This window comes from Hyperolius riggenbachi, chromosome 1 (assembly GCF_040937935.1).
Source record: "Hyperolius riggenbachi isolate aHypRig1 chromosome 1, aHypRig1.pri, whole genome shotgun sequence".
NCBI classification, from domain to species: Eukaryota; Metazoa; Chordata; class Amphibia; order Anura; family Hyperoliidae; genus Hyperolius; species Hyperolius riggenbachi.
The window spans coordinates 615863930-616152287 of NC_090646.1; the positions used below are offsets into that span (position 1 = coordinate 615863930).

General features: G+C 45.7%; 1 protein-coding gene across 5 annotated transcripts; it reads right to left on the minus strand.

Annotated features, from left to right (window-relative positions):
* Positions 1 to 12787: 12787 nt before the first annotated feature.
* On the minus strand, positions 12788 to 157518 carry LOC137528829 (oncostatin-M-specific receptor subunit beta-like). Of its 5 annotated transcripts, XM_068250454.1 has the most exons (21): positions 157451 to 157512; positions 157314 to 157370; positions 123185 to 123362; positions 121115 to 121286; positions 87502 to 87601; positions 84512 to 84672; positions 71481 to 71649; positions 67940 to 68218; positions 56763 to 56892; positions 55727 to 55872; positions 38815 to 38945; positions 37380 to 37551; positions 35270 to 35346; positions 34162 to 34381; positions 32529 to 32714; positions 30438 to 30539; positions 27947 to 28126; positions 26131 to 26292; positions 20417 to 20510; positions 17441 to 17513; positions 12788 to 13459 (listed from the first exon to the last, which is right to left on the minus strand). In XM_068250454.1, exons 5-21 carry the CDS (start codon positions 87581 to 87583, stop codon positions 12809 to 12811), a joined length of 3015 nt encoding a protein of 1004 aa, XP_068106555.1. In that variant the 5' UTR covers positions 87584 to 87601; positions 121115 to 121286; positions 123185 to 123362; positions 157314 to 157370; positions 157451 to 157512; the 3' UTR covers positions 12788 to 12808. The 5 variants fall into 5 exon arrangements, with proteins under 5 accessions (XP_068106555.1, XP_068106563.1, XP_068106577.1 ...); XM_068250462.1 differs by lacking the exons at positions 123185 to 123362; positions 157314 to 157370 and having other exon boundaries at positions 157451 to 157518; XM_068250476.1 differs by lacking the exons at positions 121115 to 121286; positions 123185 to 123362; positions 157314 to 157370 and having other exon boundaries at positions 157451 to 157491.
* Positions 157519 to 288358: the final 130840 nt, after the last annotated feature.

Sequence of the window (288358 nt, forward strand, 5' to 3'; positions counted from 1 at the left end):
GATCATTGAGTGACTGTGTGTCAAGGTCACAAAAACTGGGTAGAAAAAAAACAGATTTTTCTGGGAAATTGTAAACTGCAGCCTTTCTTCGCTGTTAATGGCAGGGTTCTCAAACTTTGCACAGCTGGTGACTGGGATTAATATTCAGAAAAGTGGGTGGAGCCTAAAAATGCCAATCAAAAATCACATATCGCTTTTCTAGGAGAATATTAAAATTGCTTCCATTCTTGCACTGTTAATGGCACAACCCTCAAATCTGGTACAGTTCATTGGGTCACTGGAGTTCAAATTCAGAAAAGGGGACAGAGCCACAAACAGTCAATCAGATTTGTTTCATTTCATGGGAAAGTACAAATTATCGATGCCAAGGACCCCAAAGCTCACAAAATTGGTCATTGAGTGACTGTGTCCAGGTTACAAAAAGTGGGCGGAACCAAAACCAAATTTCACTGGGAAAATATAAACTGCAGCCATTCTTACACTATTAATGGCAGGGTTCTCAAACTTTGCCCAGATAGTCACTGGGTGACTGAGATTAATATTCAGGGAAGCTGGTGGAGCCTATAATAGCCAATCAAAATTCACCTGTTGATTTTCAAGGGGAATATTTAAATTGCTGCCCTTTTTACACTGCTAATAGCAGATGCTTCAAACCTGCTACAGTTGATCATTGGGTGACTGGGGTTCAAATGCAGGAGAGGGGGTGAAGCCACAAACAGCCAATCTGATTTGTTTCATTTCATGGGAATATACAAATTATTGATGCCAAGGACCCCAAAGCTCACAAACTTGGTCATTGAGTGTTTGTGCGTTAGGGTTAGAAAGTGTGCGGAGCCAACACCAGTCAAATACACATACACAGGCAACGCCGGGTCATCAGTGGGTGGAGATATATAAAAATTTCCCTGGGAAAATGTAAACTGAAGCCATTTTTACACTGTTAATGGCGGATTCTCAAACCTTGCACAGTTGGTCACTGGGTGACTGAGATTCCTATTCAGAAAAGTGGGTGGAGCCTACAAAAGTGAATCAAACTTCACATATTGCTTTTCAAGGGGAATATTTAATTGCTACCATTCTTGCACTGTTAATGGCACAGGCCTCAAACCTGGTACAGTTGGTCATTGGGTGACTGGGGTTCAAATTCAGAAAAGGGTGTGGAGCAACAAACAGCCCATCATAGTTTTTAATTTCAATGCAAATTATTGATACCAAAGACAGCAAAGCTCACAAACTTGGTCATTGAGTAATTGTATGTTAGGGCTAGAAAAAATGGGCGGAGCCAACACAAGCCAAATACATACCCGGGCAATCAGCTAGTCAAATTAAATTATCTAATCGAAAAAAATGAAAACATTGTACCATGTATGGGCACCATAAGACTGGGAAAGGCATGGAATCGGTCAACCTAGACTCATGCTAAGTCGATGTAAATTTATGGCAGAAAGGAACAATCAGAACTGGAACAATCAAAAACTACTGCATCAGGTTGTATTCACACTCTACCAGATTTAAAACCAATAGAGAACCAGGAAGGATTTTTATTGGCCCACTACTCTGTGAGACAATAGGAATCCTCCCTATGGAGGAATAGTTCCCACTGGTTTATTGCTAATCAATGAGAGACTGATGGGGCTCAGATTGGTATACCGGCGTTTCTTCCATGCAGGGACCCGAATGGACAACGGAAAGTGAGCATCTTGTGAAATGTATGCGGCGAGCAGCCTAGTGAGAATGGATGCTATCCGTTCACATAGGCTAGCAATGATTCTGTCGCCATCCTCTGACTGGTCTAGCTGGAATCATTGCGCAGAACCCATACTTGTGTTCCACTAGTCTATACATGTCAAACTCCGGCGCATGAGCCTAATCTGGGCCCTTCAAATTTGGCCTGCAAGTGGTTTCTTCACTTTGCATTGTTTGGCCCTTGAGCACTTAAGTGCTAAGCCTACATAGCTAAGCGCTGAAACTGAAGAGAGGAGGGGCAACGCAAGGCTTGGTGTCTTTCACCATACTTACATTTCGGACGCCTCTTTGTGTGCATGTGATATGACTTGATTTATCGAGGTCACTAGACCACCGGGGAAGCTACATTTGGGAGGGGAAGGAAAGTACTAGATCACTAGGGAAGCCATATAATGGAGGGAGAGGTGCCACTAGACTCCAGGGATCTGTATGGGGGAGGGGTGTCACTAGACACCAGGGAACTCTATGAGGAGGGATGCCACTAGACACCAGGAAACTGTATAGGGGAGGAGGTGGGCACTAGACACCAAGGAACTCTGTATGATGAGGGTAGCCACTAGACACCAAGGAACTGTATAGGGGAGGGGGCACCAGACACCGGCGAACTGTATAGGGGAGAGAGTGGTCCACTAGACACCTGTATAAGGAATGGAGGGGGCCTTAGATACCAGAGTAATGTATAAGTAAGGGGGCTACTAGACACCAAGGTTAGCCGGCGACTTGGTCACAGTTTTCAGTTTCGGACCAATGTGTATTTGAGTTTGACACTCTCGTGCTAGTCAGAATGGAACAAATGTATCCATTCCAAACAGATGTGAATGGATTCTATTGCCTTGCCTTGTTCAGATATGTTGTGATCAGTTCTGATAAAACTTTTTTTTTTATGTGCTGTGTGAATGGAGACTTTCATTGGTCCAATTCCAAGCTACAAAGTCATCAGCCATTCATTGGCTACCGATGGTCAATGAGAGGCAAGTCATTCTGGTTTGCAAATGCCATGCAATCTGTGTGCTGCGGGAAATTGGGCAGTGAACGTCCTGCCCATTTTATTGTACAAATTCCAAGCTGTATACAATTCGAATGAAAGAGAACCTGTGTAGGGTGTGGTGTAAGATAAACCATAATTCCTCCTTCTGATAAAGTAATAATGTTTTTTTAACAAATTATAGTCATTTAATGCTACATTTTTTTTTGTACAAAAATAAGATATGACAATGACAGTTAAAGTTGTACAAATCAGCAGTGTTATTATATTCCCAGCACTCTGGGATCCCCAAATAAAACAAAACACCAGGCAGCTTAGTTACATTGAATATCAAACTCCTACTCAGAGAGGAGTTGGAAAGGGAGACCAGCTGACTCCGCCTACTTCCTCTGTGCTGCTGAGAGGGAATTAAAGGACACCTGAACTGAGAGGCATATGCTGGCTGCCATATTTTTTTTTTTTTTACGTCCTGCTGATCGTTGGCTGCAGTAGTGTCTGAATCACACACCTGAAACCAGTATGTGGATAATCTAGTCAGACTTCAGTCAGAAACATCTGATCTGCATGCTTATTCAGGGTCTATAGTTAGAAGTATTAGAGGCAGGGGATCAGCAGGGCAGCAAGGCAATGTGCATTATTTAAAAATAAATATGTCGACCTCCATATTCCTCTTATTTCAAGTGTGCTTTACTCCAGACAACATTCACACTTGAAGCAAAAAACAACATTTTTGTCTGGAGCTCTGCTGCAATTACCATAATATTGTAGTGTGAGTTGTAAAATACAAAGACATCCATTAAATAATACAAATATAGGTACCACTGAGACCAGTACACTAAGGGAGATGTGCAGTGATGTGTACAGTCATGTGACCCTGCATTTTCTTTCATCTTCCAATCAGGCTTAAAGCGGATGCAAGATGAAAAACTAACTATAACAAGTAACTTGTCTATATAGCTTACCCACAGTTTAGATAGTTTACACAGCAAATCTGGCTGCAAACAGCTTCAACAGAATATGATTATTTATTCATGTGATACAATGAGAGCAGCCATGTTCTGCTTGTCATCATTACACAGGTAATCTGCAACTGCATCTCCACCCCTCAGCCTGTGAAAAATTCACTCCCCCCTCCCCTCTGCCTCTGAAATCTCTGGCTACTAACCTCCTCCTGCCCAGACTGAAGCTCCCATAAGCCCTTGCTACATGGGCCTGAGTGCCTTGGCATTTTTGAGAAACTGTGGGCGAGGCTTGTTTAGTTTATAGGGAATTAGAGTATTAAAACAAAACAAACAAAAAAAAGTATTTGGCTTGAGGAATGCCCTATAAACTATATGTAAGGAACACAATTATGCAATTAGTAAAAGTTCATCTCGGATCCACTGTAAGGTGGCCACTAATGATACAATCTGCTAACTAATTCAATCAGATTAACCTCCCTGGCGGTCTATTAGAAACCGCCAGGGGGCCGTGCAGCACTATTTTTTATTTTTTTTTAAATCGTGTAGCGAGCCAAGGGCTCACTACATGATAGCCGCTGTACAGCGGCATCCCCCCGCCCGCTTCGATCGCCACCGGCGATCTTTGATCAGGAAATCCGGGAAACGGGATTTCCTGAAGGGCTTCCCCTGTCGCCATGGCGTCACCGACATCATGGACGTCGTGACATCTAAGGGAGTCCCAATCCACCCCTCAGCGCTGCCTGGCACTGATTGGCCAGGCAGCGCACGGGGTCTGGGGGGGGGGGGGGGGGCGCGGCGATCGAGCGCGGAGCGGCGGCGATCGGAATGCACACGCAGCTAGCAAAGTGCTAGCTGCGTATTGCAAAAAAAAAAGTGAGTGGATCGGCCCAACAGGGCTTGAGAAATCCTCCTGCGCGGCATAGCCCGAGCTCATCTCGGGCTTACCACCAGGAAGGTTCATGGAATCGATCCATTTTTCGTTGGCATTCAGACATTAATGGGCATGACCGATCATTTGTGATCGGTTACTGCGGCAATCAGAAAGATCAAATGGCCATGGAATTGTATTGATGAGGACCAAAAGTCCGAAACAGGCTGTCTACATGTGGGTTTGGTATGGCTGTGTAAAACTTAAAGCTATAGGCTTGCTATAAACCAGCAGTTCTGGATGCTTGCTTGGCTTAACAAGGGTGGAAAGGGATAATTTGCATATTTAGTAGGTGTGCATTGTGGGTAACCACAAATGTTCATTTATAACTGAATTATTGCAAATTTCCTTCTGTTTTAAGAAGGCAATTACACCAAGAATTGTATTGTTAATGGCCATTTTTTATCAATTCTCTTCTTATGACATCTACAGCAAATGATTAGATGTTTGCATAGTCAGTAAAGGATTGTGAGAACGTGAGTCCAGGAGCGTCCACCAAGCTGGAAAAATTTGGTGTGCCAAGGTCCTTACCCCTGCACCACGGCGTCACAATAATGCAGTAGCTTCAAAGGACTGGCACCACCGGTGCCGGTTGTTTTTAGCAACTGTAGTCTGTAAAGGAGAAAAAAATCTAATGTTGCTGAAGATACTTTATAACAAAGCCTCTTAAGGACAAAGATGCCAAGTTTTCCAAGGTTTTCATGGCGCCACACACTGACACTAAGGCCTGGGACCCACTAAAGGGGTTTTACTGCAAATCGCACATCACCTGTGATTAGCGCAGTCACGGAAGTGCTGTTTTTTTAAAGTAATTCCAGACGTGCTCGTTATTTGGGTACTACGGGCATTTGTGATTGATCTGCAATCACAACACTGATTGTCGGATCACCCCCATAGGGAACCTTCGGACTAAAAATCTACTCAGCAGAACTGAAAAGGCTTGGTGTTTCTTTAACAGTTTCACAGCATCAGAACCTTGTTTTTCTTACCAAAGCATCATTTTTAGCTAAGCTGCACCCATCAAAGAAAACTGCCTGAGCTTTTTTTCCCTGATGCTGTACAAAGCATGATGGGATTTCCTATGTTTTTATTCACGTTGCCTAGCAACTGGGAAGGGTGATCAGCACACAGAACTGTTGAAACTGTGTCTCATGCTCCCTGTCACCTCCTTTCAACCAAAAAGATGGCTGCCCCCATGAAATCAAACATTTGCCTGTTCTTTTAATACAGGGTGGGTAAGAGATTATATTACCTATCTATTTTAATTAACATAACTAATGTAACTTAATGACAGTATGTTTGTTTAGGCTGAAGTTCCTCTTTAACCTTCCCTATGTACAGTCTGCATACACCCGCTAGATGAAACTCAGCAGAGGCTGCTGAGAACCCAGCATGTGTACAGCAGCTCTTGACCCCTGATGACCAAGAGCATTGTTCTCTCCACTTACCCCGCCCACTGCATGATGTCACACCCACGACGCTCCACCCCCCGCAGAACACTTAGCCTGCAGGCTAGTGGCGTGATTGTCAGCCTTGCCCCAGCTATGTCAGCCGAGGGATCGGGTGCTGATACCAGATGGGCGATGTATGTGTGTATGAGGCTTTAGGGTCAGGGCATGGGGTAGAGACGAAGGTTAGCTATAAACGTTAGGTATTTTAGTCTTCAGGAAGGACATAACATCAGGTGGGTGAGTCGGGAGTGTTAGGGTTAAGCATCAGGAAGAGGAGGTATGAAAGAGGGACATTTAAGCCACTCCCCTGCCCCACCCCTAGTCACGCATAGCATAAAGATTTCATCAGAAAAATATGTTGTTTTTTAATCCAAACCACACTGGTTCTTTCTATCCTGCTTCATTTTCCTTCATATTAACATGTTAAAATGAGAAATATATAAAATGTAAAGAATGGGAATAAAGTTACATAGTCTATTAAACACACTTTTCAGTACAAAAATACATATATTTACATAGATCTGCCCACCAGTCCTGAAAGAGGGACAAATGAGGAAGACGGAGGAATTGGGTTCCCAGCTTCCCAAAGTGGTACTGTCCAGTTGGGAGCTATGGGTATACTGGCCACACTTGTGGGGGGGGGGGGGGGGGGTGCTATACTAACCAAACATGTATGGGGGGTGGGAGGGGTTGCAATACTGCCCATTTGTAATGGGGGAGTTAATTACAGGGGGGGGGGGGTGCTATACTAACCAAACATGTATGGGGGGGGTTGCAATACTGCCCATTTGTAATGGAGGAGTTAATTACAGGGGGGGGGGTGCTATACTAACCAAACATGTATGGGGGGGTTGCAATACTGCCCATTTGTAATGGGGGAGTTAATTACAGGGGGGGGGGGTGCTATACTAACCAAACATGTATGGGGAGTGGGTTGCAATATTGCCCATTTTGTAATGGGGGAGTTAATTACAGGGGGGGGGGGTGCTATACTAACCAAACATGTATGGGGGGGGTTGCAATATTGCCCATTTGTAATGGGGGAGTTAATTACAGGGGGGGGGGGGTGCTATACTAACCAAACATGTATGGGGGGGGTTGCAATACTGCCCATTTGTAATGGGGGAGTTAATTACAGGGGGGGGGGGTGCTATACTAACCAAACATGTATGGGGGGGGTTGCAATACTGCCCATTTGTAATGGAGGAGTTAATTGCAGGGGGGGGGGTGCTATACTAACCAAACATGTATGGGGGGGGGGGGTTGCAATACTGCCCATTTGTAATGGGGGAGTTAATTACAGGGGGGGGGGGTGCTATACTAACCAAACATGTATGGGGAGTGGGTTGCAATATTGCCCATTTTGTAATGGGGGAGTTAATTACAGGGGGGGGGGGGTGCTATACTAACCAAACATGTATGGGGGGGGGTTGCAATATTGCCCATTTGTAATGGGGGAGTTAATTACAGGGGGGGGGGGGTGCTATACTAACCAAACATGTATGGGGGGGGTTGCAATATTGCCCATTTGTAATGGGGGAGTTAATTACAGGGGGGGTGCTATACTAACCAAACATGTATGGGGGGGGGGGTTGCAATATTGCCCATTTGTAATGGGGGAGTTAATTACAGGGGGGATGCTACACTAACCACAAATGTACGGGGGGTTGGAGAGGGATGGGGTGCTATACAGGCACTTGTTATGGGGGGGGGGTAGTGTTTACACTGGCCACATTTGTTGTTGAGGGGGGGGGGGGTCCATACTTGTGGTGGGGGAGGGAAACTGTACAGTCACAATTACTATGTGGACGGGGCTAAGTTCTGTTGGCCACACTTGCTATTTGGGGGGTGGGGGGTAATGAGGATATATGATAAATGATATGCTGTGGGTTCACTATATATACAGTATATATATTTTCTCTCATACTTTATATATAGGTAGTATCACTGTTGCTTCACAGTTTTAATACAAACAAACCTATTAATATAATTATCTGTTCAGTAATCCATTCTCCTATCTCTTTGCACATAGATAGTGATAGATTGTGATAACTTTAACCACACAAATACTGGTTTAAATATCCCCAAATTCTGGTTATGTAATCTACTTGTTATTTTTCTGAAGCTGTGTGTACATCTTGTGGGTGTCAATCAAACTGCAAAATGCCCCCTTCAGACTTCTGTGGTGTGTTATAATTCCATCCCCCAATATGCTAATCAGCAGAGATAAAGTTAGCTCAGCTCTCTTCACAAGGTGTTTTGTACAGCCAATCGCACATAAACTATGACAGGTAACTATAAATGTAATTCAGAGGCTGTAGAATGAGAAATTAGGGGCAGAGATCATAGGAGGTTTTTTTTTATAGAAATAATTGCAGGATCTTATGAAAATCAGCAGTCTCCTACCTACAAACAGGTACTATTCCGAGAGATTGCTTGAGAGGAATATGTAGGCTGCCATATATATTTCCTTATTCCTTTTAGGCAATACCAGTTGCCTGGCCAGACTGCTGATTATCTGCCTCTTAATACTTTTAGCATTAGACCCTGAATAAGCATGCAGCAGATCAGCTGTTTCTGACATGCTTGTTTCTGGTGTTATTCACTCACAACTGCAGCCAAATAGATCAGCAGGACTGCCAGGTAACTGGTATTGTTTAATAGAAAATAAATATGGCAGCCTCCATATTCTTCTCACTTCAGTTGTCCTTTAACCATCTTAGCGGTATGGACGAGCTCAGCTCGTCCATCACCGCCGATGGCTGCCGCTCAGGCCCTGCTGGGCCGATTTTGTTGAAATAAAAAGCAGCACACGCAGCCGGCACTTTGCCAGCCGCGTGTGCTGCCTGATCGCCGCCGCTCTGCGGCGATCTGCCGCTAGCAGCGGCGAAAGAGGGTCCCCCCAGCCACCTGAGCCCTGCGCAGCCGGAACAAATAGTTCCGGCCAGCGCTAAGGGCTGGATCGGAGGCGGCTGACGTCAGGACGTCGGCTGACGTCCATGACGTCACTCCGCTCGTCGCCATGGCGACGAAGTAAGCAAAACACGGAAGGCCGCTCATTGCGGCCTTCCGTGTTACTTCTGGCCGCTGGAGGCGATCAGAAGAACGCCTCCGGAGCGCCCTCTAGTGGGCTTTCATGCAGCCAACTTTCAGTTGGCTGCATGAAATAGTTTTTTTTTTATTTAAAAAAAACCCTCCCGCAGCTGCCCTGGCGATCTTAATAGAACGCCAGGGTGGTTAAAGCGTTTTCAACTACTAATAACAATTTATATAATATTGTAACATTTAACAACAAAAATATGTGATGAAAAATATATTTATATATATGTAGTGATTGTGGTCACAAAAATATTAATACTTATTTCTGAAGGGGGGGGGGGGGGGGCAACACTCCAACCCCCACCCGCTTTTCAAAATGCCCCTTTTTCAGCCCAAAGGCACCCTAAAAATTTCTTTTATCATGAGTCAGGTATTTAAAACGAATTATGCAGTCACTGGGAGGTGGGTCATCTACCTGCATATCGCTATGTAGTGCATATTACATGTGTCACATGCCGGTGTAATGTCTGATTGTGCTGCCTGGAAGCTCCCTTCCACACCGAGTAGCACGCATGCTCAGTGTGAAGTGAATGATGCTGCTGGAGGTAAAATACTAAATATCTCCGCTTCCACACACCCTACACTCCCCAAATTTTCAGGGTAGGGAGGGCACCCCCCGAACGACCTCTATACCAAATTGCAGCCCCCGAGCCCCGCTGGTTCAGGAGATAGATTAGAGAAACCTATCTCGGGAACCAGTGGGTCTCGGGGGCTGCAATTTGGCATAGAGGTCGTTCGGGGGGTTCCCTCCCTACCCTGAAAATGTGGGGAGTGTTAGAGGTGTGGGAGCGGAAATATTTAGTATTTTACCACCAGCAGCATCATTCAATAGGAACTGTGGCCGCACAGTCTCCTACTGCGCATGCGGGGCAGCGCAAATCAACAGGCAGCGTAATCAGACACAACACTGGAATGAGGTGGGAATGGGCATATGGAAACTGCCATATTCATTTCCTGTTAAACAATACCAGTTGCCTGGCAGCCCTGCTGATCTTTCATGCATCAGTAGTGTTTCAATCGCACACCTGAAACAAGCATGTGGTTACTGTTGTCAAACTGCAGTCAGCACACCTTATCATATATTTTATGTGGATCTGTTGCTAAGAGTTTTGGAGGCAGAAGATCATTGTTTAAAAATAAATAAATATGGCAGCCTCCATATCTGTCCCACCACAGGGCCAGTTTAAAGCAAATCTGTAGTGAAATAAAAAAAAAAAAGTCAGATACTTAGCGATGGAGAGGGAAGGCTCTGGATGCTGAAGAGCCATCCCGCTCCTCGTACGGTCCCTGCATTCCAGTTGGTCGAATATGTACAACAGGGGTGACAGCACTGGGATGCGGGGACCGTAAGAGGAACAGGAAGGCTCTATAGGAACCAGAGCCTTTCCTCTCCATAGGGAAGTATCTGGCTTTTTCCTTTTTTTTTGCTTCAGTTTTACTTACAGAGACTCTGAAGCAAGTCTAAATTCACTTTTTTAACTTGTAGTCATGTTAAGAACTATAACCCCAGCTAAGCCGCCGCTATGCCGCGGCAGAACGAGGGGTTTATACCCCCCAAATCCCCTCTCCTAACTCCGGGGAGCTCTTCCTCATAGAGGCAGAGCTAATGGCTGTGGCTCAGCCTCTTCGCGCGTCAATTCCCGCTGATCGCCGCCTCTCCCCGCCCCTCTTAATCCGCCTTCACAGAGAGGGGCGGGGAGAGGCGGAGATCAGCGCGGTGATTGACGCGCATGGAGACAGAGCTGCAGCTCATAGCTCTGCCTCCATGAGCAGCAAAATCCACGACCAAGAAAGTCGTGGATTTTGCAGGGGGATTTGGGGGTATAAACCCCTCATTTTGCTGCGGGATAGCGGCGGTTTAGAAGGGGTTATAGTTCTTAACATGGCTACAAGTTAAAAAAGTGAATTTAGACTCGCTTCAGAGTCTCTTTAAAATCTCAGAAACCCATGATACTTTCTGAAAAGGAAGCTTCCTGAAAGTGATTGTCCGATAAATAAAATCAGGTTGGTAAAATACCACATTTGGGAATTTTTTTTTCCAAATTCACATAGATTTTCACAGGTGTGGAAGAAATGTGGTAATTTCCTTAGGCCCTGTTCGGTATGTAGTGGAAAGTGGAGTAGGTTTCTTTATGGTGTTGTGCAGACTGAGACTGGGCTGCATTAGCTGTTCCTGTGTCAGCTTGTTAGAGAGGAAAAGGCGTCCTGCATCACTTTAGATGTGCTTCCATGCCATTTGGTCTCTCTTCTGTGTAGTACTACACAGGTCTGCTCATCTAAGTGATGCTGAAAAGCCACTTTGAATTCCTCCTCCTGCTCTGCCGTTCTGAAGTCCTGACCACAAGTGCTTCGGATCAAATGGAATGAGAAGCAGGAGGCGGGTCTTTTCCTACTACGCTCTCTGCTTTCTGTCAATGCTACTGCATGCTGTTTGCTAGTTTCCGACAGACCAGAGCTGGAGATAAATACTGAACATCTCTCTTGGCCTTACAGTCTGCTCTAATATTTGTGAATTGACACTGGTTGGAAATTTCAGAATGGCATGCGGTAACAGCAGCTTTAGTGAACTGACATTTCAGTAAATGTTTGATACAATCAACTGTTTTCTACATTACCGCACGTGGTAATGCTTTATAAATTGAAGCCCTAGTCTCTGTTAGCAAGTGCTACAAAGCTGGAGGCTCACTACAGAGGGCCCTATAAAGCAGTGAGTAGACTCTTGGGGGGAAGGGGATAGAAAGTTGGGACAAATTCTGATAGCACCAGGAAGCTGAACACAACTTAAAGAGAACCCGAGGTGTGTTTAAAGAATGTTATCTGCATACTGAGGCTGGATCTGCCTTTACAGCCCAGCCTCTGTTGCTATCCCAAACCCCACTAAGGTCACCCTGCACTCTGCAATCCCTCATAAATCACAGCTGTGCTGTGAGGCTGTATTTACATCTGTAGTGTCAGTCTCAGCTGCTCCCCCGCCTCCTGCATAGCTCCGGTCCTTGCCCCCGTCCCTTCCCTCCAATCAGCAGGGAGGGAAGGGATGCAGGCGGGGACCGGAGTTCTGCAGGAGGCGGGGAGAGCAGAAGACTGACACTATAGAGATAAACACAGCCAGCTCTGACAAGCTGTTTGTCAGCAGCATGGCTGTGATTTATGAGGGATTGCAGAGTGCAGGGGGACCTTAGGGGGGTTTGGGATAGCAACAGAGGCTGAGCTGTGTAGGCAGATCCAGCCTCTGTATGCAGATAATATTCTTCAAATCCACCTCGGGTTCTCTTTAAGGTGCTCAGAAATGCGGAGGCACACCTAGGAGGGCACTTTTGGTCATATCCACTCTCCCTCCCCCTCCCCCCACCCCAAAAAAAAAACACTGAACTTTTGCACATGCTGATGTGCCAACACAATTGTGTAGTGTATCAGAGCCATCTTTCCTTTAAAACAACCTTCTGCATTGGTAAACAAAAAGTCCTTTGCTTCACCTTTGAAATGAAAAAAATCCCACATTTTCTTTGTTCGTTCCAACAGTACTTGAGGAATATCTGACAGCTGTCTGTCATTAATGCTCAGAATGGGTTCCACACCTGCGTGGTATCTCACTGTTCAAAGAAACACAATTCGCTGGTGGAATTCTGAGAGAAGTTCTTCAGTCCACAAGGATAAATGAAGTTGAAGTTACTGAAGTTGGACTCATTGGCTCATTTTCGCAACCAGACACACTTTCAAAGCTTGTAACTTGTAAATCAGGTCCATCATCTATACTTGTGTATTGTGTGTGATTGGTGTGGCTCGGGTCCTCACAAGAGGACTGATGAAACATGGCGGTGCTTGTCTGAGGCCTGTAACCTGAGCTGGAGTCATCCTCAAGTGTGTCATCCGGGGTGCCAGTATAGTTCTGGTTGAAGAATTCCAGGTAAACGGGTGATTGTGGCTTGTACAGTGGATCCTCTGTTGGTTTGTAGAGTAGGTCCTCTATTGGCTTGTACAGTGCATCCTCTGTTGTCTTGTAGAGTAGATCCTCCATTGGCTTATACAGTAGATCTTCTGTTGGTGGGTACAGTAGCTTCTTGTTTGCATAATTGATATAGCTGACTTGTTTGCTGTTATTTGTTGAGTAGGCATCATTGGAAGTCTCTGAGCTGGTCAAATTACTGGGTTTCTGAATGGTGGAATACATCACATCCATCTGCTGGTCACTGATATCTTTCAGGTCATGGTCCTTTCCATTCTCCACTACTTGGACAAGTTCCACCTTCTGAGCAGCACAGTTGACCTCTTGCATGACCCTGCTATGGCCCTGTTAGTGAACAAAAACTTGCAATTAACATCATCTAGGTGGTTAATCAAAAATGGTCTTAATTTAGCCATACGTGGGCCTCATACACACGCTCAACAAAAGTCATTCAAAGCATCCGACTGACAGATTATGCTCTATCAGATGACAATCATGTGTAAAAATGTAACCAGATGACAATAAGGGACTAACATCAGGCAGTTTGATGAGATCATCTGTTGCGACACGACACAATGGACATGGTGTGAAAGGACCCTAATGCTAGGTTCACAGTAAGGTGTTGTGCTGTGATGTAACAGCTGCATTGTAACACGGAAGGTCACACTGCAATGCACCACCTATGCACCTAATGCGATTGGTTCGGTGCGTTAACAGTGAAGTATACTTTTTATTGATGGTATGGTTCACTGTTAACATTGTGCAGATAACGTGTGACAGGACTTTCCTGTTCCATTGCGTTCCTGCTTTTACAGGGAATGCAACAACGCCCCCTGTGAATTTAGGCTAAGTGTGATTCAAGGGACTGAAAACTTACTACTGGCTTAAAGCAAACCTGAAGTGAAAAAAACCCCAAAACTTATGATATAATAATTGTATGTGTACTACGGATAATGAATAGAACATTAGTAGCAAAAAAAAAGTCTCATATTTTTATTTCCAGTTATATAGCACTTTTTTTTGTTTTTTTTTTAAACATTGAAACATTGCAGTTGCAGTTTTAAAACCACACTCTGTCTTTTAAGCTATAAAACGAAGCAGAAGTAATGCTTTTGAACTTCCCTGCAGTAAAACCTCATTTCAAACTGTCTCTCAGGCAAGGGTCACACTTGGCTTTCGTGCGCGTTTTCTGCACAGAAAAACTGTTTTCAACTGAGAACTCATGTTAATCAATGAGATAGGTCACACTTGAATGTAGATTTCGCGCGCAGGAAAAAAACTGACATCTTGCGCAATTTGTCAGTTTTCTCTATAAATTACATTAGCTGTTGTAAGGTAGAGGTCACACTTGTCTTTCAGTTTTCTGAAAAGTGTAGAAACTGAAAGACAAGTGTGACCCCTGCCTCACTGTTTCTTGGTTGTTCAAGTGCTTCAGAAATCAGGTCTGTATTTGACCCAGTGGGTCCAATAACTTTTGAATAGATAACAACTGAAGTTTCTTAAAGAGGAACTTCAGCCTAAACAAAAATACTGTCATTAAGTTACATTAGTTATGTTAAATAAAATAGATAGGTAATATAATCTCTTACCCACCCTGTTTTAAAAGAACAGGCAAAGGTTTGTGATTTGATGATAGCAGCAGGGCCGGATTTGTACTTCTTACCGCCCAAGGCCGACTATTACCAGCCGCCCCAACCGTATCCTACCACCTCTCTCCACACACATCCATCAAAAAAATTTTGGGCCGATGGTGTCCACTATTGGGGCTAGTGCTGAGGTCTCCAAGGCAACGTGAAGTGAATCAATCATGTCACATGGGGGAACTGGTCAATCAAGCGATCTACAGGTGATGGGCGTGGTAGGAGCCTTCCACCATACACACATAGTCAAAAGTGGCTCACAATTGGACATTGGGTGGGGTCAGCAACACGTAAAAGTGAGTCCTGTACCCACTGCTGTCTCCAGGGTAACAGCGCTGGCCAATCAATAATTAAGAAATGGGTACTGTGAGAGGCTGCCTTCTGTATTCTGTACTATTTGCTGGTGCTGCCCCTGGTCCTTTCATCCCCCACACCAAGTGTGTGAGACCCGGCCTTCTGTAACTGCCTGCAGCTGCTGCTATGTCATTGGACAAGGTCTGGCTTTTTGCTAGTCACACACTGTTCACAAACGTTTGGTTAAAGGACTGCAGCTGCCTGTAGCACAGCACAGGCAGATGCCAGCTGGTACTAATAGTGCAGTTATTCTGACCACTTTCATTGGTTTGGACACTTGCAAATAATGCCCTGCAAATAATGCCCACTGTCTGCAGGCCGCCCCTTGTTTATCTGGTGCCCTAGGCCATGGCCTATGTGGCCTTGCCAGAAATCCGGCCATGGATAGCAGCCATCTTTTTGGTTGAAAGGAGGTGACAGGGAGCATGAGACACAGTTCCAACTGTCCTGTCCCAGTTGCTAGGCAACGTGAATAACAACATGGGAAATCCCATCATGCTTTGCACAGTATCAGGGGAAAAAAGCCCGGGCAGTTTACTTTGATGAGGCAGAGCTTAGCTAAAAATGCAGCTACAAATGATGCTTTGGTAAGAAAAACAAAGTTCTGATGCTGTGAAACTGTTAAAGAAACACCAAGCCTTTTCAGTTGTGCGGAGTAGATTTTTAGTCTGGAGGTTCACTTTAACTCTTCCTGTATTGGAAACAATATAAGACTGGTTTCCGTACTACTAATGTTCTATTTCTTAGCTGTACTACACATACAAATCATTAAGGTTGCATTCACAGTGGGACGTTATTGTCCTATAATAATAATAATCCAAACACTTGTTTTTTTCCTTCCAGACTCAAAGCGCTCAAGAGGCCACCCTGCAGTTAAAGGATACCACAACTGAAATGTGACATAATGAGATAGACATGTGTATGTACAGTGCCTAGCACACAGATAACTATGCTGTGTTCCTTTTTTTCCTTCTCTGCCTGAAAGAGTTAAATATCAGGTATGTAAGTGGCTGACTCAGTCCTGACTCAGACAGGAAGTGACTACAGTGTGACCCTCACTGATAAGAAATTCCCCTTTTTTACCTCTTTCTTGCTCTCAGAAGCCATTTTCTGCTAGGAGAGTGTTTTATAGTTGGAATTTCTTATCAGTGAGGGTCACACTGTTGTCACTTCCTGTCTGAGTCAGGACTGAGTCAGCCACTTACATACCTGATATTTAACTCTTTCAGGCAGAGAAAGAAAAAAAGGAACACAGCATAGTTATCTGTGTGCTAGGCACTGTACATACACATGTCTATCTCATTATGTCACATTTCAGTTGTGGTATCCTTTAAGGAATCTTGAATTGAACTCCTTACTGAATAGGTACTTGACCTAGCCAGGATTTGAACCCTGGTCTCCCATGTCAAAGACAGAGCCCTTAACCAGTACACTAACCAGCCATTTTAACACACTGCAATGTTAAGCCTATGCAACATTCACAGCGTTGTACATGTTGTGTTATGGTAACTCATTGCTTGCAGTGCGTTACCTCTAAATGCAGATGTTAACAGGTACAGAGAGGCACACTTTTCATTGCCTGTATGCTCCACTGTGTCTACTGTATGCCACAAGAATGCAGCATTATTAATGTGCATTACCTTCTTTTTTTGCATTGTAATGCTTCGTTGCGACCTTAACGTCGCATTACAACGCAATGTCCCACCGTGAATAAGCCCTGTACCATAAGTTTATTTTCAGGTTTGCAGTTTCCCCCCACATTGGTAGAGGGCAGGTTAGTGTGGGCGCTGTGACAGCAAGAGATGCAGCTGGATGTGTGTACTCTATATAGCACTGTGGGGGAAGTGACAGCAGGCCTGCTCCGCCCATGATGCCAAGTGAGGCGACTTCCTCAGATGGCAGAAGTCTGGAGGCGGCACCAGGCAGAAACAGGAAGTGAAGAGAGCGCCTGGCCAACCTATACTGGGGGCAACTGTACCTGGCTAACCTATACTGGGGGCAACTGTACCTGGCTAACCTATACTGGGGGCAACTGTACCTGGCCAACCTATACTGGGGGCAACTGTACCTAGCTACCAACACTGGGGGAAACTGTACCTGGCTAACCTATACTGGGGGCCATTGTACCTAGCTACCAACACTGGGGGCACCTATATCTGGCTACTTACCTACACTGAGGGTGTCTTATGGGGGCTCACCGCAGCTTTAACGTGCGGTGCAAATTGTTGGCTGCTGTGTGATCATCCCAATTTGGGAGGCAGTAAAAAGTCTAGAACTGGCCCTGAGTGACAGCTCTCCTCTAGATACTGTAATGTGTCAGGGTATCATTTACCTTTGGTGAAGTGAAGGACAGCGCTTTGCTCTTGTTGGGTTGAGGAATATCAGGGTAACATTGTTCCTTTAACCTGGAAATAAACAACATGTCATTGTACAACTATAACAATCACCACAAGGACAACTGAAGTGAGAATAATATGGAGGCTGACATATTTATTTCCATTTAAACAATACCAGTTGCCTGGCTATCCTGCTGATCTATTCGGCTGCAGTAGTGTCTGAATCACACCAGAAACAAGCATGCAGCTAATCTTGTCAGATAAGGCAATAATGTCAGAAACGTGATCTTCTGCATATGCTTGTTCTGGGGCTATGGCTAAACGTATTAGAGGCAGAGGATAAGCAGGACAGCCAGGCAACTGGTATTGCTTAAAATGAAATAAATATGCCATCCTCCATAGACCTCTGGCTTCAGGTTCCCTTTCACCCCTTCAGGACTGTAGGCTTACACCCCCCTAATGACCACGCTATTTTTTTTTACAATTTAGGCCACTGCAGCTTTAAGGGCTTGCTGCAGGGCCGTACAACTCAGCACACAAGTGATCCCCCTCCCCCTTTTTTGCCCACCAACAGAGTTTCTGTTGGTGGGCTCTGATCACTCCCTCAATGATTGTTTATTTATTTATTTATTTGTGTGGGTTTTTTTTTTAAATAAATATTTATCTTCTTTTTAATATTTTTTTCTTATCTCCTCCCTCCCCCCACTCATAGAAATGAGCCTATGACAGCCGATTGCTCTTTTGCCTTCCAGGGGGACAGACATGTCATGCGGCTGTCCCCAGTACAGTGCTGCCATAGATCGCGGCGCTGTACAATGTAAATAGTGGTTTCGCCGTCTAACTGTCATCTAGCGGCAATGCAGAGATGAGCTCGCAGCGGTGCGCAATCTCCTGCAAAATCCCACCCCAGGATTTTCCGACAATTGGCATTTAGCGGTCCTGGGGCTGCCGCCGCGTTCACGACAATTGGCGTGTAGCGGTCGGCACGGAGTGAAGAATCATAACATTCAGATCTCCAGCACTGTGCTTTATTTGGGTAGAACATTGTCCAGCAGGAGTACTTTTAGTCTCTGGGTCCTTTTGTTATGTGTCTTAAAATGTATCTGAGCTAAAACTCTGCTACAAAATCACATGCTGGCCTAAGAAGAGCTAAGCCTCTGGATCCTGATGAGGCTTCCCATGGCATTCTTTGGTCCCCTGTTGACATGATTCACGGACCCTCCTAAGTATACCGATAAGGGCTTGTTAATCTCCGTGGTACTGCGCAGGCGCCCCCATGGTCACGTGTGGCTGCAGCATGGCTGCGCTCGTGCCAGACGAGGAATGCGGCCCCGATCAGCTGGAGTGTCTGCGAGTGTTAACAGGGGTCCGGAGGATGCCGTAGGAAGCCTCATTAGGATCCAGAGGATTCCCTCTCCTTAGGTAAATATATGTTTCTTAAACTGGGTTCTCTTTAATGCTGGGTGCACACGATGCGATTTCTCGCTCGATCAGCGGGATTGATCAATTGTTTCCGACATGTTCGATCGGGTTTCGATTGATACAGCCGTCAGTTTTGCATGTTAAGTATGCAAAATCGACGGCTGTATCGATCGAAACCTGATCGAACATGTTGGAAATAATCGATCAATCCCGCTGATCGAGTGGGAAATCGCATTGTGTGCACCCAGCATAAGGTATACACACTTTGCATTACTGTCACCTGGCAGAGATCAGGTGACAGTTTGAGGCCTGACGCTGTACAGACACATCACTAGCCTGTGGGGACAACTAGTGGCAAATGAATGAGCAGCTAGAGTGGGCAAGACAACGTGCTCGGGGGTCGCTCAGATTATGGATCTTTAGGAGACCCACTTGGACAAGGTGGTCTTTATCGGCCGTCTCGGATTTAATTGCATGTGTGCGGAGTTTTCTTCTTTTCTGTCATTTATGTGGTGTTTATCCAGTGTAGGGATGGTGCACACCAAGAGCGCTTCTGAGCACTTTTAAAAACGCCAGCGCTTTGAAAAGTGCTTGGCTAATGCATTTGAATGGGATGGATCACACCAGAGCTTTTTTCCCTCAAACGCGGGTCCTGCAGCATTTCTGCTGATTTCTGAGGCGATTTAGCCTCAATGTTAAAGGGGCACTACAGCGAAAACCTGTAAAATTTAAAATATGTGCAAACATATACAAATAAGAAGTACATTTTTTTCCAGAGTAAAATGAGCCATAAATTACTTTTCTCCTATGTTGCTGTCACTTACAGTAGGTAGTAGAAATCTCACAGAAGTGGCAGGTTTTGGACTAGTCCATCTCTTTATAGGGGATTCTTAGGGATATATTTATTTTCAAAAGCACTTGGTGAATGGCCGGTGCTCTGTCCAACTCCCAAAAAACTGTGTAGTGTGCAGGGGAGCTGGACAGAATCATTGTTTAAATCCTTTTTCAGGAATATCTTTATAAAGAATAAAAGCCTTGCTGAGAATCCCCTATGAAGAGATGGACTAGTCCAAAACCTGTCACTTCTGTCAGATTTATACTGCCTACTGTAAGTGACAGCAACATAGGAGAAAAGTAATTTATGGCCCATTTTACTCTGGAAAAAATGTACTTCTTATTTGTATATGTTTGCACATATTTTAAATTTTACAGTTTTTGCTGTAGTGCCCCTTTAAGTATAGGAAAGTGGAAAATCGCTCTGAAAAGCGCTAGATCAGAGCAATTTTCCAAGCGTTTTTGATACAGAATCTGTTCACTTATGGCTCTACTGTAACAAAAAATAACAAATGCTACACCAAAGCGCTCCAAGAATCGATAGGCACATGCCTAGAATAGCCTAGCAAAATCACTTCAAAAAGCGCTGAGCGTTTGCTATTACACTAGCCCTTTTTGGTGTGCACCGGCCCTAACACTGGTTGCATAGTATGAGGTGCACCATATTCACGGCAGTATAACAGTAGCAGTAAAACCATGTTAAATGTAACACTTACCACTCCCTCTTCCAGCATCCTATGATGAGTAATGTGACCCCCAGCAGCATCACCATGACAACAGGGAGGAGGAAGCTCCACATCATTGTTTGCTCTAAAAAGAAATAAATATACAAATTATATTTTATGAAATTAATCTGAAATAACCTTTTCTTCCCCTGTAGAAGTATCCATAGACAGCAGACCTGAATTCAGAACTTCCTCTCTGCTCTAGAAGATAAGAAACAGCATAATAACCTTTAAAGAAAAATGTCTTTGTTACAGCTGATTAAAGCTGCAGTGTCTACTTCCTGCTTTCAAGGAAGCAGACATAGGGTTAACATGCTGTGTTTACAAATTAGCTGCTCTGACAAGGAAGCCAGTTGATGCAGCTGAGAGCTCAAATAACAGTTGTGATTGGTCACAGATTAGGGGGGGTATTAGACAGGCTAAACTCTCTAAATACATACAGGGTGCCTTTCTCTATGTTTTCCTTCTGTCCTGGGCAAGAGTTCAGTTACACTTTAAGGTGCCCATTAACAGTACAATTTTCATCGAAGAATAACCTGAGCCATCAGATAAATGTGATTGGAAATACAAAATCATAATACATCAATTATTTCTCCATTAACAAACCAATCTGTACTTTCTATCCATCACAACTCGATTATGAAAAAAAATTGTTTCCAATCAACTAAATTTTCATACAACGATCCCCAGCCACCTTAAAGAGGAACTTCAGCCTAAACAAACATACAGTCATTAAGTTACATTAGTTATGTTGATTAAAATAGATAGGTATTATAATCTCTTATCCACCCTGTTTTAATAGAACAGGCAAATGTTTGATTTCATGAGGGCAGCCATCTTTTTGGTTAAAAGGAGGTGACAGGGAGCATGAGACACAATTCCAACTGTCCTGTGTCCTGAGCACCTCTCCCAGTTGCTAGGCAACGTGAATAACAATATAGGAAATCCCATCATGCTCTGCACAGCATCAGGGAAAAAAAGCCCGGGCTTTTTTCTTTTATGGGTGGAGCTTAGCTGAAAATGCAGCTAAAAATGATGCTTTGGTAAGAAAAACAAAGTTCTGATGCTGTGAAACTGTTAAAGAAACACCAAGCCTTTTCAGTTCTGCTGAGTAGATTTTTAGTCCGGAGGTTCACTTTCAGGAACACCTGTAACAAAAAAGTGCCCCTGGGGGGTGCTTACTTCTGGATCCTAATGAGGCCTCCCCATCCTTCTCAGTACCCCCAGTTCCAGCGATGGCAGCCTCCGAAAATATGTACATGCGCGCACAGTAGTCATCCGGGTGCAGGACCATAACAATCATGTGACGAGCCTTGTGCAGGCGCACTAGCGACTTTCCAATGGGCTCCAGTGGAAATAGCCCAGCCCGATTGGATCCGCTCTACTGCGCATACGCAAGTCCATTGGAAAGACGCTAGTGCACCTGTGTGATGCTCATCACAGGATTGTTATGGTCCTGGACGGTTCGGGGAGTCCCAGTGAAGGATCGAGAGGACGGAAGAGGACAGGTGAAGCCTCTTTAGGATCTAGAGGCTTCCCCCTCTCGAGATAAGCACCCCCCCAGAGGCTCTTTTTATTACAGGTTTTCTTTAAAGTGGGTTTCTTCTCCCACAACTAACATTTCAGTAACTACTCTCAGAACATTTGAAAGTATACACAAGCATTCCCTGTGTGTAAAAGCATTTATTTTCACTGCAGTTTTTTCCCCTTGATGTAGTATCAATCCATTGCCCTTTTAATTTAAATTCTACCTGTGAGATGAATCCACCTGAATTGTTTTGTTTCAAGAGACATTAGCTCTAAGCCTCGTACATACACTAGATAAGAGTCACCATAAACTGATCATTAGGGTGATATTGTGAGGAATGAGCACTGTCTGGACATGCAGTTCCGCTATAGCTCATCAGTGTGTACTGTTCAACAGAGAGGGGAGGAGGGATGGCGCTTGAGCGAGCGGCATTGATGGGCGGACTAAATAGGTAAGCAATCGGCTAGTTTGTCTTTGTTCAAACCGGTTGTTTAGCGATCTGGTGGGATGGCCAACCACATAACGATGTCAGGGGCAGCTGTACACACAAACAGTAGATGCAGCCTAATGACTGTCTTGGGGGTGATTATCTAGTGTGCACAAGTGTTAAGATGGCCATACATCTAGCGATGATGGGCAGATATGACCAAGAGACAAATATCTCTCTAATCGAATCTGGACAGGTAATATATAGGGCGGGACAGCGCAGTGTGGTAGCTATAGTGGTGCAGAGGTTGCAACCACACTGGGGCCCTTGAGCCAGAGGGGCCCTCCCTCAACCGCAGTATTTTCATTTCATTGGTCCAGTGCTGGTAATAATTACTTCTACAGATGCTTTAACCTCCCTGGCGGTAAGCCAGACACAGTGTCAGGCTAACTGCCGCAGGGGATCGCATGGCCCCGGGAGGATTTTTTTTTCATAAAATGTGTTTAATGTTCTTCAGCTAGCACTTAGCTAGCTACCTGTGCCCCCCAAGTGCCTCCGCTCTCCCCCCAATCCCCGCTGCAATACATACCCCCCAGGGATCCCGCAATGGCGCAGCCTCCCAATCAGCTCCAGGCTTCGCTATCGGGAGGATCGGGACTGCGCATGACGTCATGTCCGATCGTCACCATAGCGACAAGTAAAGCTAATTGGGAAGCTGCGGCTCTCCCGGGATCGTGGCTGGGTAAATATTGCCGGCGGCGATCGGGGGGAACAGATAGGTCCTGGGGGACTTGGGGGACACAGGTAGCTAGCCTAGTGCTAGCTACGAAGTTTAAACGAGTTTTATTCTAAAAATCCCTCCCGCAGACGCAGCCTCATAAACTGCGTACCGCCAGGGAGGTTAAATAGTGGTAATCATTAACACACTGTTCCCCACCCCCTTCTTGTACCTCTGACACTGTGGTTGCCCTTGGCCGGATTTGTTGCGCCATATGAATTGTAATATAAACTTGCACTGGGGCCCATAGCTCCTTAGCTACGCCACTGGTACAGCGTTGGGGTTTAATCTCTTGTCGCTATATCGCTCACCATTTCCACTGAGCAACCGATCAAGCAATTCAGCCCTACACCTTGCAGCGTGTCCGACCGATTCATGTGGCCAATTTTGGCCCGAATTTGGTCGTATCGTCAATCGGGCATGCAAGTCGCCTGATGTATAGCCGCCCACCTTTAACCACTTCCCAACTGAGGGGTTTTACCCCCTGACCACCAGAGCAATTTTCACCTTTCAGCGCTCCTTCCATTCATTCGTCTATAATTTTATCATTACTTATCGCAATGAAATGAACTATATCTTGTTTTTTTCGCCACCAATTAGGCTTTCTTTAGGTGGGACATTATGCCAAGAATAATTTTATTCTAAATGTGTTTTAATGGGAAAATAGGAAAAAATGTGGGAAAAAAATTATTATTTTTCAGTTTTCGGCCTTTATAGTTTTTAAATAATGCATGCTACTGTAATTAAAACCCATTAAATGTATATGCCTATTTATCCCGGTTATAAAACCGTTTAAATTATGTCCCTATCACAATGTTTGGCGCCAATATTTTAGTTGGAAATAAAGGTGCATTTTTTTCAGTTTTGCGTCCATCCCTAATTACAAGCCCATAGTTTATAAAGTAACAGTGTTATACCCTCTTGACATAAATATTTAAAAAGTTCAGTCCCTAAGGTAACTATTTATGTATTTTTTTTAAATTGTAATTTTTTTTTTTTTTTTTTAATTACAAAAAAAAAAAATTGGGGAGTGTGGGAGGTAAGGAGTTAATTTTTTGTGTAAAACAAGTTTATTTGTGTGTAAAAAATGGTTAGGATGTAGTTTTACTATTTGGCCACAAGATGGCACCATTACCAATTTGTTTCATACGACCTGCAAGCGTCCTTCTGGACTCTTGCAGGAAGTAGAAAGAGGCTGGGACTTTGTTATTTTTTCACAATGATCGGGCTGCTCAGCCGAGCGGCAGCAGATCATTGCGGGGCTGAGATCAACGAACGGGAATGGATTTTCCCATTCGTCGATCTCCGGGCGAGCGGGCGGCGGCGTGTTTACTAGCGGCGGGCGGCGTGTTTACGAGCGGGAGCGCGGACAGCGGCGGGAGTGCGCAGAGTACGGATTTCTCCGTCCCTGGGGGTGAAAGGATGGAAAAAGGGGCGGAGAAATCCGTACGCGCGGGGGTAAAGTGGTTAAAGGAATACTGTAGGGGGGTCGGGGGAAAATGAGTTGAACTTACCTGTAGAGTTGGGCCGAACGGTTCGCCTGCGAACGGTTCCATGCGAACTTCCGTGGTTCGCGTTCGCGTCCCGCAGGCGAACCTTTGCGGAAGTTCGGTTCGCCCCATAATGCACCATGGAGGGTCAACTTTGACCCTCTACATCACAGTCAGCAGGCCTAGTGTAGCCAATTAGGCTACACTAGCCCCTGGAGCCACTCCCCCCTACTAAAAGGCAGGCAGCGGCGACCATTACGGTCACTCGTGTGCCACTGCCTGCCTGCATTAGTGAGAGTAGGGCGAGCTGCTGCACACTCTCTCTCATAGGGAAAGATTAGTTAGGCTTAGCTTGTTCCTGGCTGCATACCTGTTCTGTGAACCCACCACTGCATACCTGTTCTGTGAACCCACCACTGCATACCTGTTCTGTGAACCCACCACTGCATACCTGTTCTGTTCAGTGAACCCGCCACTGTATACCTGTTCTGTTCAGTGAACCCGCCACTGCATACCTGTTCTGTTCAGTGAACCCGCCACTGTATACCTGTTCTGTTCAGTGAACCCACCACTGCATACCTGTTCTGTTCAGTGAACCCGCCACTGCATACCTGTTCTGTTCAGTGAACAGTTTGGTGTGTCAGTGTGAAGCAGTACCTTAATTACACTGCCTGATTGATGTATACACATGCAAGATGTTTTAAAGCACTTTAGGCCTGTCATTTAGCATTCAATATGATTTCTGCCCTTAAAACGCTGCTTTGCGTCAAATCCAGATTTTTCCCGGGGACTTTTGGCGTGTATCCCACTCCGCCATGCCCCCCTCCAGGTGTTAGACCCCTTGAAACATCTTTTCCATCACTTTTGTGGCCAGCATAAATTTTTGTTTTCAAAGTTCGCATCCCCATTGAAGTCTATTGCGGTTCGCGAACTTTAACGCGAACCGAACCTTCCGCGGAAGTTCGCGAACCCGGTTCGCGAACCTAAAATCGGAGGTTTGGCCCAACTCTACTTACCTGGGGCTTCTAATGGTCCCCCGCAGGCATCCTGTGCCCACGCAGCCACTCACCGATGCTCCGGCCCTGCCTCTGGCTCACTTCTGGAATTTCAGACTTTAAAGTCTGAAAACCACTGCGCCTGCGTTGCCGTGTCCTCGCTCCCATTGATGTCACCAGGAGCGTACTGCGCAGGCCCAGTACAGTACAGTCTGCGCATTACGCTCCTGGTGACATCAGTGGGAACGAGGACACGGCAATGCAGGCGCACTGGTTTTCAGACTTTAAAGTCTGAAATTAGAGAAGTGAACCGGGGGCAGGGCCGGAGCATTGGGGAGTGGCTGCGCGGGCACAGGATGTCTGCGGGGGACCATTAGAAGCCCCAGGTAAGTTCAACTCTTTTTCCCCCGACCCCCCTACAGTATTCCTTTAAGGTTTAGGTCAATATAATTGTTACCGCTGAGATAAGAAATAAAGAGATACTCACCATCCACCGGCGTGACAACGTCCATAAATTCCTTTGCCGTTTCTCCGCCCCCTGTCACAGCCACGACCGCCACTTTATATGCCTTACTGGCCTTTAGCCCGCTGATGGTAGTTGTCATTATTTGGGGGTCTCTGATGAAGATCTGACATTCTCCTGCGCTGCCTAAAAAAATATATGGGAAAGACTGTTGCTTAAAGAAAGGATTACACTCACAGGTGAGAACAGAAATGCACTACTTTAAAGAGGAACTGTAGTCAAAATTATATAATGAATAAAATTACTGATTTTTTTTTTACAATATTGATAAATACATTATTTATCACAGGCAGCAACATCTTTAGTACTGGCGGGTGTTTGTTTACATAGAGTTCTACAGCCAGTTTTACTGAAAGTTCTAAAGCCAGTAGAAAATATTGCTGGTCTCCTAGCCTAGGCTAAGCTTCAGTTAGATAGCAGGTTTACACATACCAATATACTGTATATACTCGACTATAAGTCTAGAAATGTAGGTCTGACTTGCTAAGTAATATTTTAGGATTCGACTTATACATGAGTCACAAGCAAGGTACTGTATATCAATATATACTGTAGATATAGGAAGTGGTTCTGATGCTGAAACCAGAATATTTAAGTAACGTAAAAGTCAGCATCCTACTTCAGTCTGGTCTTCTAGAAAGAAATATCTATTTCTGTGACTGGCAATACACTAAGGTCGCATTCACAGTGGGACGTTATGGTCGCACGTTATAAAGTCTTATAATGCAGCTTACCGCACTGCAATGCTAATCCTATGGGCCGTTCACAGTGTTACCTCTTAACGCAGACACGTTGTGACCTTAACGTCGCATTAAACCGCAACGTCTCACTGTGAATGCAGCCTAAAGCTAATTACACACATACAATAAGGCCTCTTTTCACAGTAGGACATTGCAGTTTGATGCAATGTTAAAGTCGCAACGCAAATTACAACGCAATGCCCCCAAAAAGTTGCACCGCAACTTAATGCCCCACTATGGTTGTATACAATAGAGCATACAGGCAATAAAAAGTATGTTTCCAAGTCATTACTGAGCATGTGCAAACAGTCCAACGCAGCTAATAACGTGTATAACGCACTGCATGCAGCACTTTCACTTATCGTGCAGCGTTAGTCACCAACGCAACGTGTGCACTGTGAAGGGGGCATTGATTTTTCATTGCAGTGAGTTATTCTGCGTTAAATGTTTTAACGTGCGACTGTCATCTGTCAGGGATTAAAAAACAATCCCGCGGGTGACAATTTATGATATGATGTTATGCAGACACATTGTTAGCCTTGAGGCTAACCACATTGTCCCCATTGTCCATTCATGACCAAAACCTCTCTGTAGCCCATAACACACAAATATTAGCCTCAATTCACTAAGCTTATCTCCTGTCTTTAATAATGTTTCTAGGGTTTTCACCATGGTGATGAGGCATGTAGTATTCAAGAAACATTTTACCTCAGGCAAACCTAAAGTTAACTCTTCTGTCTTTAAGTTAACTCTTTAATCCTTAAAATAACTCCAGAATTTTAAAGTTAAAGACAGGCTGGTAATTAACTGCATGTGAAAATAACTACAGAGGAGGTAACTAAACTACACAGAAGGTAACTTAACTACAGAGGAGGTAACTTAAGGAATGAAGAGATAAGATAACTCTCTCACTGTGTGGAGGCAAGTTTTCTCTTGCCTTATTATCTCCAGCATAATCTCAGTGAATTGAGGCCATTGTGATCAAAAAAAAATTCCAGAAAGAGAAAAGGGTATGAAAATATTACATTCCAGTAATTTACCTGAAACCGCATGCCCATTGGATTCCTCCATTTTGCAGTCCCCGCCTTCATTTTTAACATAGATGGTATATCCCGTTATGAATCCTTTCTGACGCTCCTCCGCTGGATATGGAGACCAGTCCAGGGACACGGAATTGGCTTTCACCATCAGGATTTTCACTTCAGGCTTCTGTGAAGGCGCTGCAAGAAAAACGTTTTCTTACTACTATTGTGCAGGTTCTTTATTTATACCCAGGTCATGGTTTAGCTAAGCTGTTTTTGTTTTTGTTTGTTTTTCCAGATAAAAACAAAAAGTTAAAAATTGAATGCAATATTTTTTATATTTGATGTAGAAAAATCTATTGAAATCTCACTAACTTTTTTATTGCTCTTTTGGCCATGATGGAAAATTCTGATTGATTTTTAGAAAAATGTAAATAGTGTAAAGTGAATTGGTTTGATGTTTTCAAATAATACAATCGATCAAGAAAATCGATTGGATTTAATGGACATCCTATGTGAAAATAAACTAATGAAATAAACAATTGCATCTATCTTCCTTCTCCTAAAAATTACTTTTTAAAATATTCCACAGTTTTATTTTATATTTAAATCTACTTTAAAGTTTATATTGTTTTCTTGTCTTTGCTCGATGACAAATTCATTGAAGTATACCAGAGCTAAAATCTATGAACTATTGACCCTTTCTATCTCTTTCCTGCTCTCAGAAGCCATTTTCTGCTAGGAAAGTGTTTTTGTGAAGAAACGCGGAAAAGCCGCCGTCTCTCAAGGTGAGGCGGCTGTCTCCGCGTCCAGCATGGCGTCACAACGCGGAAAAACCGCCGGATGCCGCATAGGCAGAGCGGCGGAATCCACATTGGGAACAGCGGAATCCGCATTGGAAACGGCGGAATCCGCATTGGAACTGGATACATTGCAAGACAGTTCTAGTGTGGCTGGGACTGATAGTCCACTAGGATTCAGAGTAACATGCGTGCGCGCACAGAGACAGAGCTTATATAACAGCCAGAAGTGAGTCAGCTGACCAGGCTGGTCAGCTGACATTTTCCACAACTCTCATTGGTCCAGCAATTAGGGAGGTCCTGGAAAGGTCCTTGGGTATATATACTGCTGGCTGTTCACTTGTTCCTTGTCTGGCGTTGCGATCACATACGTGGGAGCACCCAGATCCGTAGTCAGATCCGCAAGTGTGCCGGGACCAGCTGGAGCTGTAATCCTACACTTAGCTAGATTCTGTTGATAGCTAAAGTACTAGTTTGATTGTGATTACCTTTATGACCCTTTGCCTGCCTGAATATCCTCCTGAACGCTGATCTTGCACCTCGATATTTCTGATACTCTGTTGCCGAACCCCGGCTCGTTCCTAGACTGCTTCTGCCTCCTGATTTTGTACCTCGATATTTCTGATACCCCGTTGCCGATACCCTGCCTGTACTTAGACTCCGCCTTTGCCTCCTGATCTTGTACTTTATCTGTCCGTGTGTGTACGACCTGGCTTGTCCGACCTCGAGAACCGACCTTACTATTGGAGGCGGTTCCCCGTCCTGTCAGTGACACCTCCTCCTGAGTGTCACTTTCAGACAATCTTTCCTACTGTCAGTCTGACTCCTCCCGCCTTGGAGAGCTCAGGTCTGCGGAAGGAATCTGTGCAGTACTCCTTGCTGCACTGAGGCCTAGTCCTCTAAGTGTTACCGTTACACCAAACACTACACTCTACTCAGGTGAACAAAGGTTAGCTAGTATATCGGATTATCGGTGATACTGCAGATCACTTATAATCTGGTATATATCTGTATTCCCAGTGATACTGCAGATCACCGGTAATCAGATCCTCTCTGTGCTTCACCGATCGTTACAGTTTTATAGTTGGAATTTCTTATCAGTGAGGGTCACACTGTAGTCACTTCCTGGAGGTCGCTCTGACGTCATCGCCGGGGACCGGGTCGGAGCTCCGGTGAACGGCTGCGGGGAGAGCTGCGGCGAGGGACATCCTGGGAGCTTGGAGCTGGAAGAAGCCCCCCGGTAAGTACCACTCATTTTACTTGACTTTGCCTGATTACTCCTTTAAGAGGTTAAAGCTCTGGAGGGTCACATAAAATGGCAAGGAGGGCCGCATTCGACCCATGGGCCCTGTGTTTGACACCTATGATTTAGACAGTACTTTCTCTACTACTTTTGGTACTTTTTACATTGTTTAAAATGATTTTAAATAGGGAATTAAAAATTATCGCCTAGGAGAAAACTTAGAAGAAAATGTAAATTGCATATGGGCCTTTGTGTTGCATCGCAACAGATAAAATCATCGGGATGCTAATGCAATGATAGTCCTGTTGGACTATCATGCAATGACATGCAATATGACTTTTCTGAATCTTTGCTGTGTGACTGAAGAATAATCGCATCACATTGTTCTCTTCATAGTGTGTAAAGAGCCTAAAGCTAAAGCAGTCAGCAAGTTTCCTGCACAGGTTTGCTAGCATGTTTGTGTTACCCAGTTCTTCAGTGTAGCCGGTCAGCTTCCCCAGTAAGTGCTCTCCATCTTCTCTGGATCCATAAACCTGGAAATCATATCTGACTCCGCCCTGAAAGGCCTCTGCAAAGAGAAGACAGTCCTGTGAGCGAATGCAGACCTCCCAGCTTTTTGAGATAAGAAAGAGGGACACTTAAAGGGGAACTGAAGAGAGAGGTATATGGAGGCTGTCATGTTTATTTCCTTTTAGACAATACCAGTTGCCTGGCAGCCCTGCTGATCCTCTGCCTCTAATACTATTAGCCATAGCCCCTGAACAAGCATGCAGCAGATCAGGTGTTTCAGTGATTCAGACTTATAAGTCTGATCTGACAAGACTAGCTGCATGCTTGTTTCTGGTTTTAATCAGATACTACTGCAGAGAAATAGACCAGCAGGGCTGCCAGGCAACTGGTATTGATTAAAAGGAAATACACAGGACAGCCTCCATATACCTCTCTCTTCAGTTCCCCTTTAAGCCACACCCCTGACACACCCCTATTCATGCATACCATAAAGATTTCAAGAGACAAATATGGAGTTTTATCATTTAAACCCCATTGGTCCTTTCTATCCTGGTTCATTTTCCTTCATATCAATATTTGAAAATAAGAAATATATCACTTTAAAGCATACATGTCAAACTCCGGCCAGTGGGCCAAATCTGGCCCCCGAAGCCATCAGATTTGGCCCTCAGGTGGTTTCCCCACTTTGCAGTATGTTTGGCCCTCTTAGGACCACCAGAGAAGCTATATTGGAGGGTAAGCCCTAGATCACCAGGGAAGCCATATGGGGAGGGGGAAAGCACTAGGTACCAGGGAACTGTATAGGAGAGGGAGGGGGGCCACTAGACACCAGGGAACTGTATATAGGAGGGAGAGAGGACCACTAAACATCAGGGAATTGTATAGGGGAGGGAGAACTAAACACCAGGAAACTGTATAGATGCGGGTGGAGGGCCACTAGACACCAGGGATGTGCATAGGGGAAGGAGGGGGGCACTAGACACTAGGGAACTGTATAGAGGATGAAGGGCGACTATTAGACACCAGGGAACAGTATAGGGAATTGAGGGGAGCTATTAAACACCAGGGAACAGTACAGGGAATGGAGGGGGGCTATTAGACACCAGGGAACAGTATAGGGAAGGGAGGGGGGCTATTAGACACCAGGGAACAGTATAGGGAATTGAGGGGGGCTATTAAACACCAGGGAACAGTATAGAGAATGGAGGGGGGCTATTAGACACCAGGGAACAGTACAGGGAATGGAGGGGGGCTATTAGACACCAGGGAACAGTATAGGGAATGGAGGGGGGCTATTAGACACCAGGGAACTTTATAAGGGAGGGATGTGGCCACTGGACACTGAGGTTGGACCGCGACTTGGTCCCAGAGCTCAATTTTGGCCCACTTTGTATTTGAGTTTTACACCCCTGCTTTAAAGGATGGGAACAAAGTTTAGAGTTGGTTAAACACAATTTTCAGTAGATAAAATGCATATATTTACACCGATCTGTACACCAGTCCTGAAAGAGGGACAAATGAGGAAGGAAGAGGGACATGTAAAAGTGGACCTGAACTCAGAAACTCCTCACCGCTCTAAAAGATAAGCAACAGCATAATAACCTTTAAAGAAAAATGTCTTCTTTACAGCGGATACAAATCCTACAATAAATCTGTAGTGTGTCTACTGTCCTGCTTTCATGGGAGCAGACATAGGGTTAACATCCTGTGTTTACAAATTAGCTGCTCTGCCGAGGCAGCCAGCTGACACAGTCGAGAGATCAACTTACAGCTTGTGATTAGTCACAGATGAGGGGGAATTAGACACGCTGAACTCTCTAACTACATACAGGGTGCATTTCTCTATGGTTACCTTCTGTCCTGTGCAAGAGTTCAAGTCCACTTTAAATGTGCTGGGGTAGTCACATGACCATGAATTCTCCATAGAAAAACATGCACTTATGGGTGATGAGTGACCCCGGACTCAGTTTTCAACGATAACATATATTCAAGCAGAGGTTCGATAGATCTATAGGAAATGCTCTTGTAATCTTTATTAAATTCTTACCGGAATGGATGACATCACGGTGGACGCTGGCATTGTACTTTTTCCACTGGAGACCGCAGTGTGAAGACTGGGGAGAGCTGCACCACTCTACCACGTACCCTGAGGCAGCTGGGTCCGCCCTCCACCATACAGCTACGCCCCCATCTCTGCCATGTGCCCGTTCTGTATTCATCACCCCCTCACTGCCTGAGGCCACAAGACATTCATGTTATTCCATAGCATTCCCTTATTATAGAACACTGCATAGAAATAGCATCACACAAGCAAGATGATTTCTCTGATGAATTGCTGAGCAATCAGCAGCAGGAAGGGTATGAGTTTGGGCAGTGGGGCCTGCTATCACAGAAGCAGGAAAAAGGGTGCCGTATGTAACTTGGAAAGAAGGGTGCTGCCATAGGCACCCGTTATAAAAGCCACATTTTGATGCAATGTAAGGATATTTAGGCGCATGGAGGCGCCCAATAAAATAGCAGACGTAAAATCTTCCTGCTATGCAAAGCCGAAATTTACACAGTGGGAAGACTTGGTGCCCATTATGCACCTCCATGCACCCAAATATCCTTATATTGCTGTAAATCGCCGCTCTTGGCGGAGGGCGTTAAAGTGGTTTAGGCGCCATGGGAAAGGGGGAGAGGGGCGTCAGTTAAGGGTTAGGCGCCACCAGGGAATGGTTAAGGGATAAGCTTAGGTAGGGGGCGAGTTAAGGGTTAGGTATCGGCAGACCAAGGGTTAAGGGATAGGTATCGGTAGATAGAGGGTTAAGGGTTAGGTATTGGCAGAGGGAGGGTTAAGGATAAGGTATCGATAGAGAGAGGGTTAAGGGGGCTAGGCATCGGCGAAGGGAGGGTTAGGTATCAGTAGAGGGCGGGTTAAGGGTTAGGTATCGGTAGATGGAGGGTTAAGGGTTAGGTACTGGCAGAGGGAGGGTTAAGGATAAGGTATCGATAGAGAGAGGGTTAAGGGCTAGGCATCGGCGAAGGGAGGGTTAGGTATCGTTAGAGGAAGGGTTCTGTGTGAGAGTAGGGTTAGGTTAGGGTCAGATATCTGTAGAGGAAGGGTTCTGTGTGAGAGTACGGTTAGGTTAGGGTCAGGTATCGTTAGAGGAAGGGTTCTGTGTGAGAGTAGGGTTAGGTTAGGGTCAGGTATCGTTAGAGGAAGGGTTCTGTGTGAGAGTAGGGTTAGGTTAGGGTCAGGTATCGTTAGAGGAAGGGTTCTGTGTGAGAGTAGGGTTAGGTTAGGGTCAGGTATCTGTAGAGGAAGGGTTCTGTGTGAGAGTACGGTTAGGTTAGGGTCAGGTATCGTTAGAGGAAGGGTTCTGTGTGAGAGTAGGGTTAGGTTAGGGTCAGGTATCTGTAGAGGAAGGGTTCTGTGTGAGAGTAGGGTTAGGTTAGGGTCAGGTATCGGTAGAGGAAGGGTTCTGTGTGAGAGTAGGGTTAGGTTAAGACATAGTAAAATATTTTCACAGTAAAATATCAATAACAATTACCAATATTTCACTTTCGGAATTCAGTAGTAGATTATCTGTAATTTGACTGATATTCTACTAGCAGCAATCTCCTGCGCCCATTTTTCTAGGCGCCAGCACTACCTTACCAACAATGAGTACACTTGTCTTCAGGTGCAGGGGACTTACCACTGACACTGCCTCCAGGTATCTTTATCTCAGCAGCTGGAGACATTCCGACTCTGTTATTTGCTGTGACACTGATGACACAAGCTCGTCTTCCAATGTGCAGCCTGTAGATGTTCTGGTCAACAGCTGGTATAATGTTGGAGCTCATATTGCCCCCTGTCTGCCACCATGTAATATTGTAGTGAGAAAGTATTCCATTGGCGGTAAAATCTGGTGGATGCTGATAAGACAAAACAATATGTTAACCTAATTGTTCTCAACAAAAATCCCTACCAAGTGTGGCAAGCAGTGGAGTCAATCAAACCAATATTAGTTCTACGGATATCAAATAGCTCTCAAGGCTGTTAGAAGATTGTTTGGAGATTGTGTTTTACTTCTGACTGTAGAACATGAGCCTCATTTATAGCACAGAGCTTTTGTGTGCAAGCTAAATTGTTAGAAAGCTGTTCTTTCAGGGGAACAGCAGGGTGGAGCTTACAGCAAGATCTTGACGAAACACCACGTATGCAGGTGCAAAACAGCTGTCAAAAAGTGCAGGATGGAGCTTGCAGACAGATCCTGACGAAACACCACATATGCAGGTGCGAAACAGCTGTCAAAAAGTGCAGGATGGAGCTTGCAAACAGATCCTGACGAAACACCATGCATGCAGGTGCGAAACAGCTGTCAAAAAGTGCAGGATGGAGCTTGCAGACAGATCCCGACGAAACACTACGTGTGCAGGTGCGAAACAGCTTTAAAAAAGTGCAGAATGGAGCTTGCAGACAGATCCTGATGAAACATCACGTACACAGGTGCGAAACAGCTGTCAAAAAGTGCAGGGTGGAGCTTACAGACAGGTCCTGACGAAACACCACATACGCAGGTGTAAAACAGCCGTCAATCTCTGTCATCCTGTACTGCCTCTGTCTCTCTTAGTTGAGGCTGTGACTGACGGATGTAACAATTTTGAAATAAAATTGGACCTTTATCTGGATGTGTGCTGCCAGTTTGATTTCAAGCTTACAGACTGAATTGGATAATACATTATTTTGCAAGATAGCCACTTGCTTCCAGTTTCACCAGGAAGGAAAGGTAACCACATAACTGGTTATTATAAAATACTCACTTTCCAGTAAACAGTGACTATGCGACCAGCGTCATCATCCTGAATCTCCCTCCAAACATCAACAGGCCCTGAGGGGGCTACAAAAGAATGAAAGATTGCTGAGAGATTATGGATGTTCACAGAATATGATTTTCATGGGAATATTATAATGCATTTTTTTAACCACTTCACCTCAAAGGGGTTTTTACCCTAACGGACAAGAGCGATTTTCACCTTTCAGTGCTCATCCTTTTCATTTGCCAATAGCTTAATCACTTCTAATCACAATGAAATGATCTATATCTTGTTTTTTTCACCACCAATTAGGCTTTTTGGGGTTGAAATTTGTTTTTAGTAATTACTTTATTTTCTATGCAAAAATGAAAAAAATACACTATTTCTCCAAGTTCATACCCTATAGTTTTAAAATAAACACTGCAACTGTATATAAACCCCACACATTTTATCTGCCTATTTATCCTGGTTATCACAAGATTTTATTTATGTCCCTAGTACAAAGTATGGTGACAATATGGAAATAAAGGTGTATTTTTGCTGTTGTGTCTTTTTGTTTTTTTTTACTATCTTAGGCCCGGAACCCACTACAAAACGCTATCGCTAATCGCTAGCGTTTCGTATGAGCAGTTTGTAAGTGATTTCATGAGTTTTTTGGAGGGAGCGATTTTAAAAAGTGTAATCAATTTGCCAGCGGTTGTGTAGTGATTAGAATCTGATTAAAGTCTGATTGGTCCTTTCAATTAATTTTAATTTTGTTACAGTTGAAAGTAACTTTAAAACGCTAGCAAAGTCGCTCTGTGCAGGTTTTGATGAGCGATTACGCCAGTGATTATATACTTTACATTGAAGAGCAAACGCTAACAAAGTGCTGCATGTCCTGCGTCTGCGATTTTGCTAATCGCAATCGCTTCTGTGGAATTTGCACCATCCGTTTACATTGGCAGAGCATTTAGGGAAATCGCTAGTGATTTATCACGCTCCCTAAACACTCAAAAATTGCTCTAGTGGGTTCCAGCCCTCACGCGGCATCAGCGCTGCTTAACTTATAAAAATGTCCTGGAGCCGCTAAGAGGCTCCAGCAGGACGTTTTAATACGCCTGCTTGCCTTTAAAGAGAACCTCCGTTGGGGCTCTAAGAATGATATCTGCACACAGAGGCTGGGTCTGCTTATACTGACCAAGCTCTGTTGCTATCTCAATCCCCCCTAAATTCCCCCTGCGCTCTGCTGTCCCCCATAAATCACAGTTGCACTGTCGACACGCAGCGTGTCGCAGTGGACTGTGTTTACCTATGTACTGTCACTCTTCTCGCCCCCCCCCCAGCCTCCTGCATAGCTCCGGTCCCCGCCCGCGTCCCTTCCCCCCCCCCCCCCCGTTGATTGGAGGGAAGGGACGCGGGCAGGGACCGGAGCTATGCAGGAGGCAGGGGGAGCGGCGCAGTACAGAGGTAAACACAGCCCGCTGTGTGTCGACAGCGCGGCTGTGATTTATGAGGGCATTCCAGAGCACAGGGGGAATTTAGGGGTATTAAGATAGCAACAGAGGCTGGCCAGTATAGGCAGACCCAGCCTCTGTGTGCAGATATCATTCTTAGAACCCCACCTCGGGTTCTCTTTAAGTCGTTAAGCATATTTAATTATTTTTTTTAGTACTGAAAAATACAAATTCAAACCAACACTTTTTTTTCACATTTATCAAGCGGATTTGGACCACAGTAGGTAGAATCTGCACAACTCTGTTGCGCGCGTAGATTCTATGCCATGGCTTTCTGCAGTACTGAGTCGATCACTGCAGGAAGTAACTTCGGCTGTCATGTGACAGCCAAGCTTCCTCCTATCGGTAAGGAACCAGTTTCATTGGCTTCCCCTCTCGAGGTAAATATCCCCCAGAGGGTTTTTCTTTCTTACAGTTTCTCTAACGTGTTGCGTCACATTGAGTCTTATTTGCCAAAATGGGACGCAACGCAGCGCAATGAAATTAAACCTAACATATTAAGTGTAAAAGGGCCCTCAAAGAAAACACAGGTGTGCATGTTACAATACAAAGAAATTAACTGTTGATTCTGGACAACAAGCAGTTCTATAACAGAAAGTCATTGTGTTTCTTTGGCGTACCATCTTCACGTGTGCGAAACGGGAGAATGTCGCTCCAGTCGCTGGCCGGGTGGGCCAGCGATGACTGCGATCTGCAGCGCACTCTCAGCTCGTATTCAGTAAATGGCTGTAGTTTGGTGAGACTGAAGCTGTACCGATCTCGTGGTGTTTTGCCTTGAAGTGTCACGTTCACCTATTTGGTAAACAAAAATCATCCAATCCTATTTATAAAGAAAAAGGTAAAATGCAACTAAATGTTAATTCACCTCTAACTGTTATTTCAGTTTTGGATTGGTGCTGATCCAATGAATCAATCACTGGCCCAATTCAAAGCAATTCAATTCAACTGACCACATGTGATTCCATATTTATTCCATCTCTCTCTGCTCTACCACCTACAGTTACAATTAGTGTAGAAGATTCCCTAATAACCTCAACTCCTAAAGCTCGCTGTCTGGGAGTAACTCTGGACTCTGAGCTCTTATTTAAATCACATATTAACACATTAACAACCGCCTGCATCATCCATCTCAAAAATATCTCAAGAATTAGTCTCTTCCTTACACAAAAGGCTACTAAAATGCTTGTACATGCTCTAATCATCTCTCCTCTTGGTAACTGTAATTCTCTAGACTCTTGATTACTGTAATACCCTTGTGGATTCTGCTGGTGCAGTGGTGGAAGTGGATTCTGCTGGTGTAGTGCTGGATGTGGATATGGCTGATGCAGTGGTGGATGAGGATTCCGGTGGTGCAGTGGTCGGTGTGGTTAGTGCTTGTGCAGTGGTGGATATGGATCCTGCTGGTGCAGTGGTGGTTGTGGATTCTGCTGGTGCAGTAGCAGGTGTGGATTGTGCTGGTACAGTTGTGGTTGTGGATACTGCTGATGCAGTGGTGGATGTGGATTTTGCGGGTGCAGTGGTGATGTGGATTCTGCTGGTGCAGTGGGGGGGGGGGGGGGGGGAGTGTATTGTGCTGGTGCAGTTGGTGCAGTGGTGGCTGTGGAGTCTGCTGGCGCAGTAGTGGTTGTGGATACTGCTAGTGCAGTGATGGTTATGGATACTGCTGGTGCAGTGGTGGTTGTGGATACTGCTAGTGCAGTGATGGTTGTGGATTCTGCTGGCACAGTGGTGGATGTGGATTTCGCTAGTGCAGTGGTGGCTGTGGAGTCTGCTGGTGCAGTAGTAGTTGTGGATATTGCTGGTGCAGTGGTGGTTGAGGATTCTGCTGGCACAGTGGTGGTTGAGGATTCTGCTGGCACAGTGGTGGTTGAGGATTCTGCTGGCACAGTGGTGGTTGTGGATTTTACTAGTGCATTGGTGGTTGTGGATTTGGACATGTAAAAAACCCTACATGAAGAATGCATGTGGCCAGATATTTTGGAATGTTTGAAACAAATGGGCTGCTACAAATAAAATAGTTCCCTTCATATTTGCTTCCTTTCTGAGTCTGCTTACCGTCCTGTCCTGGAGATGCGTCTGGCAGTGCAGTATAAGAGATGTGTAGTCTTCTGATAAAGTCCAGCTTAGTTCAGCGCCTCTTGCCGTTACATGGGTTGCCACAAGATTGGTCGGCCTCACTGGCCGGACTGGTAAGAACAAAAACAATAGAAAAGAAAATAATGATGAAATTTGCAATCTGTTTCATACAGCAGAACTAAATGTTACCATACACCTAGCAACTAGTTGGCCGATCGACTATTCGAGTCAATAATTAAGGAATCAGATGAAAATGAAAATCGCCAAATGGTAGGACAGATTAGGTGCTTCTTGGCCCACTGAGGAATGGGACGTTATTTTCCTTGACTTAAAGCTAAATCCTCCATTAACTTGGACAGAGAGAGAGGTTATAAAATCATATATGACTGGTATAGAACTCTTTCCTTCCTCTTTAAAAAAACTATCATCTCAACTGCCCCACTGCAGTCCATCATGAATGCAGCAGCCAGAATTATCCACTCCTCCTATCGCTCCACCACGGCAGCTCCCCCCTGTGAATCCCTCTACTGGCTTCCTATCCAGTCCAGAATCAGATCAAGATACTGTGTCTGACTTATAAATCTGTCCACAAAACCTGTACATTTCCGATCTCATTTAGCGCTACACATCTAGCCGCTCACTCCGCTCCTCCAATGAACTTCGCCTGACCGCCCCCCATATCACCCAGTCCCATATAGCCTCCAGGACTTCTCAAGAGCTGCTCCAACACTATGGAACTTCCTACCTCCACCCATTAGGACAGCCCTCTCCTTCAACATCTTCAAGAAGGCCCTCAAAACTCACCTTTTCACTCTGGCCTACTACCCCTCACAAGTGCTCTAAACCCGCAGCTGAACTCTGGACCCCTACCTTTCGTGTTCCTTCCTCTCCCTCTAGATTGTAAGCCTTCGAGCAGGGTCCTCCTCCTCTTGTATCCTACCTGATCATGCACCTCCATTACTGTGCACCCATGCTACGTATTTGAATGAACTCAACTTGCCTAATGTCCATGCTCCCATCCACTGACTGACTAATTTACCTTGTACTCATACTGTGCTGCGTAAACAGTTTTTTCTTGTATTCCTGTATTGTCATATTGCTGAATGTCACCCCTAAATATTGTCTGTAACCTAAACTAATGTCCAGCGCTGCGTAATATGTTGGCGCTTTATAAATACAATAAATAAATAAATACTGACATTTGTTTAAGAGGGTACAGTAATCCCGCAGACCAGGAACATTGCTGGTGGTCTTGTTCAATTGTCCAAAAATGTTAGGTAGATTGTTGTAGGTTGGCCTCTTCGATTTTAGATACTGACATTTCTCTGAATGCCTGGATGGCCTTGTTTGGTAAGAAGCTTCCTTCTCTTACTAAATTTCAGAACAAGTTATTGGTACATTTCTGTAATGCAGTTAAGGCTATCATTGCAAAGGAATGGAGGTCACCCACTATTCCCTATTCTCTCCTCTCCCACAAAATAAATGAGATTTATTGGATGGAAAAGAAGACCTCCTCCCTGACTTAGCAGGAGGAGGAGCAATTTGACAAGGTGTGGTCTCCCTGGAGCGAGCGTCGACGATCATCCTCTATCTAGCTTTTATTCCTGCTCTGTGGATTTGCATCACCTTGGGTGGGGGTGCTGTTGAACCTTGTTTGTGTATATCATTTTCGGATGCTATATTGCCATTTGTCCCTACAGGAAGTACATGTATGGCTCGTTTTTGCTACATTTTGTGAATTTATGTTTCTGGCAAATGTGCACTGTTTGTAAATTTTTCTTCATATTTTGCATAATAAACCATTTGTTGAAAAAAAAGAAAAGAAACTGAAAAAAACCCTGCAGTTGCCAGGAGCATGCCCAAGCAGAGATTTTACTGATTTTGTGCTGAAATAAACTGAATCTATTGATCAGACATGCGGGGAAATCTTGGATCGAAATGATAATTGTGAATGTTGTACTCAACTAAACCACCGGCCACTGTCCCTTTTAAATGTTTTCAATTGTGAAATGCTGAAAAGTTACAGTATTTTAAAGAGATGTAAAATTGTCACCTAGGAGAAAACGTAGGAGAAAAAGTGAATTTCATATGGCCAAATGCCTTTTTAAGCCACCTTAAGCAGGAAAATACTCATAATAATTGTGGCAGTATGTTTTCACCAACTTTTTGATACTTTTTCAATTGTAGAGTGCAAAAGATATTTTTAACAGAATATGAAAAATGATCTATTAGGAGAAAACTTGAACTGGGCTCATTATCTCTACAAGATATTGGTGGGAAAAAAAAGTTGCGACATTGCAGAAATGCATCAAAACGATGCTACAGCTAAAGGAGTCCAACAAAATACAAAGGTGCCGATTTACACTCATTCGATCTACTGCATTAAAGAATCCAACCTGAGATTTTACCTAAACCAGTTATGATCATATGGGTCACATGCAATTCTCTTTTTCACCTGAGTTTTCACCTAGAAAATAATTTTTTATCTTTGATTTAAAATAACTTTCCAGTACTTTTCAACTAAAAAAGTACCAAAAAGTTGGTGAAAAAGGACTATCAAAATTATTTTAATCACATTCTTGCCTTCTGGTGGCTTAAAAGGCATTTGTCAGGTATAGCAGTATTACCTCACCAGCGGAAAGTGCTGCGGCCGCCGCTTCCGCGTCTGACGTCGCCCCAGCGGCGGACGCATCCTCTCAGTCATCTTGCAAAGCCCCTGGCAGGACAGGTCTCTCCTCTGCACATCAGATTAGGTCAGCACGCTTGCGGGCGGGGCGGCAGGACCTTTATAATCTGAGGAGACGGGTCAGCTGATCTTGCAGTCAGCTGATACCAACCTGCCAATCACACGCTGCTGATTGGTTCAGCCCTCTGGGCGGGCGGTTTGAGTTTTCTTTCTGTATTTAAGCTGGGAGATGTAATTTGCTCATTGTCCGTTGTTGCGAATACTTCGTGTCAGCGCTCAGACCTTAGATAGTTCCGGTGTGCTTTGATCCGGGAGGAAACTGGGGATTTCACACAGAGATAGGAATTGTTTGATAGCTATAATTATAATTGATATTATTGTCTTTATGTGTATGAACCTTGCCTGAACTCTCGACTATCCTTTTGCCTTGTGATTCTGTGCTTCTGCCCATCTGATCTTGTTGCCGACTTTTGCCTGAACTCCACTTTGATTTTGCCTGCCGATTCTGTACCTTGTCTGCCCGTCTGTTGCCTACCTGATCTGTCCGACTACTTTCTCTCACCAGTGGGCCCTCGCCACTGGTGAGGTTACCGCTGTGGTTCTATCTGTAACCTCCATCGCCACTGGTGAGGTTACCGCTGAGGATCTATCAGAAAATTACTGTTTGCACCAATCACTACACTTTGTGCAATAAAGCTAGTGACTTTGTCACGTCTTGCAAGCCATTTGCTAACTATTTCTGTATTATTGGTGATTCTGCAGATCACCATATAATCAGATATAGTATCTGTATTATTGGTGATACTGCAGATCACCACTTAATCGGAAACCTGTTATTCTGCTGACACTATTGTTACAGCATTTTATTGACAGGTGAAACACAGGTGAAAAAGTGAATTGCATATGCCCCCGTATTCTTTAAAGCAGGAGGATTAGCCATACTATGCCAGGGAAAAAACACATATATAAGTAGATAAATAATTGATCTACTTACATAACACATGTATTGTACTGTCCACGTTTTGATTTCAGTGGGAACCATGTATTTTGCCCAAAGTTTGAGGCTAAATCCTGATGTCATTTCAGCCCTTAACTTTTTTTTTCTTCGCCAATCGCTGAGTCACCTCAGTTTTGCTTGTAAACACAAGTGAGCAAAGGATTGTGTTTCAGATAAACAGCTAGGCAGAGAAATAAATGGAAGAGGAGGAATATATTATAGATAAAAAGAACCTCTAGCATTCAACTGTTTGGCACTGACTATTAAAGGGCCAGTGCTCCTAAAGTATGTGATAACGCCAAACCATAACAGCAGAAAAAGTTTTGAAAGTTCTGAATGCAGGATTAGCATCTTTATCACTTAATACAGTTAGACCAGTTGCTGCTGAAATTTCAATACGATCCAAACAATCTGATTGGAAATATAATTCCCCGAAAATTATACTTATTGGGTACCTTTAAACAACAACTATCAAAGAAACTGATTTTTCTGTAAACCCCACATACCTATAGAGCTTTTAGCCAGTAACACTTAAATGCTTTTCAGAGGTCTCTAAGCACAGCCTGTTTGGAAAAAAAAAAGCCAGCTGTTTTGTAACAATTTTGTGTCAGCATTGGGGGGAGGGGGAGGCAGAGCTGAACTGTAACCTGGCTATAAACTGTTTACACTGCGTGGCAGAGAGAGACTTACAGACAGGAACACACAGCTTTAGCTGATGATTATTTACACACATTTGAAGCTATAGTTCTGCTTCCTATCATTCTGAACTCATGTTTTACAGTATTACAGCTAGTGAGGATTGTTTCTGTATGCTGGATGTACTGGACACAGTCCTCCATAGTAATGCCCACAGTGAGAACTGTTCTCTGTAAATGTCATTTTCTTCATATAAAACATAAAAAGATGGAAAAAAATGCCTTTGTATTGCTATTTGCTATTAATTAATGGAAATATGTGTGGCATTTAGAATTTTTGTTAACTTTGATAGGTGTCCTTTAAGGTTAAAGTGGCACTACGGCAAAAAAAAAAAATTTGTAAAATTTAAAATATGTGCAAACATAAACAAATAAGAAATACGTTTTTTCCAAAGTAAAATGAGCCATAAATTCCTTTTCTCTTAGGGCCCGTTTCCACTAGTGCGGTGCGGAATCGCCGCATATCACCGCTGACAAAATCGCATGCGGATGCGTTTTTTGCCGCGATTTCGCATGCGATTTCGCATAGGCAGGATATATGCGATTTTAACCATGTCACTGCCTGTGTCAATTTACATTACTTTCAATGCGAAATCGCACGCGAAATCGCTGCAAAAAAGGCATGCAAAAAACGCATGCGATTTCCCTATTAAATACATTGCCTGCGATTTGCCTGCATTCCACACGCAGGCGAATTCTGCAAGGTCTACCGTGCAGAAAAATCCTGCACATAAAAACGCAAATGAAAACTGACAAGTGGAAACAGTCCCATCCACTTGTATTGCCTATGCGAATCCGCATGCGTTGTCTGCATGCGAATTCGCGCTAGTGGAAACGGGCCCTTACGGTAGTTGCTGCCACTTACAGTAGGTAGTAGAAATCTGACAGAAGTGACATGTTTTTGACTAGTCCATCTCTTCATATGGGATTCTCAGCAAGGCTTTTATTCTTTATAAAGATATTCCCTAAAAAGGATTTATACAATGATGCTGGCCAGCTTCCCTGCACGCTACACAGATTTTTTGGCCGTTGGACAGAGTAACTGCCATTCACTAAGTGTTTTTGAAAAGAAATATATCCCTGAGAATCCCCTATGAAGAGATGAACTAGTCCAAAACCTGTCGCTTCTGTCAGATTTCTACTACCTACTGCAAGTGACAGCAACGTAGGAGAAAAGTAATTTATGGCTCATTTTACTCTGGAAAAAAAATGTAATTCTTATTTGTATATACGTTTGCACATTTTTTAAATTTTACAATTTTTCGAAATAGTGCCCCTTTAAGTCTATTGAAAATCTATTGAACCTCTGCATTGCACTGTTCGATGCAGAGCAAACCTATGGGCCGATTTCGGATTGACCAAAATTTTCCGTCTGATCATAATTTAAAAAAATGAATTGAAATTATGTAACATGCAGCATGTCTTGCTTTTGATTTGAGTGATTGAATCTAAGAAAGAAAATTGTCAGGTCAGTTGGATTAAAATGGCCCATCTATTTTATGAGATTCCCATTCATGCAGATGATGACTGCAGATACCACAGTGATTGGAAGGATCTGGTTGGTTGCTGTGGTCACACAAGCGTTTGTATTTCCTCTCGGAAACGGCTCTGGCAGCTTTTTAGCCCCAATAGCTCCGCCGGTCTCCTCTAACCACAGCTGGAAGTGAGAGTAATCTGCATTGTGAATCACTGCCGGCTGGTTTCTTGCTCTGCTGCACTCGGGCAGGCTCGTGATTCATACTGTGCACTGAATCATCTGTTATTACTACTACTATGGGAAGTTAAATTGTCTGACAGATTGCTGTCATTAACTTGTTATTGTGCTTTTATTTGAATTATTTTAAATGGGATTTTCTAAAAACAACGGAAGCCACCAATCTGGTTTGGAATCCCCCTCGTTAATCTCCTTTGTTTCTCCAGCGCCAGGCAGTGGGGATGAGTGCAGAGATTTCATTCCAACTAGTAAAGAGGAGGAGAACAGAGGCGCCAAAAGGATAAAAGGAAGCTAAATGAGCTTAAACAAATTCTTGGTAAATAGAGGAGGTAGTGGTGGACCCACCCCCTCCAAGTAGACACACAACAACTGTAGTAAAGACAGTCAATCTATTTTATTTATGAACTTCAAATATGCAACGCGTTTCGCAGGTTCGATCCCGCTTCATCAGGCAATAACAATGGAGCAATAGCATATGTCATCAGTAGAAGAGCCAGGCACCTCTTGTTATTGCCTGATGAAGCGGGATCAAACCTGCGAAACGCGTTGCATATTTGAAGTTCATAAATAAAATAAATTGACTGTCTTTACTACAGTCGTTGTGTGTCTACTTGGAGGAGGTAAGTCCACCACTGCCTCCTCTATTTACGAAGAATTTGTTTTTTTAAGCTCGTTTAGCTTACTTTTATCCTCTTGGCGCCTCTGTTCTCCTGCATAATATTGAGTCCACCCTGGGTGAAGGGTTGAACCCCCTTTTTCTCATCTACAGAGAGCGACTTCTTATTCCTGAGTGAGGTCAGGAAAATCTCCCCATCTGCCTTTACAGTGATTGCCTAATGGTAACCCTGGTTTGTGAGTATTAATATTTACTCTATCTAGTAACCATTTACCAGTACATATTACACTATTGGGGCTCTTGGTGTTCCTTGTTTTTATGGGAAATTATGTTCAAACATTGTTTTGCATAAATAGAGAAAAGTGAAAAAACAAAAAAGTAAAAAGTACTAACTGCACAGACGCAATAGGCTCCTAGCCACAGGAGTACGATAGGGGCGCGTGCTTGGCCAGGTCGCACATGCGCAGTGGAGTGCGACTGAGAGTGACTGGGAAATGTACTGGGAGGACGGCCTGCATGGGGCCGGAGGAGGCCCCAGGTAAGTATAAAAGCTAGTACATGTTAAGTCTCAGGTTTCCTTTTAAGCGGAGCTGAACTCAGAACTTCCTCTCAGCTCTAGATAATCAACTGCATAATAAAGAAAGCCATTTTTTGTTACAGCTGATACGAATCCTGCATTAAATCTGCAGTGTGTCTATTTCCTGCTCTCAAGAAAGCAGACAAAGGGTTAACATCCTGTGTTTACATATTAGCTGTGTCTGCCAGGAGTTCTGAATTTATGTGCTGACCCAGCTGAAAGATCAAATTACACTTGTGATTACTTGCAGATGAGAGGGGATTAGACAGGCTCTTCTCTAAAAACACACATGGTGCATTTCTTCCTGTTTTCCTTCTGTCCTGTGCAAGAGTTCAGGTCCACTTTAACCACTTATGAACGCTACGCTACGCCCTGTTTTGAGGCTGATCTGGCTGCCAGTGCGTAGATTTCAATACACCAGCGCCACGCGTTCTCGCCACTCTCGTCGCTCCTGACGATCTTGCCGCTGTCTCTACTAGAGTTGGGCCGAACCTCCGATTTTAGGTTCGCGAACCGGGTTCGCGAACTTTCGCGTAACGTTCGGTTCGCGTTAAAGTTCGCGAACCGCAATAGACTTCAATGGGGAGGCGAACTTTGAAAAAAAAAATTATGCTGGCCACAAAAGTGATGGAAAAGATGTTTCAAGGGGTCTAACACCTGGAGGGGGGCATGGCGGAGTGGGATACACGCCAAAAGTCCCCGGGAAAAATCTGGATTTGACGCAAAGCAGCGTTTTAAGGGCAGAAATCACATTGAATGCTAAATGACAGGCCTAAAGTGCTTTAAAACATCTTGCATGTGTATACATCAATCAGGTAGTGTAATTAAGGTACTGCTTCACACTGACACACCAAACTCACCGTGTAACGCACCGCAAACAGCTGTTTGTGTAGTGACGGCCGTGCTGGACTGGTGCGCACCATGGCGAGAGTGCAGGTTTTGGTGGCTTTACAGCCCATATGGTCGCCTGGCTGATGTAGCTGAATGACAGAACAGTGACTGTCCAGCTGATCAAATTTGGTCTGACCACAATGAAGCAACGACCTTATTATCTTTTGTGTGCCCCCCGAGACACTCATCTAGGCGCCGGTCATTGCTTCATTGTGATACGCAAGCCCCTTCGCCACGGCAAGGTAATGATCACGAAGGGGAATGGGCGCATGTACATGCCTTTTCTTTTGTTGTTGCAGCTGCCCGCAATGCAGCCAGAAAAATTAGGCAGTCATGTACACGCACTAGAAAAATTATTACAGCGGCCGCTGCTAGCAGCGGCCTAAAAAATTCAGCAATCCGCCTGGAGTCCCGGACCCTGTTGGTGGTGGCGGAGAAGGTAGTCAAGCGGCCTGCAGGCAGACATGCTGTGTGGAGGGACTGGGAGCGACTTAGTCTTCTTGGGGCATGCCAGGCAGCCAGTCACACGGCGTGCAGGCAGAGATGCTGTGTGTGCGGGGACTGACTTAGTCTTGGGGTGAGCAGCAGCCCTCCGGAATCCATGCCTCGTTTATTTTGATAAAGGTGAGATACTTAACACTTTTGTGACTTAGGCGACTTCTCTTCTCAGTGACAATGCCTCCAGCTGCGCTGAAGGTCCTTTCTGACAGGACGCTTGCGCAGGGCAGGAGAGAAGTTGGATGGCAAATTGGGACAGCTCTGGCCACAGGTCAAGCCTGCGCACCCAGTAGTTTAAGGGTTCCTCATCGCTGTTCACAGCAGTGTCTACATCCACACTTAAGGCCAGGTAGTCGGCTACCTGCCGTTCCAGGCGTTGGTGGAGGGTGGATCCGGAAGGGCTACGGCGAGGCGTTGGACTAAAGAACGTCCGCATGTCCGACATCACCATGAGATCGCTGGAGCGTCCTGTCTTTGACTGCGTGGACACGGGAGGAGGATTAGTGGCAGTGGTACCTTGCTGGCGTTGTGCTGTCACATCACCCTTAAAGGCATTGTAAAGCATAGTTGACAGCTGGTTCTGCATGTGCTGCATCCTTTCCACCTTCAGGTGAGTTGGTAACAGGTCCGCCACTTTGTGCCTGTACCGAGGGTCTAGTAGTGTTGCCACCCAGTACAGCTCATTCCCCTTGAGGTTTTTTATACGGGGGTCCCTCAACAGGCAGGACAGCATAAAAGACGACATCTGCACAAAGTCGGATCCAGTACCCTCCATCTCCTCTTGCTCTTCCTCAGTGACGTCACGTAAGTCAACCTCCTCCCCCCAGCCGCGAACAATACCACGGGAAGGTTGAGCAGCACAAGCCCCCGGCGACGCCTGCTGCAGGTGTTCTCCTGCCGCCGTCCCCTCCTCCTCCTCCTCCCCCAAAGAAACACCTTGCTCATCATCCTCTGAGTCTGACTCATCTTCTGCACACGACTTCTCTTCTTCCTCCTCCTCCCCCCTCTGTGCTGCCGCAGGTGTTGAGGAAACAGCTGGGTCTGATGAAAATTGGTCCCATGCCTGTTCCTGCCGTAACGGTTCCTGGTCACGCTTATTCGCAGCTTCATCCGCCACTCTACGCACAGCACGCTCCAAGAAGTAAGCGTAGGGAATTAAGTCGCTGATGGTGCCCTCACTGCGGCTCACCAGGTTGGTCACCTCCTCAAACGGCCGCATGAGCCTGCATGCATTTTCCATCAGTGTCCAGTTGTCGGGCCAGAACATCCCCATCTTCCCAGACTGTTTCATTCTACTGTAGTTGTAGAGGTAGTGGGTGACGGCTTTCTTCTGTTCTAGCAGGCGGGAGAACATGAGCAGGGTCGAATTCCAGCGAGTCGGGCTATCGCAAATGAGGCGTCTCACCGGCATGTTGTTTTTCCGCTGAATTTCCGCAAAGCGTGCCATGGCTGTGTAAGACCGCCTCAAATGCCCACAGACCTTCCTGGCCTGCTTCAGGACATCCGCTAAGCCAGGGTACTTTGCCACAAATCTTTGAACAACTAGATTCATGACATGTGCCATGCAGGGTATGTGTGTCAGCTTCCCCATATGCAAAGCGGCAAGCAGATTGCTGCCGTTGTCGCACACCACGTTGCCTATCTCCAGGTGGTGCGGGGTCAGCCACTCATCCACCTGTTTCTTAAGAGCAGCCAGGAGAGCTGCTCCAGTGTGACTCTCCGCTTTGAGACAAGACATGTCTAAGATGGCGTGACACCGTCGTACCTGGCATGCAGCATAGGCCCTGCGGAGCTGGGGCTGTGTAGCTGGAGAGAACTGCCACTCAGCCAAGGAGGAGGAGGACAGCGAAGAGCATGTAGCAGGAGGAGAGGAGGTGGCAGGAGGCCTGCCTGCAAGCCGTGGAGGTGTCACAATTTGGTCCGCTGCGCCCTGCTTGCCATCGTTCACCACCAGGTTGACCCAATGGGCTGTGTACGTAATGTAGCGGCCCTGCCCGTGCTTGGCAGACCAGGCATCCGTGGTCAGGTGTACCCTTGACCCAACGCTCTTCGCAAGAGATGACACCACTTGCCTCTCAACTTCACGGTGCAGTTGGGGTATGGCCTTTCTCGAAAAATAAGTGCGGCCTGGCATCTTCCACTGCGGTGTTCCGATGGCCACAAATTTACGGAAGGCTTCAGAGTCCACCAGCCGGTATGGTAACAGCTGGCGAGCTAACAGTTCCGCCACGCCAGCTGTCAGACGCCGGGCAAGGGGGTGACTGGCCGAAATTGGCTTCTTCCGCTCAAACATTTCCTTCACGGACACCTGACTGCTGCTGTGGGCAGAGGAGCAGGAACCGCTCAAGGGCAGAGGCGGAGTGGAGGAGGGTGCCTGTGAAGGTGGAAGGGAGAAAGCGGCAGAAGCAGATGATGCACCTGAAGGAGGAAGAGGAGAAGGAGGGTGACTTTTCTTTTGTGTGCTGCTGCTGCTTTTGCTCAGGTGGCCATCCCATTGCTGTTTGTGCCTTTTCTCCAGGTGTCTTCGTAAGGCACTTGTCCCTACGTGAGTGTTGGCCTTTCCACGGCTCAATTTTTGTTGGCAGAGCGAACAGATGGCTTTGCTCCGATCTGAGGCACACACATTAAAAAATTTCCACACCGCTGAGCCACCCTGGGATGTGGGCACTATGGGGACCTCAGCAGCTGATGCTGAAGGGCAAGTTGGCTGGCTGTACATAGGTGGCGATACATGGTGCCGGACACTGCCACCAGCTGTTTCTGACGAAGAGCTGCCCCAGCTTCTTTCAGCAACTTCTCTCCTACTACTACTCTCTGACTCCCCCTCTGAACTGTCCCCCTCTTCATCTCCTCTATTGGGAACATACAGAGGATCCCTATCATCGTCATCATCGTAATCATCCTGCCCAGCTTCGCTTGCCTCAGACAAATCCAAACATGCACCATCAGTAGGTCCTTCATCCTCCTTACACGTTACATCCATAGTGTTGCCTCGTAACTCAGACATATGAGCTGGTGAAAATTCATCTGGCTGTGATTTCAACACTAAATAATTCTTGCGAAGTGTCAAATGCAGCGTAAGTGGTGCTAGTAGTAGCGCTGGTGGCTGAGCAAGATGAGGTGTTCTGTGTCGCTAAATACTCAACCACGTCCTGACAATCTTGGGAGGTGATGGGACGTGCCTTCTTCCAAGCACTGTACTGTGGGCCAGGTCCACACGAAATTACATTTACACGACCTCACGCAGACCTGCCGGGTGGCCTTCCTCTGGCTCTGGCACTACCTCTTCCTCTACCTGTTTTGTCCATATCGGGTATGCACGGAGTGGTATATCACACTGCGTGCACTCACGTAGGTAGGTGGGTTCACTTAACTGCACAGGTATGCGCACTGATGCGGTGGGTTCACTGAACAGAACAGGTATACAGTGGCGGGTTCACAGAACAGGTATGCAGTGGCAGGTTCACTGAACAGAACAGGTATGCAGTGGCGGGTTCACTGAACAGTACAGGTATACAGTGGCGGGTTCACAGAACAGGTATGCAGTGGCAGGTCCACTGAACAGAACAGGTATGCAGTGGCGGGTTCACTGAACACAACAGGTATGCAGTGGTGGGTTCACTGAACAGTACAGGTATGCAGTGGCGGGTTCACTGAACAGCACAGGTATACAGTGGCGGGTTCACTGAACACAACAGGTATGCAGTGGCGGGTTCACTGAACAGAACCGGTATACAGTAGCGGCTCCACTGAACAGAACAGGTATGCAGTGGCGGGTTCACTGAACAGTACAGGTATACAGTGGCGGGTTCACTGAACAGGTATACAGTGGCGTGTTCACTGAACAGAACAGGTATACAGTGGCGGGTCCACTGAATAGAAAAGGTATGCAGTGGCGGGTTCACTGAACAGTACAGGTATGCAGTGGCGGGTTCACTGAACAGAACAGGTATGCAGTGGCGGGTTCACTGAACAGTACAGGTATACAGTGGCGGGTTCACTGAACACAACAGGTATGCAGTGGCGGGTTCACTGAACAGTACAGGTATGCAGTGGCGGGTTCACTGAACAGTACAGGTATACAGTGGCGGGTTCACTGAACACAACAGGTATGCAGTGGCGGGTTCACTGAACAGAACCGGTATACAGTAGCGGCTCCACTGAACAGAACAGGTATGCAGTGGCGGGTTCACTGAACAGTACAGGTATACAGTGGTGGGTTCACTGAACAGAACAGGTATGCAGTGGCGGGTTCACTGAACAGAACAGGTATGCAGTGGCGGGTTCACTGAACAGTACAGGTATACAGTGGCGGGTTCACAGAACAGGTATGCAGTGGCAGGTTCACTGAACAGAACAGGTATGCAGTGGCAGGTTAACTGAACAGGTATACAGTGGCGTGTTCACTGAACAGAACAGGTATACAGTGGCGGGTCCACTGAACAGAACAGGTATGCAGTGGTGGGTTCACTGAACAGGTATACAGTGGCGTGTTCACTGAACAGAACAGGTATACAGTGGCGGGTCCACTGAACAGAACAGGTATACAGTGGCGGGTTCACTGAACACAACAGGTATGCAGTGGCGGGTTCACTGAACAGTACAGGTATGCAGTGGCGGGTTCACTGAACAGTACAGGTATACAGTGGCGGGTTCACTGAACACAACAGGTATGCAGTGGCGGGTTCACTGAACAGTACAGGTATACAGTGGTGGGTTCACTGAACAGAACAGGTATGCAGTGGCGGGTTCACTGAACAGAACAGGTATACAGTGGCGGTTTCACAGAACAGGTATGCAGTGGCAGGTTCACTGAACACTAAAGAAAAGTCTAATGCGCTCTGTAGCTTGTAACAATGAGAGTTCAGTTCACATAAGTCACCATCCAGCAAGTTATTCCATCCAGCTGAATATCCCAAGGATTTCAATCACTGAGTCTCCTCATTGGTCAGCCAACACGTCATAGAAAAAATAAAAGAGAAGCATATATAGCGTAATTCAGTTACTATAAAATCTGCCCTTCACCATTCCAGAGTGGGCACACGTCACCTTGTGCTGGGACACACTCCCCCCAATGTGCCCGCACTCACCCCGTTAGCCTCCAACCAATCCGGAGGTATGGATATAGCGTATGCGGGGGAAAGCAGGGATCACTCCGGTATGCAGGCAATCTATGAGTCAGGCAATCTGATGAGTCATTCTATATGACGAAATGCATAGGGCGGAGCTATGTCACATGACCGTTAGATCCAGGAAATCACAGAACGCGAGGGTCTGAAGCGGAGCGTGTGTGTGAGCGGCTGCCCGGGACTGCTATGTACACATGATACAATACGCTTGTGACCACCTACGCTTGTGAGTGTAACTGTCTTTTTTAACCTTTTTTATTAAACGATTTTACACTATATGGCGCATCTTTGAGTTCTAGATTGCCTGCATACCGGAGTGATCCCTGCTTTCCCCCGCATACGCTATATCCATACCTCCGGATTGGTTGGAGGCTAACGGGGTGAGTGCGGGCACATTGGGGGGAGTGTGTCCCAGCACAAGGTGACGTGTGCCCACTCTGGAATGGTGAAGGGCAGATTTTATAGTAACTGAATTACGCTATATATGCTTCTCTTTTATTTTTTCTATGACGTGTTGGCTGACCAATGAGGAGACTCAGTGATTGAAATCCTTGGGATATTCAGCTGGATGGAATAACTTGCTGGATGGTGACTTATGTGAACTGAACTCTCATTGTTACAAGCTACAGAGCGCATTAGACTTTTCTTTAGTGTATGTTTGAACATTTTACAGCAGTGTTTATCCAGTGCGCTCCACGTATTGATTTATTTTTGTTATCTTTTGCTTTTTCCATTAGCGCAACTTTCTGTGTATGTCAATTCAGGTTCACGGAACAGAACAGGTATGCAGTGGCAGGTTCACTGAACAGGTATACAGTGGCGTGTTCACTGAACAGAACAGGTATACAGTGGCGGGTCCACTGAACAGAACAGGTATGCAGTGGCGGGTTCACTGAACACAACAGGTATGCAGTGGCGGGTTCACTGAACAGTACAGGTATGCAGTGGCGGGTTCACTGAACAGTACAGCTATACAGTGGCGGGTTCACTGAACACAACAGGTATGCAGTGGCGGGTTCACTGAACACAACAGGTATGCAGTGGCGGGTTCACAGAACATGTATGCAGTGGCAGGTTCACTGAACACAACAGGTATGCAGTGGCGGGTTCACTGAACAGGTATACAGTGGCAGGTCCACTGAACAGAACAGGTATGCAGTGGCAGGTTCACTGAACACAACAGGTATGCAGTGGTGGGTTCACAGAACAGGTATGCAGTGGTGGGTTCACTGAACAGGTATGCAATGGTGGGTTCACTGAACAGGTATGCAGTGGCAGGTTCACTGAACAGGTATGCAGTGGTGTGTTCACTGAACAGGTATGCAGTGGTGGGTTCACTGAACAGGTATGCAGTGGTGGGTTCACTGAACAGGTATGCAGTGGTGGGTTCACAGTACAGGTATGCAGTGGTGGGTTCACAGAACAGGTATGCAGTGTTGGGTTCACTGAACAGGTATGCAGTGGTGGGTTCACAGTACAGGTATGCAGTGGTGGGTTCACTGAACAGGTATGCAGTGGTGGGTTCACAGAACAGGTATGCAGTGGCAGGTTCACTGAACAGGTATGCAGTGGTGGGTTCACTGAACAGGTATGCAGTGGTGGGTTAACTGAACAGGTATGCAGTGGTGGGTTCACAGTACAGGTATGCAGTGGTGGGTTCACTGAACAGGTATGCAGTGGTGGGTTCACTGAACAGGTATGCAGTGGTGGGTTCACTGAACAGGTATGCAGTGGTGGGTTCACTGAACAGGTATGCAGTGGTGGGTTCACAGTACAGGTATGCAGTGGTGGGTTCACAGAACAGGTATGCAGTGTTGGGTTCACTGAACAGGTATGCAGTGGTGGGTTCACAGTACAGGTATGCAGTGGTGGGTTCACAGAACAGGTATGCAGCCAGGAACAAGCTAAGCCTAACTAATCTTTCCCTATGAGAGACAGTCTGCAGCAGCTCGCCCTACTCTCACTAATGCAGGCACACGAGTGACCGTAATGGCCGCCGCTGCCTGCCTTATATAAAGGGGGTTGGGCTCCAGGGGCTAGTGTAGCCTAATTGGCTACACTGGGCCTGCTGACTGTGATGTAGAGGGTCAAAGTTGACCCTCCATGTGCATTATGGGGCGAACCGAACTTCCGCAAAGGTTCGCCTGCGGGACGCGAACGCGAACCACGGAAGTTCGCATGGAACTGTTCGCAGGCGAACCGTTCGGCCCAACTCTAGTCTCTACGCCGCAGTTCACTTGCTCTGCTAACTCTATGATGATTTCAATGGCTCCTGACCCTGCCTATCAATGTAAGCAACCCCCATTGACTTACATTGATAGACACGGTCATCAGCCAATGAAAGGGGTTCCTGACTGGCTTACAGGAACTCAGAGACGGCAGAGTGGTTGGCTGAGGTTCCCATTGTGCAGCGTGGATGGCAGTTTCGGTGGGTATACGCGGCGATTCGTCGGTATTCTGCTGTTTCCGGTACCAGCAGTCTCTGGTCCTTAAGAGGGCAGAGACCGCTGGTACTTTAGTGGTTAAAGTAGAACTAAACTCAGAACTTGTTCTCTGATCTAAAAGATATGCCAAAGTATGATAACCTTTATGGGGGAAAAAAATCTTCATCACAGTTCATGGAAAAAAAAACAAAGTTTAACTTGGTGTCACTTGTGCAGAGGGCACTTAGGGGTTAAGCCTTAACGTGTATTGTATGAGAGCTGCCTCTGTAGAGCTCTCCTGCAGTCTATTCACAGCTGCTGAAAAGACAGTTTGATCTAGCTAAACAAACACAGAACACAGATAAGTGAATTTCTTTGGCAACTACATGTGGGATAAAGACTTTTCATTGGGTGCTGTGCAAAAGTTCTAGGCAACTTAAAGCACTCAGATCACAATCACAACCATCTTCCACACACTTCTCACTCATTTAATCCAAGACTGTAAAACTATATCTGGCCATTCCTCCCTCATCCATTTCTGATTTGACAGTATTATATGCAGAGTGCAATTACAGGGCTCTGCACCCCCCCACCACCTCTGCAGAAATGAATAGGGTGTGATGTAACAAGCTTACAATGCGGCGCAGCTCTGTCAACAAACGTACCTCTCTCAGTGAGATTCACAATTGCATTAATACTCTTCATTCCCAGACGATTTTCCACCATCAACGTGAAATTGTATATTTGCTGGTCCTTTGCAATGGGCCAGGCACAGGTCTCTCTCAGGCAAGAAGTGGACTTTCCAGATAACCTTGAGCAAATGAAGATAAACTAGGTATTCAATCACATCAGAAAATTGCTGAACTAAACAAAATAAAAAAAGCATTACAATGGATTTAACTTTAAAACTACCTTCAAACATTCTCATGATGGAAATGCAGAGGCGTAGCCATGGGTGGGTAATGGGGGGACATATGTCCCAGGGTGCAGCGCTGTGAGGACGCTCAGCACAGTCGCTGTACCCCCACATATGTGAGAGGCGGCTCGCTGGTTGCCTGATGTGCACCTGATTCTTTTATCTAAAGGGGGACACATCTGGCTATCTATAGTGGAGCACATCAGGCTATCTGAGTGGGGAAGGGGGGTATTTGGCTATCTATAGGGGAGAAGAGGGCACATCTGGCTATCTTTAGGGGGGAAGAGGGCACATCTGGCTATCTAAACAGCATTTGTAAATTTGGCTCCACCCATAACTTTGACCACATTCTTATGCATGGCCACGCCCATTTTGTCCAGAGGTGGGCACAAAAACTTTGTCCCGGGCGCTGAAAATCCTAGCTACGCTTCTGTGGAAATGATGGAAGTTTGAGCATATTTACTAATGTGAATGGAGGCACTTATTTCAATTTCCCCTCTTGCTAAGCTAGCCAATACTTTTCCCAATCTATAAGTCGGCAAAGTTGATATTTCTAGAAGTTGATTACTGACTTTTGTCAAAAAGCAATTGAGCAAAAGAGTAATAGAGACAGTCAATGAGAAGCCAGTAATTTCAACTTCTATGCAAACTTAATGCAGAATCTGCTTGGAGACGGGCCTATCAAAAACATTTCACTTCTCGTGTTTCTGTGTTTTCCAAGATAAAATATTTGTTTTGTGTGGACTATGAGCAGAAATCTCCATGCAGGTCTTACAGCAACCTACCGTTCTTGCAATGTGAACTTTTCAGTGAGGCGGCTATAGAAGTTATATCTGGGACCGGGCGCCCACCTGCAGAGGAACTTCTGCAAGTCATTGGTTTCACAGGAGAAATCCTGTGGCTCATTTGGTGGTCCTGTAAGAGTAACGAAAGAGCTCATGTTAATTATGTAGTATAACGTAGCACTATTTTCTATAGACAAAGGACATTTATATTGCACTTTTCTCCTGCCGGACTCAAAGCACCAGAGCTGCAGCCACCATAGACAGTAGCAGCGTTAGGGAGTCTTGCCCAAGATCTCCTTCCTTAATAGGTGCTGACTTACTGAACAGGAAGAGCCAGGATTCAAATGCTAGTCTCCTGCATCAGAGGCAGAGCTCTTAACCATTACACTATCCATCCACTACACCAATTACATGTATGTTTGTTACATTATGAAAACGATATGTTCATTTTCAATTTGATGCCAGCAACACAATTCAAAAAAGTGGAAGAAGACTAATGCTGGGAATACATGGCTCGATTTTGAGCCATTAAGGGCTGGTTCAGACGGACGTTTGCGGAGCGTTTACCGCCAGCGTTCGGGACTTGGCGTTAAACGCTCCCATTCAAGTGAATGGGGGCATTTGTACCAAGCTTTTGCACGCATTTACACGAACGCGGCGTTCGAGTCCCGATATTCCCAGGCGTTCATGGCCGCCCTGGACGCAACATGTAGCGTCCTGGGGTGGCCAACAGCGACGGGTAATGTCCCCCTAGGGGAATAAAAACGCCGACCGCATCCGAACACGACGCGAAGGCTGCTGAAAGCCTGAACTCTTAGCCGCCGCAACGCTGGCAAACGGGACGCCGCGCAAACGTCGGTCTGAACCAACCCTAAGATGGCTCCGATAGATAATTTCCGACATGTCCGATCTTCCTCCCGATTGTTTCGCCGCTCGATTTCTGATTGAAGTGAATGGAAAAAGATATGAAAAACGAGCGGAAGATAAGAGAATTGACTGCGGAATTGAGCGGCGAAACGATTGAGCGGGAGAATCGAGCGGCAAAAACGAGCTGCGTATGCCCAGCATTAGACTTGTGTCATGCTAAAAAAAAAACCTGTTAAAGTATCTCACAACTAATTCGATTCTTAGACAAAAGGACATGGCAAGGGCATCTAAGCTAGGGCGAGTCTTTCATGGACGATGAATTCCACAATAATGATGCGCAACATAAAACTGCAAAGTATTTGTGGTGAAGATCATCATTCTACAGCACATCATTTTTTTCATATTTATTTTTTTCATTTTTTCCAAGGCATAGAAAAATTACACTCAAATAAAATATTAATATTGTAAAATACGTCACATCAGATCCAAACACAATGGACAAGCATAGTTACAGACTGTTCAAGTTAAATGTAATAAAATAATCAAACATAAACCCCAGGGGACTTATGTTAGGTAAACACGATACAATTTTCTGGCAGATTTACCTGCCAGATCGATTTTTTTCCAACACTTCTGATTTGATTATCAATCAATTTTCCGATCAATTTACCGATCGCTTTCCATAAAAGTGGACAGAAATCGATCGGAAAAATCGATCAGGAAATTTATCTAAATTCAGATTGGACATGTAGTTAAAAATCGATCTGGCAGGTAAATCTGCCAGAAAATTGTATCGTGTGTGTCTCTTGCATTATGCTCAACACTGGTCTGCCCTGGCAACAGCAATGTTAGCATAATCTGCATAATCTGTTATAAGGATGAGAGAAGAACCTAGAAGGGAGAAAAGGAGAGAGAAATGGATAAAAGAAGGCAGCTACAGCTCATAATTTTATTAAAAGCTTCTGAGAAAGCTCTGCTTGCAAGGGACAAGGCTGAAAGCCAGTACTGGATGACAGAGAGGGTCCGTAGCTGTAGCGCAGCGGAATGCGGAGGGCCCGGGCATGATGGGGTAGCCATCTCCCCGGCAGTGTAGGGGTTAGCGTGGGTTGGGGGCGGTGCAGGCTAGGAGGCAGCACAGAGAGAAGGAGGGGGCGGGTGTTGGTGGTGAGGGGAGTGTCAGTCTTTCCCGGGCAAGGCGGCGGAAGTAGCGGGGCGGGCACTTCCGGTTTGAGCAGCAATGGAAGAAGCTGCTTGCCGGACGCCCGCTGCTCCCGCTGACATGGAGGGACTGGAGCTACTGGTTGCCCGGATCCGGGCAGAAGCAGGAACGAGGGGCCCCTCATGGGTCACGGTCCAACTGGCGGCCATGGGAGCAGGCACCTCAGCGGAGGCTGCGGCAGACAGCGCGCCGGTGGCGGCGGCTGAGCCCAGCGCTCCCGCAGCAGAAGCAGTTGAGCAGAGAGGAGAGGTGAGGAGACAGTCCAGGCCTCCGGAGAGGCTAAGCCCAGACCCCCATGCAGGAGCGCGGCGTCGCTCAGGGAGCCCCATTAGGGACCCTCCGCCCCCCCCCCAGCAAAGCGCACTCAGAAAACCCGGGGGTCCGGCGGGAGGAATCCCAGCCAACACCGGGATTCGTCCGGAGCAGGGCCATCCAGCGCGGCCAGTTCCTCCCACCAGCAGGCAGCAAGAGGGGATGCGGCCATTAGTCCCCGCGCGGCGCGGCAGACTAAGCGGGCCCAGCACAAGGATGGCCATCACACGGGTGCCGCCCCTCCTTCCGCGGCGGCAGCCCACCATACTCAGGGCGGGAACAGGAGCTCCACAGCCAAGGGCAAGTCGAAGGGGTCCACCAAGAAGAAACGCAGGCAAGACGGCGGTTTGCAGCAGCAGCAGACGCGGCAAGAGCAGCACAGCAGGAGCCTTGCACATGGGGACGGCTCTGCTTCCGAGGTCGATTCCGTAGCAGAGGATGATGACGGCACAGCGGGTGGATCCGGCATGACGGCTGGCAGGGACTTGCGTCCGGGGCAGCCAGGTGAGACCAATTTAGCCGCAGTAAATGCCTTAGCCACGTTATTGTTGGGGATTTGTGGGGGTCATCAGGGGGGGGCTGGGGACGGGTCAGTAGCGCCAGGGTCGCAGCCAGGGCAGACGCAGCCTTCACCTTCCACGGCGCTAGTAGTGCCGCCAATCGGGTCACCTTTGTCACCGGTGGGAGCTTGGGCGCCCGCACCCCCAGTAGTGGCGTCACATGCGGGGTTAGTACCCTTGGGGGCCCCCTTACCCCTGGCAGCAGGTGCAGGCACACAAGGGGTGGTTCAGGTGGCGCAGCCTGTTATGCCAGGATTGGATAGTGTGCAGTCGGAGGTGGCGGGGCAGACGGAGGGGACGGGGTGTGATTCTACTTTGTCTAGTGGGGGGGGCCAGGTGCGTTTAGCAGATGCATCGCACGCGGAGCTTTACATTTGTTTTAATGGCCTTCTTGGTTCCCATCTGAAGCAAGAAGTGAAGGAACGCATCTGGAAGGGCGAATATATCGAGATATTTTCGCTCCTTCAGCTGGAAAAGTTCAATTTAGATAAGGGTAAGCCGGATGAGAAGAAGAGGGAGGAGGAGCGGCGTTATAGACTGATTCCCCGCACATTCCAGAACTGGTTTCAGGCTTTTTCAATCATGGCTAGCGTGATTGGGGAAAAACAGCCCGAGCATTGCTCGGCGTTGTTTGGTTATATGGACTCGATCGGGGAGGCTCATCGGTCGTACGGTGGGAACGCTTGGCTACGGTACGACGAGCAGTTCAGGCAGGAGAAGGCGGTAAGGCCGGTGATCCGCTGGGATCACAAGGATATTACCTTGTGGATGCGGCTGATGATCCCGGCCAGAACCACCTTTCCCGCGGTTGCCGGCGGGTCGGCCACTACTGGCCAGCCGGCTAACCGAGGAAAGGGCATCTGCTGGCAGTACAACGACGGATCCTGTCGTTTCGGTCAGTCCTGCCGCTTTAAGCACGAGTGCTCCAATTGCGGAGGTTCACATGCGGCTGCCAGGTGCTACAAGCAGCGAAGGGCAAGGTCTGGGGATTCTGCACGTAAGAGGGACGACACCGGTGAAGGGGGTAGAGATGGCGCGCTTTCTAAACAGGTATCCTGAGCGGGAGGTGGCCGAATTCTTGAGGGCGGGCTTTGAGGAGGGTTTCCGGATCAAAAGTAGTTGTTTGTTGCGGTCGGAGCCCCCCTTTCGGAACTTGAAGTCTGCCTATGAGTTCCCAGAGGTCGTGGATACGAAGATCGCGAAGGAAGTGGCGGCGGGTCGTTTGGCTGGTCCGTTCACTTCTCGGCCCTTAGCTGATTTAATTGTGTCCCCGTTGGGTGTGGTTCCCAAAAAAGAACCGGGGTCTTTTCGGTTAATACATCATTTGTCGTTTCCTCGTGGTTCGTCGGTTAACGATGGTTTGCTAGGCGATGATACGTCAGTGGTGTACACTTCATTCGACGCGGCTCTATGCTGGGTCAGGCGCTTGGGTCAAGGGTCGTGGTTGGCAAAAACCGATATTGAATCGGCTTTTCGGCTGCTGCCCGTTCATCCTTCCAGTTTTCGTTTGTTAGGTTGTTTTTGGAAAGGTGAGTATTTCGTAGACCGGTGCCTACCCATGGGGTGCTCAATTTCCTGCGCGTATTTTGAGCGGTTTAGCACGTTTTTGGAGTGGGTCGTAAAGGATATGTCGAGCGTACCATCAATTATACATTATCTCGACGATTTTTTGTTTATGGGAGCAGCGGGTTCCCCTGATTGTGCCTATGCATTGGCTAACATGCGGCACGTCTGTGAACGCTTCGGGGTCCCACTTGCGGAGGATAAGACGGAGGGCCCGGTCACGTCGCTAAAATTCTTAGGCATCACCATAGACACTGTTGCTATGGAATGCAGTTTGCCGACCGACAAGGTGGAGAACTTAAGGGAGACCATTTTGGCCGCGATTCATAGCAAGAAAATAACTTTGCGGGAGATGCAGTCTATGCTAGGTAAGTTGAATTTTGCCTGCAGAATAATGCCCATGGGGCGGATCTTCTGCAGGCGCCTGGCTATGGCTACTGCTGGGATAGCGGCGCCACACCACCGGATTCGGTTAACGGCGGATCTCAAGTCGGACCTGCAGGTGTGGTTGATTTTCTTGTCAGACTTCAATTGTAAGTCCCTGTGGATGCAGGAAACGGTGAGTAACTCGGACTTAGAGCTTTTCACGGATGCGTCGGGCGCCCATGGTTTTGGTGCTTTTTTCGCGGGTCAATGGTGTGCGGTTCCTTGGGACAGGTCCTGGGTGGAGGCGGGTTATACTTCCAATCTGGTGTTATTGGAGCTTTTTCCCATAGTGGTGGCGGTTCGGATTTGGGGACAGCAGCTGGCCAATAGGCAAGTCAAGATCAATTGCGACAACATGGGAGTGGTATTGGCGATCAACAGGTGTTCGGCATCCTCTCCCCCGGTGATAAGTCTGATGCGGCAATTGGTCTTGGACTGTTTACGTTTTAATATTTATTTGTTTGCGGTACATCTGCCAGGGGTTGATAACGTGGTCGCTGATGCACTTTCTCGATTTCAGTGGGACAGATTCCGGGCGGCGGTTCCCACGGCGGAAGAACGTGGGGTTCCTTGCCCGTCCACGGCGTGGAGGATTCCTTTCGAGCGGTATCCTTCATGATTGGGAGATCCTTGTCCGGGTCGTCGGCAGCAGCATACACGTTGGTATGGAACGCGTGGGATGCTTTGCTGATACAAGTGGGCGGTTGTGCTTCAGATGAGCAGCGGCTGTGTTTGCTACTATATTTCCTGGGTACTAATTTCGTGGAAGGCATTTAGGTGTCGGCAGTGCTCAAAAAGTTAGCAGCTCTGGCTTTTTGGTTTAAAGTTAGGGGGTTCTCGGACGTGACTAAAGATTTTCGGGTAAGACAGGCGGTAAAGGGGTACCGGGTGGGAGCCATTCGCAGGGAAGCAAGACGCCCGGTGACGTTTGAATTGTTGGGTAGGCTGGCGGAGGCGCTGCCAGGCTTGTGTTCTTCAAGCTATGAGTGCGGACTTTTTCAGACCGCATTTGTGCTAGCCTTTTTTGGGGCATTTAGAATCGGGGAATTAGTGAGTAGGAATAAGTCAGGAGTGGGAGGCATCCTCGCGGAACATGTTACCGTCCTCGCGGATTCGGTGGTCATTTATTTACCGCGCTCAAAGACCGACCAACGGGGAAAGGGCCGGTCCATCACACTTTTCCAGATCGGTGGACCGTTATGCCCTCTGTTAAACGTACAGAGCTTGATGACAGTTCGCCCTGCTCAATCGCTAGTGTTTCTGGTCCATTTGGATGGCACAGCCTCGTCCCGTTTTCAGTTTGTCACGATATTTAGAAAATGCTTGGCTCATCTCGGCCTCCCTTTCCTGGAGTTTGCCTCCCACTCTTTTCGCATTGGGGCGGCCACTGAGGCGTCACGGTGGGGATTGAGCGAGGGGGTCATAAAGCAGATAGGGCGTTGGGAGTCAGCTCAGTACAGGACATATGTCAGACCCCATTTAGTGTAAAGGGGGGGGGGGGGGGTTTGTCTTGGGGGATCCGGGCAAAGAAAAAAATGCTGTCAGTTTTTGTTCTTTTGTTGCAGGTCCGCAGGTTGTGGTCTGGATCGTAGGGCACTCCTACGTCAGCAGGGGGGCGAGAAGGGCCGATGTTAGGCCTGAGGGCCGGCAGCTCGGCTTTCCCAGGGATCAGGTACGTATCCGGTGGATAGGTTTCCCCGGGATGGTGTGGCCCAGCCTTCTGCCGGAGCTACATACTTTAGCACGTATAGATAGGCCCCCCGATATCCTGGTGTTGCATGTAGGGGGGAACGATCTGGCCGCTAGGTCCACCAGGGTGGTCATCAAGGAGGTCAAGTTTGACTTCTTGAGGATCCGGTCCCTGTTCCCAGAGACCATTGTGGTGTGGTCAGACATTGTGGCCCGGGGTTACTGGAGGTTGGCCAATTCTGTCCTGAAAATTAACAAAGCTAGAATTAAGCTAAACAAAGAGGTTGCGAGGTTCTTCATCAGGAATGGAGGGTTGGCCATACGGCATTTCGAGTTGGAGGAGGAGATTGAACTGTTCCTAAAGAGAGACGGGGTGCATCTTAATGACATTGGGATGGACTTATGGGCCCTGGGCATCGAGGATGGGATTCAGCGAGCTCTGAGGTTGGGGGCCTCAAGGGCATAAGGGGTCACGCCCTTGTCGTGGTGGAGGGGTAAAAAGGGGCTCCGGAGGTTAGTGCCTTGGGAAGGAGATTTGTCATGGGACGAATCCGCTGGTTTTGAAGAAGGAAAGCAAGAGAGAGACGACTTTGGGGCATGCAGCTGTCCCCGAGCCGAGCTACGCGGCTGGGGGCCGGTACAAGGCTGCATGTCACACGGGTGTTTTTGGAGTACGAGTTTCGGTGCCTCCGGACCCTTTTACCCCAGTTCTTGAGGGAGATCGTTTTAGTTATGTTGTGGTTTCTATTTGGTTTGGAACATTGTTAATTGGCTGAATAAAGAAGGGGCTGCTATGGCCTTAAATTAATCCAATGCCAGGTAGTCCGTGTCTATTATTTTGGAGTTTTTAAGTCATGGGGGAATGTGGGGTCTCTGGGGGGTAAGGGGAAGTAGGCTCTACCATTATCAAGAGAGGGTCCGTAGCTGTAGCGCAGCGGAATGCGGAGGGCCCGGGCATGATGGGGTAGCCGTCTCCCCGGCAGTGTAGGGGTTAGCGTGGGTTGGGGGCGGTGCAGGCTAGGAGGCAGCACAGAGAGAAGGAGGGGGCGGGTGTTGGTGGTGAGGGGAGTGTCAGTCTTTCCCGGGCAAGGCGGCGGAAGTAGCGGGGCGGGCACTTCCGGTTTGAGCAGCAATGGAAGAAGCTCCCTCCCTCCCTCCCTTTATGTTTTTTGTTGTGTGTGTTTTGCTCTTGTTTGTCATTGCAGCCGGAGGGGTAAAAAGGGGCTCCGGAGGTTAGTGCCTTGGGAAGGAGATTTGTCATGGGACGAATCCGCTGGTTTTGAAGAAGGAAAGCAAGAGAGAGACGACTTTGGGGCATGCAGCTGTCCCCGAGCCGAGCTACGCGGCTGGGGGCCGGTACAAGGCTGCATGTCACACGGGTGTTTTTGGAGTACGAGTTTCGGTGCCTCCGGACCCTTTTACCCCAGTTCTTGAGGGAGATCGTTTTAGTTATGTTGTGGTTTCTATTTGGTTTGGAACATTGTTAATTGGCTGAATAAAGAAGGGGCTGCTATGGCCTTAAATTAATCCAATGCCAGGTAGTCCGTGTCTATTATTTTGGAGTTTTTAAGTCATGGGGGAATGTGGGGTCTCTGGGGGGTAAGGGGAAGTAGGCTCTACCATTATCATGTGATCTTCAGGTCCTCAGGCATTAAACACAAACATGATTCTTTAGTGGAAGTCACTGAGCTGGGTCACAGACTTTCCAAAACAATTGACTTTGATAACACAGCTCATCTCTAAGCATTCAAGAAGAAAATCATAGTATAGAAACACTGCTTCCTTCTCTGGTCCTAAGTTCATTTCAGGACTGAGGCAAAATGGGAAATTTGTGCTGTGTCTGACAAATCAAGATACCGCATCCTCCAACATGACAGGATTGTTATCAGAGCGAAGTTCTAAAACAAAGATGTGCTAGGTTGGGGGAGCAGTAGAGCACATAGTATGGTTGTCTTGCACAATTTTGATTGTATTGTTAATTTCGGACAATATATAGTTACATAGTTATTTGGGTTGAAAAAAGACATATATGTCCATCGAGTTCAACCAGAGAACAAAGTACAATACCAGCCGGCTCCCTCACATATCCTATATACAGATGTTGGTGCAATATATGCTGCCATTCAGGATATGTGGCCCTTGCTGCCTTGGCCATTGCAGCAAGACAATGCCAAACTCCATTCAGCATGTATTGCATAAGACTGGCAATGTAGCCCAAGAGTCCAGGTGCTAAACTGACCGTCCAGACTGGTTATACATTGAAAACATTTGGTGACTCATTAAACAAAAAATAGGATAATGTAGACACCATAAATGCTAAAAAGCTGCAATCCTCTGATTGCATGGAACTCCTCTGGGTACTATGATTTTCTTCTACACCCCCCAAAACATATTGGTGCCCAGCGGCGTAGCTAAGAAGCTATGGGCCCCGATGCAAGTTTTACAATGGGCCCCCCAAGCACTCTGTACATGACAATTGATACAGCGCACCAAAACCTGACAATGGCAACTACAGTGTCAGAGGTGCAAGAGGGGGATGGGGAACTTGTTAATGGTTACTACTATTCAAAGTATCTATAGAAGTGATTATTATGAGCAAAGGACCAATAGGAAGCTAATACTGTAAATGAGGGGTGGGCCCCACAAGGCTCCTCTGGCCCAAGGGCTCCGATACGGTCGCAACCTCTGCAACCCCATTGCTACGCCCCTGTTGGTGCCTTAAAGGCGTACGTATAGTTGAGACACCAGTAAGCTGGGCGCAGGGTAATCTGCTCCCTCTTTGTTCGGTGGAAGGCTCCTTTGAAGCAATATGATAATGGCTATGCGACCTTGTCCCGCCCGCGGCAGTATTGGTGCCAATGCAGATTTGGATGGTGTTTTCAATGGCGAGCCATTCTTCATTATGACTGGACACCGGCTGGCCACAGGGTTGTGATTGGTGGCAGCTGTTCAGCTATGGTCTTGATCTCTCTTTTATTTATTAACTTCTAACTTTGCAATGTATTGGTTTATTTTTTCCCCCTTTTCGCTACAATTAATTTCTTTGTTACGGCTGACAAAAATCCTGCAATAAATCTGCAGTGTGTCTACTCTCTGCTTTCATGGAAGCAGACAGGGTTAACATCCTGTGTTTACAAATCAGCTGCTTTGCCGAGGCAGCCAGCTGATACAGCTGTGATATCAAATTACAGTTGTGATTAGTCACAGATGAGGCTAAACTCTCTACATTAATACAAGGCAAGGCAAGCAGAATATCTCTGTCTGTGTTCCTTTCTTCTCTCATTTCTCTATGTGTTCTCTTCCTGTCCTGTGCAAGAGTTCAGGTCCACTTTAAACAGTAGTTCCTGGGGATATTTAATGCTTATAAGGTAACCTCCATCCTGATCACTTCATTTACTTAGGCCTGCTTGGGAGGAAAAGCTCCACAAGACACCTCTATATTATGGACGCACCAGGTTTAGTATATATTTTTTCCCTGGTTTGTGTCCTCTAAACCCAGGTGCGTCTTATGGTCAGGAGTGTCTTATGGTCCGAAAAACATGGTAAATGCATAATATTAATAATAATGATAAAGATGGCAACCACCATGTCCCTCACAACACAGATTTCTTTAAGGTCTCTTTCACAATGGGACGTTGCATTTGATGCGACATTAAAGTCGCACAACGTGCCCCTAACGCAGCGCATGTAGGTTATGAAATTGGACGTTATTTTGTATTGCGTTATGTGTCTCTTGGTGCATTGTTTTCGTTGCATACTGATGGAACATAAACGGCGCATGCGTTACATTTAAAAAAAACTAAAACATTACTGAGCATGTGCAACACACATAATGCAGCAAATGTCTTGCTAAATGCACAGCATGCAGCACTTTCCAAATATTGCTACACATTACACACAACCAGTGCTGCTCAAATCCGGATCCGGGAGACATCGGGATTGTTCTATCCGGATATCTCCCAGTTACCTGGGCGGGGGGTCGGGTCAAGCTTACCTGTCTGACGTCTTCTTCAGTCCGTCCCTCGGTGCCTCCCACGATGCGGTCCAAGCAGTGGTCACGTGATTACAAACACTTTCTCCTTCCGGGTTGAAGGAGGAAGTCTTTGTAACCACGTGACGCGCATGGAGCGCATCATGGAAGGCACCGAGGGACGGACGAAGAAGACGCGTCAGACAGGTAAGATTGACCCCCCCGCCCACCCCGCACAGGTTTACTGGGTGATATCCGGATAGCAACTATCCGGGTATCTCCCGTATCCGGATTTGAGCAGCACTACACACAACGCAACGTGTGCACTGTGAATGTCGCACAGACTTTGTATTGATGTGCCTTAGTCTGCGTTATAAATTTTTATAATGTGCGACTTTAACGTCCCACTGTGAAAGAGGCCTAAAAAAAAACTTCCAGGAGAGTATTTCCAGCTTTGGTGCTGTGACATAGGCTACCATTAGAAAGTCTAGATATAGGATGTTTGTGCAGGACATATGCATCAGTCAAAGGTCACATCATACCATCTGTCAGTGGGTATAACTGGACTTACTGCTGACAATTAGAACTGTCCCGTGGTGTTTGTTGTCACTCACTCTACACAAAATGTTCTTTCCAGACGACTTAGTTATTGATACGTTTCTCAATGCAATGACAAAGCTGTCGGTCTTCATCTGCAGTGACTGGTTGGGGTATGGTACCCGGTCGTACTCCATGGACAGGACTGTTTCCTGGAGGTCTGGCAAGCAGCAGGAAATGACATCAGAGCCCTCTAGAACTATTCTCTCATGTGGGTAAATCTCAATCTTGTTTCTTCTTAACTCGTTCTTTCCTTGGAAAACAAATTGATGACATTTAAATAAAAATCACCTGGAATGCAAAGACGTCTCTTCGGCCCAAATAGCAAACCAGACACCGATAAAAAGAAAAAACCCTGTAACAGATCAGACCCCAATGGTAATGGAGCAGAGTGGTCTGTACATGCAGATAGGCACCCAGTATAACAAGTTAGAACTCTTTAGGGCCCATTCACACAGCGATTTGCGTTAGCGTTTTCACTGGGTGATTTTTCCGGCTTTTAACGTGGAAAAATCACTGGAAAAAATTGGCGTTTTTGGAGCGATCGTGATTATTCACGTAATATACACTTTCTGTAAATCCAATAAACTTCATTTCACTTCTCAAATATCACTGTGTGCCTCCTATATGATATATTTAAAGGGGCACTACAGCGAAAAACTGTGAAATTTAAAATATGTGCAAAGATTTACAAATAAGTAGTAGCAGTAGGGTATTGCAATAAATGGTATCATCCTGATTTAAAACTTCTTGCATATACAAATAAGAAGTACGTTTTTTCCATAGTAAAATGAGCCATAAATTACTTTTCTCCTATGTTGCTGTCACTTACAGTAGGTAGTAGAAATCTGACAGAAGTGACAGGTTTTGGACTAGTCTATCTCTTTACAGGGGATTCTCAGGGATATATTTATTTTCAAAAGCACTTAGTGAATGGCAGTTACTCTGTCCAACGGCCAAAAAACTGTGTAGGGAGCAGGGAAGCTGGCCGGCATCATTGTATAAATCCTTTTTCAGTAATATCTTTATAAAGAATAAAAGCCTTGCTGAGAATCCCCTATGAAGAGAAGGACTAGTCCAAAACCTGTCACTTCTGTCAGATTTCTACTATCTATTGGAAGTGACAGCAACATATGAGAAAAGTAATTTATGGCTCATTTTACTCTGGAAAAAATGTATTTGTATACAGTATGTTTGCACATATTTTAAATTTTACAGTTTTTTGCTGTAGTGCCCCTTTAACTGACATTTTTTATTGTAACCACCAACGATTTATACAGGAAAATCATGACGATTAACAAGGTTGCCCAAACTTTCACATCCCACTGTATCTGAAGGTTTTATTTTATGTATAAACATTTACATGGCATATTTAATGTTTCATAGTCTCTGCTGAATTGCAGTGTCTTAAGAGTCCCAAAGTAAAAAATACATGAACTATTGACCTTTTGGCGCAAATTGTTTTTTTTACATTTTGAATTTGAGATCTGAAGTCTAGTGTGCACAGCTGGGAGGAGTGATCAGAACACAGGACAGTTGGAACTGTGTCTCATGCTCCCTGTGGACTCCTTTCATCCAAAAATATGACTGCCCCACGAAAAAGATGGCTGCCATCATGAAATCACAAACCTTTGCCTGCTCTTTTAAAACAGGGTGGGTAGAGATTATATTACCCATTTATTTCAATTGACATAACCAGGCCTGGATTTACTTCACAGGAGCCTATAGGCAATGATGTCCTGGCACCCCAGACTTCACCCTCCATAAACCTACAAAACTGCACCACAAGTGTGCTCTCTGTCCCAGCTGTCACTTCTCCCCTACTTCCCTTACCTGTCATAGGTAGCTAAAGGTGCCCCTTAGTATTAAGTAGCCAGAAGTACCCTCAATATTCAGTTGCTAGAGGTGTCCCTGGCTGAAGGGAGATCTGGTCAGTGGAATGATGAGACCAGGTTGAGTAACCTCTCATTTACACTCTCATCAGGACTCTGCATAAGGAAGGAGATAGGGGAGGGGAGTGAGCCGCCTTTCCATCATCTGGCGCCTGTAGGCACGTGCCTACAGTGCCTTATGGTAAATCCGGCCCAGAACATAACTAATGTTACTTAATGACAGTATGTTTGTTTAGGTTGAAGTTCCCCTTTATCCTCCCTGGCGGTAAGATTATTTCTGGATTTTAGGGTCTTTTTAGCATGTTTCAGACCCTAAAACCAGGAAAAAAATCATGCCACCAGAAAGCCAGCAGCAGCCCCAGCACTTACTCACCTCCCTGGGCTCCAGCGCTGCAATTTCCCCTTTGTCCTCCCACCCGCAGGACAGAGGGAAAATTGCTGTAACTCTGTAGTGAGATCATTGACGGCAATCTCACCAGAGCAATTCAGAGCCTCGGAGGACAGGAAGGAGAACGGCTATCGACGCCTGGATCCCCCGGGAGGTGAGTAAAAAGCCCTCTGCGCGCTATACTCTGCATAAAGCTCCCAGCAGCTAGCCCGAGTGTAGCTCGGGCTTACCGCCAGGAAGGTTAACCAAGGTGATTAGCCAAACCACCGGATCCCATTGCAAGAGTTGCAGTGCATGGTAGCCCTGGAAGTGAGGCCTATTTCAACGGATAATATGCCTCACTGATTTGGTCACAACGCCACTGTAATGAGTCAGGGCCAAAACATACTGAAGAAAGGGGAATCAGAATGGCAACATTTTGGTTATTTGGAGGGTGGGGCGAAAGCATACTTAAATAAGGGAGCTAGGAAACAAGGGCTCGTAATAAGGATAGTAAAACATTCGTACAGTAAATATTACCGATATTTTACTACAACTAAACCTAACCCTACTCTCACACAGAACCTTGCCTCTACCGATGCCTAAGACCTCCCAGTGGTGCCTAATACTAAGACTCCCCTGGTGGTGCCTAACAATAAACCTAAAACCCCCCTTCCTGATGCCTAACCTTAAAACCCTCTTCCTCTGCCACAAATAATGTAAATTCAAAAAAACAATACATTTCTACAACAATACATTTCAAAATGATAATTAACTAACTAACAGTACTCCAAATGTATTTCAAAAACATAAATTTCAAAACGATTATTCACAAAATGTGAACATTTTGGTTATACGGGCCTGGTGCCCATATATCGAGTGCCCAAATTTCTGCTTTTGGCACCCAATAGCTGATATTTTGCATTAGCAACTATAGGGAGCCCAAATAGTCCATTTGCCTCAGGCACCCTAATTTCCTGCTTTTGGGGCGAAAAGCCTCCTCATTTTGTAACACACCCCTAAAACAGAATCAGTGGTTTGTGAGAGCCCGTTGTCCTAACTGGCTGTAAACTGCAGAACATTTTCAAATTATTCTGTAAACTGAGCAGATGTTTGTAGAAACACCTGCAAATTTTTTATGCTCCAATACACATCTGAGCTTGAATTTTTTGAATTTTTTGTTTTGTGTCTTTAGATATTCAGCTCTGGGGATCCTTGATAACTCAGGCCAATTGTTTCCAGGTGTGTGCACTCACCATGATGTGTCTTCCACTGGCTCCACCCACTCCACTCATAGGAAGCACTGTCTCTCAATACTGCACTCCGAATACGGACAGAATGAGAGTCACATTCTAATGGCAGCTCAGAATCCCAAGTCCAGCTAAAGGTTTCACCTCTTTCCGAGAGACTTGTGTTGTAGTGCACCTGCCACAGGGAAATGAATGCATGACATTTAATATAAAGAACACCTATAACAACTCATAGCAGAACATAAAATATTCAGGATACCTATTTTACATGAACTATCCTGGTTTCAGATTCAGAAACACTTCATGTAACTGTATATTGGTATGTAACCCGCTCAAGGACTTTTGCCATAGGCTATGATGTCACGCAGAAATCGCAGCGTGTATACCCAGCATTAAAGAGACTCAGAGCTGAGTCATACTGCTGTTTTTTACTTACCCGGGGCTTCCTCCAACCCCATTATCATGGATGTGTCCCCCATTATCACCGTGCTCCTCAGCGCCGCCGTTCAGCCGCAATCTTCCCCAGTAAGCAGCTCAGTGACATCAGCAGCAGATTTTCTGTGCATGCGCGGACCTTCTGCGCATGTGCAGAACTTTTGCACATGCGCGGATCTTCTGCGCAAGCGCAGAGAAGGCCCCGGCTGACGTCACTCTGTCAGTGAGTCCAACTGAGCCGCGTACCGGGGGTTGACTGTGGCTGAACGGAGGACAGTGGGAGGAGGGCCAGGGACACATCCATGTACAGTATCCAGGAGGCGCCTGGAGATGGCAGCCTCGGCAGCTTGCTCTGTCTTTCTATGTTTGTTTTATGTATTTTTGTTTTTCAACATTGGCTTGTGCATCCTTGTGATAACCTTCACGAGTGAAAAACTACTGAGCATTCGGAACTTAGCTAAAAAAAATCTACCCCTGGATATTTCATCTACTCTTGACCTTCTGGGGATTCTGACCAGTGGAGCTACAGTGCTGAACCAGGCAGTGAGGCTTAGAAGAAGAGGCAAGTGCTCCGGGATCCAGACTCGCTTTTCGACGCAGAGGACTGCGCTCTCCACTACCTGGAATCATACTCTCTAATGTCAGGTCCATATGCAACAAACTAGATGAGCTTCAACTACTGATCAGAACAAAGAAGGACTTTCATCTCTCTGCTGCCCTTTGCTTCACAGAAACTTGGCTATCTGAGCTTATTCCAGACAATGCTCTGCCGATTAATGGATTTACACTCTACAGATCTGACCGGGACCCACTTACTTCTGGCAAAACCAAAGGTGGAGGACTCTGCTTCTATATTAATGATAGGTGGAGCACGGATGTTACAGTTATTAGGAGGACATGCTCGGCTGGGCTGGAAGCTCTCTTCATAAACTGCAGACCATACTATTCACCCAGTGAGATCTCTTCATTTATTTTGGCTGCTGTGCAGGGCCGGATTTGTACTTTTCACTACCCTAGGCCCAACTTTCACCAAGTGCCCCTTGCAAATTTAAATAGAACTTGCACATGTGCAATAGTAGAGCATATTATTAAATACAACACAGAACATAAGATGGTGAAGTGGTGGGCTGTGGTACGTATATTCTCAGAGCATCACATTCCAGATAAGAAAACGTATTCACATATTCAGTAATGCATTTCTTTAAAGGTACTCTGAGCAGTAAAAATAGACAAAATCGGGACTTACCTGGGGCTTTCTCCAGCCCACCATAGGTCGGGAGGTCCCGGTGTCCTCCTGGCTCCTCTCCCGGTTCAGCTGCAGAATACACCACCGGCGACACCCGGGCCAAGTGTCGGGCTGACACTTCCTTATCGATGACGCTACCCATCATCACGACGCCCGCTATGCGGCACTACAGCGACTGGCGTGACAGTACTGCGCATGCGTGGTTTAGAGTTAGAAAACCAGCATGCACAGTACTGTCACACCATGCGGCGTGAAGACGCATAGCGGACGGCGTGATGATGGATAGCGTCACCGATAAGGAAGTGTCAGCCCGACACTCGGCCCGGATGTTGCCGGTGGTGTATTCTGCAGCTGGACCGGGAGAGGAGCCAAGAGGACACTGGGGGACCTCCCGACCTACGGTGGGTTGGAGAAAGCCCCAGGTAAGTCCCGATTTTGTTTATTTTTACTGCTCAGGGTCCCTTTAACTAGGGGAGTCACAAGAGCTTACTGAAAGTTCTCCTGAATCCCCACACTTGTATTGCAGTTGCTACTACTTTGCCAGTTACCCACCATAAAAATTATAATGCAACTACACTGCATGGAGGAAAGATGGCCAGTAAGATCAATGTCTGTATGCCTAACAGTAAACTGCACCAGAAGGGATGTTGAGGAGCAATAAGTGAGTATTGGAGGACCCCAAAATCAGGTGTCAGCAAAACTTTTTACTGCTGCTACACCGTGGAAAGTATAATGCAAAGTTAAAATGTTTCCCTTATCTCCTAAGTTTTTGAATTTAAAGGCAAAGCCTTAAAAACACACTTCCAGCTATATCCCTTGTCACACATATGAAGATAGCATGCAGAAAATGCATAGGTTCATTGTTCAAACCGTGCCAGATCTTTTTGTGCTCACTGCTTCATATTAGAAATAAGCAAAATCAATTTAGATTGATTAAAGTAAACCTGTAGTGAAAACACTAATTTCAGATTTGATACTTACCTTAGTAGAGGGAAGGCTGAGGATAGCATAGAACAGGGTCCCCAAACGTTTTGGGTTGAGGGCCGGGTCAACATAGACACTTCAGACTGCTGGGGGGCCGGAGTATACATACAATGATGTAGAAGTCTTTGCAGGCCAGACAGTGAAGCATACCCAGGTGACAACCTAAAGTCCAATTGGGCAGCAGTGTCACCTGATGTGGAATTTGATTGGAAACCAGCGAATTACTGCTTTCTGGCTTCCATGTGGATGGGTGGTGCCAGCACTGCTATTCTAAATGCGGACCACTAATATTTAAAGATGTAGCTGAACGCATCTATAAGTAATACATTTTGTGTGGGGGGGGGGGGGGGGGCGGTAAAAAAAAGGCTCAGGGGGCCCATTCGGGCCTTAGTTTGAGGACCACTAGCATAGAGTCTTCGTCTGGCCTGTCATTCCAGCGCTGCTCTCTGGTAAAGCTATACAAGCTGCTCGGTGCAACAGCTCTACAAGACTACTCATGTCCCTGATTAGGTCCATGGATGAGCCCATACGTACTGTGCATGTGCAAGTCCGGTCCCTCACATGAGCCATAGTGATGCCCTCGTCCTCTGAACTTATCGGGGGACATAACTAGTTCAGAAGAGATATTTGGTGGAATACCGCTATTGAAGAAGGTTGTTGGAATGACCGGCCGAATGAAGGAAAGGGAAGGCTCTGTTATCTAAAGCCTTCCCTATACTTCAGTAAGTATAAAGCTTGAAGAACATTTTCTCACTTCAGGTTTGCTTTAAGTGTTGAGGCTCTAAAATATTTTATCTCCCAGCATGCACACACCTTTGCTGGGAAAATGAAAATGCTGCACTGTGCAGAAGTATGTGGATCCCTTTGGGACAATAGACCTGAGGAGCAGCACCCTGTAGCTATGATGCTCACCACAATGGCACACACTTGTGGGGAAGTTATTTTTTTTTTCTTAATAATTCCAGGTGATTTATTAAGCAGATCCTATAACAGCTGCAATAATGTATTCAGCATTCAGAAATGAATAAACCCCAAATAAGCCTGTTGTGTTGGAAGTTCAAAAACAGATAGTAAAGCACTAGTTTTGCAACAAACACACACTAATTTGTTATATATCATACTTGTAGGACAATAATCAGTTTTTGCAAACTCTGACTGACAGTGCTGGAATATAACTTTGGCAGCAAGTGGTGAACTGAACTCTGCATGACAGACAGACTGAGACGACCAGGTCTCACTTCCCTTCCCCCACAGCAGCGTGTACTAAAAGCTCAGGCAATGTTTGCTAATGACAGATGCATAGAAGGACAGCGACACATTGCAGGACAGCCTTACTTCTACATGCTGTGAGAGAAGGGAGGAAGAGACAGCCTGAGACAGAAACAAATGTGCTGGGAAAAGACGAGACTGACAGTGTGCAGAAAGGCAGCTCTGCACGCCTGTGATAAGAGCAATAAAGCCAGCAATACAGCATAAAATCTTCAATCTGGTAGCAGTCAGAGCATGTGTTCAGTAACTACCTGTCTATGATGCCTGCACTGTGCAGTGTGCACTCTTCATGTCTCCTAGTGTTGTCCGGATCATGAACGATTCGGATCTTTGATCCGAATCTATTTTATGAGTCGATCATCCGAATCATCAAAATGAGTGATTCGGATCGCAAAGGGGGCGGGGCCAGGAGCGACACGCCCCCTCTCAGAGGGCAGCGGGGTCTTGGAAGCAGTAGAGATGGGAAGTTCGGATCTTTTCAATGATCCGGATGATTCGAATCGGATCATTGAAGAGATCCGGATCTTTGATCCGAATCTCGGATCATTTTACTACCGGAAGCATTCGGGGGTGAAATGAACAGCAGGACAGGTCTGTGGACAGGAGAAGGAGAGGGGGGTGGACAGACAGAGAAGGGGAGAAGATGGACAGAGGGCAGGGAGTGGACAGAGATGGGAGGAGGGACGAGTAGAGAGCAGAAATGTTTGCACGTAATACCCACATGCTGAAGTCATATGCTTTACATATATTTCACCTATATGTTCATCTGTACACTTTGAAAGAAAAGGTCGCACAGTGAAAGAAAGCATTCCCAGAAGATAAGTGCAGCTGTTTAGTGCTGAGTGCAGGAGGATTATATTGCCTTTCAATCACACTGTCTGCAAAGTTACTGAGCTGTGCTGAGCCAAAAGCTTCCCATGTGTTCACTGTGCAGCACTACGGAACAGCCAGCCTATAATGGGCAGCACATTATAGCCAGTATGTGTGCTCTACACATATCTGGCAGTGGCACCCAAGTCCCCTCTCTCTCATCTACCTGTCTCCCTGCAAGGCTGCCTCCCATCCAACAGAGCGATCTCTGCTTCCAGGACCCCGCTGCCCGCTAAGAGGGGGCGTGTCGCTCCTGGCCCCGCCCCTTTTGCGATCCGAATCGTTCATTTTGATGATTCGGATGATCGACTCATAAAATAGATTCGGATCAAAGATCCGAATCGTTCATGATCCGGACAACACTAGGAAGCAGAGCTGAGATGGATCGCTCTGTTGGAAGGGAGGCAGTCTTGCAGGGAGACAGGTAGATGAGAGAGAGGGGACATGGGTGCCACTGCCAGATATGTGTAGAGCACACATACTGGCTATAATGTACTGCCCATTACAGGCTGTCTGTTCGTAGTTGTGCACAGTGATCACATTGGAAGCTTTTGGCTCAGCATAGCTCAGTAACTTTGCAGACAGTGTGATTGAAAGGCAATATAATCCTCCTGCACTCGGCACTAAACAGCTGCACTTATCTTCTGGGAATGCTTTCTTTCACTGTGCGACCTTTTCTTTCAAAGTGTACAGATGAACATATAGGTGAAATATATGTAAAGCATATGACTTCAGCATGTGGGTATTACGTGCAAACATTTCTGCTCTCTGCTCGTCCCTCCTCCCTTCTCTGTCCACTCCCTGCCCTCTGTCCATCTTCTCCCGTTCTCTGTGTGTCCACTCCCTCCCCTTCTCCTGTCCACAGACCTGTCCTGCTGTTCATTTCACCCCGAATGCTTCCGGTAGTAAAATGATCCGAGATTCGAATCAAAGATCCGGATCTCTTCAATGATCCGATTCGAATCATCCGGATCATTGAAAAGATCCGAACTTCCCATCTCTAATGTCTCCCGCTCTGCTGTGTCGGCTCCGCCCCTCAGTATCAGAGTCAAGCAAAGGGGCGGAATCAACCATAAAGCATGCATGAGAGACTCGAGGAGGAAAGAGGACAGCGTTCTACAGATAGGGGATTATAGAACAGCCGATCTGCCAACAGCTATAACATCGCCCCAGCTCAAGCCCCGCCCTAGTCCCGGGCCTACGGGGGCCTGCCCACAAATCCGGCCATGCTGCTGTGTACATCCCTCCACAAACATGTATGCAGCCTGCGCTCCAAGATCTCGCAGATCAAATCACCGAGGTGGAAAGGGAGTACCCAGATTCTTTTTTTATCATACTAGGGGATTTCAACAGTGCTAACCTTTCCAAAGAACTCCCCAAATACAGGCAACACGTCACAAGCGCAACTAGAGAAGGTAAGACACTTGACCACTGTTACACTACGACTAAGGACTCGTATCACTGTCAGCAGGGCAGCTTTGGGGAACTCTGATCATGCTGTTGTACAGCTTATCCCAACATACATCCAAAGACTAAAAACTGCCAAACCTGTAGTTACCACAATTAAGAAAAGGACTAGTGAAGCTGTAGAAAAACTGCAGAGCTGCTTTGATTTAACTGACTGGAATATATTTAAAGAATCCTCCAGTGACCTAAATGAATACACTGACGCTGTGACATCATATATTACCTTTTGCGAAGAGTCCTGTATCCCCACAAAAAAGTGCACCAGGTACAATAACGATAAACCCTGGTTTACATCACATCTTAGGAAGCTGCGCCTCGATAAAGAGAGCGCATATCGTACAGGGGATAAAGTCCTCTACAAAGCTGTGAAATACAAACTGCAGAGAGCCGTTACCGATGCAAAAAAAGATTATTCTAAAAAACTTAAGGAAAAAAATTCCAACGCCGACTCATCCCCAATATGGAAATCTCTACATGAAATCACAGACTACAGGAAGAAATCTCCCCCCTCACTACACAACCTGCAGCTTGCAAATTAACTGAATACATTTTATTGCAGGTTTGACGCTAGCAACAATAGCCAAACACACCAAGGCAGTCTGCATAATTTACATCTGTGTGTCAGGCAAACTGAGCACTCCTCCAGCCAGCCATGGTCTCCACCCTCTGCAGTGCCTCAGTATCTACACAACACAGCAGACCAGACACAATCTGCTAACCTGTCCCCAGATGTGCATGCTCTAACAATATGCCAATCAGATGTAAATAGACTCTTTAAAAGACAAAACACTAGGAAAGCAATAGGGCCAGACACTGTCTCTGCGAAATGCTTGAATCTCTGTGCCGACCAATTAGCGCCTGTATTCACAGACATATTCAAAGCATCTCTAGAACTCTCAATTGTTCCTGCCTGTTTTAAAAGCTCAACTATTGTACCAATTCCAAAAAAAAAAAAAAACCTACATGCTCAAATGATTACAGGCCTGTTGCCCTGACATTATTGGATCATTGGTCATGAAAGCATTTGAAAAACTGGTAATGACTTATCTGAAATCCATCACAGATCCACTGCTGGACTCTTTGCAATTTGCCTACAGGAATAATAGATCCGCAGACGATGCCGTGAACATGTATGCATTATGTACTACAGCATCTAGACACCCCAGGAACCTACACCAGGATTTTATTCATAGATTACAGCTCTGCATTTAATACCATAATTCCATCACTGCTACACAGCAAGCTCTCCCAGCTACACATACCTGAATCCATCTGCAAATGGATAACCGATTTCTTAACCGACAGAAGACAGTGTGTTAGACTTGTTAAACTCACATCAAGCTCTCTGACAGTCAGTACTGGTGCACCCCAGGGCTGTGTGCTTTCCCCACTGCTCTACTCACTTTACACCAATGACTGCATCTCCACAGATCCATCTGTTAAGGTTCTGAAGTTTGCAGACGACACAACAGTAGTTGGTCTCATACAAAACGGGGACGAGTCTGCATACAGGCATGTGGTGGGACAGCTTTCCTCCTGGTGCAGCAGCAACAACTTGGAACTAAACGCTCTCAAAACTATGGAGATGATAATAGACTTTAGGAGATCTCCCCCCAAGCACCTCCCCTTAACCATAAATGGATCCACAATAACCCAGGTAGAGTCATTCAAGTTTCTTGGGTCCACGATCTCAAACGACCTAAAATGGGACAACAACACTGCCACTATTGTCAAGAAAGCACAACAGAGGATGTACCATCTACGGCAGCTGAAAAAGTTTGGCTTACCTCAAAATCTAATGGTGCAGTTCTACACTGCAATTATTGAATCCACCATAACATCATCTATGACTGTATGGTTCAGCTCCTGCTCAGCATTAGAAAAGGGGAGGCTGCAGCACATCATCCGATCAGCGGAAAGGATAATTGGCTGTAGCTTACCTTCCCTGCAGGATCTTTACGCTAGCAGGTGCAGAAAGAGAGCGACCAAAATTGCCTCTGACCCCTCTCACCCAGCTCACTCCATCTTCCAGCGCATGCCTTCAGGAGTAAGATTCCGGTCAATCGCTACCAAAACCTCCAGACACAGGAACAGCTTTTTTCCTCAAGCGGTAGCCATACTTAATGCTGAACCACGTTAGTGCTGCTAGGACTTGAAAGTAATCAGCACAGAACTGAAAATGAACAATTCTCACATTGCTTACTGCCACTATACTTGCATAATGTCCTTGACTTGTAATATACACACTGTCTGTCCTTGTATTATTTTTGTTTGTGTTAGTTAAGCAACTGCCAAGACAAATTCCTTGTAGGTGCAAACTTACTTGACGAAAATAAATTGATTCTGATTCTGATTCTGATGCTTATGGGGCTGGAGGAAGTAAAAAAAAAACAGCAGTTGACTCAGCTCTGAGTCTCTTTAAAGAGAACCCGAGGTGGGAATTACTTTTACTATTGGGGCACAGAGGCTGGTTGTGCGCACTAAGACCAGCCTCTGTTGCCCCATCGTGTGCCTCCATGTCCCCCCTGCTCGCCGCTATACCCCCCGCATTGCTGGCTGTGTCGCCAGCTCAATGTTTACCTTGCGCTGTCAGTCAGCGCCGCTCCCCCGCCTCCTCCGCATCGGCGCCACCCGCCGCGTCACTTCCCTCCTATCAGCGGGAGGGAAGGGACACGGGCGGGTGCGCCGATGCGGAGGAGGCAGGGGAGCAGCGCTGACTGACAGCGCAAGGTAAACATTGAGCTGGCGACACGCTGCGTGTCGCCAGCAATGCGGGGGGTATAGCGGCGAGCAGGGGGGACATGGAGGCACACGATGGGGCAACAGAGGCTGGTCTTAGTGCGCACAACCAGCCTCTGTGCCCCAATAGTAAAAGTAATTCCCACCTCGGGTTCTCTTTAAAGATCCATTTGTTCACCATTGCTTACCCACCATCTTCATAGCTCCAAAAAATCGGGAGATGTGGTGATACGTGAAAAATTCATAAAAACGACTAATTTGCTTCATTTGGAGAAAATCATTATAAAATGGTTCAATGCTTGTGCTGCTGGAAGCTTTGACTTGCTGATTCCAGCTTCTGCCTCCTGGGTGACGCTATTAAACAAAGAAATGGACAATATTTCTTTCATCACTACTAATAACACAAGCCTCATATATCCCTACAGAGGAGGTGGAGCGTGAACATACCCAGCAGACAGTGGCCTAGCTAAGGAGCTATGGGCACCAGTGCAAGTTTTACACTGCCCCCCCCCCCCCCCCCCCAGCAATCTATACATCACGATTGATACAGTGCACCAAAAGGTGCAAGAAGGGGTTGGAATAGTTTTTTTTAATGATTGCTACTATTGAAAGCATCTATAGAAGTTATCCTCTGGTCCAAGGGTCCTGGTGCGGTCGCAACCTCTGCACCCCCTATTGCTACATCACTGCCAGCAGCCGTGGATGTCTGAATGGTCACATGACTGGCCACTTTCCCCAAGATTTGAGCAAGAACAATCCTGTAAGGTTGAGCAAGATGGCTGAATCAGATGTTGTGAATGGGTGTGGGTAGAGTGACCAGACGTCCCGGATTGCCCGGGACGCGTCCCGGATTCGGGGTCCGCTGTCCCAGGCAGCATGAGGTCCCGGGAAACGTCCCGCTTTTAGCAGCGGGACGTCCCGGCCTCGGGACTCTGGCCACTTTTTCTGCATGAACTGGCAGCGGCGTCTATAGACGCCGTGCCAGTTCATTGCCTGCAGCCCCGCTCCAGCCTCCTCAGTGTCTTGTCTTCTTCCGGTGTTCCGACACCGGCAGGCGAGCAGGGCTACGGCAAGATGGCTGCCGGAGCCCTGTACTGGAGACTATTTGTGTCTCCAGTACAGGGCTTCGGGCGCCATCTTGCCGTAGCCCTGTCAGTGGGGGAGACAAGAGAAGGAGGAAGGTGGTCCAGGGAGCAGCGCGCCAGAGGCCGGAGACTTCTGCCAGGTGAGTAAATGCTTTCTTTTGCAGGTGAAATGTTTGCCCGCATTGCGTTTATTTTCTGGTGAAATGTTTGCCCGCATTGCGTTAATTTTCTGGTGAAATGTTTGCCCGCATTGTGTTAATTTTCTGGTGAAATGTTTGCCCGCATTGCGTTAATTTTCTGGTGAAATGTTTGCCCGCATTGCATTAATTTTCTGGTGAAATGTTTGTCCGCATTGCGTTAATTTTCTGGTGAAATGTTTGCCCGCATTGCGTTAATTTTCTGGTGAAATGTTTGCCCGCATTGCGTTTATTTTCTGGTGAAATGTTTGCCCGCATTGCGTTTATTTTCTGGTGAAATGTTTGCTCGCATTGCGTTTATTTTGTACTGACATGTTGCCTGCATTGCGTTTATTTTATACTGACATGTTGCCCGCATTGCGTTTATTTTGTACTGACATGTTGCCCGCATTGCGTTTACTTTGTACTGACATGTTGCCCGCATTGCGTTTACTTTGTACTGACATGTTTGCCCGCATTGTGTTTATTTTGTACTGACATGTTTGCCCGCATTGCGTTTATTTTGTACTGACATGTTTGCCCGCATTGCGTTTATTTTGTACTGACATGTTTGCCCGCATTGCGTTTATTTTGTACTGACATGTTTGCCCGCATTACGTTTATTTTGTACTGACATGTTGCCCGTATTGCGTTTATTTTGTACTGACATGTTGCCCGCATTGCGTTTATTTTGTACTGACATGTATACCCGCATTGCGTTTATTTTGTACTGACATGTTGCCTGCATTGTGTTTATTTTGTGCTGACATGTTGCCTATTGCGTTTATTTTCTGGTGTCCGGGGTAACTGTTACTGCATTTATTATTTAATGGTGATAGATGGCTATGTTTGCTGCTTTGTGGTTGTGGTATACTATTAGCATCACACAGTGTCTGCACACCCATCAAGCAAAGTCTCGTTTGACCACATCATGGCGTAAACACTGCTTTGTTATGCCTCGCTGTTACATCATTACGTTAGCTCCGCCCATACAATGTCATGGCCACGCCCATTTTTGCCGCGGCGCGCGCCCTCCCAGGTTGGACCCACAAAAATCTGGTCACTCTAGTGTGGGAGGTATCTGTCTTGCTATGTTTTAGTGATGCTCGGATACCCCTTTTCAAAATCCGGATCCGATTCCAAGCCGGATACCCCGATATCCGATCCGGGTCGGATATCCGAGTTCAAAATTTTCCAATCCGAATGCAAATCGGATATCCGACCACAGTATCCGGGCTATCCGGGGAACTTCGGATATCTGGATAGAAAAACCGGAAGTGGCCTTTAAATTGCTTTAAAAACGTTTTTAGGGTATATGAGGCATGTAGCATCATTATTTTGTAAAGGGAAACACTAATTGATGATGTGGGGACTTAAAATCCCCCCCCCCCCCCCAAAAAAAAATAGCTGTAAATTAACATCAGGCCTAGGTTCCAGACAGCAGTCGTGCAGCCCAGTGTGTCCAAAGTCCAACCGCACAACTGGGACATGACAGTTTTCACCCCAGACACCTCCAAAAAATTATGCAGCAATTGTGTTTTGGGTTAAATATAGGTGGTATCAGTGGCCTGTGGCACCCTGGCGGTGGAAGCTGCAAAGGCAGCAGGAGCAGGGCAATGCAGCAGCATCAGCATGTGTAACGTGTGCCAAAAGCATGCCGGATGTGGCACATGCCAAGTGCCAGTCAGACAGCAGAGGAGAAGACACTAGTGCAACTAACTGTCACACTGGCACTGCTCACAGCACAGCAGTTCTGTAGAAAGCTAACACAGTAGTACTACTACTCTAACAACTACTAGCACTGACTGCAGTACTACAGTACTAACTAAACAATAGAAGAATCTAGCTAAACAATAAAACAGGTGTTACTAGATTACAGAGAGCAGATACAGGACATGTATAGCAGTAAAGCTGGGCCTGCTAACTACAAAATAGTACAATAATCTATCTAACACAGAAGTAGTACAGTAGAGTAGGACAGGTGAGAGCACAGGTCACTAGAGACTAGAGCACAGAGCAGGGCAGGCTGCCTTGCCTAGGCACAGGGCCTAGCTGCTGGCTGCAGCTGCAGCAGCACCAGTGACAGTCTCCCTCCTTAGTCCCTAATCACGCAAACTAAACTGCCTAAAATACAATCTATCTACAATACAAAGCAATACAGATGAATATCAAGTGTTGGAGTGTAAAAACGCTAGGTGTATTGAATAATAAATGCACTTGCACAGACAAAAAGCACTGGAGCAATCTCTCAGTACAGTCAGTCAGTAAGTCGCAAGCAGGACGAGTGAGGCAACATGGCGCCCGCTATTTATAGAGGCGGGCCTGGCCAGGCTCCCCCTCTGTGATTGGCTGCAGTCAGAGGGCTAGGAGCCCTCTGATTCGCTTGTGAGGACTCGAGGTGACGTCTGACGACTTTCTCGGATAGCTAGGATATCTCCGGATAGCTGATTGCTATCCGAGTGCGCTCGGATAGCACAGCCCGGATAGCTAATACTATTCGAGTTCGGTATTCGAGCTCGAATAGTGAAAAAAGAGCTAGGATATCCGAGTATCTCAGATATACGAGCTCGGATGAGCATCACTGCTATGTTTCTTTACCTCATAGTCAAAGTTTACCTGAAAGACTGGGGCAGATCACATTTCACATATTGATTATTGCAGGCAGGCCTTCCTAAGTAGCACAAGCTCTTTTTTCTTTCTGCTGGAAGTTGAGCTGGTAATTTTCACATGCATATGTAAAATGAAAGCACAAATCAGTATACTCACACTGTGGAGGATATTCTTGTTCGCAGAACGTGCCACTTGAATGTGAAAAATTACTGCCGACCCGGGGGAATAAATGCTGTCGCTGATGTTCCATTTTACTATCAGGCGTTGTGCCTCTTGGGGGTCAGTGTGGAGCTCCAAATGTAAAAGCTTTAAAGACCCTATGGGTAAAAATGAGAAAACTAATGGTAATCTGCTCAGTTTGGGCATAGTACAATGAGTAAGGCAAGTGACCGATACCAAAACTCCAGTCTAGTAACATACTAAAGAGGGTATGGACCAAGCATTGTCATACCACATGGGGGGTTTATATTGCCGCTCAGAGGCCTACGGATCACCATAGCTGGCATAGCGACTGCTATGGGGCCCTAGCCAAAGGGGGGCCCAATCCTGGCTTCCTTTTTTTGTTTTATTTTCTAATTTAAGCCCCCCACCACCTGTGGAAGGTTGTAATTAATTCTGTGCAGACTGCAGAGAGGCAGGCAGGTGAAAGGGGACTATATTTCATCTGCCTTCTCACTGCGGATGAACACCTCTCTGTCCCAGCCCACAATATTGTTAGTTCCGGCAGGAAGTAGAGCTGGAGCAGCAGAGCAGGGCATCACAAACTCTAGTCTTGTAGAGATGGGAAGTTCGGATCTTTTCAATGATCCGGATGATTCGAATCGGATCATTGAAAAGATCCGGTTCTTTGATCCGAATCTCGGATCATTTTACAAGGGAAGCATTCGGGGGTGAAATGACTAGCAGGACAGGAGAAGGGGAGGGGGGTGGACACTCTGAGAAGGAGAGAAGATGGACAGAGGGCAGGGAATGGACAGAGGAGGGACGAGAAGAGAGCAGAAATGTTTGTTTGCACGCAATACCCACATGCTGCAATCATATGCATTACATATATTTCATCTATATGTTCATCTGTATACTCTGAATGCAAGTAAAAGTAAGCATTCCCCAAAGCATTCCCAGAAGTGAAGTGCAGCTGTTTAGTGCCCAGTGCAGCATATTGCACAGCAATCACAGTGCCTGCAAAGTTACTGAGCTGTGCTGAGCGGAGCAAAAAGTTTCCAATGTGTTCACTGTGCAGCACTACGGAACAGACAGCCTATAATGAGCAGCACATTTCAGCCAGTATGTGTGCTCTACACATATCTGGCAGTGGCACCTATGTCCCCTCTACCTGTCCCTGCAAGGCTGCCTCCCCTGAGTCCCCTCCAACAGAGCGAATCTGAGCGATCCATCTTTGCTCCAGGACCCCGCTGCCCGCTGAGAGGGGGTGTGTCGCTCCTGGCCCCGCCCCTTTTGCGATCCGAATCACTCATTTTGATGATTCGGATGATTCGACTCACAAAAGAGATTCGGATCAAAGATCCGAATCGTTCATGATCCGGACAACACTATAGTCTTGGTCTCTGTGATTACAGCTTATCAGAGTGTGGAGAAGTGATAACACAGACACACTCTGCAGGCTGTGTGCAAAGAAATGAGCTGGTATTGTGTTAGGTGGAGGAGGAGGGCAGCCCTTTGAAGCCAGAAGTCATTGCAGGCCCAGGGACAAAGGAACCAGCAAAGGGAGACGCTGCTGCACAGCACAGTGTAGATGTGTGCTGTTCAAAGTGTAACTGGGTGAGTGCAGCAGAGTCTGATGGTAACTAGCAGATCACCATCTAACATCTGAATGAAACTTCACTGTTATCAGTTTTCACAGATTGAGCCAGAGTGACAATACAGGATCTCCATTGGGATATTTCCCAGATAAACTCTCCCATTATTGTGTATTTGTGCAGTGCTGGTATTATCTTCAGGAGTTCTGTCAATAGTCACTGTCCCCAGAGAGGCTCACAATGTAATCCTACCATAGTCATAGTCTAATGTCCTACCATATTATTATTATTATGTATCTGGCATCTGCTGCAGCACTTTACAAAGCAAGACAAGACAAGACAAATAACATTTATATCACGCTTTTCTCCTGACGGACTCAAAGCACCAGAGCAGCAGCCACTAGGGCATGCTCTATAGGCAGTAGCAGAGTTAGGGAGACTTGCTAAAGGTCTCCTACTGAATAGGTGCTGGCTTACTGAACAGGCAGAGCCGAGATTTGAACCCTGGTCTCCTGTGTCAGAGGCAGAGCCCTTAACCATTACACCTTCCAGCCACCACAAAGCACATAGTCCTGTCACTGACTGTCCTCAGAGGAGCTCACAGTCTAATCCCTACTGTAGTCATAGTCTAATGTCCTACCATATTACTATGTATTTATATAGCATTGGTATCTCCTGCAGCACTTTACAGAGCAGATAGTCATGTCACTGACTGTCCTCAGAGGGGCTTACAATCTAGTCCCTACCCTTCTCCTGTGTGCCCCTCTGCCTTTGTATTTTTATACATAATTTGTACAGCTCTATGGGGTCACGCAAAGCCTAAGGCACAAACAATGGCAACACCAAATGGGCCCTGGCTGCAATCAAAACTCCCCCCCCCCCACTTAAAGGCCTTCAAGCCAAACATCCCCACCCAATCATCCCCCCCACCCGAAGAATCCACCACCATAGGGGGGCCCATACAATTTTTTGCTATGGGGCCCAGTCAAACCTGGCTACGCCCCTGTTGCCACTCCCCCTATCCTGGTAAAGCCCTGTTGCACTGGTCTGGCCTAATTCATTCTCTCCTACAGGGTTTCTCCTATTGGCAAAATCAAGTAGACTAAAAAAGGAAATGGAAGTGATACACGATTACACAGCTGATTGCAAGTCTCTGGTTGGCTAGAATCACCTGGTTATAATTATATATATGATTACTTGAACTTCCTGTTCTGTCCCACATGACTCTGCCGATAGGAGAATTTATGTAGGAGATCCTAATCCCCTCTCTGCTTTCAGATTAGAATGAGGCAATTCATGCAGTGCCCATGTGACCCAAGCTGGGTGGGGGCAATACCTAAGTGGATGAGATTATGGATGATCCATTTATATTGCTCTGGCAGCTCTTACCTTGGCAGCTCCGCAATCCAAGCTGAAAGATTATGAGAAGAGATATGGTGATTATGCCATGAAGCCCACCACACTGGTCCATTGACTGGGCAGAAATGATCTGCAAAAAAAAATACATAACATATGCATAAACATAATGTTTTCATGGATATATAACTACTGTACTAGTACATCTACGCCCCCTGAGACTTTATCTAAAGTCCAAGGGGCGTAGATACTCGTTCTGTTGTTTCATTGCGTGCGCAAATCACTTCGCTGCCTGTTAGAGCAGTGATTAGTGAATGGTAAGTGAATGGTAGTGAACGTGTTTCCAAAGCCAGTCAAAGCGTCTTACGGTCTTAGTAACCAACAGTGATCATTCGATGAAAGTCTGCAAAAACATACACACTTTCACTTTCTTTTTAGCTTACAACGTTTTGATTCTAAGTAGGAAGAAGATATCTAGTGGATAAATTTAAGAGTGTATTCCTCCCCCCCCCCCCCCCAAAAAAAAATATCCCATGCTTATAAATAGAAAACCCATTAACTCCTTCTGCAATCCCTCTCTCCCCACCTCCCGTTACCAAAATAAATAATAAATAAAAACTTGTCAAAAAAAAAGCCAAAGTGACGGAATTTAAAAGAGAATACATAAATTGTTATGTTAAAGAGGAGCTGTTAGGTATAAGGTCTCAGAGAAAATAAACACATATATCAGTAGCTAAAGATTGGCTGTACTTACATTACATATGCATTTCACTGTCCACGTTTGTACTTCACAGAATTTTTATATAGTATATGCAGAGATAGATGCTCCTGACAGCTCATGGCAGGCTCCATGTTTTTCTGTCAAATGTGTCGTCATGTCCTGCCTGCTTCCTGATCACAGAAAAGCTCGTGCTGAATAACACAGTGTGCAGTGAATATTAATGAGCCATGTGGCTAGGAACAATAGCTGACTCCTGCAGTGTACTCTGCCCGGAGATTTATCAGTGCTACGCGCTGGACTGATTACAAGCTGCTGTAACGTCCCATTAGCAGCCGAGGGGAAGGCCCCAGAATGCTTTGCAGTATAGTATGCGGCTTGCGTCCTTATGGGTTTATAACAGCTTTGCTGATAAGCACACATCAAAGGTAACTGAGATTTTTATCTTCACTAATGGCTTTCTGGCTTCCTTCTAAACTGTTTAACACAGGAGAATAAAGGTTTAAATTAGCTTCTGCAGCCTGACAGTTACTCTTTAACAACTTAACTTGTTATACATGTATGCCATGAGGTTATATTACTGTTATGTTTGAAAATTAGAGCTTGTAATTATTTAAAGAGTACAATTAGAAAACCAAAAGCACAAAATGAATAAAATACAGCTTTATTTTCAAATAAAATACTGTATTCATTCATTGTACTATGAACATAATTTCAAAGTTATAATAACCGGGACAAATGGAAAAATACATTGTGCGAGTTTTGTTCTACAGTAGCATTGTTTATTTTAAAACTATAGGTGCTCAAAATGGAGCAATAGTGTATCTTTTTCATTTTTTCCTTATTTTTCCCTTTAAAAATGCATAGAAAATAAAGTAATTACTAAAAAAAAGTCATATAAAAAGCCAAATTTGGGGCAAAATAAGGATAATTTAGGTGTGATAAGTAATGTAAAGTTATTGGCGAATTAATGGGAGGAGCGCTGAAATGTGAAAATTGCTCTGGTTCATAAGAACACAACCTGTAGTTGCGTAATGAGAAATACGATTAAAGCACCAAAACTCTAAGGCAGAAATCACACTTGGGGAAATCTCATATGTTCTGTCGCAAAGCAAAATCGCATTAGAAAACGTCAGTAATGCTTTCCATATGGGGCTGCTGCATTTTCAGGAACCATCTGCGACTCTGTATTGTTTTTAAAAACCACTTCCAATTCTTAGAGCAGTGGCTGGATAGTGTACTGGTTAAGGGCTCTGCCTCTGATACAGGAGACCATGATTTGAATCTTGTCTCTTCCTGTTAAGCCAGCTATTCAGTAAGAAGATCTTGGTCAGGTCAATACTCCCAAACACTGCTACAGCTTACTGAGCGCACCCTGGTGGCTGTAGCTCTGGCGCTTTGTGTCCCTTAGGAGAAAAGCGCAATGTAAATGTTCTGTGCCTTGTCTTGTCTATGACGTGAATCTCACAAAGATTCCTGGATGTGAGACTCACATCCAGCGCTAAAACCCGCAACTTGTGCACCCATTCAATAGTGAGTGCAGGGCCGGATTTACAACTCAGGAGCCTGTAGGAATCTCCACCCCTCAACACAGGCCACACCCCCAACCTGCAGGCCATCAAATTGCTGGGGCTGGGACCACAGGCTGGCAACTAAACTGTGTGCGCCTGGGAGACGCGATCGTGGGTGGGCTGTGATCATGACAGTGGTCGCACTCCCAGCTTTTGAATTGCAAAACAGGGAAGTTCAGACACCCGCCTTTGCAGTATAAGGCGCTTGTATGCATGTGCCAACAGTGCCTTATGCTGAATCCTGCCCTGAGTGGGTGATTGTTGCCATAGCAGCAATCATTCAACTAAAGTTCCAGTAAAAAAAAGAAAAGTTTAAAAGGTGTTTATTTTTTAAAATAACAGGGTCACATTAAAAAATAAAGTTTTTTTTCTGTAAACCTGTAACCTTATACCTGTAATGGCCACCAATCACTAGGGTGACAGCTCAGGTACCCAAAGCTGTATAGATGCATCGCTATGTTGTTGCCTAGCAATTAGAGATGAGCGTAATGGCGTAATTATGATTTCGCGAGATTTCGCGTAATTAGTGTAATTACGATTATGGCCGTAAGTACATAATCGTAATGAAGGATTTTGCGAAATTTCGCGTAAGCGTAATTTTCGCGTAATTTTCGCATTACAATGGGTATTACGAAATTAATGCGTATGGCCATGCTCCCGAAGCGGAAAAGTTGACGCATGGATCAATGTTAGGTAGCCGCCGACTTTAAGGGTTAATAGCAAAGCCCCCTTAAATGCTAAGAGCCCCAAATTTGGAGAATATATTAAGGAGATCAGAAGGAATAAGAGGAAAATTTTTTTTTTCAAAAAGACCTTATAGTTTTTGAGAAAATCGATGTTAAAGTTTCAAAGGAAAAATGTAAACATTTAAAAACCCGCCGACTTTAACGGTTAATAGCAAAGCCTGCTTAAAGTTTAGGAACACCAAATTCCCAGGGTATATTAAGGGGATCAGTGGGAATAAGAGGAAAAATTTTTTTTTCAAAAAGACCTTATAGTTTTTGAGAAAATCGATTTTTAAGTTTCAAGGGCGAAAATGTCTTTTAAATGCGGAAAATGTCAGGTTTTTTTGCACAGGTAACAATAGTGTATTATTTTCATAGATTCCCCCAAGTGGGAAGAGTTTTACTTACTACGTTCTGAGTGTGGGGAATATAAAAAAAAACGACGTGGAGTCCCCCCCCTGCAGGAACCCGACAGAGCTCTGAGCTATATAGCTCAGAGCTCTCTAAGCATCTTTGAATTTGGGCTCCAAGGAGCCCCATTGGTCCTTAGCAGACCAATGGGGTTCCTTCAAATCAGGAGCTCTGTCGGGTCCGTGCAGCACAGACGCGTATGCGGCGGCTGAGCGGCGAGTGACGTCGGGTGCGGCGTAGTTACAATGTAACAAAGTTGTTACATTGTAACAACTTTGTTACATTGTAACTGATAGAACATTTCCGAGGCTATTGCGAGGGATCATTTATAAAGGGACAGGTAAGTATTAATGGTTAATTAAGAATATTAAAGGACTTTTTTCGTGGTTATGTTTTTTGTTCAATTAAAATACTTTTTCTAAGTGTTTGTGTGTTTATTTACTTTTAACTCTTAAAGGAAATGGGTAAGGGGTACAAGTACCTCTATACTCATTTCTCCTGGGAGGGGGGGTGGGCATCTGGGGGACCCCTTTTTAAAGGGGACTCCCAGATTCCACCATGAACCCCCCCATCCCCCAGGAAATCGCGGCCTCCACCTCCACCGCCCATCGGAGGTGGAGAAGAGCCCCTTGTCCTTGGATTGGACAAGGGCTCGGAGGGGGAGGGGAAAGCTTGGCTGCCCCTCCCCTTCCGAGACCCCCCAATCCATGGACCATGCGGGCTGGTATAGTCAGGGTGCGGAGCCCCACGTGGCCGGTGCTCCACATTCTGGCTATCCCAGCCTGCATGGGGGACAAGGGGTTAAAGAGGTCTGGGAGGGGGGACCCCACGTCGTTTTTTTTTATATTTCCCACACTCTGAACGAAGTAAGTAAAACTCTTCCCACTTGGGGGAATCTATGAAAATAATACACTACTAGCCGACCCGCGGCGTAGCATACGCCGCATAAGAGGGTAGAGGGCAGGAAGGGGGTAATGGGCACAGCGGCGGGGGGGGGGGGGGGGGGGGGTTGGACCCCCCTCAACTATGTCCCCCATGTGTGCTCTACCTCCAGCTTAAGCTCAGCAGGAACCCCCCCCCCCTCACCTTGGTCCCCCATGTGCACTCCCCCTCCTGCCTATGCACAGTAGCAGCTGCCACTATTAGTAAGGGGCAGCGGGCGGGGATGACTCCCCTCTTCCGTGTTCCATCGTGCGCTCCACTGTCGTCACTTCCTGCAATGCCGCACACTGTATTGGTGTAATTTGCCTTTTTAAAACAGAAGGAAATCTGCAATAATTCAGCTATAAGTGAATATTTGTGGTTACCCACAATGCACTGCTACTAAATATGCAAATTACCCCTTTTCCCCCTTGGTAAGTCAAGCAAGCATCCAGAGCCGCTGGTGTAAAGCAAGCCTATAGCTTTAAATTTTACACAGTCATATCAAACCCACATGTAGACAGCCTGTTTCAGACTTTTGGTCCTCATCAGTACATGGCAGGGATTAATATGGCTGTATGAGATAGGGCTTGGACCAGTACAACAGAGTAACCAAGCAGCTCAGGGTGACCCAAACCACTCGGAATGTATAGGGGGATAAAAGGGACCAAAAAGACCTCCTACTAAAAAAACCAAAGCTTGGTGTAATTTGCCTTCCTAAAACAGAAGAAACTATGCAATAATTCAGCTATAAGTGAACATTTGTGGTTACCCACAATGCACTGCTACTAAATATGCAAATGATTCCTTTTAACCCTTAGAAAGCCAAGCAAGTATCCAGAACCACTGGTGTATAGCAAGTCTATAGCTTTCCATTTTACACAGCCATATCAAACCCACATGTGACAGCCTGTTTCTGACTTTTGGTTCTCATCTGTACATGGCAAGGATTAATATGGCTGTATGAGATAGGGCTTGGACCAGTACAACAGAGTAACCAAGCAGCTCAGGGTGACCCAAACCACTCGAATGTATAGGGGGATAAAAGGGACCAAAAAGACCTCCTACTAAAAAAAGCAAAGCTTGGTGTAATTTGCCTTCCTAAAACAGAAGGAAATATGCAATAATTCAGCTATAAGTGTACATTTGTGGTTACCTACAATGCACTGCTACTAAATATGCAAATAATTCCTTTTCACCCTTAGTAAGTCAAGCAAGCATCCAGAACCACTGGTGTATAGCAAGCCTATAACTTTAAATTTTACACCGCCATATCAAACCCACATGTGACAGCCTGTTTCAGACTTTTGGTCCTCATCTGTACATGGCAGGGATTGATATGGCTGTATGAGATAGGGCTTGGACCAGTACAACAGAGTAACCAAGCAGCTCAGGGTGACCTCAGACCACTCGAATGTATAGGGGGATAAAAGGGACCAAAAATACCTTCTACTAAAATAATCAAAGCTTGGTGTAATTTGCCTTCTTAAAACAGAAAAAAATCTGCAATAATTCAGCTATAAGTGAACATTTGTGGTTACAACAATGCACCGCTACTAAATATGCAAATTATTCCTTTTCACCCGTGGTAAGTCAAGCATGCCTATAGCTTTAAGTTTTACACAGTCATATCAAACCCACATGTGCCAGCCTATTTCAGACATTTGGACCTCATCAGTACATAGCAGGGATTGATAAGGCTGTATGAGATAGGGCTTGGACCAGTACAACAGACTAACCAAGCAGCTCAGGGTGACCCAAACTACTAAGAATGTATAAGAGGATTAAAAAAGAGACCAAAAAGCCCTCCTACTAAAAAAAGCAAAGCTTGGTGTAATTTTCCTTCTTAAAACAGAAGCAAATCTGCAATAATTCAGCTATAAGTGAACATTTGTGGTTACCCACAATGCACTGCTACTGAATATGCAAATTATCCCTCTTTGCCCTTGGTTTGATATGACACTACTTCTTCTTCTTGCTTAGACCAGCCCCTTCTTCTTGCTTGGACCGGCCCTGGGGGCGGGGCGCTACTTCTTCTTCTTGCTTGAAGGTTGAGGCACTTAATCTATTATATATATAGATTGTTACCTGTGCAAAAAAAACTGACATTTTCCGCATTTAAAAGACATTTTCGCCCTTGAAACTTAAAGAGACTCTGTAACAAAAATTGCATCCTGTTTTTTATCATCCTACAAGTTCCAAAAGCTATTCTAATATGTTCTGGCTTACTGCAGCACGTTCTACTATCACCATCTCTGTAATAAATCAACTAATCTCTCTTTTGTCAGACTTGTCAGCCTGTGTCTGGAAGGCTGTCAAGTTCTTCAGTGTTGTGGTTCTGCTATGAACTCTCCCTTCCAGGCCCCTCTATGCACACTGCCTGTGTGTTATTTAGATTAGAGCAGCTTCTCTCTTCTCCCTTATCTTTTACAAGCTGGATAAATCGTCCTCTGAGCTGGCTGGGCTTTCACATACTGAAGAATTACAGACACAGGCAAAGCTGTTTGCAGGAAGAAACGAGCAGCCTGAAACTTCAGTGCATGAGAGATGCAGGGGGAAAAAAACACACAAATGATCTCTTGAGATTCAAAAGGAATGCTGTATACAGCCTGCTTGTGTATGGATGTATTTTCTATGTGTGGACATACTGTACATCAACCTACTTCCTGTTTTGGTGGCCATTTTGTTTGTTTATAAACAAACTTTTTAAAACTGTTTTTAACCACTTTTAATGCGGCAGGGAGCGGCGAAATTGTGACAGAGGGTAATAGGAGATGTCCCCTAACGCACTGGTATGTTTACTTTTGTGCGATTTTAACAATACAGATTCTCTTTAAAAATCGATTTTCTCAAAAACTATAATGTCTTTTTGAAAAAAATTGTTTTCCTCTTATTCCCACTGATCCCCTTAATATACCCTGGGAATTTGGTGTTCCTAAACTTTAAAGGGATACTGTAGGGGGGTCGGGGGAAAATGAGTTGAAGTTACCCAGGGCTTCTAATGGTCCCCCGCAGACATCCTGTGCCCGCGCAGTCACTCCCCAATGCTCCGGCCCCGCCTCCCATTCACTTCTGGAATTTCAGACTTTAAAGTCTGAAAACCACTACGCCTGCGTTGCCGTGTCCTCGATGCTGCTGATGTCACCAGGAGCGTAATACGCAGGCCTAGTATGGTCTGTGTCTGTGCAGTACGCTCCTGGTGACATCAGCGGGAACAAGGACACAGCAATGCAGGCACAGTGGTTTTCAGACTTTAAAGTCTGAAATTCCAGAAGTGAACCGGAGGCGGGGCCGGAGCATCGGTGAGTGGCTGCGTGGGCACAGGATGTCTGCGGGGAACCTTTAGAAGCCCCGGGTAAGTTCAACTCATTTTCCCCCGAGCCCCCTACAGTATCCCTTTAAGCAGGCTTTGCTATTAACCGTTAAAGTCGGCGGGTTTTTAAATGTTTACATTTTTCCTTTGAAACTTTAACATCGATTTTCTCAAAAACTATAAGGTCTTTTTGAAAAAAAATTTTTTCCTCTTATTCCTTCTGATCTCCTTAATATATTCTCCAAATTTGAGGCTCTTAGCATTTAAGGGGGCTTTGCTATTAACCCTTAAAGTCGGCGGCTTTTTTATATTATACGGGAGCGTTACGGTTTAACGCGAAATTACGGTAGCGTTTAATGCGAAATTACGGCATGAACGAAACGCGAAATTACGCGTTGAAAATTACGCTTACGGTATTTTCAATCACGATTTTAATGGCAACTACGCTACCGTAATTTCGCATCGTAATCGCAAATTTCGCATGCGTAATTATAGTAATGCGAAATTACGAAAATTTCGGCTCAACTCTACTAGCAATGCATCTATAAAGCAATGGGGTACCCAAACTGTGGGCCCTAGCAACCCCATGCCATGGCTACAGATACACAGGCTGGTGAAAATGGTAGTGATGAAATATGGAACATATGGTACAGTTTTAACTGGACGGGCCAAATATTCTTTTTTGCTGATTACCGGCGATCAGCAAAGCGCTGTGACAGAAGTAATCCTATGTGATTACTCATACTACAGCAGTTGCGGCACTATCACGATTTGAAACTATAGCAAACGCACTGCATGCAGGATTTTCTGGGCGACCGCTATGCAATTCACTGAAATGAGATCACAAATCGCAATCACGCAAAATCACAGAGAATCTGTAACGATCGGTGAAGCACAGAGAGGATCTGATTACCGGTGATCTGCAGTATCACTGGGAATACAGATATATACCAGATTATAAGTGATCTGCAGTATCACCGATAATCCGATATACCAGCTAACCTCTGTTCACCTGAGTAGAGTGTAGTGTTTGGTGTAACAGTAACACTTAGAGGACTAGGCCTCAGTGTTGCAGGGAGTACTACACAGATTCCTTCCGAAGACCTGAACTCTCCAAGGCAGGAGAAGTCAGGCTGAAAGAGTAGGAAGGTTTGTCTGAAGGTGACACTCTGGAGGAAGTGTCACTAACAGGACGGGGAACCGCCTCCAACAGTATGGTCGGTTCTCGAGGTCGGACAAGCCAGGTTGTAAACACACGGACAGATAAGGTACAGATACAGTAGGCAGAAGCGGAGTCTAGGTACAGGCAGGGTTCGGCAACAGGGTATCAGGAATATCGAGGTACAAGATCAGGAGGCAGAAGCAGAGTCTAGGAGCGAGCCGGGGTTCGGCAACAGAGTATCAGAATGGCAAGGTACAAGATCAGAGTTCAGGAGGTTAGTCAGGCAGGCAAAAAGTCATAACAGATAATCACAATCAAACTAGTACTTTAGCTATCAACAGAATCTAGCTAAGTGTAGGATTACAGCTCCAGCTGGTCCCGGCACACTTAAGGATCTGACTACAGGTCTGAGTGCTCCCACGTATGTGTTCGCAACGCCAGACACCAGAGAAATGACCAGCTAGCAGTATATATACACAAGCCCCTCTCCAGCACCTCCCTAAGTGCTGGACCAATGGGGAGCGGAGCCAGAGTCAGCTGACCAGCCTGGTCAGCTGACTCACTTCTGCCTGTCATATATGCTCTGCCTCAGCGCGCGCGTCACTCTTAAGGCTGGTGGACTATGAGTCCCAGCCACACCAGCACTCTCCCTGGCGTCCGCTGCGGGAGCCGCCGCACTGCACACGGCAGCTTTTCCGCTTTCACCGCTACTCACGCGGCGTGCGGCGGCTCCTCCATGAGGCGCCGCCATGCTTGATGCGGAAGCAGCCGCCCCGCTCTGAGAGCGAGCGGCTGCGCTTCCGCGCATTATTACAGAATCGTAATGCAAAATCGTGACCACAATCGATAACGTTTTGCAATTCCCAGTGTGAAAGGGGCCTTAAAGGAAACCAGAGCTGTTCTAAAGAAAACATTTTATACATACCTGGGGCTTTCTCCAGCCCCACAGATCGCTCCCACGATCTGACGGAAGTGCGGGGACCGAGTATCGGAGCTGCGGGAAGACTGAGGTTGGCGGCGTGGGAGCGGTCCGTGTGGATGGAGCTGGAGGAAGCCCCAGGTATGTATGAAATGTTTACTTTAGAACAGCTCTGGTACACTTTAAGCTTCATACACATACTAGTAAAAACTTGTTTTAATTGAGAACAACCGCCACTCAAAAAACTTTATGCCAAAAAACGTTATTGGTAGAAAAGAATCAACCTACCCCTCTAAAACCCCCAAACCTCTAAAAACAGATAGGACATGGGCTTATACACCATAGGAGTACTCCTAATGCATACATACTGACACTCAGCCTACATACACATCAGAGTTTGATTGGCCGATCTTATAAACTGTATGCGCCTGTAGTTCACTGTTTCCAGAAACTGGGATAGCAATCCACATCTGAATTAACGGGCAGTCCTGATGTTCAAATGCAGGTCAATCTCTGCTCCATGTCACATCAGCAGTCCCAGATGGAATTTACAAACACCTACGTTCCATAAAAACCCTCCGGCCACAAGCAGCTCCGCAGAGAGATCACCCTGCTATAGTGTAAACCCAACAAATGTCTCTGGGCTTCCGCCCCCTTATTATTATTATTATTTGTTAGATTTATATAGCGCCAACATATTACGCAGCGCTGTACAATAAATAAGGTTACAGACAATGATAACAGGGGTGACAGAACAATACAGGTAATAGACAATAGATACAACTAACTATGGGCAGCACGGTGGCGTAGTGGTTAGCTCTCTCGCCTTGCAGCACTGGGTCCCCGGTTCGAATCCCAGCCAGGGCACTATCTGCAAAGAGTTTGTATGTTCTCTCCGTGTCTGCGTGGGTTTCCTCCGGGCACTCCGGTTTCCTCCCACATTCCAAAAAACATACAGATAAATTAATTGGCTCCCTCTAAAAATTGGCCCTAGACTACGGTACTTACACTACATAATATAGACATATGGCAATGGTAGGGATTAGAATGTGAGCTCCTTTGAGGGACAGTTAGTGACAAGATATATATATATATACACTGTACAGCGCTGCGTAATATGTCAGCGCTATATAAATACTAAATAATAATAATAAAAATAATAATAATAATAACTAAATACAGGTAATAGCAAAAAGATACACAACACAATGCAGACAGTAGTACAATGCCAGATCATAAACTGGAGTGGTAGTGGTAACAAGTTCCAAATTCTGGGTAAAGTGCACACAGTTATGTATGATACACAAGGGGAGAGGGCCCTGCCAAAGGCTTACAATCTAGAGGGAGGGGTTGGTGACACAAAATGAGGGGGTGCAGCAAGAAGTTATTGGCAGAAAGGATTAGGGCAGTGTTGAGTTGATGTAGACCTCCTTGAAGAAGTGAGTTTTGAGTGCTTTTTTAAAGGTGGGAGCGAGCCTGATGGGCAGTGGGAGAGAGTTCCACAGGATGGGGGCAGCTCTAGTGAAGTCCTGCAGTCATGCATGGGAGTGCGAGATGCGTGGGGTGGTTAAGAGGAGGTTGTTGGAGGAGCGAAGTGGGCGGCCAGGTGTATATCTGCTGACCAGGTCAGAGATGTAGCTTGGGCAGGACTTGTGTATGGATTTGTAGGCCAAACATAGGACCTTGAAGCTAATTCTGAAGTGAATTGGAAGCCAATGAAGGGATTTGCGTAGGGGAATCGTGGAGACAGAGCGGTGGGAGGAGTAGATGAGTCTGGCTGCTGCGTTCATGATGGATTGTAGGGGGGCTATGCGGTTTTGAGGGAGGCCTGACAGGAGGGAGTTGCAGTAGTCCAGGCGGGAGATGATTAGGACAAACTTTAAAGGTTACCTCTTTCGCTGCAACACAACTCCTTCTCAGCAGTAAGAACTACCGGTCCCGCGAGTCACAGGTACCTGTCACTAGCAGCACTTATCCACGGCGCCCTATCCGGGCTGTCAGCGTGTTACTTATGGCTCAGGGAAGACAGCGTGTCAAACGTGTGTTGCATCAGGGAATTCCTCCAGCCCAGCGTCCTCAAAGCCTCGCCCACATACGCGTTCCGCCCACTATGACGTAGGCTTCATCAGTGTGATTATGCAATGTTCTTTAGGGGTTTGCGGGTTTTAGAGGGGTAGGTTGATACTTTTCTACCAATAAAGTTTTTTGGCATAAAGTTTTTTGAGTGGCGTTTGTTCTCAACTAAAATATATTGGAATCCTATTCAACCAGCTTTCCCTTTGGGTGTACCCTGAGGTGAACTTAGCCTTTTTAGGGACTTGTGCACCGGACATAAACTCATTTTTCTGTGACTAGTAAAAACTTGGCCAGGACAATTATTTTGGATCACCAATAGCTCAGACTCTAGTATGTGTACGGCTGACCCATCCGCCACAACAAATGAGTGCATTGTCTTCTTTTCTCCCCCACGCCACAGGATGCCACTCAGTTGTGCGCTGCCCTCAGTCCTCCTCCTCTCTCCACTGAAGCTGATATTTTTTTTGGAAGCTGTTGACGTGATGCTGACGTCAACACTGTGCACAGAACAGGGAGGAGGGAGAATTCAAAGCATTTTAGCCTGCTGTCCACATTTACCTTCAGCCAGTACTGCAGCCAAAGAAATCAGCAGGGCTGCCAGACAACTTTGGGTTTCTTTTAAATATCAAACACATGCAAGAGGAAGTCAAGCATAATACTGTGTAAATACCATATTTGTGTAATTCTCTCCTAATGCTTGTGACAGTTTCACTATAATTTGGGAGGCAGAAACAACACCAGGCTCACTAAGAGGCTCTTCAGAGTCATGTGACCTTGTGTGGGCAGCGTGCCTATTAGGCAGACACAAAAGAGCCCATATGAATTATTTGTGCAGAGCAGGTGGATTGACAGAACAGCCACAACCGCATTCCTTTTCACAGCTAATAGAGCTGACTTCCGATCAATGCAACCAAAAGAACCGAGTGAACTTTCAATAAACTGTCACACTCAGTTTGCAGTTCTATAAAGCCTGTACACACATCCAGATTCGCTGACCAATTTTAACACTTCTATGTAGAATGGTGACCAACAGATATTGAATAGTATGAACAGATTGAGTAGGTATGCCCTCCTACTACATGGAGGTGGTGAAATTGCTCAATCATTGACCAATTAAAATTGGATGGATCTGTGCACCCTAAAGTCCAGCCAAATCTTTTACAATTATTATTATGGATAATCTGTGGGTTCCGATACATCTTCTATACATAATTATCAGAGCTGCGCCGAGGCAGAGGCGAATGAGGCTCCAGCCTCAGGGCGCAGTGTAGGAGGGGGCACAACTCACTCATCTATCATTCCCCTATTGTGTTTGAAGCAGAAATAAATAAGAAAAGGGGATACATGGCAGTGACTGCAAGCCAGAGAACTAGAGATAAAGGTGTTGGGGGGGGAGGGGTTGGGGCCCTGGGGCGCCTTTTAGTCTAATAGCAATCAGTGTGTGACGGCTGGGGTGGGAGGGATGGAGGGGCGCCACTTTGGTGTCTCAGCCTTGGGTGCTGGAGGTTCATATTCTGGCTCTGATGATTATTGTTTATGATCTGTGGGTTACGGTATAACTCCCACCTGACACTCTCCCTCTCTAGGTAGAGATGAACGTTCGGCTTCATCTCTACCTAACGTCGTTCGGCTTGGCCAAGCATCAGGTCTGTGCAGGCATCAGGACTTTTAGACTTTAGGTGTATTGGGGGAGTGATTACATTAGGTATGGTTGGAATGTGACATTAGGTGTGATGGGGAAGTGACTGGAGCTGTGGCAGGGTTGTGATTGGATTTGTGGCAGTGACTTTAGGAGTGGTGGGGGTGTGACTTTTGGGTGTGGTGGCGGTGTGACTTTGGGTGTGGTGGGGGTGTGAGATTAGATGTGGTGAGGGTGTGATATTAAATATGGTGGGTATGTGACTAGAGATGTCCCAGACTTATGACTGAAGTTGGTGGCACAGTGTGAGTAAATATAAGACAGAGTAGACTGGCAGTGTTGTGGGGGAGTAACTAGAGGTATGCTCAGACTATGCCTTGAAGTCTAGGAGGTGCAGTTTCAGCTGTGGTGGCTGTATGTCTGGAAGTATAGAGGCGTGTCTTAAACCGGGTATACTTTAATCTTTAGATTGCTGGGAAGGGTGACAGAAAAGCTATATAAACTAGCTTCTTAGTGTGTAGCAAAGTAAAATGCAGAAGAAACATATTAATCAGCACCTCATGGTTAAGGGCCTTTGGCACAAACAAGTTTATTTTACAGTTTCCTATACAGACACAGGATGTTACTGGAGCACACTGCCACACTTTGGTTATAGCTGGTAATGCATAGATATATGCATACGGTAATAGACTGTTGTTGCTAAATACACATTCCAACAAAGAGCAAGAGAATTGTAGATCTGCCTAAGTGTGTCTATGGATATTAGGAACTGAAACTCTATCAAACGAATACCAGGGTAGGTTTAAAATTCAGGCATCTAGGGAGCAATACTCTTAACTTACATGCTCAGCAACAGTACGTTGGGATTTAATGTAAAATAAGTCTCATTTAGTACACCTGCCCCCCAGTTGTTGCATAAGCATGCAGCTATATTGATGGGAAAATGTGCAGACTTGCCTGTATGCTCCATTCTTTGCCAGGCCACAGAGCTAGCAGTGGGCTACCACCATCAATGCAGCTATTGTAAGGACTGAGCGTCTCTCGGCCCACCCATTGCCGTAGCTTCATTCTTAGTGTGCCTGGGCTTAGGAGAGACACCAAGCAAGCTGGATTTGTGTAAATATGATGACATCATCTCAGATGTGTCACAGGGAGGGGTGGGTGAGAGAGGGAGGCAGGGAAAGGGATGAATTATGCTGTGCAAACACTACGATTTTGCAATTACTTACTGGGAAACTGAAGTGAGAGGAATACGGAGGCTACCATCTTCATTCTCTAATAAACAAAGACAGTTGCCTACCTTCTGTGCTGATGCTTTTTTTCTAACACTATAACGATGGATACACACACCCAATTTTGATTAGCCAATCACTGACCAATTTTACAATCTACAGGTAGTATGAGGACCTACAGACTTTGAATGCTATAAACAGATTCCAGTCAGGAATTTTGTTTGAAATAGCTGCACTGCTGCGATGTGGGAACGGTGGCCACTTTGCGATTTCCCACAATTTTCCCACAATAACCCACTCTACAAGATACTTATTGTATTTACAGGTGAAACAGGTGAAAAATTGGAGTATTCTTTATCTTGTCAGTTCATATACTTTATTGCTGGCATGGTACACGTGGATGAAATATTATTTGGTATGATAATGAAGAACATATGCTGTCAAAGCGGATCCAAGATGAAAAACTAACTATAAAAATAAACTTGTCTGTATATATTATCCAAAGTTTAGAAAGTTTACACAGAAAATCTAGCTGCAAACAGCTTCAACAGTAGATGATTATTTTTTCCTGTGATACAATGACAGCAGCCATGTTCTGCTTGTGATCATTACACACAGGCAAGCTGCTCTGCATCTCCAGCCCTCAGCTTGTGAAAACTCCACTCCCCTCTCCTCCTCTCTCCTCCCCTCTGCCTCTGAAATCTCTGGCTAGTAACCTCCTCCTGCCCAGACTGAGCTCCCATAAGCCCTTGCTACATGGGTTTCCGAGTGCCAAGGGGCTGGAGGAGCTGTGGGTGAGGCTTGTTTAGTTTACAGGGAATTAGGGTATTAAAACCATAAAAAAGTATTTGGCTTGAGGAATGCCCTATATGAAAGGAACACAATTATGCAATGAGTAAAAGTTTATCTCGGATCCACTTTAATTAATCCATTTGCATGACACCTGACTGCCTAAAGGCGTTCTTTCAATATTCTTTATATGTGTGGGCAGGATATTCTTGTGTTCTCTCATTGACCAGCCAGGTAACACGTACGTTGTCAACATCATCAACTGAATCAGCCAATCAGTGGCTGGCAGCTGGAGAAGAAACATTGATGTACAATGTTGTGTTCTGTATCATAATAGTTTTAACGAGGCCAAAGTTTAATTCTGAAATGGGCAGCAATGGAGAGTGGAGTGTAAAACGGTGATTTACAATGAATGAGGACAATGCAATGAACTCTGAAGCACTATGGAATGAGGGGCGCTGCATCCAGTGACGTAGCTACAGATCATAGAGCCCTGTAGCAAAGCATAAGCATCGCTCCATCATGGCGGCTCCCCACCGTGAATCCCTTCACTGGCTTCCTATCCAGTCCAGAATCAGATTCAAGATACTGTGTCTGACCTACAAATCTGTCCACAAAACCTTTCCAACCTACATTTCCAATCTTATTTAGAGGTACACACCTAGCTGCTCACTCTGCTCTTCCATGAACTTTGCCTGATCACCCCCCGCATCACCCAGTCCCATGCACGCCTCCAGGACTTCTCAAGAGCTGCTCCAACACTATGGAACTCCCTACCTCCACCCATTAGGGCAGCCCCCTCCTTCAACATCTTCAAGAAGGCCCTCAAAACTCACCTTTTCACTCTCACCTACTACCCCTCACAATTGCTCTAAACCCACAGCTGAACTCTGGACCCCTCCCTTTCGTGTCCCTACCTCTCCCTCTAGATTGTAAGCCTTTGGGCAGTGTCCTCCTCCTTTTGTGTCCTACCTGATCATGCACCTCCATTACTGTGCACGCATGCTATGCATCTGAGTGAACCTAACTTGCCTAATCTCCATGCTCCATCCAGTGACTGACTAAGCATTACCTGGTACTCATACTGTGCTGTGTGATATGGTTTTCTTGTATTCCTGTATTGTCATATTGCTGAATGTCACCCCTAAATATTGTCTGTAACCTAAACTAATGTCCAGCGATGCGTAATATGTTGGCGCTTTATAAACACAAAAAATAAATAATGGGTCCTCAGATGTAGGCACTATTAAAGGACTGAAGCGAGAGGGATATGGAGGCTGCCACATTGATTTATTTTTAAGCAATAAAAGTTGCCTGGCTGTCCTGATGATCCTCTGCCTCTAATGCGTTTAGCCATAGACCCTGAACAAGCATGCAGCAGATCAGGTGTTTCTGACATTGTTGGCAGATCTGACAAGATTAGCTGCATGCTAAATCATACATTCTGCTAATTTCCCCAATCACCAAATAGAATCATTCTTGTTTTCCCCTTTGCCAATCTATAAAGCTGCAAGTTCATAAACAGTTACTACCCTAAACCACAGGTTATATAAAGTTTACAGCGCTCCAAATAACACCTTCTGGACACATTTGGCAAATTACAGACGAGAAACCAGTAATTTTAGCTTTGCTTTGAATCCCGTGAGGATCTTTTTAAACCACCTCTTAAATGAGTAAATTCAAAATTCAAAACAGGAAAAATTCATTGCAAACTATGCTTCTACTGTGTATGTGTGTGTTATATATAGGTAGTCCCCGGTTAACGAACGAGATAGGGACAGTATGTTCGTTCTTAACCTGAATCTGTTCTTAAGTCGGAACATTGTGCCATCTCTGTCCCCTGTGCCTCCAGTGTCCTCCTCTGTGTCACCTCTGCCCTCTGTACCTGCTTATACAAGTTTAAAAGCCATTTATTCTTTGAATATTTTTAAATCGATTTTCTCAAATACTAGTCCAATTTAAATTTTTTTTAACTTGTTCCCATGGAAACACAGAATCCATGCCGTTTGTATATATATGACAAGTGAACCTGAGGCCGGCTTCACACTGTGACAGCTGCACCGCCAGTAAGAGGCCTTCGGGGAATACCGCGTAACTATGCGGTATTCCCCGTCTGGCATCCAGCCAAGCAGGAAATTACGCTCACTTCCTGTTCGGCAATCGATGACGTGTGCAGAAGCGTATTTCTAAAATAGGGTGTATTTCTTATCATTAGGCTGTGGGGGGAGGTGGGGGGTGTGGTAAATTTACTGCACCATTTCAGTGTAAAAGGGCCCTGAAGGGCCTTGGGTCCCTCTGAAAATATTTGACAAAAAGTTGCTCTTGTGGCCATGCTCAGTACTCCCCTTTGTATGAGTGCAGCCGTACTGTGCATGCATTACTACAGTCTTCCCCAGGGCATGTTCTAGACTTTTTACTGCCTGAGGCAAACATGGTGAGAATGCTGTCCACCCCCCACTCCAAAGCGAGAGCAAAGACCTTGTGGTTTCATGGTTTCAGGGCTTGTGTTAAAAAGTGAGATAAAAATCCTGTACCTGCACTGCATGGCAATCATTCGATATATGAAGACTTGCAATCACCCCACATATGAAGTGCAGCAGTCACCCACATATGAAGTGCAGAATTTACCCACATATGAAGTGCGGCAATTAGGCCACATAGAAAATGCAGCAATCACCCCAAATTTGAAATTCAGCTACAGAAAAACCCCTATTATCAGGTATTCAAGTAACCGGAAGTTTCAAGCAACTGCCACCTGTGGCTGCTTCAGACATTTCCCGAGTTGCTGCTGGTTTGAGTGGTTCCAGTGCTATTTTCAGGGAAAAAAAAGCAGGATTCCAGGGCTCCCCCACCTCTCCTCTCCTCACTTAAGCCTTGGGGGAACTTTAAAAAGCTGCTGCACAATGCACAGATCTTGTGCAAAGTACATACATCTTTTATTTATATGCAATGTACAACTATGTACTATGTATTATATCATTCTGACTTTTTACTGCTACATATGTACTGCATACTATATATATATATATACTGCATACTACATTGAGATGATTCAAAGAATTTAGTCGGCTAATAAAAGTAATGATTTAATTTTACATCTTCCTGCCTCTACTAAGTGACCAACATGATGCAACACTCTGCAACTTTCTCAAAAATCAATCACACACGTAATTAAAAGTGGATGTTATTTTTCACCACAAATCATGATTTTTTTTGGTGGTACTTTTTGCTAACAATTATTTTATTTTATATGCATTTTGAAGGGGATAAGAATTTAAAGTGAACCTCCAGACTAAAAAGCTACTCGGCAGCACTGAAAAGGCTTGGTGTTTCTTTAACAGGTTCACAGCATCAGAACTTTGTTTTTCATACCAAAGCCTCATTTTTAGCTGCAAAGAAGCTAAGCTCCGCCCAATCAAAGAAAACTGCCCAGGCATTTTTCCCCTGATGCTGTGCAAAGCATGATGAGATTTCTGATGTTGTTCTGTTGCCTAGCAACTGGGAGAGGTGATCAGAACACAGGACAGTTGGAACTGTGTCTCATGCTCCCTGTCACGCTCTTTCAACCAAAAAGATGGCTGCCCCATGAAATCACAAACATTTGCCTGTTCATTTAAAACGGGTGGGTAAGAGATTATATTACCTATCTATTTTAATTAACATAACTAATGTAACTGAATGACAGTACCGATATGTTTGTTTAGGCTGAAGTTCCTTTTCAAAAAAATATTTTATTTTTTTTACTTAGTTTTCAGGTATTATAGTTATAAAAATTAAATGGGCTACTATAGATAAAACCCACACATTTGATTTGCTTATTTGTCCTCCTGTCTATTACAACATTAAAATTATGTCCCAAGTACAATTTATGGTGACAATATTTTATTTGGAAATAAAGGTATATTTTTTTCCATTTTATGTTTCTTTCTACTATATCAATAATGCCAAGCCCTTAATGCAGATGTGTGTACCGCTCTAAACACACAGATATGTGTTTCTACGCCTCTGCTTGCCACAGGGGCATAGATACACGACACACACAGCAGTGTTGAAGTGTTTAAAGAGAACCAGAGATGATTTAAAAAAAGCTTTTATACATACCTGGGGCTTCCTCCAGCCCCATACGCACGGATCGCTCCCACGCCGCCGTCCTCTGCTGCCTGGATCCGCCGGTACCGGGTCCCGTCAATGCCATGAGTCGGCCAGTCGGCCGGCGGACGCGGCCGATTCTCCGCATCACACGGCGCTCCCTCTATACAAGTACGCATGAGGCTGCCTACTGCTCAGCCGCATGCGTACGGGTATGGAGGGAGCCACTGTGATGCGGACAATTGGCCGCGTCCGCCGGAAGTGACAGGCCCAGTACTGGCGGTTCCAGGAAGCGAAGGATGGCGGCGTGGGAGCGATCCAGGCTTATGGGGCTAGAAGAAGCCCCAGGTATGTATAAAAGCCTTTTTCTATTTTTAACCAGCGTTCCTCTCTGGTTCCCTTTAAATATCTTCTGCGCGTGCATCAAAAAGTGGCGCCTGGAAAAAAGGGTGCGGGATATGCGTACGTACAAAAAGGGCGTCGGTGTAAACGATAATATTGTTTTGTACTTAGTGTACAAATAATGTTTTACAAATCTATAAATCATTAAATAATGTGTATGAAATCGGCAATAGTGAAAACGTTATTCTTCTCAGTTTCAAAAGTGAAACTTAAAATAACGTTTGTTAAAAAAACTATAACATATGTTTAATCGTTATAATTGTATATTATTGTGATTAGCCTTCAGTTATGGTTTCTTCTTATAATAAAATCTCAAAATATTGTTTATAAAGATGATATAAATCTAACTACGTTCGTAATAAGTGCTGTAAAACATTAGTAAGTATTAGTAAAATATTACTAAAACTATACCTAACCCTACTCTCACACAGAACCCTCCCTGTACCTATCCCTAACCCCTAGACCCTCCTGGTGGTGCCTAACCCTAAGACCCCCCCTGGTGGTGCCCAAACCTAAGACTCCCCTGGTGGTGCCTAAACCTAAGACCCCCCTGGTGGTGCCTAATCCTAAGACCCCTCTGTGGTGCCTAAACCTAAGACCCCCCTGTTGGGGCCTAAACCTAAGACCCCCTGGTGGTGCCTAAACCTAAGACCCCCCTGTTGGGGCCTAAACCTAAGACCCCCTGGTGGTGCCTAAACCTAAGACCCCCCTGGTGGTGCCTAAACCTAAGACCCCCCTGGTGGTGCCTAACCCTAAGACCCCTCTGTGGTGCCTAAACCTAAGACCCCCCTGTTGGGGCCTAAACCTAGGACCCCCTGGTGGTGCCTAAACCTAAGACCCCCCTGTTGGGGCCTAAACCTAAGACCCCCCCCTAGTGGTGCCTAAACCTAAGACCCCCCCTGGAGGTGCCTAACCCTAACCACGCCCCTTAGTGTTCGCTTTATTATGTGGATAATAATGTTTTACAAATAGTGACTGTAAAACATATATTGCAATTTACGTTACTTACTGATTGCTTTATTTTGTGAATAATAATGTTTTACAAACAGTAAGGGATAACATTTTAAATAATGTTTTAGTTAAATAGGATAAATATGTTTAGTATTTTTATAAACGTTATTTGTCATGGGTGCATTTTTTAAACGTAAATCATCACAAGCACAGTTATAAAACATTAAAAATCTCCAGGCGCGGTTTGTAAAACGTTATTTATCTCCGGCGCCCTTTTTTCCTGCTCGGCGCCCATTAAACGTTATTTATTATGGGAGTGAATGGCGGAGCCCTTTTTGTCCACTAGCCGCCTGCGCCCTTTTTTCCCGTTCCTGCGGGATATAGCCTAAATTATAAGTTGTAATGTAAAACAATAATTTTTGTTTATAGCTTGTAAACGAAAATGTTGTGCTAAATAGGTTGAATAAATGGAAATGAAACGGCAAAATAGCGTCTATAACAAAAAACGATAGTTACACTTGTATTAAGCATTGTTAAACAATGGTAGATTTTACAGATAATTTACTGCAATTATACCTAACTGTAGGCTCACACAGATCTCTCCCTATCCCTAACCCCTAGACCCCCCTTTGTGTAAATATACATAATTTAATACATTGTATATATTGCATATATTGTGCTGTAACTATACCTAACCCTACTCTCACACAGAACTCTCCCAGTACCTATCCCTAACCCCTAGAGCCCCCTGGTGGTGCCTAACTCTAGCCACCCCCCCTGGTGGTGCCTGATCCTAAAACCCCCTGGTGGTACCTGACCCTAACCACCTCTCTGGTGGTACCTAACCCTAACCACCCCCCTCATGGTGCCTAACCCTAAGACCTTCCTGGTGGTGCCTAACCCTAAATCTCCCCTGGTGGTGCCTAACCCTAACCATCCCCACTGCACAAACACCCTTACACACATATAAACAATAATATATTTAATTCTTAAAATACTTTACTATAAATAACATGAATAGAATAATTTACATATTTGTAATAGAATAAATAGCCTTAAAATCACGTACACATTAATAATATTATAAATAGAAAAAGGTATATATATAAATATAATAGAATAGATAGCCTTACAATCACATACGCATTGAAAATTTTATAAATAACGGTAATATTAAAAGCGATATATTAGTAAGTTAATAAATCTGAAAACTAGAATCGACGCATTATAAGTGTAATACCAAAAGCGATGTTTTTCTAATAAAATCAGGTTGAAAACGATATTTAAGCATTATACGTATGAAAACGAATTTTAAATGATAAAAAAAGTGTAAAGGAAAATTTACTTGTTACTGTCCTGAAAGCGAAATTTAAAAACGAAAAAATAAGTAAACCACAAAGTCAAAACAAACTTGTAAACGACATTTGTAATAAACCTTATTCTGTAAACGAAAACTTTTGTTAACCAGATCCCTGCAGCCGCTATTTCTCGGGTGCCCAAATTTCCTGTCGGGCGCCCTATAGCCGATATTTTGCATTGCAGTCTATGGCGGTGCCCTTTTTGTCCATTAGCCATATGCGCCCTTTTTTACTGCTTCCATCTTCTGCATCCTATTTTACTACTACATAGTATATAAGGAGGAAGAAAATGTGGAGCTTGCAATACACAAGCTAAGTCTACACAAACATGGTGGAGGCTCTGTCAGAGTCAGACTCTGTGAGGCATTAGGGGGGATATTTGTGGGGATGGTAGACATGCAGAATACATTGTAGAACTAATCCACAGTGGTATGTAGTATATAATAAAAATACGGAGAATGCATTTCACTGTTCACCTGTATGCCTTCCATTTTCTACTGTCCACTAGTTTATGGAATAATGGAGGTCAGAGCTGCAACTGGAAATCATGGGGAAGCCCAACAAAACCTTTATGGACCCCTCCTTCATCCCCCCCCCCACCTTGGTGAACATAGAGACCATACAATAAGTGCGGCCACACAGGACAAGTGCTGTCGATATCCCCCTCCTCCACAGTAACAAACTGCTGCTACCAGTGTTCCCTCCATAACTAGTGCCACCGCCTACTTCCCTTACATAACCAGGGCTGCCCTCCACCCCCATAACAAGATTGCATAGCACCCCCTCCCCCTCTTCCCACAATAATAGTATATGTGGCCACTATAGAGTATAACACTATATAGATAGTATATCAGGCAGGCAGGTAGGCTGCCAGAGAATTGCTGTGACCACATTGTGACTAGACTCTGTGACAAAGACTGAGACGTGCAAGTAAGATACTTACCTGACCCCAGCAGCTCCTGCTGGTATTCTGGGCTATACACGACTACTATTCACTGCAAAAGTCTAAGTCACCTTTTTATAATAGGCAGCAACTACCGTATGTTAATCTGACTGGAAGCTGATGGTCAGGTCACATGGTGTAAACATACTGCAAGATAACAATTATCTAAAGTAATTACTGGCTGTGATGAGTGGTTATCTCCAGTCATAGCTTGGGGCAACAGAGTACAGAGTCAGGCCTGGTTCTTACTCAGAACGCAAACTGTCATCGCAGTCCCAATTTTGCATTGAGATTTTGCCACGTTTTGCATTTTGATTCCTGTTCAACAGAACGAGAATCACAACGCAATCGCCCTCAAAGCGCTGCATGCAGAACGACGCAAATGCTGCAGTGAGAACAATTCAACAGGGATACATTAGCAGTAGCACTTTCCTGATCGTTGGCAATCAGCAAAGTGCTGAAAAAGTGTGAACCGGCCCTTAGGCTGTATATAACAAATGTTATGCATACTAGCAGGGCCAGTTCTCTCATGAAGCAAGGTGAAACATTTCCATCAGATTTCAGGGGCAGCATTATTGTACTGTGTGTGCAGGGATGCTCATCCGGATCCGGGTACCCGGGTAAACCCGGGTATCCGACCATTTTTCCACTATCCGGTTGGATCCGGATTCAGGAAACCTGGGCCAATATCCGGATAGCTCTATGCGGGTATCTGGCCGCATAATCCGGATACCCTCGGATATTTTGTATTGTATAGTAGTTAGTACTGCAGTTAGTTGTTAGAGAGTAGTACTGTGTTAGCTTACTACAGATTACTGCAGTGCTGCTGTGCTGAGCATTGTCAGTGTGACAGTTAGACAGATAGTGTGCACTGTCTGTCCTCTACTCTGCGGTCTGTCACTCCGTGCTGATTTGATTTAAAGTCCAACCCCGATTTCATTAAAGTAAAAGTACCCCACATCATCTGGTGACATCATCACGTATAAGTTGTACTATGTCTGCTGGCACCAGCAGCCGTGGGAGCGGCAGCAAGGGCAAGAGGACAGGGAGCAACATTACGGCCACCCTCAAAAGGTCTGCCGTGTCAGTGTCGACCCCAGCGGGCAGCCTACCCTCAGTCAGCGAGCTTTTCGCTCCAGGCGCCACGATTGAACTCAGGGCTGTTAGCCGCAAGGAGTTTGAGGAGGATGTTCTGGGTTTTGAGGAGGGGGGGGGTATGATGTTGATGATGGGATGAAGGACCGTGACTACCATCCACAGGATGGGGATGTCAGCTCTGACTCTGAGGAGGAGGATGCGTCGGTGGGTTTGGCACGGAGGATCAGCATTGCAGACAGTGGCCATGGAATGCGGAACCCACCACATCCTTCTGTCGCTACCACCAGCCGCACCACTCAACCCCCAACCGCCACAGGGATAAAAGCCGCAGCATCCGCAGCATCCCATTCAGGCCGCAGGGGAATCTTCACCTCCCCAATCTGGCGGTTTTTCACTCTGCCCTCATTGGACAGCAAGTTTGCCATATGCAATGTGTGCAAACTACAGATGAGCAGAGGTTGTGACCCCTACAAGTATGGCACCTCCTGCTTCATCACCCGTCTGGCCAAAAAACATGTTGAGCATGAGGAGTTCAAGAAGCTGAAGCAAACTGGCGCTGGCTCCCACCGCCACAGCGCCACAGGCCACTGCTGCTGATACCACCACCTATATTCAACCCAAAACGCAATTGCGGTGTCATGTTTTGGAGGTGTCTTGACTGAAAACTGTCATGTCCCAGTTGTGCGATTGGACTTTGGACACAATGTGGGCTGCATGACCGCTGTCTGGAACCTAGTCCTGATGTTAATTGACAGCTTTTTTTTTTTCATTTTATGTGCACCAAATAATAAATTAGTGTTTCCCTTTAAAAAAAACATGATGCTACATGCATCATTTACCCTAAAAAAACCTTTTTAAAGCTATTTAAAGGGCACTTCCGTTTTTTCTATCCGATTCCCGAATAGGTCGTGTACCCGCGGGTAATTTGGTCGGATATTCTAATTCACTCGGATATCCGCAAGGTCAGATCCGGATATCCGAATCGGATCCGGATATCTGGGTACCCAGATCTGGACGGGTTTTAAAAAGTACTACCCGAGCAACCCTGGTGTGTATCATCCTGAGGAGGAATGGAGTGGCTGAGGGTGAGCAGTTAATTTGTCACAGACTCACAGCCAGCCAGTGTGCTATTGTGTTGAACTGCAGCAAGTCATGTAAGAACATTAAATGAAGCAGAGTAAATTGTCGGGTGCCGTGTGATCATTGCAAATGTTTGTGTGTAAGTAGTTGATGTAAACAACATGGGACATATACAGTTTGTGGCCAAAATACACTGGAAAAGTCATCCAGATTTCTTCACGATGAGCAATAAAAACTGACCAATGGACAAATACTGGTGCGACGGGGAGTGGAATTTGCAAGGCCAGAACAGGACATTTCCAGGACTAATTTGGAACTGTCTACCAATTTACTGCCATTAAAACGATCTTACTGTTTCAGTTCAGTTCAGCTATCCACGAAAATCCATCGTAGTCCCAAGGCCAATTTAGGGGAAACCAATTAATGTATCTGTATGTTTCTGGGTTGTGGGAAGAAACCAAAGTGCTTTGAGGAAATCCAAGCAAAAACGTGGCAAACATACAAACTCTGTGCAGATAGTCCACAAGGCCATTGTTTATTGTCTACTTTTGTTTAATATTTCAATGAAAAATGCCCTATCTTTTGATTTTTAAGTGTCAGGTGAGGCCAGTCAACTTCCGGCAGGGTACCTCTTGCCATCTATACTCGGGGACTACCTAATCCTGTGGGGTACCTCTGCTTGAGGCATGTAGCAACTGAATTGGGTGCCACTTTAGCCACAATGCTATAGTGTACGGCCCACACAGCAGTAATTCGAGGTTCTGGTGATTGCCGGACCCCAAATTACTTCTCCCTCCAAGTTGTTGTGACTTGGAGGGGGAACAGTAATTAATGCCGCACGAAATTTCACTGGCAGCAGAAACATTTTTGCTTCTATCATCCCGGCAGCAGAGTGAGCCGTCATTTGGCTCCCTGCGCCAATGTGACCGGGAGGCAAACTGACATGTACGCACCTCTGGCTGCCACATCACTACAGTGTGCCCGAGTTTGGATGGGTGGGGAGGTTGAGAATTTTAACAAACTAGCAATAAAAGCAATAAAAGATATCTCAGCGCTGCAACCCAATACTTTCCACCACCAGGGAGTCAACCAGTCCACGCCCTTATCCACCTAAGGGTAACTTCCATGCAAAGACAAAAAGACTGGGTCTCCACCTGGATTTTAGGTCGATTGGCCAATTTATTGCAAATTTCACAGTGCAAAGCACAACGTTTCGACCAGTGCGGTCTTTTTCAAATGCTTACAGAACCTAAGTGCAACATACTATTTAAAGTGTATACAATTTACATAAAACACACCCATGCAAGGGCAGGCACAAAGCTTAAAGAGATAGACTAATCAGCATGACAGATAATTTCTTATAGAAAACATTTCAGGTTATATGCTTCATTTATTCCATTAGGGGCAAGCGTCCCCAAATCGCGTATCCATCTGCTCTCTCTGCGCAGTAGGGAGGTCTGTGGGTCAGCACCTTCACCGCAGAACACCTTTTCCAATACACACCACCTCAGATCTCCTACCGTATGCTTGTATTAATGGAAGTCTCTACCTACAGGAGATTCAAATTGATCTTTAGATCTCTCAGATTTTTCTGCCTTATGTGTTCTAATATTTCTCGTCCTAATATCTCTTGAGGTTTGACCGACGTACCCCATCCCGCAAGGGCACGTCAAAAATACCCTACATTGGTAGTAAGACAGGAAAACTTTCCCCATATTCTTACTTTAGCTCCCTTCGTCGTGTGTCTGACAAAATCGCCCTTGATGATAGTTGAGCAATTTTGGCAGCTCAGGCACGGGAAGGTGCCCTTACGACAGGGAATAAACGTGCCCATAGTCGCCTTGGGGTCTTTAACATCCGCTCGCACTAGGTATTCTCTCACGCTTTTCCCTTTTCTGTACACCATGGAGGGGGGGGGGGGGGATGGAACACTTTAGCCAGTAGTGGATCCGACTCTACGACCGACCATGCGCCCATCAGACACTTCCTGATATCATTGGCATGGTTGTCATATGTCAAAATGAACTGCACACCGTTGCCAAGCTCCTTCCTATCCTTTTTCCTCAGCTCTCTCCTATCCATTTTGAAAACTTCTGCGGTTGTCTTTTCAACCCCTACCTTAGGGTACCCCCTCGCCACATAATCCTCAACCATTCTCTTGGACGGCCCCCAGTACTTTCTGTCACTAGAAGTGATCCTACGGGCTCTAATCAACAGACTTTTGGGTAATCCCTTTTTTAAAGCAGGAGGACGGCAGCTGGGGGCCAGCAGTGCATTATTCCTGTCAGTGCCGTTGCGGTACAGGTCCGTCTCAAAAGTACCATCCCTAAACTCAACATCTACATCGAGGTAATGCAGTTTGGTAGCCTTATATTCAAGAGTAAATGTTAATGTGTCATGGCAGAGGTTGAAACCTTTAAAAAATTCAATCAATAATTCCTCAGGGCCTATCCAATAAAAACACAGGTCATCGATGTACCTACAAAAACCTTTGCCATACTTCAAAAAAAAATCTCGTTATTCAGAATATATTTGGTCTCAAACGCTGCCATGTACACATCTGCCAGACTGGGTGCCTATGGGGCCCCCATTGGAACTCCCTGTATTTGCAGGAAAAAAATCTTGTCCTACTCTGAAATAGTTTGACTTTAAAGAGACACTGAAGCGGAAAAAAAAAATATGATATAGTGAATTGGTTGTGTACTATGAATAATTACAAGAAGATTAGCAGCAAAGAAAATATTCTCATACTTTTATTTTCAGGTATATAGTGTTTTTTCTAACATTGCATCATTCTATAATATGTGCACATTACACATCATTCAGCATTCAAAATGAGTCTTTCAGAGCAGTCTGAAGTAATGACCTCTCCTCTAGCAGAGAAAAAGTAAATAGTCCAGGAACAGTTGAGATAATAAAAGTCAGATAACAGCCCTCTCCACGACTAACTTAGTCGGAGAGCTTAATGGCTTGTTTGCATAGAGATAACAACTGGAGTTTCTCAACTCTTCCTGTACTGGAAACAATTACACTGATGTATCTAATCTTAGCGTACGTTAAAAAGGGCGCCGGGTTTTAAACGATAAACATGGATAACGTTTAAAAATATAATGTACTATATTTCGTTTAAAAATAATGTTTTATAAAGTTATAAATCATTAAATAATGTGCATGAAATTGGCAATTGTGAAAACGTTAATCTTCCGTTTAAAAAGTGAAACGTATAATAACATTTAAAAAAAATAGTAAGTAACCCTCCCTGTACCTACCCCTAACCCCTAGACCCCGTGTTGGTGCCTAAACCTAAGACCCCCCTGGTGGTGCCTAAACCTAAGACTCCCCTGATGGTGCCTAAACCTAAGACTCCCCTGGTGGTGCCTAAACCTAAGACTCCCCTGGTGGTGCCTAAACCTAAGACCCCCCTGTTGATGCCTAAACCTAAGACCCCCCTGGTGGTGCCTAAACCTAAGACCCCCCTGTGATAAGCATTAATAACGTGTGGAAAAAATATTGTGCTGTTTTTCGTTTAAAAATAATGTTTTAAAAAAGATTGTACTGTTTTTCGTTTAAAAATAATGTTTAAAAAATTATAAATCATAAAATAATGTGTAATCATGAGAAGCAGTTATAAAACAGTAAAAGTCTCCGGGCGCCGCTTATAAAACGTTATTTTTCTCCGGCGCCCTTTTTTCCTGTCGGGCGCCCATTAAACGATATTTATTATGGGAGTGAATGGCGGCGCCCGATTTGTCCACTTGCCTCAGGCGCCCGAATTTACTGTTACCCTAATCTTAATGTTTTATTTCTTAGCTGTGCTACACATACAAATCATAATATCATCATTTTTTTTTCGCTTCAGTGTCTCTTTAAGCAGTACTCTAACAGAGTGAGCGAGAAAGACATTAAATCCACATTAGCATCATTCCTGTCATCAAACACCCTTCTCACTGCTGACACAGCCTCTATGTTCGGAATATTAGTGTACAAACTCGCAACATCTAAGCTAACCAGAAAAGTCACATTCTCCGCTGTCAAGCCGTCTAGATGTGTGAGAAAACTTGTCGTATCCTTAAAGAGACTCCGTAACAAAAATTGCATCCTGTTTTTTATCATCCTACAAGTCCCAAAAGCTATTCTAATGTGTTCTGGCTTACTGCAGCACGTTCTACTATCACCATCTCTGTAATAAATCAACTTATCTCTCTCTTGTCAGACTTGTCAGGCTGTGTCTGGAAGGCTGCCAAGTTCTTCAGTGTTGTGGTTCTGTGATGCATCTCCCCCCTCCAGGCCCCTCTCTGCACACTGCCTGTATATTATTTAGATTATGGCAGCTTCTCTCTGCTCTATTATCTTTTACAAGCTGGATAAATCCTCCTCTGAGCTGGCTGGGCTTTCACATACTGAGGAATTACATACAGGCAGAGCTGTCTGCACTCTGCAGGAAGAAACAGCCTGACACTTCAGTGGAAGATAGCTGCAGGGGGAAAGAAGCACACAAATGATCTCTTGAGATTAAAAAGGAAGGGTGTATACAGCCTGCTTGTGTATGGATGTATTTTCTATGTGTGGACATACTGTACATCAACCTACTTCCTGTTTTGGTGGCCATTTTGTTTGTTTATAAACAAACTTTTAAAAACTGTTTTTAACCACTTTTAATGCGGCGAGGAGCGGCGAAATTGTGACAGAGGGTAATAGGAGATGTCCCCTAACGCACTGGTATGTTTACTTTTGTGCGATTTTAACAATACAGATTCTCTTTAAGGCATCTCGGGTTAGTCCACACTTTCGGGTGTTGTAATATTGAATCGATAAAAATCCCCAAAGGTTCTAAAAGAGAATTCACAGCCGATAAAATCGGATTGCCTGGGGGATGCATTACATTTTTATGAATTTTTGGAAGTGTGTAGAGCACTGAAACCCGATAGGTCTCTTTTTCAAAGAAGCTGCCAGTTCATAAGAATTCAAACCATCTTCGAATGCATTCATCAATAACCCCTCAATCTCATCTTTAATCCTAAGAGAGGGGTCACCTGGTAACCTCTTGTATGTGGCAGTGTCACCGATCTGCCTCTCCAATCAGCCACATAATCAGTCTTAGATTGAGCCACCAGTGCACGCCTGTTGTCAGCTTTCTTAAACACAACCTGTGGATTATTGCTGAGCCTTTGCAATGTTTGTCTCTCTGCAAGGGACACATTATGCATATTGGCATACTTCTCATTAGTCCATAGTTTCTCCAGCTTATTCAAAAAAACTGATTCAAGCACATCCAGCGTAGGACAGTTTAAGGGTGCATCAGTCTTGTTCCTGCTCCTAAGTTGAACAGGAATCTCATTATGCAATTCAGAGTCTGCCTGTGAACAAGCTGCCAAACTATTTGCAAGTTTTTTTAAAGAGACTCTGTAACAAAAAAAAAGGTCCCATGGGGTGTACTCACCTCGGAAGGGGGAAGCCTCAGGGTCCCAATGAGGCTTTCCCCTCTGCTGTAGCTGCAGGCGCTGGCTCCCCCAAAGTGTCCCGAAATCCTCCCTCGACAAGGCTGACAAGCGCTGATTTATTTACCTTTTCTGGCTCCAGCGGGGGCGCTGTTGCGGCAAACTGTACGAAGATAGGCGGAAATACCCGAATTCTGTCGTGTCCGCTCTACTGCGCAGGCGCAGGAGGCTTCACCCTACCGAGGTTAGTACCCCCCAGGAGAGGTTTTTGTAGTTACAGAGTTTCTTTAAATAGTGCCATAACCTCCATTTAAGTTTTCTAACCAGTTTGTATATATCCACCTTTAGATCAAAGAGGGTCGGACAAAACGTGGGCACAAAACTCAATCCCTTATTCAGGATCGATTCTTCATCATCATCAAAGCTATAGTCACTGATATTAATCAACAGGTCAGTCTGCTGCATCGCATCTGGCATACTCACAAGCAGACCCATCTCATCTGCAGAGTTCGTCACCGCTGCTGTACCTGGCTCCTGGTGACTATCCATCCTGTCGCTGCTGGGGCAACTGGTGCTGCTGGGGCTGCCTCTCCTGGGTCTGGGCTTCTGAGGACGTCTCCCTTCTCGGCCACCTCGTCTCGGCGGTAATCCGCCTCTTCCGGCGCCTGTTCTGCCTCCGCCCCTCCTACAGAGGCCTGGACGGGAAAAAAAGCAGCACCACCTTGCCTTTGCTCAGCCTCGCATTCTGAGCTCGCCTGGCCAGTCTGCGGCTCACCAGCAGCCCCTTTGTCCTCACGGCGCTGGCGACTTTGGGATCTTCGAGCTGCAGACCAGGTATAGACTTGATTGTTACTATAATCCTTTGCGTCGCGCTAAAATTTTTGTAGCTTCACTTGCGCAGAGAGCTATTTAGCAAACTTGTCCAGAGAGCAATTTAGCCTAGAAACTGTTCTGGATAGGCAAATCAATGACTTTGGGTATAAAGACTAGTAGAGTGTTGTACCATGTGAGCCATCAGTAAAAGCAAGAAGTTTTGAATCAGGATGATACCATTTATTGGCTAACTTAGAGTTAAATAAAAAGTAAGCTTTTGGCTAATAAGCCTTCTTCAGACTTAGTTCCTGAATATTAACGAGATGTAAAAACACACAGCTTATATACACTGGACATTCGGGGGAGAAACATTCTTTTCTAAACATAAATAAATGTCATCACAAGGCTTAATTACAACTTCAGGAGGGTCTCACAGGGATGCTAGCTAATTGATGACAAATAGATAAGACCACTTGTTTGCTATTAATCACTTCTCCCCCAAGGGGTTTTTACCCTAACGGACCAGAGCAATTTTCACCTGACAGCACACCTCCCTTTTATTCACCAATACCTTTATTACTACTTATCACAACAAAATGATGCATACCTTTTTTCCTCACCACCATTTAGGCTTTCTTTGGGCAGTATATTTTGCTAAGCATGATTTTAATGGGAATAATACGGGAAAAATGGAAAAAAAATATTTCTCAGTTTCCAGCCATTATAGTTAAAACATGCTACCGTAATTAAAACCCACACATTTTATTTGCCCATTTGTCCTGGGTACTACACCGTTTAAATTATGTCCCTTTTACAATGTATGACAACAATATATTATTTGGAAATATATGCGTAGTTACAAGCCCTTATGTAGTAAAATAACAGTAATATAACCTCATAAAATACATATTAAAAAAGGCAACTATTTTTGAATTTTTTAAAAACTTTTTTTTTCTCCTTACAAGTTTTGGGGGATTTGGAAGTGGAAGAGATTGATTTTTATTACTTCTTAATTATAAATGTAAGGTGTGTGTGTAATTTTACTTTGTCACCACTCGAAGGAGTTGCAAACACTATCCTGGTTTACATGAAATGTTCACTTTTTTTTATTTAAATCCTATCAGACTCTTACTACTTCCTGTTTTATGAATGAACATGACCCCTGGTCAGGGTCATGTCCATTAATATCAGGCATTGCGATTGGTTAGGATAACGCTTGTTCCCCTTCCCCAATCGTGGATCTCTGTGTCTCAATGGGTACAAGCAGCGGGCGGCTGCATGCATGGGTGAGCGAAACATTAAAACGTCCAGGAGCTGTTAAGAGGCTCCAACAGGACATTTAATGCGGCGGCTTGCCGCTAAGTCTGTTAAGTTGTAATTAAGGCATCTAATTAAATTTATTTATGATTGCAAAAGAATGTTTCTCCCTCGAATGTCCAGTGTATATAAGCTGTGTGTTTTTACATCTTGTTAATATGTAGGAACTAAGTTTGAAGAAGGCTTATTAGCCAAAAGCTTACTTTTAATTTACCTCTAAGTTAGTCAATAAATGGTATCATCCTGATTTAAAAACTTCTTGGTATAAAGACCACAAAAACAGAAGAACACTGGGGAAGAAAAGAGTTACAGGGGAACGAGAGACAGCTGTGCGCTATCCATGCAACCAACTCACTTTCCTTATGAGAGCCACTTCATATTTTCCTGTTGTCCTCACTTTCACTATTTCCTGTCCAGCTGCAGCAAGCGACAGTGCTAAAAACTATCCCGTCTCCCTTGAACAAGGCCTCACTTAAGGAACTACAGGTTCCTTCCCAGTTCCTGTCAGCCAACAGGTCCCAAATCCCGACACACAAGCGCACAAGCTGTCAACTAAAAGCAGCGTTACACGACAACGATCAGAGTGCCCGGCTGCAGTGGTCGCCCCAGATCGAGTTCAGAATGAAGCTATTGTACACACACAACACACTCCATACACAGCGTGGGAACTATTCTACTCACGGCTCTTTTGTGAAAACAAGAATTCCTTTCTCCAGTTTCAGCAATCCCGGTACAATCAAGCAGCAGAGAAAACACGAGCTCGGTTTGGGAGAATTCAGAACTTCAGAGGCGCTGCTTGAAAAGAACATTCAGAAGTGTCCAAACTTTCTTCTCTGCCTTCCCCAGCAATGTGCTATATCCCAAAAGAGAAAAAAAAAAAAAAACAGCCTCAGAGACTGAGTGGGAGGATTACAGGAAGAGCAGCTGAATCACTTGGTTTATACTGGGAGCAGAAATTTAAAGAGAAAAAATGAATATGTTTGTTTTTTTTAGATTGAATCTCCTCATGAGCTCAAACCAACAGGTTAGAGCTTGCAGTCACTTCTCCTGAATGCTGAATGCAGCTGCACTGGGCAGCCTGTGTAAACAGCGGCTAATACCATCCTCTCAATGAACAAACTTGTGTCACAAGTGTTTAGCCTTGTGGCTATAAACTTGACAGGTCGTTTCCTCAATCTCAGAAAGAGGACCAGTCATGGACTGTTTAGACTTTTTTTTACATATACTTGATTCATAGCACCACACTGTCCCTTTTTTGAGCGGTTCTGGATGTAAGCCCCGCTTCAGAGGCATAAAGAGATCTTTTGCATATTCAGCAGTGGTGCATTGTGGGTAACCACAGTTACATACTTAAATCGGTCTTATCGCAAATACCTTCTCTTTTAAAGTGGTCTGAAACTCAGCATTTCTTCTTTGCTCTAAAATATTCCTTACAGCCTTACACTTGCACAAACAAAAATCGTAGCAGAACAGCATTCAAGCAGTTAAACACAGCACTTTTTTCTGCCACGGAAAACCCCTTCAGCTTAAGATTAGATCCAAAGTGGAGATAACAGTATCTTTTGTTTACATTCCGATATCGGTACATTGTGTGTAACAACTGAAAACAAGCTCCATGTGCTTCAAGCATACACACAGTTTATATGAGATCACTAGAAGATTTTAATATATAATAAAAAGCAGCTTGAATAAAATGCAATGGCAGTTTTCAGAGCAAATAAACTGTACTTTGGGAACTTGTAATTTGTAAACAGACAATATTACTTGTGCACGAAAGCAAATATGGTAACTGTAGTTGGGAGTTGGAAAACACATTTTTATTGAATGTTATGTCAGAGTTTCAGACCACTTTAACCTCCTTGGCGGTAACCCCGTGTGTGACACGGGGTAAGCCGCCGGAGGGTGCCGCTCAGGCCCTGCTGGGCCGATTTACATAATTTTTTTTTCAAACACGCAGCTAGCACTTTGCTAGCTGCGTGTTTGCTCTGATCGCCGCCGCCCGCCGCCGATGCGCCGCTACCCGCCGCGGAAACAGGCCCCCCCCCTGCATAACCCTTGCGCAGCCTGGCCAATCGCCGCCAGGCTGCGCTATGGGGTGGATCGGGACTCCCTGTGACGTCACGACGTCCGTGACGTTGATGGCGTCACTCCATTCGTCGCCATGGCGACGGGGGAAGCGCTCAAGGAAATCCCGTTCAGAACGGGATTTCCTTATGGGCAAGCGGCGCCGGCGGCGATCGGAGGGGACAGGCGGACGCCGCCGGGAGGGGGGAAGCATGTAGTTAGCGCTAGGCTAGCTACATGCTAAAAAAAAAAAAATGGCGAAAAAAACCCTCCCGCGGCTGCGCAGCCGCGGGAATTATACCGCAAGGGGGGTTAAGAAAGCAAATTACACTGAGCGTTGCTTTTTTTTAGTAGGAGGGCTTTTCAGTCTCTTTTGGTCCCCTATACTTTCCTAGTGGTTTTGGTTCACGCCAAGCTACTTGGGTATTCTGTACTGGTCCAAGCCCCTATCCCATAGAGCCATATCAATCCCTGCCATGCACTGAGGAGGACCTGGCTCTGAAACAGGCTGTCTGCATGTTGGGTTGATGTGGCTCTGTGAATTTTACAAACTATAGGCTCACTATACACCAGCGGTTCTGGATGTAAGCCTGGCTTCAGAGGAGTAAAGAGATAATTTGCGTATTCAACAGTGGTGCATTGTGGGTAACCACAGTTACACTCTTAAATCTGAATTATCGCAAATACCTTTTGTTTTAAGAAGGCAAATTACAGTTGACAGTTAACAGAGTGTTGCTTTTATAGTAGGAGGGTTTTTCGGGCTCTTTTGGTCCCCTATACTTTCCTAGTGGTTTTGGATGACCCCGAGCTGCTTAGGTATTCTGTAGTCCCTTTCTGCCTCATTTTGCAGCAACTTTCCAGCACCCTGCAATGGAAAAAAATACCAAAAAGTAGGAGAAAAGGTATTATCAACATTATTTTGAGTATTTTCTTCCTTGTTACTGGCTTAAAAGGCAATTTATTAACAAGGTGTGAAAATATAACCTAGGTGAAAACTCAGGAGAAAAGATTAATTGCTTATGGCCCCATTTACAGATTCAGACACTTTTTATAAAAAGAACATAGCACTTAAAGGGAACTCGAGCTGAAGCTTGGGTTCAAAAAGAGATATTTCACCAAAGAGAGGAAAGCCTCAGGATTCTATCGAGGCTCTGATGTCCCGCCCCCCCTCTTAGTCAGCACGGCCTCCCTCCACATCAGGGCCCCTCTCCTCACCTATTACGAGCACAGCCGTGCAGTAGCCATGCAAGCACGGCCGCGTATGCGCAGTGGCACTGCCATCTTCCAGGGGGTCGCGCTCAGCCAGAGGGGGGGGGCATCAGAGCACAGAGGGAAGACTCAATAGGATCCTGAGGCTTCACTCTCTTTAGGTAAATGTCTCATTTTGCATCCAAGTTTCGCCTCAGGTACACTTTAATCAATTTACACATCCAAAAGGCCTCAGATTTTCCAGTTATCATGAAGCCCCAAAATGGCAAACATTGAAACAATAACCCCAAAGTATCAAATGCAACTATTATGATCATTAAATAATAAATACATCGGTCATTACCCCACATAAGAAATGCAGCAAATAATGCCCCCCATATGAAATGCAGCAAACGTTACACTCCATAAAAAATACAGCAAACGTTATGCCCCATATGAAATACAGTAAACATTGCAACCCATATGAAATGCAGATAACATGGCACAAACATTACTCCCCATAAGAATTGCAGCAAACATGAAGCCCCATATGAAAATGCAGTGAACATTTTCCCTCATATGAAATGCAGCAAACGTTACCCCACATATGAATTGCAGCAAACATGACACCACTAGAGTTGGGCCGAACCTCCGATTTTCGGTTCGCGAACCGGGTTCGCGAACTTTCGCGAAAGGTTCGGTTCGCGTTAAAGTTCGCGAACCGCAATAGACTTCAATGGGGATGCGAACTTTGAAAAAAAATAATAATTATGCTGGCCACAAAAGTGATGGAAAAGATGTTTCAAGGGGTCTAACACCTGGAGGGGGGGATGGCGGAGTGGGATACATGCCAAAAGTCCCCGGGAAAAATCTGGATTTGACGCAAAGCAGCGTTTTAAGGGCAGAAATCACATTGAATGCTAAATGACAGGCCTAAAGTGCTTTCAAACATCTTGCATGTGTATACATCAATCAGGTAGTGTAATAAGGTACTGCTTCACACTGACACACCAAACTCATCGTGTAACGCACCGCAAACAGCTGTTTGTGTTGTGACGGCCGTGCTTTACTGGTGCGCACCATGGCGAGAGTGCAGGTTTTGGTGGCTTTACAGCCCATATGGTCACCTGGCTGATGTAGCTGAATGACAGAACAGTGACTGTCCAGCTGATCAAATTTGGTCTGACCACAATGAGGCAACGACCTTATTATCGTGGGTGTGCCCCCCGAGACACTCATCTAGGCGCCGGTCATTGCTCCATTGTGATACGCAAGCCCCTTCACCACGGCAAGGTAATGATCACGAAGGGGAATGGGCGCATGTACATGCCTTTTCTTTTGTTGTTGCAGCTGCCCGCAGTGCAGCCAGAAAAATTAGGCAGTCATGTACACGCACCCGAAAAATTATTACAGCGGCCGCTGCTAGCAGCGGCCTAAAAAATTCAGCAATCCGCCTGGAGTCCCGGACCCTGTTGGTGGTGGCGGAGAAGGTAGTCAAGCGGCCTGCAGGCAGACATGCTGTGTGGAGGGACTGGGAGCGACTTAGTCTTCTTGGGGCAGGCCAGGCAGCCAGTCACACGGCGTGCAGGCAGAGATGCTGTATGTGCGGGGACTGACTTAGTCTTGGGGCGGGCAGCAGCCCTCCGGGATCCATGCCTCATTCATTTTGATAAAGGTGAGGTACTTAACACTTTTGTGACTTAGGCGACTTCTCTTCTCTGTGACAATGCCTCCAGCTGCGCTGAAGGTCCTTTCTGAGAGGACGCTTGCGGCAGGGCAGGAGAGAAGTTGGATGGCAAATTGGGACAGCTCTGGCCACAGGTCAAGCCTGCGCACCCAGTAGTTCAAGGGTTCCTCATCGCTGTTCACAGCAGTGTCTACATCCACACTTAAGGCCAGATAGTCGGCTACCTGCCGTTCCAGGCGTTGGTGGAGGGTGGATCCGGAAGGGCTACGGCGAGGCGTTGGACTAAAGAACGTCCGCATGTCCGACATCACCATGAGATCGCTGGAGCGTCCGGTCTTTGACTGCGTGGACACGGGAGGAGGATTAGTGGCAGTGGTACCTTGCTGGCGTTGTGCCGTCACATCACCCTTAAAGGCATTGTAAAGCATAGTTGACAGCTGGTTCTGCATGTGCTGCATCCTTTCCACCTTCCGGTGAGTTGGTAACAGGTCCGCCACTTTGTGCCTGTACCGAGGGTCTAGTAGTGTGGCCACCCAGTACAGCTCATTCCCCTTGAGGTTTTTTATACGGGGGTCCCTCAACAGGCAGGACAGCATAAAAGACGACATCTGCACAAAGTCGGATCCAGTACCCTCCATCTCCTCTTGCTCTTCCTCAGTGACGTCAGGTAAGTCAACCTCCTCCCCCCAGCCGCGAACAATACCACGGGAAGGTTGAGCAGCACAAGCCCCTTGCGATGCCTGCTGAGGTTGTTCTCCTGCCGCTGTCCCCTCCTCCTCCTCCTCCCCCAAAGAAACACCTTGCTCATCATCCTCTGAGTCTGATTCGTCTTCTGCACACGACTTCTCTTCTTCCTCCTCCTCCCCCCTCTGTGCTGCCGCAGGTGTTGAGGAAACAGCTGGGTCTGATGAAAATTGGTCCCATGCCTGTTCCTGCCGTAACGGTTCCTGGTCACGCTCATTCACAGCTTCATCCGCCACTCTACGCACAGCACGCTCCAAGAAGTAAGCGTAGGGAATTAAGTCGCTGATGGTGCCCTCACTGCGGCTCACCAGGTTGGTCACCTCCTCAAACGGCCGCATGAGCCTGCATGCATTCTCCATCAGTGTCCAGTTGTCGGGCCAGAACATCCCCATCTTCCCAGACTGTTTCATTCTACTGTAGTTGTAGAGGTAGTGGGTCACGGCTTTCTTCTGTTCTAGCAGGCGGGAGAACATGAGCAGGGTCGAGTTCCAGCGAGTCGGGCTATCGCAAATGAGGCGTCTCACCGGCATGTTGTTTTTGCGCTGAATTTCCGCAAAGCGTGCCATGGCTGTGTAAGACCGCCTCAAATGCCCACAGAACTTCCTGGCCTGCTTCAGGACATTCGCTAAGCCAGGGTACTTTGCCACAAATCTTTGAACCACTAGATTCATGACATGTGCCATGCAGGGTATGTGTGTCAGCTTCCCCATATGCAAAGCGGCAAGCAGATTGCTGCCGTTGTCGCACACCACGTTGCCTATCTCCAGGTGGTGCGGGGTCAGCCACTCATCCACCTGTTTCTTAAGAGCAGCCAGGAGAGCTGCTCCAGTGTGACTCTCCGCTTTGAGACAAGCCATGTCTAAGATGGCGTGACACCGTCGTACCTGGCATGCAGCATAGGCCCTGCGGAGCTGGGGCTGTGTAGCTGGAGAGGAGAACTGCCACTCAGCCAAGGAGGAGGAGGACAGCGAAGAGCATGTAGCAGGAGGAGAGGAGGTGGCAGGAGGCCTGCCTGCAAGCCGTGGAGGTGTCACAATTTGGTCCGCTGCGCCCTGCTTGCCATCGTTCACCACCAGGTTCACCCAATGGGTTGTGTAGGTAATGTAGCGGCCCTGCCCGTGCTTGGCAGACCAGGCATCCGTGGTCAGGTGTACCCTTGACCCAACGCTCTTCGCAAGAGATGACACCACTTGCCTCTCAACTTCACGGTGCAGTTGGGGTATGGCCTTTCTCGAAAAATAAGTGCGGCCTGGCATCTTCCACTGCGGTGTTCCGATGGCCACAAATTTACGGAAGGCCTCAGAGTCCACCAGCCGGTATGGTAACAGCTGCCGAGCTAACAGTTCCGCCACGCCAGCTGTCAGACGCCGGGCAAGGGGGTGACTGGCCGAAATTGGCTTCTTCCGCTCAAACATTTCCTTCACGGACACCTGACTGCAGCTGTGGGCAGAGGAGCAGGAACCGCTCAAGGGCAGAGGCGGAGTGGAGGAGGGTGCCTGTGAAGGTGGAAGGGAGAAAGCGGCAGAAGCAGATAATGCACCTGATGGAGGAGGAAGAGGAGAAGGAGGGTGGCTTTGCTTTTGTGTGCTGCTGCTGCTTTTGCTCAGGTGGCCATCCCATTGCTGTTTGTGCCTTTTCTCCAGGTGCCTTCGTAAGGCACTTGTCCCTACGTGAGTGTTGGCCTTTCCACGGCTCAATTTTTGTTGGCAGAGCGAACAGATGGCTTTGGTCCGATCTGAGGCACACACATTAAAAAATTTCCACACCGCTGAGCCACCCTGGGATGTGGGCACTATGGGGACCTCAGCAGCTGATGCTGAAGGGCAAGTTGGCTGGCTGTACATAGGTGGCAATACATGGTGCCGGACACTGCCACCAGCTGTTTCTGACGAAGAGCTGCCCCAGCTTCTTTCAGCAACTTCTCTCCTCCTCCTACTCTCTGACTCCCCCTCTGAACTGTCCCCCTCTTCATCTCCTCTATTGGGTACATACAGAGGATCCCTATCATCGTCATCATCGTAATCATCCTGCCCAGCTTCGCTTGCCTCAGACAAATCCAAACATGCACCAACATCAGTAGGTCCTTCATCCTCCTTACACGTTACATCCATAATGTTGCTGCGTAACTCAGACATATGAGCTGGTGAAAATTCATCTGGCTGTAACAACAATGGCTGTGCATCAGTGATTTCACCACTAAATAATTCTTGCGAAGTGTCAAATGCAGCGGAAGTGGTGCTAGTAGTAGCACTGGTGGCTGAGCAAGATGAGGTGTTCTGTGTCGCTAAATACTCAACCACGTCCTGACAATCTTGGGAGGTGATGGGACGTGCCTTCTTCCGAGCACTGTACTGTGGGCCAGGTCCACACGAAATTACATTTACACGACCTCGCGCAGACCTGCCGGGTGGCCTTCCTCTGGCTCTGCCACTACCTCTTCCTCTACCTGTTTTGTCCATATCGGGTATGCACGGAGTGGTATATCACACTGCGTGCACTCACGTAGGTAGGTGGGTTCACTTAACTGCACAGGTATGCGCACTGATGCGGTGGGTTCACTGAACAGAACAGGTATACAGTGGCGGGTTCACAGAACAGGTATGCAGTGGCGGGTCCACTGAACAGAACAGGTATGCAGTGGCGGGTTCACTAAACAGAACAGGTATACAGTGGCGGTTCACTAAACAGAACAGGTATGCAGTGGCGGGGTCCACTGAACAGAACAGGTATGCAGTGGCGGGTTCACTTAACTGCACAGGTATGCGCACTGATGCGGTGGGTTCACTGAACAGAACAGGTATGCAGTGGCGGGTTCACTAAACAGAACAGGTATACAGTGGCGGTTCACTAAACAGAACAGGTATGCAGTGGCGGGTCCACTGAACAGAACAGGTATGCAGTGGCGGGTTCACTTAACTGCACAGGTATGCGCACTGATGCGGTGGGTTCACTGAACAGAACAGGTATGCAGTGGCGGGTTCACTAAACAGAACAGGTATACAGTGGCGGTTCACTGAACAGAACAGGTATGCAGTGGCGGGTTCACTTAACTGCACAGGTATGCGCACTGATGCGGTGGGTCCACTGAACAGAACAGGTATGCAGTGGCGGGTTCACCAAACAGAACAGGTATACAGTGGCGGTTCACTAAACAGAACAGGTATGCAGTGGCGGGTCCACTGAACAGAACAGGTATGCAGTGGTGGGTTCACAGCACAGGTATGCAGTGGTGGGTTCACAGCACAGGTATGCAGTGGTGGGTTCACAGCACAGGTATGCAGTGGTGGGTTCAATGAACAGGTATACAGTGGCGGGTCCACTGAACAGAACAGGTATGCAGTGGCGGGTCCACTAAACAGAACAGGTATGCAGTGGTGGGTTCACTTAACTGCACAGGTATGCGCACTGATGCATTGGGTCCACTGAACAGAACAGGTATGCAGTGGCGGGTTCACTAAACAGAACAGGTATACAGTGGCGGTTCACTGAACAGAACAGGTATGCAGTGGCGGGTTCACTAAACAGAACAGGTATACAGTGGCGGTTCACTTAACAGAACAGGTATGCAGTGGCGGGTCCACTGAACAGAACAGGTATGCAGTGGCGGGTTCACTTAACTGCACAGGTATGCGCACTGATGCGGTGGGTTCACTGAACAGAACAGGTATGCAGTGGCGGGTTCACTAAACAGAACAGGTATACAGTGGCGGTTCACTAAACAGAACAGGTATGCAGTGGCGGGTTCACTTAACTGCACAGGTATGCGCACTGATGCGGTGGGTTCACTGAACAGAACAGGTATGCAGTGGCGGGTCCACTGAACAGAACAGGTATGCAGTGGCGGGTTCACTAAACAGAACAGGTATACAGTGGCGGTTCACTGAACAGAACAGGTATGCAGTGGCGGGTTCACTTAACTGCACAGGTATGCGCACTGATGCGGTGGGTTCACTGAACAGAACAGGTATGCAGTGGCGGGTTCACTAAACAGAACAGGTATGCAGTGGCGGGTCCACTGAACAGAACAGGTATGCAGTGGCGGGTTCACTTAACTGCACAGGTATACAGTGGCGGTTCACTAAACAGAACAGGTATGCAGTGGCGGGTCCACTGAACAGAACAGGTATGCAGTGGCGGGTTCACTTAACTGCACAGGTATGCGCACTGATGCGGTGGGTTCACTGAACAGAACAGGTATGCAGTGGCGGGTTCACTAAACAGAACAGGTATACAGTGGCGGTTCACTAAACAGAACAGGTATGCAGTGGCGGGTCCACTGAACAGAACAGGTATGCAGTGGCGGGTTCACTTAACTGCACAGGTATGCGCACTGATGCGGTGGGTTCACTGAACAGAACAGGTATGCAGTGGCGGGTCCACTGAACAGAACAGGTATGCAGTGGCGGGTTCACTAAACAGAACAGGTATACAGTGGCGGTTCACTGAACAGAACAGGTATGCAGTGGCGGGTTCACTTAACTGCACAGGTATGCGCACTGATGCGGTGGGTTCACTGAACAGAACAGGTATGCAGTGGCGGGTTCACTAAACAGAACAGGTATGCAGTGGCGGGTCCACTGAACAGAACAGGTATGCAGTGGCGGGTTCACTTAACTGCACAGGTATGCGCACTGATGCGGTGGGTCCACTGAACAGAACAGGTATGCAGTGGCGGGTTCACTAAACAGAACAGGTATACAGTGGCGGTTCACTAAACAGAACAGGTATGCAGTGGCGGGTCCACTGAACAGAACAGGTATGCAGTGGTGGGTTCACAGCACAGGTATGCAGTGGTGGGTTCACAGCACAGGTATGCAGTGGTGGGTTCACAGCACAGGTATGCAGTGGTGGGTTCAATGAACAGGTATACAGTGGCGGGTCCACTGAACAGAACAGGTATGCAGTGGTGGGTTCACAGCACAGGTATGCAGTGGTGGGTTCACAGCACAGGTATGCAGTGGTGGGTTCACAGAACAGGTATGCAGCCAGACAGGAACAAGCTAAGCCTAACTAATCTTTCCCTGAGAGACAGTCTGCAGCAGCTCGCCCTACTCTGACTAATGCAGGCACACGAGTGGCCGTAATGGCCGCCGCTGCCTGCCTTATATAAGGGGGGGTGGGGCTCCAGGGGCTAGTGTAGCCTAATTGGCTACACTGGGCCTGCTGACTGTGATGTAGAGGGTCAAAGTTGACCCTCCATGTGCATTATGGGGCGAACCGAACTTCCGCAAAGGTTCGCCTGCGGGACGCGAACGCGAACCACTGAAGTTCGCATGGAACCGTTCGCAGGCGAACCGTTCGGCCCAACTCTAGACACCACATAAGAAATGCAGAAAACATGACACCACACATGAAAATGCAGTTAAAATTACCCCATATGAAATGCAGTAAACATGAAGCCCCATATGAAAATGCAGTGAACATTTTCCCTCATATGAAATGCAGCAAGCGTTACCCGACATATGAATTGCAGCAAACATGACACCACACATGAGAATGCAGGAAACATCACTCCACATAAGAAATGCAGAAAACATGACACCACACATGAAAATGCAGTTAAAATTACCCCATATGAAATGCAGCAAACATTACACCACATAAAAATGCAGTACACGTAACCCCACATATAAAATGCAGCAAACACTACCCCAAATATGAAATGCAGCAAACACAATGCCATATATGAAAATGCAACAAACATTACCCCATGTACGAAATGAAGAAAACATGATTCCACATATGAAAATGCAGTTAATATTACCACACATGAAACGGAGCAAACATTACCCCACATAAAAAATACAGTAAACATGACCCCACATATGAAATGCAGCAAACACTACCCCAGATATGAAATGCAGCAAACATTACCCTAGATATAAAATGCGGCAAATGTTACTCCACTTATGAAATGTGGCAAATGTTACATCACATATGAAACACTGCAATTATTATCCTACATGTAAAATTATATGAAAAAACATATGAAAAAAATCTATATATAAAATCGTGTGTGTGTATGTGTATGTGTATGTGTGTGTGTGTGTGTGTGTGTGGCGATATTTCAACGAAACTTGGTATACAGACCCCTTACTACCTGGGATGATATGTTCTGGGGGGCTCGCGTCCCCCCTGCTTACCTGAGCGGAGCTACAAACAGCAAATCAGATTCCACCCATTAAGGTGAATGGAAAAAATGTAAAAGGCTGCCATTCTCACAGTAATCGAGCCAGAGTCCCCACACATGGCACAGTTGGTCACTTGGTGACCGAGGTTACAAATCCAGGAAAAGTGGGCGGAGCATAAAACAGCCAGTGAAATTGCATACATTTATTTTAAATGGAAAAATGTAAACTGCAGCCATTCTTACACTGTTAATCGCAGGGTTTTCAAACTTGGCACACTTGGTCACTGGGAGAATCAGATTAATATTCAGGAAAGTGGGTGAAGTCTACAACAGCCAATCAAAAGTCACCTATTGATTTTCAAGGGGAATATTAAAACTGCTGCCATTCTTACACTGTTAATGGCAGAGGCTTCAAACTTGCTACAGTCGGTCATTGGGTGACTGGGGGTCCAAATTCACTAAAGGGGCGGGGCCACAAACAGCCAATCAGACTTTCTTGGTGGATAAACTGCTTCCATTCACACATTTTTGATGCCCGGAACCTAGAAGCTCACAAACTTGGTCATTGAGTGACTGTGTGTCTAGGTTACAAAAAGTGGGCGGAGCCAAAAATAATAGGAACATATAAACTGCAGCCATTCTTACACTGTTACTGGCAAAGTTCTCAAACTTTGCACAGTTGGTCACTTGGGTGAATGGGATGAATATTGAAGAGAGTGGGTGGAGCCTACAACAGCCAATTAGAATTCACCTGTTGATTTTCAAAGGGAATATTTACATTGCTGCCATTCTTATGCTGGGTACACACATTGCGATTTCCTGCTCGATCTGCGGGATCGATTGGATCGATTAGATTATTCCCAACATGTTCGATCGGGTTTCGATGGATACAGCCGTCGATTTAGCATATTAAGTATGCAAAATCGACGGCTGTATCCATCGAAACCTGATCAAACATGTTGGAAATAATCAAATTGATCCCGCGCATTGAGCGGGAAATCGCAACATGTGTACCCAGCCTTACACAGTTAATAGCACATGCTTTAAAGCAGGTACTGTTAGTCGCTGGGTGACTGGGGTTCAAATTAGGAAAGGGGGCGGAGCCACAAACAGCCAATCAGATTTTTTTTTATTTCAATTGGAATATACAAATTATTGATACCAAAAGCCCAAAGCTCATAAACTTGGTCATTGAGTGACTGTATGTGAAGGTTAGAAAAAGTGGGCAGAGCCAACAACTACATTTTTTCCAGGGGAGAATATAAATTGCACCCATTCTTACACTGTTAATGGCGGGGTTCCCAAACTTGGCATAGTGGGCCACTGGGTGACTGGGATTAATATTCAGAAATGTAAGTGGAGCCAACAACAGCCAATCAAATTTCACCTATTGATTTTAAAGGAGAATATTTACATTGCTACCATTCTTACACTGTTAATGGCAGAGGCCTCTTGCCTGATAGGTGACTGGGGTCCAAATTCACTAAAGGGGGTGGAGCCACAAACAGCCAATCCAATTTGTTAGATTGATTTCAGCCATTCTGTTATTGGCAGGGTTCTCAAACGTGACACAGTTGGTCAATGGATGACTGGGATTAATATTCAGGAAAGTGAGTGAAAACTACAACAGCCAATCAAAATTCACCTATTGATTTTCAAGGGAAATATTGAAACTGCTGCCACTCTTACACTAATAATGTCAGAAGCCTCAAACCTTCTACAGTCGGTCATGAAGTGGCTGGGGTTCAAATCCACTAAAGGGGTGAAGCCACAAGCAGCCAATCAGATTACTTTACTGGATAAACTGCTTCCATTCACACAATTTTGATGGCAGAAACCCGAAAGCTTAAAACTTGGTCACTGGGTGACTGGGATTAATATTCAGAAAAGTGGGTGGAGCCTAAAAAGAAAATCAAAATTCACCTGTTGATTTTCAAAGGGAATATTTAAATTGCTGCCATTCTTGCACTGTTAATGGCACAAGCCTCAAACCTGCTACAGTTGGTCATTGGGTCACTGGGGTTCAAATTCAGAAAAGGGGTGAAGCTCCAAACAGCCAATCCGATTTGTTTCATCTCACTAGTAAATTACAAATTGATGCCAAGGACACCAGAGCTCTCAAACTTGGTCATTGAGTGACTGTGTGTCAAGGTTACAAAAACTGGGCAGAGCCAAAACAAATTTCACTAGGAAAATATAAACTGCAGCCATTCTTACACTGTTACTGGCAAGGGTTCTCAAACTTTGCCCAGATGGTCACTGGGTGACTGAGATTAATATTATGGGAAGTGGGTGAAGCCTATAATAGCCAATCAAAATTCACCTGCTACAGTTGGTCATTGGGTGACTGGGGTTCAAATGCAGGAGAGGGGCAAAGCCACAAACAGCCAATCTGATTTGTTTAATTTCTATGGGAATATACAAATTATTGATGACAAAGACCCAAGGCTCACAAACTTGATCATTGAGTATTTGTGTTAGGGTTAGAAAAAGTGGCCGGAGCTAACACCAGCCAAATACATACCTGGGCAACGCCGATTCATCAGCTATTATTCATAAAAGTGGATGGAGCCTAAAAAAGCCAATCAAAATTCACCTGTTGATTTTCAAGGGGAATATTTCATTACTGCCATTCTTGCACTGTTAATGGCACAAGCCCCAAACTGGGTACAGTTATTTATTGGGTGACTGGGGTTTGAAAAGGGGTGGAGGCACAAACAGCCAATCAGATTTGTTTCATTTCAATGCTAATTATTGATGCCAAAGACTGCAAAGCTCACCAATTTGGTCATTGAGTAATTAAGTAATTGTCTGTTACTGTTAGAAAAAGTGGGCATAGCCAACACCAGCCAAATACATACCCAGGCAATGCCAGGTCATCAGTGGGCGGAGACAAATACAAATTTCACTGGGAAAATGTAAACTGCAGCCATTCTTACACTGTTAACGGTAGGGTTCTCAAACTTTGCACAGTTGGTCACTGGGTGACTGGGAATAATATTCATAAAAGAGGGTGGAGCCTACAAAAGCCAATCCAAATTCATGTATTGCTTTTCAAGGGGAATATTCAATTGCTGCCATTCTTGCACCTGTTACAGTTGGTCATTGGGTGACTGGGGTTCAAATTCAGAAAAGAGGGTGGAGCCACATCCAATCAGATTTGTTTCATTTCAATGCAAATTATTGATGCCAAACAATGCAAAGCTCACAAACTAGGTCATTGAGTCATTGTGTATTAGGGTTAGGAAAAGTGGGCGGAGTCAACACCAGCCAAATACATACCCGGGCAATGCTGGGCAATCAGCTAGTACCCCTATATAGGTAAACAAACGTGTCTCCCAAGTATAGGTAGCCCTCCCAGTATGGATAGCCAAAGATTCCACCCCCCCCCCCCCAGTATAGATAGCCAAGGATGCCACCCTCAATATAGGTAGCCCCCCCACTTACAGGTAGTTAAAGATGTCCCCCAGTAAAGGTAGCCCTTTCACCCATAGGGAGCCAAAGTTGTTCCCAGTATAGGTACCCCCCATATAGGTAGGCACAGGTGTCCCGCAGTATAGCCAGTACCCCCTATAGGTAGCAACAGGTTTCCTTCAGTATTAGAACTCCCATAGATGTCCCCCAAACTATGTACCACACCCATAGGTAGCCAAAGGTGTACCCCAGTATAGGTAGTTCCCTCACATTAGGTAGACAAAGGTGTCCCACTTTCCTCCCAGCAATTCCCATTACTCACAATCTCAGACCTGCAGATTAACGGTGACCTGAGGGGAGAGTGACACACTGTAACCACGCTACTCACTTGACTTCAAATCCAGGAAGCGTACTGGCAAATGTATGGAGTGGAACTTTAAGTTATTAACCCTTCTAGTAACTTTATATCAGTGATTTTTTTTCTTACCTACAAGTTTTTATGCTGTGTTTAATCTTTTAGAGCAGAAGTTAAATTTAGACTTTCATAACACACACACACACACACACGCACGCACGCACGCACGCACGCACACACACACACACACACACACACACACACATACTCCACACACACAAACACAGACACACACACACACACACACACACACACTCCACACACACAAACACAGACACAATTTTGTGTTTGCTGAAGGGTTTTTCACTTTCCAGCGTGAGAGGGAAGAAAGCAAAATTCTTGCAGATGTTGTGGACATAGACAGTAATAAAACCCTCAGAAAAAGAAAGATATAAACTACTATTCAGAATGAAAATAAAATGTTGTACTAGAGTTTGGCTTTAAAGTGACACTGAAGTAAAAAAGAGACAAGATATAATGATTTGTATTTGTAGTACTGATAATTAATAGAACATTCGTAGCAAAGAAAATAGTCTCATATTTTAATTTTTAAAGTTATAGTTTTTTTTTTTATAACATTGCATCATTCCCTAATATTTGCTATTTAGTTTTAAACTATAAAAGAAGCAGAACTAATGACCCTTTCAACTTGCACTTGCAACCCTGCAGTAAAACTTTTAATCTAGATCCTAAATCTGACTGTTTATTTGATGTATAAAGGTAGCCATATATCTAGTGATGTTGGGCACATTCCACCAAGAGACAAATCTCTCTCTCATCAAATCTGATAAGAGAGAGATCTGTCAGCTGCCCATACACCACAGTTGGATTCCCGATCAATTACATGCTGAAATCGATCCAGAATTGGCCCTGTGCGCTGCCTCGCCGCTGTGCCCCCCTAATGCCTGCTATGCCAAAGTGATAGATTACCTGTCCGCGGCCTCCGCTTGTCCCCCGCTGGCTTCCGGGGTCGCATTCTCCTCTTTGCATACACGCACGCCCCACGTGGTCTCCTAGTTAAGGTGCGCGTGTGTTGTGTCGCATGCGCGTCTTACCAGGAAACCACGTGGGGCGTGCGTGTATGTGGAAGAGGAGAACACGCATGGAGCAGCGGGGGACAAGCGGAGGCCACGGACAGGTCATGTATACACTTTGGCACGGCGGGGAATAGCGGTGAAGCGGCGGATGGTTGCGTTGATTGTAGGGAATTGGTATTGTATGGGAAATCGTATGGGAATCGTATGGGAAATTGCACGCCGTTCCCGGCCCAGACCCTACCAACATAGATAACAACTAAAGTTTCTCTTCCTGTACTGGAAACAATATTAGACTCATATCTCTGCTACTAATGTTCTATTTCTTAGATGTACTACACATACAATTCATTATATCATAAGTTCACTTCATATTCCCTTTAACCACTTTACCCCCACGCGTAGAAATTTCTCCGTCCCTTTTTCCATCCTTTAACCCCCAGGGACGGAGAAATCTGTACTTTCCGCGCTCCCGCCGCTGCCTGCGCTCCCGCTCGTAAACACGCCGCCCGCCGCTAGTAAACACGCCGCCGCCCGCTCGCCCGGAGATCAATGAACGGGAAAATCCATTCCCATTCGTTGATCTAAGCCCCGCAATGATCCACTGCTCTCCGATGGGCAGCGCAATCATTGTGGAAAAAAAAAACTCACAGCCTCCCTGTACTTCCTGCGAGTGTCCGGAAGGACGCTCGCAGGTCGCAATAAACAAAAAGTTACTGTTGCCATCTTGTGGCCAAATAGTAAAACTGCACCCTAAGCATTTTTTACATTGAAATAAATTAGTGTTACACAAAAAATTAACTCATTACCTCCCACACTCCCCATTTTTTATTTTTTTTTTGTAATTAAAAAAAAATTAAAAAATTTGCAATTAAAAAAAATACATAAATAGTTACCTTAGGGACTGAACTTTTTAAATATTTATGTCAAGACTGTATAACACTGTTACTTTATAAACTATGGGCTTGTAATTAGGGATGGACGCAAAACTGAAAAAAATGCACCTTTATTTCCAATTAAATATTGGCGCCAAACATTGTGATAGGGACATAATTTAAACGGTTTTATAACCAGGACAAAAGGGCAAATACATTTCATGAGTTTTAATTACAGTAGCATGCATTATTTAAAAACTATAATGTCCGAAAACTGGAAAATAATTAATTTTTTTCCCACATTTTTCCTATTTTCCCATTAAAACACATTTAGAATAAAATAATTCTTGGCATAATGTCCCACCTAAAGAAAGCCTAATTGGTGGCGGAAAAAACAAGATATAGTTCATTTCATTGCGATAAGTAATAATAAAGTTATAGACGAATGAATGGAAGGAGCGCTGAAAGGAGAAAATTGCTCTGGTGCTCAAGGGGTAAAACCCCTCAGTGGTGAAGTGGTTAAATATCTGACAGAGCTGGGGAAAGTCACCTCTCCTCTCTGCCATGTTTAATCCTGGTATATTATTTCCAGAGAAGGCTAAATATAGCGATGCAGTGACACAGATTGGAGCAGGTTTCTGAAGGGGAATTCCACATCTCCCTTTTGCTAGGTTATATGATGCTGTACACTCTCCACAGGCTCTGCAGAGCTCACACTGGATCCTGCCGTTCCTGGAGGAAGGTAGTCTCTGGAGTGTACTGACCTTTCAGGATGCATGATGATTTGTATTCACCAACCACCAGTGAGAATAGTAGAAGCCGGCACTCAATGCAGACTGGTACAGCCCAGCAGATGGACAGTGGTCAGTGGCACACTATGCTCACAGCCAGGGCTGGTTCTCTCATGAAGCAAGGTGAAACACTTGCATCAGGCGCAGAGATTACAGGGCAGCATGCTTGTACTGTGTGTTTACACTTACAGCATGCAGTGAGAGCAGGGCCGGATTACCGACCAGGCAACAAAAGCAGTCACTTGGGGCCCCATTCAGAGTCAAAGGGGCCCCATTAGCACATAAACCAGCCCTTGCCATCCTGTCAGCGGTGGCTGGATGGTATAATGGTTAAAGGGACTCTGAGCAGTGCAGTAACTATGGAAAAATGCATATCATTTTAAAGCTCTCTTTCTCCTCTTTCCAATGATATCTAAACGGCTGCTCTATGCCTTTTAGTTTTCGATATTTTCGCGATTGAAATCGCGGCCACAGGACGACTTTTCTCCAAAGTCAGCGGTGGCTGGATGGTATAATGGTTAAAGGGACTCTGAGCAGTGCAGTAACTATGGAAAGATGCATATCATTTTAAAGCTCTTTTTCTCCTCTTTCCAATGATATATAAACAGCTGCTCTATGCCTTTTAGTTTTTGATATTTTCGCGATCGAAATCGCGGCCACAGGACGACTTTTCTCCAAAGTCAGCGGTGGCTGGATGGTATAATGGTTAAAGGGACTCTGAGCAGTGCAGTAACTATGGAAAGATGCATATCATTTTAAAGCTCTTTTTCTCCTCTTTCCAATGATATATAAACAGCTGCTCTATGCCTTTTAGTTTTTGATATTTTCACGATCGAAATCACGGCCACAGGACGACTTTTCTCCAAAGTTGGCAGCTCGATTCAGCACAATGCAATGAAATATAAGGAACCCAGGGGGATATAATTACAAACATCATGCTGGTAGGTGTGAGGATGTAATGAATTAGTTGTGGGTATGCTTAAAGGCATATCCACAGGCACTGCTTGGAGTCCCTTTAAGGGCTCTGCCGCTGACACAGGAGACCAGGGTTCGAATCTCAGCTCTGCCTGTTCAGTAAGCCAGCACCTATTCAGTAGGAGACCGTAGGCAAGTCTCTCTAACACTGCTACTGCCTATAGGGCGCGTCCTAGTGGCTGCAGCTCTGGCGCTTTGAGTCCACCAGGAGAAAAGCGCGATATAAATGTTATTTGTCTTGTCTTGTCAAATGATGCTGATTGTCTTCAGAGCCAGGCTCTCCTCCTAGGTCCCCCTCCTGCTACTGTGCGCTCTGCCGCTGCCCACTCCACCCTCCCTTCCCACAGAGAACCACAGCTGCAGCAAGAATGATAGCAGCAGATGGCAAACGCTCACTCACCTATCCATGATCCAAGCAATAGAGATCCCGTCATCTGAAACCCATCTGTCTCTTCTACAGTGCAGCCGCTCGCTCTGAACTTCCTGATTCTCAGATCAGACATGAAGTAGGAAGTAGTAATAGTAGTAGTAACAGAGTGGCAGCACTCTAGAGGAGACAGATGGGCTCCGGATGACGGGACCTCTATTGCTTGGATCGCAATAGGTGAATGTGATTCATCTGGTGCTGTCATTCTCCCCCACTGCAGCTGCCTTCTCTGCTGGACTATCGTATTCACTGGGATGGAGGCTGCATGGTGGCTGTCTAGTTTGGGAGGAAATTGGTTGTTCGGTGGTGGGAGTGGTTATGTAATTCTGTCTGGGGAACGGCTTCCGGTTTGGCGGTGTCCAGAGCTTTCTGCTATTGCCAGGCTGGAGATGCAGGGGGAAAGTGCTGCTGCTGTGATATCTGGCGCCCTCTTCACAGGGGTGCCCCAGCCCCTGAGTGCAAATGTCCCAGCCATTCATCTCTCACTCTGCATTTTGCCTCTGCTATTCCCTGCATTGTGCACCCACAGAGGAAAGCGGGCTGTTGCCCATAGCAACCAGTAGCTCGGCTGCCCGGTGTGTGCGACATATTGCTGTGCAGCTGCATCTTCTGATTCTATTACGACATGATGGGGGGGGCCCAAATCAGTTACTTTGCTTAGGGCCCCATTTAGCCTTAATCCGGCTCTGAGTGAGAGTAGGCTGAGCAGTTTGTTCGTCACAGACTCCCAGCCAGCCAGTGTGTTATTGTGTTGAGCTGCAGCATGTCATGTCTCAAGTTGTTGCATATGCCTCCTTGCTGACTGAGAACATTAAATGAAGCAGAGTAAATTGTCAGGTTCTGTGCAATCATTCCGAATCAGAGGGGGATGGGGGTGGTGCATCCTCAAAAGCTTTCCTCAGGCAGAAAAAAGTCTAGAACTGGCCTTGCTAGAGTTCAATTCAATAAAGGCAAAAGGTAGAGGAAAGCACTGGGCACCAGTGTTAAATGCTCCAAAATTGTATTCCATCTGGCACATAAAGGGTTACAGCACTAGGAAATTAAAGGACGGCCTAACAGCCGTTTCAAGGGTCTCCTCTCTTCGTCAGAGGCAGGTCTCCCCGCTTTGTCAGAGGCACATATGTGCCTCTGATGAAGCGTGCAGACCAGTGAAACGTCTGTTACGCCGTCCCTTCATTTCCTTGTGTTGTAGTCCTTTATGCACTGGATGGAAGAAAATTTTGGAGCATTTCAAACTGTTGCCCAGCGTTTTTCTCTGTGTTTGCTGTAATGATTTGTATTGATCCTCCCACTAGTACTTATTGGAAGAACTATCCTGAGTATACTTATGTAGAGAATACAAACTGGCAGCATCACTTCAACACAAAATAACAATAGGAACATCCCTTAACCTCCCTGGTGGTAAGCCCGAGCTGAGCTCGGGCTATGCCGCCGGGAGGAACCGCTCATGCCCCGCTGGACCGATTTGCATAATTTTTTTTTGTTACACGCAGCTAGCACTTTGCTAGCTGCGTGTAACCTCCGATCGCCGCCGCTACCCGCCGATCCGCCACTATACCCGTCGCCGCAGCCGCCCCCCCCCCCCAGACCCCGTGCGCTTTGAACGGGATCTCTTGATCTCCGTTCGCTGAAGGCGATCGGAGGGGCTGGGGGGATGCCGCTCAGCAGCGGCTATCATGTAGCGAGACATTGTCTCGCTACATGAAAATTTTTTTTTTGAAAAAAAGGTATTTGCTGCCCCCTGGCGGATTTTAACAAACCGCCAGGGAGGTTAAAGGAACACTATTGCGAAAATCATAAAATTTTAACTACACGTAAACACATTCAGTTACGAAGTATATTCCTTCCAGAGTAAAATGAGACATTACTTACTTTTCTCCTATGTTGCTGCCACTTACAGTAAGCAGTAGAAATCTGACAGAACCGACAGGTTTTAGACTAGTCTCTTCATGGGGGATTCTCAGGGTTTTCTTGATTTTCAAAAGCACTTTGTGAATGTCAGTTGCTCCGTCCATCTACCACAATAGTGTGCAGCGAGCAGGGAGGCTGGCCAGCATATTTGTATAGATCCTTTTCAGGGAGCGTGATTATAAAGAATAAAGGCCATCCTGAGAATCCCCCATGAAGAGATAGACTAGTCCAAAACCTGTCTGATCTGTCAGATTTCTACTACCTACTGTAAGTGACAGCAACATAGGAGAAAAACAATTTATGGCTCATTTTACTCTGGGAGAAATGTACTTCTTATTTGTGTGGGTTTACATGTATTTTAAATTTTATATTATTTCACGACAGTGGTCCTTTAAAAAAACACACAAAAAAACCCAACTTATTGGCTTGTTCATAAAATTCACTAGAAATGTAAATGGTCAGTTTGCAATCTAAACAAGAAAAAATAAAAAGGAGGCGTCTCATTGGTCCACGAAGGAGCTTTTTAAGATGCTATTTGCTGGGCAGGGCCGAAGCTACCATAGAGGCAAAGGGGGCAATTGCCCTAGGGCCCCAGAGCCTGTAGGGGCCCCCAAGGTGCCTCCCCCCAACTTAACTGTTGTTCCCCGATGCCCCTGAAGAGTTTTCAGCTGAGCCAGGTGGTGTCAGTCCCTGCCTCAGGGGCCTTGGGTGGAAATTTGGCTGCAACAAAGGGTCCCTACTGCCGATTTTTGATGGGGGGTGTCTGTTGGGGACCCCGGGGTTAATTTTGCCCAGGGGCCCCATTGTTACAAGAACCGGCCCTGTTGCTGGGGTTCCTATTTCCTATTATAGTGAATCACAGCAGAGTGCGATGGCTGTGGCAGTGGTCCCAGTGGGTCAGTGCAGCTATGGCAGACGACGGTGCCAGAGGAGCCTGGCATGCAGTGAGGCAGATACCAGGATGCCCAGCACTGTAGAAGTGGGTCTGGAAGAGGTGCGGCGGATGTTTGGAGAGTGTTATGTTGCCTGACACTGTATTGGCAATTAGCAGTGGATCTAGAAGAGGTGCAGCGGACATCAGAAGGGTGACCGGCGATATAACAGCGAGTGTGGCAGATTAACACGGAGCAAGGTAGCAGTGATATGATGCTGAAGGACAACTCCTTAGCACAAAATCTCACTCCCCATGGCCCGGAGGGATGGGGCAATGCTCAGGCCAATGACTGGTATTCAGCTAAGTGAAGCTCATCACAAAAGTGAAACCTGTGATTGAAGTTGCTGCACACTCCCTAGCGATGGTCAGGTGATAAGAAACTCGCATGGAGCAAGCTTCTGGTCACTTGGAATTGCATGAGGCCCTGCGTGAGAGGACAGAAGAGAGGGAAGACTCCGCACGATGTCTACAGTGAGATGTAAAAAACATAAATCTTTATTGCATCAGGTAAAACCAGCACAGCCGGACGGCTGACATGTTTCAGCCGATAATGGCCCTTAATCATAGCACAGCTGGGCGAGAGGGGAGCATAATGCTGGGAATACACGGTTCGCTTTTGAGGTGATTAGATGGCTCGATTTCTGATACAAGTGAATGGAAAAAGATACGAAAAATGAGTGGAAGATAAGAGAATCAAGAGGAGAATCGAGCGCCAGAAACAAACCATGTATTCCAAGCATTACATACCATACTTACCATTAATTACTTACATCTTTCCACTATCCTTTGGTCACCTAAAACCACTTTCCAGAAAACCTAGTCATTAATCCTTGTGGTGTTCCACTTTCTCTGAGGATTGTCCCCCAAGTGAGTGGAGAATTCCTGTACACTCTCCCCATTTGTAGGAACACTGACTTATCCCCAGGTTCGGGAAGGAAAGACACTTTCATTGGTGGATTGCACAACCTCCTAGTAAAACAAATTAATCCTGGCAAGGTTTTACTTTTTTCCTACAGTTAGTTAAGGTTTGGCAGAAATATCCCAGTCAGAGTCAGAGAGGTTAAGCTTATTCCAATTAAGATGATTAGCTTTTCCCGTAGGCCACACTTGCCCCTCTAGTATTCCCATATACAGGGCCACATGGGAGCATGACTGCAGACTGGACCCTCTGGAATACAACATGCAAACATATAACCCGAAAGCTATTTGTCTATTACAATGAAAAAATTAAACATTTTAAAGGTTTCCTCAGGCTGGTACAAAACTCCCCTCAAATTACATGTATCTTTCTGACAATACTTTTGTCTTTCTTCAGAAGGCGATGCATTGGGGACATTTTTTAGGACTGTCCAGAAGTTGAATATTTTTCCTCTTTACTTTAATGACCTATCCAAGAAAGTCCCAGTGGTTCCCTAAGCTTAAAGAACATCAGTTAAAAAATCAGTGGTTTATAATACTTACCACTTAACCTCCCTGGCGGTAAGCCCGTGCCGAGCACGGGCTATGCCGCCGGGAGGCACCGCTCAGGCCCCGCTGGGCCGATTTGCATAATTTTTTTTTGCTGCACGCAGCTAGCACTTTGCTAGCTGCGTGCAGTGCCCGATCGCCGCCGCTACCCGCCGATCCGCCGCTATACGCGTCGCCGCAGGCGTCCCCCCCCCCCCCCCAGACCCGTGCGCTGCCTGGCCAATCAGTGCCAGGCAGCGCCGTGGGGTGGACCGGAGTCCCCTTTGACGTTACGACGTCGATGACGTCGGTGACGTCATCCTGCCCCGTCACCATGGCGACGGGGGAAGCCCTCCAAGAGATCCCGTTCTTTGATCTCCGATCGCCGGCGGCGATCGGAGGGGCTGGGGGGATGCCGCTGAGCAGCGGCTATCATGTAGCGAGACCTCGTCTCGCTACATGAAAAAATTTTTTTTTTTTTAAAAACGTATTTGCTGCCCCCTGGCGGATTTTGACAAACCGCCAGGAGGGTTAATGCAAACCTTTAGCGGGGAAGGGGTCAAAAACAGAATACTCACCTCAATAGTGAGAAGCCCCTGGATAGTCCACAGGCATCCTAGATGCGTACGTTAAAAAGGGGCGCTGGGAAAAAAGGGCGCGGGGTTTTAAACGATAAGCATGGATAACGTTTAAAAATGTATTGTACTGTATTTCGTTTAAAATTAATGTTTTATAAAGTTATAAATCATTAAATAATGTTCATTAAATCGGCAATTGTAAAAACGTTAATCTTCCGTTTAAATTGTGAAACGTATAATAACGTTTAAAAAAAATTACTAAGTAACTCTCCCTGTACCTACCCCTAACCCCTAGACCCCCCTGTTGATGTCTAAACCTAAGACCCCCCCCCCTGTTCGTGCCTAAGTAACCCTCCCTGTACCTACCCCTAACCCCTAGACACCCCTGTTGGTGCCTAAACCTAAGACCCCCCTGTTGGTGCCTAAACCTAAGACCCCCCTGTTGGTGCCTAAACCTAAGACCCCCCTGTTGGTGCCTAAACCTAAGACCCCCCTGTTGGTGCCTAAACCTAAGACCCCCCTGGTGGTGCCTAAACCTAAGACCCCCCTGTTGGTGCCTACACCTAAGACCTCCCTGTTGGTGCCTAAACCTAAGACCCCCCTGTTGGTGCCTAAACCTAAGACCCTCCTTAGTGATCACTGTATTGTGTGTAGAATAATGTTTTAAAAACAGTAAGGGATAAAATATATTACAATTTACGTTACGTACTGATCGCTTTGTTTCGTGAATAATAATGTTTTACAAACAGTAAGGGATAACATTTAAAATAATGTTTTATTGAAATAAGAAACGTAAATCATCACAAGCAGTTATAAAACATGAAAAATCTTCGGGCGCCGTTGGAAAACGTTATTATTCTCAGGCGCCCTTTTTTCCTGTTCGGCGCCCAGTAAACGATAATTATTATGGGAGTGAATGGCGGCGCCCGATTTGTCCACTAGCCTCCTGCGCCCTTTTTTACTGTGTCTTCTAGACTTCTCTTGCTGTCAAGGACCCTCTTTGTCTTGTGACCAAGTATGTGCTTCCCCCAACTGGGCACATCTAGTATTCCCTCAACTGGGTATATTCTAGTACTCTCCCAACTGGGCATATTCTTCTTCAGAAGGTGATGCCTACTTGTGGACATCTTTTTGGGACTTTCTCAACTGGGCATATTCTAGCATTGCCCAGTAAAATAAAGTGCTTGTACACAGGAAAAAAGCCTTGCATGAGTGGCTTCATTCTACTGGGCATGTGCGGACCTTACTCGCACATGCCCAGTACAGAGAAGCTCATATACAGACGGGAGCACAGCCATGAGAGACATATTTCACAGATTTTGTTAATATGTTTAGAGGGACCCAGTGCTGCAACATTGGAGTCAAACGTCAGGGAAGCCTCTGGGCTATCTAGAGAATTCCTACCACTGAGGTAAGTATCAATTTAATTCCCATTTTCACTTCAGGAATGCTTAAAGAAAACCTGAACTGCAAAAATTAAAAGTAAAAATAAACATACACACACTAGATTAGACAAATGCACACATAACATTTATATCACAATTTTCTACTGGTGGACTCAAACGCTAGAACTGCAGCCACTCTCTATAGGCAGTAGCAGTTTTAGTGAGTCTTGCCTAAGGTCTCCTCACTGAATAGCTCCTGGCTTACTGAACTGAAAAATCCAAGATTTGAATCTTAGGGCTTGATTCACAAAAGAGTCCTAACTGTTAGCATGGCCGTTTTCGGGCGAATTTTTACGTTTGCGTGCAATTAATCGGTTTTGCGCTCAAACGCGAACTTTCACGCGAAATCGTTACTGTTTTCGCATGAAAATTCGCGTTTGCGCGCGAAACTGTTTAATTGCGTGCGAACGCGAAAATTCACACGAAAACGGCCGTGCTAACAGTTAGCACTCTTTTGTGAATCAAGTCTCCTATGTCAGAGGCAGAGCCCTTAACCAGTACACTATTCAGCCACTGCTACCTACACTACTAGGCTAGACTCCCTAACACTGCTACTGCCTACATAGTGCACCCTGGCAGCTCAAGCACTTGGGGCTTGATTCACAAAAGAGTGCTAACTGTTTAGCACGGCCGTTTTCGCTTGAACTTTCGCGTTCGCGTGTAATTAAAAGTTTTCACGCGAAATCGTTATCGGTTTCGCGCGCAAATGGTAACGACTTTGCGTGAAAATTCACGTATGCGTGCGAAAAAGATAACGATTTCGCGCAAAAACAATTAATTACGCGTGAAAATTAATGTGAAAACGCCCGTGCTAAACAGTTAGCACTCTTTTGTGAATCAAGCCCTTTGAGTCTGCCAGGAGAAAAGTGCAATATAAATGCTATGTGTCTTGTCTTGAGTGCTTAGTATTTTTCTAAACCTAGTGGTTTTCTGGGACTTCGAGGCAAATCTTGCCTTACTCGACTAATGTTTTTATGTATTTATTTTTTTATGTTAGGAAATAGTGAATGTTTTAGGTTACCTTCTAATTAGTATACCATGGGGTATGAGAAAATGAGAGGTATAAAACTATTCCAGATGTATTCTGGCTTTATAGATCATAGAGATTGGTAGCCATGCATTGTGGACTTGGACATGACTCAAGAAAACACAGCCAGAGCCACCCAGGAAGCAGGGACAATCAACCAGTCAGGACGCTTCAAGCCAGCAGTAGAGGTCTGAAAGAAAAAACCTGCACAATATTTTATGCCATCAAAAGACCACTTAAAAGGTATTACCTAAAACCACCAGTGAAAGTAAAAATATTCAGCAATATCATCACCCTAATCCTGCTCTATGGAAGTGAAGTATAGGGCACAGTTGCCTACCCTGACCAGTCCAAATGGAACTCCAGCCCATCAGAAGTCTTCAATCTGGAACTCTGCAAGTATCTTCTCCAAGTCCATCGCAGCACTTCAAACTAAGCTTGTTGGGCAGAGCTAGGCAGATGCACACTGACTATTCAGTAGAGGGTGCTCTCATACTGGGGGCATACATACAGAACAGCAGCCCCAGCACCTACCACCATAAAGTCTCACTGAACCACAGGGCCCAGGCCACACCATGTGGCTGCAAAGATCATACAGCTGATGCCTGCTATTCAAATCAGCTGAGGTACCATATCGTTCTGTCTGTGTTTAGGAAAGTGGGTGTCAGTGCATGGACTATGGGAACCTGCATGGCACTGCATGTATTTGGGGAATGATGGCGGATGATGCAGCAGGGTGCCGGCCATGATCAAAGTGTCCGACTTAGTCCGGCATTTTGATCGAAAGGGGCTTGCGCTGTGTTGGACTAGACGTGACGAAGGTTCCTCAAGCGGCAGCCATTATGCTCCTTATCAGAGCTGAAGGGGAAAAAAATCCAACGTCGGACTTGGAAAGCGTTAATTCTATTTAGCTCTTTGATGTAGTCTAGTTGTAATAAACTGACTGTATTATATATTAGCACCTGAATGTAAATAAAGCTCCCCTGCTGTTTATGGGTGGAATGAAGCCTACATGTAGGACAGAGCGAAACCTGTAAAAAGGGCGCCAGCGGCGCTGTATAAAGAAGGGCACTGGCTGCCATAGGTGCCAAAGATAAAGGCCATGATTAGCAGCAATACATGGAAATTTGGGCACCAGGGCTGTCTGCTATGCAAATATGCACTATAAATTTGCATGGAGGACAACCCCGGTGCCCGCTATTTTGCGTACATGCAAAAATGGCGTCTGGAAAAAAGGGCGTGGGATATAGACAAAATGATACGTTTTTAACTAAAACAATATTTTTCGTTTCTATATTATAAACTAAAATCAAGTGCTAAAGATGTTTAATGAATGGTAATGAAATGGCAAAATACCGTCTAACAAAAAACGATAGTTACACTTGTATTAAGCATAGGAATACAATTGTAGATATTATAGGTATTTTAGTGCAACTATACCTAACTGTACTCTCACAGAGAACTCTCCCTATACCTACCGCTAACCCCTAGACCCCCCTCCCCTTGGTGGTAATAAGCATCTATATATATAATAGAGTAAGTGCCTCAACCTTCAAGCAAGAAGAAGAAGTAGTGCCCTGCCCCCAGGGCCGGTCCAAGCAAGAAAAAGGGGCTGGTCCAAGCAAGAAGTAGTGGTGTAATATCAATCAAAACAAGGGCAAAGAGGGATAATTTGCATATTCAGTAGCAGAGCATTGTGGGTAACCACAAATGTTCACTTATAGCTGAATTATTGCAGATTTGCTTCTGTTTTAAGAAGGAATATTACACCAAGCTTTTCTTTTTTTAGTAGGAGGGCTTTTTGGTCTCTTTTACCTATACATTCTTAGTAGTTTGGGTCACCCTGAGCTGCTTGGATACTCTGTTGTACTGGTCCAAGCCCTATCTCGTACAGCCGTATCAATCCCTGCCATGTACTGATGAGGACCAAAAGTCTGAAGTAGGCTGTCACATGTGGGTGTGATATGGCTGTGTAAAACTTAAAGCTATAGGCTTGCTTAACTTACCAAGGGTGAAATTTAATAATTTGCATATTTAGTAGCAGTGCATTGTGGGTAATAACAAATGTTTACTTATAGCTGAATTATTGCAGATTTTCTTCTGTTTTAAGAAGGCAAATTAACGTCTGTTCAGACTGTCAGCATTTGTAGAACGCGTATAAATTAAAAGAAACGCAAGTTGAAAAATGCATGCGTTTCTATTGCGTTTTGCACACACACGTGACCCGGGGGAAAAAGAAGAATTATGGGAACCGCAGAGGGAAACATATGCTAAAAACGCAATAGTACGCGTTTTTGCGTCCATAGACTTTGATTGGGTCCGTTTCTATGCATGACGCACAGAACTGCGTGCAGCAATGCGGATGAGAAACGTATGCGTCTCATACGCATACATGTGAACGAGGCCATTAGAAAACATTAGTAGCCGTTTCTATGCAGAAAGTCTGCTTGTACACGTTCTGGAAAAACGGCTAGGAACGCACATAGGGCTCTATTCATAAAACTTTACCGCAAGTTTTCCGTTTAAAACAGCGGACTTTCCCGACCATTTAGCAAAGTGGGCATTCATAAAAGCTGTTCCCGCATGAAAATCTACAATCCCCAAGCAGAGCGAGAAATTTCCGCCTTCTGCTGTGTTTTTCTAGATTTATCTAGAAAAAAGTAACAAAATGGCCATTCATAAAGATTAGAGGAAGCGGTATGTGGACGGGAAATACCGCTTCCTCGGATGTAGCAAGAAGCCTGCGGATTACATACAAGTGAATGGGACAGACCTCCCAGAGAGAGCAGCGCACGGAGGGACTCTGCCGGCTTAAGTATTTCCGCATGCCTTCCGACAGCTTACCGCCAGCCTTCAGCGGGAGAGCTCCGCTCTGCTATCGCAGCTGCCAACATTTTTATGAATGACCACCCAGAAGTCTAAAATACCGCTGCGGTATTTTCCCTCCAGGAGTTTTTTCGCCACAAAATTTTTATGAATAGAGCCCTAAGGGTGAAAAGGAATTATTTGCATATTTAGTAGCAGTGCATTGTGGGTAACCACAAAAGTTCACTTATAGCTAAATGATTGCATATTTCCTTCTGTTTTAGGAAGGCAAATTACACCAAGCTTTGATTTTTTTTAGTAGGAGGTCTTTTTGGTCCCTTTTATCCACCTATACATTCCGAGTGGCTTGGATCACCCTGAGCTGCTTGGTTACTCTGTTGTACTGGTCCAAGCCCTATCTCATACAGCCATATCAATCCCTGCTGTGTACTGGTGAGGACCAAAAGTCTGAAACAGGCTATCACATGTGGGTTTGATCTGGCTGTGTAAAATTTTAAGCTATATGCTTGCTATACACCAGTGGCTCTGGATGCTTGCTTGGCTTACCAAGGGGGAAAAGGGGTAATTTGCATATTTAGTAGCAGTGCATTGTGGGTAACCACTAATGTTCACTTATAGCTGAATTATTGCAGATTCCCTTCTGCTTTAAAAAGGCAAATTACACCAATACATTGGGTATCATTCATAAAGAGGCTGTCGGTAGTGCGGGAAAACACCGTTCTTCTCCGCAACCGGTACTTTAGACTTCTGGGGGGGCATTCATAAAGAAGTGTGTAGGTGCGGTGGCAGTGCGGAGATTCCCCGAACTAGGCTGGCGGTAGGCAGGCGTTAGGCAGGCGGAGACACGGAAGCTGCCGAGTTGATACATTTCTCCGTGTTCCGCTCTGCTGCAGCTGCCTGGGAGGTCTGTGTGTCTCCATTCACTTGCATTGGTATCGCCACATCAGAGGGAGCGGGACTTTCCGACCTGACACCGCTGGCGGTATTCTTTATGAATTAACATTTTGCTACATTTGTTCCGTTAATCACCGCACAAGGCGGTGATTTATCACTCTGCTCGGTATGTCTTTTTTTCATGCGGAAAGAGCCTTTATGAATGCTGACTTTGCCGAGTGGTCGGTAAAGTCAGCTGTTTTTAGCATTTCCGCATGCGGAAATGCTTTATGAATGATACCCTTTGTGCGACATTGCAGGAAGTGACGACAGTGGAACGCACGATGGAACACGGAAGAGGTGAGTCATCCCCGCCCGCTGCCTCTTACTAATAGTGGCGGCTGCTACTGTGGTTAAGCAGGAGGGGGAGCGCACATGGGGGACCGAGGTGAGGGGGGGGTGCACATGGGGGACCGAGGTGAGGGGGGGGGGGTCCTACTGAGCTTAAGCTGGAGGTAGAGCACACATGGGGACCCAGTTGAGGGGGGGTCCAACCCCCCTCCCCGCCGCTGTGCCCATTACCCCCTTCCTACCCTCTACCCTCTTATGCGGCGTATGCTACGCCGCGGGCTGGCTAGTAGTTTGATAAATTGTATATATTGCAAATATTGTACTGGAACTATACCTAACCCTACTTTCACAGAGAACCCTCCCTGTATCTATCCCTAACCACTAGACCCCCCTGGTGGTGCATAACCCTAAAACCTCCCTGGTGGTGCCTAACCCTAACCACCCCTTTGGTGGTGCCTAACCCTAACCACCCCCATGTGGTGCCTTACCCTAACCACCCCCATGGTGTTGCCTCAACCTAACCATTGCCCTGGTGATGCCTAACCCTAACCAACCTCACTGCACAAACACCCTTACACACATAAAAACAATAATATATTTGATACCATAAAATACTTCACTACAAATAACATGAATAGAATAATGTATATATTTTTAATACAATAAATAGCCTTATAATCACATACGCATTAAAATTTTTATAAATCGAAAAGTTATATATTTATAATACAATAAATAGCCTTACAATCACGTACGCATTAAAAATCTTAAAATAACGGTAATATTAAAAGCGATATATTAGTAAGATAATAAATTTGAAATCTATCGTTTACACATTATAAGGCTTCTTTCAAAGTGCGACGTTAAAGTCGCACGTTAGAAAGTGTTTTAACGTGGACTAACGCACAGCAATACAAAGTCTGTGCAACATTCACAGTGCACACGTTGCATTTGTGTGTAACGTGTAGCATTATTAGAAAGTGCTGCATGCTGTGCGTTATACACGTTATTAACTGCGTTGGACTGTTTGCACATGCTCAGTAATGACTTGGAAGCATACTTTTCATTGCCTGTATGCCTACTGTATGCGACGATAACAGGGCATTAAGTTACGTTACAACTTTATTTGGACGTTGCGTTGTAAGCTTTAACGTCGCATCAAACCGCAACGTCCCACTGTGAAAGAGTCCTTATACTTATGAAAAACGAATTTTAACATAAAAAAATACATGAAAATTTACTTACTACACTTAATGATAAAATAAGTTAAACTGAAAGTGAAAATGAATTTGTGAACGATATTTGTCATAAACCTTATTCTGTAAACGAAAAGTTTTGTTATCACGATCCCTGCAACCGCTATTTCTCGGGCACCCTACTTTCTGCTCTGGCGCCCCGATAGCCGATATTTTGCATTGCAGCCTATGGTGTGCGCCCTTTTTGTCCAGTAGCCATATGCGCCCTTCCTTCCTGCTTCCGCTATTTTATTGGGTGCCCAAATTTCTGCTTATTACTGCTAATCGTGGTTTTGCGGCAGGGGTATTTAGTGTTAGGAGTGGAGTGGGTAGCTTAGGGGTTAAGGTTAGGCACCACTGGGGGGGAGGGGTGTTAAGGGTTAGGCACCACTGGGAAGGGGGGGGGGGGGGTTAAGGGTTAGACAGCAGTAGAAGGAGGGTTAACAGGGATCAGTAGAGGGAGGGTTGAGGGCAGTCAGAAAGTAGAGTTAGGTTAGGTCATTTAGGTAAATATTGCCAATATTTTACTATAGCAATTAACTAATAGAAAGTAAAGATACTGTATCTTACTAGCATCAATATCCAGCGCCCCATTTTCCAGGCGCCTTTATTACATATTTGGGGTCAGAAACAGTTAATCAGGTATTTCTGCACTAAATCAAGGCAGACAATAAGGACGTTTCTTAGCAATGGAGAGTTTACAGTAAAAGGTATTTTCTACTAGATTGCCCGTAATGCTCATGCACAGACTTGATCCCTTGCACAATAGACAAAAATGCTACATCAGCGATCTCATAAATTCACGTCAAAACTGATTTACTGAAAAAAAAACTCTTTATGACAATTCACATGAACTGGCGAAGATTCATTCTCTGCTGGTAAACGTACTTTTCCATTTCAGTGACTTTCAGAAAAAGAATTTGTTCTGGATGCAATCCTTTTATTATCAGAAAACAGCGAGATAAGAGGGTCTGTACTGGAGCTATTGCCCTGAAGATAAAATTCTTTCTTACTGATTTAGACTAGTTTTTTAAGTAGAAACTTTTAGTTTTAGTAACTTTTCTTAAAGGGAACCTGAAGTGAGTCTTCATCATTCCCTGATAAACAATGCCAGTTGCCTAACTTATCTGCTGATGCTCTTCTTTAAGTCACTGGCCCCATGTGGGCATAACAATCACCCTGCGACCCATGCCATCACAGGGGGGCCCAGAGGCTTTGTTTGGGGGTCCCTCCTTTTCCCTCTCCCCAAATGCAAGTACATCCAATTAGCAAAAAAAACCCTCTCCGTTCGCTCACAAATAACGTCCCCACCACCTCCTCCTGCCATGCAGAGTAGTGGGTAGTGGGAGCGGCTATAGTGTTTTCCTGCTTCCAGAGGCTGCTTAACAGCAGAACACACTCTGCTGCCATTCGCTGGCTCCCGATCACGTGACCCTCATGGAGTTCGGGGACCAAGGGGGCCCCATGCTATCATTTTTGCAGTAGGCCCTATTAAGTCTAGTTATGCCCCTGACTGGCGCAGAATGAGCATGCAGATCAGATGCTTTGACTCTGATGTGACTCCACTGGCTGCATGCTTGTTGCAGGTGTGTGACTCAAACAACTAAAGCCAAAAGCTCAGCATGACAGCCAGGTAACTGGCATTGTATATAAGGGATGAATGTGACAGCCTCCATATTCCTCTAACTTCAGGTTGCCTTTAAAGCGCATCTGAGATGAAAAACTAACTATAGCAAGTAACTTATCTACATATCTTATCTAAAGTTTAGATAGTTTACACAGCAAATTAGTTTATGATTATTTATTCCTGTGATACAATAATCGGCCATGTTCTGTTTGTCATCACTACACACAGGCAAGACGATCTGCATCTCCAGCCCTCAGTCTGTGAAAACTTCACTGCCCTCTCCTCCTCCCGCCTCCCCTCTGCCTCTGAAATCTCTGGCTAGTAACCTCCTCCTCCTCCTGCCCAGACTGACCTCTAATAAGCCCTTGCTACTAAGGCTGAAAGTGGTAAGGCACTCCGGAGGAGCTGTGGGCGAGGCCTGTTTAGTTTATAGGGAATTAGAGTATTAAAGCGAACTTGAGGCGGGGTTCTGGGAATGAAATCCCCATACAGAGGCTGGGTCTGTCTATAGAGCCCAGCCTCTGTTGCTATATAGATCGCTCCTAAGCCCCCCCCCCCCCCCCCCCCTGCGCTCTGTAATCCTCCCATAACTCACAGCCGCTCTGTGCGGCTGTGTTTACCTCTCCTCTGTCAGTCTCGGCTGCTCCCCCGCCTCCTGCATCACTCCGGTCCCGCCCGCGTCCCTTCCCTCCAGTCAGTGGCGAGGGAAGGGACGTGGGCGGGGACCGGAGCGATGCAGGAGGCGGGAGCGGCGAGACTGACAGAGGAGAGGTAAACACAGCACGCTCTGACAAGCTGTGTGTCAGCACAGCAGCACAACTGTGTTTTATGGGGGGATTACAGAGCGCAGGGGGCGCTTAGGGGCGATCTATATAGCAACTGAGGCTGGGCTCTATAGACAGACCCAGCCTCTGTATGGGGATTTTATTCTCAGAACTCCGCCTCAGGTTCTCTTTAAAACAAACAAACAAAGTATTTGGCTTGAAGAATGTACTATAAACTATATGAAAGGAATACAATTATGCAATGAGTAAAAGTTTATCTCGGATCCACTTTAATAGCAACTCTGAGGGGCCATTTTCTGGAATCGTAAACCCTTCTTTGGCCTTCTTAATTGCCAATACTTAGCCTGGACATGATGAAGAGAGGCATGCCGGCTTGTTTAGCAACAAGGTTACAACTAAAGTCTTAAGCTGAGTACACACGTACGATAACGATCGTTCAAAAACGAACGATAACGACAATTGGACCGATAATCGTGCGCTCCAAATTCTCCAACGATCGTTTTTTGGGACGATAACGACCGTTATCGTTCAATCCGACCGATCCAACCCGGCGGATTTTTTCGAAAGATAATCGTTCAATCGTTGCAGTGTGTACAAAGATCGTCCGATAACGCATGTTCTTATTGCCTGTCATAACGTCACTTCCGTTTGCGCACGCATTTTTTAATCATTCGTCGCTCAGTACTTTATACTTATATCGTTCACGTGTGTACACAATCGTTCATTACGAACGATCTTTTCCGTCTAATTTGAATATCGTGTAAACGTCACGAATCGTTCGTAACGAACGATCTTTATCGGACGTATATACGAACCTTTAGGCCTCTTGCACACTGCATGCATTTCAGATTCCGATTCCGCTTTTTAATCTGTTTTTACATCCGATTCCGATTCAGATTTTTAATCTTAACTGCATGCTGCGTTTTTTGATCCGTTTTTCTGTTGAATGTATTCAAGGAAAATCGGAATCGGAATCGGAAAACGGATTTGCAGTGTGCAGGGAGCCTAATACAGTATATATTGTGTGTTGATTGTAGCATACAGCAGAAAACCGTCTGTCACCTGAGTTAAGTGAAGTGTCACTCATTTAGACCATAAGCTGCACTCCTGTAGTGTACCCTCCTCTATATTATTAACTTTTAGCCTGTATAAAGCCAGGGCCCTCCTATATTTTGTGTTAATTGTAGCATAAAGTAGAAAACCAGGCCTAACCCTTACACGACCTGATTGACGTGTACACAAGCCGGACGTTTTAAAGCACTTTATTCCACAAATTTAGGAATGTACTGTGATTACTGCCAGGGGTGTAGCTAGACTGAATAGGAGCCCCATGCAAAAATGATAGCATGGGGCCCCCTTGGTCCCTGAACCCCATGAGGGTCATGTGATCGGGAGCTGGCGAATGGCAGCAGAGAGTGTTCTGCTGTGAAGCAGCGTCTGGAAGCAGGAAAAAATTACACACACTCCTGCACATAATTTTTGTGAGCGAATACGGAGGGTTTCTTTTGCTAACTGATTCACTTGTGGTTGGGGAGAGTGATGAGGAGGAGCCACCAAAGCGTCTGGGCCCACCTGCATGGCAGAGGTTGCAGGGGTGATTGCTACTCCCATGTTTACTGCCCTTCAGAGATTAAAAAACGACTCTGCATAAACTACGTGATTTTTCACAGAACTTTTGCCATGGATCCCCCTCCAGTATGCCACTGTCTAGGTGTTAGGGCCTTTTAAACAACTTTTCCATCCGTGTTGTTGCCAGAAACAGCCCCATAGATTTTAGATTTCGCCTGGCCATTGAAGTCTATGGCGGTTCGACCGTTTGCGAAAGTTTGCAGAAGATTCGCCCAAAATGTGATGTTTGCGACATCACTAGAAATCGTATGCCTCCAGATAAAGGAATAATGTAGTCACATGCCTCCAGATAAAGGAATAAAGTAGTTGCATGCCTCCAGATAAAGGAGTCAGGTAATTACACTCCTCCAGGTAAACTAATCAAGTAGTCACATGCCTCCAGACAAAATTATTAGGTAGTCACATGTCTCTAGATGCAATAATTTGGTACACACATGCATCCAGGTAAAATAATTAAATAGTCACATACCTCCAGGTAAAATGATTAAGTTGCCAGGTGCCTCAAAATAAAAGGATTAAAAAGGAACTATAGTGAAAAGGGGAAAAAAATAAATGAAGTTAACAAACAGAGGAGAGATCAAGAAATGATTGATATTCACCACGTACAGTAATTTGTAATATTGTTTGATCCACAATCAGTATGCAGGCTACTGGCAGGCATGAAAAAAATCAGACAGCACCAACTGCCATTATACTGGTTGCTTGGCAGTTGGTAAAAGCCATTATTTCCCACAATGCAACAAGGCTCACATTGTGGGAGGGGTTTCACCACAATATCAGCCATACAGACCCCCCCTGATGATCTGTTGTTCGAGAAAAGTTAATGATTTCTCATGGCAAAAGGGGTCTAAGCTACTGATTGGGATGAAGTTCAATCCTTGGTTACAGTTCCTCTTTAAGTAGCCAGGTACCCCCCTGTACACACACGCACACCCACACAATCATACAAGGAGACACACACATGCCACAATTACTCCTTTGTCTTAATGACACATGATGTCAGCTGCAACCCCCAGAGAAATAGTTGCAGTGACTTTTAGGAGGATTGTACAGAACGGTCATAAAAACATAACCCTCTGTGACAACGTCCCTCGAATGCTTCATAAATGGAGCCATTTCTGAGCTGCCTGACACTGTATTTAATGATACAACTCTCTGTTACCTTCTACAAGGCTGCACACAGGCTCCAGCGTCATCCTGTGTATGGTTCAGTGCACACCAAAAACCTCTAGCAGATCTGCCAAACGCCAGAGGTTTTTGAAGCAGATTTCAGAGTTATTCTCTGCATGTTAAAGAGGATCTGTAACATAAAAAGATCCCCTGGGGGGTACTCACCTCGGGTGGGGGAAGCCTCCGGATCCTAATGAGGCTTCCCACGCCGTCCTCCATCCGACAGGGGTCTCGCTGCAGCCCTCCGTGGAGTCCGGGCAGCGGTGACGTCATTATTTACCTTCCTGGCTCCAGCGCAGCCGCTCTGACGGCTGTCGGCTCCGAACTACACGGAAATACCCGATCGCCGTCGGGTCTGCTCTACTGCGCAGGCGCAAGTTTCCGGCGCCTGCGCAGTAGAGCGGACCCGACTGAGATCGGGTATTTCCGTGTAGTTCGGAACGGAAAGCCTCCACAGCGCCCCCCGCTGGAGCCAGCAAAGGTAAATATTAAACTAACAGTCGGCACAGTCGCCGGCTGTTCGGAGGGCTGCGGAGAGACCCCCGTGGGACAGAGGACGGCGTGGGAAGCCTCATTAGGATCCGGAGGCTTCCCCCACCCGAGGTGAGTACCCCCCAGGGGATCTTTTTAATGTTACAGAGTCTCTTTAAGGGCCCTTTTCCACTAGCGACAATTGTGATGCTGAATCGCAAAATTGCAAAAAGCTAGTGATTTTAAAATCGCTAAAGTTTGCTTTTTAACATATGAATCGCAGTAAGTAATTTCCACTACCGCGATTCGTTTTTGACTCAAGCGCGATCGTGCCGCGGAGCGATTTTTGCCGCGATTTTGCTATGCAGTGCATTGCATAGCAAAATCGCGATCGCAAACGCCGGGAAATCGCCGGGAAATTTTGTACTTTTGCTGAATCGCAATCGCTAGCTTTTAGCTAGCGATTGCTATTGGAAAGGGCCCTTAGGCCCAGTGCACACCGAGCGGATCCGCCGGCCGCATCCACCTGAAAATCCGCTTGGCTAATGTAATTGAATGGGCTGGTGCACACCGGTGGTTTGAGGTTTTTAGCAAACCGCAAACATGCCTCTTGCTGCACATTTGCGGTTTGCTAAAAACCTCAAACCGCCGGTGTGCACCAGCCCATTCAATTACATTAGCCAAGCAGATGCTCAGGCGGATGTGGGCGGCGGATCGCATCCAAATCCGCTCGGTGTGCACTGGCCCAAATGTCTGTCATCCGCACCCAAAACCGATAGCGTTTTGTGGATCTGCTAGCGGTTTTGGTGTGCACTGGGCCTTAGGGCTTTTTCACACAAGAGCCCTTTTTACGCGTTTTAATGCAAGGTCTATACTTTGCGTTAACCAAGGTAAAAGGAAAGTCCATAGACTTTCCTTTTACCTTTCACACCCGACGCTGCGTTTCGATACGTTGCGATACGACGCATCCCGGCGCAGTTTATTGTCGGGAATCGCCGTTTCCCCTTTGGGTTAATTAACTACAACCGCCGCTACTCAGCGTCGCTCCGGAGTTTCCTGACGACACGCCGCAACACGTACAGAAGCCGTTCTCCTGCACGTTTCTGATGTGTAACGGGCCTTATAGACGTTTTTTAAACATGCCTTGCGCTTTTTGGAGCGTTTTTGTGTAGCAGATTACAAATATTGTTAAAGTACAGCTGTTACTAAACAGCTTCTGTAGCAAAATCGCCTGGAAAACAGCTCTGATCTAGCGTTTTTCAGAGCGGTTTTCCACTTTCCTAAACTTTAGCATTGAGGCAGAACAGCCTCAGAAATCTAAAAACTGCAGCAGCCCCCGAGTTTGCGTTTGTGGAAAAAACGAGCCGCTCTGGTGTGCACCATCCCATTCACTTTCATTAGCCAAGCGGTTTTTCCCCTGCAAGCATTTTAAAAAACGCTTCAGAACTGCTCTGGTGTGCACCAGCCCTGGCTGTGTAGGTGTGGCTGCAGTCTTGCCTCATATAGAGCTGCCCTGGGAATTTCCACCTGCTGCACATTTCCTTTAGTTCTGTTATGGAACTCCAGCTGAGCTGCTGCTGAAACAAAGGGCCCGTTCACACTGCACGCGTTTCCATATGCGTTTTGGAAACGCGTGCGGGGGGGCCGACACGCAGGACATCAGACATTGCATAGAGTGCAATGTCTGATGTTCACACAGCATGCGTTCCGGACCTGTGCGGTCCGGGAACGCATGCTGCACGCAGATTTTACAAAAACGCGCGGCTGTCCCATTCACTTTTCAGTGATGGGATCAGCCACGCAACGCATACGAACGCGGATGGCGTGCGTTCGTACGCAATGCGGTCCGCATGCGTTGCGGTCCGCACTTTGTAGTCTGAACGGGCCCTAAGGCCCAGTGCACACCAAAACCGCTAGCAGATCCGCAATACGCTAGCGGTTTTGGGAGCTGATTTCAGAGCGATTCTAGGTATGTTTAGAGAGGTTTTCTAAACATACCTAGCGGTTTTGGGTGCGTTTTTGTGTAGCAGATTACACATATTGTTACAGTAAAAGCTGTTACTGAACAGCTACTGTAACAAAAATGCCTGGCAAACCGCTCTGATTTAGCGTTTTTCAGAGCGGTTTGCGGTTTCCTATACTTTACATTGAGAACGAAACGCTTCCGAAAACCGCAAACGCGCAGCAGGATGCGCGTTTGCGGCTTGGCAAAAACCGAAAACCGCCGGTGTGCACCATCCCATTGCAATATATTAGACAAGCGTTTTTAGAGGCGGATGCGGCCGGCGGATCGCTCCAAAAACCGCTCGGTGTGCACTGGGCCTTAGAAGTAAAAGCGGTGAAATGAAAACTATTGTAGTTACAAAAACAATCGTAATCCTGAAAAATGTATGTATGGTTGAAATTATACAAAATGTTGCATAATGTTTTGTGATTACAATATTTCCATTACAATCGTAATTTCATGACATTTCGCTAATTCGTAATTAGCACCTTATGATCATCACTAGTGTTTACCATCTTGACCTTATTAAAGGGGCACTATGGCGAAAAAATTGTAACATTGTAAAATTGTAACAATTGTAACAAAATATGTGCAAACATTCAAATAAGAAGTACGAATTTTCCAGACTAAAATGAGCCATAAATTACTTTTCTCCTATGTTGCTGTCACTTACAGTAGGTAGTAGAAATCTGACAGAACCGACAGGTTTTGGACTGGTCCATCTCTTCATGGGGTATTCTCAGGGATTATATTTATTTTCAAAAGCACTTAAGGCTGGTCCACACCGAGCGGCTTTTTCAGCGTTTCTGCAGCCGCTTGCGGCTGCGGATACGCTTGGTCAATGTATCTCAATGGGGTGGTTCACACCAGAGCGGGAGGCGTTTTGCAGAAACGCATACTCCCGGGGTGAGGCATTTTTTGGATTGCGGATGCGTTTCTGCCTCAATGTTAAGTATAGGAAAAACGCAAACCGCTCTGAAAAACGCCTGTTCAGAGCGGTTTTGCTGGCGGTTTTGTTACAGAAGCTGTTCAGTAAGGCCTCGTTCAGACTATACGCGCTGCCGTGCACATTTTGGCAGCGCGTATAGTGTGCGACACGCAAGAACGGTAGAAGGGCATAGACAGCCCTTCTACCGTTCCCATCATATGCGCTGCGTGGCAGCGCGATTGCGCTATCGCGTGCTGTACGCATTTTTGGGAATCGCAGCGCAGATCCCATTCATTGTAATGAATGGGATCTGCAGCGCAGCGCATAGGAGCGCAGATGGCGTGCGATCGGACGCGTTGCGTTCCAATCGCACAGCCATCTGCGCTAATGATGTGAACGAGGCCTAACAGCTTTACTGTAACAATACATGAAATCTACTACACCAAAACCGCTACACAAAACCGCAAAACGCTACAGAAAAAGAAGAAAAAGCGTTTCAAAATCTGCTAGCATTTTGCGGATCTGCTAGCGGTTTTTGGTGTGCACCAGGCCTTAGTGAATGGCAGTTGCTCTGTCCAACTGCCAAAAAACTGTGTAGCGAGCAGGGAAGCTGGCCAGCATCATTGTTTAAATCCTTTTTAGGGAATATATTTATAAAGAATAAAAGCCTTGCTGAGAATCCCCCATGAAGAGATGGACTATTCCAAAACCTGGCACTGCTGTCAGATTTCTACCTACTGTAAGCGACAGCAACATAGGAGAAAAGTAATTTATCGCTCATTTTATGTTTGCACATATTTTAAATGTACAATTTTTCACGGAAGTGCCCCTTTAATGTAATTTGTCTTCTTAAAGGGAAGGTTCAGGGAGGGTGGGTTAAAAATAAAAATCAAATTCCACTTACCTGGGGCTTCCTCCAGCCCGTGGCAGGCAGGAGGTGCCCTCGCCGCCGCTCCGCAGGCTCCCGGTGGTCTCCGGTGGCGCGCCCGACCTGGCCAGGCCGGCTGCCAGGTCGGGCTCTTCTGCGCTCCAAGGCCCGGAACTTCTGCGTCCCACGCCGGCGCTCTGACGTCATCGGACGTCCTCCGGGCTCTACTGCGCATGCGCAGAACTACTGCGCATGCGCAGTAGAGCACGGAGGACGTCCGATGACGTCAGAGCGCCGGCGTGGGACGCAGAAGTTCTGGGCCTTGGAGCGCAGAAGAGCCCGACCTGGCAGCCGGCCTGGCCAGGTCGGGCGCGCCACCGGAGACCACCGGGAGCCTGCGGAGCGGCGGCGAGGGCACCTCCTGCCTGCCACGGGCTGGAGGAAGCCCCAGGTAAGTGGAATTTGATTTTTATTTTTAACTCACCCTCCCTGAACCTTCCCTTTAAAACAGAAGGTACTTGCGATAATTCAGCTTTAACTGAACATTTGTGGCTACCCACAATGCACCACTGCTGAATATGCAAATTATATTTTTATGCCCCAGAAGCCAGCCTTACATCCAGAACCACTGGTGTATAGCAAGCCTATAGCTTTACATTTTACAGAGCCACACCAACCCCACATGCAGACAGCCTGTTTTGGACTTTTGGTCCTCCTCAGTGCATGGCAGGAATTTATATTGCTCTATGGGATAGGGCTTCTACCAGTACAACAGAGTAATCAAGCAGCTCGGGGTGACCTAAACCCTATACTTTACTAGTGGTTTGGGTCACCCCAAGCTGCTTGGTTACTCTGTATTATTTTTAATTTCTAAAAAATACTGAAATCTGTTCTAATATTGAGCGGGATGAAGTTGCAAAGAGGTAGATGATCCCTTTCAGGTGATCGTTTACTCCATCTGATAGTGTATGCTATGGCATTACTAGCACTGCAATACAATATAATGCAATACGCCAGTATTTACACATAATTCCCTGAGTACAGGGTGTGGGGTTGTTGCAGCAAACAGTATGTGTCAGCATTCTAGGATTTCTCGTTAACCACTTAATACAACATAATCCAGTGACAGCTTTACGGTGAATTGCAACATGTAAAACGTGTAGAAGGCAGCATTTTACTGCAAGTTCATATTACTGAGAGCTTAGAAACACGTTTCTCATGGATCTCTCAATGCTAGATTAGATAATAACAGAATACATGTCGGCTGCTGATATAAACAAATCATCATTCTGTAAAGCTGCAGCGCCATTGAATATTATCCCATGGAACTGCATCCCAAGCTATGCTATTTGATTCACAGTGTATGTTTTTTTATTGATTAATGCACTTGAACTTTGGTCAAGCTATTCAGGTGTACTCCGCTTTATTATTAATAATAATAATAATAATTTAATGCTATGCATTGCCCTGCCACTTTTAAAGGATACCCAAAGTGACATGTGACATGATGAGATAGACATGGGTATGTACAGTGCCTAGGACACTAATAACTATGCTGTGTTCCTTTTTTTCTTTCTCTGCCTGAAAGAGTTAAACATCAGGTATGTAAATGGCAGTTCCTGTCTGGGTCAGACTACAGTAAGACCCTCACTGCTAAGAACTTACACTTATAAAACACTTTTGTAGCGGAAAATGGCTTCTGAGAGCAGGAAAGAAATAAAAAGGGTCAATAGTTCATAGATTTTAGCTCTGGCATACTTCAATGAATGTGACATTGAGCAAAAGCAATAAAACAGTAAAAACTTGAAAAGTAGATTTAAATATAAAATAAATCTGTGGAATATCTTAAAAGGTCATTTTTAGGAGAAGGAAGATAGATACAATTGTTCATTTCATTCGTTTATTTTCACCTCGGGTGTCCTTTAACTTTGTTATTTTAAATGTACCCGAGGTGAAAATAAACTGATGAGATAAACAATTATATTTATTCTCCTACTCCTAAAAAACAACAACAAAAAATAACTTTTTTTTAGATATTTATTTATTGTATTTATAAAGCGCCAACATATTACGCAACGCTGGACAATAAATAGGGATACAGACAATATTTAGGGGTGACATACAGCAATATGAGAATACAGGAATACAAGAAAACCAGACCACGCAGCACAGTACGGGCTTGATTCACAAAGCGGTGCTAACCTACTTAGCACATCTAAAGTCTTTAGACGTGCTAACCAGGGTGCTAAGTAGGTTAGCACCAAATTATCTGATTCAGAAATTCGGTGCTAACCTACTTAGCACCTTGGTTAGCACGTCTAAAGACTTTAGATGTGCTAAGTAGGTTAGCACCGCTTTGTGAATCAAGCCCATTGAGTACAAGGTAATGCTTAGTCAGTCACTGGATGAGAGCATGGAGATTAGGCAAGTTAGGTTCACTCAGATGCATAGCATGGGTTCCCAGTAATGGAGGTGCATGATCAGGTAGGACACAAAAGTAGGAGGACCCTGCCCAAAGGCTTACAATCTAAAGGGAGAGGTAGGGACACGAGAGGTAGGAGACCAGAGTTCAGCTGTGGGTTTTATTTTAAATTTAAACATTTATAAAGAAGGTTGAATGTTTTTCTGTCTCTAATATGTGGCAGCCTATTAAGTGTCCCAGAGTTAGAAAAAGGTCAATAGTTCATGTTTTGTACAGTATCTCTCCCTGCTCTCAGAAGTTGTATTCTACCAGGAAATGTAACTGGCTTATCAGTGATGTTTACTATATTCCTGATAGGGTACTGACAAGACAGAAGCTGTTGTTTCCATGCCTAGAAATTAACTCTTTCAGGCAGCAAAATAAAACAAGTAAAAAGCCTGGATATTAATATGTTTCGTACTGTAGATACACATTTAAGTCATCATGTCAGGAGCACATTAACTTATTTGTGGTTGTTCAATAAAGATATTGTTTTGATACTCATTATATACCACTTTGGTGCGGTTCCATTGAGGCTTAGCTTTGTTGTTCCTCCCCATGTATACTATTTGCCATTCTGCACACTCTGTGCATATTTATTTACATTTATTTGTATTTAGAGTGACTATGATATTTATCTATATCATTTAGATGGTGCTTGTCCAATCTGTTTTTTGGCAGCATCACTAGGCCAATGTAATGCTGAAATAGATTGGGAATTGGCCTCTCCAATCAGTTAAGATCAGAGAAAGATCTGTCTCTTGGTCGATCGGCTTGCCAAAATCGCTAGATGTATGGGCACCTTTATACAGTTGTACCAAACTTACTTATAACTTTCACATTTTCATTTCTTTCATTAAAAGGATTCGAATTCAGTACTTTATCTCTGCAGTCAGAGAGGTTGGACTGCAGTGGCAGCTCTCCTGAAAACTAATTAGATGTCATAATACTTCTGTGTGGCTTTTGAAACATACTGTATATGTTTAGCAGGATAGTGATATCGTTTTTCTGAGTAGGAGATGTATAAACAGCAGCCATGTCAGTGTCACCGCAAACCTGGTTCAAACTGCAAACCTGGATTTTCAACCCATAAAGTGTACATGAAGTAAAATAAAATATTGAAATTAGATAATTAGCTCAATAGTAGAAAGCCTTTGGAAAGTCCAGAAGCTTTGTGGACCCTCCTACTGACCACCATTTCAGTGTGGGGTCCCTCTAAACATACTTAACAAAAGCTTGTTGAATATGCTCCTCGATTTTGTGCTCCCGCTGTGTACGAGCTCATGCCAACCGGGCATATGGGCGTGAGACGCTTGTATGGGGCGCCGCCACCGAGTATATTCAGAATGCCGTGCAGTCACATTATTGTGTAATCACGTGACATCGGGCTGTGCAAGAAAGAAAAGTAGCATGTCTTCTGCTATCTCTCCTGCTTTCATACACTGCCTTCTAGTGGTGAAAGCTTCTACATTGTCTACTTCCCAATTGCTATAGTTCTACTTTAGCTTGAACATAATACAGTAGGGTCTAGTTTATCTGGCACTGACAGGGATCGGCTTATGCCAGATAAGTGTGCTTTCTGGTTGCTTGAGACTTAATGTTAAAAATAGGCCATGCTAATACAGTTCTGTCCCTCACTCTATATACATGCCATGAACTCTGTATTACATGTTAAAATACAGTAAGTTGTTTGGTCAGTTGTTTGATGCCTTTTTAAAGATTGGATATGTCCACAATAAAGAATCTGTGACTTCGAACGGACATTGTGCGGGCAACTTTCTTTCCCTGATTTACTATTGGATTGGCAATCCTTTCCCAGGCACTGTCCCTACTGGAGTTGAGCGGTCTCCACACTACATCTTCTCTAAAATACAGCAATTGAAAGAATATTAACCCTAGGGGAGCCATGGGACCCAGTCTTTCAGCACATCAGACCCCACAACCAGCCTAAGAAGTTGGCTTTCACCACTGGGAGTACTTTCGGGGAATTTGCACTGGTTGGTTGAGTGTGAGGAAACGCGGTAAAGCCGCCGCTAGTACTCAGAGTAAGGCGGCTGATTCCGCGTTCAACATGGCAGCTGGAACGCAGTCAGAGCGCGGAGAAACCGCCGCATGCCCAGACAACAGGGTGGCGGATTCCGCGTCCGACGCGGCAGGTTGCATGCATAGGCTTACTCCTATCAGTAATGCTGAATGCAGAGAAAACGCCGCACGCACAGACAGCAGTGCGGCGGATTCCGCATCCAACACAGCAGAAACATTACAACACATGTCTGGTGTGGCTGGGACTGATAGTCCACACTGGTTCAGGAGGACGCGCATGCGCGCAGAGAGGCAGGGCCTTTATGACAGTCAGAAGGGGGTCAGCTGACCAAGCCGGTCAGCTGATAATTTCAGCAGCTTTCATTGGTCCAGCACTTAGGGGAGGCGCTGGAGAGCGCTGGTGTATATATACTGGGTGCTGGTCATTTCTCTGGTGTCTGGCGTTGCGATCACTACGTGGTAGCACTCAGACCCTGTCAGTATCTGTGTTTATTAGACCAGTTTCTTAGGTGTTGATGATCATGGAGCTCACACCTTATGGTGGCCATACACGGTACAATAAAAATGTTCGATTTTCCCGTTTATTCGATCTAAATGATCGAATTAAATGAAAGTTGAAAATATTTTTTTTTCGATCAAGAAATTCGAACGATTATCCCGTTTTTTCTGCAAAAATGATCAGACATGCTGGAAAAATCTTTATATTCGATCTAATGGAATAATCGAACTAAATTATCTAATTGAAAAATTGTACCATGTATGGCCACCTTTAGTCTAGGAATTCTGTACCATCTGTATTATTATTATTATCTAGTCTAGTTCCAGGAGTGTTGAGAATCTTGGAGCTCACACTCAAGCCTAGGCATTGTTGATTATCTGTTATGACCTTCTGCTTTCCTGACCATTCTTCTGATCTCTGATTCTGTACCTTTGCCAAACTCTGCTGGTCTTAGGATTTTGCATCTGTATACTGTCTCTGTACTTTATCTGTCCGTGTGTTAACGACCTGGTCTGTCCGACCTCGAGAACTCTCTCTCCTGTTAAGAGATAGTTCACAGATCTGTCAGTGACACTTCCTCATTGGTGTCACTCACGTTCTGTCCTTTCCACTCTCTGCCTGGCTCCGCCCCTTGGGGAGCCTCAGGCTATTGGAAGGAATCTGTTCTCTGGGCAGTACCTCCTACTGCCTTGCACCCACTGTATGGGTGCTCTCCTCAAAGTATTACTGTTGCACCAAACACTCATATATTACTCAGGTGTCCAGAGGTTAGAGATTTATCTGATTATCGGTGATACTGCAGATCATCTATAATCGGGTATATATCTGCATTCTCGGTGATACTGCAGATCGCTGGTAATCAGATCCTCTCTGTTCCACCGATCGGTACATTGAGATTGCTGATTATTTGAGTTCCGGATAACCGGGACTCTACTGTAATTATAATAATACCATACTTGACTGCAATATTCTGCTGGTTTTTTTTTTCAATGTAGCGTGACAGTGCATACGCGTTTCGGTTTGTGTCTTCTGTGTGTGATTTTTCTTTTTTTGTGTGATTTCTCTAGTGGCATCAAAATACAATGGAAATAGAAATGCAAAAATAACATGCAAGAAAAAATTGCAAGAAAAACTAACTCTTGTAGGTAGACCTTATGAATAAGGTGTTTTTCTTTTAAAGTCATTGTAGAAGCCACCTCCCCAACTTTCTTATCGCTGGCACTTTCTATAAAGGGTAATATTTCTCATTTTTTGTGGGTGGACAATTTGATTATTTTTCATCTGACAGGTGTATTTACTGTAGCTCATCGTTCATGCAACTTCATGTAATACGTATTCAAGGCTGGATTTATACTTTTTCCACCTCTAGGCCAACATTCTTGTCTTGTCACTTCCATGTGCAGCCCCCTCTTCCATGTGTATCATCCATGTATAACAGCCCCACTCATTCCTATACAGTTCCCTTGGACAGAAGCTTTCCTCTTCGATGTGCAGCCAGGGTCGGCTTTACCATAGGGCACTGTAGGCACATGCCTACAGGCGCCTGATGATGGAAAGGTGGCTCATTACCCTCCCCTAGTGCCTCTCTCCCTCCTTCCATATGCAAAGTCCTGAAAGTATAAATGAGTTACATTCCACCGACCAGATCTCTCTTCAGTCAGGGACACCTCTAGCTACCCAATACTTGGGGAAACCTCTAGCTAATAGCTTAATACTGATACCAAGGAAAGCTCTGGTTACCTAATGCTAAGGGACACCTGTAGCTACCTATGACAGGCAAGGGAAGTAAGGCAGAAGTGACAGCTAGGCCGGCCAGCACACTTGCGGAGGGGTTCGGCGGGTGTTTGTAGGTTCATGGAGGGCGGAGTCTAAGGATGCCAGGACATCTGTGCCTATAGGCTCCTGTGATGTAAATCTGGGCCTGTGTGCAGCCTCCATTTTACATTTGCAGCCTCCTCTTTTATAAGCAGCAACCTCTCTTCCATGTCCAGCCACCCCTTTGGGCAGCTGGCGTCCAAGGCCCGGGCCTTTATGACCTTTCCAGAAATCCGGCCTAAACTTACTCATTCTTCAGTGCCACAGAAAAAAAAAATATTAATAATAGTACTTGAGCCATTTGACCTGGGCAAAAAGCTTTGTTTAATCTTTTGTCGGTTCATCTGTTGTTTATAAGGTTCTTTTTTAAAAACCCCATTAAAATTCTATAAGCTATTTTATGCGCTCAGATTGTGTGTACTCTCTAAGTACTCTAAGTACTGTTGCACTTTGATTTGAAAAATTTAGTTCCCCTTTAAGGGCCTGTTTCCACTACATGCTGATTCTGGATGCAGAAAACGGACTCCAATGAATGCCTATGGGAAATATTCTGCATCAGAAAAAATCGCGCTTAGTGGAAACAGTCCCACAGGCATTCATTGGAATCCAGAACAGGGGCGTAACAGTAGACCCTGCAAGATATGCAGCTGCAGGGGGGCCCAGAATCCACCAGGGACCCTGTCCTGAGAGACTGACAACTAAGGGCAAGGAGAGCAAAAACTTTCTGCTCTCTGCACAATTGTTCTAATGACTGCATCTGCTCAGCTACTGATTATGAATCATACAAAGTTTTAGTAGACAAAGATTTGTAGACAGTCCCTACTCAGTGTGCAGGGGGAGGGGGCCCCATCCAAAGTTTTGCAGGGGGCCCAGTGATTTCTAGTTACGCCCCTGATCCAGAATCTGCGTGTAGTGGAAACAGGCCCTAAGGTATTTCCACTGGGCTGTCCGAAACGGACAACACCTGTACTGAAGCGAATTTGCATCCCTCTTGCTTTGCCGCACCATGCACGGCTATGGTAATTCGGATGCGTGCTGCGGAAATGTTTTCCTCCTCACGCTGATCGGGTGCAGCCTATTGATTATGATAGGCTGTGATTCCGCATTCAAAATTGCTCATGGAAAATGGCCACAATTCACGACTAGTGGAAATAGGCCTTTAGCCATGACAGGTCCTCTTCTGGGAGATGCAAGCCTTACAAAAGCGAAAGCGATATTGCTGTCTGTGGTTAATACCTGCCATAGCGGCGGATGTGGAGTATAAGCTGTTAGACGCAGAGAGGAGTATGTTTGACAGCTGGAATCACTTCCTTCAGAGCTCAGAGACATTGGCTGTCACCAGTTAATCATCATTCTAGAAGGCAGCCCATATGTTCCTCCTCACTAACTTTCACTTACAGGAACCCAGATCTTCATCTCTGCAGTGAGGAATGTCCTGCGGGTGGCCGGTTCCCAGCAGCTGCGGCCGCACCACTATAAATATTCCATTTAGCCCGCTTAACGTGGCACAAGAAGTTTAAAGTGACAGATTAATTTCCAAAGTTCATCCCCCAACAACAAATCTCAGAGATCATCGTGCGTTTCCAGTACATCGATCTGCAGGCCTAATGAGGCCTCATTATTATGTGGACTATCAGTGCTCAGAGAGGTGAGATACAGGTCAATATTACTTTATAGCTTCTGGCCGAAAATAGAAGCACTCTTGTGGCTACAGTACAGGAAAATAGATGTTCAGCATCAGTCAGTGACTTGTCTCTCCTTAATATGTTTCCAGAATACCTCTGTTCTTATATGGAATGCTGCTGGCACAGTGCAGGACTGCATGCATGATCAATGGAAGCTTCATTCATGTAAAGGGGAATTCCAGTTTCCTTGAAACCCCCCTTCCCTGTGTTTTTGGCTGCAAACGTGCCAATGATCAAACGCAAGCGTTGCTACAGGGCTGGGATCCACTAGAGCACTTTTGGCAGCGTTTGTGGATCACTGACGATCACCTACGATTCCAAAAAAAGCTTTGTCAATGTATTTAAAGGGTGGGGAACCCACTAGTGCAATTGCGATTAGGGTTAATATCAATGGCAGGACATGCAGCATTTTGGGCACATTTGTACTCCATGCTATGTATAGAAACACTACAAAATTGCTTTGAAAAGTGATTCTCCAGCAATTTGGGGGCTGAACTTTTTGATTTTTAAATACAGTTAATTACACTTACGGAGTGTCCTGATGTCTGGCTTCTGCCTGTAGCCCCGCCCCTACTATTGAAGGGAAAAAAAAAACAAGAAAAAAAAGCAGTTGGATTGACTTGAGCTGTGTCTTATCAGTTGTTTGAACAATAGCAAACAACTTTTTGGGTTTGTTTCAACAACAAAAGTTTTTGATAATTGTGCATTTAAAAGACTGTTGTTAAGCGTGTGTATGGGGCCTAACAATTGCTGTTCAAGAAAACAGAAAGGGATCCCAGAAAAGCTCTTAGGCCACGTTCACATCATGAGACGCAGATGGCCGTGCATTCGGAACGCAACGCGTATGAACGCACGCCATCTGCGTGTCTATGCATTGCGTGGCTGATCCCATTCACTGAAGTGAATGAGTCAGCCGCACGTTTTGGTAAAAAATTTGTGCAGCATGCGTTCCCGGACTGCACTGGTCCGGATCGCATGCAGTGTGAACATCAGACAGTGCAGTCTATGCACTGTCTGATGCCGTGCGTGTCTGCCTCCTGCACGCGTTGCCGAAATCCGGACGGCAACACGTGCAGTGTGAACGGGGCCTTAGTTGGACTAGTACAATATCTATTTAAAGGACAGCTGAAGTGAGAAGAATATAGAGGCTGCCATATTTATTTCCTTTTAAATTATACCAGTTGCCTGGCAGCCCTGCTGCTCTATTTGGCTGCAGCAGGGTCTGAATCACACCAGAAACAAGCATGCAGCTAATCTTGTCAGATCTGACAATAATGTCAGAAACACCTGATCTGCTGCATGCTTGTTCAGGGCCTATGGCTAAAAGTATTAGAGGCAGAGAATCAGCAGGATAGTCAGGCAACTGGTATTACTTAAAAGGAAATAGATATGGCAGCCTCCATATCCCTCTCACTTCAGTTGTCCTTTAACCATTTAAGCCTTCTGGACGTAGAGGCTATGTCCAGAAGGCCATGTGCGCTCCCGCGTGCTCCCGTGGCCGATCTCGCGCGTGCACGCGCGCTCCCGGCCGCGGATCGTTAGCCCAGGAATCAATGAATCGGGACATGGTGCCCGATCATGGATTCCTTTACCCGGCAGAAAAAGCGACCGCTTCTCTCGGAAACCTCGCTTTTTCTTCCTCTTACATCCCCCTACGTCCCTCTAAGCGTACATGTTACGCTTAGAGTGACGTCATGTAAACAAACTCAAGGTTGCCATCTTGTGGCCAAAAAGTAAAACTAACTCCACATGTAAAAAAAAAATAAAAACAAACACATATTTCATAAAAAAAAAATACTATTTACATCCCACCCTCACAAAAATACCCAAATAAAATGTTTAATAAAAAAAAATTACAATAAAAAAAGTAAATATTTACCTAAGGGTCTAAACTTTTTAAATATTCATGTAAAGAAGAAATATTTCTATTTTTTTTTTTTTTATTATAAGCTTGTAAATAGTGATGGATGCAAAACGGAAAAAATGCACTTTTATTTCCAAATAAAATATTGTCACCATACATTGTGATAGGGACAGCATTTAAATGGTGTAATACCTGGGACTATTAGGCAAATACAATACGTGGGTTTTAATTATGGAGGCATTATTTTAAAACTATAATAGCCAAAAACTGAGAAATAATGAATTTATTCAGTTTTTTTTCGTATTCTTCTTGTTAAAATGCCCTAACAGTAAAGTAGCTCTTAGCAAAATGTACCACCCAAAGAAAGCCTAATTGGTGGCGGAAAAAACAAGATATAGATCAGTTCATTGTGATAAGTAGTGATAAAGTTATAGGCTAATGAATGGGAGGTGAACATTGCTCGGATGCATAAAGTGAAAACGACTGAAGGCTGAAGTGGTTAAGGTTATCTCATTATGTAAAATGTCAGTTCAGGTGTGCTTTAAAGAAGACGAGCTCATTGAATTGGTGACCGATTCTCATAATACAATACATATAAATGACCTATTTTAAACCCTGTTTGTAATATTTGTAAAGCAGGAAAAAAATGGTTTCTGAAAACTTCCTCATTTTGGGCTTTGTCTACCTACTAGTTTCCAGGCATCTCCCCGTCCATTTGTAGACTGTTCCGACTCGCCTGTATTTTAGTCCTGTTCTTCTGGCTCTGTTGATACTGTGCTAACAAATGTCCGTTAGGGCTGCAGTCCACTAGGAGAGTTTATGGAGTGTTTTGGAATCTCTAGCAAATGGCTGATCTCCTTGCAAAAGCATTAGGTCAATGCAATGGCAGTGATTTTCACTGAATCACTCAAAATTTCAAATGCAGTGCCTGCGGCATTTTTTCGAGCCATTGCCTCTATATAATGTTTAGGATAGCAGCAAAATCACTTTTAAAACACTGTAGAAAGCAATCTGCCTTGATCAGCAGAAGGCGGCACTAGGGGAGCAGTGCTGGAGAGGAGAGGTCTCTGACTGCCGCTGGAGCTGATGGATGAGGTGAGCCGTGCTGCCGCTGCTTATACCTGTACATGGAAGGCAGAGGGGACACATGGGGACAGAATGACACACATAGGGGAGAGAAGGACCCACGTGGGGGACAGAAAGGCACACATGGGGACAGAAGGACACACATGGAGGACAGAAGGACACACATGGTGATAGAAGGACACACATGGGGGACAGAAGGACACACATGGGGGACAGAAGGACACACATGGGGGACAGAAGGACACACATGGGGGACAGAAGAGGACACATAGGGGACACAGGAGGACACCTGAGGTACAAGGGGGGCACAATAATTGGGGGATAACATCTACAAGGCGCTCCTGGAACATGGACGCACCAGGTTTAATATATACTTTTCTCTCTGGTTTTTGCCCTGTAAATCTAGGTGCGTCTTGTAGTCCTGAGCATCTTATACGCCGAAAAATATGGTACTTCCTCTTTATCGGCTTCGGAGATAAGGGTCTGCAGGAGGTACATTCTCTTGACTGAGTAATAATTATTTATTGGGAGAGGGCAATGATTTATATACATTTTAATCACTGTAGAATTATGTTTTTATTATTTGGAAAACAGTTCATTCCCGCTTCAATTTCCTGCAAATACAGCTATGAGATCAATTTTGTCAAAATCATTGCAGGCTGACAGAGGGTTCCGCTTTTCACGTTCTCCCCCCCCCCCCCCCCCCCCCCGTATGTCCCAAAATCTCCTCAGGTCGTGGTTAATTTTCTAAGCAATGACTAACGTTTCTAGGGAAGGTCTTCTCTACTCTGACTCTAAAATAACCTCAGGGATCAGGGATACACCAGGGAGGATAATCACACAAAGTCATGAGGTTTAACCGCTTTTTGACAAATTCCTAATTTAAAATCAGCGTGTTGCAAATGAAGCAAACACCTGTAATGAGTTAACTAAATGCCTATAATGGGTTAAAGTGTTACTCAGTTTTCATGGAAATTTAAATGACCCCCACCAAGAAACTTACTGTATATACATTACAGAGATGTCAGGAAACATGCCTGCATGCCTTTATCGTTATCCTTATTTCTGTCTCTAACATCGTTACTGAAGGAAATTGTAATTGGGTGTGTCTGCACATGGGCTGTGAGCAGGCATTAGCATACTAAATACCTCTCAGATGTGATCAGTCCAGCCTGAATGAATGAAACAGATGGAAATGTGGAATGTAAGTGCAAAGAACTGGAGCACGTATATCCACCAGTGCACACTTATCATGTCTGCAAATAAGCTGAACCTCAATTCAGGGTGCAAATAGTGCGACTGCCCGGGGCGCTGGGCGGAGCGGCGAGGGAGAGTGAGCATAGCGGCGTTACAGCTCACTTTCCGCGATCCCCCCCCCATGCACGCAGCCTCTTCTTCCTGTTGCAGACATCCGTTGCATTGGTAACAGCGCCCCCTGTGATGACGTAGCCGCATGTCATCACAACGGCACTACAATAAGAGCAACAGGTGCACACCACTATAAAGACAATAATTATGGCTATGTACAGTGTGCTAGGGAAGCGATGTGGATAGAAGTCAAAAAAGCAATTTCCCTGTAAACAGCACCAATGTCATATCATAATTCCTTGATCAAAAGAATAAAGAACCAATTCAATACTATTATATTCAAAAAGTACAGTAACAAAAGTTTGATAGCCAAAAAAGTGTAATTCGACTTTAACCACTTTCCCCACCACTACAGTATATCTACGTCAGCTGTTGCACCCTCCAAGCCACAGTGACGTAGATATACTGACCTGGCTGCAGCCCTGCTGTGCACGGTCGGGTACGCTTCAGAGCACTGTCAGCTGCAATACTAATTGGTGGAAGGGAACATGTTCCCTTTTGGCCAATTAGTCCACCCCCCTCCCATGAATGATCGCTGCAGTAGTGAACTGCAGCGATCCTTCATCTGTCCCCTCGGCGCACAAATAGTAAAAAAAAATCATCCAGCAAGCAGCCTCACTCACCTACCTCGTTCCTGCGACGATCCTGAAGCCTGATCCTCCGATCACCGTTCTACATTCAGACGCATATTGCCGGAAACTCGGGTCCCGGCTTGATTACGTCATCAAGCCGGGACCTGGGTTACCGGCAATATGTGGCTGACTGCAGAGCGGAGAACAGAGGATCGGGCTTTAGGACAGTCGCAGGAACGAGGTAGGTGAGTGAGGCTGCTTGCTGTTGGATTTTTTTTAGGATTTCTGCATGGAGGGGGCTGCCTCATGGGGGGGGGGGGGGGGGCATCTGGCTATCGATCCTGGGGGGTGGGGTAGGATAAATAAAAGGGGGGTTACATATTTGTTGGGGGGCATCTAATTGACTAAAGGGAGGGGGGATTTACTAATTTGGTGCATCTGGGCAACTGGGGGGGGGGGGCAGTAATCATATACTGGGGGCACATTTGGCTATAATGGGGGGGCAGCACTAATCCTGGGGGTACATCTGGCCATAATGGGGTTAATCCTGATCTGGGGACACATATGTCTATAAAGAGGGGCACTATTCCTCGGGGTGCGTCTGTCAATCTATTCTGGGGCTGTCAAACGCAGGGGACACATGTGCCTATGCTAGGGGGGCTGATATTGGGGACACATCTGACTATACTGGGGAGGCGGTGATACTGGGGACACATCTGGATATCTATACTGGGGCGACTTTAACTGGCGGCACAGTTTTTACTTTTTATTTCCAAACAGGAATTGGTCAAAATTGAGAAACAATGCATTTTTTAAAAATGTTCCCACTTTTTCCCATTAAAATGCATAGAGAGGAACATTTTACTTCGTACCAAGTACCCCCAATGAAAGCTTAGTTTGTCTTGAAAAAAACGATATATAGATAATTTAAGTGGCACGAGTATAGATGAAGTTATTGCTGATTAAAAAGGGACACCACTAAAGTGTCAAAACTGCTCTGGTCAATAAGGGGAAAACAAGGTCTGGATGTGAAGTGGTTAAAAACAATTAAAATATAACAGGGACCAGTGTTGCCAACCGCCCGTAAATTTACGGGCAGTCCGTAATTTTTTATGCAAATTAAGCTGCCCGTGAATTCCGTAAGGAATTCAGCAGCGTCCGTAAAAGGGCCGCCCGCCCTGTTTCAGGAGGACAGCGGCGCAGTGGAGGAAGAGCTGTTGGCAGCGGTGGAGAAGGGGGGCAATCTCCCCCCCCCCTTCTCTCACCCTTAGTGCTCTCCCTCCCTCGCTGACTGTCCCCTCCTGATCTGTGCGGACTCGGAGTGGCGCTTGGCAGCGGGCGGGACTTACCTTCCGTCTCGCTCCTGCGCCGGAAGTTCTGCTGCTCTGGTCTGGACTAGACTGGAGTAGCGGCAGATCATCCCGCGCCGGCGACGAGAGAAGACGCAGGTAAGTTCCGCTCACTGTCGCCTGCCAATGCGCTACATCTACTGGGGACATATACCTCTGGCTACATCTACTGGGCACATATATACCTCTGGCTACATCTACTGGGCACATATATAGCTCTGGCTACATCTACTGGGCACATATACATCTGGCTACATCTACTGGGCACATATAACCCTGGCTACATATACTGGGCACATATAACCCTGGCTACATCTACTGGGCACATATAACCATGGCTACATCTACTGGGCACATATAACCCTGGCTACATCTACTGGGCACATATACCTCTGGCTACATCTACTGGGCACATATAACCCTGGCTACATCTACTGGGCACATATACCTCTGGCTACATCTACTGGGCACATATACCTCTGGCTACATCTACTGGGCACATATAACCCTGGATACATCTACTGGGCACATATACCTCTGGCTACATCTACTGGGCACATATAACCCTGGCTACATCTACTGGGCACATATACCTCTGGCTACATCTACTTGGCACATATAACCCTGGCTACATCTACTGGGCACATATAACCCTGGCTACATCTACTGGGCACATATAACCCTGGCTACATCTACTGGGCACATATACCTCTGGCTACATCTACTGGGCACATATACCTCTGGCTACATCTACTGGGCACATATAACCCTGGCTACATCTACTGGGCACATATAACCCTGGCTACATATACTGGGCACATATAACCCTGGCTACATATACTGGGCACATATACCCCTGCCTACATATACTGGGGACATATACCTCTGGCTACATAGACTGTGCACATATATCTGCTGGCTACATATACTGAGGACACTGGCTGTTTGCCATTATGTGCATTTACTGGTGAAAAGCTGTCTCTTATTATGTGCATTTACTGGTGAAATGCTGTCTCTTATGTGCATTTACTGGTGCAAAGCTGTCTCTTATTATGTGCATTTACTCGTGAAAAGCTGTCTCTTATGTTCATTTACTGGTGAAAAGCTGTCTCTCATTACGTGCATTTACTGGTGAAAAGCTGTCTCTCATTACGTGCATTTAATGTAACACTGTCAAGGTAAGGGTTAGGCACCACCAGGGGAGATTTAGGGTTAGGCACCACCAGGGGGGTGGTTAGGGTTAGGCACCACCAGGGGGGTGGTTAGGGGTAGGCACCACTAGGGGGTGGTTAGGGTTAGGCACCACCAGGGGGTCTTAGGGTTAGGGATAGGTACAGAGAGGGTTCTGTCTGTGTGTTAACGCTAAATAACAATAAGGCTTTAACGATAAATAGCGATAAGGCTTTAACGTTAAATAGCGATAAGCGTCAAATGGATTAGCGGCAACACCGTGCGCCATTATTCGCAGGCGCCATTTTCAGATGGACCCGTAAATTCTTGTAAAAAAAAAACTGTTTCACTTACCTGGATCTTCTCCAAGCCCCCAGCAGCCGTCCTGTCCCATGCCGGTCCTCTACGATCTTCGGTTCTCCTGCGCCAGCTGCTTTCGTTACCACCGTAGACGGCAAATGCGCCTGTGAGCCCTAGGCTTCAGTGGTGCCCAGCAGAGCTCGAATATTCGAGTAGCTCGAATATTCGAGCTCTTTTTTCAGCTATTCGAGCTCCAATACCGAGCTCGAATAGCTGCAGCTACTCGAATGGGCTATTCGAGTGAACTCGAATAGCCCATTCACTATTCGAGCTATTCGAGCTAACAGCGCTATTCGAGCTCGAATACCGAGCTCGAATAGCGTCATAGCACAGATTGATGTCCTTAGAGCCAATCAGAGGGCTCCCAGGCCCTCTGACGGCAGCCAATCACAGAGGGGGACCCTGGCCAGCCCCTACCCTATAAATAGCGGCCGCCATGTTCCGTTTTTCCGTCCTTGCCTGACTTTGTACAGAGAGAGATCTGCTCCTTTGTGCTTTGGCTTAGCAAGAGCTTTATTGTGGTCAACTACCTAGCGTTTTTGCTCACATACACCTCCTATACACACCTATATTGTTGTTAGTTAGATAGACATTGTATTTTAGTTAGTAGCTTGTGTGTTACATAGAGACAGACACAGCTGCTGCAGGCAAGCTCACAATGCTTTAGGCCTCAGGGCCTTGCCTGTGTGGGCAACTGTCCTCCTGTCCTCTGTTAGTTTATTATACCAGTGTTTCTGCTGTCCTACCTTTACTACTGAGTGATTGTATTTTGTAGTAACTGTACTAGGACACTCACTGTCACTGTTTGTTCATAGCTCCTGCGTATGTGTGTGCACAGTACACACACTCTATTTCCTTCTGATTACTATTGATTATTGTAATTTCTAGTTGTACTTACTAACTACTTACTACTAGGGACACTCAGTCACTGTTCATAGGCTAGCTCCTGCGCTGCGTGTGTGTGTGCGTGCACTGTCAGTACACACACTCTATTTCCTTCTGATTACTACTGATTATTGTAATTTCTAGTTGTACACTTACTTACTTACTACTAGGGACACTCAGTCACTGTTCATAGGCTAGCTCCTGCGTGTGTGTGTGTGTGTGTGTGCGTGCACTCACTGTCTGTAGTGTACACACACTCTATTTCCTTCTGATTACTACTGATTATTGTAATTTCTAGTTGTACTTACTGTTACTACTTACTACTAGGGACACTCAGTCACTGTTCATAGGCTAGCTCCTGTGTGTGTGTGTGTGTGTGTGTGTGCGTGCACTCACTGTCTGTAGTGTACACACACTCTATTTCCTTCTGATTACTACTGATTATTGTAATTTCTAGTTGTACACTTACTTACTACTTACTACTAGGGACACTCAGTCACTGTTCATAGGCTAGCTCCTGCGTGTGTGTGTGCGTGCACTCAGTACACACACACACTCTATTTCCTTCTACTTAATCTGATTACTACTGATTATTGTATTTTCTAGTTAGTGTACTAGGGGACACACTCACTGTTCACTGTTCACACTTATACTGATTACTAAATTATTGTATTTTGTATTAGTACTGTACTAGTAATCACTTAGCGATCTAATCACTTAGTGATTAGTGTCACCTCACCCACCAACCCACTCCATTAAAGTACCCCACTTTTTCACCCGCCCTTTTAAAAAACTTTTTTGTTTACGCCCAAAACATCAAAGATGTCTGGAAGTGGCAGCCAGCGCGGTTTGGGCAAGGGGAAGGGCAGCAAAGGAATGAAGAGGAGAGGGAGCAGCATTGTGGCAAGCCGCGGCCGCGCCACCATGCACAGTTCCGCAGCAGCAGCAGCTGCGTCAGTGGCTAACATTCCTCCTATAGCCACTGGCCGTGGACGCCTTGGGCGCCGCCCAGCAGGAGCAACTCACGCTGTAGAGACGCAGCAGCAGCAGCAGCAGCGTGTAGTACCTGCTCCTATTTTCCTCCAGCCGGGTCGGAAACGTCCCATTGAGGAAAAGGATGCAGCCACTGTGGTGCAACTGATGACGGAGGATGAGCAGCCCGCCATCAGCTCTGCATCCGAGGCCTCCACCCTCACCACCACCACCACCCCTGTTCGCAGCAGCCGCCCAGCAGGGCCTGGGGAGGAGGCCAGTTCACCGTCACAAGTTGGCGACCTGTCACTCAGCAGCATTTTTACCCCAGGCACCATCAGGGTATTGTCTGCTGTTGTTGGCGATTTGGAGGAGGAGATGCTGATGGGCACTTTGGGGGATGAGGGATTGGACAGCAAGACTGTGGCAACAGTCAAGCAGCCCATCCATGCATCAGGAGAGGAGTTTGGGGGGTCATCATTCCAGCAGGACATGTTTCAGGAGGGGGAGGATGATGATGATGATGATGTGGTGACAGACAAAGACTGGGTGCCGCCACCACCAGCACCTGGGGATGTCATCATCAGCAGCTCTGAGGAGGAGGAGGAGGATGCGCTTGTGGGCCTTGCAAGGAGGCGCATCATTGCAAGCATTGGCAGCAGTAGGCAGGTTCCACAGCCTGCTAGTGTCTCAGGCTCAGCAGCAGCAGCAGCAGCATCTGCCAGTACCACCACCAGCCACACCCAAGCCCCCGCCCCAACCACCACAGGGAGACAGGCAGCAGCGGCTCCAGGCCGTAGGGGGTTGTTTTTGTCACCACTCTGGCGATTTTTCACCATGCCCACAGTGTACAGCAAGTACGCCACTTGCAACCACTGTCAGCGGAAGTTGAGCAGAGGTGCAGACCCCTTAAAGTTCAGCACCAGCTCGCTCATCAACCACCTTGCTGCGAAACATTTCCACCACCATGAGGAGTTCCAGAGGCTGAAGGCATCTGGTGCTGGCAGTGGCACCACACCCATCACTGCACAGCCTTCAGCAGCAGCAGCAGCAACAGCAGCCACCCGCCCTCCTGCTCCTCCAGCAGCACCAGCAGGAGTGCGGAAACGCACTGCTCCTCCCCCCTCTGCAACTCCTGCCGCCGACACTGAGGCCTGTTCTGGCAGCCAGTCCTCAGTGGCCTCCTCTGCTGTGTCCGCTGATTCCAGTGCCAGCAAAAGGCCACGCCAGAGCCTTTTGAGCGAGTCCTTCCAGGGGGCGGTTAGGGCTCTGCCTCCCAGCAGCCGTCGCGTGCGTCAGCTGAACGGCTTGCTGGCACGGGCCATGTGCTCCCAACTCCTGCCGTACACGCTCGTGCAGGAGGGGAGCGACATGCGTGCGCTGCTTGCTTGTGCAGCCATAGACTGGCAGCTCCCCAGCAGACATTTTTTCGCCCGCAAGGCCATTCTGCACTGCACCGCTTTGTGATGGCCAATGTGGAGCGAGGGCTGGAGCACGCGGTTGGTGAAAGGGTCCACGTCACCATGGACTCCTGGAGCAGCCGCTTTGGGACAGGCCGCTACCTGTCCTTCACTGTCCACTGGGTCAGCTTGGTGGAAGGGGGTGAGGATGGGAGAGCAGCAGCGGACACAGCAGCAGCAGCAACACAGTGGGTGGTGCCACCCCGCAGGGTCAGGGGAACTGCAGCAGGTTCCTCCGATCCTCTGCCATCCTCCGGCACACCTGGCCAAACCCCCCGCCTCAGCAGCAGCGTGAAGGCCCGCCACTGCCAAGCGCTGCTGCAGTTGGTCAGCCTTGGGAAGACCAAATTGACGGCAACCCATGTGTTGGCCAAACTCCAGGAGCAGGAGAGGATTTGGCTGACCCCCAGAGGCCTCAGAGTCGGAGAGGTGGTGGCCGACAATGGGGCCAATCTGGTTGCCGCAATTGACAGGGGAAACCTGACCCACATCCCCTGTCTTGCCCACGTGCTGAACCTGGTGGTGCAGAAGTTCTTGCGCACCTACCAGGGGATGGGCGAACTGCTGGAAACGGCAAGGAACGTTGTGCGTCACTTCCGGCGCTCGGCTGCAGCCTGTGCGAGCCTGGAAGACGTGCAAAAGGAGCTGGAGCTGCCACGCCATCGGCTGATCCTTGACGTTCCAACTCGCTGGAACTCCACCCTGGCGATGTTGGAGCGTCTGGTTGAACAGAAGCACGCTGTCAACTAGTACCTTGCCCAGGCCACTGTTTCCGCCGCTCAGAGAAGGGACAAGACCAGCAACATCCCATCCATCGTCCCCGATGATGACTGGAGGCACATGCAGCAGGTGTGCTTAGTGCTGGCTCCCTTTCTGCAGGCCACTAACATGGTGAGCAGGGACCATGCTATGGTCTGCGAGTGGGTGCCCCTGGTTTGTCTGCTGAACAGGGCCCTCGATGCTTTGCTGGAACAGGGAGCGGCAGCCTTGGACCAGCAGGAGCGGCAAGCAGCTGCACAGTCTACCTCTGAGGGGGAGGAGGACTTGGTGGAGGTCCCTGACCTTGCTGCTGATGAGGGGGATCAGCACAGCGCAGCTGAGTTGGTGCGGGGGTGGAGAGAGGATGAGGCGGCAGAGGAGGAGGATGAGGACAGCACTGCTGTCGATGTGGCAGCACACGTGGCCCGCCTCTTCCCAATGGCAGCGCACATGCTGACGTGCCTGCACAAGGACCCCAGGGTGATCCAGATGAAGCAGAGGGAGGACATCTGGATCGGCATGATGTTGGACCCACGCCTCAAGGGGAAGTTGAGCCAGTTCCTGCCGCCTGCAGGAGGAGACCCTGCGCAACAAATAAGGAGCTTGCAGCAGGCCCTTGTTGAGCGCTTGGAGGAAGCCTTCCCCCAGCCTTCCACCCCCACTGTCCAGCCAGCACAGAGGCAGCAGCAGGTGCCTGCATCCAGCAGCAAGCGCCCCACAGACCTGCTGTCTCTCAGCAACGAGCTCTACAGGACTGTAGAGGCTCCGGCAGCAGTGACTAGAGAGGAGGTGCATGCAGCAGCATCCTCCTCCGGTCACAGCCAGCGCCTGACCCGAATGGTGGCTGACTACATGGGGTCCTACAGCGGGCTTGACAGCGATGCCCCTGTTGATCCCATGGAGTATTGGGTCAAGCACCTGGAGATCTGGAGCGAGCTGGCGCAGTACGCCCTGGAAGTGCTGTCCTGCCCCCCTTCCAGCGCGCTGTCCGAGCGCTGCTTCAGTGCAGCTGGTGGCGTGGTCACCGAGAAACGCTCACGTCTGTCTCACAAGTCTGTGGACAGACTGACGTTTCTCAAGATGAACCAGGCGTGGGTGGAAGGCGAGTTCCTGGCCCCTGTTGTCGGCGAGAGGGGGACATGAACTGGCTGCCGGAAGAACCATCGTTAATGTGCCTTACCACCCTTTACCACCTCCTGGCTCCTGCTCACTAAGCCAGCCTGGTTCACTTTGACTATTACGTCGCCTGCAGCCACACATTTTACATCTACAGTGGGCTGCTGTGTACTGCCCTTCTGCTGTCTGTCTGTCTGTGTTTCCCACTGCCAGGGTACACAGAATTACCTTCTGCTGCCGCTCTGCCACCAGCTATTACGTCCAACAATAGCTATATCTGTGTAATTTGCTGTAAAAAAAAAAGTAAACCATTAAAAAAAAAAAAGGTTTAATTTTTCTGAGGTGCCCGGGTTGAAAACTGTGTTGTCATAGTTGTGTATTGGACACGATGTGGGCTGCACGACCGCTGTCTGGGACCTCCTGTTGTGTTTATTTACAGCCCTGGTATCAACGCTAGGTACCAGGGCTATTATGTCACGCTGCCTACTTACCTGCTGCCACACTCACACTACAGTCTCCTCCATTCCTCCTGCTGCTGCTGCTGCCTGTCTGTGTTTCCCACTGCCAAGGGTACACAGATTTACCTTCTGCTGCCGCTCTGCCACCAGCTATTACGTCCAACAATAGCTACTCTCATTACTCCTCCATTCCTCCTGCTGCTGCTGCTGTCTGTCTGTGTTTCCCACTGCCAAGGGTACACAGATTTACCTTCTGCTGCCGCTCTGACACCAGCTATTACGTCCAACAATAGCTACTCTCATTACTCCTCCATTCCTCCTGCTGCTGCTGCTGCTGCCTGTCTGTGTTTCCCACTGCCAAGGGTACACAGATTTACCTTCTGCTGCCGCTCTGCCACCAGCTATTACGTCCAACAATAGCTACTCTCATTACTCCTCCATTCCTCCTGCTGCTGCTGCTGCCTGTCTGTGTTTCCCACTGCCAAGGGTACACAGATTTACCTTCTGCTGCCGCTCTGACACCAGCTATTACGTCCAACAATAGCTACTCTCATTACTCCTCCATTCCTCCTGCTGCTGCTGCTGCTGCCTGTCTGTGTTTCCCACTGCCAAGGGTACACAGATTTACCTTCTGCTGCCGCTCTGCCACCAGCTATTACGTCCAACAATAGCTACTCTCATTACTCCTCCATTCCTCCTGCTGCTGCTGCTGTCTGTCTGTGTTTCCCACTGGCAGGGTACACAGAATTACCTTCTGCTGCCACTCTGCCACCAGCTATTACGTCCAACAATAGCTATATCTGTGTAATTTGCTGTAAAAAAAAAAAAAAAAAGTAAACCATTAAAAAAAAAAAAAAGGTTTAATTTTTCTGAGGTGCCCGGGTTGAAAACTGTGTTGTCCCAGTTGTGTATTGGACACGATGTGGGCTGCACGACCGCTGTCTGGGACCTCCTGTTGTGTTTATTTGCAGCCCTGGTATCAACGCTAGGTACCAGGGCTATTATGTCACGCTGCCTACCTACCTGCTGCCACACTCACACTACAGTCTCCTCCATTCCTCCTGCTGCTGCTGCTGCCTGTCTGTGTTTCCCACTGCCAAGGGTACACAGATTTTACCTTCTGCTGCTGCCACTCTGCCACCAGCTATTATTACGTCCAACAATAGCTACTCTCATTACTCCTCCATTCCTCCTGCTGCTGCTGCTGTCTGTCTGTGTTTCCCACTGCCAGGGTACACAGAATTACCTTCTGCTGCCACTCTGCCACCAGCTATTACGTCCAACAATAGCTACTCTCATTACTCCTCCATTCCTCCTGCTGCTGCTGCTGTCTGTCTGTGTTTCCCACTGCCAGGGTACACAGAATTACCTTCTGCTGCCACTCTGCCACCAGCTATTACGTCCAACAATAGCTATATCTGTGTAATTTGCTGTAAAAAAAAAAAAAAAATGTAAACCATTAAAAAAAAAAAAAAAAGGTTTAATTTTTCTGAGGTGCCCGGGTTGAAAACTGTGTTGTCCCAGTTGTGTATTGGACACGATGTGGGCTGCACGACCGCTGTCTGGGACCTCCTGTTGTGTTTATTTACAGCCCTGGTATCAACGCTAGGTACCAGGGCTATTATGTCACGCTGCCTACCTACCTGACTGCCTGCTGCCACACACTCATCCTCCTCCTCCTGCTGCTGAATTTACCTCCTGCTGTCTGTGTGTTTCCACTGCCAGGGAGCACATACAATGGCGCTTCCAACATGCGTGCGCCACCAGCTATTTATTACGCTCAAAAATAGCTGCATTTCTTTAAAAAAAAATATATAAAAGAGAAATAAGTGAAGAAGAAGAAGATATAGAAAAAGAAGATATAGAAATAGAAAAATAATAATAAGAAGAGGATATAGAAAAAGAAGATATAGAAGAAGAAGATGAAGAAGAAGATGAAGAAGAAGAAGAAGACGATGATGAAGAAGAAGATGATGAAGATGAAGAAGTTGAAGAAGAAGAAGATGAAGAAGAAGAAGAAGACGATGAAGAAGAAGATGATGAAGAAGATGAAGATGAAGAAGATGAAGATGAAGAAGATGAAGAAGAAGAAGATGAAGAAGAAGATGAAGAAGAAGAAGATGAAGAAGAAGAAGAAGAAGAAGAAGATATAGAAGAAGATATAGAAGAAGAAGATATAGAAGAAGAAGAAGAAAATGAAGAAGAAGAAGAAGAAGATATAGAAGAAGAAGAAGAAAATGAAGAAGAAGAAGACGAAGATATAGAAGAAGAAGAAGAAGAAGAAGATATAGAAGAAGAAGAAGAAGAAGAAGAAGAAGAAGATATAGAAGATAAAGAAGAAGAAGTACAGGATCTTCTCAAAAAATTAGCATATTGTGATAAAGTTCATTATTTTCTGTAATGTACTGATAAACATTAGACTTTCATATATTTTAGATTCAAATACACACAACTGAAGTAGTTCAAGCCTTTTATTGTTTTAATATTGATGATTTTGGCATACAGCTCATGAAAACCCAAATTTCCTATCTCAAAAAATTAGCATATTTCATCCGACCAATAAAAGAAAAGTGTTTTTAAAACAAAAAAAGTCAACCTTCAAATAATTATGTTCAGTTATGCACTCAATACTTGGTCGGGAATCATTTTGCAGAAATGACTGCTTCAATGCGGCGTGGCATGAAGGCAATCAGCCTGTGGCGCTGCTCAGGTGTTATGGAGGCCCAGGATGCTTCGATAGCGGCCTTAAGCTCATCCAGAGTGTTGGGTCTTGTGTCTCTCAACTTTCTCTTCACAATATCCCACAGATTCTCTATGGGGTTCAGGTCAGGAGAATTGGCAGGCCAATTGAGCCCAGTAATACCATGGTCAGTAAACCATTTACCAGTGGTTTTGGCACTGTGAGCAGGTGCCAGGTCGTGCTGAAAAATGAAATCTTCATCTCCATAAAGCTTTTCAGCAGATGGAAGCATGAACCCACTTTTGAACCAGAAACACCTGCAGAAGCGCCTGACCTGGGCTACAGAGAAGCAGCACTGGACTGTTTGCTCAGTGGTCTAAAGTACTTTTTACAGATGAAAGCAACTTTTACATGTCATTCGGAAATCAAGGTGCCAGAGTCTGGAGGAAGACTGGGGAGAGGGAAATGCCAAAATGCCTGACGTCCAGTGTCAAGTACCCACAGTCAGTGATGGTCTCTGGTGCCATGTCAGCTACTGGTGTTGGTCCACTGTGTTTTATCAAGGGCAGGATCAATGCAGCTAGCTATCAGGAGATTTTGGAGCACTTCATGCTTCCATCTGCTGAAAAGCTTTATGGAGATGAAGATTTCATTTTTCAGCACAACCTGGCACCTGCTCACAGTGCCAAAACCACTGGTAAATGGTTTACTGACCATGGTATTACTGTGCTCAATTGGCCTGCCAACTCTCCTGACCTGAACCCCATAGAGAATCTGTGGGATATTGTGAAGAGAAAGTTGAGAGACGCAAGACCCAACACTCTGGATGAGCTTAAGGCCGCTATCGAAGCATCCTGGGCCTCCATAACACCTGAGCAGTGCCACAGGCTGATTGCCTCCATGCCACGCCGCATTGAAGCAGTCATTTCTGCAAAAGGATTCCCGACCAAGTATTGAGTGCATAACTGAACATAATTATTTGAATATTGACTTTTTTTGCTTTAAAAACACTTTTCTTTTATTGGTCGGATGAAATGTGCTAATTTTTTGAGATAGGAAATTTGGGTTTTCATGAGCTGTATGCCAAAATCATCAATATTAAAACAATAAAAGGCTTGAACTACTTCAGTTGTTTGTATTTGAATCTAAAATATATGAAAGTCTAATGTTTATCAGTACATTACAGAAAATAATGAACTTTATCACAATATGCTAATTTTTTGAGAAGATCCTGTATATACACTACTGAACAGAATTTTGGACACAACTTCTCTTCTCTTTCCACCTTTTTTTTTAAAGGAACATCCCCACATAATCACTTGCTGTTGTTACTTGGGAAAAAAGATGTTTCTTGCATCATTCACCCTCAAAACAAGTGTTGGAAGCTATTTAAGGCCAATTCGAATAGTCAGCTCGAATAATGAGCTCGAATACCGACTCGAATAGTGAGCTCGAAGTCCGAGGTCGAATCGAATAGTAAAAAATATTCGACTCGAATATTCGACCGAATTCGAATAATTTACTATTCGAATTCGACCAAACTCGAATAATAAAAAGGGGTATCCGAGCATCACTACTAGGCTTTACGAAGCTTTGTTCATGTTCCCGCTCGCTATAGCGTCCTGTGCTATTAGCGCAGGATGCTATTGTGGGCTGGAACACAAAGAAAGTTTTGCGTAGCCCGGGGCGCACAGGCGCAGTTGCCGTCGACTTGCAAGTCCGCAGGACCGGCATGGGACAGGACGGCTGCTGGGGGCTTGGGGAAGCCCCAGGTAAGTGAAACTGTTTTTTTTACAGGAATTTAAAGTTCTGCTTTAATGGTGAAAATGGATCTGGGACTTTTCAGAAATTGTTATTTCAGGACAGGAAATGTGTTTGTTTATAATCCCACTATGTGTCTCCCTAGAGTCCTCCTCGCTGATGTTCAGTCAAGAATCCCGGCCAAACATCTCGATAATGCTGAGTCTGTGCAGTTGTGGCAATCAGTTATCACTGCAGAAGACACAGAAAGGGATGAAATTAGATAAGGCAGCAGTTTGTTAAATAAACATTTCATTATCAGAGTGCTGAAAAATCAAACGAACATTGCCAAATACATCAAAGCAGGCAGGACGCGTGTTGTCTTGTGTTGATGGAGACCACGGTTGGAATTGAGTCTATTACTATTATTAATTGGAGTACTTTGTTTTTCCTAAAGGGGCTTTCCTTTTACTCAGAGAGTTCTCTGGTTTGCTGTAGAACAGAGCTGCTTTTGTATAGCAGAACTAATAGAGAAGCAGGTGATCAGTGCAATCAGTTGATAGATTTGTAAGACTGAGATTTGCTATGGTCACTTCCTGCTTTGGCCGACATGTTTCTTTCCTTTTAAATACACATTGCCTGGCTGTCCTGCTGATCCTCTGCCTCTAATGCTGTAAGCCATAGACCCTGAACAAGCATGCGTATGAGATGTCCAGGTCCGGATTTAGGCCAAGGCCTCCTAGGCCATAGCCTAGGGCACCACAGGAGCAAGGGCACCAAAGCAGCAGGCTAAACTGGTGCAGCATTTGCAAGCAATGCAGGGAGATCAGGCGAGCGCCTGACCGATGTACTCCTGCTCTCTCTGCACGTTGGTGTTGTGGCCGGCGGCTATGGACTTGGGTTGCAGAATTGCAGAGTTAGAAGCGGAGGATGTTTAATAGCAGCCGCCAGTCACTCACATTTCTGTTGTCTCCAATGTAGAATCTTCCTATTTGGAGGGACAGATGTACATCAGTGGCTGATGGAGCAGGGGGGAAGCGGAAGCTTCTGCTGTGGTGTGGAGGCGAGCTGGTTACCTATACTGAAAGGAGGGAGTGGGAAAGGGAGGGATTAAGGGAGTCATCTGGCTACCTATATTAGAGAAAAAGGGGGAGGGGTCACCTGGCTACCTATGCTAAAGGGGGGCCGCTGGTGACAGTGGCCTTGGCGGTAAAGAGTACAAATCCGGCCCTGAAGATGTCTTTGACAAATCTGATAAGATTAGCTGCATGCTTGTTTCAGGTGTGTGATTTAGACCCTACTCACCAGAAAAATCAGCAGGAAAGTCAGGCAACCGGTATTGTTTAAAAGTAAATACATTTGGCAGCACCCATAGGTTTCACATTTCACGTTCCTTTTAGCACAAGAAACAGAAGCAACACATAAGTGTGAAGAGCAAAGCTGGGCCTTACAAATCTATCACCCGATCACACTGATCGCATGCACCTTTGTGAGTCCTGCTTCAGGCCAGAAAATCTAGTCTGCAATATTTTCGTAACGAATGAAGGGACAGATGTAGCTCGATTACACTGGCTCCATAGGATTTGTGCAGCAGGCATTTTATGGGATTTGTATGGTGGGCTTTTCCTGGGAATCGTGCAATGAGATTTTCATTGGATCCATGTGATGGGCTTTTCATGGAATTTATGCCCACCGCACGGAATATGCAGCAATGGTAAATGTGCGATGTGGTAAGTGTGAGCGAGCGATCGCGGTGTCGGTGCAGAGCGACAAAACTTCAGTGATATACTTTCTATCCAGCAGAGAATACGTCACTTAGTGGGGGGCGGAGCTACGCATATTACCTAGTCGGCACACTCTGCTGCAAGGTAATATGCACAGGGGAATGCCGCAGGACGATCACTCCGCAACATCTGTAAAAGTAATCTTAAGGGGGGAAAAAAATCCTTCCCGATTCCAGGTAGTAGTCAGGTAAAATCACTGGATCGACTCTGTTGGGAATTAACTAGTATGTATAGCGGCAGATGTTCTGCAATGCAAGGAAAACATTCAAATCTCTTTTAAATACAGATATATCATTTGTCGTAACTGCTTACTGCGGTCAAATACTTCACATTTTAACAACTCTTACTGTCAAGAACCTAAATAGATAAAAAAAAACTTTTCCTCCATACGCAGAGCTTGTCCTTTGTACAAGCCTAGGGACAAAAAGCTGATCTGCCAAGCTTAGTATTGTCCTCTGACGTAGTTATACATGTTGATCAGGTGACCTTGATTTGTTAATCCTACTAATATAATAAATGGGAAAGTTCGGATGTTTGGATGTTTGGATGTTTGTTACTCGATTACGCAAAAACGGCTGAACGGATTTGAATGAAATTTGGCACACACATAGTACATTACCTGGAATAAAGTATAGGATACTTTTTATTCCCATAACCAAAAAGAGACAAATACTGGAAAATGTAAACTGCAGCCATTCTTACACTGTTAAACTGGAGGTGTGTTTAGCTTCTAAGGGTAGAATGGTTAATTTGCATATATTCAGCAGTGATGCACTGGGAGACATCTCAAGCTCACTCCAACCTGAATTATCGCAAATTCTTTCTGTTTTAAGAAAGCAAACTTTTGTTTTTCTTAACATCTTAGTAAGGGGACTTACACACTCCAATGAGTTCTGGGTCACCATGAGCTTGCTGGTTAGTCTGTACCTCTCGGTGTTACAAGCCCTACTGCATAGAGCCAAATTAATCCATGCCATGCGCTGATGAGGATAAATCAATCCAAAACAGTCTGTATGTATGTTGGATTATTATGGCTCTGTACAAATTAACAAGCTGACACATCATTGCATTCCAGCAGTTCTGGAGATGTGTTTAGCTTCTAAGGGTGATAATGGTTAATTTGCATATATTCAGCAGTGATGCACTGGGAGACATCTCAAGCTCACTCTAACCTGAATTATCGCAAATTCTTTCTGTTTTAAGAAAGCAAACTTTTGTTTTTCTTACACTGTTAGGGCCCGTTCAGATCAGCAATGCGGATGGCCATGCGTGCGGAACGCGTGCGGACCGCAACACGTACGAACGCATGGATATCCGCGTTTGTGTGCGTTGCGTGGCTGATCCCATCACTGAAAAGTGAATGGGACAGCCACGCGTTTTTGCAAAATCTGCGTGCAGCATGCGTTCCCGGACCGCACAGGTCCGGACCGCATGCAGTGTGAACATTAGACATTGCACTCTATGCAATGTCTGATGTCGTGCGTTTTGGCCACCTGCACGCGTTTCCAAAACGCGTCTGGAAACGCGTGCAGTGTGAACGGGCCCTTAATGGTAGGGTTCTCAAACTTTGCACAGTTGGTCGTTGGGTGACTAGGATTATTAATCAGAAGAGTGGTTGGAGCCTATAAAAGCCAATCAAAATTCACCTATTGATTTTCAAGGGGACTATTTACATTTCTGCCATTCTTGCCCTGTTAATGGCACAAGCCTTAAACCTGGTATAGTTGATCATTGGGTGACTGGGGTTCAATTTCAGAAAGGGGGTGGAGCCACACATAGCCAATCAGATTTGTTTTATTCCAATGCAAATTATTGTTGCAAAACACAGCAAAGCTCACAAACTTGGTAATTGATTAATTGTGTGTTAGGGTTAGGAAAGTGGGCACAGCCAACACCAGCCAAATACATAAGCGGGCAACGCAGGGTCATAAGTTGGTGGAGACAAATACAAATTTTACTGGGGAAATGTAAACAGCAGCCATTCTTACACTGTTAATGGTAGGGTTCTCAAACTTTGCACAGTTGGTTACTGGGTGACTGGGGTTAATATTCAGAAAAGTGGGTGGAGCCTACAAAAAACAATCAAAAATTACCTATTGGTTTTTCAGGGGAATATTTCATTGCTGCCATTCTTGCACTGTTAATAGCGCAAGCCTCAAACCTGGTACAGTTGATCATTGCGTGACTGGGGTTTAAATTTATATAAGGGGGTGGAGCTCCAAACAGCCAATCTGATTTGTTTCATTTTAATGCAGATTATTAATGCCAAAGACCGCAAAGCTCACAAACTTGGTCATTGAGTAATTGAGTAATTGTGTGTTAGGGTTAGGAAAAGTGGGCGCAGCCAACACCAGCCAAATACATAATCGGGCAATGCTGGGTCATCAGTAGGCGGAGACAAATACAAATTTCACTGAGAAAATGTAAACTGCAGCCATTCTTACACTGTTAATGGTAGGGTTCTCAAACTTTGCACAGTTGGTCACTGGGTGACTGAGATTAATATTCAGAAAAGTGGGTGGAGCCTACAAAAGCCAATCAAAATCCACCTATTAATCTTTAAGGGGAATATTTAATTGATGCCATTCTTGCACTGTTAATCACCTGTACCTGGTACAGTTGGCCATTGGGTGATTGGGGTTCAAATTCAGAAAAGGGGTGGAGCCACAGCCAATCAGATTTATTTTATTTCAATGCAAATTATTGATGCCAAAGACCGCAAAGCTCACAAACCTTGGTCATTGAGTAATTTTGTGTTAGGGTTAGAAAAAGTGGGCGGAGCCAGCACCAGCCAAATACATACCTGGGCAATGCCGAGTCTTCAGTGGGCGGAGACAAACACAAATTTCACTGGGAAAATGTAAACCGCAGCCATTCTTACACTATTAATTGTAGGGTTCTAAAACTTTGCACAGTTGGTCACTGGGTGACTGAGATTACTATTCAGAAAAGTGGGTGGAGCCTACAAAAACCAATCACAATTCACCTATTGATTTTCAAGGCAAATATTTAATTGCTGCCATTTTTGCACTGTTAATGGCACAAGCTTCAAACCTGGTGCAGTTGATCATTTGGTGACTGGGGTTAAATATTTAGAAAAGGGGTGGGGCCACAAACAGCGAATCAGATGTGTTTAATTTCAATGAAAATTATTCATGCCAAAGACCACAAATCTCACAAACTTGGTCATTGACTATTGACAATTGTGTGTTAGGGTTAGAAAAAGTGGCCACAGCCAACAGCAGCCAAATACATACCCGGGAAACATTAGGACATCAGTGGGTGGAGAAAAATACAAATTTAACTGCCAGAATGTAAACTGCAGCCATTCTTACACTGTCTGTTAATGGTAGGGTTCTTAAACTTTGCACAGTTGGTCACTGGGTGACTGGGATTAATATTCAGAAAAGTGGGTGGAGCCTACAAAAGCTAATCAAAATTCACCTATTGATTTTCAAAGGAGTGGAGCCACAGCCAATTAGATTTTTTTCATTTCAATGCCAATTATTGATGCCAAAGACCGCAAAGCTCACAAACTAGGTCATCATTGAGTAATTGTGTGTTAGGATTAGAAAAAGTGGACAGAGCTAACACTAGCCAATTACATACCCGGGCAACGCCGGGCGACCAGCTAGTATGAAAATAATAGAAACTTTGCAGAGGTAGTCACATAACCATTGGTGTTAAAGTGAACTGAGCAGCATTTTCAGCCCCCAGGGCATCTCAATAGCACATTAAAAAAGCATGCTAATAATGTGGCTTATTATTACTCAAAACAATTCTATTTTCCCTTATTTACATTTAAATGTTTGTTAGAGGTGTTTATTACCCTATGTCAGCAGAAAGAACAGGCAGATAAGGACTGCTGTAATTAACAGTAGCAATGAATAAACAAAAGCTTTCATCAGTAGGGAGGGAGGGGAGATTGGACACTGTCCTTCAAATGGTTAATTACCTTCACACCTTCCCCTGGTTAAATAAAGCCAGAGGGAAGGGAGTGGCAGCTCCTACAGCTCAATCGTACTCAATGCCAAGCCGCTGTAGCTAAAGCTAACAAAATTTTGGGATGCATTAAAAGGGAAATAAAAACTTGAGATGCTAGCATAATATTGCCCCTGTTTAACTCTCTAGTAAGGCCACATCTGGAATATGGAATTCAGTTCTGGGCACCACATTACAAAAAAGATATTGCAGTTTTAGAGCAGGTGCAGAGACGAGCAACAAAATTGATACGTGGGATGGAAGGTCTCACTTATCAAGAAAGGTTAGATAAACTGGGTTTATTTAGTCTAGAGAAAAGACGCCTTAGAGGGGATCTAATTAACATGTACAAATACATCAGAGGGCAATATAATAGCTTGGCGGATGAGCTTTTTGTCCCTAGGCCTTCTCTAAGGACTAGAGGACATGATCTGCGCATGGAGGAAAAACGTTTTAGCCATTTATTTAGGAAAGGGTTCTTTACAGTAACAGTGATTAAGATGTGGAATGCATTGCCACAGGAAGTCGTTATGGCAAACTCTATACCTGCATTTAAAGGGGGCTTAGATGCTTTCCTTGCGTTGAAAGACATCCATGGCTACAATTACTAGGTAATGCCTAATGATGTTGATCCAGGGATTTATCTGATTGCCATCTGGAGTCAGGAAGGAATTTTTCCCTTTAGGGGCTAATTGGACCATGCCTTGTAAGGGTTTTTTCGCCTTCCTCTGGATCAACAGGGATATGTGAGGGAGCAGGCTGGTGTTGTACTTTATACTGGTTGAACTCGATGGACGTATGTCTTTTTTCAACCAAAATAACTATGTAACTATGTAACTATGTAGCTATTAGAAACCAGTATAAACTGCAGGAAAAAAAGCTGCTTAGATCCCTTTAAGGATGGCTTATGGTGAGTAGGAGGGTTTTTTAAGAAGGGAAGCATTCCGTCATTTGCGTGGGAGGGGGGCTACAGGTTGGGGGCAGAAAGAAAATCTCAAAAGTGGGCTTTAAATTTCAAGAATTTCAGTGAAGTTATGACTGACCCCAAATAATTCACTTCTGCTTGGGGGTCCTCAGTTCTGCATCTGTGAAACATGCTGAATTGGTTTAAATTCCCCCTCTGCCTGTACACTGGGGACTCCCTTACATTTGCTTCATTTCCCTGGAAATACTGTGTCTTGTGAAACATGTAACCTAATGACTCAATGATCACAACCACAATCTACACGGGGGGGGGGGGGGGGGGGGTTGGGGGGGGTGTTAAACAAAACAAATGAGAATCTAGCCGAAATGATATTGACGAATTACCGTATGTATAAACAGGCAAACAGATTGTGGATTTTATGTAAAGAATGAATGCGTGTGTAGGCTGTACATTCATGCAGAGCACCGCTACTGCCTCCTGTGGAGTGAAGGAGTATTCGCTGGTCTGGTTTCTGCTTGTAGGCTGCACCAGGGCCGGTTCTAGACTTTTTGCTGCCTGAGGCAAAACTGTGAGGATGCGCCCAGCCACCCATTTAGAATAATCGCACAGTACCCAACAATTTGCACTGCACTATATAGCTGCGGTGCAAACAAAAAAAAACACCCTCAGTGTAGGTAGGTAGCCAGGTATAAATGTCTCCTGCATAGTTACCCAGGTATTGGTGCCCCCAGTATAGGAGTCCAGGTATTGGTGCCCCCAGTATAGGAATCCAGGTATAGGTGCCCCCAGTATAGATAGCCAAGTATAAGTACCCCCAGTATAGGTAGCCAGGCATAGGCGTCCACTGTATAGGTAGCCAGGCATAGATGCCCCAGTATATGATAGTCAGGCATAGGTGCCCCAGTATAGGTAGCCAGGAATAGGTGCCCCCAAGTGTAGATAGCCAGGCATAGGTGTCCACCGTATAGGTAGCCATTCATAGGTGCCCCCAAGTGTAGATAGCCAGGCATAGGTGTCCACTGTATAGGTAGCCATTCATAGGTGCCCCCAATATAGGTAGCCAGGCATAGGTGCCCCAGTATATGTTAGTCAGGCATAGGTGCCCCAGTATATGTTAGTCAGGCATAGGTACCCCAGTATAGGTAGCCAGGAATAGGTGCCCCCAAGTGTAGGTAGCCAGGCATAGGTGCCCCCAAGTGTAGGCAGCCAGGCATAGGTGTCCACTGTATAGGTAGCCATTCATAGGTGCCCCCAATATAGGTAGCCAGGCATAGGTGCCCCAGTATATGTTAGTCAGGCATAGGTACCCCAGTATAGGTAGCCAGGTATAGGTGCCCCCAAGTGTAGGTAGCCAGGCATAGGTGCCCCACTATAGGTAGCCAGGTACAGTTGCCTCAGTATAGGTAGCCAGGTACACTTGCCCCAGTATAGGTAGCCAGGTACACTTGCCCCACTACAGGTAGCCAGATACACTTGCCCTAATATAGGTAGCCAGGTACAGTAGGTATGGTTGCCCCAGTATAGGTAGCCAGGTAGGTATGGTTGCCCCAGTATAGGTAGCCAGGTACGGGGCGGCAGCAGTACTTCAGTATTCAGAGCGGTGACCTGCACTGAAGACATAGGAGAGAAGCCGGTGTACATGCTTGCAAGCACACATATTCGGGAAGTAAAATGTCACTTCTTGTATCCGTGCAGAGCACACAATGGGCATACAGGAAGTGCCCTAATGAATTATCTATCAGCATTTACACTTAAGCCGGCGAGATGAGCGGGCGTTTTTTTGATCTATGCGCCCGAGCTCTGCACGGCTACTAGTAAGGTAAGACCCTGTCTCTCTGCATGATAAGCGTCCCCTTAGGGACAGCTCTAGGCAACTATTACTTAGTACTAACATGTAATCAAGAAGCGCTCCTAGAGAGGAGCCTTACCAATGCTAAAAATCATCTAAGGCATTGCAAATGTGTTTTTATTTATTTGTAGCACAACATGATATGCACTATGCACCTTAATGGCTATATACATAGCAGACCTATATACTGACAGTGGTTGCACTCATTTTATTCATTTCATTCTATATATATATGTACAATGCTTGCATGTCACAGACAATGGGCCTGATTCACAAAGGGCCTGATTCACAAAGCGGTGCTAACAGTTAGCACCCTGGAGAAAACCCCTTTATCACGCCTAAACTCAGTTTAGGCATGATAAGTTTAGGTGTGATAAGTTTAGGTGTGATAGGTTTAGGCATGATAAGTTTAGGTGTGATAAGTTTAGGCATGATAAGTTTAAGCACCAACTGCGTTAGCACCGCAGTGCACAGCTGATCAAAAGTTTTGCACTAGCAAAGTCTGGTGCACTTCGCATAGAGTTTAATGGCGCTGCTCTGCGTGCAGGACTTTGCGCGCTATCTACACTTATCTAAACTTATCACGCCTAAACTTATCACACCTAAACTTATCACTCCTAAACTGGCTTTTTACCAGCGTGGTGCAATGGTTATCACGCCTAAAGTCTCTAACTAGGTTAGCACTGCTTTGTGAATCGAGCCCAAAGAGGTGCTAACAGTTAGCACGCTGGTGAAAAGCCCTTTATCACGCCTAAACTCAGTGTTATATTCTTATATTGTTATGATCAGTTTAGGCATGATAAGTTTAGGTGTGATAAGTTTAGGTGTGATACGTTTAGGCATGTGGGGCTCGATTCACAAAGCGGTGCTAACCCAGTTAGAGACTTTAGGCATGATAACCATTGCACCATGCTGGTGAAAAGCCAGTTTAGGCGTGATAAGTTTAGGTGTGATAAGTTTAGGTGTGATAAGTTTAGGCATGCTAAGTTTAGATAAGTGTAGATAGCGTGCAAAGTCCCGCACGCAAAGCAGCGCCATTAAACTCTATGCGAAGTGCACCAGACTTTGCTAGCGCAAAACTTTTGATCAGCTGTGCACTGCGGTGCTAACGCAGTTGGTGCTTAAACTTATCATGCCTAAACTTATCACACCTAAACCTATCATGCCTAAACTTATCACACCTAAACTTATCACACCTAAACTTATCATGCCTAAACTGAGTTTAGGCATGATAAAGGGCTTTTCACCAGCGTGCTAACTGTTAGCACCGCTTTGTGAATCAGGCCCGTTAAGTTTAAGGGCTCGATTCACAAAGCGGTGCTAACACAGTTGGGGCTTGATTCACAAAGCGGTGCTAACAGTTAGCACGCTGGTGAAAAGCCCTTTATCATGCCTAAACTCAGTTTAGGCATGATAAGTTTAGGTGTGATAAGTTTAGGTGTGATAAGTTTAGGCATGATAAGTTTAGGTGTGATAAGTTTAGGCATGCTAAGTTTAAGCGCCAACTGCGTTAGCACCGCAGTGCACAGCTGATCAAAAGTTTTACGCTAGCAAAGTCTGGTGCACTTTGCATAGAGTTTAATGGCGCTGCTTTGCGTGCGGGACTTTGCACGCTATCTACACTTATCTAAACTTAGCATGCCTAAACTTATCACACCTAAACTTATCACGCCCTAAACTGGCTTTTCACCAGCATGGTGCAATGGTTATCATGCCTAAAGTCTTTTAGGCATGCTAACTGGGTTAGCACCGCTTTGTGAATCGAGCCCTTAGAGACTTTAGGCATGATAACCATTGCACCATGCTGGTGAAAAGCCAGTTTAGGCGTGATAAGTTTAGGCATGATAAGTATAGGTGTGATAAGTTTAGGCATGATAAGTTTAGATAAGTTTAGATCGCTTGCAAAGTCCCGCACGCAAAGCAGCGCCATTAAACTTTATGCAAAGTGCACCAGACTTTGCTAGCGCAAAACTTTTGATCAGCTGTGCACTGCGGTGCTAACCCAGTTGGCGCTTAAACTTATCACGCCTAAACTTATCACACCTAAACTTTTCATGCCTAAACTTATCACACCTAAACTTATTACACCTAAACTTATCATGCCTAAACTGAGTTTAGGCATGATAAAGGGCTTTTCACCAGCGTGCTAACTGTTAGCACCGCTTTGTGAATCAGGCCCTAGGGGCTCGATTCACAAAGCGGTGCTAACAGTTAGCACCCTGGTGAAAAGCCCTTTATCATGCCTAAACTCAGTTTAGGCATGATAACTTTAGGTGTGATAAGTTTAGGTGTGATAAGTTTAAGCATGATAAGTTTAGGTGTGATAAGTTTAGGTGTGATAAGTTTAGGCGCCAACTGCGTTAGCACCGCAGTGCACAGCTGATCAAAAGTTTTACGCTAGCAAAGACTGGTGCACTTTGTATAAAGTTTAATGGCGCTGCTTTGCGTGCGGGACTTTGCAAGCGATCTAAACTTATCTAAACTTAGCATGCCTAAACTTATCACACCTAAACTTATCATGCCTAAACTTATCACACCTAAACTGGCTTTTCACCAGAGTGGTGCAATGGTTATCATGCCTAAAGTCTCTAACTGGGTTAGCACCGCTTTGTGAATCGAGCCCTAGGTGTGATAAGTTTAGGCATGATAAGTTTAAGCACCAACTGGGTTAGCACCGCAGTGCACAGCTGATGAAAAGTTTTGCGCTAGCAAAGTCTGGTGCACTTCGCATGGAGTTTAATGGCGCTGCTTTGCGTGCGGGACTTTGCGCGCGATCTAAACTTATCTAAACTTAGCATGCCTAAACTTATCATGCCTAAACTTATCACGCCTAAACTGGCTTTTCACCAGCGTGGTGCAATGGTTATCACGCCTAAAGTCTCTAACTGGGTTAGCACCGCTTTGTGAATCGAGCCCAATATGATTAATAGGGATTTGTAAGCCTATCTAAGGTTGTTACAGCAGTTGGCACTGTCCATCTAGTATAATGCTAATTATAGATGCCAACATGTGTTATATTCTTATATTGTTATGATACTATATGTGAAACTGTTTTATGTTATTTATAAAAACGTAACAGGTGCTATTTACAACTTAGCGATTATACCAGTATATTATATGTTGCTACCAACAACTATAGCTAAATATTGGGCAACAAAAGTGTAGTAAATTTATGTGGTGTAATGTAGTAATGCAGTTGAACTAGTAGAAAAAGGTGTAGATAACGTAGGTGTGCAGAGTTATGTTTTATGAATTTTATGAGCAAATTGGTGTAAACAAGTATTTTGTTTTAGGTTATCTGTTTTATTGACCTGAGGAAGCGGGCTGCGTCCCGTGAAACGCGTTGTCTACAGGATAACCGTTATTTTATTAAAGAATCCTTTTTCTATCTGCGTGAGTCTGCTTTTGGAGGTAAGAGACCTCCTTATTATACCATGTATAATTTTTCTACATAATTTTTATGATTACAACCAATTAGTTGCTGCCACAATATATCCTTGGGCGCCTTCACCGACGTGCTTCAATCGACTTCTTGTATACGCGCACTCGCAGGCACGGACACCAGCCACTCTCCTGTGTCTTCAGTGTCGGTCAATGTGCTGAAGACTGAAGTACTGCCGCAGCCCGCCGCACTGGACAGTGTGGGGATCCAGACATGTGGCTGCTGGCCAAGGGTTAAGGGGTGGGGGAAAGAAGATGCCGCCAGATGCAGGCAGTTCAGGTGGCGTCATGGGCGGCTCGAGCCTGGGCTAGATATAAATTCAGCATAAATATTTGGGCGCCAGGTTTCCTGAGTTGGTAGCCAGGTACGGGGCGGCAGCAGTGTGTGGATCCGAACCTGTGGCCGCTGGCCAAGGGTTAAGGGGTGGGGGAAAGAAGATGCCGCCAGACGCACGCAGTTTAGGTGGCGTCATGGGCGGCCCGAGCCTGGGCTAGATATAAATTCAGCATAAATATTTGGGCGCCAGGTATCAGTTGGGAAGAGATCCTGATACCATCCATGGTTTAGGGTTCATGAGACTCCTCTAACAAGGACTGTTTGTCACCATTTCACTATCTCAAGTAAGACACTACCTGCAATCCCCCTGGGTCAGTGTAGTCAGAGGGACTGGTGCTTTCATTGAGGCAAACTGGGGAGTTCCTGGTTCGCAGCTTAGCTTGCGATTGACGGAAGCTAGCGGAGGCGGGGAGCAGTTGGGAGAGCGGCATGTAATGGGGAGGCGGAGGAGCACACAGATTGACATAGGCAGGTAAACAGAAGGCTAGCGACAAGCAGATTGTCGCTAGCCTTCCGCTATTTATCAGGGGGGACAGGAGAGCCCGGGGGACTGGCAGCAGCAGTTGGACACAGAGGCATGTCGTTGTGCGCAAAACATGCCTCTGTGTCCTATTAAGATTTTAAAAACCTGCCTTGGGTTCTCTCTCTTGAACATGGAGCTAACTAGAGCTCAACAAGTTGCCACTGGAATCCACTTCCACTCCTCTATGATGCTGGTGGATGTTAGAAACCTTAGAAGCATTAGAAACCCAGCAAGATGGATTGCAGCATGGCAGCTTGGGAGGTGTGGTGAAGGGATCCATCTGAAAATTCCGCCTGCGAATAATGGCGCACGGTGTTGCCGCTAATCCGTTTGCCGCTTATCGCTATTTAACGTTAAAGCCTTATTGTTATTTACCGTTAAAGCCTTATTGTTATTTAGCGTTAACACACAGAACCCTCTCGGTACCTATCCCTAACCCCTAAACCCCCCCCCCCCCCTGGTGGTGCCTAACCCTAACCACCCCCCTGGTGGTGCCTAACCCTAAGACCCCCCTGGTGGTGCCTAACCCTAAGACCCCCCTGGTGGTGCCTAACCCTAAGACCCCTCCGGTTGGTGCCTAACCCTAACCACCCCCCTGGTGGTGCCTAACCCTAACCACCCCCCTGGTGGTGCCTAACCCTAAGACCCCCCTGGTGGTGCCTAACCCTAAGACCCCTCCGGTTGGTGCCTAACCCTAACCACCCCCTGGTGGTGCCTAACCCTAACCACCCCCCTGGTGGTGCCTAACCCTAAGACCCCCCTGGTGGTGCCTAACCTTAAGACCCCTCCGGTTGGTGCCTAACCCTAAGACCCCCCTGGTGGTGCCTAACCCTAACCACCCCCCTGGTGGTGCCTAACCCTAAGACCCCCCTGGTGGTGCCTAACACTAACCACCCCCCTGGTGGTGCCTAACCCTAAGACCCCCCTGGTGGTGCCTAACCCTAAGACCCCCCTGATGATGCCTAACCCTAAGACCCCCCCAGTGGTGCCTAACCCTAACCTTGACAGTGTTACATTAAATTCATTCACCATTTTGCAGTTAAATAACGTCTGCAGTTTGGCTTATGTAGGGCGCTATTGATAAATAACGTTACTGTGGGCAATAACGTCTGCTGTTTGGCAAATGAACGGCACTATTGATAAATAACGTTAGTGTGTGTGCCACTATTGATAAATAACGTTAGTGTGTGTGCCACTATTGATAAATAACGTTAGTGTGTGCCATTTTTCTTTTTTTCCCTGTGCGCCATCATTATGCAGTACTAACGATAAATAGCGATAAGCGTATCTTTTTAATGCGGCGCCATTTTTATGCATAGGCGCTGTGTGCCATTATTCACTGATCCGGTGGTGAAGATATATATGACTAGTAATATATGGCTTAACATGTGTTGCTGAGCATACATGTGTGTCAGAGCATGTGTGGCTGGGCATGTGTGTGTGTGGCTGAACATGTATGGCTGGGGTGTATGTGTGCAGGAGCGTAACTAGGAATCACCGCCCCGCCCCCCTGCAAAACTTTTGATGCCTCCCTATCCTCTCGGAACAGAAATTGGTAAGGCAGGCCAGGAAGGATATAAAAAAAAAACCCATACTCCCAGTATAGGTAGCCTGGTATAGGTGCCCCCAGTATAAAGAGCCAGGTAGCATGGTGGTGTAGTGGTTAGCACTCTCGCCTTGCAGTGCTGGGTCCCTGGTTCAAATCCCAGCCAGGTCAACATTTGTATGTTCTCCCCATATCTGCGTGGCACTCTGGTTTCCCCCCACATCCCAAAAAATATACAGATAAGTTAATTGGCTTCCCCTAGCCTAGACTATGATATATGCACTACACAATACATAGACATAAGACTATGGTAGGGACCAGATTGTGAGCCCCTCTGAGGGACAGTTAGTGATAAGACAATACATATTCTGTACAGTGCTGCATAATATGTCAGTGCTATGTAAATACATAAATAAATAGGTGCCCCCAATATAGATAGCCTGGTATAGGAGCCCCCAGTTTATGTAGCTTATGGAAACAGCATGTTTATGTGTTTGTTTTATTTTTCTCTAGGTCATGTTGAAATCAAGTTCTCAACTCAAGTTGATTATGAAAGGTAATCAGAAACCCCCTGACTACAACAGACCTTTTTGTTCCCTCTTGCTACCCGTTAAGCATCAGCTAGAATTGTTTCAGTGGTGTAGCTAAGGAGCTGTGGGCCCCAGTGCAAGTTTTACATGCCCCCCCAAGCACTCTATACATAACAATTGATATGGCACACCAAAACCTGACAATTAAAACCACAGTGTCAGAGTTGGAAGAAGGGAATGGGGAACAGTGTGTTAAGGATTACTACTATTCAAAGCTTCTATAGAAGTGATTATTACCAGCACAGGACCAGCAGAGAGCTAATACTGTGATAGAAGGTGGACCCTTCGGGGGTCCCTCTGGCCCAAGGGCCCCAATGCGGTCACTGCCTTTGCACCCCCTATTGCTACGCCCCTGCTAAGGACTTAGTATTATGCTATACAGGCATAAAGCTGTCTTCCATCACTGTGTCATAGATATGGCTGATGTTCTGCTCTATAATAGAATTTAAAGGACACCTCCAATGTGTTGTGTTTTCAAAGGACTGTCACGTCTTACACCAGCCAGTATCTGCCCCACATCATCAATCACTTGACGGCTTTCAGGAAGAAATGCTTTAATGCTGCTCACAATTTTTTTTGTTTACTTTACACAAACTTACTAAGAATAGAGACCACTGCATGAAACACATCAATCTATCTGAGTTTTTTTACACAATGTAACAGAATGGTATACACTATAATTGGTCTAATATACCCTCATGACATACATATTAAAAAGTCCAAATTGTAACTGAACTATCTGAACTGCAACCTGCTACCATTTAATGTTATGGACTTGTACTGTTGTCATGATAATTACCACAATAAAATATTTTGAAATAAAAAGTCCATAAGGTAAATATTTCCCTTGTGTACTGAGCGCCTGCTTTTGTGCTGAGTGACTGCGTGTGTACTGATCCTCTGCTTGTGTGCTAAGTGTCTGCTTGCGTGCTGAGCGTCTGCTTGCGTGCTGAGCCTCTGCTTGTGTGCTGAGCGTCTGCGTGCGGAGCGCCTGCTTGCGTGCTGAGCGTCTGCTTGCGTGCTGAGCGTCGGCTTTTGTGCTGAGCGTCTGCTTGTGTGCGGAGCGCCTGCTTGCATGCGGAGCGTCTGCTTGCGTGCTGAGCCTCTGCTTGTGTGCTGAGCATCTGCTTGTGTGCTGATCGTCTGATTGCAGCTGAGCATCTGCTTGTGTGCTGAGCGTCTGCTTGTGTGCTGAGCGTCTGCTTGTGTGCCGAGCATCTGCTTGTGTGCTGAGCCTGTGTGCTAAGTGCCTGCTTGTGTACTGAGCGTCTGCTTGCGTGCTGAGCATCTGCTTGTGTGCTGAGGATCTGCTTGTTTGCTGAGCATCTGCTTGTGTGCCGAGCGTCTGCTTGTGTGCTGAGCTTCTGCTTGGGTGTTGAGCCTCTGCTTGTGTGCTGATTGTCTGCTTGCATGCTGAGCGTTTGATTGCAGCTGAGCATCTGCTTGTGTGCTGAGAATCTGCTTGCGTGCTGAGTGTCTGCTTCCGTGCTGAGCGTCTGATTGCAGCTGAGCATCTGCTTGTGTGCTGAGCATCTGCTTGTGTGCTGAGCATCTGCTTGCGTGCTGAGCATCTGCTTGCGTGCTGAGCGTCTGCTTGTGTGCTGAGCGTCTGCTTGTGTGCTGAGCGTCTGTTTGTGTGCTGGGCGTTTGCTGAGTGTCTGCTGGTATGCTGAGTGTCTGCTTGTGTCCTCAGCATCTGCTTGTCTGCTGAGCGTCTGCTTGTGTCCTCAGCATCTCCTTATGTGCTAAGTGTCTGCTTGTTTGCTAATCGTCTGCGCTTGTGTCATCAGCGTCTGCTTGAGTGCTGAGCATCTGCGCTTCTATCATCAGCTTCTGCTTGTGTGCTGAGCGTCTGCTTGTGTTCTGAGCGTCTGCTTGTGTGCCGAGCGTTTGCTTGTGTGCTGAGCGTCTGCTTGAGTGCTGAGCATCTGCTTGCATACTGAGCATCTGCTTGCGTGCTGAGTGTCTGCGCTTGTGTGCTGAGCATCTGCTGGTGTGCTGAGCGTCTGCTTGCGTGCTGAGTGTCTGATTGCATGCTGACCGTCTGCTTGTGTGCTGAGCGTCTGCACTTGTGTGCTGAGCGTCTGCACTTGTGTGCTGAGCGTCTGCTAGTGTGCTGAGGGTCTGCTAGTGTGCTGAGTGTCTGCTAGTGTGCTGAGCTTCCGCTTGTATGCTGAGCGTCTGCTTGTGTGCTGAGTGTCTGCTTGTGTGCTGAGTGTCTGCTTGTGTGCTGAGTGTCTGCTTGTGTGCTGATTGTCTGCTTGTGTGCTGAGTGTCTGCTTGTGTGCTGATTGTCTGCTTGTGTGCTGAACGTCTGCTTGTGTCCTGAGCATCTGCTTGTGTGCTAAGCGTCTGCTTGTGTTCTGAGCGTCTGCTTGTGTGCCGAGCATCTGCTTGTCTGCTGAGCGTCTGCACTTATGTCATCAGTATCTGTGTGTGAGTGTGTGCTGAGCAGCTGCTTGTGTGCTATGTGTCTGCTTGTGTCCTCAGCATCTACTTGTGTGCTGAGAGTCTGCTGAGCGTCTGTTTGTCTGCTGAGCGTCTACACTTGTGTCATCAGTGTCTGCTTGTGTGCTGAGTGTCTGCTTGTGTGCTGAGTGTCTGCTTGTTTCCTGATCGTCTGCTTGTTTCCTGAGTGTCTGCTTGTGTCCTGAGCGTCTGCTTGTTTCCTGAGTGTCTGCTTGTTTCCTGATCGTCTGCTTGTTTCCTGAGTGTCTGCTTGTGTCCTGAGCGTCTGCTTGTTTCCTGAGTGTCTGCTGGTGTGCTGAGTGTCTGCTTGTGTGCTGAGCGTTTGCTTGTGTGCTGAACGTCTGCTTGTTTGCTGAGCATCTGCTTGTGTGCTGAACGTCTGCATACCTCCCAACTTTTTGAGATGAGAAAGAGGGACACTTAAGCCACCCCCCTGCCACATCCCTGATCACATCCCTATCACACCCCTAGTCACGCATGCCATAAAGATTTCATAGGAAAAATATGTTGCTTTATAGTTCAAACCACACTGGTCCTTTCTATCCTGGTTAATTTTCATATTAACATTTTAAAATTGGGAATAAAATTTAGAGTCAATCAAACACATTTTTTTAGTAGAGAAATATATATGTATACTTCCATAGAAAGAGGGACAACGTCCTGAAAGAGGGACAAATGAGGAGGACAGAGGAACAGGGCTCCCAAAGAGGGACTGTCCCTCCAAAAGAGGGACAGTTGGGAGCTATGCGTCTGCTTGTGTGCTGAGCATCTGCTTGTGTGCTGAAGAGCTTCTTGCATGCTAAGTGTGGGCTAGTGTGCTCAGTGCCTATGCCTGCATTCAGTTCTATAATATGGCTGAACATATTCGTTTCATATTACAGATGTTAGAATTTTTATTTTTTTCATTTCCCACCATGATTGCAGCTTGAGGTGTAATACTGTACAAGCAGGTGCCTGGGAGGCCAGCCTGTAAAACCGCTGCTGGGATCCAATTTATGTGCGGCTTCATAAATGTCAGTGATGATAGCAGCTTCCTGTCATGTAAAGATGTCAGTCCTCCACCATAACAAACAAACACTGGCAGCCTGATTATTCCATCACTCACTTCTCTCTGTCTAATGGCTTAAAACACAGAGTTTAGCAGAACTTTGTCTCCTCAAGGCTTATGGAGTGCTCTGTGTAGATATGCTGAAGCTGCTCCCGACCTCTGTCCTACTTGGAACAATGCCTGAGGCTACAGCTTGGAACTTGGCGGTTCCCAACAAGCCAGAAAACATCTCAGTTTCATTTCACTTCATTGTTAGATATCATGAAGTGCAGGAATAATAGGTGAAAAAATTGTTTCCCTTGTCTGGCTGCCACTGTGAAAAATACTCATGTCATCAGGTGCAGCCAGTATGCGTCTCTTCATTTCCTAAAGAACGAAAATAAGCGAAGCAAGAAAAACAAAACACAAAAAAAATTTCAGCCAACTTTCTAGTGCAATTGTTATGGAGAATCTCCCCCTGTGCCCCTTTCCATATAGGGACTGTGGGCTGGTGACCACATGAGATCAGATAACGGCATAGCCTTGAGGAAATATCCTATAATTCCAGAGCAAAATGTGGGGCTTTGTTTTCTGGAACATTACAAAGTTGTCAGAAACAGTAAATATTCTCGATGTTATCTCCTCTAAATGTTTAACACTGACTACCGAGGTGACATGTAAAATCATGAGATAGACATGTGTATGTACAGTGCCAAGCACACTAATAACTAGGCTTTGTTCTTTTTTTTCTTTCTCAGCCTGAAAAAGTTAACATCAGGTATGCAAGTGACAGTTTCTGTCCAGGTCGGGATCGGGTCGGACTGGGTCAGACTATAGCGTAACCATCATTGATAAGTAATTACAGCCATAAAACACTTTCCTGTCAGTAAATGGCTTCCTGGAGCAGGAAAGATGAAAAGGGTTAATAATTCATAGATTTGAGCTCTGACATACTTCAATGAAGGTGTCATTAAGCGGAGACAATGAAACAGTAAAAACTTAAAAACTAGATGTAAATATAAAATAAAACTGTAGAATATCTAAAAAAAAAAGTCATTTTTAGGAGACATAGGATTGGTACAATTGTTTTTCCCATCAGTTTATTTTCACCTCGGATGTCCTTTAAAGGGAACCTGAAAGAGAGTGATATGGAGGTTAACATTAAGTTAATTTTAGATATAAGAGGGTTTGTTAGCCACAAAATCACATTCCATTTACCCACTGCTCTGTGTTTAATATGCATCCCGCAGCCTTACCCTGCATTGCAAGCATCCCAATCTATTCAGAAATGTTTACTTTAATAAATATCATCTGTCAGTCTGGCTCTATTTGGTACATTGATGAGAAAGAAGCTTGTCATCTCCCCTCCCACGTTCCTGCTCCTCACTGATTGGCTGAGGGCACTTCAGTGTGACATGAGGCTGAAATCTGATCTTGCTGTGCTCACATGTTCACTAAGCAGCTAGCTAGAGTAGAGTCTAGGAGGAGAAAAAAAGAGTAATTGTGGAGGAAATTACATCTGTATTGGCTTCAGTCAAAGTGAATCAATATGGTAAATACCTGGAACTGAATTATCTTTATTTACTATATACAATTTGTGACGGACAAGCCGTGAGACCAGAAAGCGCAATCGCAATCGGTTTTCTGCCTCGATTGTCGCTGCGTTGCCAAATCTGGATTGTCTGTCTGTGGATACCAGACAGTCAAACCTGGGGTCTCTCCCTCCCTCAGCAGAGAAATAGTTCAGTAACCTAAGGTACAGGATGCCTGTGATTTGTAATTAGCATGTGACTGGAATCTGGGCCTTAGCAGAGGTGTCTATTGCTTCAGCCATATGGCTGCCTGAAAGGAAGCCAGGAATCTAGCTCCCCAGGTGGCCCTGGAGGAGCTAGCCAGTGCGGCACCGAAGGGGGCAGATTTGAATGCATGTGTTGTATGATTTCTGTCTGTTACATGGAGACCGTGTATAGCACAGCTATGAAATTCATATAGTCTTATTCGTTAAAATCTGCCCAATGTGCTGATATAAAATTCATCGCAATAACCCGTCCGGTTATTGGTGTATGACCCTTCTCAGGAACTGGACCCGCTGCCCTAATCACATCTGATGTCATATTAATCGGTATTTTCTGACAATTATGAATCTGCTATCCACCTAAATATGACATGTATGGTTTATGAGTTACAGCATTTTATAAGTTTAAACCTAAAATCTCTCTCAGAGGGAATTAACTGTCATTGGTGGGTAATTCAGAGGGGGCAGGCATTGCCACGCCCCCCAAACCAGTTTCATCAAAAGCACATGGCCAGCAGGTGGACCTCAGTCCTCCAAATCCCTTCTTCAAGAGAGCATGCTGCTGCTAGCCAAAGGACCCTGTGGTTAGCGGCCATCTTGTCTGAACTTTGCTCTTGAACTGAAACAAAGGAACTTTACGAGTTTCCCAGAAAGGACATATTTCCACAAACTTTAAGTATAAGTATTTTTTCCCTCATTTTTATTTTCTATACTGTGCTATTATTTGTCTCTATAATTGTTGATTTTAACGATTTTCTGTATATATTAGTTATTCATATTGCATATTTAATTAACAACGCTAACGTCCTTTATTTGTTTAGCTACCCTATTATTCAGCCGCACAAACGAAACCCTGGTTTCTGAAGAGTCGCTACTATAGTTAATGGCTAGATAAAATAGAGTGTGTTTAACCGTCTTCTATTTGCAGGTCTAGAGTCAGTCAGTCAGTGGGTTCCTCTGTCCCATGATAGAAGAGGTGGTGGCAGTTATACCCTGAAATAGTGTGTAATATGTAATTACCGTAACTCACAGGCTCCCTTCTAGTCGGTCTGCGGCCAAATTCCCTGCAGTTTCTGCGCACCGATTGCGACTACAGCTTGCATGGTCTGTGTGCTGAAACCGATTGGAAGGCATTGTGCAGTCCGGCCACTAGGGGCCCTGTGACACAATTCACTGAAATCAAAACGTGGACAATACAATACCTCTGTTATGTAAGTAGAAGAAGTAGTTATCTACACATAATTTGGCAGTTGGACTGAGCAGTAAGAGTAGAGAGAGTAAGTGCTTTTGTAAATTAAGAAATACCAGAGAATCCCCCATGAGAAGATGGACTATGCAAAACCTGTTAGATCTGTCAGATTTTCAGTATTAGCTATTGTAAGTGATAGCAAAATAGGAAAAAGTAACTTATAGTGCATTTTACTCTGGGAGTGGAGCTCCCTCATCAGCCTCCCAACGACGATTGCCGTTAGGAGACCGTTAGACGGTGAAACCGTCTGTCCCCCGGCTGTCCCCCTGGGAGGCTTAGGAGCGATCCGCTGTCATAGGCTGATGCCTATATGACAGCCGATAGCTGTCATTGGCTGGCGGGGGGAGGAAGGGAGAGGGGGGAAAAAATAAATAGGAAAATTTATTAAAAAAATATGTATACACAAAAAAAAAATAAACAAACATGCCGGCAACAATCAGAACCCAGAACCCACCAAACAGAAAGCTCTGTTGGTGGCCAGAAAAGGGGCCTGATTTGTAAAAAATAGCCTGGTCACGGGGGGAGGGGGAGGGGGGGTGTAAGCATACGGTCCTTAAGTAGTTAAAGAGAATCTGTATTGTTAAAATCGCACAAAAGTAAACATACCAGTGCGTTAGGGGACATCTCCTATTACCCTCTGACACAATTTCGCCGCTCCCCGCCGCATTAAAAGTGGTTAAAAACAGTTTTAAAAAGTTTGCTTATAAACAAACAAAATGGCCACCAAAACAGGAAGTAGGTTGATGTACAGTATGTCCACACATAGAAAATACATCCATACACAAGCAGGCTGTATACACCCTTCCTTTTGAATCTCAAGAGATTATTTGTGTGTTTCTTTCCTTCTGTTCTCATGCACTGAAGTTTCAGGCTGCTTGTTTCTTCCTGCAAACAGCTTTGCCTTTGTCTGTAATTCTTCAGTATGTGAAAGCCCAGCCAGCTCAGAGGACGATTTATCCAGCTTGTAAAAGATAAGAGAGAAGAGAGAAGCTGCTCTAATCCTAAATAACACACAGGCAGTGTGCATACAGGGGCCTGGAACGGGGAGTTCATAGCAGAACCACAACACTGAAGAACTTGGCAGCCTTCGGCCTCTTGCACACTGCAAGCAAATCAGATTCAGATTCAGATTTTTAATCTGTTTTTACATCCGATTCCGATTCAGATTTTTAATCTTAACTGCATGCTGCGTTTTTTGATCCGTTTTTCTGTTGAATGTATTCAGGGAAAATCGGAAACGGAATCGGAATCGGAATCGGAAACGGAATCGGAATCGGAATCGGAAAACGGATTTGCAGTGTGCAGGGAGCCTTCCAGACACAGGCTGACAAGTCTGACAAGAGAGAGATAAGTTGATTTATTACAGAGATGGTGATAGTAGAACGTGCTGCAGTAAGACAGAACACATTAGAATAGCTTTTTGAACTTGTAGGATGATAAAAAACAGAATGCAATTTTTGTTACAGAGTCTCTTTAAAGCCCATTTGGAAGAGTAAAATAAACAAACTATCCCTCCCCTCAGCAAGCCTAAAGCCTAAAGCGGTGTTTAGGATGGACAGAGAAAGAAAGGAATGTGTTCTACCTGATGGACCACACCTTTCCTGATTCAGACCCATCAATTCTTTTGAGCTGTATCAAAAATGTGTGAGGATCTCGGCCCTCGTAGGACCGGTTTGACATACCTGAGTTAAAGTGACACTGATGCGAAAAAAAATTGATATTAAATAATGAATTGGTTGTGCAGTAGAGATAATTAATAGAACATTAGTAGCAAAGAAAATAGCCACATACTTTTATTTTCAGTTATATACTGTAATTTTTTTTTATAACATTGCATCATTCTCTAATACAGTATTTGCAGTTTACACACTACACTCAGCATTGTAAATTATTTCACAGAGCAGGCTAAAAACCTTTTGAACTTTGAACAAAATACAGTGACAGACAGTTGAGATGCGGCTTTGAAAGGCGGAGAGATCAGTGAAGCTCTTTTTGCATAGATAACAACTGGAGTTTCTTAACTCTTCCTGTACTGGAAACCAATATTAGACTCATATCTCTGCTGCTAATAGCTGCACTACACATACAAATCATTATATCATATGTTTATTTTCACGTCAGATTCATGCGCGTAAAGCTTTACGCGCGTAAACTATTGATTTCACGCAAAGTCAATAGTTTATGCACGTAAAGTTTTGAGCGCATAACATCGTGTGCAAAGTGCAAACCAGCTTAGCACGGGCGTGCTAAGCATGCACTCTAATAGGTGAACACGCGAAGCACCGTAGTTATCACGTGCAAAGTAGTTATCACGTGTACGGCGTAACGCCGTACACATGCTAAAACTTAGCACGCGAACGGCACAAACTTTGCAAGTGCAAAATGCTTAGCACGCACGTGTGCACGTGCAAAGCCTTAACACGTGATAACCGAGTTATCACCAGTTAGTGAATCGAGCCCAAGATGCTTCAACTACGTGTGAAGTGCTATTTAAACACATAGGGCTTGATTCACAAAGCCCTTGATAACTCTTAACACGGGTGCGCTAGCGCTATAACACACGTAACGTTTTGCGCGTGAATGCGAATTTGTGTGCAAAATCATGTCCATTTTTGCACGAAAATTCACGTGTGCGTGCGCAAATTTGCATTTGCGCACAAAAATGGCCACAATTTTGTGCGCAAATTCACGGTTGTGCACGAAAAACGTTATGCGAGTTATAGCATACGCAAAAACCTTACCGCGACCGTGATAAGAGTTATCACGGCTTTGTGAATCAAGTTCTCACGATACAATAAAATGATCCAATTTTACGGCAATTCAATAAAAACGATTGGTCGTACTGAAAAATGTAAAGCTTTTTTTTATTTGTTCGAGAAATCTGATCCAATTTTTCTTTGATAAAAGAAGATCGGAAGTGTTGGATTTTTCTGATAAATTTTTCGGTCATTTTTTCAGAATTGGGAAAAAAATGTGTCTGTGTTACATGAGTCAAATATTACAATCAGAAAAATTGATTGCAATTCTTGAATTGAACAGATGTTTAAAAAATTGTATGGTGTGTGGTCACCTTAAAGCGACTCTTAAGCGAAAAAAACATTATGACATAATGAATTGTATGTGTAGTACGGATAATTCATAGAATAGTAGTAGTAAAGAGACATATACTTTTATTTTCACTTACAGTAAATTGCTTTATTTTTAACATTGCATCATTCTCTAATATTTGCAGTTTACAAACTACACGCTGTATTTTAAACTATGAAGCAGAGCAGAGCTAATGATCTTTTCAACGTTGAACTTTCTTGCAAAACAACCTTAAACAAACAAGAAACATAGACAGGTTGAGATAAGTGCTTCAGAAAACAGCACTGTAGCTACCAAGATGGTCAGAGAGCTCAGAGAAGCACCTTTGCATAGAAAACAACCTATGCTACTAATGTTCTATTTCTTAGCTGTACTACACATACAAATCATTTTCTCATACATTTATTTTCACTTCAGATTCCCTTTAAGTGTAAGATTAAATACAAATGGAAGACTTTTCAAATATACAGTAAGTAAAACTTTTAATTCAAGAGCAAATAATTGTAGTCCCTAGGCCTGTGAGTCATCACTCTCACCACCAGATGGCACCCCAGCTGTTTCTATGATTTGCATGTACCCAGACACCACTCTGATCTGTAAAAGTGATCCTGCAGATAGATGAATGCCAACAGTGAGATGACACTGGCATCTATTTCATCCCCCGCTAGTGTGCTTTACTTTTTTTTTTTTTCACTAACTGAGTGCTTTCTGCACACACCTTTATGTATCAGATACACACAATGATGTGCTTTATAATTCCTACAGGTTCTAACTTGCACTCTGGGCTAATTAGCATATATGTATTAGGGTTGTCCAGAAGGTAACAGTCATTTGCTTTTATCTGTCTTGGAAGGTTCTTGCATCTGCCAGGTTAATTTTTAAACTCCTGGCCCCGATTGTCACATGGCTGCAGAACTCCAGTAACTGTTTGTCTAGTAACATTAACATGATGCTCCCCTCCCCCCAGTTCCTACTACGGATGGTTGAGGAATGTACTACTACTGCTGCTGCTGCTGCTGCTGCTGCTGCTGCTACTGCTGCTGCTACTACTGCTGCTACTACTGCTGCTACTACTACTACTTCCACAGCAAGGATTGAAAACCTTATAAAAATATATAAATGCTTGACATGGGTTTATGCTCCCAAAACTAAAATTTAAGTGACTGCTCTTAGTTACACAAAAGAACATTTTAAAGCATTCCCAAGTATTCCCTGTGTGCAACAATGTTTATTTTCTCTGCAGAGACCAGTAGAATCTCTTATCAAATGACCAGTGTATGGCCAGCATAAGACTAGTTACTAAAATGTTAGTAGTGGAAGTAGTTTTAGGAAAGCAAACTTTTGTTTTTCTTAACATCTTAGTAAGGGGGCTTTTAGGACCATTGTAGTCCCTTACACACCCCAATGAGTTCTGGGTCACCATGAGCTTGCTGGTTAGTCTGTGCCTCTCGGATTTACAAGCCCTACTCCATAGAGCCAAATTAATCCATGCCATGCACTGATGAGGATCAAACAATCCAAAACAGTCTGTATGCATGTTGGATTATTATGGCTCTGTACATATTAACAAGCTGACACATCATTGCATTTCAGCGCTTCTGGAGGTGTGTTTAGCTTCTAAGGGTAGAATGGTTAATTTGCATATATTCAGCAGTGCTGCCTGGGAGACATCTCGAGCTCACTCCAACCTGAATTATCGCAAAAAAAGTGGGATCAGCGCATCACCAGGCCGCCTCTGAATGGCCCCAGCTCAGAGATGCGCTGAGCCCCCCCAGAAACTGCAAACGCACCTTGAACCCAAACAGAGGCTCTGCATATACACCAAAGGAAAACTATTAAGTGGGAGCAGCTGACCAGAAATAAATCAATCAAACATAGCAAAGAAATGAACAGCGCTACTTAAAAACAGATGAGTGCTTACCTGCAAAAAAGTGCACACCCCACTCATGGGATTCAAATACACAATGAGCATACACATGACCTGTCTACCACTTGGAGGATGTTAGTTTCACTAACAATTTGCAATTTGTTAGGTACTTGTCCCTCCCACTGTCGAAGAAGTCTTTCCTCCATGGGAGGGGACCTAACACTAACTAAATTCTACCTATGCATATGCATAGCCTGGGCGCGCTACCAGTAAAATTGAGAATTGCGCAAAAAAAGTGGGATCAGTGCATCACCAGGCCGCCTCTGAATGGCCCCAGCTCAGAGATGCGCTGAGCCCCCCCAGAAACTGCAAACGCACCTTGAACCCAAACAGAGGCTCTGCATATACACCAAAGGAAAACTATGAAGTGGGAGCAGCTGACCAGAAATAAATCAATCAAACATAGCAAAGAAATGAACAGCGCTACTTAAAAACAGATGAGTGCTTACCTGCAAAAAAGTGCACACCCCACTCATGGGATTCAAATACACAATGAGCATACACATGACCTGTCTACCACTTGGAGGATGTTAGTTTCACTAACAATTTGCAATTTGTTAGGTACAAATTGTTAGTGAAACTAACATCCTCCAAGTGGTAGACAGGTCATGTGTATGCTCATTGTGTATTTGAATCCCATGAGTGGGGTGTGCACTTTTTTGCAGGTAAACCTGAATTATCGCAAATTCTTTCTGTTTCAGGAAAGCAAACTTTTGTTTTTTTTAAATAAAAGAGGTGGTTATGTGGAGAAATAATCAGAAGATACAATACGGGCTCTTATTCATTTCACTTTTTCTTCTAAGTTTTCTTCTAGTACATGATTTGTCTTCTTAAAGTCAATCGGAACCAACGTTTAAAAAAAAGCCATATACTTACATAAGAAAAGAGAAGGCTCTGGGTCCTATAGCGCCTTCCCTCTCCTCTCCGGTCCCCGTTGTAGCGCTGGCTCCCCCTGTAGCAGCATTCAACCAATTTGGGCAAATGCTGCTGCCTCTGCTGCCGAAGGGAGTCTTTGGAAGTCTTCGGGAGCCCTAGTGCTCCATACTGCACATGCGCGAGCGCCCTCTCTCGTGCACTTGCGTGTGCGCAGTATGGAGCTGCCTGTCTTCGGGGGGAATCGGTCCCTGAAGACTTCCGAAGTCCCCCGCGGTGGGGGATTTGAATGGAGGATCTGCCGTGACAACGAGGGCAACGGGAGAGGAGAGGGAAGGCGCTATAGGACTCAGAACCTCCCCTCACCTTAGTTTTTTTTTTTTTTTTTTTTTAACAACGATTACATTAGCTTTAATTTTAAAATAACATTTTAGCACTCTGCAATTGAAAAAGTACCAAAAGTAGGTAAAAAAGTACTGTTAAATTTTCACTCTGTTTTTTTCTTGTTTGTTGGTGGCTTAAAAGGCTTTTTATTGGTTAGGTGTGAAAATATCACCAGGGGGAACCCAAGGAGAAAAAGTGAATTGAATGAGGGCCACACAGTGGGTCTATAAATAAAAAAAATAAAATGTTGTTCTTAATTGATTTATTAAAAATGGCTGTTACTTTCCAGACAACCCAGTAGTTATGAAAACATGTAACCAAATTTTATTCCAAAATTGTTGGGCTTTACAGTCTATCAGGTATAGGCAGATACATTTTATTTTGTTTTATAGATACATCTAAATATTTTAACCACTTCCCCAACCACACATTATTTCCCCTTAAAAACCAGAACAATTTTCACATTTCGCTCCTCCAATTCATTTACCAATAACTTTATTGCTACTTATTTTACCTAAATGATCTATATATTGTTTTTCGCGGGACAAACTATACTTTCTTCAGGTGTTTTTTTTTTTTGTGCCAGGAATTATTTTATTTCATATACATTTTACGTAAATAAGAAAACAAATGAAAAGTTATTATTTCTCAGTTTTGAGCTACTGTAGATCCTAGGTTCTCAACATGTGGTACGTGTACCCCAGGGGGTACTTCTGATGGATCCAGAGGGTACTTGGGCTTGATGTATTTAATTATGTTTAATAAATCTATGGTTTCAGAAAATAATAACTCCTATATAAACAACAGCAAAACTAGAATTTCAGCTATTTTAAAACGACAGCTAATGCTTGAAAACAGCTTAGAAACCATTATCAAGTACTACAATTAAGTGTATCTGTATCAAGGGGTACTTGAGATAGTCTTTACCATATCAGGGTGTACTTGGCCAGCACAGGCTTTCAAAAGGGGTACATACCAATAAAATGTTGAGAAACACTGCTGTAGATAAATCCCACATATTTTATTTGCACATTTGTCCTGGTTATTACAACAATTAAATGATGTCCCCAGTACAATGTATGGTGACAATATTTTATTTGGAAATAAAGGTGTATCTTTTTCTTGTTTCTTTATACTATAACAATAATTGCAAGCACTTATTTGCAAAAATAGCAGTAATATAACCTCATGACATACATATTAAAAAATCTGAGTACCTAAGTATTTATGTGGTTTTTTTTGTTTACGCTGTCACTTTGTTCAGTTGTTTTGTTTGTTGACTATGGGGGAGTGGGGTTGAAGAAGGGGTTAATAACTATAGGAGATTTAATTTTTTTTATGTATTTTTTATTTAATTTGACATTTTGTTACTAGATTTCCCCACGCTTTATCCTGTGTACGTATAACAGTACACAGGAAGGGAGTATGTGTGTGTGTTTACTTGTGATGCAGTGTGGAACTGGGGATTCTGATTGGTCCAATTTCAAGCTGCAGATAATTTGCATTCATTTTACATGCATTTATATTAACATCACGTCAGCCATCTCTAATGTACACAAGTGTATTTCATCATCATGCTTTGCTTCTCCTAAATAAATGATGGTAACTGTTCACTGAGCACGCAGTTCAGCTACATAGTCAGGGCCCTTTTTCACAAGCGGCTTAACTGTGCGCTCAGTGAGCAGTTACCAGGAAACAGCAAACAGTTGCCAGGCAGTAGCAGGCAGTTGCCATGCAGGAGCAAGCAATTGTGAGAGTTTAAAGAGTAACTCCGACCAAGAATTGAACTTTATCCCAATCACTAACTGATACCCCCTTTTACATGAGAAATCTATTTATTTTCATAAACAGACCACCAGGGGGCGCTGTATGACTGATATTGTGGTGAAACCCCTCCCACAAAAAACTCTGAGGACCGTGGTACTCCTGGCAGTTTCCTGTCTGTGAACCTTGTTGCATTGTGGGAAATGGCTGTGCTGTTTCCAACTGCCAAAAAAGCATGCAGCAGCTACATCAACTGCCAACAGTAAAAATGTCACCATGTAATAAATGTCAGAATGTAAATCAGGGATTTAAAAGATTTTACAATGGGCAAACACTGACAAAATAATTTATACATAATTATTGTAAAAATGAAGCACTTTGTTTTATTACATTATTTTCAATGGAGTTCCTCTTTAAGGCCTCTTTTCCACAGGCAGTGGAACTGTGTGCTCAGCATGCAGTTACCACCAGGCAGCAGGGAGCAGTAAGCAAGCAGCAGTGAGAAGTAACAAGGCAGCAGTGAGCAGTTACCAGGCAATAGTAAGCAGTTGTGAGAGTTTGAGAGGCATTGAGCTAGCCAAGGACCTCAGCAACTTTTATTGCAGGTTTGAGGATCAGGAGGCACGGGGGGAGCCAGATACAGCACCGGCACACCCCACACCTAGGGCAGATTATCTCTCAGTCTTGAGCCCGCCACCTCCAGCTGTGAGTGAGGCTGACGTCCTCTTCCACCTGTCCTCGCTAAACCCCAGGAAAGCCTCTGGCCCTGACGGCGTGTCACCAGCCTGCCTGAAAACATGCTCACACCAGCTGGCACCCATCCTCGCTTCCATATTCTCCAAATCCCTCCAGGCTGGCAAAGTCCCTGCATGTTTCAAAAAGTCCACCATTATCCCTGTCCCCAAAAAGCATGGTAACTCTGACCTCAATAACTACAGACCAGTGGCCCTGACATCCAATATCATGAAAACCTTCGAGAGAGTCGTCCTGTCACACATCAAGCATGTTACCTCCCCCCAAATGGATCCGTACTAGTTTGCATACAGGACAAACAGATCCACGGATGATGCTGTCAACATATGCCTCGAGCTCACATACGACCACCTGGACAAACCTAACACATACGCCAGGATTCTCCTTCTGGACTTCAGCTCAGCCTTCAACACCATCTGCCCCCGCATACTGCAGGACAATCTTACTGAGCTGAATGTCCATCCCACACTCCGTGGGTGGATCACAGACTTCCTGACCAACAGAACCCAAGTCGTTAAACTCGGGGATGTCACCTCTCAACCAAGGTCAACGAACATGGGGGCCCCACAAGGCTGCGTCCTGTCGCCAATCCTGTTTTCCCTCTACACGAACAACTGCAGATCCAGGGATAACTCTGTCAAGGTCATCAAATTTGCAGATGACACCACCATCGTTGGTCTAGTAACAAACAACGATGAGCAGGCCTACCGCCAGGAGGTTGACAGAGTTTCCCAGTGGTGCAGGGAGAACAGGCTGGTCCTCAACTCATCCAAAACCGTAGAGCTGATTGTGGATTTCAGGAAGCATGCCCTCCCCCCCCCCCCCACCGATCTTTATCAACGGCACCGAGGTCGAAAGAGTAACCAGCGTTCGCCTTCTGGGCACCACCATCTCCAAAGACCTGAGCTGGAAGGCAAACACAGCCGCGACCCAGAAGAAAGCCCAGCAGAGGCTCTTCTTCCTCCGCCAATTTAAGAAGTTGTTTTTACACAGCCACCATCGAGTCCGTCCTCTGCTCCTCCATCCTAGTCTGGTACGCTGGCTCCTCCACTAGGGACAGATACAAACTTCAGAGGGACATAAGATCAGCAGAGAGAATCATCGGCAGACCTCTCCCTTCGCTTGCCCACCTCCACAACGCCAGACTACGCTCAAGAGCACTGAGGATTGCCGGCGACCCCTCTCACCCGGGCCAGCGGTTCTTCTGCAGACTCCCGTTAGGCCGTAGGTTTCGGTCCATCGGCACCAAAACCTCAAGGCACAGGAACTCTTTCTTTCCCTCAGCTGTCACCCTCCTGAACTCCCTGTAGGTCATTCCATCCCCTCCACCACTGCATTCTGAACTGCACCTTGCCGCCCTTTTATTTTGCTTTTTGCTTTTGTTTGCTTGTATCATGCTCTGTTTTTTGTTCTTTGTTTTTTGTATTGATGCCCTTCTGCATTTTATGCCCTGTTATCTATACTCTGTTATCCATACTTTTTATCTCTACTCTGTTAATTTGCTTGTGCCAAACCCAATTCCGAGCATGACCTCGCCGTGCCTGGCGAATAAACTGATTCTGATTCTGATTTCACTGCCTATCAACTAGCCGTGGAAAAGAGGCCTTGCAGTCCTTTCACTGCCTATCAACTGTTCATGGCAAAGGGACCTCAAGATTGTCCAGCAGAGAGCGCTCTTAGCACAGGCAGCGTGGGCATGGAGTACTACCTCCTTATTACAGAATGTATCTGTATGACACAGGCCGTACAAAATGTGTGGATGTTAACTTCTTCCAAATTCCGAAAGACCACATATTGTACAGTTCTGCGCTGTGTCCCTTTCATTTTGTGGTAAATACATAAAAGTCTTCTTTCTGTTTCCGGGAAGCGTTCTCTGCGGCGGGGAGGCGGCCGGGCGCGCTTACATGCAGCGTGTGAATCCTGGAACAGATCATGGGAAAGTTCTCTAATACATTTTTGGAAATAGATAAGAGATTTTGATATGGCAAGCAAAAAGCAAGAAAATAGAGAGTTATCCAAGATTAAGGGAGGAAATAGCATATAAATAACTCTGGCTTTGCTGTGAAAAAATCAGTCTGCCCTTGTCAGCTCTGGAATTTAGTGATGGACAAAAAATTACATTAATAAGCTAATTACTGACACAGAGGAGACAGAAAGTGGGATTCACAAAGAAAGTTTCTAGCATCGGATTCATATACAGATCTAAGAAAGAGTAAGCTCCCGGGTGAGAAGTGAATTAAACACAAAATCCAAAAATATTGCCAAGGATCACCAAAATATAATTTAGTAAAAATGGTATGGACCAGCTAGTTGAGTGATCCCCAGTGGCATAGCTAGAAAGCCATGGGCCCCAGTGCAAGTTTAGCATTGGGAACCCCCAAGCATGCTATAGATAGCAATTGATACAACACTCCAAAAACAATCAAGGACAACCGCAGTGTCAGAGGTGCAAGAAGGGCGTGGGAAACTGCGTGTTAATGATCACTACTATTCAAAGCATCTATAGAAGTGAATATTATCAGAACAGGACCAATAAAGAGCTAATACTGTGTTTAAGGGGTGGGCCCCTTGGGGCCCATCTAGCCAAATGGCCCCAATGCAGTCGCTACCTTCGCACCCCCTATTGCTACCCCACTGGTGACCCCCTACTAGTAGTGCACTCATGTCAGTGGTCAGGTATCAGGGACAGCTGGCCGAGCGCTTACAGTATCACCTGACATCAGGGGCGTTGCTAGGATCCTAAGAAATCCGGGGCATTTTGGGGCACGCTAGATAAAAAATGGGTGTGGCCATGCACAGGAATGTGGGTGTGGTCATGGGTGAAGCCAAATTTACATGAACTTAACAGTGGTCTAAATAGGCCTGCCCAGCAAAATGTTGGATAAAGCCCCCTTCTCCATGAATTAAAAAAAAATGCAGCATATCACATTAACAGGCAGTCTTCTGTGCTGGCTGGTCTCGCTTTCTGCTGGGCAGGCTGGCGTAATGCCTAGTAGTCTGGCAGTCCCCCCACAGCATTCCCTGACCTTCTAGTGGACCCCCCATGCTCCCACCCCACCACAACTCCCAGCATGCCCGCATAGAAGAACTACAGCTCCCTGCCTGCCCCATGAAGGCATCACAGTACCGAATATGTCCACAAAAAGGCACCATAGCACCTAGCGTACCCCCCATTGTTGTGTACTGTGCTGCCATGCTGGGTGCTGTAATGTCATGCTGGGTGCTGTGGTGCCATATTAGATGCTGTGTAGTGCCATGCTGGGTGCTGTGGGGCATGCTGGGTAGTGTGTGGTACCGTGCTGGGTGCTGTGGTGCTTCTACTCTGCCTGGGGGAAATCCAGGGCACCCCAGAATAGATCCGAGGCATGTGCCACTGATCTTTGGGGCTAGCAACACCTCTGCCTGACATTCCATCTATTTGTACATGTATACAGTGGGTTGCAAAAGTATTCAGCCCCCTTGAAGTTTTCCACGTTTTGTCACATTACTGCCACAAACATGAATCAATTTTATTGGAATTCCATGTGAAAGACCAATACAAAGTGGTGTACATGTGAGAAGTGGATCGAAAATCATACATCATTTCAAACATTTTTTACAAATAAACAACTGCAAAGTGGGGTGTGCGTAATTATTCAGCCCCCTGAGTCGATACTTTGTAGAACCACCTTTTGCTGCAATTATAGCTGCCAGTCTTTTAGGGTATGTCTCTACCAGCTTTGCACATCTAGAGACTGAAATCCTTGCCCATTCAGCTTTGCAAAACAGCTCCAGCTCAGTCAGATTAGATATACAGCGTTTGTGAACAGCAGTTTTCAGATCTTGCCACAGATTCTCGATTGGATTTAGATCTGGACTTTGACTGGGCCATTCTAACACATAGATATGTTTTGTTTTAAACCATTCTATTGTTGCCCTGGCTTTATGTTTAGAGTCATTGTCCTGCTGGAAGGTGAACCTCCGCCCCAGTCTCAAGTCTTTTGCAGTCTCCAAGAGGTTTTCTTCCAAGTTTGCCCTGTATTTGGCTCCATCCATCTTCCCATCAACTCTGACCAGCTTCCCTGTCCCTGCTGAAGAGAAGCACCCTCAGAGCATGATGCTGCCACCACCATATTTGACAGTGGGGATGGTGTGTTCAGAGTGATGTGCAGTGTTAGTTTTCTGCCACACATAGCGTTTTGCATTTTGGCCAAAAAGTTCCATTTTGGTCTCATCTGACCAGAGCACCTTCTTCCAAATGTTTGTTGTGTCCCCCACATGGCTTGTGGCAAACTGCAAACGGGACTTCTTATTGTAATGAATGGCGGAGAGGCCACCGCACGGTCTGGCGGCGGGGCGGCTGTCTCTGCGTTCATGCCGGCGGTTTCCGCGCAGCAACATAGGTCTGGTTCGCCTGAGCCTGCTAGTGCACACAGAGGGGGAGTTACGCGTGCGCGCGCCAGAAGTCAGGACCTTTATGCCAGCAGGAAAGGTATCAGCTGATCAGGACGATCAGCTGATTCCTGCAGGACTCCTGATTGGCTGAGTGGTGTGGGTAGCGCTGCAGAACGCTGTTGTGTATATATAGCACTTGTGGCTCAGGCGAACCAGACCTATGTTGCTGCGCGGAAACCGCCGGCATGAACGCAGAGACAGCCGCCCCGCCGCCAGACCGTGCGGCGGCCTCTCCGCCATTCATTACAATAAGAAGTCCCGTTTGCAGTTTGCCACAAGCCATGTGGGGGACACAGCAAACATTTGGAAGAAGGTGCTCTGGTCAGATGAGACCAAAATGGAACTTTTTGGCCAAAATGCAAAACGCTAGGTTAGACATCAGTAGAGGGAGGTCTTAGGGTTTGGCATCGGTAGAGGGAGGTCTTAGGGTTAAGCAACGGTTGAGGGTGGTCTTAGGGTTAGGCATCAGTAGAGGGAGGTTTAAGGGTTAGACATCAGTAGAGGGCAGTCTTAGGGTTAGGCATCGATAGAGGGAGGATTTAGGGTTAGGCATCGGTAGAGGGAGATCATAGGGTTAGGCATCGGTAGGAGGAGGGTTAAGGGTTAGGCATCGGTAGAGGGAGGTCTTAGGGTTAAGCAACTGTTGAGGGTGGTCTTATGGTTAGGCATCAGTAGAGGGAGGTTTAAGGGTTAGACATCGGTAGAGGCAGGTCTTAGGGTTAGGCATCGATAGAGGGAGGATTTAGGGTTAGGCATCGGTAGAGGGAGATCATAGGGTTAGGCATCGGTAGGAGGGGGGGTTAAGGGTTAGGCATCGGTAGAGGGAGGTCTTAGGGTTAGGCATCGGTAGAGGCAGGTCTTAGCATTAGGCATCAGTAGAGGGAGTTCTTAGGGTTAGGCATCGGTAGAGGGAGATCATAGGGTTAGGTATCGGTAGGAGGAGGGTTAAGGGTTAGGCATCGGTAGAGGGAGGTCTTAGGGTTAGGCATCGGTAGAGGCAGGTCTTAGGGTTAGGCATCAGTAGAGGGAGTACTTAGGGTTAGGCATCGGTAGAGGGAGATTATAGGGTTAGGCATCGGTAGGAGGAGGGTTAAGGGTTAGGCATCGGTAGAGGGAGGTCTTAGGGTTAGGCATCGGTAGAGGGAGGTCTTAGGGTTAGGCATCGGTAGAGGCAGGTCTTAGGGTTAGGCATCAGTAGAGGGAGTTCTTAGGGTTAGGCATCGGTAGAGGGAGATCATAGGGTTAGGCATCGGTAGGAGGAGGGTTAAGCATCGGTAGAGGGAGGTCTTAGGGTTAGGCATCGGTAGAGGCAGGTCTTAGGGTTAGGCATCAGTAGAGGGAGTTCTTAGGGTTAGGCATCGGTAGAGGAAGGTCTTAGGGTTAGGCATTGGCAGAGGCAGGTCTTAGGGTTAGGCATCAGTAGAGGGAGTTCTTAGGGTTAGGCATCGGTGGGTTGAGGGACTTCTTAGGGTTAGGCATCAGTAGAGGGTGGTCTTAGAGTTAGACGTCGGTAGAGGGAGGTCTTTGGGTTAGGCATCGGTAGAAGGAGGATTCTGTGTGAAAGTAAGATTGGGTTAAAACATAGTAAAATATCAGTATATATCAAGATAACAAATATTTTACTATTGGAATTAAGTAGACTATTAGTAATTTTATCAATATTCTACTAGTGGCAATCCTATGCATCCTTTTTCCCCAGGCAACTATTTTACATGATTAGGAGGAACCACTAGACAACAGGGAACTGTTTAGGGAAGGCACTAGACATCAGCGATCTGTATAGGGAAGGGAGCAGAAACTACTAGACACCAGGGAACTGTATAGTTGTGAGGAGGGGGTACTAAATATTAGGGAACTGTATGGGGAAGGGAGGAGGAACCACTAGACACCAGTGAACTGCATAGGTGAGGAGGGGGGGGCACTAGACACCAGGGAATTATATAAGTGAGGGACGGGGACCACTTGACAATATTGAACTGTATAGGGGATGGAGACCACTAGACACCAGAAAACTGTATGGGGGAGGGAGGGGAGCATGCTGCATGTAGAATTAGGGCCTGGCTAAAGGTGTGGCAGAGGCATGTCTGAGGCATTGTTCACATTAGAGGCGTTTTTAGAAAAATTTAAGCGCAGGCGTTTTTTCAAAAACGCAGAGAAAGCGGTTAAACCACGTTGTGCTATGGTGTAGTTCAGACTAAAGTGCTCCGTGCACTGTCAGTTTTCAAAAGCGGTGCTTGAGCCACTTTAGGGCGTTTTTGCTATAATGGGAGGTATAGAAAAAATGCAAAACGCTCACCAAACCGCTTTGTGGAGCGATTGTGTTCGCGTTTTTAAGAATTAATGCATTGTATTTATTCTTTTCCGGATCAAAGAGTTCACTTCCTGACTTGCATCAGGGAGTGGATTACCAAAATGCTCAGGAAAAATGAGTCGGAAACCGCTAACCCAAACCCCCCCCCCCGCCCACCCAAACGCCGGGAATCGGAAAGAAAAAACGCCTCAAAATAAGGCCACTGCGGACGGAAATGCGAGCCGAACGCAATCTGAACAAGACCTCGGTGACATGGGTGTCCACACATATGGCAAAACCGGGCATTCCCCCCCCCCCCCCCCCGCCAGCGTGTGGGGGGCAGCGGTGGACAAGGGAGGAAGTCCCCCCCCCCCTTCCCTCACCTTTGGGGCTCCCTCTCTCTCCCCCTTTTAGAAATAAGTGATGCAGGCGGCGGGACGGGACACTTACGCGATGAACAGACACGCAAGTGACTCTCTCTCTGTGCACCACACAACATACCCCGAATTTTCGGCACGGCGCCCCCCTTGGAAAATTTTCTGCAGACGCCGATGCTCGGTGACCCTTTTTCATGGTTCCAAAAATTAAGGGAGGTATGCCGGTACCTGTTATCTGTTATCTGTATGACCTTCAAGGAATACTTGTCTCCTAAAAAAATGACTCTTACTCACCCGGGGCTCCCCTCAGCCCCCTGCAGCTGAACGGTGCCCTCGCCGTGTCCGTCCGATGCGCCTGGACTCGCCAGCGGCCACTTCCGGTTTGGCCGTCACCGGCCGACAGGCTGGGAACGCGGCTGATTAGCCGCTTTCCCGGCCGCAATAGCATTATAGAGGGCGCTATTGCGGCCGGGAACGTGGCCCAGCCTGTCGGCCGGTGACGGCCAAACCGGAAGTGGCCGCCGGCGAGTCCAGGCGCATCGGAGGGACACGGCGCGGGCACCGTTCAGCTGCAGGGCGCTGAGGGGAGTGGAGAGGAGCATTGGGCAGAGCAGCGGGGAAGGGCAGACATTTCCCCCCTCTTCCCTCACCTTGGGGCTCCTCTTCCTGGCTTTCCCCTCCATAACGATTGCGACGGTGGCTGGCACCGATGGCTGGCAGCGGCATCAGTGGGCGGGACTTACCTCCTCCAGTGTTCCGGCGAGTTGACGCTGTTCGTGCAGCTAGTCTGGTCTAGTGAAGACCAGAGCAGCGGCACGCACAGCGTCAACTCGCCGGAACACTGGAGGAGGCAAGTCCTGCCCACTGATGCCGCTGCCAGCCATCGCCGCCAGCCACCGCCGCAATCGTTATGGAGGGGAGAGCCAGGAAGAGGAGCCCCAAGGTGAGGGAAGGGGGGGAAACGTCCGCCATTCCCCGCTGCTCTTCCCAATGCTCCTCTCCACTGCGTTGCTCCCCTCCAGGGTGCTAAGGTGGACGGCGTCCACTCTCCAAAAAAAGTGAGTGGACGTCGCCCCCCCCGCGTTCACGCAGGACTCGACCCCTGACGCTAGGGATTTCTTATTTACCTGCGTGTACTACTACTGTCTACTACTAGCCTACTAGTACCCGTTCAACTAATTTGTTCCACTGTTAGTGTGTGATTTTATTTGCATCTGTAGTGTGTAATAAATAATAGTTACATCACAGGCCAACACCAGCATCCGTTGTGAGTGACCTGTGACTGTCACCTGCCCGAGCCTATTGATTGATTTGTATATTGCACAATGGCTGGCAGAGGTAGAGGGCGAGGCACCACCAGGTGAGGCAGCGCCATTGCAGGAGCCACTGCCAGCAGCAGCAGGTCTGGGACTGGTCCGCCGCCAGCCACTGACCGCAGGGAGGAGGGAGCAGAGGCGCAACAGCAGCGAGTTGCGCCCATCTTTGAGACAGGTCGTCGCCCACGGCCCATTATGGAGAGTCAGGTGCAGGCTGTGGTGGAAATGATGGCGGAGCAGGAAGCCACTGTTTCCAGCCAGGCCTCCAGCACCAGCGAGACCAGTGCCACCACCACCAGCACTCCGGTCCGCAGCAGGCCTCCACCAGCGCTTGAGGCCTTGATCACGGTGACTCCATCGACCAGCCTGCCCTCAATGAGCATGCTCTTCTCCCCTGAGACTGTGAGCGTTTACAGGGATGTTTTGGAGAATTATGAGTTGGAGATGATGGGGCCATGCAAGGAGGAGGAGGGATTTGAGGTGGAGGAGTTTGTTGTTGGCGCTGGTGAGGAGGAGGGGCGTGATGCAGGGGATGTTGGGGTAGAGAAGTTGGTTGAGGCGGGCTCACAGGATATGTTTGTGGATGATGACTTGTTGCTGGATCCTTCCTATGTGCCACCAGTACCACCAGCACAGTTGATGAAAGGCAGCTCATCATTGGAGGAGGAGGCGTCTCTGGCGCAGAGGTGCGGCAGCAGCAAGGCGGCCAGCACAGGGCGTGGAAGGCAGGAGCCACAGCCTGCTGCTTCAGCTGCTACCACCACCCGCAGCAAACCTCCAACTAAAACAATAAAGGCACAATCCTCCAAGGGCACCCAAAAACCCCAGCCCTCAAGCTCAAAGAGCAGGTTGAAGTCCCCAGTCTGGCGGTACTTCACCAAGTGCCCAGTGGACGCGACACGTGCAGTTTGCAACAGTTGCGGTGTCGGTCTCAGCAGAGGTCGCGATCTGCTCAAGTTGGGTACCTCGTGCCTGCAGACCCACTTACAGACCAGACATTTGGATGAGTTTACTGAGTATCAGAAGCTGACGGGCAGTGGCGCAGGCAGTGGTCAAACCCAGACAGCCACTGCACAGATTTCAGCAGCAGCAGCATCCGACTTTCCTGCCCATCCGGCAGCAGGAGCACAGCAGCAACTCACTCCCACCACCTCCCCCCCCCCCGCCTACTGGCAGCCAGTCCTCAGAGTGGCCTCATCAGCTCCCTCCACAGTGGCCTCCTCCTCATCCTCCCGTGCAGGCAAACGCCGCCAGACCCTGCTCAGCGAGTCATTCCCCGGTGTGACCAAGGTGCTGCCTCCCGCCCACAGGCGCATCCGCTTGCTGAACGGGTTGCTTGCCCAGGCCATGTGCTCCCAGCTCCTGCCATATTCATTTGTACAGAAGGGGAGTGACATGAGAGCGCTGCTGCATTTTGGGATCCCGGAGTGGCAAGTCCCCAGCCGCCACTATTTCTCCCACAGGGCGATCCCAGCACTGCACAGCTTTGCCATGGCGAACGTGGGCCGCGCACTCAATCACGCTGTGAGTGCGCGGATCCACATAACCATGGATTCATGGAGCAGCCGTTTTGGGACAGAACGCAATCTGTACTTTACGGCCCACTGGGTCAGCCTGGTGGAAGGCCCGAGTGAGGAAGCAGCAGGTCCACCCTCGGGCGCAGAAACAGCAACAACGGCACCAGTCACCCACTATGTGGTGCCACCGCGCGGGGTCAGGGGAGAAGCAGCAGCTCGCGCTGCCAAGCGATCCCGTCTGAACAGCAGCATGAAGGCCCGCCACTGCCAAGCGCTGCTGGAGATGAAAAGCCTGGGGAAAAACTCCTTGACGGCATCCAACGTGCTTCGGTATCTCAGGGAGCAGGAGAGGACGTGGCTGACCCCCAGAGGCCTCACTGTGGGATTGGTGGTATCCGACAATGCCGCCAACCTGCTGGCTGCCATCAGCAGGGGAGACTTGCTCCACGTCCCTTGCTTGGCCCACGTCCTGAACCTGGTGGTGCAAAAGTTCATGCGCACCTACCAGGGGATGGAGGAGCTGTTAGAAGCGGCGCAGAAAATTGTGCGCGCTTTCCGCAAATCAGCAGCTGCCGCAGCAAAACTGGCAGACATCCAGCAGCTCGAGGGCCTGCCACGACACCGGCTAGTCATTGATGTGTCAACTCACTGGAACTCCACCCTGGCGATGTTGGAGCGGCTGGTTGAGCAGAGGAGGGCTGTCAACCGGTACATCTATGAAGCCACTGTCGCCGGCACTGGCAGCAGCACCACCAAACTCCAGCTCCTCACCACCACACAGTGGGAGCAGATGCAGCAGGTCTGCTTGGTGTTGGCTCCCTTCCTGCAGGGAACCAACCTGGTGAGCGAACAACAGGCATCCCTCTGCCAGTGGGTGCCCTTTGTTTGTCTGCTGGACAGGGCACTTGGTGATTTGGTGGATTTGGGAGAGGAGGCCCTGAAGCAGCTGGAACAGCAGCCGCCTGCGCAGTCCACTGCTGAGCAGGTATTTGAGTCCCTGGAGGAGGAGTTGGAGATGCTGGACGTTGCTGCTGGGGGGAACATCGGAGCGCAGCAGCAGTGGTGTGAGGGTGGAGAGAGGAGGAAGAGGCTCAGGTGCCAGAGGAGGAGGAGGAGGAGGACGCTGACCCTGATGTCTCTTTTGGACGGTCCACCCTGTTCCCCATAGCGCTACACATGCTGCGCTGCCTACGCACAGACCCCATGGTCAAGCGGATGCGAACGAGGGAGGACACCTGCATCAGCATGATCCTGGACCCATGGCTGGGGGGGGAGGTGGGATCAGTTTCTGCCTGGTAGAGACCGTGAGCAGCGAGCAAGGGAGTTGCAGGAGATCCTTGTTCGGGGACTGGAGGAAGCCTTCCCACCGCCTTCCACCCCCTCTGTCCCTGTCCAGCAGCCAGCACAGCAGCCGGTGCCTGCGGGCAGCAGCAGCGTCAGGCGCCCAGGAGACCTGCTGTCATTGACCCAGGCATTCTACATGGCGATACAGCAGCCGAGAGAGGAGGTGCGTGCAGCAGCCACCTACACTGAGAGTCACAGCCAGCGCATGACCCGGATGGTGGCCGACTACATGGGGTCCTTCAGTGGGCTTGACACCGGCAGCGCGGAGTCTGGGGACCCCATGGAGTACTGGGTGGAGCGCTTGCACATCTGGAGGGAGCTGGCGCAGTACGCCCTGGAAGTATTGTCTTGCCCCCCTTCCAGCATGCTGTCCGAGAGGTGCTTCAGTGCGGCCGGTGGCGTGGTCACAGAATCGCTCTCGTCTGTCCACAGATGGCGTAGACAGACTGACATTTTTGAAGATTAACCAGGCCTGGATTGAAGGCACGTTCCTGGCACCTGTTGTCGGCGAGAGGCGGACATGAGGTGCCTGGGAATTACAATACATTGCCTTCTGCCATATGTGACTCCTCCTCCTGCTGCTGCTGCTGTATTTATTTATTTATGAATGTACTAGCTGGTCGCCCGGCGTTGCCCGGGTATGTAATTGGCTAGTGTTAGCTCTGTCCACTTTTTCTAATCCTAACACACAATTACCTAGTTTGTGAGCTTTGCGGTCTTTGGCATCAATAATTGGCTGTGGCTCCACTACTTTGAAAATCAATAGGTGAATTTTGATTAGCTTTTGTAGGCTCCACCTACTTTTCTGAATATTAATCCCAGTCACCCACTGTGCAAAGTTTAAGAACCCTGCCATTGACAGACAGTGTAAGAATGGCTGCAGTTTACATTCTGGCAGTTAAATTTTTATTTTTCTCCACCCACTGATGTCCTAATGTTTCCCGGGTATGTATTTGGCTGCTGTTGGCTGTGGCCACTTTTTCTAACCGTAACACACAATTGTCAATAGTCAATGACCAAGTTTGTGAGATTTGTGGTCTTTGGCATGAATAATTTTCATTGAAATGAAACACAACTGATTCGCTGTTTGTAGCCCCACTCCTTTTCTAAATATTTAACCCCAGTCACCCAATGATCAACTGTACCAGGTTTGAGGCTTGTGCCATTAACAGTGCAAAAATGGCAGCAATTAAATATTTGCCTTGAAAATCAATAGGTGAATTGTGATTGGTTTTTGTAGGCTCCACCCACTGTTCTGAATATTAATCCCAGTCACCCAGTGACCAACTGTGCAAAGTTTTAGAACCCCACAATTAATAGTGTAAGAATGGCTGCAGTTTACATTTTCCCAGTGAAATTTGTGTTTGTCTCCGCCCACTGAAGACTCGGCATTGCCCAGGTATGTATTTGGCTGGTGATAGCTCCGCCCACTTTTTCTAACCCAAACACAAAATTACTTAATGACCAAGTTTGTGAGCTTTGAGGTCTTTGGCATCAATAATTTGCATTGAAATAAAATAAATCTGATTGGCTGTGGCTCCACCCCTTTTCTGAATTTGAACCCCAATCACCCAATGGCCAACTGTACCAGGTACAGGTGATTAACAGTGCAAGAGGCTTGTGCCATTAACAGTGCAAGAATGGCATCAATTAAATATTCCCCTTAAAGATTAATAGGTGGATTTTGATTGGCTTTTGTAGGCTCCACCCACTTTTCTGAATATTAATCTCAGTCACCCAGTGACCAACTGTGCAAAGTTTGAGAACCCTACCATTAATAGTGTAAGAATTGCTGCAGTTTACATTTTCTCAGTGAAATTTGTATTTGTCTCCGCCTACTGATGACCCAGCATTGCCCGATTATGTATTTGGCTGGTGTTGGCTGCGCCCACTTTTCCTAACCCTAACACACAATTACTCAATTACTCAATGACCAAGTTTGTGAGCTTTGCGGTCTTTGGCATCAATAACCTGCATTAAAACTGGCTTGCTGCGGGGAACTGGAGGATCGGTTTGTCCCAGCACGGGAACAGGACATCTGCAGGGGGCCGGGAGAAGCCCCAGGTAAGTGAAACTCTTTTTTAACGTTCCCTTTAACACTAAAATAAAATAGCTGAATTGCCTTCCTCTTTCCCTGGCCTGGCGTTTGGGAAGGAACACAAAGGTCCCCTCTACAGGCTCGATCTGCAGTGACGTCACTTGTCAGCATGACAGGAGTTCCCACAGAGCCATCACTGCATTCATTCTTCTTTGCCAAGCAACTGCCTCTCTGTATAGAAACAGGGACATATATCTGACGACCTCTGTAACAAAACAGGGATTCTTGCTTTGACAATCACTGCAGTAACTTAAAGTGCAGTCAAAAAGAATGGAGGAAAAGGCTGGCTGCTGCAAATAAGTTGTTTAATTGCATCAAGTGTCACAGGTACAAAAAGTGCAAAATTGCAAAAAACGGTGCACATACCAGGTGAAAAGAGGCACAGGTGGTGGTGGGTGCAGGGCACAGAATGCCTGACGGCACGCTATTGCTCACAATAAAGGAATTTTTTATGATACTTGACAAGCGAGGCCTGGGCTAACTTTTTGCTGGTGGTAGTTGTTGCAGATAAATGGACTTTTGCACAATATTCTAATGTTTCGACTTTCACTTGTACGCTGTCAGGAAAAGCAAAGTTATCTCTGTAGCGAAGAGCGGTGTGATCGCTGCTCCCGCGTCTGACGTCACGGCGGTTCCCGCCGCCGCCTCCTCGGCATCGCTTCCCACCAGGTCAGGTCTCTCCAGGGCACATCTCAGCAGAAGAGCGCACGCGCGCACACAGAGACAGGACCTTTATACGCTGAGAAGGAAGGTCAGCTGACCGGCCGGTCAGCTGACATTTGGGAACTGACTCCTGCCGCCTGATTGGTTGTGAGGTATGGGCGGAACTGCAGGGATTATCCCTGCATTTAAGTCCCGGGCTGTCAGTTCTACTTTGTCTGCTGTTGCTGGTACTTTGCGGTTAAGCTCTCAGACCTTAGATAGTTTCGGTGTGCTTTGATCCGGGAGGAAACCTAGGATTTCACACAAAATTGGAATTGTTTGCTAGCTATAATTATAATAGAAGGGATACGGGGAGCACTAGGCTAGTTACAAAAATGATATCAAATTTATTAGAAAAAGCTGCATTTAGTGTCACACATTCAAACCCCCTTAAAAACAAGCAAAAAAGCCCTTGCTATGAGACTCATGTGAGAAGAGCCGATCAATCCCCTCAGGAGTGCACTCCTATAATTGAAAAAGAACTGACATGTCAAGTTTTTTGAATCTTCGGGCCCATATGCTGCATAACCAAGTTGTAGACAATTTCCAGAAATAGTCCTGCACCATGTATGATTTGGACCACCCGTGTGCTGATAGCAGGTAAGCACGCCTCTGTGTAAAAGTACACACACGCTCTCATTACAGACACATAGGCAAGTGTCTAACCTCTAGCTCCTTATGCACGCAACCCCTTGTATAGTGGGGTACCAGAGACTCACGTGACCCGACAGTCCGGCAGGCGCCCGCGCGGAGGAAAGCCACCTCTATTTTTGCGGCGCACATGTGTTGACAAGGCCAGTCGACCTGGGCATGTTAGACGGTCCCATCTGGGATGCGGCAGGAGAGGAGGAAGAGAAGCGGAGGCACGGGGGACGTGCGCTTCCGGATAGAGCCTTCTCACGTGACGCGTTTCGTCACTCACACGTGACTTCCTCAGACATGACGTCAGCGGCGTGGTTGCGCCCTTATATAGCTATGGCAACCACATCAGCTGCTTGGATCAATGCCAGGCGTAAGAAAGATTAAAAACTGATCACCTATGCAAATGCTTTTAAGAAAAAAGTTCATATTTAGCGGCACATCAAAAGGGGCATGACGGATTGAAGGTAATAGATCACAGGAACGCTTTTAAGTTTAAGTCCTTATTCAGGCCTTGCGGGGATAAACTGCCACACTCATATATAAACTTTGACTCCTTCTGTAGGAGTTGTTTATCAAAATCGCCCCGTCGGGAGCTGATATTTAGTTTATATATCCCCATAAAGCGAAGTCCTGATGTATTTCCATTGTGCACCGTTCTGAAGTGCTGAGCTAATGGATTGAGTCTTTTCTTATCAATGGTGGTACTCCTAATGTTGGCCAAGTGCTCGCCAATTCGCGTATTCAGTGGTCTATAGGTTTTTCCAATATAGATTAGGTCACAAGGGCACCTAATCTGATAAATCACTCTGGTAGATGTACATGATATATAGTCATTAATAGTGAAAATCTGGAACGATCATGATTGTAAAATCGATTGCCAGTCTGTACATGTCTGCACACATCGCAATCCAAACATTTGTGCATCCCACTATTGAATTTCCTTTTGGGGGATTTACTCCAACCAAACTCACTAGAAACCAATAAGTCACCCAAGTTGGTACATCTCTTGGCTGCCATGTGTGGGTAATCGCCCACAATTTCTGCCATAATTGGATCTCTTTGTAGGAGATGCCAATATTTCTGTAAAATCTGTCGGATTTCAACAAAATGGGCGCCATAAGTTGTAACAACTCGGGAGACAGCCTGTAATTTTGAATCTTCATTGTTGGGAGTTCCCTGTCCTCCCCCCGTTCTTTTTGTCAATAATTTGCTTCTGTCATGGGCCAAAGCCCTGTGGTATGCCATGATCACCACACGATTGGGGTACCCCCTTGCCAACAGCCTGTTGCTGCCGACCTTGGCTATCCTCCGACTACGTTTCTGTTTGCCGATTTTGTACTGCTACCTGACCGATCAGTTACCGACCCTGCCTGTACGACCTCTCCAGCTCTATTGATAGTCCCAACAGCCAAGGGCTATCACTTGGGAGTGCTCCTGAGATAATGTAACACCTATGAAATGCTTTAACTGTAAAGAAGTCCTCCAGACACCAATCAAGTTCTTTTTAAGAAATATTTGTATTAATATGGATAAAAAAGTTCAGTTACAAAACACATTCATAAACTTCTTCTTAGCAGATGAGTATAGGTAGTCCTCTTGCATACATCCGCCTGCTAGGATCAGGGCTAGTTCAGGAAACATATATGTGATACAGTTTATTAGCATTAACTTGCCAGAATTTTCCTCACGCAGCACTCTGCTGTCTGCAACTTCTTTACCGCTGTCTTTTTAAAGTGGACCTGAATGCTTGCACAGGACAGAAGGAAACGTAGAATAAAGTCTGGCAGTTACCTAGCAACATCCAGGATAGGACAGAATATGTGGAATTGATTATTGTGAATGATCACTTAACATATAAGAAGCACCTCTGTCTCCTCTGTATTTTGTCTGCCTGCTGTTGTCACACCATCTCTCCAGACACTGCACTGCAGTCTTCACCCCTTCCTTTTATCCTGTCACTTGTTTCTCTGTCTCACTCTTGTATGCATTGCTGTGTTGCTGTCCCTGTGTCACTGTCGTGTCTCTGCTGTTTTCTGTTATCTCTCTCTGTTACAGGTACATTTTAATATCCTGGTCTTTCTTTCTTTTTGCTTACTGTTCCTCTTCTGGCTTATCTCTCCAGTATCGCTGCTCTTATTGGCCTGTAGTCGTGAGTGGTCTCTCTCCTCTCCTGTAATGTCTGCAGCTCTCTTTCTCTTCCTTAGTTTAGTTTTCAGTAAGTGCTCACTTGTCTGTGGCTCTGCCTTGGTCAGACTGTCTCTCTAATGGCTGGTCTCTTCTTGTGTCTATCCTCTATTTCCTCATAAATCAAGCCTATTTCCTGCTGCAGTACAGTATAGTATCATGACACAATTTATTTCTTGCTGCATCATCAGCTCAGTCTCCACGGCTACTTGGCTCCTCCCCCTCACTAGCCTTCAACTGTAAAACTCAACTGTTACTTCCTCCCTGCACATACCCAGCTTCTCTCTCCTCTTTCCTGCTCATGGGCTCCCCCTGGCAGCACCTGCAGGCTCCCTTTACAGCAGCACTTTCCACAAAAAGTAAATACATCTGTAACCCTTGGTGTGTGTGTCTGTTGCAATGATACACACACTAGAGGTGTACCGAACGGTTCGCCGGCGAACGGTTCCAGGCGAACATTGGGGGTTCGCGTTCGCCTGCGCCAGGCGAACTTTTCCGGAAGTTCGATTCGCCCCATAATGCACTATGAGGGTCAACTTTGACCCTCTGCATCACAGTCAGCAGGCACATTGTAGCCATTCAGGCTACAGTAAGCCCTGGAGCCCCACCCCCCCTTATATAAGGCAGCCTCCGGCGGCCATTACAGTCACTCGTGTGCCTGCTAGAGAGAGGAAAGGGACAGCTGCTGCAGACTTTTTCTCTTAGGGACAGATTAGTTAGGTTCTAGGCTGCTTTGCTTGTTCCTGACTGAATAATATTGCTTTTAAAGCACCCAGCAACAGCTCTTTTCAGAGCTCAACCTGTACATTTTTTTTTCTGACACTTTTGTTGCAGGCACAGCCTTGCTAATTGATAGTGTGTGTGCCACTGCCAGCAGCCCAGCACATTCAGTGACTGACTGCCTGTGTGTGTGACAGGGAGCTGCACATTGTACTACCCAGTACTGCATATACCCCAGTACCTGTTGTGTTTACTTAACCCACCTCATCACTGCATATACCTAGCTTTGTGTTGAGTGAACCCAGCTCACTGCATCTAACTACCCAGTACCTGTTGTGTTTACTTAACCCACCTCATCACTGCATATACCTAGCGTTGTGTTGAGTGAACCCAGCTCACTGCATCTAAGTCTAACTACCTGTTGTGTTGAGTGAGAACCCACCTCACTGCATCTTAAGTACCTTTACTGTATACTGTTCAGTGAACCCAGCTCACTGCATCTAACTACCCAGTACCTGTTGTGTTTACTTAACCCACATCATCACTGCATATACCTAGCGTTGTGTTGAGTGAACCCAGCTCACTGCATCTAACTACCTGTTGTGTTGAGTGTGAACCCACCTGGCCACCTCACTGCATCTAACTACCTGTTGTGTTGAGTGAGAACCCACCTCACTGCATCTTAAGTACCTTTACTGTTGAGTGAACCCAGCTCACTGCATCTAACTACCTGTTGTGTTGAGTGTGAACCCACCTGGCCACCTTACTGCATCTAACTACCTGTTGTGTTGAGTGAGAACCCACCTCACTGCATCTTAAGTACCTTTACTGTTGAGTGAACCCAGCTCACTGCATCTAACTACCTGTTGTGTTGAGTATGAACCCACCTGGCCACCTTACTGCATCTAACTACCTGTTGTGTTGAGTGAGAACCCACCTCACTGCATCTTAAGTACCTTTACTGTTGAGTGAACCCAGCTCACTGCATCTAATTACCTGTTGTGTTGAGTGTGAACCCACCTGGCCACCTCACTGCATCTAACTACCTGTTGTGTTGAGTGAGAACCCACCTCACTGCATCTTAAGTACCTTTACTGTTGAGTGAACCCAGCTCACTGCATCTAACTACCTGTTGTGTTGAGTGTGAACCCACCTGGCCACCTCACTGCATCTAACTACCTGTTGTGTTGAGTGAGAACCCACCTCACTGCATCTTAAGTACCTTTACTGTTGAGTGAACCCAGCTCACTGCATCTAACTACCTGTTGTGTTGAGTGTGAACCCACCTGGCCACCTCACTGCATCTAACTACCTGTTGTGTTGAGTGAGAACCCACCTCACTGCATCTTAAGTACCTTTACTGTTGAGTGAACCCAGCTCACTGCATCTAACTACCTGTTGTGTTGAGTGTGAACCCACCTGGCCACCTCACTGCATCTAACTACCTGTTGTGTTGAGTGAGAACCCACCTCACTGCATATAGCTAGCATACCCCCGAGATGGACAAAATGGACAAACCAGGTAGAGGAAGAGGTAGAGGCAGACCCAGAGGAAGGCCACCAGGCACCGGCAGGTCTGTGGCTGTGCGAGGTGGTGTTGCTGTGATTTCATGCGGACCTGCCCCAAAATACAGTGCTCAGAAGAAGGCACGTGCCATCACTTCCCAAAATCGTGAGGAGGTGATTGAGTATTTAACACAGAACACCTCATCTCCCGCAGCCACCAGCGCTACAACAAGCACCACATCCGCTGCATTTGACACTTCGCAGGAGTTATTTGGTGGTGGTGGTGAAATCACTGATTCCCAGCCACTACTACTGCAACAACAACAAGAAGGCGCAGGTACACCACCTCATACGTCTGAGTTAGGTGGCGATAGTATGGACGTAACGTGTGTGGATGGGGATGATGGTGGACCACCTGAAGTTGGTGCACTTGAGGAGGTGTCTGAGGAAAGCGCAGCTGGCAAGGAGGATTATGATGACGATTATACGGATACCACATATGTTCCCGGTAGAGGAGATGACCAGGGAGACAGTTCAGAGGAGGAGTCAGAGAGGAGTAGGAGGAGACGACTCCATGATAGAAGCAGAGGGAGCTCGTCCTCAGAAACAGCTGGGGGCAGTGTCCGGTGCCATGTATCGCCAGCTATGGCCAGGGAGCACACATGCCCTTCAACGTCAGCTGCTGCTGCTGATGCCACCGTAGCGCCATCACCCCAGGGGGGCTCAGCGGTTTGGAAATTTTTTCACGTGTGTGTCTCAGATCGGAGCAAAGCCATCTGTTGTCTCTGCCAGCAAAAATTGAGCCGTGGAAAGGCCAACTCTCACGTAGGGACAAGTGCCTTACGAAGGCACCTGGAGAGAAGGCACAAACAGCTATGGCAAGAACACCTGAGGAAAAGAAGCACCCCTCAAAAGACAAGCAGCGGAGAACAACCAGGGGCTTCTGCTGCTCCACGTTCCCATGGTATTGTTCGTGGCTGGGGGGAGGAAGAATGTATACACTTTTAAACAATTTAAAAATACAACCATCTAAACTTTCAAACAATTTAAAAATACAACCATCTAAACTTTCAAACAATTTAAAAATACAACCATCTAAACTTTCAAACAATTTAAAAATACAACCATCTATCATTTTCAAACAATTTAAAAATAGGGCAAAAAAACTTGCCCTCCGTAAAACATTCTTGGCAAATGCTTTCGACTTGGTTTGTCTTCCGCTGGCTCAAGGGTCCATCTGACCACAGATGCCTGGTCTGCAAAGCACGGTCAGGGCAGCTACAGCATGGGTCTCAGCAGGCTCCCACTTCGGGCCGCAATCCAACCTTCATTCCCCCCGCGGTGACAATGGCAGACTTGCCCTCCATAACGGATTCCCGTTAAAGGATTTAAAGTTAATTCATTTCAAATACACAGCAGGGCCTCGAAAGTCCTCCTCCTGTATTGTTATTTTTGGTCATTACCTCGGGGCGGGCGTGCATGCCTACCTGCTGCCCTCCTTGGATGTGTAGTGGTAGCCGTTTCTCAGGCTCCACACCGGATTCCATCCCTCATTCCCCGGCCATTACCCGGGGTCACAAATGACAGACTTGCCCGCCTCCACAGGATTCTCATTGTAGCGGTACTGAACAAGTACACAGCAAGTAGAAAATGTAAATTAAAAACAAAACGTAAGCTTTTTAACAATATGTAAGGCTTGGTGGTGTATTCTCCACAGTCAGCATGCAACGCATGAGCTGACGTGGAGGAGGTACACACACTAGCACAAGGAAACAGGCTATCCCTAGTATAGTGGAGGGGAGGACTGACTCCAATAGGAGATTGTGGCGCACAGAGCCGGTGCAGATCTGACAGCCACAAACAATGCTTTCGTTATAACGTCTCAGCGCAAAGTAGCGCTGAGCGCATAAACCAGAACTGAGGAGATCAGGACAGGTAAACAGAATGAACGCTTGCTTAACTAGCCACTACTTAGTGACAGCAAGCGTCCACAATAACACAGACTGGAATGAGGCAGCCAATGCGTTGCGGCGATGGCGTGCCTCACAAAGACAGGACAGGATAGTCAGGAAATAGCAGGATCAAGATAGATGAACGTAACACAGACAAATATACAATAAGTATGTATTCCTAGCGTATTACAATTACAGCTATCAATGAAACTATTTGTAACGTCTGACTAACATATGTATATATCGGCAATGAACCGATATATGACATAAGCAGGAACGCTGACTAGGACTGGAGTAATACAGGGAACAGGACTCAGAAGGATTCGCTATATCTTTTGCAGAGATGAACGCAATCCACAAACGGTAACAGAACAGGATTCAGAAGGATTCGTTATCTCTTCGCAGAGATGAACGCAATCCACAAACAGTAACAGAACAGGATTCAGAAGGATTTGTTATCTCTTCGCAGAGATGAACGCAATCCACAAACGGTAACAGGACAGGATTCAGAAGGATTCGTTATCTCCTCGCAGAGATGAACGCAATCCACAAACGGTAACAGAACAGGATTCAGAAGGATTCGTTATCTCTTCGCAGAGATGAACGAAATCCACAAACAGAACCAGGAGCAGGGTAACTACCTCAGCACGGGTGGTCACGGTACGCGCAACCTACCAAAACGTGCTGGAAGGCTGACTAACTGCACACAGGATATAAACAGTTCGTGTACGTATACATCAGCGACACTGATGTATCAACGTAACACAAATACAAGGAAAATAATAAACGTGCTGGTATGCATATATATTGGCAATGAACCAATATATGATGCAAAGACCAGCAAAGTATCTTTAGAACAAGAAACACGATCGAGGGCTGAAGCGACAGCAAGACAGGCTTAAACTGAAGCTATGAAAACCCAAGGAAACCCTGCAGGAAGCAGATCTTTATACTGAGGTCATCCAATGGGAGCAGACATGCAGATTCCCACACAGGTGAATGATAATCAGTCACAAGCTGACAGCAGGGAAAGGCAGACAAAGCTATGCAGCTTGCATGGAAATAGATCAGAACTGCCTGAGCTGCAGCACTACTGCTTCCAGCAATACCTGCTGCAGCAGCGATCATTACAGTACCCCCGCCCTTAAAAGCGGATTCCAGACGCTTTTCAAAACTGAAATTCCCAACAAAACAGTCTGACTGATAATTCATGATGACCGGGACAGCCCGGCAAGACCGAATTCCAGAATCAGTCCCCACAAGACTGGACCCATCAGAACCAGAACCTACAGAACCATGCCCATCAGTACTACAAGCCCCAGTGTGACACCCATCAGAACCATGATTTCCAGAAGAAAGCCCTCCGAAACTCCCTGAGTGATACCCACCGCCTTCCAGGAACCATTCAAAAACGCCAAAGCCTTTGCAATGCCCACCGGGACTGTCTTTACCAACACAAAACCCACTGTTGAACCAGTCCAAGGCACCAGGACAAGTTTTCTCAGAGACCTCCCAGAACACCTTGAAGCTCCAAAGAGATCCCCATAGGTCAGAATGCCCCTGAGGCTCACATGGAGAACTATCAAGAACCCCTATGGAACCTAGGGCAATTCCCGAGTCAGGGCCACAAGGACAAACATCAAAATCAGGGCTTTCAGGAACCAGAACCATCTCTGGGCATGCAGGCAGACTGGCAACATCAGAACATGTTCCCACTAAGGAAGCATCAGAGCACGCTAACACCTTAGACACACTTGGGCATTCTGGCACACAAAGAACATCTGGGCACACTGGCACAAGAGAAACCTCTGGGCATGTCAAGGAACTGTGAGCCTCAGGGTCAGCCAAGACAGGACCAAAACCAGGACTGGCCAAAAAAAAATCATCATGACAAGACTTCGCAACTACTGGACTTTTACACGAGAATGCAGGACCAGACTTAGATGTCGCTGATTCCAGCAAAGTCAGTAACAAATCAGATTCAGGGGCACTAACAAGACAGGACAAATCTTCTGATGTATGCACTGAACCAGATAGGGACTCCACAACTACCTCTGGACTGAACAGAGACTCATCTAATACACTGGATTGGAGCTCATGAGGCGCTGCAGAACAAGTCAGTATTGCAGCAGCCCCCACTGGACTAGGCAAAACTGAGGAATTCCCTGGACAGGAAGGGGACTCTGGAACCTCTGCCACAGCGGCCAGAGAACCAGAATCTTTCAGGATACAGGGCTGGGTTTCAGGAACACTCATCAGACCGGACTGAAATTCTGAGATTTCTATTATTTTGACCAGAGAATCAGAATTATCCATGTTACAGGGCAAGACTTCTGAAACATTCAGAGGACAGGGCTGGAGTTCCTCGGCTGTTACAACACTGGAGAGGGACTCAACAATATTGGTTAAATCAGACTGTGTACAGGGCAAGGTATCTAACACACTTGCTGACGAGGACAATATTTCAATGGCTTCTGCTTTGCTGGGCAGAAATTCATCAAGTTTTATTAGAGCAAACTGTAATTCCAAAACAGCTGCTAGACAAGTGAATATTACTGCAACACCAACTGAGGTAAGCAGTGCCTCAGACTCCTCTGCTAGAGGATTTGAAGTATCCAAAGTACTGGGTGAAGCATAAGACTCTGCGACCACAGCTTCACTGGACAGGATCACTGAACAGTCCATATTGCAGGGCAAAACCATGGAAGCACCTGCTGGACAGCATAATGATTCTGTGACCTGAGTTTCATTGGAGAGATCTACTGCACAATTCAGGGTACAGGGCAAATGTACTGGAATATTTTCTGAACAAGGTAATAATTCTGCGATTTCAGGTTCACATAGCAGATGCTCTGAGCTATTCACGAAACTAGAGCGAGGTGTAGAAACAGGAAGATCAAGACACAATGTTTGCGCATCTGAATCACCATTCATTTGTAAAATTGGAAAATTCAGATGCTGGGGTTCTGAGGTTTCTAGACAGGATTGCTGGGACTCGGAAACTGATGTAGTGCATCTATTGGCATCTGCTGGATCAGACAGGAGTTGAACTTTATTAACACAGGTAATTTCTGCAGAAGTGTTTGCAGATGCAGGCAAGATTTTTCTGGTGTCTGTTTCACTGAACAAAGAGTCATGAGTACTGGCTAGGCTGGACTTGGAAGTCAGCAGGACCTCTGGATTTTCTGCTGAGAAATTTGCGCAGGGCAAGGTTAAGAATGTATCAGTGGCTTCTGTTTTACTGGTAAGTAACACTGAGTTATCCATGGTACAGGGTGGAATTGCAGGAACTTCAATTTCCCACAAAAAGAGCTCCGAATCACCTGCTGAATCAGCCAAAGGTGCTGAAGCAGGCGGGTCAGAACGCCAAATTTGCGAATTCGGAGTCACATAAAAATCATCCAAAATCAGTTTCCACACATCAATCAATGGAGCCACAAAGTCATACTCACACACACCAGTTTTTATTAGGTTATAGGCAGACTTAATGCATGCATTCAATACTAATTCACTTTTTGCACTGTAAAATTGACAAAATGAACTTGAATCATTCTTCCATTCATTGACCAGAGCTTCCATCTCTCCTTTCTCAAATGGAGGATTCCAAGCATACTTAACAGGCAGATCATGGTTTGCAGATATGATTGTAGCAGGGACATATATTGGGTTAATTAGCAGGTGATTGGCAGATTGCTTATTCCTAAGAATCTCCAATACCTGTAGCAAGTGCTGAACTGTAGTGTATGCAAACTTTCCTTGCTTCACAAATAAGTTGATTTGTTCAATACTCTGTAATATCTCCTCATAATCATACTCAGATAATTCTTTTAAACAAAAATCTTTATTTTCCCTAGCCAGGGAGGAAAGTTCATTAGTAGTTTCATAAGTCCATTTAACTCCCCTGAAAGACAATTGCATTTCATTATCTGTTAATGGCAGAATCTCATTATAGGTCTCAGTCGCTAAGGATAACGACTCTGCAGATCGGACACGTTTCTTAGAACGTTTGCGTTTTGCCTTAGACCCTGCTGTTTTTGGTGATTTATTCAAGGCTGCAGGAAAATTATCAGTAACACTTTCTGCTTGCTGAACATTTTTGCAAGCAATTGAAGGAGTAGCTGATTGGCCTGCTGCCAGGAGTTCATTAAGAGGAAAAGGCAATGGATCTATGCGCAACCAGTTATGGATCACAAACGCTAGAAATTCCAGCGGTCTCTCTTTCAAATCGGAATGATTGAGAACATCAAATGCCCACTGGAATAATTCCCCTTTAAACAAAATATAACTTAGTTGGAGTGCCCAGGTTGAAACAGGAGTCGCTTGGAGATCAGGATTGGCCAGGAACCTGGCACATTCAGAGAAAAACTCATTTTCTGTTTCAGAGCTAAGTTCTTCAAATTTCTTAAAGGAACAGGAACCATAATTAACAGTGTCATACTTTCTGGGAATCCCCCCCACAATGGGGATTGGTAATGGGGTTTTCATAATGTAAGGCTTGGTGGTGTATTCTCCACAGTCAGCATGCAACGCATGAGCTGACGTGGAGGAGGTACACACACTAGCACAAGGAAACAGGCTATCCCTAGTATAGTGGAGGGGAGGACTGACTCCAATAGGAGATTGTGGCGCACAGAGCCGGTGCAGATCTGACAGCCACAAACAATGCTTTCGTTATAACGTCTCAGTGCAAAGTAGCGCTGAGCGCATAAACCAGAACTGAGGAGATCAGGACAGGTAAACAGAATGAACGCTTGCTTAACTAGCCACTACTTAGTGACAGCAAGCGTCCACAATAACAGACTGGAATGAGGCAGCCAATGCGTTGCGGCGATGGCGTGCCTCACAAAGACAGGACAGGATAGTCAGGAAATAGCAGGATCAAGATAGATGAACGTAACACAGACAAATATACAATAAGTATGTATTCCTAGCGTATTACAATTACAGCTATCAATGAAACTATTTGTAACGTCTGACTAACATATGTATATATCGGCAATGAGCCGATATATGACATAAGCAGGAACGCTGACTAGGACTGGAGTAATACAGGGAACAGGACTCAGAAGGATTCGCTATCTCTTCGCAGAGATGAACGCAATCCACAAACGGTAACAGAACAGGATTCAGAAGGATTCGTTATCTCTTCGCAGAGATGAACGCAATCCACAAACAGTAACAGAACAGGATTCAGAAGGATTCGTTATCTCTTCGCAGAGATGAACGCAATCCACAAACGGTAACAGAACAGGATTCAGACGGATTCGTTATCTCCTCGCAGAGATGAACGCAATCCACAAACAGAACCAGGAGCAGGGTAACTACCTCAGCACGGGTGGTCACGGTACGCGCAACCTACCAAAACGTGCTGGAAGGCTGACTAACTGCACACAGGATATAAACAGTTCGTGTACGTATACATCAGCGACACTGATGTATCAACGTAACACAAATACAAGGAAAATAATAAACGTGCTGGTATGCATATATATTGGCAATGAACCAATATATGATGCAAAGACCAGCAAAGTATCTTTAGAACAAGAAACACGATCGAGGGCTGAAGCGACAGCAAGACAGGCTTAAACTGAAGCTATGAAAACCCAAGGAAACCCTGCAGGAAGCAGATCTTTATACTGAGGTCATCCAATGGGAGCAGACATGCAGATTCCCACACAGGTGAATGATAATCAGTCACAAGCTGACAGCAGGGAAAGGCAGACAAAGCTATGCAGCTTGCATGGAAATAGATCAGAACTGCCTGAGTTGCAGCACTACTGCTTCCAGCAATACCTGCTGCAGCAGCGATCATTACACAATGCCATGGAAAGTTGAGAAGAAAGTCACACATTACCTGACATCACTGAGTGAGGAAGAGCAATCACGCCATGTTGCGCAGTAGTCCAGCATGGCCGTCACTACACAAACAGCTGTTTGCGGTGCGTTACACAGTGAGTTTGGTGTGTCAGTGTGAAGCAGTACTCTAATTACACTCCCTGTTTGATGTATACACATGCACGATGTTTGAAAGCACGTTAGGCCTGCAATTTAGCATTCAATGTGATTTCTGCCCTTAAAACGCTGCTTTGCGTCACATCCAGATTTTTCACCGGGACTTTTGGCATGTATCCCACTCCGCCGTGCCCCCCTCCAGGTGTTAGACCCCTTGAAACATCTTTTCCATCACTTTTGTGGCCAGCATAATTTTTTCTATTTTTCAAAGTTCGCCTCCTCATTGAAGTCTATTGCGGTTCGCGAATTTTTCCGCGAACCGAACCTTCTGCGGAAGTTCGCGAACCCGGTTCGCGAACCGAAAATCGGAGGTTCGCGACATCTCTAACACACACAGGGTTACAATACTGTGCACCCAAACACGTGTTATCACCTTTATTAAAGGGGCACTATTGCTAATTTGATCTTTTTCAGACCCTTTAACATACATATGTCTCTTTGTAGTAATGTTATGGCACAGTATATAGTCCAATATAAATGTAATTGTTCACTGCCACTAATGATTTATAGCCAGGCAGTCACGTCAGTAGCTTTCCCTTTCCGACGCCAATGCAGGACTATACCATTGTATAGTAGGGAGGCATCTGTTATTGATGGTAAGAGCTGCCGTTATTTGAATCCCCTCTGGGCAGCTTATTTACCTTTCTCCGCCTTGTAACTGCACTAATGTGCAGTTACTCTGCTCACAGAAGCTGCCGTAAAGCGTAGGACGCAGCCTCCATACAGCGCTGGCTGTGTGCGCTGTGTGGTGATTCGCTGCCCAGCCGCCAAGGACTACACAGTGCAGAAGCCGATCGGGTTGCCATAGAAACGGACAACAATAGGTGTCCTTTTCATTGCCAGCTTAGTGAAAGGGGTCCTTGGTGGCCGGGCAGCGAATCACCACACAGCGCACACAGCCAGCGCTATACGGAGGAGGCTGCGTCCTACACTTTACAGCAGCTGCTGTGAGCAGAGTAACTGCACATTAGTGCAGTTACAAAGCGGAGAAAGGTAAATAAGCTGCCCAGAGGGGATTTGAATAACGGCAGCTCTTACCACCAATAACAGATGCCTCCCTACTATACAATGGTATAGTCCTGCATTGGCGTCGGAAAGGGAAAGCTACTGTCGTGACTGTCTGGTTATAAATCATTAGTGGCAGTGAACAATTACATTTATATTGGACTATATACTGTGCCATAACATTACTACAAAGAGACATATGTATGTTAAAGGGTCTGAAAAAGATCAAATTAGCAATAGTGCCCCTTTAACCTCCTTGGCGGTAACCCCGTGTGTGACACGGGGTAAGCCGCCGGAGGGTGCCGCTCAGGCCCTGCTGGGCCGATTTACATAATTTTTTTTTTGCTGGACGCAGCTAGCACTTTGCTAGCTGCGCCAGCACCCCGATCGCCGCCGCGACGCGCCCGATCGCCGCTATCCGGTGCGGCGCGCGGCCCCCCCCCAGACCCCGAGCGCTGCCTGGCCAATCAGTGCCAGGCAGCGCCGAGGCGTGGATCGGGTTTCCCAATGACGTCCCGACGTCGGTGACGTCATCCCGCCCGCCCCGTCGCCATGGCGACGGGGGAAGCCCTCCAGGAAATCCCGTTCTTTGAACGGGATTTCCTGATCGGTGATCGCCGAAGGCGATCGAAGCGGGCTGCTTCCCCCTGCGGTATTTTTCATACCGCCAAGGGGGTTAAAGTACTGACATTGCTGTACTCTTACTGTTGCTATTTCTGCATTATTGGTGATTCTGCAGATAACCACATAATCAGATATAGTTTCTGTATTATTGGTGATACTGCAGATCACCAAATAATCAGAACTCTGTCACCAGCTGGCACTAACCGTTACATACGTGCATTGAATAGTGATAATCCTTATTTGGGATAAAACTCAGTTATCAAGTTATCATATTTGCTTTTGTACTCAAGTAATATAGTCTATCTACAAATTACAAAAACACAATTTATCTTCTCTGAAAGCTGCCATTGCATTTTCTTGCATAGCTTCTGTATTTATATATTAAAATCTATCTAATGGTCACTTATCTCTTTCTGCTTCTCAGCTACTAAATGTATTTGACAAAGAAATGTAAACAAAAATAAAGTTATCCCTCTTTGGATGCTGCTAGAAGCTTTCCACTGAAGCAAGGAGCTTTTCCCTGAAGGACTAAGTGCTGGGTTTAACTGTTTGACTGCTGTTCTGCTTCAATTTTATTTTTGTGGTAGTAGATTTAATGGTGTAAATAATCTTTTAGAGCAAAGAGGAAATGCTGAGTTTCATGCCACTTTAAACTGTAACTGCCAGGCATAAAATCAAAGATCAATTCTTTATTTTTATCTGGTAAACAAGTAATAAGGATGCTAACCAGGCAATCCAATAGCTAAAATCACTCTTACTTTTTTTGTTAATAAATGATCATTCCCCAGTTTACCTGACTCTTATTTGGTACACACAAAATTTGGTACACAAAAAGGAAGTTGCAGGGCATGCTGGGTTGTCCTTTTTTGCTGCTCTACTTCCCCTCAGACTTAACTAATGCAGCCTGATTGGCTCCTGTTTTCCTCTCCCACACCTCTGTTCCTCTCTGATTGGCCAATGTTTCTCATGCTGAGAAAATGCACTTTCTATAGTGAAGGGCGGGCAAATCAGGCAGAGGAGAGAAAGGGTGAAAATGACATCAGGATTGGCTTCAAAAAATGGGAAATGGTAAGAAGGATTTTCTCTTTTTTTTTACTGTAGAAAAATCACTAAAATCAAGATGTGGACAGTGGAATACATGTGTTATGTAAGTAGAGCAAGTATTTATCTACTTATATATGTGGGGGTTTTTTTCTGAGATAGTATGGCTGACAGCTCCTCTTGAAAAAACTTGCTCATATTACACCTCTCTGACACTGCAACTGTCCTTGGTAGATTTTGCGTCTCCACATCGATCAAGTGCTTGGGGCCCCATGTAAAACTCACACTGGGGCCCCAACTTCCTTAGTTACACCACTGAACGTCAGGGTTGGTTGAGCTGTCACAGAGCCCCCAGCAACTGATGTGTCTGTAACATGTAACAAGATTACAACAAAGACATGAAAAGCAAACAAGCAGCTATTTCATAGGAAAACATTTCTGCATATGAATTATTAATACCCATTCCAGATGAACAGGCTGTGTTTCTTCTCACACAGCCATTCGGAGGATAAAAGTATTGTGAGTGAAAATAAAGGCTGCTCATTCTAAGTTGTATGTCAGGTCTTGTGTCAGATTTGCACCTCAGCTTTGAAACAGTGAAGTAATAGCTGCTTATTTAGTTACATGATTCTATTAGTTTCGGATTCTGTCATTCTGGAAGGACAACAGTAAGGTCGTTTCTTGCTCATACTGACCTCATACTGACTTCATACTGAGTTCATAGTACTGCTGCACAATTATTCAGCCTGATTTACTATAGTCAGAGAACGGTTTAAGTTAACCTGAGGTTACAGACATCTCACTTTCTATACTTACCTGGGGCTTCCTTAACCACTTGCCGACCGCACACTCATAACGTGCGTCGGCAAAGTGGCAGCTGCAGGACCAGCGACGCAGTACTGCGTCGCCAGCTGCAGCCTAATTAATCAGGAAGCAGCCGCTCGTACGAGCGGCTGCTTCCTGTCAAATCACGGCGGGGGGCTCCGTGAATAGCCTGCGGGCCGCCGATGGCGGCTCGCAGGCTAGATGTAAACACAAGCGGAAATAATCCGCTTTGTTTACATTTGTACGGCGCTGCTGCGCAGCAACGCCGTAAGGCAGATCGGCGATCCCCGGCCAATCAGCGGCCGGGGATCGCCGCCATGTGACAGGGGACGTCCTGTCACTGGCTGTACAGGACGGATAGCGTCCTGTGCAGCCCGGATCTCAGGGGGGGGAGCAGGTAGGAGAGGGAGGGGGGAATTTCGCCGCGGAGGGGGGCTTTGAGGTGCCCCCCCCGCCACCCACAGCAGGCAGGAGAGATCAGACCCCCCCAGCACATCATCCCCATAGGGGGGAAAAAAGGGGGGCAATCTGATCTCCCTGCCTGCACCCTGATCTGTGCTGGGGGCTGCAGAGCCCACCCAGCACAGATCAATCAAACCAGCGCTGGTCCTTAAGGGGGGGTAAAGGGTGGGTCCTCAAGTGGTTAAGCCCCCTTGAGGCCGCTCAGTCCCTCGCTGTCTTCCCAGTGGGCTCCTGCCCATGCAGTACGGCCCGGGATCCTGGCTGAGTCACGCTTCGTCGCTCATGGGCGGCCCGGCCGTGTGCTTCCGGTGCCAGGAGCGTTGTGCTCTTGCTTTCATCTCAGGTACACTTTAAAGCGGATCCGAGATGAAAAACTAACTATAACAAGTAACTTGTCTATATATCTTATCCAGTGGCGTAGCTAATGAGCTGTGGGCCCCGATGCAAGTTTTACATTGGGGCCCCCCCAAGCACTCTATACATAACAATTGATACGGCGCACCAAAACCTGCCAATGGCAACTACTGTGTCAGAGGTGCAAGAAGGAGATGGGGAACAGTTTGTTAATGATTACCACTATTCAAAGTATCTATAGAAGTGATTATTATGAGCACAGGATCAATAGAGAGCTAATACTGTAGTTGAGGGAGGGTCCTTCGGGGCCCCTCTGGCCCAAGGGCCCCGATGCGGTCGCTACCTCTGCAACCCCTATTGCTACGCCCCTGATCTTATCTAAAGTTTAGATAGTTTACACAGCAAATCTAGCTGCAAACAGCTTCAACAGTGTATGAATATTTATTCCTATGATACAATGAGGGCAGCCATGTTCTGTTGAGTAATGAACCAGGCTGGGAGTTTTTAAAGGTTCATAGCTCGTTTAGAGAACCTTTCATGATATGCTAATTTTTTGAGATAGGAATTTTGGGTTTTCATGAGCTGTATGCCAAAATCATCAATAGTAAAACAATAAAAGGCTTGAACTGCTTCAGTTGTGTGTAATGAATCTAAAATATATGAAAGTCTAATGTTTATCAGTACATTACAGAAAAAAATTGAACTTTATCACAATATGCTAATTTTTTTAGAAGGACCTGTATATGAAAGGAACACAATTATGCAATGAGTAAAAGTTTATCTCGGATCCACTTTAAGATACAGGATAACATGGGTGCAAACTCGGGCTGGATTTTGCAGTATTGTTTGTAATTAGGTGGAAAACATTTGGAAGCGTTATCTATGTCAGAGTTCCCCAACCCTGTCCTCAAGGCTCATCAACCGTACATGTTTTGTAAGAAACCACAAACAATCACAGGTGGAGTAATTAGTGTTGCAGCAAAGCTAAATAACTACCTATGTGGATTTATACAAAACATGCTGTGTTGGTGGACCTTGAGGACAGGGTTGGGGAACACTGATATATGTCATATCAGACTATAGTTAGGATTACAAATTAGTACTTGCTATTGGTTTGTAAATTAGAGAATAAACTATACCTAATACTGGGGACACCTCTGTCTACTTAATACGTGCCAAGTGCAAAGTGCCACGTGCAAAGTGCCACGTGTGCCAAGTGCAAAGTGACATGTGCAAAGTGCAAAGTGCCACGTGTGCCAAGTGCAAAGTGACATGTGCAAAGTGCCAAGTGCCACGTGCCGAGTGACAGTCAGACAGCAGAGGAGAAGACACTAACTGTCACACTGGCACTGCTCAGCAGCACAGCAGTTGTTTAGTAAGCTAACACAGTAGTACTACTACTCTAACAACTACTAACACTGACTGCAGTACTACAGTACTAACTACACAATAACTACCTAACCTATAATGTACAGTAGCTAGCTAAGGCTAATAGCTCGCCAGCAGGCTGCAGCTGGCCTGTGCACAGCACACACACACAGACACAGCAGCTGCAGCAGCCCTGCAGCACACACTCTGACTGTCACTAGTGTTGGGCGAACACCTGGATGTTCGGGTTCGGGCCGAACAGGCCGAACATGGGCCAGATGTTCGGCATGTTCGGCCCGAACGCCGAACTCAATGGGAGTCAATGGGACCCCCGAACATGCCCATTTTGGGGGCCCTATGGGGTCGCAGGCATAAGGGGGGAGCATGCCCCGGTCGCGGGGGGGGTCAGAAATTCCCCCCACCCCCTCCGCTAGCGCTCCCCCCTCTGCCCGCTTCCCCATACAAAAAGTTTAAATCAAGTTCAATAGTACCTGGGCTGGTGGCATTGGCTGGCAGTGGAGTGAGGAGGAGGAGGAGTCCGAATAGCAGAGTGACGTTGAGGCCGGGCAGCGGGCGGTTCAGCGCTAGTACCCTTGTGGTACTTCCGCCCTTTCTCTGACCTCACGTCCTCTGCGTGATGACGCATACGAGGGTACGCGTGATGCGTACCCTCGTATGCAGAGGACGTGAGGTCAGAGAAAGGGCGGAAGTACCACAAGGGTACTAGCGCTGAACCGCCCGCTGCCCGGCCTCAACGTCACTCTGCTACTCGGACTCCTCCTCCTCCTCACTCCACTGCCAGCCAATGCCACCAGCCCAGGTACACTACTATTGAACTTGATTTAAACTTTTTTTATGGGGAAGCGGGCAGAGGGGGGAGCGCTAGCGGAGGGGGTGGGGGGAATTTCCGACCCCCCCCGCGATCGGGGCATGCTCCCCCCTTATGCCTGCGACCCCATAGGGGGGCCGTATTGCGGCCTGTTCGGCCGAACAGGGCCCTGTTCGCCCGAACAGGGGCCCTGTTCGGGGGCATACAGAAGTTCGGGGCGAACCCGAACTTAAAAGGCCGAACACCATCAGGTGTTCGGCCGAACTCGAACATCACCCGAACAGGGTGATGTTCTGCAGAACCCGAACAGTGGCGAACACTGTTCGCCCAACACTAACTGTCACACAATAAAATCAAGCTAATTAACAAACAGCAATAGTGTAGTGATAGTGAAGGGGTTAATCACTGAACAGCTTTAGGTTTATCACTGTGTACAGCACTTGCTAGGTCAGCAGCACTGGAGCATGTCTCTCAGTGAGCATTCACAAGCAAGGACGATATTTCTCATCATGGCAGCACTCCTTATTATACAGGGGGGCTGGCCAGTGTTCCTTTCTGTGATTGGGTGCCAGGCCTTAGGCTGGGGGCCCTCTGATTGGCTCAATAAGGTCAGGTGGGGCTGGCCAGGGTTCCCCTCCGTGATTGGTTGCTACTTGCTAGGGCTTCTGCTGGGAGCCCTCTGATTGGCTCAATGACGTCCTGGACGTCATACAGTATCTCAATAGTCAGATTTCTGCGGATATCCGCATTGCCAGCCAACTATCCGCAGATAGCTACCCGGATTTCCACAAAAATCCGGTATCTGAATCCGAATCGGATAGCTGAAAAAAGGTCGGATATCCGGGTTACCCAGATATCTGGAATCTGGATGAGCAGCACTGTGTCATACTATTTGGGGGCACCTAAGGCTACCCAATTCTGATGACACCCTTAGGACCTAATACTGGGGTCAACTCTGGTTACCTAATAGTGGGGGGCACCTCTGGCTAACTAATGCTATGTGGGGAATACCTATCTGGCTATCTACTATAAGTGACACATCTGGCTACCTAATACTATTTGAGGCATATCTGGTTACCTACTACTGTTGGGAGGGGGGGGGGGGCATCTAGCTACCTATTACTATTAGGGGGTACATCTAGCTACTTACTACTATTTATTGGTGTCTATGGCTACCTAATACTTTCTGGGAGGCTCAGAGGACTACCTAATATGGTAACTGGGAGGAACATCTGTCTACCTAATATGCTCCAAATTGAATAAATCATTTCCATAATGTATCATTTATGGTCAGTGTGTGGCCATGCAAACCATTCCTTTCTGTTGCTGAAGAAGCAGATTTACATCCAGACCTGTTTACACTGTGCCTGTATGTGAGCCACACAATCCAATATCTAAACACCTGCTTCAGGTTGCTTTGGTCTTCATCAGTGCATGGTCTTGATTGGATATCATGATGTACAATAGCAAGGATATCTTGAGTGGCTGGATAGTATACTGGTATACTGATATAGGAGACCTGGGTTCAAAATTTGGTTCTGCCGATTCAGTAAGCCTGCAGCTATTCGGTAGGAGTTCTTGGGAAAGACTGAGAACTGAGAACACTCAAGCAGCTCAAGCACTGTGAGTCCGACAGGAGAAAAGTGCTATACAAGTACTGGAATTATTATATGGCTTACAGCAATAGAAAATCAGATTTGTTTTGGGAGTGACAGTCACAAACCAAAGCCATCACTGATTGCAAATCTGCATCAGCGGTGACTGAGTTTTCAGGCAGCATCATTGGCTGAACTCTCATCTATATATGGAATTTCAGTCAGTGCTGACTCTGGTGGGCTGCTTGTGACTGTCCCGACCAGAACATGTGCTATCTTTTATTCTTGAAGCCAAACCTAAATAGCAACCCTACTAGGGTTTACCCGTTTTGTATGGGAGTCAAAAAGGAAATGCTCCTCTGTGTGGGTGGATTTCCTGTAGACATCTTTATCTATAAGTTGTCCATCATTGACATGTAGCCTACAGTCTGAGGCTAGTCTATTGATCTGTGCCTTCCTGTGTCATGTTTATTTATCTATTACATTTACCTACTGGAAGAATACTGCTGTTAGGGTCTCTGATGTGCTTGTTACTGTTTCTCCTTTCTGCACGGCCAAGTTTGCCATAGATGCTTTAGTACTAATGCTAGGAACACGCAATACAATATTCTGGCAGATTTACCTGCCAGATCGATTTTTTTCCAACATGTCCGATCTGAATTTCGATTGATTTTCCAATCGGTTTCAGTGAATGGAAATCGATCAGAAAATCAATCACAATTCAGATCAGACATGTTGGAAAAAATCGATCTGGCAGGTAAATCTGCCAGAAAATTGTATCGTGTGTACCTAGCATAATACTGCTGATACTTACAGGCAGAGTTGGGTGGTCTGATACAGATAAGGGGCTAAAAGATACTTCAAAGTGCTCTTACTAAAAAAGATATACTAAATATAAAAACTATGCCATTACATATTAGGTCTCCATGTAGTGACGTAGCCAGAGATCATGGGGCCCCATAGCAAAACTTTCATTGGGCCCCATCGGCCCCGGGCCGCCCATGAGGCAGGGTGAGGCAGGCAGGCTTGCTCTTATCCGATCCGGATAGCTACTTGCATTACTGGGTACGATCCGGATAGCTACTATCCGAGTAGCTATCCGGACTGGATAAGAGCAAGGCTGGAGGCAGGTTCCTCATGTGGTGAAAGTGGGGGGGGGGGGGCGCCCACCTGTCCATAAGTGTGGGGGGGGGTGCACCGAGCTGGAGGGGGTAGTAGCCAGGATAGGGGAGCAGTGGGCACATCGGTGGGAAGGGGGGTTGGACCCCCTCCTCCCTCACCTGGGGCTCCCTGTCCGCTCTCCTCCTCCATCTATTTGTTGCAGCATTTGTGTCACGGAGAGCGGGGACGCAATTACTCACCTCCTTACATTCCACCGCCACGACATTTCCTGCAATGCCGCCCCCCTCCCCGCCGCTGTGCCCCCTGCTACCCCGACCTTGCTGCTACCCCCTCCAGGCTAACCATTATACTAACTATACCGGGGGGGGGGGGGGATGGGGCGCATCCTCACACGTTTGCCTCAGGCGGCAAAAAGTCTAGAACCACCCTGAGCCCCATAGCAAAACTTTCATGGAGGCACTCATAAGCAATGCCCCCTGCCCCTACCCTATCGATATTTGTTAACTGAGTAGTTTACATTCTCATGCAATCAACACTGCGCATAGTTCATGGGCACTGAGACAAAATCAGAGGGTGGAGAAACACAAGTTAATTAATGGTGAATACATTAAGTACCCACTGGGCCCCCTGCTCCAGGGTCCCATAGCAACTGCTATGGCTGCTATGGCTATTGCTACGCCCCTGCCACCATGAACTTTCTGGGTATTATACAAATAAAGGCATAGGTGAAATGAATTTTCATTTTTAGAGAGTACGATGTGACATGGCTCCAGATAGAGGCTCTGCCCTGGGAAGAAGGAAGATGCCATATTGGCAGAGCCGATTCTCTCATGAAGCAAGGTGAAACATTTGCATCAGGCGCAGAGATTTCAGTGTACCTGACTGAGGAGGAATGGAGTGGCTGAGGGTGAGCAGTTTGTTTGTCACAGTCTCACAGCCAGCCAGTGTGCGATTGTGTTGAGCTGCAGCATGTCATGTGAGAACATTAAATGAAGCAGAGTAAATTGTCGGGTGCTGTGCGAATATTCCAAATCGGGTGGGGGGTGCATCCTCACAAGTTTGCCTCAGACAGCAAAAAGTAGAACCGGCTCTGCGCATTGAAGAAGGAGGAGATGGTAGGTACCCATTTTTACCTGCCTGCAACTTTAAAGGACACCCGAAGCGAAAATAAACTAATGAAATAAATGAATGGGCTTGATTCACAAAAGCGTGCTAACAGTTAACACGCTGGTGAAAAGCCCCTTATCACGCCTAAACTCAGTTTAGGCGTGATAAGTTTAGGCGTGATAACTATAACACCAACTGGGTTAGCACCGCAGTGCACAGCTGATCAAGTTTTGCGCTAGCAAAGTCTGGTGCACGCGAAACTTCGCATAGAGTTTAATGGCGCTGCTTTGTGCGTGGGACTTTGCGCGCGATCTAAACTTATCTAAACTTATCATGCCTAAAGTTTAGGCGTGATAACGGGCTTTTCACCAGCGTGGTGTAATGGTTATCACGCCTAAAGTCTTTTAGGCGTGATAACTGGGTTATCACCGCTTTGTTATTTGAGCCCATTGTATCCATCGTCCTTTTCCTAAAAATTACTTTTTGAGATATTTTATTTTATGTTTAAATCTACTTTTTAAGTTTTAACTGTTTTATTGATTTTGCCCAATGGCACATTCATTGAAGTATGCCAGAGCTAAAAAAAATATGAACTATTGACCTTTTTTATCTCTTTCCTGCTCTCAGAAGCCATTTTCTGCTAGGAAAGTGTTTTATAGTTGGAATTACCTATCAGTGAGGGTCACACTGTAGCCACTTCCTGTCTGAGTCAGGACTGAGTCAGCCACTTACATACATGATATTTAACTCTTTCAGACAGAGAAAGAAAAAAAGGAACACAGCATAGTTATTAGTGTGCTTGGCACTGTACATACCCATGTCTATCTCATCATGTCACGTGTCACTTCTGGTATCCTTTAACTATTACTGCCTGGCTGTCACTGGAATCTGAGTGTGCCCACTGCCCATGCATTACTCGACTTTACGGACCGATCGACCTTTGGAACGGTGAGAACAAAGGATCCACGTGGTGTGAGTAGCTGAAATCTACACCCTTGGCAGGGATAACAGCCCCTAAACTTGGTGTAGATTTCAATTACTGACATCCAGTTACAAGGTTAAATGACCACTATCGCGAAAATCATAAAATTTAAAATCCATGTAAACACATTTAAATAAGAAGTACATTTCTCCCAGAGCAATTTGAGCCATAAATTACTTCTCTCCTATGTTGCTGCCACTGACAGTAGGTAGTAGTAATCTGACAGAACCGACAGGTTTTGGACTAGCCCATCTCTTCATGGGGGATTCTCAGGGGTTTATTTATTTTCATAAGCACTTAGTGAATGGCAGTTGCTCCGTCTAACTGCCAAAAAAGTTTACGGTGAGCAGGGAGGCTGGCCAGCATCATTGTATAAATCCTTTTCAGGTAAAGTCTTAATAAAGAATAAAGGCCATACTGAGATTCCCCCATGAAGAGATGGACTAGCTCAAAACCTCAGTAATGTCAGATTTCTACTACCTACTGTAAGTGACAGCAACATAGGAGAGAAGTAATTTATGTCTCATTTTACTCTGAAAGAAAAGGACTTCTTATTTATGTTTTTACATTTATTTTAAAAAAATTTTTTCGTTATAGTAGTTCTTTAAAGTGAACCTAAAGCCACGCAAAAAAATGAGATGAACTCACCTGGGGCTTCCCTCAGCCCCCTGCAGCCGAACTCTTCCGGTTTGGCCGTCACTGGCCGACAGGCATGGGAACGCGAGTGATTGTTCGCGTTCCCAGCCTGTATATCGCCCCCTATGCTGCTATTGAGAGGCCGCAATAGCAGCATAGGGGGCGATATACAAGTATTCACCGGCGGGTGCAGAAGCATCGGAGCGGAGCTGCGAGGGCACCGATCGGCTGCAGGGGGCTGAGGGAAGCCCCAGGTGAGTTTATCTCATTTTTTTTGCGTGGCTTTAGGTTCACTTTAAACAGTCACTAACTGAATACTGAGTGGCAGTTAGCTAGACTGATGGCTGAATTTAGTACCTGAATAAATGACAATCACCCCATTATCTATCCTAATAATAAATAGATTTAAAAAAAATAGCTGCGAGTACTTCTCGGAAAGACACGATCCACAAAATAACTGTACTTTATATTCTTCCTGGCATTATCACCGCTCAGATGTTTGTGCGGGAATACAGCAGATTTGCCAATAGTAGCAGTGGGCGATGATGCCACATTAATGTTTTAGGTATATTTTGCAGCGGAAGCTCAGCAGAAAATGCCGCTCATTTTCAGTGTCTCTGAGGTGTCAAGAAGCATTCGGCAGATTTAGATGTTTATGTTCCTGTAATGCTGCCCCCCCAGCATGCATCTCCCGGCATCCGCCGCTCTTACCGAGCAGCTCTCAGAATAAATGATGGCTTTTAGATGAGGTGACTGGGTGAGGACCTCTGAGGCGACATGTTGCATAAGTAATATGTAGCCCGGCCTACGACATGAGAATCAGGGGTCGAAAAAAAATATTTTCCAAGAAATGTATTGATCCTCGTGTCTCTGAGCATTAAACGTTCTCATCGCTTCTCTATGAATTTATTACAAACGATTTCATGAAATTTGCGTCTTTACAGCTTGGTTGGATTATAAAATAAATGTGTATGTTTTAATTATGTGTGCTTAGCGGTGATAATCCTATGAGGCATAAAAGCTGGCCTTCTGCACGGCCATATGGGAGGGTCACAGATAGAGCCGGGCAGATTCCTGGAATGGGATTCTAGTGTGGCTTTCCGGAATTTACTGCAGACATGAAACTGGCTGGACAAACTGAGATAGGCGCAGACAGAAGGCTAGACAGGATCCTGAGTGGTGAGTTATCAAGGCGAAAACTAATGATGTGCAGAAATTTTGCATAGCTGTAATTTCGCATCAAATTTGCAATTACGTTACAAAATCGTAATGCGAAATTTCAGGAAAAATTGTAATTGGTTTCATCTGTCATATTCAAAAAACGTAATTTTCATGTAATTTGCTCGTAATTTCATGCCAACTTTAGTGTTTAACCATTTAAGCCTACGTCCAGAAGGCCATGTGCGCTCCCACGGCCGATCACTCGCGTGCATGCGCACTCCTGATCCGCGGTTCATTAGCTGAGGGATCAATGAATCGGGCCATGGTGCCGATCAGTGATCCCTTTCCCCTGCAGAAAATGCGATGGCTTCTCTCGGAAGCCTCGCTTTTTCTGCCTCTTACATCCCCCTACGTCCCTCTAAGCCATAGGTCCCCAAACTTTTTCGATTAAGGGCTGGGTCAACATACTTCAGACTGCCAGGGGGCCAGAACATACATAAAATGATGTTGAAAAACATTACATTGAATCTAGGTATTGATTCCCCCCATCATGCCCAGAAGAGAACTCCCAGCAGCAGCCATTCAGTCATGCAGCGCCCGAAAAACGTCTTTGTGCCCTCTCCGCTTCCGTTTTATTGTTTCCCAGGTCCTTTGTGTAGCAAGAAGTTTACTGTTGTGGCGTTCAACAGAATCTCCACATCTATCCTTCTTGAAATATACAGTTGATTTCAATCTCCAGATGGAAAGGTCACTCAGGAGTCAAGGCAAACACTCAGTTCATCCATATGATATGCAGATAGATTGGTCATCTCTTTCTCTCACCTAAGTCGTAATATACTAAAAATAGAAAATCCCACCTTCCTCACAATTGACAATTTTAATAGCTCCTATCTCCAGCACTTACTGTATACCCACCTATACAACCCCTGGAGCCCTACTTTACCCCTTCAAAACTGGTTCCACATTTTCTCTTGGGCTTAACCTTAAAGAGAAACTCCAACCTAGAATTGAACTTTAGCCCAATCAGTAGCTGATACCCACGTTTACATGAGAAATATAATGATTTTCACAAACAGACCATCAGGGGGCGCTGTATGACTGATTTTGTGTTGAAACCCTTCCCACAAGAAGCTCTGAGTACCGCGGTACTCTAGGCAAACTGCCACAATGTAACAATGTTCACAGACAGGAAATGGCTGTTTACAGCTGTCTGTAACAGCCAAAACAGCTAGGAGCAGCTACATAACCTGCCCACAGTAAAAATGTCACCATGTAATAAATGTCAGAATGTAAATCGGAGAGAGGAAAGATTTTACAATGGGCAAACACTGACTAAATCATTTATACATAATTATGGTAAAAAAATGAAGCACTTTTTTTACTACATTATTTTCACTGGAGTTCCTCTTTAATATCAGTCATCATGTAAATCGGAATTCCCTCCAAGAGCAAATCCTTTCCTCTCAGGTGACCCTTTGATTATTCTATTATCATCAACCTATATCTATAAAGACATAGAAAATGTCATAACATTTTCTATCTCCTCTGATATTCTGTTTGAGAGATATGCTTTATTATTGTGCAGTTATGTCGCTATTTTTATTGTTACAAAATATTAATAAAAATGTAAAGATTACAAAAAAACTTCTTTGTGCACCAGACAGTGAAGCATACCCAGGTGATAACCTGCCGTCGAGTTGGACAGCAGTGTCACCTGGTGCAGAATTGAACTGGAAGCCAGCGAATGACTTACTGACTTCTACAGTATATGGATGGGTGATGCCAGTACTGCTATTCTATATGTGGGCCGCATCTATAAGTTATACATTTTGTGTTTGGGGGGACTTTGTGTTTGGGGGGGCCAGTGAAAAAGACTCGGCGGGCCGCATTTGGCCGGCGGGCCTTAGTTTGAGGACAACTGCTCTAAGCGTACATGTTACGCTTAGAGTGACGTAATTGTAAACAAACTAATGGCTGCCATCTTGTGGCCAAATAGTAAAACTGCAACTACATGTAAAAAAAATAAAAATACACAGATATTTACATAGAAAAAACACAATTTACATCTCACCCTCCCAAAAACACCCAAATAAAATGTTTAATAAAAAAAAAATTACAATAAAAAAAGTAAATATTTGCCTAAGGGTCTAAACTTTTTAAATATGCATGTAAAGATGAAATATTTCTTTGTTTTTATTATGAGCTTGTAAATAGTGATGGATGTAAAATGGAAAAAATGCCCTTTTATTTCCAAATAAAATATTGTCGCCATACATTGTGATAGAGACATAATTTAAACGGTGTAATACCCGGGACCATTAGGCAAATACAATACGTGTGTTTTAATTATGGAGGCATGTATTACCGTATTTTTCGGACTATAAGACGCACTTTTTCTCTCCCAAAAGTGGGGAGAAAAAGTTACTGCGTCTTATAGTCCGAATGTGGCAAGTCATTACTTATCCAGGTGCTGTGCGATCTGGAATTGCTGTGCAGCATCTAGCTTGCTTGTCCCCGGTAAGGCAGCAGCGGGATCTGGAATCCCCGTGTGGCATACTTGTCCCCCGGTAAAGGAAGCAGTGCATCCAGAATTGCTGTGCAGCATCTAGCTTGTCCCAGTAAGGCAGCAGCAGCAGCGCGATGTGGAATCCCCGTGTGGCATACGTGTCCCCCGGTAAAGGCAGCAGCGCATCCAGAATTCCTGTGCAGCATCTAGCTTGTCCCCATAATGCAGCAGCAGCGCGATGTGGACTCCCCGTGTGGCATACGTGTCCCCCGGTAAAGGCAGCAGCGCATCCAGAATTCCTGTGCGGCATCCAACTTGTCCCAGTAATGAGGCAGCAGCGTGATCCAAACTTTGCCAAACTCCCATTCCCGAGCGGCATAGCAGCAGCCGCTATGAGATTTACATTGCTGGTCGCCTCTTCTCATCGGGGTTATGTGTCTGCATTAGCCGCGTGACAGTGGTATCCGGGCAGCGCGGGACCCGCTATCCTTGCTGTGTCCTCCAGAGGCCACCGTGTTTCCATGTATTGGCGTCCTCTCATGACCTGCGGCGCACGTGCGCCGGGGTCACAAGGTGAGCTGCGAGCATAGTGGGTGAAGATGTCCCGCGCTGCCCGGATACCACTGTCACGCGGCTAATGCAGACACATAACTCTGATGAGAAGAGGCGACCAGCAATGTAAATCTCATAGCGGCTGCTGCTATGCCGCTCGGGAATGGGAGTTTGGCAAAGTTTGGATCACGCTGCTGCCTCATTACTGGGACAAGTTGGATGCCGCACAGAAATTCCGGATGCGCTGCTGTCTTTACCGGGGGACACGTATGCCACACGGGGAGTCCACATCGCGCTGCTGCTGCATTATGGGGACAAGCTAGATGCTGCACAGGAATTCTGGATGCACTGCTTCCTTTACCGGGGGAAACGTATGCCACACGGGTATTCCAGATCACGCTGCTGCTGCTGCCTTACCGGGGACAAGCTAGATGCTGCACAGCAATTCCAGATCGCACAGCTGCTGCTGACTCACAGCAGGGACAAGCTAGATGTCACACTGGAACTCCGGAGAAGCTGCCACCCAGGCTGGATAGGTGAGATCTTAATGTAATTGTAGTGGTTAGTTATTGTAGCAAGGTAAGGGGGGAGGTGGAGCAGGGGTTTCTGTAGTGTACTGTAGCTGGGTGGGGGAGGGGGCATCAGGGGTTAGTGTAGTCTAGCTGGGGGTGGGGGCATCAGAGGCTAGTGAAGTGTAGTGTAGCTGGGGGCATCAGGGTTTAGTGAAGTGTAGCTGGGAGCATCAGGGCTTAGTAAAGTGTAGCTGGGAGTGGGGGCATCAGGGGTTAGTGTAGTGTAGCTGGGGGTGGGGGCATCAGGGGTTAGTGAAGTGTGGCTGGAGGTAGGTGCATCAGGGGTTAGTGAAGTGTAGTGTAGCTGGGGGTGGGGGCATCAGGGGTTAGTGAAGTGGAGGTGGGGGCATCAGGGGTTAGTGAAGTGTAGTGTAGCTGGGGGTGGGGGCATCAGGGGTTAGTGAAGTGGAGGTGGGGGCATCAGGGGTTAGTGAAGTGTAGTGTAGCTGGGGGTGGGGGCATCAGGGGTTAGTGAAGTGGAGTGCATTTGGTGGAGGCAGCAAAGGATAGCTGGGCAGTGTAACTTAGAGACATCTTGGAGGGAGGTTAAAATACCATAAGACACTCCTGGACCATGGACACACCTAGATTTAGTTTTTGTATGTTTTCCCTAGTTCTTGCCCTTTAAACCTAGGTGCGTCTTATAGTCCGGAGCGTCTTATAGTCCGAAAAATACGGTATTTTAAAACTATAATGGCCGAAAACTGAGAAATAATGAATTGTTTCCGTTTTTTTCTTATTCTTCCTGTTAAAATGCATTTACAGTAAAGTAGCTCTTAGCAAAATGTACCACCCAAAGAAAGTCTAATTGGTGGTGGAAAAAACACGATATAGATCAGTTCATTGTGATAAGTAGTGATAAAGTTATAGGCTAATGAATGGGAGGTGAACATTGCTCGGATGCATAAAGTGAAAACGGCTGAAGGCTGAAGTGGTTAATACAGGGACGTAACTAGAAATCACTGGGCCCCCCTGCGAAACTTTGGATGAGGCCCCCCTCCCTCCCCGCTTTCTGCTCGGGTAAACTGAGAACCAATATTATCCAATTGGCTAGTGCATACTTGAATGTGTTTTCCCCATGCAGACTTTGTATGTTTTCTTATTATGAGTGGCTGAGCAGATGCAATCATTAGTATAATAGTGCAGAGAACAGGAAGCTTTTTCTCCCCTTGCCCTTCGTTGTCAGTCTCTCAGGACAGGGAAAAGACACTTTTCCCTCCATGGGGCCCCCTGCAGCTTCTGGCCCCCTCTGCGGCTGCATCCATTGCAGGGTCTATTGTTAAACCCCTGGTTAATAGCACAGCCCCCATACATGCTATTGACACCAAAATTGCTACATATGTTAAAGAGACACTGAAGCAAAAAAAAAAAAAAAGGATATAACAAATTGTATGTGTAGTATGGATAATTACTACAACATTAGTAGCAATTAAAATATTATTTTCAGTTATATACAGTAGTGTTTTTTATAACATTGCATCATTCTCTAATATTTGCAGTTTACACACTACTCAGCATTCTAAATGATTTTACAGAGCATGTCAGTGAACTATTGACCTGTCCTCTGCAGAGAAAGAAAATACAGTGACTGACAGTTGAGATAACGAGCTTCAGAAGACAGAGCTCTCTGCAACTTTAAAAGTCATGGAGTTCAATGGCTTTTTTGCATAGATAGCAACTGGAGTTTTTTAACTCTTCCTGTACTGGAAACAATATTAAACTTATGTCTCTGCTCCTAATGTTTTATTTCTTAGCTGTACTATGCATACAAATCATTATATCATAATTTTTTTTTCCGCTTCAGTGTCTCTTTAAGGAGAATACTAAGTACAAGTCACAAAATTTAGCAAAAAAGACCTTGAACTTTTTGAGAAAATCGCCTTTAAAAATGCAAAGGAAAAATGTTTTTTAAACTGTAATTTTTCTGAGTTTTCCTTTGCATTCTTAAAAGCAATTTTCTCAAACTTTTATCCACTATTCTCCTTAAAGAGAACCCGAGGCGGGGTTCTTACATCGCAATCCCCATACAGAGGCTGGGTCTGTCTATAGAGCCCAGCCTCTGTTGCTAGTTAGTTTCCTACAAAGACCCCCCTGCGCGCCATCAGACCCCATAAAACACAGCCACGCTATGCAGCTGTGTTTACCTCACTAACGTCAGTCTCGGCTGCTCCCCGCCTCCTGAACCGCTCGGTCCCCGCCCTCGTCCCTTCCCTCCAATCAGCGGCGAGGGAAGGGACGTGGGCAGGGACCAGAGCGATTCAGGAGGCGGAGAGCAGCCGAGACTGACATTAGTGAGATAAACACAGCCGGCTGTGACACGCTGCGTGTCGACAGCGCGGCTGTGTTTTATGGATCTGACGGCGCACAGGGGGGGCTTTGGAGAAAACTAAATAGCAACAGAGGCTGGGCTCTATAGACAGACCCAGCCTCTGTATATGGATTGCGATGTAAGAACCCCGCCTCGGGTTCTCTTTAACAACATATGTAGCAATGTTGGTGACAATAGCTTATATGAGGGCTTGCATGGAGGCTTTGCTATTAACCGCTAAAGTCAGAACAATATTACACAAAAAATACTTGAAGTTATAAATGATTACACAAAATCAGTTGAATTTGCACATTGTAATTACTAGGAACACTTGCTTGCTTTCAAGTGTATGCAACTTTATGTAAATTTTTTATGCAATTATATGTAACTTGAAAATTGACCAATCAAATCCCACCCAGGTTTAAATTGATTGGTCCAATTTTAAGCTGCATATATTTGTGTAAACAACATACATTTGCATAAACTCTGAGGTATTTGCATATCATTGATCATTCCTAGTAATTAGGTGTGGGCGTAATTGCAAAAATTATGTGAAATTTCTCGTAATCGTAATAAGCTGACTAGGATCATCACTAACAAGCACAAAGCTTTTTTTGTGTGGGGAAGCTGGAAATTTGGGTGCCCGCGGCTAATGTGGATGATTTGGGCACCACTATAGGCGCTAATGCAAATATCGGCTATTGGGCGCCCAATGCAGAATTTTTTGCACCTGATAAATATTGTTTTGAAAATAAAAACGTTACAGTTTTTGAAATTCTTATTGTCTTGAGAACATTATAACGTTATAGTTTTTTGATTTGTTATTGTTTTGAAAATCAGAAAGTTCTGTTTTTAAAATTATAAGGTTAGGAAGGAAGGTGTTAGGGTTGGGTGGGTTTTAGGGTTAGATGTCAAGAAGGGGGGTTTTAAGGTTAGGTGGGTTTAGGGTTAGGCGTAAGGAAGGGTGGTTTTAGAGTTAAGTATCAGGATGGGGTGGGTTTAGGGTTAGGCATCAGGAAGGTGGTTTTAGGGTTGGGGTCAGTAAGGAGGGTTTTAAGGCTAGGCATCAAAGGGGGGATGGTTCTGTGTGAAAAGGTTTATTTGTTAGCGAGAGCAACTTTAGAGAATTGTGTATGTTAATCAGTGTACTTCTTATAAGTATGTGTACACATGTACATTTTAAAATGTTTCCAGATAGTGGTCGCATGTTTATTTTGTGACATTGCACTTTAATCTGAATGCCTCATCTGTGCACAGAATCTCTCCCATTGTTCTCTGGCTTCAGAGAAGGCTCTGCCCCCCTTTGGACATGGACCATTGCAAGTATTACAATGCTATGTAAGCCAGGCTAAGCTTGTTCGGCCATATGCATGGCAGGAATGCAGCAGAAGCATGAGACACCTGTGATATTCTTTGGCAGCGGTTTCATTGCTGTTGATAGCTTGGATCTTCCCTGCTGATTTCAGCAAACACACACTCTCTATGATGAAGAGCGTTTCGCTTTCCTTCCATCTTTCTCACTTATCGAAACTCACAAATCCCATAGAGTATGCTCCAGTAGCAATCCAGGGGTCGAGTGGGGCGTGGACGGCATCCACTTACTATTTCCCTAGGGTGGACGCCATCCACGCTGGCTTGTGTGGAGGGAGCAGCGCAGTGGAAGGAGAGCTGTGAGCAGCGGTGGAGAAGGGGGCCATCTCCCCCCCCTTCTCTCACTGCGGGGCTCTCCTTCCCTCGCTCTCCCCTCCACAAGTAATGTGCGGGCAGCCGGAAGCGGGCGGGACTTACCTCTCCTTGTTCCGGCGCCGGATCTGCGTGCCGCTGCTCTGGTCTGAACCAGACCAGACTTGTGGCATGCAGATCCGGTGTTCCGACGATGAGGAGAGGTAAGTCCCGCTGACTTACCCCCTGACTACATATACTGGGCACATATACCCCCTGGCTACATATACTGGGCACATATCCCCCTGACTACATATACTGGGGACATATACCCCCTGACTACATATACTGGGCACATATACCCCCTGGCTACATATACTGGGGACATATACCCCCTGACTACATATACTGGGCACATATACCCCCTGGCTACATATACTGGGGACATATACCCCCTGGCTACATATACTGGGGACATATACCCCCTGACTACATATACTGGGCACATATACCCCCTGGCTACATATACTGGGCACATATCCCCCTGGCTACATATACTGGGCACGTATACCCCCCTGGCTACATATACTGGGGACATATACCCCTGGCTACATATACTAGGCACATATACCTCTGGCTACATATACTGGGGACTACTATACTCATGGCTACTTATACTGGGGACACCTATAGACCTGGCTACCTATGCTGGGGGTACCTATTTTGGGGGAACTGCTGTCAGATTATCTACATTTTTGTGGAACCGCTGTTATGTATTTTGGGGAACTGGCTGCCAGATTATGTGTATGTTACGGGAACGGCTGCTGCCAGATTATGCGTATTTTGGGGAAATGCTGCCAGATTGTGTATGTTTGGGGGACCACTGCTGCCAGATTATATGTAGTTTGGGTGTTCCGCTGCCAGGTTTCGCATATTTTGCAGAACTGCTAATTGTGTATGTTGGGGGAACTGCTGCTGCCACATTATCTATTTTGGGGGAACCACTGCCATATTATCTGTATTTTGGAGGAACTTCTACCAGATTATGTGTCTTTTTGGTGAAATGCTGTCAGATTACATCTATTTTGGGGGAATACACTACGGCAGAGCTCAAACTTCCCCGGCAGACCTTTTCCTTTTACATCACTGCTAAGGTCATGTATATTTGGCCCCACCCATGACCACGTCCACAGTATGCTTGACCACGCCCATTTTTTGGCGCACCGCGCATGGGTTTTCTAGGTGAGTCCACTCACTTATTTTCCCAGGACTAGACCCCTGTAGCAATCTATTAATGAGACATAACTGCCTAGTGGGTGTGGCCTAAATCACCTGGAAAACACAGGCGGCAGTGGCTTACTTTACAAACACACAGAACTTACAGTATAAGCTGCATGGCTTCAAGAGGGACCTTACTGAATACCTGAACTCTTGCATAGGACGGAAGGAAAACATAGATAAATGCACCCTGTATATATTTAGAGAGTTTAGCCTGTCTAATTCCTCCTCATCTGTGACTCATTACAAATTGTAATCTGATCTCTCCCCTGGGTCACATGATTGCCACGGCAGATAAGCTGATTTGAAAGCACAGGGTGTTAACAATATGTCTGCTTACATGAATAAGCAAGTAGAAACAGTTTTATTTTAGGATTTGTATCAGTTGTAACAAATAATTTTTTTGGGTTTTTGCTTTAAGGTTATTATGCTGTTGTGTATCTTTTAGAGCAGAGAGGAGTTCTGAGTTCAGGTCCGCTTTAATGAATAATATTTCACAATATTTATTTATTTCCCGGAATCAATGTTTGCCTGTTGTAAAATCTTACCTCCCCCAAGTTTAAAATTAGGAAATGTATCAGAGCTGCCGGCATCTTTACTGCTGGCAAAGAGAATCGCGATGGAATGCTTAAACTTAATAATAATACTAAACTTCAATAATCTGCAGTGCATACAGCTACCCTCTTCTATATACTGTAGCCATTGCATAATATAAATATAACATGCAGCACCATGCGGGTCAGTGGAAAGTAAGTAACTATTAATGTAAAATAATTTGGTTCAGTATTTGTGCCATGTGAGCACATTTCTAAGCTTTCATGCTGATCTTGCTCAGATTAATCAGAATCTGTCCAGGATGTTATTGCTTTGTAGAATGTTATTGTCCACAGGTCACTGAACCCGGGAGGGTGGAATCATAAACACTGCAGAGAGCTCACAGCTTTATTATCCTTAAAGGGGGTTATTATATTTATTTATTTATTATATTCAGTACAAAAAGAAACAGATTTATACATATTTTTGGACAATTTGCATTAAAGAGACTCTGAAGCGAGTCTCAATTCTCTTTTTTAACCTATATTAATGTTAAGTCCCATAAGCACAGCTAAACCGCCGCTATCCCGCGGCAAAACGAGGGGTTAATACCCAAATCCAAAACCAAATCCCCTCTCCTGTGTCGGGGGAGCGCTTTCTGCTTGAGGCGGAGCTACAGCCATAAGCTCTGCCTCAAGCGCGTCAATCCCCGCTGATCGCCGCCTCTCCCCCGCCCCTCTCATCTGCCTTCACAGAGAGGGGCGGGGGAGAGGCGGAGATCCGTGCGGCGATTGACGCGCATGGAGGCAGAGCTGCAGCTCATAGCTCTGCCTCCAGGAAGAGCAAAATCCACGACCAAGAAAGTCGTGGATTTTGCTGGGGGGATTTGGGGGGGGGGGGGGGGGGGCAGGGGTATTAACCCCTTGTTTTGCCGCGGGATAGCGGAGGTTTAGCTGTGCTTATGGGGCTTAACATTAATACAGGTTAGAAAAGAGAATTGAGACTCGCTTGAGAGTCTCTTTAAAGAGGAACTGTAGTGAAAATAACGTAATTAATAAAACTGCTTATTGTTTACAATATTCATTTATACATTATTTAGTCAGTGTTTGCCCATTGTAAAATATTTTCTCTCCATGATTTATATTCGGAATTTATCACTCGTGGTGACATCTTTAGTCCTGCCATCTGATCTGTATGGAATGTTCGTTACTGAGAGTTGTATGTACAAAGGGAGATGCAGTTTGCTTGGCAGTTGGAAAAAGCTGTCATTTCCCACAATGCAACAAGATTCACAGACAGCAACCTGTCAGGACCATGGTCATGACATCACACTGTGGGAGGGGTTTCACCAAAATAACAGCTACACAGACCCTCCCGATGATCTATTTGAAAAAGGGAAAATATTTCTCATGGGAAATGGGGTATCAGCTACTGATTGGGATGAAGTTCAATCCCGGGGTAAAGTTCCACTTTAATATGAAACATTTTACAAAAGAAACTCCTAACACCTCAGGGGCCCATATGCAATTCCCTTTTTTCACCTGAGTTTTCCCACCTTGTCATAAAACACCGTTTAAACTACCAGCAAGCAAGAAAATATGCAAAATAATTTTTTCACCCGCTTTTTGGTACTTTTTGAATTGTCAAAGGCTGAAAAGTTATTTTAAAGAGAAGATCCCAGGAGATAACTCAAGATAACATTGAATTACATATCGACCCTTGTCATAAAAATGCTTTTTTTTAAACCCCCTGCAAGTAATAAAATATTCAATAATTTTGATAGTACATTTTCACCAACTGTTGGGTACATTTTCAATTGTAAAATGCTTAAAAGTTATTTTAAAGAAAACATGAAAATGATCTCATAGGAGATAACTCAGGAGAAAAAGTGAATTGCATATGGGCCAAGGTGTGAAAATATCAACTTAAAGATCAGACCCCTGGGCCCGTATTCAATGAACTTTTTCTACTGAGTTAGGTACTGTGTTCACACCTTGTCAATAAAATGCCTTTAAGCCACCAGCAAGCAAGAAAATACTCAAAATAATTTTCATAGTACTTTTTCACCTACTTTTTGGTGGTGCCTAACCCTAAGACCCTCCTGGTGGTGCCTCAAACTAAGACCCTCCTGGTGGCACCTAACCCTAAGACCCTCCTGGTGGTGCCTCAAACTAAGACCCTCCTGGTGGCACCTAACCCTAAGATCCTCCTGGTGGTTCCTAACCCTAAGACCCTCCTGGTGGTGCCTAACCCTAAGACCCCCCCTGGTGGTGCCTAACCCTAAGACCCCCCCTGGTGATGCCTAACCCTAAGACCCCCCCTGGTGGTGCCTAACCCTAATATTTCCCTGGTGGTGCCTAACCCTAAGACCCCCCCCCACCCCGGTGGTGCCTAACTCTAAGACCCCCCTGGTGGTGTCTAACCCTAAGACCCTCCTGGTGGTGCCTAACCCTAAGCCCTCCCCACCTTCCTAACACCTAACCCTAAAGCAAATAACATACAAAAAGCAATACATTTCTAACATAAAGTTCAAAACAATAATTTACGATATTAGTGCCTATGGGGCACCCAAATAATCTATTAACCCCAGGTGCTCAAATTTCCTGGTTCCCAGAAAGGTACTAGTAGATTTGTTGTCTATGATTTTGAACACATGCTGGAGAGTACTTTTTCTCCAAGTGGAGCTTCTGTCTAATTTGTTTTCTGTAACAGACATAACCTTTACCGGCTCTCTCAAGTCTCAGGATGATGCTTAAGAATATTTCCTGACGGAGAAAGCTCATTGTCTAAGTGAGTTAGGAGCGGGTTATCCTGTTAGGCAACATCCTCTGAAGGTTTTCAGGAAAGAAGTCAATCAGGAAGGAAAGAAAGTTGCCTTCACTTAAAGATAATATCCATGGCTATTTACACTGATCAGTGATTGAGGGGCTTTCTTTCATTTAAACTCCCCAATATTCTTCCAGTATTTCAAAAATATAATACATAGACAAAAGACGTTCTATCAAACTAAAACACAATTACACATCAGGCTACGGAACTGGGTCATCTGTATTGTACATGGTAAGGAAATTTACTATGAAAAAAATATTTTTTCATTACACGATGGCCTCAATTCACTAAGGGCAGTAAAAAGTAATAAGTAAAATAATTTAGGTCAGTAAAATACAGCATTTGGTATTTTACACTTTTTTTTTCAAATCCATTAAGGTTTACCACATGCTGTAGAAGTTCGGTAATATACCTATAATAGTTATGTATATTAAGCAGAAGAGAGCACCCTTGGTAACTGATGATGACAGCATATCAAGCTTCCCTGATGGACCACCATGTGGAGCACCAACCCAGTATACACTGCTCAAAAAAATAAAAAGAACACTTAAATAACACAATGTAACTCCAAGTCAATTACACTTGTGCGAGATTAAACTGTCCACTTGGGTAGCAACATTGACAATCAATTTCACATGCTGTTGTGCAAATGGAATAGACAACAGGTGAAAAATGGTAGGCAATTAGCAAGACATCTCCAATACTTGGTTCTGCAGGTGGTGACCACAGACCACGTCTCTGTTGCTATGCTTTCTGGCTGATGGTTTGGTCACTTTTGAATGCTGGTGGTGCTTTCAATTTAGTGGCAGCATGAGACGGAGTCTACAACCTACACAAGTGGCTCAGGTAGTGCAGCTCATTCAGGATGGCACATCAATGCGAGCTGTGGCAAGAAGGTTTGCCGTGTCTGTCAGCGTAGTGTCCAGAGCATGGAGGCGCTACCAGAAGACAGGCCAGTACATCAGGAAATGTGGAGGAGGCTGTAGGAGGGAAGGAACAGGAGGGGCACTGCCAGAGCTCTGTAGAATGTACATGTGTCTTCTCAAACGGTTAGAAACAGACTCCATGAGGGTAGTATGAGGGTCCGACGTCCACAGGTGGGGGTTGTGCTTACAGCCCAACACTGTGCAGGAGATTTGGCATTTGCCAGAGAAGTAGAACACCAAGACTGGAAAATTTGCCACTGGTGTCCTGTGCTCTTCACAGATGAAAACAGGTTCACACTGAACACGTGACAGAAGTGACAAAGTCTGGAGACTGCTGTCTGCAACATCCTCCAGCATGACTGGTTTGGCAGTGGGTCAGTAATAGTGCAGGGTGGCATTTCTTTGGGGGGCCACATAGCCCTCCATGTGCTCGCCAGAGGTAGCCTGACTGCCATTAGGTACCAAAATGAGATCCTCAGACCCCTTGTAAGACCATATGCTGGTGCTGTTGACCCTGGGTTCCTCCTAATGCAAGACAATGCTAGACCTCATGTGGAGTGTGTCAGCAGTTCTTGCAAGATGAAAGCATTGATGCTATGGACTGGCCGTCCGTTCTCCAGACCTGAATCCAATCATGTCTCGCTCCAGCCACCAACACCACATTGCACTACAGACTGTCCAGGAATTGGTGGATGCTTTATTCCAGGTCTGGGAGGAAATCCCTCAGGGGACCATGCTCCACCTCATCAGGAGTATGCTTAGGCATTGTAGGGAGGTCATACAGGCACGTGGAGGCCACACACACTAGTGAGTCTCATTTTGTCTTGTTTTAAAGGGAACCTAAACTGAGACTGCCTGGCAGTCCTGTTGATCTCTGGCTCCAGTAGAGGTTGAATCACACACCTGCAACAAGCATGCAGCTAATCCAGTCTGACTTCAGTCAGAGCACCTGATCTGCATGCTTGTTCAGGGGCTGTGGTTAAAAGTATTAGAGACACAGGATCAGCAGGAGAGCCAGGCAACTGGTATTATTTTAAAAGGAAAAATCCATATCCTTCTCAGTTTAGGTTCCCTTTAAGGACATTACATGATAGTTGGATCAGCCTGTAGTGTTTTTTTTCCACTTTAATTTTGAATGTGACTCCAAATCCAGACCTCCATGGGGTGATAAGTTTTATTTCCATTGATAATTTGTGTGTGGTTTTGTTGTCAGTACGTTCAACTAACTATAAAGAATGAGGTAGTTAATAAGAATATTTCATTCAATGAGATCTAGGATGTCTTATTTTTGTGTTCTCTTTATTTTTTGAGCAGCGTATAACATTTACACTTGTGATATTTGAGATTTCCCTGATTAAAAAATGAGTGAAAAATCTTCTTTCAAAATATTAAGCCTAAATATTACAATGGATTTATTTCTGCAAAGGTTTTCATGTTATCTGGGCCATGGTATTTACAAACAAAAATTAAAGAAACTTCAACTGAGCACCTTTTCCTATTTTAAAAGCTGTTTCATCGCTCTTGCAGTGACATTAGGATTAGGCGTGAAGGATACCCTCATGTTATGTGGTTTCTACACTTCCCAGGACCTGTAACCACCAAGCTATTAGATAGTATTTTTAAGTAAATATGAAGAAGCACAGGCTTCTGTTTTAGGGCCCATTTCCACTATGACAAATTTGCATACACAATGTATTTCAATTGGCCTGTTTCCATTACAGGCGAAAATCGCTTCCCCCCCCCCCCCCCCCACAGGTGAGAAAAAAATGGCCGCCTCTGTAAGAATTTTCCTCATGGTTTAGGCGTTTTTGCGTGCGTAGATTAATAGTGATGACTGGCGATGGCATAATAGAAAAAAAATCCCGGTACTTACATATTATCCCACCTGGAAAGTTTGGCAGCTTTTTATTAAAGTTCTGTTTGCTCCACCAGGAAGATCTGCCCATTTTTGGAAAGCTGAAAGTCCCAGCTTTCTGTTGCACTGGGTCCTGAGTCTGTAAAATGCTGAGGTCCCAAGTTATGGGGTTTTGGAGGAGGGGTGTCCCCTGAACTTGACTGCAGAAAGTGCAGTTACAGAAGTACAGGATGAAGCCGACATGCTGATAAGCAGCACAACCGGCAGGTCTATTTCTTCCTTCGCAGCATAAATCTGTGTCTTCAAAACTTATGTCAAGTGCCCTGGGTCTCTCATTACAGATGAAGGAGCAGCGCAGCTGTGCACCCTCGTCTCCTCTCTGTCTTACTGGCATGGGCAGGATACTCAATTCCACTGTGCTCTCTGCAGCAACGTGCAGGGGACCCCCGTTCCCCAAACCCCCCCTAACTTGGGAACGGGTCGGGACCTGGTGCAATGGAAAGCCGGGACTTTCAGCTTTCTAAAAATGGTTAGATCTGGCTAGAGGATCAAACAGAACTTCAACAAAAAGCTGCCAAACTTTCCAGATGGGATAATACGTAAGTACCAAAATCCCTTATACATGCGAATTTGCATGACAAAAATCCCACCAAACTCATGTGAATTTGCATGCATTTTTTTTAGGGATGGGACGAATCCACAATTTCTTCGAATCCGGATCCGAATCTATAAAGGTTCTCGAATATCTTGAACCTTTCGAATCCCGAATCTAACGAATCCTGCACATAAGAATTGTGCGATCCATGGAATAGTTGCCCGCAGTATAGGTACCCAGGCATAGGTAGCGAGGTAAAGGTGCCTTCAGTATAGCTAGCTAGGTATGGGTGCCTTCAATATGGGTAGCTTTCAGTACAGGTAGCAAGGTATAGGGGCCTTCAGTATAGGTAGCAAGGTATAGGGGCCCTAAGTATAGGTAGCAGGGTATATGGGCCTTCAGTATAGGTAGCAGGGTATATGGGCCTTCAGTATAGGTAGCAGGGTATATGGGCCTTCAGTATAGGTAGCAGGGTATATGGGCCTTCAGTATAGGTAGCAGCCGGGTATATGGGCCTTCAGTATAGGTAGCAGCCGGGTATATGGGCCTTCAGTAAAGGTAGCAGGGTATATGGGCCTTCAGTAAAGGTAGCAGGGTATATGGGCCTTCAGTATAGGTAGCAGGGTATATGGGCCTTCAGTATTGGTAGTTAACTAGGTATAGGGGCCTTCAGTATAGGTAGGTAGGTAAAGGGACCTTCAGTATAGGTATATAGGGTATAGGGCCTTAAGTATAGGTAGGTATGTAGGTAGGTATAGGGGCCTTTAGGTAGGTAGGTATAGGGGCCTTTAGGTAGGTAGGTATAGGGGCCTTTAGGTAGGTAGGTAAAGGGACCTTCAGTATAGGTAGCAGGGTATAGGGCCTTAAGTATAGGTAGGTATGTAGGTAGGTATAGGGGCCTTTAGGTAGGTAGGTATAGGGGCCTTTAGGTAGGTAGGTGTAGGGGCCTTTAGGTAGGTAGGTAAAGGGACCTTCAGTATAGGTAGGTATGTAGGTAGGTAGGTATAGGGGCCTTTAGGTAGGTGGGTAGGTAGGTGTAGGTGCCTGTAGGTAGGTATAGGGGCCTTTAGGTAGGTAGGTGTAGGGGCCTTTAGGTAGGTGTAGGGGCCTGTAGGTAGGTAGGTGTAGGGGCCTTTAGGTAGGTAGGTAGGTAGGTATAGGGGCCTTTACGTAGGTAGGTAGGTAGGGGGGCCTGTAGGTAGGTAGATGGGTGGGTAGGTATAGGGGCCTTTAGGTAGGTAGGTAGGTGGGTAGGTAGGTATAGGGGCCTGTAGGTGGGTAGGTAGGTATAGGTGCCTTTAGGTAGGTAGGTATAGGGGCCTTTAGGTAGGTAGGTATAGGGGCCTGTAGGTGGGTAGGTATAGGGGCCTGTAGGTGGGTAGGTAGGTATAGGGGCCTGTAGGTAGGTAGATGGGTAGGTAGGTATACGGGACTTTAGGTAGGTAGGTATAGGGGCCTTTAGGTAGGTAGGTAGGTAGGTATAGGGTCCTGTAGGTGGGTAGGTAGGTAGGTAGGTAGGTAGGTATAGGGGCCTGTAGGTGGGTAGGTAGGTATAGGGGCCTGTAGGTATGTATAGGGGCCTGTAGGTAGGTATAGGGGCCTCCCATGCCTCCTCCGCTCACTGCCAACCCCCCTCCCCGGCCTCCTCCGCCCCCCCCCCCCCCCCCCCGTCAGGGGCAAATCCAGGATTTTCAAGGGGGGGGGGGGTTCCTGATAGGTCTCTTTTGGCAAGCCGCACACTACCGCGCATGCATTTGCCCACAAAATCCACATGATGCACAGCATTTCTCAACAAAATACACACAATGCGCAGTGTTTCCCTACAAATTACACATGATGCAGTAGTGTTTCGCCAAAATATATATAATGTGGCAGTGATTAAGTAGCCAGATAACCCCATTTATTATGGATAACGAAATTACCCCACCCCTCTTTAGTATAGGTGACCAGATGACCCCCATTTATCACACAGGTAGCCAGATGAGGCCCCCCCAGTTAGGATAAGTAACCATATGATCCCCATTTATAGTATATAGCCAGATAACTCCCCGTTCAGTACATTCCCCCTTGTATTTCGCCAGATCCCCCTTGTATATATGGCCAGTGTATATAGTCAGATCCCCTGTATATATAGCCAGAGATCCCCCCCTGTATATACCCATATACCCACTGTATGCAGCCAGATGCCTCCCCCTGCATATAGCCAGTGTATATAGCCAGATCCCCCTGCATATAGCCAGTGTATATAGCCAGTTCCCCCTGCATACAGCCAGTGTATATATATAATCGTAATGTGGGCAGCAGCCATCAGAAAATAATCGTAATGTGGGCAGCAGCCAGCAGTCATCAGAAAATAATCGTAAAGTGGGCAGCAGTCACCAGAAAATCACAATGTGGGCAGCAGGCACCAGAAAATCGCAATGTGTGGGCAGCATTGACCAGAAAATCGTAATGTGGGCAGCAGACACCTGAAAATCGCAATGTGGGCAGCAGTGACCAGAAAATCGTAATATGGGCAGCAGACACCTGAAAGTCGTAATATGGGCAGCAGACACCTGAAAATCGCAATGTGGGCAGCAGTGACCAGAAAATCGTAATGTGGGCAGCAGACACCTGAAAATCGTAATGTGGGCAGCAGAGACCTGAAAATCGCAATGTGGGCAGCAGAGACCAGAAAATCGTAATGTGGGCAGCAGACACCTGAAAATCGCAATGTGGGCAGCAGACACCTGAAAATCATAATGTGGGCAGCAGACAACTAAAAATCGCAATGTGGGCAGCAGTGACCAGAAAATCGTAATGTGGGCAGCAGACACCTGAAAATCGTAATGTGGGCAGCAGACACCTGAAAATCGCAATGTGGGCAGCAGAGACCAGAAAATCGTAATGTGGGCAGCAGACACCTGAAAATCGCAATGTGGGCAGCAGTGACCAGAAAATCGTAATATGGGCAGCAGACACCTGAAAGTCGTAATATGGGCAGCAGACACCTGAAAATCGCAATGTGGGCAGCAGTGACCAGAAAATCGTAATATGGGCAGCAGACACCTGAAAGTCGTAATATGGGCAGCAGACACCTGAAAATCGCAATGTGGCAGCAGTGACCAGAAAATCGTAATGTGGGCAGCAGACACCTGAAAATCGTAATGTGGGCAGCAGACACCTGAAAATCGTAATGTGGGCAGCAGAAACTAAAAAAAAAATGCACCTGTGAAAAAAAAACAATTCACTTACCTGACAGAAGTCTTCTCCTCTCCCGGCATCTGGCACCAGCTCGCCGATGATCCTCCTGCAGCACATCTCCCGCGCTGACAGGCAGAGTGCAGGGCTACGGCAAGATGGCTCCCGAAGCCCTGTACTGGAGACACAGTCTCCAGAGCAGGGCTTCGGCAGCCATCTTGCCGTAGCCCTGATCTGCCTCCGGGAGACTGCGGGGCTGCGGGGAAGAAGCAGCATATCTGGCTGGGGGGTCCCTCAATAGGGAGGGTGACGGCGCTCCCCCCCCCCCACACGGCTAGCGGGCCCCGGGCCCCCCTACTGCGCACACACATGAGCAAGCGGCAGCTGCACTATTACATTCAGTGGCTGCCGCTGCTCAGATTCCGGAGGCACTTCCGGTCTAGGTGCAAGGGGGTGGTTCCAGACACCCGGAACAACCCCTTCCGTGCGCCAGTGCCCGTGCCTCCTCCGCTCCCCCCCCGTGCCTCCTCCGCTCCCCCCCCGTGCCTCCTCCGCTCACCCCTGCATGAATATCTACTCACCTGTCCGTGGAGCGCAGAGCGGCAGACCTCTTCGATACTTCCCTGTTCCCTCTAGTGGCCGGACCGGCTCTTACTGATGACATCATTGTAAGAGCCGGTCACTAGGGGGAACCAGGAAGTCGGCGAGAGGTCTGCCGCTCTGTGCGCTCCGCTCAGGTGAGTTGATGCTGGCGAACGGAGGAGGCGCGGGGGGGTCGGAGAAGGTCGGGAGAGGACGAGTGCGGGCGGGGGGAGCGGCGTATGCGGCGATGCAGCGTCGGGATTCGGCGGATTCGGAAAGTGAAAAATGGCGTCGGGATTCGAATCCATGAATCTCGAATATTTCCCAATATTCGAGGGATTCGTGGATTCGCCGGATTCGTCATCCCACCCCTGATTTTTTTCTATATGAAAGACATCCATGGCTACAATTACTAGGTAATGCCCAATGATGTTGATCCAGGGATTTTATCTGATTGCCATTTGGAGTCGGGAAGGAATTTTGTCCCTTTTGGGGCTAATTGGACCATGCCTTGTAAGGGTTTCTCGCCTTCCTCTGGATCAACAAGGATATGTGAGGCAGCAGGCTGGTGTTGTACTTTGTACTGGTTGAACTCGATGGACGTATGTCTTTTTTCAACCCAAATAACTATGTAACTATGTAATTCGCCTAGTTATAGTGGAGTCAGGCCCCTACTGCTCTAGTAGTAGAATGAGATTAGATCACTGTACACTGTGAGTCACTCCTCTCAGCCAAGTTCATTAGGTTAATCTTTCTTTAACCACTTACTGAATCATTAAAGAGTCTAACTAAATTAACAGTCGGAGCTGCATCACGTTCCCTGTAAGAACAAAAATGCAATACAATGGATGGGAAAAGTCACATTGCATGTTATGCATGTATTGTGTCACATATAGTGAAGCATTCAGCCAATGAAAAGTATGCTTCACTGCCACTGTTACCCTGCACATTATATTGTAACACACTGCATGCTCCGCAATGGGAGTCCATTGGATTGGGCGCCGGATGCACTCTGAATGTCGCATACGGTTGCAGTGAAATACTATATGGTAAAGTGCCTCCATAGCATCACACCACACCCTCCCACTGCGAATGGAGCCTAAAATAAAATGTTCATAATTTATTTTGTTAGCTCTGGATTAAAGGACAACTGTAGCGAGAGGTATGTGGAGGCTGCCATTTTTATTTCCTTTAAAGCAATGCCAGTTGCCTGGCTGTCCTGCTGATCCTCTGCCTCTAAAGGTAACCATCCAATTTCTATAGAAAAATAGTTTGAGCTTTCAGATAATTCTGATGGGAAGTGAAATCGTTCACTACACCATCAACAAACCAATATTTGCTTCCCATCTATCACAACTGACAGGAAAATCCAAATTTTGGTTAGATGAAAATCCATCCGGATTTTCAATATGTTTTTATAATCGTACGTAATCGATTTTACCCATAAATGGAGTTTATTTCAACCTATACGATAAGAATTTCTGATCGATCTAACGATTTTTAGCTAGACGTTGGATCGTTAGTGGCCACCTTGATGCTACATACACACTTGAGATAAAAGTCTTTGGAAAAGGCAAGATCACAGACCAATTTTACCCCCTTTCATGTAGTATGAGAGCCATACCAACACAGTCTATTCTATGGAGCTGAACTCCCCATCAGACAGAAATCTTTGCAAGATGCTGCACACAAAGATGCTGCACACATGCAACAGATCAGTATCTGCAAAAGATCTGTTCCTGCAAAAGATCCGTTCCTGCAAAATGCATTCATAGTCTATGATATCTGCAGATCCTCATACACACCTTGTTTAATCACTTTGTCCTCCTTGACGTATAAAAACGTCAAAGAGGACAGGCGCGCTCCCGCGGCCTATCGCGCGCGTGCACGTGCACTCCCGGCCGCGGATTCGGTAGCCACGGAATCATTGTATCGGGCTATGGAGCCCGATCACTGATTCCTCTCCCCCGCTGAAAAAGCGACAGCTTCTCTCGGAAGCTTCGCTTTTTCTGAAGCTATGTCCCTCTAAGCGTACATTGTACGCTTAGAGTGACGTCATGTAAACAAACTCAAGATTGCCATCTTTTGGCCAAAAAGTAAAACTACAAGTAAAAGTAAAAAAAATTACGATACACAAACATTTCCCCAAATAAAACACTTTTATATCCCACCCTCCCAAAAATGCCCACATAAAATGTTTAATAAAAAAAAACAAAAAACATTAATATAAAAAAAAACAAACACATAAATATTTACCTAAGGGTCTAAACTTTTTAAATATCTATGTAAAGATGAAATATTTCTCTCTAATTTTTTTTTTCATAAGCTTATAAATAGTGATGAATGCAAAACGGAAAAAATGCTCTTTTATTTCCAAATAAAATATTGTCGCGATACATTGTGATAGGGACATAATTTAAATGGTGAAATAACCGTGACAAATGGACAATTACAATACGTGGGTTTTAATTATGGAGGCATGTATTATTTTAAAACTATAATGGCCGAAAACTGACAAATAATGAATTTTTTCTTTTTTTTTCTTATTCTTACTGTTAAAATGCATTTACAGTAAGGTAGCTCTTAGCAAAATGTACCCCCTAAAGAAAGCCTAATTGGTGGCAAAAAACAAGATATAGATCAGTTCATTGTGATAAGTAGTGATAAAGTTATAGGCTAATGAATGGGAGGTGAACATTGCTCGGATACATAAAGTGAAAACGACTGAGAGCTTAAGTGGTTAACAGACATTAGTGTGAATGGGCCCTTAGGGCTCAAGCCTACTAGTAGCCTTTTTTAAGCGCTAGTGAATTGAAAAAGCCTTTGCTAATGCAATGCTATGGGGGATTTCTATAAAATCACATCCCGCAAGTGGGATCACACCCATAGCATTACATTAGCAAGAGCTTTTCAAATCACAAGCGCTCAGAGAAGCACTCCTAGGCCCATATGCAACTAACTTTTTCACCTGAGTTATTTCCTAGGAGATAATCTTCATATTTTCTTTAACCACTTAAGGACCGCAGTCTTTTCACCCCTTAAGGACCAGAGCCTTTTTTCCATTCAGACCACTGCAGCTTAAATGGTTTATTGCTCAGTCATACAAGCTACCATCTAAATGAATTTTACCTCCTTTTCTTGTCACTAATACAGCTTTCTTTTGGTGCTATTTGATTGGTGCTGCGATTTTTACTTTTTATTCTATTCATCAAAAAAGACATGAATTTTGGCAAAAAAATGATTTTTTTAACTTTCTGTGCTGACATTTTTCAAATAAAGTAAAATTTCTGTATACATGCAGCGCGAAAAATGTGGACAAACATGTTTTTGATTAAAAAAAACCCATTCAGTGTATATTTATTGGTTTGGGTAAAAGTTATAGCGTTTACAAACTATGGTGCAAAAATTGAATTTTCCCATTTTGAAGCATCTCTCTCATTTCTGAGCACCTGTCAGGTTTCATGAGGTGCTAGAATTCCAGGATAGTATAAATACCCCCCAAATGACCCCATTTTGGAAAGAAGACACCCCAAAGTATTCACTAAGAGGCATGGTGAGTTCATAGAAGATTTTATCTTTTGTCACAAGTTAGCGGAAAATGACACTTTGTGACAAAAAAAATAAATAAAAAAAAGTTTCCATTTCTGCTATCTGGTGACAAAAAAAAATGAAATCTGCCACGGACTCACCATGCCCCTCTCTGAATACCTTGAAGTGTCTAGTTTCCAAAATGGGGTCATTTGTGGGGTGTGTTTATTGTCTTGGCATTTTGGGGGGTGCTAAATTGTAAGCACCCCTGTAAAGCCTAAAGGTGCTCATAGGACTTTGGGCCCCTTAGCGCACCTAGGCTGCAAAAGAAATGTCACACATGTGGTATCGCCTTACTCAGGAGAAATAGTATAATGTATTTTGGGGTGTATTTTTACACATACCCATGATGGGTGGGAGAAATATCTCTGTAAATGAGATTTCTTTTGATTTTTTTACACACAATTGTCCATTTAAAGAGATATTTCTCCCACCCAGCATGGGTATGTGTAAAAATACACCCCAAAACACATTATACTACTTCTCCTGAGTACGGCGATACCACATGTGTGACACTTTTTTGCACCCTAACTGCGCTGAGGGGCCCAAAGTCCTATGAGTACCTTTAGGATTTCACAGGTCATTTTGAGGAATTTATTTTCTAGACTACTCCTCACGGTTTAGGGCCCCTAAAATGCCAGGACAGTATAGGAACCCTACAAGTGACCCTATTTTAGAAAGAAGACACCCCAAGGTATTCCGTTAGTAGTATGGGGAGTTCATAGAAGATTTCAATTTTTTTTCACAAGTTAGCAGAAATTGATTTTTATTGTTTTTTTCACAAAGTGTCATTTTCCACTAACTTGTGACAAAAAATAAAATCTTCTATGAATTCCCCATACACCTAATTTAATACCTTGGGGTGTCTTTTTTTCTAAAATGGGGTCACTTGTGGGGTTCCTATAATGCCCTGGCATTTTAGGGGCCCTAAACCGTGAGGAGTAGTCTTGAAACCAAATGCCTCAAAATGACCTGTGAAATTCTAAAGGTACTCATAGGACGTTGGGCCTCTTAGCGCACCTAGGTTGCAAAAAAGTGTCACACATGTGGTATCGTCGTACTCAGGAGAAGTAGTTTAATGTGTTTTGGGGTGTATTTTTACACATACCCATGCTGGGTGGGAGAAATATCTCTGTAAATTAAAATGTTTTGATTTTTTTTACACACAATTGTCCCTTTACAGAGAGATTTCTCCCACCCAGCATGGGTATGTGTAAAAATACACCCCAAAACACATTATACTACTTCTCCTGAGTACGGCGATATCACATGTGTGACACTTTTTTGCAGCCTAGGTGCGCTATGGGGCCCAACGTCCTATTCACAGGTAATTTTGAGGCATTTGGTTTCTAGACTACTCCTCACGGTTTAGGGCCCCTAAAATGCCAGGGCAGTATAGAAACCCCACAAGTGACCCCATTTTAGAAAGAAGACACCCCAAGGTATTCCGTTAGGTGTATGGTGAGTTCATAGAAGATTTTATTTTTTGTCACAAGTTAGTGGAAAATGACACTTTGTGAAAAAAAACAATACAAATCAATTTCCGCTAACTTTTGATAAAAAATAAAATCTTCTATGAACTCGTCATACACCTAACGGAATACCTTGGGGTGTCTTCTTTCTAAAATGGGGTCACTTGTGGGGTTCCTATACTGCCCTGGCATTTTAGGGGCCCAAAACCACGAGGAGTAGTCTGGAAACCAAATGCCTCAAAATGACTGTTCAGGGGTATAAGCATCTGCAAATTTTGATGACAGGTGGTCTATGAGGGGCCGAATTTTGTGGAACCGGTCATAAGCAGGGTGGCTTCTTAGATGACAGGTTGTATTGGCACTGAAGTGCAGGAATGTTCTCAAATCATGACCTGGACATGGCAATTAAGTCGTACCAGCAGTGATCAGAAAAAATTTTTCTGTCACTGCGGTGGGGCGGGTGAGGGTTTGGCCGGGTGATCAGAAGCCCGCAGGGGGCATATTAGGGCCTGATCTGATGGGTAGCAGTGACAGGTGGTGACAGGGGGTGACGGGGTGGTTGATAGGTGATCAGTAGGTGATTACAGAGGAGAATATATGCAAGCAATGCACTGGCGAGTTGATCAGAGGGGGTCTGGGGGGCTAATTTAGGGTGTGGGCAGGTGATTGGGTGCCCGCAAGGGGCAGATTAGTGTCTGATCTGATGGGTAGCAGTGACAGGTGGTGACGGGGTGATTGATGGGTGATCAGTGGATGATTAGAGGGGAGAACAGATGTAAACAATGCACTTTCAGAGGTGATCTGAGGGTGGGTCTGCACGCAATCTGAGGGTGTGGGTGGGTGATCAGGTGCCCACAAAAGGCAGGTTAGGGTCTGATCTGATGGGTGGCAGTGACAGGTGGTGACAGGGGGTGATTGATGGGTGATTGACAGGTGATCAGTGGGTGATTATAGGGAAGAATAGATGTATACAGTACACAGGGGGGAGGGTCTAGGGAGGATCTAAGGGTGTGGGGGGGGGTGTGTTCAGGAGCCCCCAGGGGGCAGTTTAGGACCTAATCTAAAAAATAGCGTTGAGATAGTGACAGGAAGTGATTAATGGGTGATTAGGGGGGTGATTGGGTGCAAACAGGTGTCCCAGGGGTGGGCAGGCCCCCGATGGGTGCAGTGGGCGATCAGGGGGCAGGATCAGTGTGCTTGGGTACTTACTAGGAGGGCTGCAACCTGCCCTGGTGGTCCCTCAATCACTGGGACCACCAGGGCAGGAGGCAGCCTGTATAATACGCTTTGTATACATTACAAAGCGTATTATCCGCTTTACATGCGGAAGATCGGGGGTTAACAACCCGCCGCCGCTGCTAATTGGCTGGCGGGTTGACGTCGCGGGTGGGCACATCCAGCGTGCGATCCCCGGCCAGCTAGTCCGCAACGAGCCGCCGCCGATCGGCGTATTGCGCGGTCGTTGCGGGCTCCACTTTGCCGCCGCCCGGCAAGTGGTTAAAATCACAATCCAGTAATATATATATATATATATATATATATATATATATATATATATATATATATATATATAGATCTATATATATATATAGATCTATATATATATAGATCTATATATATATAGATCTATATATATATAGATCTATATATATATAGATCTATATATATATATATATATAGATCTATATATATATAGATCTATATATATATATAGATCTATATATATATAGATCTATATATATATAGATCTATATATATATATATAGATCTATATATATATATATAGATCTATATATATATATATATATATATATATATATATATATATATATATATATATATATATATATATATATATATAGATCTATATATAGGTGGTTGGGAGGGGATCAAGGGATACATGGGGGGGGGAGAGCTGGAAAAAAGTTTATTTTTACACTAAAATCGCACAGCCTGTCACGGCTGCAGGCTGTGCGTCTCTCCCTGTCACACAAGATCCACAGTGACAGGGAGAGGGAGGCGGAGAGGGAGGCGGAACGGCAACTATGTTGCCTTTCGGAGGGTGATCGCTGTGATTGGCTCACAGCGATCACACGGCAGGGAGCCAATCAGTGACGGCTCCTGCCGATACCCGGAAGCCTTAGCTGTCATAAGACAGCTAAGTGCAGCCGGTTCGGTGCGCGCGATCGCGGCGGGGAGCGGCGGCGCCGGTGATAGAGATCTACGCCCTGCCAGCCAGGAGCCCATCAAAACAGGGCGTAGATCTCTATCACTGCGGTCCGGAAATGGTTAAACTAACTTTTCAGCATTGTACAATTGAAAAAGTACCCCAAAGTTGGTGAAAAAGTACTATCAAATTTATTTTGAGTATTTTCTTGCTTGATGGTGGCTTGAAATGCATTTTATGACAAATTGTGAAAATATCATCTGGAGAAAACTCAAGAGAAAAAGTGAATTGCATATGGGCCCAGGAGATAATTTTTCAACTTCTCTTTAAAGTAAATGGGAATCGTTTTTTTTTTTTTTTTTTAATAAAGCACCATTTACAGTTACCTGTGCTATGATACTCAGTCCCCTTGTCCTTTCATTTGCTGAAGCCCAGCACCCGAAATTTACTTTATAAAAATTGTACCATTTCGGTCGAATATGCTACTTTCTGGAGGAGGCAGAGCTTCTGCTCACTGCTCTGTCTCTCCTCTGTGATGTACAGCCAACTCCTCCCCTTTCCCCACCCCTTAGAGCCACGCTCCCGATAATGTGCGGCTCCCTGCTCTGATTCACGGAGATCGGGGCTGCAGGCAGAGCATGCATAAATCTACTTGGAAAAACAAGATATGAGCAGAATTATGCAGCTCTTCTATACGCGTATGCGCGCACACATGCCCCTGCCTGAGCACCCAAACTCTGTCTCTTGCGCTATTCTACCAGCGCTTGAAAGATTTTAAAAAGGGAACTGGCAAGCTGGTGACCTGGAACTCAAACTAAAGGTCGGCTGCCACATAGGCACCAATCACAGGCAAGATTAAAGAATCCAGAGCCGGGGGAGGGGCGAAAATGGCAAAAGGTACTTTGAAATAACTTTGCCAACACGTACTGTACATGTCTGTATCTATTTATTTTTAATATTGATCCCCATTTGCTTTAAAATAACTTGTCAGCACTTTGCAATTAACCTTCTGAGCGTTACGCCGCTCTGAAGGTTTTGCAGCCTAGAGTCCCCCAGTATAAATTTAAAAGATCCCATGTCTGAAAAAGCTTTAGCTAGCATTAGGCTAGCTATTACAGGTCGCCGGCACCCCCCGATCGCTGCTGCTGATTCCCCTGATCCCCCGCTAACACATTACGCAGCCTGGATCCAGCGATCGGCGCAGCCTCCCCGCACAGCTCCAGTCTTCACTATGGGGAGGATCGCACATGATGTCATGATGTCGCCAACGTCATGACGTCATGCGCAATACCGATCCTCCCCATAGAGAGACCGGAGCTGTGCGGGGAGGCTGCGCGATCCCTGGAGCCAGGCTGGGTAATGTATAAACGGGGGGATCGGGTTGGATTGCAGGCGATTAGGGGGTTCCGGACAGCTGTACTAGATAGCTTAGTGCTAGCTAAAGCTTTTACAGGCATGGGATCTGTTACATTTATACTGGGGCACTCCTGGGGCCAGCGAGCGGTATGCCCGACACAGTGTCCGGCATACCGCTAAGGAGGTTAAAAAAGTAGCAAAAATTAGATAAAAAGCACTATCAAAATTATTTATAGTATTTTCTCTCTTGCAGTTGGATTAAAAAGCATGTTATTGACACATGTATGAATTTCACCTAGGAGAAAACGCAGGAGAAAATGTTAATTGCATATAAACCCTTGTGTTTCATTTTCAGGCAGCAAATTAACCCAAAGTAGTTATGTCAACAATCTGAAAATTATAAAGTCATAATTTTTGATTCTCGGCAGTAAAATGTACATTTTATTTACAGCATACAAGAAAAACACTCAACACCTCCTTGGCTTGTCTCCATATCAGAATATTCTCTGCGGAGGAGGCTGTAAAGTTAGACATAACAGAGAAAAGCCTGGAGACAAACAGCTACAACTCTTCCATGTCCATTAGTGTCTATTGCATTAGCATTTTCCAGTAAGTCGCTGTATAATCGCGGGGTTTTTGCAGATGGCTGAAGATGAATGTGCTGGTAACATCTTGTTGTGATTTATTTACTCTATTGTTTTCAGCTTTCTCGTATGATTTGCATCCAATGAAGAGAGAATCAGGATATTGGCTTCACAGCTGCTTTCTGGCACAATCACATTAACACCCCATTTTGTTCCAATTAAGAAAACCTTTTATAAAATCCCAGCCCGGAGTAATGTTGACATTAATAGGATCGTTCAAAGCGGACCTGTAGCTGTACTAGTGGTACCTAAAGCGGTTCTCCGGAAAAAATATATTTGTTCCAGTAAATTAGACCTTCGGGCATGGTCATACCATGTGTCATAACTAGAAACTTTTTCTGCCACCTAGTGATCAGTTGATTCTGCCACTCATAGTAACTGAATTGTAACTCCTTTCCTCCAGACGCAGCTGGCAAAGTTGCATAAGGTTTTATGGGAAATGATGATGCATCATTTCAGAACCCAGAAGGAGACGATGAACACTGCCAGAATTCCCTCCCCCACCACATCACCTCCCTCCTTCTATAGCAGATTCCCTGTAGTAACCGACCCAGAGATGGAACTGTGCTCATCATCTAAACATTTTAATTAGACTAGACTTTGGCAGGTTCTAAGG

What these genes read in the sequence shown, in the direction of transcription:
- LOC137528829 (XM_068250462.1), bottom strand. Translation starts at nt 87,583, where the DNA reads ATGGACCAGTGTGGTGGGCTTCATGGCATAATCACCATATCTCTTCTC. An exon ending in ACAAGAATATCCTCCACAGT is followed by an intron (nt 71,650 to 84,511) that starts GTGAGTATACTG and finishes TCCCTGTGGCAG; the next exon opens with GTGCACTACAACACAAGTCT. An exon ending in TGTCCTTCACTTCACCAAAG is followed by an intron (nt 13,460 to 17,440) that starts GTAAATGATACC and finishes GTTCACTAACAG; the next exon opens with GGCCATAGCAGGGTCATGCA.